Below are 223,766 nucleotides of genomic sequence, written 5' to 3'. Positions count from 1 at the left end.
TACTTTTCCATTTAAAGAACTGCTGCAGTTGTCACAGGGATAGTACATAGTTGTGAATGGAAGGAGGACTGGTCTATGAAATCACATCTATTTTGGTATGGTTCACTCTGACATCCTTTGAAGTTTCCCGGTTGGATGGGGTAAGGTCGAGGGCCTGATTCTACTAAATCACCTGAGCGTAAGCAGTACTAGCTGTGACAGTACCCCTGTAACAATAACTACATCTTAGCATTTGCAAACTATTTAAATGCTTAGATGAAAGGCCCTGCTTAAGTGGGGATGCTTTCTCTGTGATTATTATAGCACGAGAAGATGTGTGTCTGCACAGCATATTAGCTGTCGATTCAGCCTGTTGGGGTGTCAGAACTGCCGTCATGGGAACAGATTTCCCCCACGTATCTGTTCCTGCCACCATTTTCGCAAATGTACGCTACTACTTACAACTCACAAGTGCAGAAGAGACCAAAACCAAACTCATTTTGGAATACTTCAGGAAGTAAGGACAGTTAAGGAATGGAAATAAACAACAAAACTCTGCCTTCTCTGCTTGCAAACTAACCTGCTTTATGACTAGAGACTTTGCATAAAACAGAGCCAAACATCATCCAGACAGCTTGGGCTATGTGGAATTTACAATGTGACTGTAATAGCAACCTACTTTTGCTTACTCACTTATGTTCTTACTGCCTTTCATGTAATAATGATATCAGCTTACAGATTGGCACAGGAGGATTAAAGGCTACAGATTTATTATCTTTCCCTAAAATACTATTTTTAGTTTCTAATTACCGATTAAGAACATCAGGGTGCAATCTTTCCAGCATCTTTCCCATACGCTCACTGCTACATATTCATCATGCTACAGTACACTAGGTTTGCAATCAGATAAACCAACAGTAACAATGTGGGCCCTAAGAAACTAAGCCAGCACCTGCTTACTCTCTTTTTTTTTTTCCTAATAGCTGCATTGCAGGCTCTTCTCTAATTTCTGATTCAAGAAACTACTAAAATCACTAGTTTGATGTATTAAATATGCCTCCTTTCTTCGACAGCATTCACAGTTCTTTCTCCCCTCCACCAGATGTTTCATGGTGTAGTTAAAATAACATATAACTAAGCAGTGATAACTGCCTGCTATGAACTTCCAAACTTGTGGGGTTCATTTCTGAATCCTCCTAAGAAAATAAATACAGATGGTCTTCAAATGGAAGGTGTCTACCTATTTGACCCCACAAATACTTCTTTGTTTTGGTCACTTCCTTACTTAAATGAATCTCTTAAGTATCGGCTGCCAGGGAAGGCAAGGAAAATGGGTATGGAACTTCGAAATAATATTCTCTTTTCTGACCTTTAACATTTTTTCTCTTTGATGCAGAAAATTATCTATTATTACATACCTGAACAGTGTACAGTTGTGGTAAAGGATATTCTTTGTAGGGCAAAATTTATAAAAGTGTACAAAAAGTATCAGGCAGGTTACTATTTGTGTCTAGAGAACCCTCAGTGCATTTGGAAGGCAGGGATCTTTTGCTTTTTAAACTATTTAGAAAATTAGTGTGACAAAATCTGTATTATACTTTCAGAACTGGAACCCAAATGGTGGTCCCCCACTGTGGTGTTTTCATGGAAACACACTTCAGTTTTTGTCATCTTTGGCACTTCAGCTGAGGTAATACGCAGTGAAAGTGCTATATACTATAGTACAGTATGAAAGCAGCACATCACAAGGTAATGCAGTAAATCTACAGGCCCCACCAAAAGCCTTGTTCCTGTTGAAACCCCAAAAAGGAGCTGTCCCATGGATTCATCTTTGCTCTACAGTCACTTCACAGCTGCCAAGAATCACAGGACAGACTAAAAGGGTACAAAAAAGCCAGAGAAATAGCAACTTAAAGCTGTATGTCTACTGCCTCCTTATAAAAGGTGCACAACGTCTGCAGAGTCAGTGCCCTCCAAACAACGGCCTTTCCTGTTTAATAAATAAATAAATAAATGCAGGCCTTTATCCTTCACTCATTAATGTAAATCTACAGAAACATAAAGGTTAAAACAGTCTAGGGCTATGGGCGTGTTGTTATCATGCCCAAAGCTGTTTCAGATTATGTTCCTTTAACACAGCACATCTGGCATGGCTTCGAGTCCTGAAGAAGGACTTGGACATATATTGTCACAAAAAAAAAAAAAAAAATTGGGGGCCCAAACCTTGCCCCAGTTTTTTGGCATTCTGGTCTGTATGTGTACCGGTCTATTGTAGCCCACACGGGCTGAAAAATCCTTCTGGAGCTGTGTCCCAAGCTTCCTTTTCTGTGAGACTGGAAACATGGGGTCATACTGCTTTGCCCTACAAATGCCTCCATTTGAAACCAACCTACATGTACCAACTTCCTCATCAGATCCCAGCTCCTCCAGATCGATGCTGCTAGGAACTGAAGTCCTTGGCAGCCCATCCCTGACAGCAACATCCCTAGAAGAGGAACCACCTTTGCACGAATTAGTACAGAAGATGACTTTGTGAAGCGGCTCGATGTTACTCCCTACCTTCTGAAAGGGCTGAAACTGCCAGTTTTATTTTATTACCATTTTCATTTAGCTTTCCCCTGCTCAAGTTAACAAAGCCAGGATAGACTGAGCTGTTAAGTCTTATCTCTAGGGCCTGCTGTCTGCAGCAGTGCCGTACACTGAACTCAACAGCGTTTGCACGCTACCCTTGGAGCACCGTCACATCCTTGTATTGACACAACTGCACGTGGAGACAGAACACAGCTTGGCTTCCCCATCACTGAGACACTGCGCTTGCTGCAAGCTCCATGTCTTGAAAATTAAATATATCTTTCTCTCATGAAATATACACTGGAACCAAACACACACACAGAGGTCTGTGTTTGAGTGGGTTTTGGGCTGGGTTTTTTTTAGCCATACAAAAGTAAAGTTCCATGCCAATTCATCAGTCCAGGAATATTCAAGAAACACAAAGCTTTGCGCCCAAAAGGAGCTTTACAGCAGTTGACTCACCAAGAAAGCATGTCAGTAGTAATTCTGTTTTAAGAACAAAACAGCTGAAAACCAGTTCAGTGAGCCAAAGCCACACAGCAAGCCAGAAGGCCGAGCAGAGAGTCAGAATTCGCACTTTCTGCTTCATCCGCCATTCAATATGGCCTTTTCTTAACAACAGGTTGCAAGCGCCTGGGTGAACAGTTACCCCATTGCTCAGGTTGCCCTATTTTTACTGATTTGTCAAACATACTTTCCTGCTCACAAGTTTCTCACCACGCAGTACGCACATTATTCAGCCTCCTGTCCTTTGAAGATGCAGAAGAGTTGCTGTTGAAGCCAACAATAGCTAAGTCTCTGCATCATTGGCAGGATGTTGCTGTAAAGGTTACAGAATTGACTTCTCAGTGACTAGACCTAAAGCCGAGAGTACAGGAGACCTGACCTTGGAAAATTTATCTCATCCTGTTTGGAGTCACACAGAACCCTTTGCCAAATCTCTTAATATAAAATATTTCACGTCATGGATTGACAAAGTTCCTTTCTTACCCTTCCTTCCGTCCACACCAAATCCGATAATTGACTGCTCTCTTCTCAACAGGAGAAAGCTCAGAGGATGAAGATCCGGTCACTTTACGTGCTAAGGACACAAGTCCCAGTTTTTTACTGTTGAAACAGGAAACACTGTCAGATCCTTCTGGAGAATTCTATTGTTACATTAGCAAATACAACCTTTGCCCAAGGTGAAAATGGCAGAGGGCATCTCTCTGCCACATGCAGTTCAAAGAAACTGGAGGTGAAGTATGCAAAAGAAATCACAGCTCTCCATGGCCTACTGCAGCACTGCCTCATTTTATCTTTTTTTGTCCAGTTTCTGGTTTTGTTCAGTTTGAATTTTGGATGTCACAGAGGCAGATGCAATATTGGACTTACTTTCCATTCCTTGTCAGAACATTTTTGTTCTAATTCAGCATCAAACTCTTCAACTCAAAAGAACCTAGATTTTTCTTCACTGCTACAAGAACCACCCGACAGTTGGCGTTCCCAACCTGTGTCTAGCACGCAGGGCCCAGCTGCGAAACAGCCAGACAGATCTATATCCGGCCTTCGGTCCCCGCCAGCCTCCTCATCCACCATTCTTTCCTACAGCTTCTCGCAGTACACCTAAGCCAACCCCACATCTCGTTTGCACAACCTTCTCCTCTACTGCCAGGCATGCTGTTCTCTGTCAGCAGCCACGTGCAAGTTAGCGGCTGCAGCAGCGTCACTCTCTAATATGTAGTGTGGCCATGCCATGCTCCAACTGGCGACCAACTGGCTACACCAGTTCTAATCCACAGCTCACCACCCCTACCTCCCCCCCTTGTCTTATTTATTTATTTATTTACACTAATGCATGTTTTTTGCTTATGCAGTCAAATTTGGAGGGACAGCCCTCTGGGCAGCATAGGGGAGTTCAGCAAACCGTAACTGTACGCTCCACACTGCTTTATCTCACACGTTGCATTTTGGACAACACAGAACTTCTAGTTCCCGTTTTGATAACCAGTTTGTTCTGTAGCTAGGAGACACACCCTTTCTTTGTACATGTTACAAATCAGGCATATCTAATCCATTATTCACTAGCTGCTGCTGCTTCCCACTTCCATCTCCTATTAGGAGGTTGCGCTCATGCCAGAAATGTCACAGCAGTGTCATGTGACAGGTGGTATTGATTTAGCTACGTCAGGTTTTAATGTCAGTCTTGGTCAGTGGGAACACACGGAGAGCGCACGCCAAGCCTCAGCAATGTGGCAGATCAGGACAAGAGCTACCAGCCAGCCCAGCGCGGGGCTGTAGCACTCTGGAACAGCATCAGCGCTGTGCTGTAGACCAAGAAATTTGATTATTATTTTCTGCTATCTGCTATATCATCATGGTTAACATTTTTTTCATGCTTGTAACTATTAATCATAAGACTTTGATTGTGAGGTTTCACGTCAGGTTTACAGCAGAGACAATGAGAATGGAGGTGACTTGCCCAGTATCACGAACTGAACAGTCAGGAGCAGAACCCTGGTCTGTCCACTCCATGGTTTCCACCCTCTTCTGCCCAAAGGGGTTATCTTGTAATAGTTGCCAGTTTTGGAAAGCTGCTCACAGCCTATACAGTCTGATACACAGAGGCTTTGTGAAGTAAAGCCCAGGGAACATATGCCCAAAACAAGGTGAGATTACCCAGTCACAGGAGCTATTGCAGTGTTCTGCTCCTGCCATTCATGCATCCTTACTGACAGCCTATCTACTGTAAAAATCCTTCCAAAACATCAAATCTAGCTAGGACTGAGGACACAGCTTAAGTATTATAAGGAGCCTCTGTCACCAAGGAAGTTTGCCAGAAAAGCTTAGACTGATCTACAGTTACTGTTGCTGCCAGGCTTGGAAACAGGGCATTCACCGGCCTGACATGACCCAAGTCTCTAAAAGATTTTTTTTTTTTTTTTTACTTGCTGTCTGAAAGTAGGTAGTCTGCCAAGAAGCCAACCAAGGCCCAGCCCTATGCCTGATAAACATCTCTCCATCTGGATTTCCTAAGCTTTTGGGAAAGTTAAGCAATTCTCACTTCACAATGTTTGCAACTCTCACAGAAAGCTATTTCTATATATAACATTTTTCTGTAGAGAGCAGCACATCAGAGCCCCATGCTACGAAACGGAGCTGAAGGCTGAAGTGGCAGATCATACAACCACCACCACCCATACATTAGTCAAAAATAAAACCTGTCACTCCATCTACAAAATGTCACAAAGCCTCGAGTGATTGTTTATTCTAAATACTACTGGCACCAATCTTCAAAGTGTTTTTGAATGACCATAATTACTAAATGAACTCAAGAAAAGCAAAGACGGCAACTGCCAATCGACAAAACAGCCATTGTGTGCAGGGAGATTGCTGGCCACTGAGGCAATTAATCCCTTTGGTTTGCCAGGGCAGAAGGTAACATTCTTCCAGCGGGTCAGAGGTAACCAGAAGCTCCGTACAGCACTGGAAGCACTATGCTCAACGGTCATGGGAGATATCACAAAAGGTGTTAGTAGTTACAGAATTCAATCTCAGTTCTGGCAGTTCATCCTTCAAAATAACAAACACCCATGAAATGTCAACGGTCAAAATTTAAATAGCATGTGTTTCCAAACAGATTTCCTAGCAGGCTTCTTTGTAAAGGAACTGCTGTTGACTTGGAAGGGGGGATATTTTCTTGGGGGCAAGCTATCACTAATAGTTCCCTTTCAGGTCTTTCCAATTAAACTTCCAAGTGTGGAAAAAGTCATAGCCAACACATGGCTGATAGCAAAATTCAGCTTTAAACTTGTCTGCAGTGATGCACCAAGTCTTTTGCAAGCTGGAAAAAAAAAATTTATTTCAAGTAATAAAGGGGAAAATGTTATATATGATGAAGCATTAAGTTCTAGTATCTCACACACAAAAGACATTCCAGCACTGCATTCAACCTCTGCCCTAAGAGAAGAGCTCAGCACTGAAACGCCTGCAGGGAAAGTAGTAAACAATTAGAATTAAAAAATAGTTTCGTGACACAGCATTCGCTAATGAAGCACAGTGAAATGTCAAACATTACAGTTGAAGAAAAACTTCTGGGAGAAGTCAAAATGTCCATAAAAGGATTGCTATAAGTTTCTATAAAGTTCAAGGTAAGTAACAAGTTTGCTTGAACAGAACGAGCATATCACAAAGATGAGCAGCTAGAAGAAAAAGCTGTACTTCATAGTATAATCACTCATTTGATAATCCATAAGTGAATGGCATACTAAATTGCAAACATCCTGTTAAATGAACAAAAAGACTTTATGTAAAAAATGTTAACTGTCTTCATTAACACAGCTGTTTTTGTAAAGAACAAAGAACAATTCTGAAACAGAGCCTGCTACTCCGGGATGCATTCAAAGAAGCAGTTGGATTTTCATGAGAACTCAATTGTTGTGACAAACAGCTCTTCCCCCACCTTCCTCTCACCCTGGGCTGCTGTGGAGATCACCAGGCAGCGAGGCCTAAAACACCCCATCTAGTGGCTCAGGACAGCAATAGAAACGGCGACAGAACTCTTGGAGAAGTGAAGAGCAGCAGATGACCCCCATGTGAAACACTACACACCTAAACACCAGCGCTTCCCAGAGTAAGACTCCAGAAACGACAGCACAGATGCAGAATGGTTTGCCTTTCGCTTATCACAAGCACTTAAAAATGGCTCTTACACTGTCGCAACAAACCTTGCTTTATTGCAGGCTCTAAATTTTTCTAGCAGTAGCAGTGTTTTAAAGGTATTTGTTCTAGTTTATTTCATCTCTGCTTTATTGGAGTGACCTCTTAAGAAGTTTGACATGAACGCTCTTGACCAGAATAACTTGTCTCAAAAGGTAAAGGCTGAATTTTTCAATTATTATTATTATTTCTGTCTTGAAGACACCAACTTTCTTTGCCCTCTTCTTACGTGAAAAAATGTTTGTGCAGGTGAGGTCTATACCATATGGAGACATATGGTCTATACCATACCATAATACAATATTCACTAAGTAAAAAGAGTAACCAAGTGTAGAAAGCCTTCCCCATGAAACTCTTCACTGAATCCAGTGATTGCACAAGAAAGAGATGCAAGGGTAGGCCTTGGACAGCCTCTTTAAGGACATGATAGGTGGCAAAGAAATTGATTGCTGACAGTTATCACACCAGCTGAGCTTTCTGGCAGTTTTAAAGAAAAAAATCATTTTAGTTTGGGGAAAATCCTGATAAAGAGAATCATGCTGATGAATATAAAACAAACTACAATTAACATTATCCACAATAGCCAGTTGACTGATTTCTTTGCGTGCTGTTCAAGGCGGTCAGATTCATCCTTGAGCTTCTCAAAGTTCTGGTCTGCCATCCTGAGAGAATGTGATAGTGTCTGGGGAGCAAAGAGAACAAATGGTTTCAAGCTCACATTTGAAAGTTCTGACCACTACTTCTTCCAACAGAGAAAAGGTTCAATTGCACTATAGAAGCAGACAGGTATTGCCTCCAAGTCTCCCCACTCTCATCTCACCTGGAATCAAGTTACAGATATATTATTTAATGTATTAGCACTTTAACATTATTTAACGTATTAGTACTTTAACCCTCCAGGTTGCAAAACTGAGAGGTTAGCACTTTAACATGCGCTACCTGGTTGTCTTGTTTTATCACATTCTGCGCAGCCAGAGTGTTGTTTTTGAGACTGCGAGCCAAACTTAGCATTTCTTCGGCTAACTTCTCCTGCATATCCTGATGGTGCTGTAACACAGCATCCAGCTCGACCACTGACTGCTTCTCATCAGATTCAAGTCCTCTGCAAGAGCATAAGGGAAAAAAAAAATTGGGGATTTGTACTTCCCTATGGGTTGATCTCCCAAGGTCTCCCCAGCCTCTGCAACTGTGACAAGACAACAGGAACAGTTAATTCAGATGAAGTAATTATATTTAGGTTTCTACCAACAGGTGCTTCACCCAAATGGAAGCACATCGGTGATTTAAATGCCATTGGGAAAGCAGTTCCCAAAACACCGAGCATCAGAATGAGAAATTTTGACTTACTTCCGCTTCCTTATGTGTAACTTCTCAGAATCTGGAAAAAGAGTTAAATTTGTGTTTTAGCAATGTTATAAATTCCCACGCAATCATAGGCTGAAGAAACAAATTTTCTGTAAGGGATTTTCAGATGTCTAAATCCTACTTGGTCCTCTACCCCAAGGAATACAGATTTCAAATGCCTACCTGCTTTCCACAGGGAAAAGACAACACATTAACATCAAACGTACGGTGGAAGAGAAAAAACAGATGAATCATGTCCCCGAGGGTATGGTTTAAGCCCATGTGTCTTGGTGTTCTCTTTCAGGACATGTTAGATTGGCCTAGCTCCAGCCACTGTAACAGTAGCTATGGAAACCACAAATTAATTCCTACCAGTTCCCTACATGAATAACGTGGCTGTATATTTAAGAGGAATTGAACAACGCCTACTCTAAGCGCTTAAGATCACATGATTTGCTAAGAGCAGAAGAGAACAGGAGCAACAATAAAGGTAGATTGTCCTTGCTAATTCTATAATTAGAATGTCTGTTTCTGTACGCATTCTAGAAAAATAGGTTCTTGCAAGTCGTTGCTACCTTACTGATAACAATACTTAGGCTTTCATCTGTTAGGGTTTTTGGTTTTCTTTGTTTTTTTAAATCTGCTATCTTGAAAAGAAGTGAGCCACTAAATTAAAAGTATACTTTGGCCAATCTCCAATACCTGACCTTCCTCCTTCTTTCCCTGTAAGACTCAGGTTAACTAAAGTCAGAGAAAAAAAACAGATTAAACTTACCATCGATAGCCAAAAGATCCTGGGAGGCAGAAAGAGAAAGAAAACAGATTACAAAGGGCCAGTGATAAAAGACAGTCCTTCAGGCCTAGCATAGTGCCCGTGCCCAGTATTTAAACTATCCAAACCAGAAAAAGGTGACTCCCCACCCAGCCTGGGACACTTCTGAGGCACAGCCACCAAAGGCAGCTGAATGCAACAAGAGACAATCTATAAACTAGCAGTAAAGAAGCAGCAGCACCAAAACATACTGTACCAAGCAGCTCGCTCCTCATCTTGCCTGTGCAACGAGCCTTTGTCTGCAGATGAACTGTTTTAGTAGCTGGGGTTCTCTCTTTGGCTGTTGTAGGGGTACGTCCAGGGGCCAAGAACTGGTTTGCCAGAGCCTTTTCAGTTGACGAAGCCTGTGAGTAGGAAGAAGCAATGAAGAGTCATGAATATCACATTCTGCAGTGTGAGACCACCTGGATGTGTGACCAACAAGGATGCAGGGAGCACTTACAGCTGCTTCCCGCAGAACAGTGAAGTCAGTCTGAACAGCAGCACTGACTGTACCCGCACAAATTGCCGTACAGCTTATTGGCATTTCATAGCTCTCCAGATGCACATGGTACCGTGCAAAAGAGGTGGCAGGCCTAAAGGAGAGTACCTGCCACCGTATCTCGCATCAAAGAAGTGAGAAGGATGTAGGCAAGATGTACTTTACTTTTGAAAAGGAGGAAAGAAGTTTCAGATTTCATACGATACTCCCTTTTAATAAAATACAAAAATCCGATATATTTATTCACGTTTTTACAAGGACTGCCTGAGAAGATTTTAACAAGTATTGAGACATAAGATAAAGGCAAACATAGGAACCAGGCAATAAGGTGAATATAAGCAGAGAACACTTAAGTCTTTTCAAGCAGAACTAGTAGATCTTACCAATTTTTCAGCTTCTAAAAGTCCCTTTAGGAAGTCCACTTTGCGAGAGTATTCATTCAGCAGTTCTGGGGCTGGCTTGCTATTGGAATTGAAAAATAGTAACATGAAAACCAGAAGTTACCAGTATTTTCTATTGTTCAGGTGACTTTCCAAATAAAATAAAAACAAAAACCAAACACGTGGTTCTTCAAAGAAGTATCTTCTAACAGAATTAGCCTCAGGCTAGGAACATGCTTGCAACCCCCTGCAAATCATCTTTTCCAAGGCACTGACAGCTTGGGGCATGGGCGCTGCCCAGGGCCAAGGCTGACGTGCAAGGAAACATGGCTGGGAACACGACAGTTGCTCAGCTCCTCGCAGGGCTGTGTCGTAGCTGCTTTGCGGGCAGTTTCTCCCTCACCAACAGGTATTTCCACAGGGAAGCGCACGCAATACTGTGGTGTTTGTGGGTTACGTCTGTCTTGCAGGTAAGAGACTAACGAAGCCACAAAAGACACCCGCCCGCCCCAGGATTTGAGAGCGCGACTCACCTGGACTGCTTCTTCAGCTCTCGGAGCATGTCTTCAAGAGCGGCCACATACTGAGGAGAAAAAAGCCTTTAAGCGACAGCACTAAGGGGAAATAGTCTGTCTGGCAGATGCTGCTGCACGGTTGAGAGCGAGTTTGGGGTTTTAACGCGCCACAGCACTCGCTGCCTCAGTTTATCTCGAGGAGCCGAACCGCGCTGCTGCGGGCACAGAGGGGCAGGAGGCTCCCGCGCCCCGCGCTTTTCCCAGCCGGTCTCCCACCGCGGAGCGCCGTCCCGCGCCTCACCTTCTCCAGCCGCCACTCCTCGGGGTCCCGCCGCTCCGCCGCCAGCGCCTCGCACCGGCTCAAGAGCCGCATCAGGTTCAGCTCCAACCGCGTCGCGGCCATAGCAGACGGTCGCCAGCGGAAGCTGCCTCACGGCCACTTCCGGGCAGCGGGCGCCATCTTGGGGCGGGGCGCAGGGAGGGGCGGGAGGCACTGGGAGGGCTGGCTTACAATGTAGCGCTCGGAGCGCCGTTTTATTTAAAAAACCACCCCAAAACCGAAACAACCCCCCCCCCACACGTCCACAGAGGTGGCTGCTGCTCGGGGCCAAGGTGGCAGTGCTGTGGTGGCATCGCCACAGCCCCAGAGGCAGTGACTGAGGGTGCCCGAGCTGTGCTCTTCCTTCACTTCAACATGGAGCACGGCCAAGAGATCAGGGATTTCAGACCAGTTCTGTGAAGGGCTGGCACAGAGCCTGCTGCTTCAAAACGTCTTATGTACGATCGCACCTCACCCTCAGGGGTTTCACTGCACAGATGTGAAGCCTGGGGAGGATGAGGCAGCTCCACACAGCACAAGCATCCAGCACTACAGCTCGGTGCTGGGTTGTACGTTTGCTCCAAGAGCACGGAAATGCTCCAAGAGCAGAGAAATGCTCTGAGGCGAGACCCCGGGCTTGCCATTAGTGCTTCCTCTGTGCAGAGAGCTTTCCCGATGCTTTACGAAGTATCGACAAAGATACGCAATTCTGATTAAAGCCTTCCTTCAGAAGAAATTGTTCATTAGACAAGACAGACGTTGATAAACTACCACATGTATTTTTAAAAAGTGCAATGTATTAATAAACGTTTTTATATATTTTGGTCTCAGTTAAGGCTATTACAACATAAACAGTTCTGTAAACCACACAGAAAGTTGTCATAAAAACATAGAAAAACTTAAGGCAACACACATTGACCCAAAAACTTAAGGCAACACACATTGACCCAAAAACTTAAGGCAACACACATTGACCCAAACTCACTGTTGGTCCCGTTAGTCCATTGTACGGCAAATGGAAAAAGGCACGGCAGCAGAATCAGGGGACTTTTTTTCCTGTACACTCAACCCATGTATTTTACTCAAGTTTTATGTTCTACTTGCTTTGCAGGGCTTTAATTTAAAGTGAAGAATATGTGTTTTAAGCAACCTTGCTTAACCCTTACAGTACTGTACATTTCCAGGCTGCCTTCCCAGCAGCCACTTAAAAGGACATGAACAAGTTCACAACCCTCAAAGGGTTAAAGCCAAAGCTGCAGTCAACTTCAAAAAAGTCAAGACAGCTTAAGTATTTCACTTCTCTATACAGGGAATGTGAGAGTAAGGGTCCGAGAACCTCCGTTTTACTTTTGCTGTGGGTTCGTATTCATCCAGGAGTTCCTGAGCGTGGGCCGTTGCAGACCCTTGTGCAATGTATACAGAGTGGATTTTATCAGTTCGCCTTGCTGGCTGCTCTCTTCGTCTCACCATTATCTGAGACTCTTCGTTAGCTGAAATCCTGCCCTGGGATTCTGTACATTTGAAAATCCCAGGAGGAAGTTTTATATTTGCTGTTGGCATCACTGGAGTTCGACGGGGCACTTTAATCTTGGACAGTGTTAAAGATGATCTGTGTCTTGAAGCCAGGGATGCAGAGGAAGAATTTGAAGAGGTTTGCAAAAGAGAAGGCACTTTGCAAATGTCTTTGGCAGGCATACTGGAGCTCTGAGCACGGCAGTGTAATCCAATAATTGCTTTAAAGAAAGAAGATACTTAGATACTGAAAGCATGCATAAAAATGTAACTTGATACAAGCAACTGTGACCAGGTAACAGTCACTTGGCTGTATGCAGTGAAAGATGTAGAATAAAAAAAAGCACACACTACCTTAATACTGACCTTCGGTATCCATCCGTCCTGTTCTATCTTCAAGCAGGCTCTCTGTGCTTGCTGAGGTCTCAGAGTCTACGTTTTCCTCATCAGAGCCTCGCTGATCAAGCTCAGGTAACCGGTAAGTTATATCTTCCCTACATCAAAACAGAGATTGTAGCACTCTAGCAAGACAATGTCTCTGATATGAGCAACTTTATGCAGCTTGTATTCAGAGGTAAACCTTCCTCCATGTAGTCATTAAATATTAATTCTTAAGGTATTTTCTCTCAGCTAGTCCTTTGCATTTTCCTTTTCACCTTCATAAAGGCGTACAGAACATAATTAACTAGATCATTTTGGACAAAAAGTATACTGCTTTACTGTCTGTATTACCTCCAACTGCAAAGGGCATGACCTACAGAGATAAGGGGTTTTCAAAGCTGTGACTTACTTTTCTTCTTTTATTGACTGTATGCGATCAATGAGAATCTCCTTTTCCCGGTTATCAGCTTCAGAAACTTCCTCCTCTTCATGCAGCGAGTCCAGTTCTGAGTTGCCACTGTCATTTCCTTTGACCTGTGAGCTTTTACTCTGCAAGACAAATGTATGTGTAACACTTCTTGTGTAGCTTCTTGGGACTGAGTCTTGACTACTAGTCTACTACTGGCAAGGTGGAAGACAAATGAGTAGGCCAAGTGAAGGGCTGACAGAATTGATGAAAAGCTGTTAGTTATCCATACAAACGTTTCAAAAGGTAATAGATTTTTTTCTATTCACCTGATTTCTGGGGTTTTGTTACCTTTTTTGAAGCATAGTAATTTGATTTGCCAGCCTCAGCTTAGTTTTAGTACTCACTTGTAAGTAATATTATTACATCGAATACAAGTTACATTCAGAATGTCCATAAAATACCAGAGTCATGACAGAACAGGTCAGCAGCACTGCATGCAGTCTGGGGAGAAAGTTGCACCAATACATGCAGTCTCAATTGTTCAAAAGAGCATTTAAAACCAAGTTACAATACATGTAAGCAAGTATTTTAGTCATGCAATAGTACCGTAAGAAAAAAAAAAAAACCACAAACAAAAAACCATGCACTCTTAACACAGGCAGTGTACATACCAGCATCCCCTCATAAGGGGAAGAAAACCCAAGTTTTACAGGCCAGAGCTAGGGAGAGATGAAGACCAAATTCACTATATGCAGCTTCTGATCAGACAGGGTGTTTGGTTTGTTTTAATCAGTACAACAAAAACAACAAAAAAGTGTATTTAACCTAACAGAACATAGCGTATTTTCGTCCACCATCTGTGTCTGGAGTGAAGGAACTTCTTTCCCATGTAAGAGACTCAGCAATCCTAGTTCTACTGATTGAATTATATGGGAATAGATTTTGACCACTACAAGAGCAGATCCCCACCCCTGGGCCCTTCATTTGTCAAACAGACTCCAGTGCAGCTGTATATTTAGCTCCTACCTACAGCTTTGGGCAAGTCCAATTGCTTTTCTTATTATCCTGCAATTGATCTTTGACTTACTGAATAGGATGGACAGGATAAATAAGTAGCACATCCCTTCCCAAGAAATTGGCGGGATGCTTTCTGCTGGATGGTGTGGTTCTGTGGTTTATTTCAACACTTACGGTATTCTGCCGAAGCAATGAGAGTCGTCGAAAAGCGATGCTCTCAGCTGCTTCCAGCTGATTTATTTCATCCATTTTTATCTTGTACTTCCTTATCTGTTCCTTTATGAGCATCTCTACACACCTGGACAAAAGAGCAAGAGTTTATTGAGCAGCCTCATACTCATATAAAAGCTCTGGGGACAGCCATGGTGGGATGATATGCCTCTCCTGGCTTGGGGATGTTTCACACACACACACGTGGATGGCATGCAATCAAAGTCTCCCAATGCATGCCTTACAAGGGGTAGCACTGCATGGTAACAGGGTGAAGAGTCCAACACGGCAAGCAAAACAGGACAGACTGTTAAAGGTAATGGCACATGTTCTTCCTAGGATAACCTGAGCCTCTCACGCTGACTGTACACAACAGTGGTAAGCAAACAGACATTACCATGGCTGCTAACTGCTTCTGCTTCTTCTACCTGTCTTCCCTGTGCTGACACAGACTGGTAGATACAGAATGAGCCTGCAACTGCCCTCTTCCACCTCCGTGGCCCCACGGGTGAGTAAGAAGTTACAAAAAGCTGTCATTTTTCAAACTCTGTTTTCACTGGAGGCAGATGCAAGGCCAGCCATGCAGTGAGGATGGCGAGGGGCATTCAGAGAGCCAGAGCTGCTGGAGGGTGAGGAGAACAAAGAGGATCAAGGACAGAACCTTCTTCAATTCAAGGAACAATGTAGAAGAAATTATCAGAGGTTTCCAAGTATGCAGGAGACAGTTTAATTCTATATCCTACTTTTTATTATGGCTTGTTTCTCAGCAAAATATATATGATTAGTGCACAATCCCCCCCCCCAATTATCTTGATGTAAAATACAAACCTGATAGTTAAGACTTGTAAGTCATCCTACTTTATGCTTTGTAAACTTGAGACAGGTGGAAGGAGTCAGAGAAGGGCATATAAATTGGCAGCACTAGCAGAGCCAGAATTTAGCAACTCTTAACCCTCAGTTTCTCAGCTTGATATGAATAAGGTTGTAACAAATGCAGGTAGTAGTAGTAGCCTTCCATCCTGTTTCAAAGTACTACTTTGCGGCAGACTACTAGAACTTACATGGTTGTTTTTGAAACATCCTTCATGCTGGTTAAAGGGTCAGAGGTATCAGGACAGCGCAAGAGGCATGGAGCAAAAACAATGGCCAAGGCATTGGGTGACATACGGTTGACATCTTCTATCAAAGCCACTCTGAAATTCAATGTTCGGGGGAAAAAAAAAAAAAAAGACTTTTTTAAGCAAACCTTGCTAGAATACGAGCAATCTGATCAAACCTTGCCAGAGTTCCCAAATAACATATAAGGAGGCCTCTAGGGTACTAAGTATGTACAGCAGTTCAAAGAAGTGTTTTAAAATTGTTTCACACCTACTAAGTAGACAAAGTTTCACGCATTAAAAGAAGGAACAGGAAGCCACCCAGTTTAAGCTAGTTAAGTAGCCTCTCAAAGCATGTCTGGTGATTCAGTGCCTCCTCTTTAAAAATCCGTTTTCCCTATGTGCAGAGGGCCACTCGGAAAATTCTCAAATTCCTGGGATAAGAGCAGCCCCTTTACCAGTACCATTTATCCCTGCTCCCAAGACTAGCATATGTGCAAGCATTTATAATCCTTATGCAGTCCCTGCCCAGTATGCTAACATCCTCAGTTCACTATGTACCCATCCATCTAAATCCTGGTGTAAAGATGACTCACCAAGGCTTTCCAATCTACCTTTTCTCCAAAGTTGTTCTTACCTGATTTGATACAAATACACCAGATGGTAGAAGTAAGCATGCGTCTGTTTTTAAGCACAACTATCAACTTCAATTCTTTCATTTCTAAAGCAGCAGCACAATCCCTACACTGACACTCAAGGGATTTAAGTTTTTAGAAAGCTTCCAAGAGGGACTCAAAAAAGTCACATGGAGTTTCTCTCCAATTGAAGTAATTAAACTCATTACTTGACCAGGTGGAAGATGAGTCGCTCCAAGGTATTATGATTTGCTTGTGGAAGCTGTTCAAGGACACTGTAAATGGCACAGAGTTGCTCCTGTTTTTCTGGTAGTTCTGCACAAGGGGAGAAAGCACAAGATCATAACTGCTGTGCAATGCTAGTGGAAAGCTGCCAAGCACTTTCTGACATTGCCTCAAACTGTCTGCAACAGATAGAAATTAAATTCTTCAAAGCCACACTGTCATTTCATTTACCAATTGTTAAAGTACCCCTCATGGCACTGCAATTTTCCTGCTTTTTCAGATGCTGCTGTTGTTAGCAACCATCAAGATCTCCAACAATATTTAGGGTGCTTTACTCCCACTGAGGTTAAATGAGTCTAAAGATTTGAGATATCTGGCTGGCTAGATCTGGTCTAGAACACCAAGAAGAAAACATTACCGTATGAAGGGAAACCTATTCACATGCTCGCTGTTTTTAGAAAGGGCAGTTGTATAGTGATGTATGCTATATATGCTACAAAAAAAGGAATCCTAAAGCAAGGTCAAGTAAGCTAGAGGAGAAATTCCCTGAAAAGTGTTTTATATAAAATGTCTAAAATCATTGCTGGAAGGAAGCTTTTTAGCCAACATGAGCATCTTAGAGGTTCTTTTCCCAAAGACATAGTAAGTTAAAGAAAAATCATTGCTTCAAACATTTCTAAAACCTACCTACAGCTCGGAGAAAATCATTGTACTGCGCAGATGTCATTAGTGGATCTGGTAATTCCCGTAGCCATTGCTTAAGGATCCCCGTAATAGTGTGAATAGGGTAATTCTCCAGTTTCACTGAATTTGGATCTGAAAAGAAGTGTTTTATTTAGAGCAGTTCGTTCCTTTGATGTAAACAATGGGACCCCAAAGAAATAAGATTAGAAACACTCAAATCTCCTGTTCACAGAATCCAAGTGGCAATTCAGAAAAAAAAATAAGTCTGCTGATAGTCACTTATATGTACTAAGCAGCTTTTTCCAGCCAACAAAAATAATACAGCCTGCATGGCCACCAAAAAGCTGTTTTTAAAACACTAAAAAAGGGGCAGATACTTTCAGATAGAAGAGAATTGCAGGGAAAACCGATGCCATGCAAGGAAGTCAAAAGGGTGGACAACATTGCCTGACCTGCTTGCAGCAACTGTTTCAGCTCCTTCATACGATTTGCTGATCCTGATTTCCTGTAAATGCCTTCTGTGTAGAGGCCGTGCATCTCCACATACTCCAGTAACTTCTCCATGACAATGGGGACTGAATTTCTCTCACTGGTCAGGGAACTCACACACACTCCAAAATGACGTGGTTCTGCGTCCTGTTCATTCTGGAATTTATACAGGTCAAGCACTGTGAATATCTGTTCCCAAACTAGAAAATTCCATTGTTTCATGCTACAATTAGCTTATGCTTCCAGAAACAAGAGCTGAGTGGTTTATTCTAGCTTGCTACAAGCCTTTGACCATAAGGCAGATTTCCTGAGCTGCAGCAATAAAGAAACTTTATGGTACACATTGAAGGATTTCTTTAAGTTTGTCCAACACAGCACACATACTCTAAAGGAAGAGTTCCCAAATTAGCTCGAGTATCACCTTTTAGAAGAATGTTCTGTTTCTGCAACCACAGGGCCTGCCTCTGACTATATGCAGACAGAGAAGGGAACTGTTTAAGCAATTTTTATTCAGTGCCTGGACATCCCCTGTTCATTTGCTGAGAGAAAAAAGGCAGCATTTTGCATGCATCATTTATGGTATCACAGTACCGCATCCCAGATCTAGAGTTCTTACCTTTTTTCCACAGGATGTACAGCTGCTCTGGATTTTGGACATGCATTTCTTGTGACAAGTCAACTTGCAAACTACAGAAAGAAGCAATTGTTACAAGCATTCCAAATCACATTAAAATGCTAAGTATCTTGTCTTACTCACTTACTATATAACCTGTGTGTACTGTTCACTAAGCCCCACCCATACCAGCCAAAGTTACAAGCAATCTGCACATATCGTAAATTAAGTGGCAAGAATAAGGTGGTTTTACTTACCACTGCAGAGACAGGCCTTTTCCATGGGCCAGATGTAGGATGAGCAGTGTTCACACGATTGCCGTATGCTCACTTGGTAGTTTGTGAACACGTGGCCATTGTGTTCTTCAATCTGGTGGGAGACAGGAAGAAACTAATGGACTTTTTTGCCTTTTTTTATTATTATTTTTAATAAAACTACCTACCCTATCTTAGATTTTTCCATTTTTATTTTACAGCTACAGCTGACGGTTTTGACCTTGAAACCAAATTGCACCCTATCTTAAGGCAGTTGGGTTTGCTGGGTCATTTCATAATTGACTTGCTGCCTTGGTTAAAGTTTATCAGTGCAATACATTAGCTATAGTTAGCTATTAATATTTGGTAGGTTTTTTTCCTTTAAACAGTCCCATTATTGAGAAAACCATAAGGTTCTAAAAGATGCTATGGACAAGGAAGAAAATAAGAGTACCACCTATCCTGGCATAAGCAAGATCTTTGACTTATGGAAAACAGTTTTATATTGTGTCACATCTTCATTAAAGAGGTAAGTGATTTAGCATGCAAATAAAACAGAACTTCAGTACAAAATCAAGCTCTTGAAAGAGTGTTTTTCTCTGTGTTCTCTGAGTGCAGCCGAGGACTTAGATTATCGCAAAAAGAAAAGTACTTACTGCACGATCTTGTTTTCGTTTCTTCTTCTGGGCTTTGGTTTGCTGCAGCGGAGTACAGAACTGGCATTAGTCTTTGAAATTCAGATATTCCATTCCCTTTTTTTTCCTATTCAGTTTCCCAGATTCTACTTCACCTCCAGACATCTGGGACACTATACTGCAGCTTCAGCTTGGTATGAGGGTTGTCTGAGCTCACACTGTCAACTTCCTAAAAATCAGTTGAGCTCACTGCCTGATGACAAGCAATTCCATCTCTAAAACCTTGAGAGAACTCTTAAGTTTTCACCAAAGAAAATGCACAAACCTTTTAAGATTCTGAAAATATTAAGAGCAAGTTAAATAATGAACAGTTCCAAAAAGGTGTATCAGCATTCAGAATTTGTTATACGTGTGATTCGTGTATGGAAAGTGTTTCCCAAATAATGAAGAATGCTATGGAAAACCTTTCTGAGGTAACACAGGTTCCTTATCCTACAAGAGTAACATTGTTTAATCATCCCATAAGCCAGTCAGCGTAAGTTTTATACCTTGGGCTGCTCAGACTCCTCTTTTTTTGTATATCCTCTGATGAACTCATCCAGAAGGGATTGGAAGAGATTCAAAACCAGCTTCACTTCTTTCTCTTCCCGTTTTTTGGCCAGATTTGTAACTAGAAGCTGGTAATTTTCCACCAGATCTTTGTAGCCAACATGGATTTGCCCATTCTAGAGAAGGAACAAGTATTGTTCATAAGACAGTCTTTTTGGATACAGTTGAGACAGTTTCATATTTTTATGTGTTTAAGTTCAGAGGTGAGAAAGCACACTCACGATTAAAATAAAAGGTAACAGCCCATGACAGAAACAAGTTAGCATGCTTCTGTACTACACGGTAGAAGGGCACTTGGCTGAGACAAGGCAGTGTCGGAAGAGTATTGGAAAAGCTGCTGGCACCTCTCTGGTGTTTAAACACAGCAACATGAAGAGGCTGAAGACAGCAAAATCCATCCATTTCTAAAAATAAGTTACAGCTGAGTGAATGAGAAGAGGGAAACAAAACAGTCTGCTTAAGATTACAGCAGAACTCTAAAATGTTCTTTTTCAAGTCTAACACTCAGCTTTGAATTCTGTGCTAAGAATTGCTGTATTGCTTTGTTATATAGCTGTAGGTCAAGCATTTAAACTGCACCTGATTCACTCATTACCTACCAACTTTTCACTTTATTGAGACTTACTACTTACAGGAGCAGAGTACATGGTCTTGATGTTTCCTCTAAACTTCTCCGTGGCTTCAAAAAACAAGCATTCAACACCAGACTTCTGGGAGCGTAAGTCATTGATCTAGAAGGCAAATACATCTGCATCAAATCTCATTAAAACAAGAACATCGAACCAGTGTTAAGTTTCAGTCACTGGGCTTAGTCATCTATGACCACTCCAATTACTTAAAACAACATTTCTTAATGCACTGTGATGATACAAAAATAGGAGTCAGGTAGTTAGGCACTAGAGAACCATTTCCTCACAACTCATGCTTATTTTTTTTTTAATACAACTTTTGCTGCCCACTTGTTTGTAAACAAATGAAGAACTAACATGAATGCCACCAGGATTTAATGTAATGCAACGCATTCAGAGACTTAAAGGAAAGAATAGGAAGGGCCTTAATACAGACCTAATTTGGTCAAGCTATCAAATTCATTCCCCTTTGCTTTAAATCATAATATACACTTGCACCTAGAAAAGTAGTCTTTAAAATTCCATGCAAACAGTGAACATAGACCTGAATTTTATCATAGCAGAGTGCCTTTTACCTTGTTTAGGAGGAACTCATCAAGATGTTTCAGTTCATTGGCATTTGCAATCTCTCGGACCATGGAAGCTCGCCAATTCTGAGACACACTTGAGATCTTGCTGATCTTTATAGTACGGTTCTTCTTTGTTTTACTGCTCTCTTTCACATGGCGTTCCCCTGCCTGGAGGCGACTTGGCTGTCCAGAAGAAGCTGGGAAAGAAATTAATTTGTATATTAAAGCAGGATGACTGGATTCTGCATTATTTGTTTCCATGGAAAACATTACAGAAAAGATGGATATTAGCAAGCTGAGGATTAAGTTACAGAAACTCACCTTCTGAAACTTTCTGGGTTCCTCCTGTTTCTGGAAAGAGGACGCAAGATACAAGGGAGAGGCCATCTCCATCATCAATCACATCAGGACTCTCCTTTGGAATTTTCTTGTCTGGCTTTTTCCCCAGAAGTCTACGCAAAGGACTTTTAAAAGCGGACCTGAACATAAAAGCAGACACAAGTTTGTCACATTAGTAATGGAAACTGGCTCTACTACAAGAAAAGGCTCTTAACAGTACAGCTAACACCCACAATAGGATTAACCTCTATTGTGCATATTTCCTCTAAGGTCCAACCTGAAGAAACACTGAGCAGCAGAAAAAAGGAAAGGCAGTCTGAAAGCACATCTGGACATTCTGATCTTTACTAAATTAGAGCACTACCTTCAACACACACAGAGACCTTCAACACATCACATATCCAAGACATCATTTCTGGCTCAGGATGTCCCCGAGTTGCAGAATGCCAGAAGCTGGAGAAGCAGGCCAGGGAAACAGCACTACATGCTTGCTGAGTTCTTAAGCTTTTCTCTTGGTGTCTTATTTCTCAGCCTGGATGACAGTACACTACATGGACCTTTGATCTGAGCCTGTATGGTGGTTCTTAAATTAAAAAGAACCAGTTCAAAGACAAGTGTTATGCAAGAAGCAGAGAATGTGTTCCTCAGAGTCAGATATCATGTTTACATCAATGTGAAGATCAAGTCAGTGAGCAACACAGCCACTCATGTAGCTGATGTCAACACGTGTCTCTCCACAATCACAGTCTCAAGATGACCAATTCAAGTATCAGTGGAAAATCTCCTTTTTTTAAATTTTCTTAAAGGCAGGCCAGTCACACACATAATACATACTTGGCATCTATTTGCTGACTTGCTGACTGCATGGAAACGGCTGCATCCAAGGTAGGTAAGAGGTCACTGGGCTTCTTTTGCACAGGGTATTTCTTGTTGCCTTTTTCTTCTTCTATTGTATCTGGTGATTGCTACAGCAGAGAGGAGGAGTCAAGAAACTATGTATTGAGTGAAAGAGATTCTTTAAATGGTTTTAAAAACTAGAATGGTGAAAAAAAGTTTGCTTCATCAAGCCAAAACACTTTATCGAATAGACATTAGGTTACTAATATAAGATCTGAGTATATTTCATCCTTTGATCAAGGGTCCATTTATTAAAAATTAAGTTTTCAAATTGTTGTATAATATTTGCTAAGGACTTTTTTTTTTACATAGATATCAAGCCAAAAAAATTAACCTGAAAGGAACACAAGCATACAGAACACACTATAGCCAATTATTCACAAATCTTTAATATTTATAAACAAGGATAATTAAGTATAAATATGCACAATAGCATCAGTACCTGATTCACGGCAACAGACTGGGTGAGTGTTGAGAGATCACTTAATGAAGATGAAGTCCCCTTCTTTCTGCAATGTTACAAGATTAGTTTCAGATTATTAAGAGGCTACAGACTTCTACATATATTTACCACCTTTTAAATAACCCACATATCAACATTAGACCTGAGAGAATCCTGATCAACTCTCGCAACTCCCCTTTACATGCAAAATGTACTGGACAAGTAAAAAAAAGGGTATGTCAGATTTCCTGCCATATCAGAAGGATGATGCTTGCAAACTGCAGGTCACTAAAACCTTGTTTTCAATGGACAAAAGACACATGAAAATAAACTCCAGACACCACTTTAGCTAAAGCCCTGACTCTCCAATTTTAATTCAGCAAGGTAGGCTTTGTATCTTTTGTTAGCTTCTGAAAACATTCTACCCACACAGATTCAGCTGCAGAACTGGGGACTGGGAGCCAAGAAAAAGCAGCAGTTGTTCATAGCTCTATTTTCTCCCATAACATGTCCAGACGTACAGGCTACCAGGAGTTCTCCATCTATTTTTAAATATTACAGATAGCTGTTTTCTAAAAAAGTCAAAATAATTAGGAAGCTGCTCTTACTGTAGCTCATCCTGAGGAGACTTATCCGCACGTGTTCTTTCATCCAAAGACTGACTCAGCATATCATTCTGACTGGCATCAGACTGTCTCTTTCCTTTCCACTTCTCCCTCTTGTACTTTAGTTTCCCTGGGTCATCCACATATCTCTGGATTAGGGAAGAAGTGGGACTATCCAGATCTTTGGCTGCCTTCTGAACAAGACGTTTGTTTTTATCTGCCCAGCATTCAGCTGGAGTTTGAAAGCTCCCAGTAGAAGATAGCGTATTATGAAGATTCAGTGCAAGATTTGTCGGCCTTTCAGGGCAGTTAAAGCTTTGGCTGCCTTTTATCCGGTTATTTTGGTTCCCTTGTGTTTTCATTCTATCAACTGCCTTATCATCTACTTTTTCCCCTTGCAATACAGGTGGTTGCTCAGGAATAGAACTGCTTTCTTTTATGTCGCTTGACGGTGGTGTGTCTGAAAGAGCTTTTTCTTCACTTGGACTTTTCTCTCCCTCGCTGCTTCCTTGAAGAACAGTATCTTGTGCTGTGGATTTCTTTGGCACTGGAACAGCTTCCAGGGCCTCTTCAGAAGAGGTTTGCTCCTCATGGCACAGTAAAGATGGTTCTTCGAAGGAAAACAGGACATGCTTATTCTGTAACTCGTTATGCTCCAGGCCCCTCTGCCGGCGAGATTCACGTTTCTCCCGGCTGTTTGTTACTTTCTCAGAGCCCTCTGTCACGTTCTTCTGGGGTAATGTGGCTTTTTCAGACGAGCTCAGGTTTTCATCTTGCTCCTTTGGAGTTTGATCTCTGTCCCCAACAGCTTGATCCAGCTCTGACTTGTGTTTCACAGGCAACTGATCTGGTGCTGGTTCACTGTGCTCATCCTTGCTTGTATCATTCTCTCTGTCTTGATCTTCCTGCATTTCTCTCTGCTTTTCTTCAGCTTTCTGCTTTTCTATAGCCATTTTCTGAAATCTGTTAAGAATTTGTAAGATGAAGACACAAATATTTAATGCACAGCAGTCAATAAAAGTGCCCAACTTTAAATGCAGCCTAAATAGCAATGCAGACACAAAGAGCAAATACTTACAGTCCCAGTATGACTGCATGGAGGTCTGCTTATTAGGACTGGCATGCATCAGCACAGCTCAGCTGAATAATGCTCAAGTACTAAGCGCTTAACCAGTTTCCACACACCACTAGCTGTTTGATACTGACTGCAGCATCACATGGTAATAACTATCTTTGAGTTGTTTACTAAGTCAACATATCACAAAGAAACTGAGCTTGGCAGGTGAAGCCAACTAGCTAAGTGGTTAAAATGCATGTTTTCATATCATATTGCTCCTCTTCCTTTACCTCTTACGCTGTAGATGCCCTCTGACCATGGCTTGCAGGAGACAAATTCTCCTCTTCTGCTGAAGGTAGCATTTTCTCTCCCTGTATCTTCGCCATGCTGACTGAATATAAATGGCAGCATTATTCCTCTGCAGTGCCATCCTAACGCAACGGGAACGCCAGCAAGCCTAAGAAGGGAGATTTCTAAAGTAACGGAGGGGTACTTGAAGGTGGGGAGAGTCATTTGAGGGGGTTTGTTTGTTTGTTAGGAAAAGAAGATTGGCAATTCTCAAAGATACCTGTAAAACAATGGCTGCCTGCCTTGTTCTGAGAAAGCGTCTCCTTTCTAATACCATCCTGAGCCAGCTCTGAAGGAGAATGATCTTCCTGATGACTTCTTTGTGTAGTGTATCCTGTAGTATCTGCCGTTCAGCCTCTTTCATAAAAACCTGCTCAGTTGAAGAGAAGTTCATCAATAAACAGTTAATAGGCACCTTTCAGCCCCCACTGGAGGCATCTCCACAAGCCAAAAAACTGAGAATGGTAATACTTATTACTGAACCAAACCTTATCAGCTGATAGCAATTAGCATGCCCAAAAAGTAAAAGTCCTTTTGTTTTACCAAATCTCAGTGTTTAGAATCTAAAACATACAACGGTAGTTACAGCCTTCAAATCATAGACCCCTTCTAAAATGAAAACATTGACCTGTTTGACAAATGCCAATAGCAACAATTTTCCAAAAGTAATATCCACACAATAGAGAATTGTACTGTATTGCAAGACGACAAGTTGGCATCAAAAACAATGAGGTGACTACTAACATCTGTGTCAACATTTACAAGAGTTAAGAGCTAATTTAAATACAAAATGCAGAAAAGAGCAACATCTGTAAAGGAACTGCATTAAATTTTGCAGTGTACATCAGTATTTCTTACGGAAATGTTTCACAGACCTTGGTTGTCCCTATTTGATAGTAGTTTTCATCCAGTTTTAGTTTATTCAAATAAACGCAAATGTCTTCCTTAGAGGCTTTGGCATTTTTGGGCAGTAACACCTGAAACTGGTCTATGAATTCCTGTGAAAAGCAGAGACAGAAAGAGATCAAAGCTAGAAGGCAATTCACAAGTTTAGAGTTTTAACTAGATTTCTAAAATTAAGCTAAGACATCTGAGCTATAGGGGTTTGGAAGTACTTATTTCTCACTCCAAATTGAGCTATTTTTTCCTACTCTGTAAAATGCAGGCTTCATTCAGCCTCCAGTTAACAGTAAATATCACCTATACGTGATCCATAAAGCTACATGCAGAGAGTATTTTATAGAAAACTAATTCACATACAGAGACAGTAACGTGCAGCACTGATTACTTATACAGAACTCAGAATGCTTTCCTTCATGCAACAAGTAGAACAACTTACTGGTAGATGACTTGCACAATATTTTAGACTACAACTTGTTACCATGAAGGCTCTGTCAAAACTACAATGAATTTTTACAGTTCATCCCAAGTGGTCGTGAGCTTCATATGAAGAGACACACAAAAGACTGGGGCAACGCACGTTTTTCCAAAAAGAGCAGATATTTCTGAAAGCATAATCCACTTCCAGTTCCTCACGTACCTGGAATGTATATTTGGCACTGTAGCCAGATCTTCTGATTCGCACAGTTTCTAGCATGCCAGTGTATCTTAACTGTTGAAGCACCAAGCTTTCATCAAAAAGCATCTCTTTCTGAAAAAGATCAGCAGTCAACAGCTAGTAAATGCCTGAAGAATCCTATTTCTGTCCAGCAGAGAAAGCACATTCTGTTTTCACACCCTAATTACCTTTCACCTTCATACAGAATGACAGTGAACAAGTCGAAAGAGATATTTCACAGGCCTAGAAGACTTAGATCCTCAGCAGTCAGATCAGCTCAGCTCTTAAGGCAATCTTACCTTCTCAGCGTTGGAGCGGATGCAACGGATGAAGAACGGCTCAGCTTTACCCAGCGTCTCCAGTAACTTATTAAGTGAAGTCTGAAATGAAATATTCAGAAACATTTTTTTCTTCAGCTATCAGCATTTTGAGTTGCATTTGACAGCAGTACAACTTCTTCCTGGTCTGATGGCTATAGAAAATCCTATTTCATCTAATACGGAGGTTCTCTTGTACTGCACAGCAGGTCCCTGGTATTTGTTTTTACCTTTTCTCAAGATAATGAAAAGCGGGCTTTGCATATGCTGTTACAATAGCACTAGATCTGCGTACAAGGATGAGGCTGATTGTACAGAGAACTAACACATTTCATAGCATAAGGCTGGCCTCTAAATGTAGTCTAATCAAGTAGTAAACCCTACTTCAAACAAATCCCAAGAATAAAAACCATTTTGTTTTCCAAGCAAGATCAGCCTAGATCAGACCAGGAAGATCTGTTCCCATGAGGTCAGGGTGTACCCCGAGGTGCGCACCACCACATCAGTCACCTACCTGGAACTGTGCGCTTATGCTAGGGGGTTTCTTCTTTTTGTGTAAGTGCAAGAGGGATTTTGTAGTTCGATCATGCAGAGTCATGCTTACTATGAGCTTCAGAGATTTGGAATCCAGCAAGTTCTAGAAGAAAGTTTTCATAATCAACAAAGGAACAAGTCTCTTAACTGAAGGGGAAATACTTCTGTCTGCATCAAAATGAGTAAGAATGAAACCAACTACCTAGAGCTCCACATTCAATGCCATGTTACACTTCATGACTATTTCTATTTCGGATCAAAGCATCTTCTTAAGAGTGAAACTCTTCCATTGCCCCATCCCAAGAGTGTAAGGAAAACAAGGTGAATTACATAATCAGTGTGTTTGCCTTCAATGCCTTGACTAGAAATGCCTTTATGTATTTATGGTATCTCTAGTCTAAACAAACAGATGGCAATTCACAATTTTTTCCTGTTCAGCAATCCTTATAAAGGTGAACATTTACCTATCCTTTAGATTGTCAAAAAGGAAGTTTCAGAGGATAAATGATATAGCTTCCCTACACAGTGAAACAGTATTTTCTGAAGTGAGTTCTGTCAATCAAAATGAATGTTCACAGTGCAAAAAAACAAAACCAAGAGAAATCTAAATTTACAGAATAACTTTACCTTGGGAATGATCTGCTTTTGTTTGATACCTCTACTTTTCCTGTTAAAATATTAAAGATAACTTAAGAAAAAAATACACATGGTTTTTGGTTATTTCAGCAAGCCATAAGTTGGTGCAATTTATGAGACAAGACAAAGGATAGAAGAAAATCAGCACAACAGCATCAGGGTGTGTTCATGCACGTCTCTTACAAGTGATCAATGCAAGAAATGCAAACTGCTCGGCAACAAAAAATCTTTATTTTTTTAAAATAAATTCTGTAGGTATTGGAAGCTTTCAAAAGTGAAACATTGTCTCTAAAGCTATTAAAAATTGCACTGTTGCACAGACTATTTTTGTGCAAGTTATTCTATTTAGCTAACTGTATAGTCCTTGAACTCTCGTCATAATACTAAGGCACTATCAAATCAAAATACTTGATTCAGAAGTTATTGCTGCTTGCCCCAGAACACCTGTGAAAGTACTTAACTGCTTGCAGAAGGACAACACATGCCCCAGCACTCCATTTACAAATTCCGATGTGTCTGAGAACATCCCCAGAACTTCCTGGGGCACTACACAAACCTCAGGCATAGCTCTCATCTACACACAGACAGTGAACTAGAAGCGGAAGCTCTCGGAAACAAGGCTGTAGTTCACATCCTCCTAATTCTAAGCATGTTAACTCTGTGATGTAAGGCATGTTCCAACTCCATGCCACCCAGTTTACATCTATTTATTATACAACAGACCACAGATTGATTTTCTTACACATGCGTAGGTGCGTACATGTAAAGAGTCTTAACCCAGGAATATACACAGCATTAGCATCCTGAATTTCAGGAAACCATTAGTTATAACTTGTGAGAGATTTCATTGTCGAAAGTTTTGCCACAACAAGCTTGTACTAGATACTTGTGTTTTAAAGCAAGTTTACATGAAAAGTAGGTTTAACTTTCAAGCTAATGCAATGAACCAACAAAGCGTTCTCTATAGCCTTTATATTTTTTAGAAGGAATTATTTTATTCTTCATTGTCTTGTTTAGTTTTTTTGCAGAAGACAAACTTGGGACAAGTATATTTTTTTATGGACTAGAATAACTGCTTGGTTATTGTTGCACTTTCAAAGCAATACCTAGAGCACCAGAACTCACATGAAGTGGGAGCGGTGTTGAAGTCGACTGAGTGACCGAAGCAGCTTACAGGGATCATCACCCTGCCATGGAAGTCCTTTTATACTTGCGATGATTTGTTCATGCATGTCTCTAAAATGATTCACAGCAAAATAAAGATGGCAAACAAAGATACACAGCCATGAGAGGGGAAAAAAAAGGAGTTAAAAAACCAAGAGATCCCATCACCAAGTGTGCTCCAAACAGTAGCAGGTCAATCCCAGACTACTTTTTCCTAAGCATGAATGATTCTGATGTCAAGTCAGCTCTTTCTACTCCGTCAGTGCCCTAAAATTTAATTACCAGGGTCTCATACTAAACTTACTCTCTAGTTCTACCTTTAAATGTCAATTCTTGAGCCATGGATTCAGAAAAGAGGGAAATTTAGCAAAATGAACTTAATGTGCAAGGAACCTTTTTGTTAAGCTGAGTAGCCTTTTCAGATAGATATAAGCTTCTTCATAATCAAGCAGTAAATATTTTTATATACAGATTTGACTACTAAAATGAGGCTGCTTAAGCAGACTTACATCAGAAAAGTAAGTTAAAAACTAGCTATTACAGGAATACTTGATGAAATTTTGTTTTTCATTTCCATTTCAAACTGTTCACAAGTTTAGCTTTTCAAAGTAAGCCTGGGATGGTCCCTAATTCGTGACAGATTCTGTTGTTGTAAGCATGCACCGTGCTTGTGAAGTGTCGTGTCTTGGTACAGAACTTACCTTCTTTACTCTCCAGAGAGGCACAAACCAAAAATAACAGAAGCGTAAGAATCACTTCTGACTGTTAGATGCTATCACCATTCTGAGCTGCTCACTGAGGCAGCAACATTATTACAGATAGTTGCTTGCTTCCCTTGGTACCTCCGAACATTTTTGAATATCAAGATTTTGTTTTAAGATATCGCAAGGAAACAGATACGTTACGCTATGACCAATCCATTCACCCAAACCGTATCTTTAGTTCTTAGCTGCCACAAGTGACAGAGACTGTCCAGGATGAAATATGAAGCAGCACAAAGTCACTACTTTATGTGTACTTCATGGCTTCACTTTCACACAGAGCATGCTCAGAAGGTCACTCTGTTCAGGAATGTGCCTCCCTGGCCTTTAAGTGCAGGCCTATTTCTACTTACTTCTTGTTTTCATAAAAAGAAATGATGTCTTCAAAAGCATTTATATCGAAATCCTCAGAACAATCAAATGAGAAATCAAGCATTGAGCAGCTGCAAAAGGAATATGTATAAAACTTAAATACTCCATAGAAAGGCAAATATGCCTGTGCAGAGTAACGTGTGGAGGCAGTTCTGTAGGATTTGCCCTGCCTCCTAATCATGTCATAAGGCTGCAGAAAACATGAGTGCTCCTACGAATCCTTCAGTGACACAGACTGTCTGCAGAGGAACAAACAATGCTAAACGCAACACATCGAAAGTACAGACAGAGAACTCAAAAACCCAGTGGTAAATGGATCTGAGGCTACGTCATCCACATTTGGTAGTACTGGGTCTTACTTAAAATAAGCTAGGGTATTGTTTTGACAGTATTAAAAAGGCCAAAACAAGAGAGAAGTAGTAAAACTTGCTATCCTTGTAGAAAAATCTAGTTGACATTTGATATATGAAGATGCGACTCAGCAATTCAGGTCTTTTCCCTGACACGGGTTAAGTATGTGTTTCTCACCGGTAAACTTTTTCTACTGGTGTGTTTGATCTCTGGAGTTCTCCAAGGGGAACTCTGGGTCCTTGACGTATCACTCCTGTTATGAAATAATCAACAAGTTGAATTTTGACAAAGATATGAGCTAACAGAAGATAAAGATAAAGATAGATAAGCTAACAATAAGCTAAAGCTATAGATAAGCTAAAGATATAACAGAAAAAAAACCCAACCCACCCACTGTAACAAGCAAAATATCTATCCAAAGGCCTGGAGTTTTTGTCTAGTACTTTAGCTATCAAGCTAGATCACTTTGTTTCTCAAACACCCTACTACTAGAAAGTAAATTGCAGCTGCTCAGAAAAGCTTTTCAAAATTAGTATTTAATCCTGAATACTCATTTGAAACTTCAGGGAGGTCTAAGAAAATCAAAGCCAGTGATAAGACAAGCAAGCATACCAGAACTAGTAATATCTTCCCCAACTTTTACAAATAGGGCTTCAAGTTCGGCACAGCCTGCTGGAAATGGTGCACTTATTGGAGGAGGAAGTCTGAACGAGCTCAGATAAAACAGTGACAATCTCTTTGGTGTGTGAATGTTAAGCCATTTTCACAAGTTAGTTTTGTCCTTAGCACCAAACCAAGATTGCATCTGGATGATAAGGTTTTGCCGTCAACTGGTTATGTCAAGCACTAACCAATTGTACAGTATTTGAAAGCGTTTCCAGAGCGTTTTTTCATACCATACCTGCAGTCTTCTGAGCTCTCTGGCGTCCAGCTTCTGCAAAGACAGCCATTGCTCGAATAGCTGCCCTCAGAACTGCCCAACGGAACACAGCTACAGGGTCCATTCCTATCAGCTCCCGAACGTAAGCACTGTCACTGCTTCGTAGTAAAGCGACAATATCCGGTCTCATGTAATCCATATTTTTCTCTCTGAAATCCTGCAAAACAGGCACATTGAACCACAAGCTCTCAGGAAAGCTGTGTTTTGATGCAAAATATTAATCACTATTCAGAATAATTCATTATTCTAAATAATGCTCACTATAGTGAGCACTATAGTGAGCATTATCCTCCAGTCTACACCACCACCAATAAAAAAAACCAAACAAACCTAAAGGACCTCTGAGGACACATCTGATCCAGCCCATTCCCGGCAAATTTTCTACACCCTGACAAAAACTATCAGAAAGGCAAGGATTTTTTTTTTTGTGGCCATCAGACCAATCACCTACTTTTATCTGGTATTTAACTTTCCCAGCAAAGTGTCGAATAATAAAAGCAGGCTCCATCACTGGGGTTCCAACAAAAAACTTGTTCTCCTCATGCTGCTGTTTGAATTTTGCAAGTAGAGTTTGGTTGGTGGCATGTGGAAAACTAGGAATACAAAACAAAAGAGGTCAGCTGTTTTTCAAATATAGGTACATTTATTGAGGTGCAAAGTAACAGACTGAAGAAAGCCTATTGATCCTTGTGGAAAGTATTTTATTGTCCAAGAACTCTACACTAACTGAGACTTAAACACGTGCTTTGAATCTTAGAGGTGGGCTTAATTTCTGGACCAAAACCAAACAGCTCCACGCACAGAATATTCTGAGGTTTCAAGTGTACATCAATGCTTCCTCCCACTTCACCAGTCAAGCTCAGTTAGCACCACATTAACTATTTACCCCATTTGCTACTTAATGGTCCAAAGACTTTCATACATGCATTTTACTTTAATTGTAATTCCATGGTAAAACACAAAAGTGACTGTTTCTAAGTCTGCTTAAGCCAAGGTTCAATTTTAGCATCAAGTTCTATCACCACCATATTTGGAGTCATTAGAAGCAAACTAGACTGTAGATCAGAGTCATAAGATGACCCTGTGCTTCCCACAACATCCCTCTCCTTTTTAAAGTGCTGTATTTCTGTTCCCTTCCACCATCCTTCCCTCCTCCCTGCCACACATTTTTTTTCAGAAGACATTTGTTGCTTACTTGCTTTCTTCATCCAGAAGATAGAATAGGCCAGTGGGCTTCTTGCTGATTAAGTGAATGCAGGCCACATTATCAGTATAGTCAATATTGTGCCAAGTGATCCCTTCACTCTTATATTCCTCCTGTGTAGCTCAAGAAAATTCCCTCATCAGTACAGTGCCCTGACCTTTCATGTCCTGTGGTCTAAGTGCTTAAAAGGCATCCTTGAACAGCTATGGCAAGTTGAGTTTGTTAGTTCAGGCAGCAGAAACAAAAATAAGGAAAATTTATAAATAAGAACAGAACAGCAGGCATATTGGGTCAGATCAAAGGTCCACCTAGGCAAGTCACTCAACAGCGGATGCTTGGGGTAAAACTATTTAAAAACCAAAACAGTGAAAAGAATGTTTTGCTGTGCCTTCCCGGCAATCAGCAGTCTACAAACTTGGAGTTAGACATTACGTCTACATCACTACATTAAAACCCTAGGTAGCCATATCTTGGAGGAATTTAAGTCTATTTTTCTCTTCCATAGTTCTTGTATTATGAGAAATGACAAATATTTGATACCAAGTTCCAGAATTTCCAAATTGCACTGTCAGACAAAATAACAGAAGTTTCAAAACAGGCAGTTAAGCCCTACACAACATCAACACCAGAACTTCCCTAAGGAAGCAATGTATATTGCTTAGGTTCAGAAAATTTGGAGCTCTTTTGACAAGAGAATACAAAGCTCTTCTGCTGAAATGACAATGCATCAAATGCTTGACAGGACAAGCTTCCCATTAAGATATGGAACCAAAAATACCGGTTTTTCTTAATGCTGTAAATGCCCACAGAAAAAGCTAACGATAAGATACTAATGTAAAAAAATTTAGTTAATTTGCTGTAGGATATATAAGTTTTATGTTTAAGACAAGACAAAGAGCACCTCTCACTGTTCTATATGATGATGATAAGAAAGGGAGTATTTTTAAGTAGGTAGAATTCAGTCTGCCTAATGACAGACTGCTCAGCATGCACGCCACATTACAGAACTGAAATGCCATTTTCCACAGACAAAAAAGCCTTTCTTTAAGAAGATATAGAGATCCCCCCTGAGGGCCCTCACGCTGCAAGAGATACAGGAAATGGGTCATTCAAGGATTAAGCTTATTTGGAAAAATGGCATTAGAAAAAAAGAAAACAATGTAACTATTTACTCTAGTTAGTCTGGATAGCCACTTCTGTCATGTTACAAAACAGGGACCTCAAAATTATGTTTACGTATGAAGTTTGTACGTTTGGTAAATGTTTTATCTTTAAAATGCTTGTTTAAAGTTATCTACATGTTGTTGACAAAATACCACATACTACGGAATGACTTTTTTCTTTCAGCAGTGACCCAAGAATAACGTTTTAGCACAAACCAGGGGAAGAAAAAAAAAAAAAAAATCTAAGTCTAGAGCAAAAAATCCCCCAAACCTCAGTCTAGAAACAGGATCTGTTAGCTCTTGCAGCACTCAAAGCACTCTAAGATGATGATACCATCTGCGAACAAGTCAATCAACATATGCCAGTAATATCAGGATTTTAGAACTACTGCCAATGTCAACATTCAGTTGTATCCCCTAAATGCAGTCAGGTGGAAGAAGACTGGTTATTAAACAAAGTTTGTTGCTTTGTTGCTTCCAACAAAGACTGGTTATTAAATATTTACAAACTGACAAACATAAGAAACTGTTTCCCAACCATAAAAAAAAACACAAAAAAACCCCTGAAACAAACACCTCACCTACCATTAAAAAAACACCAAACCACCCCCCCCCCCCGCCCCCAAACCCTCCCGAAACAGACACCTCACCTACAGACTTTCAATCTCAAAGTTTAGAGTTTCATCTGGCTTCTGTCTTAGGTTGCCTGAATGTCTTTTTTGTTTCTTACAGTCAAGCAGAAACTTAATACTAGCCCTCTGAAGAAAGACCCCACTATAATTAGTATATGTAGAGCACTAAATACAGCAAAGCTGCAACTGTCAAACAATACCATAAAGTAAGTAATAACAAAAAAATAAATTAAAAAAATAAGACTTTCGGAAATATATCCAAGCAATTATAAAAATTATGCCATGGGGTTTTGCAGAATAGTGGTCAAGTTTGCATATTATATGAGCACTTGATAAAAACAAGTTTTTGTTGCAGCAACTCTAATTTCTTACCTGTTCCAATTTGAAAATATGCTGATTGAAATAATACTGCAGCTGCTCATTTGCATAATTTATACAGAACTGTTCAAAACTGTTGGTTTCAAAGTCTTCAAATCCAAAAATATCAAGTACACCAATGGACAAACACTAAAAGAAGACGTGGAAATCTAGTTAAGCAATTTGTCATACAGTTACTTAACCACCAACAGCTAACCAAAGAGTGCTGTAGTGTATGCTAATAGCTTTTGAATATTTAACAGTTATCTCTATTGTGAAAAGAGAGCTCATGAAATATTACCAGAAATGTATCACGGGCTTCAGAAGAATCAAAATTTATCCCAGATATCTGAACATGTCATCTATAGCATTCTCTGTTAGCTCTAAATACACAACTGGCTATAAAGACTTGTTTTTGTGAGAAACTTACTGTAACAGATTCCTCCATGTCCTTCTTATTAAGGAGTGCATGATTAATTCGCAGAACAATCCAATCAAACAGAGCACTGTATAAGGACTTTGCCATTGAATCACGAGCTGTTATTGCCTGCAGATGAAACAATGTTCAGAAATTTGTTTAAAAAAAGAATTTCTATTTCAGAGCACTGTCACTCAACGGTTAAAATTCTAGCAGAGACAAATAAAAACACATTTTTCCTTTAGTGCTAACTTCTAATGTTCCAGACATCCCTCACTAAATGTGAAAGTGTACCATATTAGCTTTTTTGTAGCCAGAAAAGCAAGTTTAATTATTTAAAATAATACTAGTGTTCTTTTACTCACCTCATTGAGACTATATGGCAAAATAAGCTTATCATTAGCAGTCACAGTTTTTCTTTTTGTTAGCACTTCTACTAGAATTTCACGTTTAACCTTCAAAACAAGGAAGAACAAGAGTTACTGTCACCCTCAAACTCCCCAATGAGTAATCTGATGGCAACAGTGGACATTACAATTTCCTCAGAGAAGGCCAAGCTCTTTGAGAACAGCTACATTTATCATTCATCAATAGCTTTACAAGTTCTTCAACTTCTTTAAGTTATTCTCAGCTTAGATTCATTCAGATGTTTCCCTATGGTGGCAAGGAACACATCTCCACTAAATTTATTCCTGCTCGGCTCTATGATTACTGAGTAAACAAACTCTATTTCCATGCTGTGGGCTATATTCCATCCCTAACCCCAATAATGTCATTAATTTCATCCATTTCCCCTCCCATAAGATAAATGTTGTGGAAGTACCACAAACCACACCTAGATATAGCAAACTGGGCAACAAGATACTCAAGTAAAATGCTGAGGTAGAGCATGACAAAAAGGTGTATCAAACATTAGAGCTAAAGAGAAATACTCTACTTTCAAAAGCTGGGAAAGAATGTCCAACACTTCAGGAGGTCCTACTTCCAACCCTTCATCACGACCTGTAGCTTTCTTCTTGTACGTAACGTTGCCCAAATAAAGAATAGCTGAAAGTACTGAAAAAATCCTAAGGAAGAAAAATTGAATTTTATAAGAATTTTTCTTATGAGGTCATTACAACAGGTTAGCAGACTTAATTCTACTTCAATAATTTGTCCGTAAGCCCTCAAATACTCAGCTCTCCTTGCTTCCTACCAGACTAAATATGATCCCAGCCCATATACAGTTTATTGCAATTCGTGAACATTAACTAGCTATCAGTAACAAAAGCTTAAAGGATTATACTTACTGTTTTTTTGTTGCTGAAAGGAAGCCAACCATCTCCATGGCTTGTTTTAATCTTTCAAAGTCATGTCGGAGATCTTCCCCATCTTCAATTTTCAAGTTATGCTGTGAAGAGAGATCCATAATTAAAGGCAAAGAACAAAGCCCAAACATCATAAGAAAACAACTATAATCTGTTCTGCTTTCTTTCACCTTTAACACAACAGACAGACAACACTTATCAATGCGTTTGTAAATCCCTGTCATACATTACCTGATTGAGGTAGAAATAATCTTCAGGTTGCTTGAGGTGAAATTCTTTACGCTCTTCCTCATTGACTCCAAGTAGCAAATAATAAAAGACATGGTAGTTCCTACAAAGTCAAATTTATCTTTCATGAAAATGTAATGATTTTTCTTTTATTCTATATACTTTAAATGCTCTTAAACTCTTGCATTGATTACGATTGTGTTAGTAAACTGTACTAATCTCTTACCTTTCATCTTTTTCTTGAGAAACCAGACGAGATTTTTCAAGCAGGTATTTTTCAACAACAGCCCTGAAGAGCCGTAAAAAATGAAAAGAGTATGAGGGCAAAAGAAAAGACCTCACAAAATATCAGACAGAAACTGCCAAGAGAGTTCAAATAATTAAATCTGCACTGGAATATACAGGAGAATAGCTTAGTCGCTATCTCAAATCTGAAACAAAAAAGTCAGTATGCACTATGTCGTAATTGGAACAAAGAGAAATACCAAGAAACATCTATCTTTAGTGCTTGGGTTTAGTAGACATAACTGGAAAAAGGCAGACGAAGCTAGAAAAGTGCTGATGAAAAACTGTAAGAAGAAACAAGATATGCAGAGTGCTAGCAATCTGTTATCTACTCCAAGATTAACAGTTATCTGACAAGGAATGCAAAGACTACAAGACCCCAAAAATATACTGGACAACTGTCTGATTCTCATTCTAACAAGTTTGATAGATTTTTATAGCGGTATATACATCAGCCTAAAATGGAAGCCAGCCAGCTAGAAAACCCCTTACAGTTTGACAAAGTAATCTCCTAAATAATAATCTAAACACCTTGACATGGGATACAATGAAGGAGGCCAAAGTTTGAGCAGCTCTTTCTCATACTGAAGACAAAACAAATGTATTCAAATTGTACCCATCTCCTGTGCTAGTGTGACTTCATCTGAAAAGATGCCAATTTCATTCAGAATAACACTCAAAGCAGATGTGGTACAGAGTTCCCAGTCATTTATATTATTGCCATTTTGTAAACTGCAAACACGAAAAAGATCCAAAGGAAAGACACACTGGAGCACAAAAGTCAGTGATAGCTAGTGACACTCCACAGTGCAGCAAGCTTCAGCTTCAGGCAGAATTCCATACCAATATTATGTATTCTGGCATTGCACCTAAACTAGGACAGCTACATACTGACATGTGACACACTGCTCTGAATTTTGCAGATACAAGCATTAAAAATTTAAGATGCATTTTACAAAGCAAAATCTGAAAGAAATTATTTTATGGCATGATGTTAGACAAGTAACTACACAAGCATTTGCACACAAATTACTAATATAACAGAAAATTTTTGGAGAAAATTCTTCACTTGAAGTGAAAGTGCCCACTACTAAAGAAGAGCGAAGCATAATCTTTGATTAATATTGAGAGACTACAGTAATATGACATTATAGCATCTACTATGGGGTGAAAAATATAAATAGAATTCCAAGACTCAGCTGTGACTATCATATATTAAAAAAATAAATGTAGGTATAGAATATTTCATGTTTGACCTTCAGATAGAAGCATACAATTTCAATTAAGTCAAGTAAAATCATAATTTTATAGCCGTCTTTATAACTGGTGTTTAAATTGTTTCTTTAAAATGGCTTCCTCAAACCTATTTCACTTCTCCCCAACTCCTCTTAAAAATTCAGCTCTTCTGTTTTTAATTGCAAAATGGAGAGGACAATGGGTGTTATGAAAAAAGCCTTTATTTAGCATGAAGGTAAAGATGCAGCAGCAGGCAAATTCTTATCCTGGTATGGTTGTACAGCAAGGTAAGAATATTATACATCACCTGATTATTCCACAAAGCTCAGTTAGAAAGTCTTGAAAACTCCACAGCGGCAAGCTATTCTCACGTGAGAAGAGCCTCAATAAGGCAGCATTTTATATACAACAGAGTCTTCACCAATTCCTAAAAGCACAGAGATCAACCTCGTGCTGTACTTACCCTCGGACAATACCATTCTCTAAATAGTTGACTTGAATAAACTTTCCAAAACGACTGGAGTTATTGTTATGTGCTGTTTTTGCATTTCCAAATGCCTGTAATAAAGCAAAATGAATTAATTTTCAATTAAATGAAATATGCCAACACATAGCTTTTCAAGCTCTTCTGTTCATTGTTCAGCCTCCTGTTCACTTGCAGTATAAACTCAAAATACTATGGAAATGGCAGCATACAGATACCAAAAAGGCAGCTTAGGAAGCCTCCACTGTTCCTCACAGATCTATATACATTTATTATTTGCCCCATGCAATAATATTTGAGGGACTGAGGGAGGAGAATAATACATTTAGATATTTCTAAGAGTACAGGAAAGGTAATCACAGCTAGAGAGCACAAACCGGCCTCAGTCACAAACAATTATGACCTTAGAGAGGATATTCAGTAGGAAGAAGACAGCACAATTACCATGAAATTGCCTCTCCCATAGAAAAGCCACAAACTACGTTCTATTCCCCAACATATTGCTCCCACTCAAAAATTTCACAATAAACACAATTTTTCTTTAAGTGAGAATAGAACATTAAGATCTCATTTATAAACCTAGCCTGTGAATTTTCAAAGTTGTGTATTCAAAAAACAGGAAAAAGACAAACAGAAAAACTTTGGTTTACAGAACCATGTCATACTCATTGGCCAGCTAACTCCGCTATGCAACACTGAAAAATGTAGTTTCATTATGAGGTGTTAGGAAAGGGGAAAACACAGGTATGGCCCAAATCCTAATTGTGCATCTTTAATACTCTTGCCTGTATCATGAGCCCTCTGATAGTTGCTAGTACACACTTAACACAAAATATCCTCTACGTGAGCCACACTTAAGAACTATAAAGATAACTTATTACATCTAAAAGTCCAGTAGAATTAGTTACTGGGAATGTCCTTAACTTTATCAACTCTTAACTATGCGTTCTTAGGTTAAGAGAAACTTGTCATCCTTCTAACGTGCAGGAGGCAATCCAGCATATAGAAAAGAAACCCTGTGTAAAATGCAATTGTTTGGAAAAATACACTGCTCGGTGTAGACTATCACCAGCAATTCCTGCCACACATACTTCCTCTTAAAGCTCCAAGCAATTAAGGCCTCCATTAGGAAATCCGCCTCCCCTAATATAGAACATTTGTAGAATGATTTCACAAAAATGCCATCCTCTTCCTCCACACACACACACATCCGGAGAATGATGGACATGTGAATACTGTACACACCACAGAACTAAACCATTTATATATAAAACTGCCCAATTATGGTGTATATCCTAGGGGAGTACTGTTTTCATGACAGTCATATTGTCTGTATATTGAAACTCTTCCCTTCTCTTTTTTTTTTTGTTTTTTTCAAACTGCCTTAAGGGTTGCAGCTGCACTGCAGTGTGACACTTGGATCACTACTTTCAAAACAGGTTCTCAAAGCTCTCTTAAAAGTACATTTCTACTGCCTAGCATTCAGAGAATCCAAGAAACTTCTTATAAACTGGGACAATGTCCATAATTCTTCAGACAACTGTTATTTCTGAGCTAAAGGAAAAAGCTAAAGGAGCTCTTTCTTTGCAGGGTGAAAACCCCCAGGGTGATTCTGAAGCAACTTCAGAAAAGTCAACGGATTTCTAAAGAGAGAGGATTTGTGTCCAGCAGGGCTTATAGATGACTGAGGCTGAGTTCAGCCTTCTAATTTCTCGAGTCCATGCTACATGTGTTATAATGCAAACAGCATCCCCACTCAGATTTTTCAAACCAAGCATTGAACAGAGTCATCAATATCTTTTTGTAGCTACTGTCCAACAAGTTATCGCCAAGATTTTTTTTTAAGAGTCCATTTTGCATAAACATGCATATAACTTATGCATAAAATCCAGGTCAACTCCTTACAGTTACCAAATAACACCAAACCAACAGTGGAAGTCCAGTAACATCAGCACAGCAAATTGTCTGCTTCATAAATCAAAAAGCCTATTCCTCTCCCACCGACGGTGGCTCAGCTGTGGCTCTGTGAAGAACACCATCCAACTTCCCATTTAGTCTATTAAGAAATCTGTTGCAGTGAACTTTGCCAGGCTGCAGAATAGTGGAGTTGCAAACTGATTCTGGAAAAACTTCTTTTTAGAAAGTTTTCTAACTTAAGCCACCAGTTAACTATCAGTTTACTAGATATATTCAAGAAACCAAAACAAAGTATAGCAAAATTTGCCACATTATTTTTTAATAATAAATATTTTGGCATTATAGAGTTAAGAAATCCCATAACCCGGGCTTCCTGAAAAACTTTTCTTAGTGATTACTCATATAAGCAATGAATACAGTTTAAAACCAAAGGCTCTTATGATCTCATGTGTCTGGTATTTAGTCAAAGCATACAGCAAATTCTTAAAAGCTGATCTAATATTATCAGTTTTTAGGAAAGTTTTCATGTACTGAATGGTTTTCTCATAAGAGCCTTTAACATCTACAACTTTTTAAAGAACATTCCAAGTCACTTAACATTTTGGGTGGGGATTTTTTTTTTTTTTTGTAAAGTTTAAAGTTAAACTCTAATCAACTGCTACCATATTCTTCTATATACTTTGAAGAATTAACTATATGAGAAGTGACATTCCTGCCTAAAATCAGAAGAGTGCAAAAATATGAAATGTTAAATATTTTGGTATTTAGCAATTAGATATCTAACTTACTGTAGCTTTATCCTACCAAAAACAAACAAACAAAAAAAGTATTACAGCTAAGAATTAAACGCCCATATTACCTAGCCATTGGTCTGCACAGAAAGCATCTTTCACAGGTAATTCTAGCCAGGTACTGTACACATAGCCCAAATTCAACTGAAATATCTCCCTGGTTTGCCTCTACAGAGAGCCACCTACGCCTTTACTAAATAAATTCAGAAGATGTGAGGGGACAAGAGACAATTTCAGCTAAAGAGAAATAATCATTTATATAAGAAACCCATTTACTGTTTTCCCTTGTGAGTCCACGAGGAGACAGATAAAAAACGAAAAACTAAAACTGAATCTCTCCAATGCAGAACACTAGCTATAAAAAAAGAGGGTGAGTCAAAAATAGCAGACCAAGGCCAGCAGGAATCAGAGTTGGGATAGCCTATTCTGGTAGTCAGGAAGTCATCCAACCCATCCTCTTACCTTGGAATGCAAGAGGCATAAACTGGAGTCTGCTACTCAAAACTCCTACATCAGTGACAGCTTTAAAAGTATTTGGAAAAAAGCCCAATTCTCCTTTTATTTGCTGTAAAAAGAAAACTCCAAACAACACACATGCTCTTATCTACCTCAGGAACACAACTAAAAATCTCATTTAATTCTTTCATTAAAATTGCCAAAATCCAAAAAAGCTATCAGCGTTTCTATGTAAACCACTCTAATCCATGGCAGACCCACCACTGCACAGACCAATCTTTTAATGTGCCAAATGACATCGAAGACTAAAATTACACACCCTGGAAGAGGAAATGACTGCTTCAGAGTTGAACTCAGTTTGGTAGTGGTCTTCACAAACACACTGCAAAATATCCACTCATTAGCACAGAAGTTGCAGTGTTCAGGGTAATTCTGCAACTCTGCATGCTGTATGATGTCCTGGGGAAGTCTAAACTATCCACATGATAAGACTGTATAAAGGACAAGGTGATTTTTCCCCAAGAGATGTGTGCAGCAGGGAAAGTATGCAACAACACATTTCTACCAAAAAAAAAAACACCAAACTAGTTAACGTCCAACCAAATGGAAAAAGGAAGTTCCATTCCTCCTCTGATTATGATTCTTAAAACAAACACATGCAGATAATAGCCTCAAAACAACTACTTTCCCTTAAATAGAACAGACTACACCCACTAAATATATATGCAGACTTTTATGGCAAATACAAATGAAAACCAGAGTTGAAGCACCACTCAGCTTAAGTCCATCTTATACCAAAACCACAAGCACAATGGGACTGTAATAAAGAAAACAGAGCTGACGGCAAATTACTTTACTCTGTTTTCCACAGAATGGTAAAGCATAAAAGTTTGCTTTCTACAATGAAATTTAACAAGCTTTTTAATATGCTGAGTTCTAGAAAATCTCATCCGCCCACCCACCTGTGCTGTCAATATTAATTAATTCATATTTACAACTGCCTTCTTTAGAAGGCCACTTAATGAACGCTTCCTGTTGGACTTTCCATTTTCTTTGGGCCTTAGTTCTTTTCGAAGAATGATTCAGTGCCATGAAGAAATCTTCAAGAACACATCCAAATGGAAATAAGTATATGCTTTTCAAAATAATACATGAGAAAGTTATGACAACCCCAGTATTTCCATCTGTCCTGCTGCTCCTCAGCTTCCATTTCAGAGGGAAATAAACTTTCAGCACACTAAGAAAATAACTTCTGTAATAAACCCAAGATACCAAGGGTTACAATTTAACAACAGACAGCAGGCCAACAGGAGCTTTGCTGCCAGAAGAGGAAGCTCCAATTCCCTCTTACTATGTCCCTCGCCACATGCTCCCATCCCCTCGCTCAATTTTCTGCCACTTTACTAAGTTAATTGGCTTGAAGAATCTGATAAGTTAACTTTAGGTCTCCAAAATAAGTTGAGAGTCTTAGATTGCACACTGTGCATTTAAATCCGAAACATGCATTTTAAGACATTTTTCCCTGATGAAAGGGAAATATAAATTTATTGGAAACTTCTTAAGTGCGTATGGAAAGGTTTAATTAAGTTGTTCGAGACTCTATAAAATAAAGGTTTGATTCACTATTACTAATTTGACCCAAATATTAGTTCCCAAATGTAAATTCCTTCTTAGGACTTCAACCGTAAGCAAGCTGAACTTAACAGGCAATACAAGAAGGCAAAACTCCAAGTCAGAGAACTATACTTCAATCGCTAAATTTAGAAGACGATGAAAAAGTCAGGAGTACCTTAAAACAGAGCCTATCTTTATCCTCCTACCAGTTTTAAAGAAACTGCTCTTCACTATAATGATCTACATTAGCCTGGAGAAACAATTAAAAAAAAAAAACCTAAGCGCAATTCCTATACAGCTAAGGCAACTGTATGTCTCATGAACTGTTAAAAACCAGCACAAAACACAGCTTTAGGCTGTGCTGAAGCATCACTGTCCCATGGAAGCGGCCAGCCTTTCAGATTCTTTTTCTCTAGAAAGCTGCAAGCAGTGCCAAGTGTGCCTCTGCTTATTAGATCCCCGACAAGGAATCTTATAAACAGCTCAGACTGGTGCTGAGATTGAGCAAAAAGCATCTGAGGATCAGAGACTAACTCATGACCAGCTTGCCTTTCACTGGCACATGTGACAGCAATTACACTGGTACCGTATTTAATTTTTAACTACACCGTCTCAGTATCATGTATTTAATTTCTCAGATGTTTGAGAAGGTAATATCAAGCAACATTTCAGGTCAAATCTCCTTTCATGGTACAGCTATAAATCCATTCTTCAAACTCTAGAAATTGTGAACAAGGAGCTAAAATATTAACAATACTTTATCTTCAAGTTACTTACACACTGGAACAGAGATTAGTTAGTCAGCACAGAAACAGGATTTGGCAAGAAATATGTTTCCAAGTTCACTAAGCATGCGATGATAAAATTATAAATCCATCCCCATAACACACTAACTGCTCACCTCTGTGCTAGAAATGTTTCATTTAACTCCTTGAACTTTTACCAAAGGTCAACCTATAAACAGACACATTTTACTTAAGTGTCAGGAAAATAAGAGGGCACTAAAAAAGGGAAGTTCTGAGCCAAAATGCAACCAACTTCTACATCATGAAAGTCAGGGAAACAGACTTCAGCCAAGAGTACATTTTCATCTTTCATGAGGACTCAAAATAAAACTTCAAAATTAAACAGACCATTCTCAAATAGTTTAAGCACACTACAAAACTGTTCATGCAAAAAATCCCCTGAAACATCCATTTAAGAAAAATTCCCTTTTACCACTTCAGTTCCCTTAAGTAAAAACCCAAATGAGTCACCACAGTAGGATTTAGAAGTGACCAACTCTAACAGAAGAGTCTGTCGTCAGTTTAACTTCCACAAAGCAAAGTCAGCTTTCCGTGCATTCCTCTCCAAGACCAAGATTTGACTTGTGTTTTTTAAAATTACACTTAAATGACTGGAATTGCACAAGAGCATCCATATTGGGAAACATGGAAGCTTCCCTGTCCACTGAATCCGCTCTGCAGTATCGAAAGTAGGATAGTTTGATTTTACTTCTGCATATTCTAAACCTACCATAGCATCACTTTTTGATATACACTGACGTTATGTGAACAGAGAAGTATATTTCCACTACCTTAAATAGAGTTGTGCCAAAATCATAGGTGCCCCAGTGATTTATTTCAGCCTGGACAAATCCCAGCCTCTGCAAGTTTCAGAAAGGTTTCTCTCTCCATAATTTCAAGTCAATGAATAATACTTTAAATAGAAAAATATATATTCAATTCTGAAAGATGTTTCAGGATTCAGATGTTCCTACATTTTTTATATTTGGTTGTCATAAACCCCTTTATCTTTTGCAATATTTGTGAGGACAAGTTTACACTGAATCAATTTGCAACTGACAAACACACTCAAAGAAGCAGAGCAAGAAGTTTCCCTGAGAATTTCACAAAAGAGCCTCATATTTTAGACAATATGTACTCCAACAGCCATGTTAGAACCCATTTGGCAAGTTTGCAAGCTAAGCTTTCAGCTGGTCATCATATTTCCAGCTAGCAAGACTATCTTCTCATGAAATGTATTACTGAATGCTCAGTGGAAGTCTGAAGAAGTCGCAGTACTTATGAGAACCAATCTTACCGTAGAAAATCACAGATATCTCTTTACGAACGTTCCCGGACATACACAACATTTACCTGTGACCCCAGCAAAGTTTTTAATTTTAATTTTGAACCTAGAGATATGTGCATTTTGCATTCAGTGGACAAACCGCAACACAAGATTTTACATCTCTACCTGGTTTGACACAGCTGTATCACGTCCGGTAGACTAGGATCTGAAACAGTTAATTTTATCAAAGGCAGAAAGATCAGCTGATCAAACAGTGCTTTCCACAGTGACCCCTTCCTGTTTTCTGTTTAGAACTGCAAACTTGAACTCCAGCAACCAACAAACCTCAAACAATTTTACTTCTTCTTTCAAGCAGCAGAAAGCAAGGCAAAAAAGAACTTGCATATATTCCTCACTCTTGATAGAAAAAATTTCAAATCACATTTATAAATGTAATACATTTTAAAGTTTAACTTCATTGCTTTTTCACATTTTATCTAAAGCTTAAAAAAAGAGCTTAAATATTTTTTAATTAAAGGGTTGTTACATTTGAGAATATTTAAACCTAAAAATTACAACGGACACGTTTGACAGCAAGGAGATTGAAGACTTTATTATGGGTGATCATTACATCCATCCAAGCTTTCAGAGTTTTTCCTTTCAGATGAGAGAGTAAAAGGGAGAGGCTGACGTCTAAAAGATCAGTTTAAGTTTGTCCTGCTGTTACCTAATGCAAGGCAAGCTGTACCCCCTCCTTCTCACGTATTTAGTTTTGCTTTCTGTTGGAAATGCTGTAGTAATTAAAAGCCAAAACCAGCTCACACTTTCTCCCCCACTAACAATGTTGCTCTCTTCAAAACAAACAATTGTAGAAAGGAAATCACTCCCTCAAAAAGTGAGTTCATAAAAATGCTGCAGGACATGCTTACACACAAAGGCGCGACTACACTAAGCAGTTAATGTTTCAGTGGAACAATCTTTTTATGAAAACATTTACTTACGATTTGATTCAAATGCCATCAAAACTTTAAGATGGAAAACACAGGTAACCTCTGTCCCACAATATTAGTGTTTAGTGGTGGAAAGTTAAGTCAAATAAAAATTAAAAGCTACAGGAAGTCAACTGAACGGAAGGATGAATTAAGGAAAATCAATTAGAAGCAGTCGAGCAACACAGCCAAACACCAATGCAGCCCAGTGATATTTAAAGCCTAAACCAAGTAGGTGACTCTCAAAAGTAGTATTCAACAGCAGTTATTTGAAGTTTTCAAGAAACAATTTTCACAGAAGGCAATTTTAGCATAAATTTACCTCCAGAACTGGTCCAGCTCCTAGAATAGTTCTCTCCACACCACTTGCGTACCCTTTCTGGCTCAGCGCTGTGAGGCAGTGAATTAAGAAGTTTGTGCTTTGAGTTTTCCCAGACCCGCTTTCACCTGATATAACTATGCACTGGTTAACATGCTTTTTAAGCATTGTGTGATAAGCCACATCAGCAATGGCAAAAATATGAGGCTCCAACTTCCCAAGCTGATGATTCTCATACATCTTGACATATTTAGGATTATAAATGGGCAGGAACTTGAAGGGGTTAATTGCAATCAGAATACTTCCTGCATAAGTATAAATTTTGTGTTTTAGAAAGCGGCATTTGAGATTCTCTAGGAGCGTTGTCTCCGTTAAGTTGGGGAGATTGCACAAGTCATCAAAGTCCTCCTGATGCCACGGAAGAAAACCCCTTTCAACCAATCGCCGAGCATCTGTCTCCTTGGAAAGCAATTGCATCTGGACATATTTGATGGTCCCATCAGAGTTCCTTTCTTGCAAAAGAAAGTAGTACCCATCCTTTTGTGGATGCTCATCCTGAGCACGACGAGGCCAAAGTAAAACCCTATGAACAGGAGAATCATTTATATCAAGTACCCATTCTTCACCACCTGATTCTTTCACTTCCACAAGCACATAATGTTTCGAGACATCCAAATTCAAGATATTAATCACATCCTTGATGACATCTGAAGACGTGCTGTCCTTGGTTGCTGTCACTTTGCAGCAGGGAGCACTTTCTGTTGAGAGCTGGGGGTAAATATGGAGATTATAGGCTGCCTTTGCCTGGCAAACTGCACTGTCAGCATCTTTTAAACTCATTCTGTCCCCAAATGGGCTTCAGTCTTCCACCCCTGCTTAATATGCAGTGCCCATCGTCTAAAAAAAAAAAAAAAAAAAGTCAGGTGTTAAAAAATGTGTACAAGAAGTATTAGGGTAAGGTATTATTTTCTGGAGGATGAGAATAAAGTTATTAAATAGTCAAATTATTAAAGAACAAACGCACTATTTATGCACATCAGTGATTATTTCAAACAGTCTGCTTAGCCTATCCCATGGAGTGAATAGCTGTCACAATATCTATCCTCTTTTCACTTTTCCTTCTATTCCCATGCCATCCCTTCCTCCCTGTTATGGCAGCACAAGCATTCATACAGCCACAAAGCAAGCTGAATGGAGATAAAAGTTCAAACTAAAACTTCCTTGTTTCCCCAGGTTAGTTTTAACCCAGATAACTTCCCTGACCTGGTTCACTGTATGGCTACACAAACATTTATTCATCCTCCCACATAAACCCTCCCTTAAAAGCTGCACAAGCAGCTTGGGGTAGAAACAGGGTTTGATCACTTCTTAAATCAGCAGTGACAGTTTAGAGCAGCCATGAACTATAGCAGAAGGAGCAGCGCATAGCTTCAGGGAGGAAGACAGTTCTGACATTGAGATCCACACATTTTTTTTGTTTCCCTCAGCTGACCTCTTTTCATGAAAGGTACAAGATACCTACAGTATTTACCCCCACTCAACTTTAAGGAAACCGTGTCTATAGCTGACCAGTGCAAATATTGCTGTCAACGCTTTCTAACCCTGCACACCACAGTGATTTCTTAAACATGCACAATTTACCTAGACAAGGGACCGCTAATTTCACTTGAGTGAACCACATCCTTGCTACAGAAAGGTTTGAACATGCTTTTTATCTTCCATTTTAGGCAACAAAGTAAAATTAGTCTTATTGCAACTACTTTTCAGTTCAGCTAACAAGATCCCAAATAACCCACTTCATTCACAAGCCTTTGTATCTATCACATCAACTCCTTCTTCACTTGGTTTTTCAGGAACCTCATGCATGAGTCTCCAAAAACCATTCATTCTGATTGCTTTTTCCTCCTTTCATCCCTGATGCAGGCCAGCAATCTAACTTCAACTTAACATCAACTTCACGGAAGTCAACTTCCTCCTTACTGCCAAGTCTAAAAGCCCCTAGACTAAGTAACATTCTGTGCCTTTGCTGGTGATTTTTCTCTCAACTGCAGTTCAGTACACCCAGATCACCAGGACCAGGTTTGCTTACATTGCTTTAGTTCAACAGTTTATTAGCTTATCAGTGGGTAGTGAAAGGAGAAGGATAATTAAGTTCCCCCTTTGTTTTAACAGTCTGTAAAACTTCATACCCAGAATATCAGTTCAATTTTTGTTTCAAGAACAAAGTGTTCCAATTATACACTTACATGCTGAATATATAAAAAAAAAGGCAGAGAAATGCCAATGAAGTTGCTTTTTGCCACTAAACAACTGCACAGGAACTTGCATAAGGCCACAGAGAGCAATCATTTCAAATTAAAATCAGTAGAGTTGGAAGCATTTAGCTGCCACTTCCACTGCAAGTAATGAATCACTTCACAGAAACATATGACACAGTTCTGCCTCATGAACAGCCTCAGAGTAGAGCTGTGCTTTAAGGGAACTCTGAATAGTAAGCTTACAGAAGACACTGTTATGCAAGCTAGATAATTTTTAGTGGCTACTCATCAAAAAGAGGGCTGAGAAAGCCACAGACAGCAAGACAAACCACAGCACATCTCTGGTCAAGCTGGATGATCCCTCCAAGAATGTTTTTTTTACCCCATTAAACTTCATTCTTCATTCATTAAGAAGAGCTTATTGCAAGAACTTGGTCATACAGGAGGATGGACCAGTGAGCTCAAAGTCCCCTCTCCATTTCCTGTAATTATGACTGACTAGTAGCTAATAAGTCTGAAGTACCTTTGAAGTAATTATGCAAGTGTAAAGCATTCTTAATCTATAGAAGCTCAAACACCTTAACACATAGAAGAATCTACAGTAGACAGCTGCTCATGGGGAAGATGAAGCTGGAGCACAGACAGAAAAAAAGAACAACAGTGACCATTTTCCCTCAAGTTAGCCAGCCAGTTCATGGGAGATGGTCTTGTGCAGACTTCCTTTTTTTTTCCCCCAGCAATTAGTTTCAGACACACAGTCTGATATGATAGAGGAAGTCCCCTCAGTAAGCATTTTTGCCAAAACAGCACCCTAAAAAACGTGGCACCAACTTTTTGGCCACACAGAAGAGCTGAACCTAGGTGCTGACCTCTGACTTTACTGATAGACATTTCCTAACTTCATCTCATGTCAGCTACTAAGATATATCTGGTACATTGCTCAAGACTCCCATCTCACACTCTCCAAAGAGGAAACCGGAACACAGACGGCCTCTTCTCTACCGGTGAAAAGCCCAGGCCAATTACAGTAAGCAGCAATGCAATAGCTGGTAGTGTCTGCTCAGGTGTGTATGCCTGAAAAACTAGAAAGAGAAAGTCCCCCCATCCTGAAGAAGAGATATTTCTGACAAAGTGACACGCAGACATCAGCCTTAATGTATTTATGCTACAAACAGATTTCTAAATTATGCAGTCATCATGCAACTTGACAGAAGTTCAAGCAGGCATCCATCACTCTATAAGAATTATTTGGAAGATAATCTACAGTAGAAAGAACTTTCCGAAACACAATTTCAACGCACAGTCACATCAGCAGTAAATAGAAAGACAGTCAGCATAACACTGTGCCATTTTAACCAGACAGGAAATCCAGACACTACTTGCTGGCTTTCAACAGCATTGAGCTTTAAGACTGCTCTTTCACTCAACAACTTAAAACTGATATGCTACTTTGAATCACTTAATATTGATTACGAGGCTTTAAGAAGAAAAAAAATTTAAATTCTAAAAGTCACTTAAGGAAGAGTAGCACCCAATTACTGTTAATTCCTTTTAACCAATTCTGCTTTTGTTACCTACAGTTTATTTACCTGAAAATGCACTACATGAGTCCCAGAAGAAATAACATGATGCTTAAATTCTTCCATCCGAGAATCAGAATGAGAATATCTAGTCGTTACAAAGAGAGGTTTGAGGAAAACCTGCTGCTCTCCAACTACTTGTGAATTTTCTTAGAAAGGATATCAAATTCATTTGATGATAATGCTGCTCTAAAAGAGACAGACTTTTGTATACCTCTGGCTTCATACTAAACAATGTTTCAAACAACAAATTAGAACATAAAAGCAAAACAGCGTACACTGAACAGATTATAACTTGGTTACCTAATGAGTCCCAGTATTCAAGTAAGGACAGGGTATCATCAAGCAACTGGAAGATTAGATTCTAGTGAAGCTGGATTCCTGGCATCAAATTAAACATTTTCATGATGCTTCTAAAAGAAAGAAAAGAGCTACTGATAAAGAACATATCATAGAGAGATTGAGAGGCAGTAAGCAATCAAAAAGCCAAGTCAGTTACATAGTTCAGTAACATAAGAGCAAGAAACCAGATTTCAGCTTAGTTCATAGATATATAACTTCAAATTTATCCAAGAAACAAACCATACCAGAGGGATGGAATGGGAGCTATCCTGAAATAGGCTTGAAAAACATAGTGGGTAATCATTTAAACATGGTATTCTAACACCACAAGCATGACAGTGAATGTAATTCCCAGATACACATCAAATGAATATTTAGTTAGGCAGCCATATTACCCTTGTAATCAGAAGGTACGTGACCATCACTGCATCTAGAATATATCCAAAATTCAATTAAGAAACTAAGATAAGAATAATAGCGACAACAAAATCTGTTAGAAAATACCCCCTTACAGCAAAATACTCTAGAAGCTTTGTCTATGAGAAACACATGAAGGAGACTGATATCAGTTTAAGTCCTTGCATGGGGAACTAGAGTTTGGTAACAATCACCAGTCTGGAGGACAAAGCTATAACACAAGCCAGTGGCTGGAATTCAAAGCTAGACAAACTCAGACTAACATGAGACATAAATGTTACCAGAAGGCTACCCTATGCTGCAAAAACTTAACTGACACTAACGATGAGGCCTGATTGCTAAAGTTCTTTTTAGAAAGTCAGCCAGTCCCCAGCTACAGATGTGCCTCTTACTTAGAAAAATTAATTAGGTACCACCCTCTCATTTATGTCAAGAGTGGTCTGAACAGATGATTACAATGATTCCTTCTAATTTTATGATCTCTAATTATTTAGAAAATTTTTAAGCAATTTAAATTTATTCAATGTAATTTGGCTCATCAAGGAATCATAAGCCTGAATTCAGGTGCAGAAAAAGGAGAAATACAAGAGTAGAAGGTAATAATGAAACCATACCGGTCAGCATGCAAAACAACAAACTCAGGAAAAGAGCAGCCTAATCACCACTGCTGAGTTCTTTCTGTAGGTGGAAATTCTGCAAAGTTACCTCAATTTCTTTCAATACCCTTTCTTATAAGAAGCCCCTTTCCAATGCATGGGAAAAAACAAAGCTGTGTGTTAGAGAATTTAATAAGTGGGAGACAGAAGCTGGCATTAGGCGCACATCAACTAATTTTAGACTTCACATTCAGACTCCTTCCTGTTTTCCTTAAAATGTTTTACTTTTCACAAGCCTTTTGTAGCACAAGTATACATCTTCACAGCACTTAAAATTTACTAAGGACAGTCATCAGCATCTGCAAAACACAGTAAAGCATTATTTTTCACCATAGTCCCCTTCTACAGATGCAACGACAGAGTTAGGCAAGCTGGGCAAGACAAAAAAGTCAAAAAAGTTAGACATGCAAAGCTTTTGATTCTAACCTTTTATTCAAAACATTAGACTGTACTAATTCTGCGGGCATGAGTGGGGCAACAGCTGCATGGGATTAGTGCTTTAAAGGATATAGTGATATACGACTTGCACCCTTGAGACAGTGGTTTCATTGTGCCAGTATAACACACACAATTTAATGGTACTTATTTCAAGTGAGATTGAAGAGAAATAAATCTGAAATAGTGCTAGGCAAATTTAAGTATAAGGTGCCAGTTACAGGCCACCTTTACTCAACTATCCTAGAAGGATAATTCCAACAGGTCTAGAAAAACGGAAGCAAGTCTAACCAGCCTAAAATCTCTTTTCAGGATTTTGTTACTTTCCCCTACCCCATCCTTTGCAAGTTCTACAGTGTATTTGTTAATAGCACTAACATAATGAGCTTATAAGGCAACAGTCTAATGCCATATTTATTTTTATATTACCGATCAATTAGTACTTTCATTTGCTTATAAAAAAATAAAAACCCACTGGGCTTACCAAACAATAACCTAAGTGAACATGGGGCAGCACTATTTAGTCCACCACTGGAGGATTGATTATACTTGCCACTTAATTCACTGAGTAGGGCAACATTTCAGGTAGCTACTTCAATACTTCGTAGAAGAAACACAGTAGGCTACATAATTTATCATCAATCTGTAATTTTACTTTTTGCTCAGACAATGTTAATAGAAATAGAAAACCAAAAATTCCAATTCTATATGGTAATTTTGACGGTATTTTCAAGTTTTCATTAAGCCAATTAATTTTTTAATATGCATTAAAGCCAACATTGTCCACTTAATACCACGCAGTAAAATTCTAGGAGAGAACTTTGCCCCAATCAGCGTAGGGTATCTGTTTAGTTTAAATAAGGCCATAATTTGAAGCCACATATTTAGTCAATGAATCACAGTGAAGCTAAAAAGGGAAAGCTACCATTACAGCAAAATTGTTGAGGATGAACTTCAAAATATTCCAGTTCTTCACATTTTCATGTACATTTCCAGTCTGTATTCCTCAAACTGAAAGATTCAAGCTTTTCCCATTCTTCATCAAGTAATTTTCAACAGAAAAGTAGAAACCTATCATGAGTACTTGACCTCTAATATTCTTGAATACCAGAATCGTCAATGACCATCCCCAAAGAGACCCCTCTGATCAAATTGAAAACATTTAGCAATTTCAAAAATATCCAGCTATTACTTATCCTTGATTTCCAAAGCAAGGATTTTCCAACAAAATAGGCTACAAAGACACCCTAAAGTTTCCACAATTAACTGTGCATTATAGGTAGGGCAAAGGCCTCAACCCTTGTCTTACCTCATGTCATAAGGACATACAGTTGCTGTTAGCCGAGCAGAAGTAATTTTAATTTTTTCCCCAGTATTCCAGACATTTGTAGACTACCTGAAAATTGCTTAGCATTCTAATAACACTTCAATATTTTTCTTAGTCTTAAAAAATTCTGCTGGACTGAACAACTTTAGATCCTCAGTTTTCTTTAACTAAAAGCTCTTGGCTTTTTCTGCTCCAAAAGGAGTAGTTCTGAATGGAGCACACAAATTTACAACACATTTGTTACTACTCTTTGTAATCAACCCTGCCAGAGAAGTTACTGCCACAGACTGCCTAACAAAGAAGCTGGACTGCAATGCAAGTAATGCAATGTAATACAGGAAAAAGTCAAAGAAATTACCTTCATTACAGGCCGTTCCTTCTCAGTTACCTTCTCTCTACTCCCTATGGCCCCTGAGACCCTGATCCCAATCTATGCCCTCAAACCACCAAAGATGCAGACCTCTACTTCCTCTTAATGACTCACATGCATAATTTAACCTCAAGACAAGGATACCTTATCAGGCTTACAGTGACATTAGAGGTCTATAACATGTTATTACATTACAAAAAGTGTGATGTCAAAGTTACAGATGTATGCTTGAGTATGATTCAGAGGAAATGAAAATGTGGCCCTGTTGAGAAAACAGGGAATGAAGGCAAAACAACAGAGTGTTAGAGGCAAAGAACATAAGCCAAAAGAACCTTGGAGACTATTCTACCACCTTTTGTAGTTTTCTTAACTTTATCCTTAATAGCATTACAGCTGTCAACAAAGGAAGTAAAAATTTCACTGGTCTAATGCTGCATTTACACTGATAAGAAATTTTCTTAAGAAACTTTAAGTTGGGGGGGGTCATCAGCAGAATGTACACATGTCAAAAATACCTTTAAAAACACTTTTATTGTTAAACATTGTTGGTCTTTAAAGGGAGAACATATTTTTCTCAGATCCGCATTGAGTTTCATTTGGTAATCAGATACAAACAACACAATAAAGCCTAGATAAAAGCAACTCTGCAAGCCACACTTAAGTCACTTGATACATCAGGAAAACGTGATATACTAGAGACAAAACCTCTGAATGTTCATTTTCTGAAATAAAGACACTCCTAGTCCTTTCAGAAGGCAGATCACCTATTAAAATACCCACCTACTGAAAAAAAAAAAGATCCTTATCAGTATCTCAGACTTTACTTCTTGATATTAGAATAAGTGCATCTTGTTTCTTAGAAATGTGATTAATAAACACCTTCAGCCTTCAAATTCACAAAAAAGTACTGAACCACAAACTTTTTGCTGAATCATATTTTTTCACTCTTTTCCTTGACTGTTGAGATAGCCAATACTGTTGCATCTTTTCGGAATTTTTCCTTTTTAAACGCCCAATTGCGAATCATGGTATTTGACCACCTAGCTGAGGAAAGGCCGTATTTAGCTTAAGTAACATTGAACTATGTGCATATGAGTCAAACAGTTATTCATACTCAGGATTATTCAATAACATTTGAATCATTATTTGTCAGAAAACTTAGTCTGTACAAAGCATTACTTTCTAGGTGAACTTCATTTAAAGTTTTCATCAGCTGCGTTTACTCTTCCTAAATTATTCAGTTCTATAAGCGTTTTAGGTTCCACAGAAAAATACAGACCTAAGAGTCTTCCCACTCTGATTAGACTATCCATTTGCACAGACAGCTGCCCTGTCACTGCAGAAACTACAACACTCAACTACTGAAAAAGCTTTTTGTTGAGACAAACGTTCAAGTAGGGAGACAAAAAAACCCCACCACCACCAAACCCCAAACAACCCAAATTGTACAGTTCTACAAAAACAGTTCCATCACATTACTGCAGTAACTCCTGAGTTTTATGCTAATAACAGTAATGATTAAGGAAATGGCCTCAGATGCATCATCCTGAAAAACACAGACAATGTTACTGGACGTTAAATGTAGAGCAGGTAGAGAATCTCACTATTAGTTCAAAGACAAAAATAATCAAGATTAACTCTTTTCTAAGAAGAGCCACAATGAATCTTGAAGCTAACATGACTATACATATGCGTTAGAAGTTCCCCATATTGCTTCCCCTACATTAAACGGATTTGTTCCTGACAAGATTCCAAGTCAAAGACACCAAAGGCTTACTAAAACTTGATGGGTGTGACACCAATATACTAAACCGGAATGCAGGGTTACCTCACAATGTTACTTTAGGGCAAGTACTTCAGCCACTTATTCCAGCTAACAGACCTGAAATCAGAGTGCTTCTAATGACCCATGACAAACTCTTATTTGCAAACACCTAGGTAGACAAACCAATACTAATTCACCTCTAGGAGTAACGTGGGAGGATGCTGATGACATCTTTGAAAGGCTAATTGCATTTGCCAGAAGCCTGATATAATCTCCAGCCCTTTGCTACGCTGCCATTTCCAGAAGGTGCAATCAAAGAATACTGAACTCATTTGCATCCAAAGTACTTCTCACTTTTCACAAACAGGACTTACAAATAAAGCTGGGTAAGAATTTTGCCAAAATACTTACAGAGTAATAGAAAACAAGGCTAAAAATTATACTGGGAAGTCATCTTCATTAGGATCATGCATACCTATATCAACTGTATGGTCACAATAGTCACGAATATGGACAGTACTCTGCTATTTTTAGTCTACAAACATGTAACAAAAAGATGTTCCCAGTTTGCATAAGTTTTACTTTCCAGAAATTGCAAAACCAAACTTACCAAAAAGACACAGCACTACCAAGATACAAACAGCTAGAGGCATGTATCAATTAGGCAATGATGGTCACCACGATAAAGCACGACCTCAGTGCTGTAGCAGCACTGATATTGTCAAGAGTTGCCCAAAAATAAAACAAAGAAACAAAAGAACCCAGAGAGTTTTAAGGAATTTTTTGAAAGATGCCGAGATATTTGTACGAAAGGTTACAGGCTGTTGATACCGAGACTTAGAGACATCATATGAAAAAGCAGAACGCTGCGTGGTTGAAAGATCAGTAAGCAGGAGATGGAAGTTAACATCATGCCCTGATCAACGGCAAGATCTTCCCCCTGCACATCGCCTGACAGACGGGAGATGCAGACGGGCGGTGAGGCATGTTCCGTCCCTTAGGGCATGTCCAGCTCTTTAGGCGCATCAGATGCAAAACAAGTCAGCAGCAACACATCTGCCATCCCGTCCGTTACAAGCCCACGCAGCCGCCCAGAAGCCAGGCACACCCCAACTTCAGCCTGCGCCTCATTCCGACCCCGAGCAGCGCCCCGCTCCAGCGCCCACCGCCCCGGCCGTCCCGAGGGGCGCGCCTGAGGAACGGCTCTAGGCCCCCAGGCTCCTGAGGGAAGCGGCGGAGCCCTATCGCTCCCGCCCGCCAGACCCCTGCTCCCGCCCGCCAGACCCCTACTCCCGCCCGCCTCGAACTCCCCCGCTCGCCCCACAGTGCCTCGCTACACCAGCCGTGGGGCTCGGTGAGCAACGCCGACCCGGCTCGATATGAGACTCGATCCCTCTGAGGCGCCACTACCACAGAGTTCGGTCGCTCATAGAGGAGGAAAGGGAGGAAGGAAGGAGAGCGGGCGCCCATCACGGACACAGGACCGCGCTTCGCCGCCGTTTACCTCAGCCGGTGGGTGAAGCGCTGGCGACCAGCACCGCCGCCCGCCACAGGCCCCGCCGAGGCGCCGCTCGCCACTTCCGGGTAGGGGGAGGCAGGGCGGCGCCCATTCAGTGCCGCGCGCGCACTGCGCATGCGCTCCCCCGCCCGCCTCCACCCTGCGGCGGGGCCGTGCGCGTCGCCGGGGTGGGAGGCGCGAAGCGTCGCCCGGGGTTGCGGCGGCCTGTGCTCGCCCCCGCCTGCGGTTCCCGACACAGCTTGGGAACGGGTGCTCGTGGGGAGCCAGGTGCTTTCTAAGGCAGGGCCCTGCGGCGCGGAGCGGGAGTGGGTGGATTCCTGTCAAAACCAAAGAACCCCAGTGCCGCCCTCGGCTGGGAGCGTCGCGTCCCGGCGCTGTGAGGTCTCCTGCTGCGGAGGCGGCGGTGTTGCTGGTGCTCACTGCCTTCCTCCAGCGATTTGTTAGGGCATTAGGGCAGAAGATCCTTAGCGAAGCCTTCTTGAGGTTCACCAGCTGAAGCGGCAGAGCGGCTCCCTCCCACCAAAAGCCTGGGGAAAGAACAACGTTTGGGGTCAGCCATGCCGTAGGCATTGCCAGGCCCTTATGTCTTGCTTTACCCTGGCGCTGAGGGGAGCGTAGCAGTTATCTGCAGGCGCAGCCCGGGTGGCAAGCGTTCCCCCGAAGCCACGGCCCTTCGGGAGGGGCCCCGGCCCGTGCGGTGTCGGCCCCGAGTGGGCCGGCGGTGACGGCTTGTTTCATTCCTCCGCGCCGCCGGGGGGCGCGCGGACTCCGTCCCCTGGAGCTCAGGGGCGGTGCTGCGCCTGCGCGGCGGTTCGAACGGGATGGCGGCTGAGGCAGCGGGAGGGTGAGAGAGGGGGAGCGTCTCGCCGCCCGTCTCCTCGCTCGTCGTCTGCTGCCGTTGTCATCTCCCGCTCTGTCTTTGCAGGATGTCCGCGCTGGCGAGAGACTCCGGTACTGCGGTGGCGAGCGGAGAAGTGTCTAAGAATAAGCGGAAAGGTAGCCATGGGATGAGGGGGGAGCCCGCTCTGACTGAGGCGCGGCGGGTCGCTGAGGCGGGAAGCGCGGCGGCGGGCCCGGCTGAGCTCTCTTTGCTTCTTCTTCAGGAGGAAGAATCGTGAAGTCTCGCTACCTGCAGTACGATAAGAAAGACGCCAAGAAGGTACTTGGACACCTCGCTGCCGGGCTCGAGGGTCTCTCAGTAAAGGATAGAAATGGTGTGAGGGGCGGCTCGGACTTGTGGAAACGGGACCTATGCGAAAAATGACTCTGCTGGGGTTATGAAGGAGTCGTGGTGTATTACTAGATGCAGACTGGGATGTGAACTTGGGACTGTCCTCAGGTGACTTGCAGAGCACCAAGACGCCCTGGGATTGTAGCTGGTTGTTGTCAGCATTAAAGTCGGAGGTAAGATATATTGCTGATGATGATTACTGCTTATGTTCAGTCTTTTCCGTTTCTTGATTGTCAGGATACTTCAGCGAATTCCTTTTCAACGTCTACTGCTAAACCATCTTCTGCAACTAAAACAAGATCAGTTCTTCCCCAGAAATGTAAAACTTCTGCCGGTAGGTTTTACCAGAATTTAAAAGCTCTTCTTTTGCGAATTTGTATTTCCAACTTGTGGAACTCTTAACAACTCTAAAACGTTGTTAAGAGGTGATATTTTGTGTTACTTACATCACTGCCAGTTATTATCTGTATACAAAGGGAATTAAGAAACTTGATGTGGGATTGAAAGGTGTAAACTGAAGCGCATTAAACTCTTTTCTGGACATTCTGATAGAGAACTAATCTGGAATTGAGTCATTGGGTTGTCTAAAATAAGCATAACTCTTGCCTTCTGCACGAGGCTTTGAACTATTTTCTTACTATGTCCTCACCATTGCCCTGCTTTTTTTCTTTAATCTTTTTAATAAACCCAGTATAAATGACTGAAAATCCCTGCCTGCAAAACAGTCCATTGTTATTTCTTTTGCAAGAATTGCGAAAGAATTTTCTGTTAAGACCTTAACTTGACTTGAAAATCCTGAAGAAATAACATTATTCCCTTTTCACATCTGAATGGTGGTGTTGAACTGTGAAATGTTTAAGAGCATCACTTTCTGAACTACCTTATCTTTAGGTAAGTTAGGGAGTATGCAAATGGTGTATATAAAGTAAATGTGTAAAAGTTTGTGTAAGGTTGCCGCATATTAGTGAAAGCATATATAATTGTGAACTTGTGCAGAATCTGTTCTAATTCTTTTAGTTTTATAACAACTTCTTTCTACAGGTGTTGTCCCTAGCTCATTAAATCAGAGTAGTTTTGAGAAAGGTGACTTGCAGTCTACTTTATTAGATGAAGATAAAAGTAGTCGACCGGACCTTGATCTTTCAGCTATTAATGGTAAGCTTCCACTCATACTCAATTTCTTGGTTTATTATTTTAACATATGTGTTGTAACTTGGTGATAAGTAACCCTTGTATTCTACTATATTCACAAAAGGATTTCGTTAAATAAGGTGAATGTTATTTCAAGTGTCTTTAAGCAGAGGTATTGAGACCTTCAGGGTTTAAATTAACCTCTCGATTTTTAGTATCTTTTGGGTGTTCTGTTCTTTTTTTTTAAGATCAAATATTAAAAACCAAAGTACTCTTAAGTCTTTATTCCTATAACAGATGGGTGTTAGATTATCAGCCCTTCTGAAAACTGTATCACATCTATCTGTAACTGTCACTTAAAGCTAAATGCTCATGTGATCCATGTCTTCTCATGAGTATCATCAGAGCCAGAAATAGAGCACAAGTCATCTTTACTGGTACACATAATAATTTTGAAATTATCTTTGCATTTGAAGAACCTGATGATATGTTGACCCACCCTCTGTGCTTTGGTAGAAGAGAGCAATAACTTTTCTGTTGTGATACAGATAAAACTGTCCGCAAAAAGAATCCTGGCTCAAACTCTGCTTGCAAAGGAGATGCAGGGACACGTCCAAAAACAAAAAAAGCGGTGAGTCTCACTGCTTTCGTTTGTTAAGCATATTTATTTTGAAATGTGTGAAATGAAGATTTTCTGTTTATCTTTAATCTTGATAACAACTTTGAGGTCCTGGGATGATCTAAACCCTTCTGGCGGAAGTCAGAGGATAAGTCTGTTCTACTGCTAGTGATGTTTGTTTTGTTTATCGGATGTCTTGACCCTCACGGAATTTTTGCTTACATTTCTTGTGGTAAAGAATCTGCTCCAATTGTAGCATCTCCTCAAGTTGATTCTTTTTGTATTCCTGTCCATACTTTTTAATTATATTACTTTACCTTTAAATATTTTCTGACATTTTTGCTCAGAAAACTAATACTGATTCAAACTAATTTGAAATGCCTTATTTAGGAATCTCATTCATCGTAGCACTGAAGCTTCAAGCTCTCTACCAGCGTTAGGAAAATCTGCTGAAAATGTTATAAAAAGTGGTGGAACAAAGAACAGAGAGGTATATTTAATTAACATGCATTGTTTAAAAACTCGAACTTTTTTCATTGAGCTGACTGTTGTGATGATGATGATTCCGGGCACGAATTGGACTTTCACTAATTTGAACATTCAAAAAATAATTGTGCAAACACCCAAACTGATCTAGTATATTCTTTTCTTTTCTGAAGGGAATTGATTCTGATGCTCTGATGGAAGAGCTGGAATCTCAGACACTGCTTTTAACTTACCTACGAGTAAAGGTAAGAGTCAGTCAAGTATTTGCTGTTTCAGATAGAAGAACTTGATATTGAGGAATTGTTTAATTTCTTGTCTATGCTTTCTGATCTGTAAAAGTTACATTTTTGTGACTTTATATGTTTATGGTTGTAAAACTGTATGACTTGCTTTGAAAACTCTCTTAGAGTGAATTCAGTGCCAGCTTATTAAGCTGGTGCTGGTTCCTCATGAAGTAGGGGTATGCAGAAGTTCTGGGAAAACCATGAGTGGGGGTGTTTGGAGTTCAAGGTTGAGGCAATTACTTTGTTCTTTGTTCACTCAGTGCTGTATATGTAGGTTTTTCCTTTGCAAAAAATATTAGCGGGGGTGGGGGAAGAAGATGGAGGGGGCTTTAACTATGATGTACTATGCTTATTGCATGAGGTCTCTGATTCATTAATTGAAGCTCTTTGACCTGGTCTCAGGTTTACATTTGTTTATTCAGAATACGTTAATTACTTAGATGTAGCATTACGTTAGTTGTGAATATTTTTTTGATGTAATAGGCAGGAAAAAATCTTGCCGAGCTGGAGAAAAAAGCAGAAAAAAACTTGTTAATGTTGTGTGAAGAAAAGGAGAGACAACAGGAGAAGCTCTGCGAGTTGAAGCGTGAAATTCTACTCAAAGAGAGAGAGCAGAAACTTGACGATGCATTAGACAAACAGGTAGGCTTTATTACAATTTATGCTTCTCCTATATTTAAACAAGCTCACTTATGAAGCAGTCCTTTATCCAGAGAAGATTTCTCTGCTTCTGTGGCCTGCTGGGGTACAATTTTATGCATCTTAAACAAAATAAGTATCTACTTCCTGTTGTGGCATGTAGTGCTCTCTAGTAACCTGAGCAAATGCTTTTGTCACTTTTTTGTTACTTTTTTGTTGTCCCTTGTGGATAGGCAGGAAGGAGAAGTTAGAGCTATTAGGCAAGGGGCAGCAATAGCACACTGGTTGCCAGAGCATTTTACAGTTGATGCACAGGAGATGCAAGTATCTTAAAACCATGTGAACATCCTGCAGTTAGGCAATTACAGTTATGGCTGGAGTTGAAATGCTAACCCTTAGATGAGAAGCGAACATCTTCTGTTCTTTATTTGTCCTATTTTCATATGTTAGACAGCAGTAGATCTGGCGTGGTTGTAAGAAGGCAAGTTTCTAATGAATAATTAATTTTTGAATAATTAATTTTCAAAACTGAACCTATGTTTGCTTTTAACAAATAGACACTGCAAAAATTAAACAAGACTTTTGTCTTTTGGAGAATACACTGTTAACTACAGTCAAGTATCAAATATAAAACACTTTGCCTGCTATGTTGCCAATACCTCTGAGCTACAGTAACAAGGAATCTGGTATTGGCCTAGGCATTTTGAGGCAGTAGAGGAAAACCTATTAAACCGCATGATAGGAGTATCATACCACAAACTTCTTGAATTCCTCTGTCAATGAGCATTTCAGAGTGGGATTTGGGGGTTTTTATAAATTATTTTTCTGTATTGAGCCAGGTCTGTAGTAACAAAATGGCTGCTTTTGAAGAAGTGTTGGTTCATCGTGTGTCTTTTTCAGATGGAAGTACTTTCTCCCCTTGTTCCTATTTGTGAACAGTTTAAAGAGCAATATAAAAGCTTTGCAGTTTCCCTGGATGCCACTAGACATGAATTACCCATAAAGAATATCCACATAGAAGGAGATATGCTAACATACCTTGGTATGAAAATTTGATTCATTAAATTTACTTCAGAAATAGTGTTTTTTTGGTATGCTAAAATTCTTACATTGTTATTACTAGATCTATCTGTGGCCACTGGAGGAATTTTGCGTGCTCTTAGAGCTTGTATGGACACTGGGCTGCAACATTAGTCACATGTTTTGCTATGAATAATTCTGGTCTCTGTTTAACCACTACACTGTACTTGAACAAGTTTTTACCTTGCAGCAGGAAAAAAATTAACTTTCTAAACTAGGGCAGTCTTCATATACACTTCCTTCAGCAAGTTTCTGTATCTTTTGACTATATTCATGGCATTCCTCGTCCTTCCTTGTTCTTAGTGGGTAAGCAAGTTGTAGAGTTACAGAAATACTGTGATCTCTTCTTGTTTCTGTGTTTGAGGGATAAAGTCACATGGGTAGACTTGCTCATGTTTCCTGTAGAACTAGAGCTTAAATATATTGTGTGATGTCTTGAATCAGAGAATGTTTAATAAATTAGAACTTGTGTTTTGTATTGAAGCCTGAACAAAAAGTTACATTTTTAAACTGCTGGTCTGCAAGAAACGAGATTCTTAAACCATTTAAAATAATCTTTCTTACACTTTAAAGAAATGGAAGAGGTTTATTGAAGAACTTAGAATTCTTGTAAGAAGGCTTGAAAGGAAATAAATACATATTTTTGGTTTGTGAATGCTGAAGGAAAGGACTGGATAAACATCATGTTGTCCGTACATGCCAATAGCAATATATGTACCTGGCCAGGGAATTTTGGATGTTTAAAACCTGTTTTTTCTCTTGCATTTGTCTTGTAAAAATCTTGGAGATACTCTAAATGAGAGCTTGATTAGCAATTTTAATAGCCTGTTGCTGGTGTTAGCCTTCATAGCTAAAAATAATTTGGTTTTCACAGTTTTCTCATGGCGTGTTTGTGAAAGCTGAACAAACAGTAGTTTTCCATCATCTAGTTCACCTGTCTCTGTGGTTACTCCAGCTATTAAGTAATCTTGTATTAACTGATGCCACTGCATGTGTTTTTGAATAATATTTTAACATCTCATATTGTAGATGAACTGCGGAAGCAGTTAACTATCACGCAGGAACTTCTGGCAGAAGTTATGCCAAGCTACTCGGAAGAAAGTGCAAAAGCATTTAGTGTACTGAAAGAGCTTAAAGAAGTGTCTCAGAAACTGGATAAAGAGCTTCAAAGGTATTTACAACAATGAGATTAAAAGACTCATTGGCTAAATATTCAGAGGAAAATCTATAGATCTCTCCAGAATATATCCAGAATGTATATTGGAGGAGGATTAATTGAGGGGATAGTAGCACTAAGTTTAATTGTTTGTAGCAGACATCTGTATTTCTGTCCCTACCCTACCTACAGTCAGTGTAAGTATGCTTGGGGTTTTTTGTTTGTGTGTTCTGAGTGAACTACTTTAGTGTGCCATTTGCTGACACTTTAGCTGAGAATTTCAGTGAGCAAGAATAGCCCTGGTGAAGTGCAAATACATAAGAGAGTGGAGAACTCCAAGAGACAGGAAAGTGAACTGGAAGCACTATGTCTTAAATAATAACCAGACAAATACATCATCCTTTAGGAGCTACAAGGAACACAGGAAAGGTTTTTTCCTCGAGTATTGTCTCAACAAATACAAGATATCACTGAGAGCATGAGGAAGAGATAAAACATGATAAATTTCCTTTCCTTCCTTCATTTCCCCAGAAGAGATTACAGCTAAAATCTTTGAAGATTGATAGACCATAAAGCCCTCTTGTTTTATGCGGAGGCATCTCCCCCTCCTGCAAACTGCCCTTCCTCTCCTCCAAATTCTAGCCTTTGGGAAGAAAATTCACATTTTACATTTTTTTTCTTCTGGTGGCTGCACGGTAGTAGAATGATGTGAATGTCCAGGTGCATAGCCTTTGGGGTTAAGCAGAAGTTGTTACCTTCCAGAGTAACTGATTTAGCTTGCTTAATTTGTTCCAGGAGCTTCACACAAGCGCAGAACCTGTCGTTTGAAGTTAGTAAAGAAGTTTCTCTGCATAACCAAAGAATATGTGAAGAGAATCATGGACTAGATGTTGTGAAACGCTGGTACTTCAACTAAGTTTGTGTATTGTTTTACTAATGGGTGGGTACTAACTCAATGCCAGCAGACTTGTTATCCTTTTACTTCTTGTATGAACATAGGACTTGTCCAAACTTTCAGTTATACCAGAATATGAAACCAGCAGCATGCATGCTTACTAATATAAGAAACAGAGTTTTCTTCTGCATGCTGTCCCATAAGGAGACATCTTTTTTTTTTTTTAACATGAATTTCTGTGACACCTTTTGCATCGCTTTCTGCCTTGACAATACTGAAAGGTAAATATTAAGAAATGTTATTCTTAGCAAATATGACCTATGCATTCTTAAACTTCTTGGTTTACTTTCTTGGAACTGGCTTCAAGTGCAGTGATTTGCATCTCTTTCCAAAGTAGTGTTCTGTAGAGGGCAACATGTCTGAATATAGATGTGGAATTGTGTACGTGGTACTGTGCATTTGCTGATCTCATCAGGAGACTCTGTAGGAATGTACAGGATGGTCATTGGTCACTCGGTGAACAAATTCTGGAGGAACTCCTAATTGTCCCTTATTTCTGGATTTGCTGAGAGGAAAGGCTATGTGGGTAGCAAGTAATGAGGCTGATGGTTGGAAGGAGCCTGGTCACTTGTAACAAGTGAAAAGTTTTGGTAACTTGTTGCCTAATTGTGTTGAAAACAAATTATTAAAATCATAAACGCTTTTGTATTAACCTGACATCTTTTCTTTAAGGACTTTTTTTTAATAATAAAGATTATTTTCCACTGCTATATCAATAGCCTTCATATTTGAATATCTTCACTGATCCCCTACAGAGCTTTTGTTTCCATCTGGGCTTACATAGGGCTAATACTACACAATAGAGCAGTGATGGACTTAGAGGCACTAACCAGTCCCAATGGCAAGCCATGACCTACTGGCACCCGAAGTGCTGAGGCCAGAAGAGTGTGAATGTGGAGAGAAACCTCAAACCTAACTACTGAGTAAGTGCCTGAGAGAGAGAGTGCTCTGTTATGAACATACACACCAGATGTGGCAGGTTTTTTTCAACGTACTTTCCGTTTTTGTACGTGGAATGCATTTCTCTCTAACAGGCATGCTGTATCCTGTATTTTTTTACCTGTGGAACCTTTCTGTGCTGGTTTTTCAAAAGCTTTGCTTTGTATTGTCTGCTTAGTGTTACGTTTCTGGCTTAAGCTGTGTCTGTAAAGCTTTTTGGCCTGCTCAAAAAATACTTGGAGCATTCTCCTTGTATACCTTGAAGTGCTATTCAGGCTTTACTCCTGGTATTACTAAGGGTCTAACTAGATTCTTGTCTCCTTTTATTAAAAATGAGGAGTAAATTAAGCTATAGTAACTGGATCAGTAAGATGTGCACTGGATGAGAAGTCAATATATAACGAACTATTAAGACTGTCCTTGTATGCAATATCAGTGTCATTTTTTTCACAGCAACTTATCCATGAGCCAGTAAGAGAGAAATGAGTTGTTTCAAGATACTCATCTGTTATTTCTTCTTCCTCAAACATGTTAGATGAACTGCACCTAGTAGCTTACCTGGGTGTGCTGCCATCGAGTCCATGAGTGCTGCACACAGGAGGGCCGTGCTCTGGGTCCAGAACATGAGCTGCACCTACAAAGTTGGCCACTGGATGGGGAACTTTGCTAAGCAGTCAAGTCATAGGTTAGCTGCAAATGAGTAGTCTGGTTTTGGTGGATGGAGATCTCGATAGAAGGGCTCCTGTATGATGAAACTGCTGGTCAAACAACTGTTTTTCTTAGGTTTGCATAATTGCTAGGATGTGTGTCCTCATGCCTTTAACCTGCTTATCGTAAGCGTGTCATTCTGAGACTCAGAAAGTTAAGAGGGTCTTCTTAAATATGAGAGGAGAGGAATGAAATGAAAATCAAGTTTATAGTGTCTTGATAATTCTGTCTCCGCACATACACAAGTCAGAATGTCTTTCCTAGGATTTCTTGATGGTAGACCTCATTGCTGGTCTAAAACAAAATTTTTTTTAATAAATACTTTTAAATTAAACCTGTCCTCTTCAGTCAAGTGACTTTCTACCATTGAGATACGAGTGTGTATATATATATACCCACCCAAATGTTACTTAAGCAACAGACAGCAATACGAATTTTCACTATAAAGTGAAGTGGAATGCTATTAGTTCTCTTCCCTGAAGAAGGGTGGCGGAGAAAGGTTCTGCTTGCTGTGATCGCAGTTAAAGGCTCTAAATCTTCTGGGGAAGTAGTTCATCCTCGCTGCTGCAGGTGGCAGTCATTATCTATACAGCAAGCCTACGACGAAGTGGGAGTCCTGGAGCTAAAGGCCAACTGCATGTACAAAACAAGAAAATGCTTGGGGATGTGCACTTATTGTTTCAGAAGACTCATAGGCAGTGATTTGAGCATTCTGGCCATTCTTTTCCTTAAATTGAACACTTGTGTAATTCTTTGTACAAATGGTAGAACAAGTGTTAGATAAAGCAGCTCAGCCTCTCCGGGAAAGGGTTTTAAACTGTTTTGAACTGAGATTTTTCTATCTTGATTTTCCTGAAGGTTCTTTCTAAGTGGTTCTGTTTTGGCTCTTTGCAGAAGTGTTTTAGCCTCCTCCACCTTGAAATAGCCACAGATATTAGAAGCTGTCTTATTTAACACTGTACAAACAACAACAACAAAGAACTGCAGAATCACTGGAGCAGGAGATAAACAGATGTGACACCACTTATTTTGTATTTTCCACTTATTTTCTGGCAGTCACATGCTCTGAATCTGCTTGGAGTCCTAAACAACTTAAGGGCACTTTTTATTCAGGTTATTGATCTCTTCTTGTTTGTTTTTTTTGTTTTGTTTTGTTTATAACCTAGAATTAATAGTGTTCTCCCTCTGTAACTTGTATCAATGTAGATTTATCTTCTATCTGAACTTGTGGTTTCATATCATAAAGGCTATCTGAACTTGCAGTACTTGTTACCTATGGATTAATCTTTTAGGCCAGAAGTTGATATTGACCATTTGTTAACATTCATGTGTCCTAAGGTGCTTTTTTTCTTTTTTGAGGGGAGCTTTTTTTCTCTTCCAAAAGCTGAAAGCAATTGTGAAATGAGCCAGCTAGGTCGGAATGCCTGGGTGGGAAGGGGGGAGCACAGAAACATAAGTACTCGTCCCCTGCAAAATTCTCTCAATTGTCTAAAAAGCAATTGCCAAAGATAATTTTTAAGCTAGGTTTGCACTGCACTGATTGCCCTGCCTGGATTCTGGTGTTTCTTGGGGAGCTCTGACCACATTCTCTTCAGTTACACTGGTGTTGCCTGACTTTTGACCACCAGCTCAGGAGGGCCAAGCCAAAGCATGTTTTGCTGTAATTCCTGTGCTCTCTGTGATAGGGTCACCAGGGGTCACCGTAAGGGAGCATCCCTCTTTGCCTGTGGTGCACTGTAGTGGAGCTGCAGCCCAGGAGATAATCGAGGCCCGTTTGTCTCTTCACCACCCTCCCAACCCTACAATTCTTTGTTCACACTAGCTTCAAATGGAGCTGATTCTTTGCTCATCAACAGCAAGCAAGGAGCTCATGACCCCAGCAGATGTTTCTGCATTTTAGGCTAATGAGAACTTATTGGATTACTGCAGTCTTCCCTGCCTCGGAGTAAATACCACTTTGCTGGAGATCCGGAAACTCATACGGAATATGATAAACAAACTGCTGGCTGGACTGTGTGATTGCCAGGACATGAAAAGAGTTCCACAGCGGCAGAGGATCTAACAGCTCTGAAATGCACCACTGAGCCACACCAATTAAGAGCATTTCCAGTGATTATGTGAGCATTCCTGTTCAACTCACAGAAATTATTTTAGGTTGTTTCTTCTGCTACATTTGTGTGTGGACTGTAAAGCAAGCACAAGGATGGAGGACTGGGTTTGCAGAGTAGTCTCAAATGCCTCTGATCAGTTGCTTTTAAAATCTTTCTGTGATAAGCAAGACCTATTGAGTTTCCTGCTATTTCAAGATCTTAAATTTAATATGTTAGGGAAGCAAACACAATTTGCCTCTTAAGACATAGCTAATTTTTTTGTTTATGTAGATAATGTTGTTTGGAGATGGCCTGTAGGATATAAAAACATAATTCCTTGTTTTAATATCTACTGCATGTGGCGGTGGGAAGTTAAACAGCTGATTGAACAGTAGAGTTTTCGGGACTACTACCCAAAAAGATACTCTGTCTGTGGCACTTAATCCTTTCAGCACTCAGGCTTTGTTGTGTATTTCTTCAGAACTTTTTACACAGTATTTCAGTAACTGAAATGGTAAACAAGTAACTGTAGGAGTGCAGCACTGATCCCCAGCTAAATCAGGATGAAACTTACTGGCTTGACTATAAAGCAAAGCTAGTGCACTTCTACAACTTCAGCGTATTATGGACAGGGTAAGTATAGTATCTGTATAGGCAGAACCCAAAGATGTTGAGAGGCCTTAACCCTTTCTTGCTACCTTTTTTGTCTTGAGAAATTTGTCTTCACCTAACTGAACAAAATGGAATTTCTCAAGTTAATATGATTTGTATGATAAAAGGACACTTGTACCTGTTCCTAGTTAGAAGGGTGTCCAGCTGAATTTTGTATAATTGTTAAGTGTGGAGACTTCACAACCTCTCTAGATCCCTTATTTATGTATAAAACTTCCAACAAACACTAGACTATGCACAAACTTCTATCACATCAGTCATATGTAGAGGCTGAGTAGAGAACTGGGAAGTAATTTCTTACTAAATGTCTTAATGATGGCCACTTCTGATTAAGCACAGTGCTCTATTCCTGTTCTAAATCAGCATCTGCCCATATTAATGATTTCTTAATCCTATTTCAGTCATTTTGTCAGGAATTAAAGTGTTACACTACTCAGACCTCAGCCTCTCCTGTTCTGTAGATGATTAATAGGCATTTTTGACAGAACTATTTAATAATGATATTCTTGATTCTTCTGTTGTTATATGCTACTCAGATTATATTCTTATTTTGAAAGTGCTCTTTAATTAACCTTTCCTTGTAATTTTGTTCTAGAGATGCTTGTATTCCCAGGAGGCAGGATCAGTCTTGTTTCTACCACTCTGTATCTGGACTGATGTTGTAGTTTCTGTAAAAAGACATTATCCTCATTGCTGGTAAGCTTGCAGTAGTATGGCAACGCCAATAGGACACTTGTTTTGCAGTTATCAGTTTCTACATTAGATACCTCTGTTTGGCTAACAGAAAGGAGGCTGTCACAGAAACACAAAGGGAGAACAAACCTGGGAGTGAAAGAAATAGGTGTGGTTTTTTTACCATGAATATAATGCTGTAAAAATTAACTAAGACCTTATTCTTGGCTGGCAGTATGTAATGACTGGCATGAATGTTATTCCACTGGGAAGGGCGGACAAATGATTCTGGCTTCCCTAAGACAGATGACTATCAAAATCCCTAAGCCTAAGATGACTTGTCCGTTGTTTTTGTTTTTCACCCACCTTCTACTGAAATCTAGTGTGTACAGGACTTAATGTAAAACTAAATAATTAATAGCCTTGTTTTTACTGCAGTATCTTTTCTTATGTGCACAATTTACTCGTGTATTCTCAAAAATCTTTAAATAAGTGAGTATTACCTCCTGTGCCTTTAGGTCTGGTCATCTGTGTGACAAGTTAGTGATAACACTCAGGCTGAGGGAGTTAACAAGGGCTAATTACTAATGGCGTGATCCTACCACTTGATTCTTGTGAGTAGTCTTACTGATTTGAATTTTGCAGTTGAGGGGGAAAAAAGCAAAAGGAGGCACAGCTGAGAGTGGCAGTACTCAAGTATTAGTATTATTTAGAGTTTAGTGTTACCTCTATTTTGTTTGACAAATGCCTGTCTGATAATTTTAACATTGCACGTAGCTTATTTACTAGGTAGATGGGACATGGCAGGGGAATTCTTTCTTCTGCAGAGTAATGATGAGAAGAATGTACAGGCAGTCAGGATATAAATTGGATCCAGTCAGAACCAATACAGATGTATTCACACCTTCTATAAACTGCAGTCCCTCCCTCACCTTTCTGACACAGTAGTATAGCCATACCAATCCCACACACACTTTCAACCTGGACAACTGCCTGAGATTCCTAAAATTTCACGAGGAGCAGAATTACGTTTTTTGTAAACGAAATAAAAATCTGAACTATGCACAGTGCAAGCGGGTGGGTGAATATGACCCATAGATTTGACTGATGAATAGTTTTTATACATAAGCAGTTCTTACAGAACTTCCTTTAAACTCCTAACTATTACCAGATGTGGGTTGCAGGCGGCTGCTGGAATTCCAACACCTGTTGCATCACACTGAATAGGATTCATTTTGGCAGGCACAGAAAATTCCATTTCAGTAACTAAATAGTTTGAAATTATATCTAAAGCCTCCTTTTTTTTCAGACCAAGCTGATTCTAGCCTTATTTACAGGATTGCACATACTTTCATAATTAGAAGATGGTTTGCAGTCTTTAGAGACTGTAATTGCCTGATATTTCTTGTAGTCAGTAAATATCAAATAGAAAATCTTCAATTTGGAAGAAATCTCTCCTTTAAAAAAGTTAACAATGATTTAAAAGGGCTATACTCCACAGAATGATAATTTCTAGCTGTGATTTTGGAAACGTAGAAATACACTGGTTTGTGTTCAAAAATATTATAGCATTATGCTGAAGATGATGGAGTTCCATTTTAGAAGTGTACTCTGCTGCATTCATCAGTTCATTGCTGAATCATATTGCTTCTTCAAAGTCCATACCCAGAGCTTTTTCAAAGATAAAATGTGGGTGACTACAGAATGGATGTCCAGTGGCACTTTGTGGGTTTTTTGGTACATACCCCACAGATTTCAGGCATGAGTTTGTAAGGAGCCATTTGTGGGTCTGCTCTATAGAGAGGTATGAATTAAATGTAGAGATAATTATTTTTTTGAAAGCATGATGCTGTTTCACCCAAAACATACCTGATCTCTGCAGGACTATTATTGTTTTGATTGCTGCTGTGTTGTACATCAGTATAGGCTGCTATAGCATGAGAACAGCAGAGGTGCTTTGTTTTCATTTTGCTTCCTTATTGTCTTTAATCAAAGGATTCCAACATGGTATTAAGTGTTACCCTTAGGAAGGAGACTAACATTAGTATTGCTCCTTTGCAGACAGGAAAATATTGAGGCAGACAGGGTTCTGTGGATGTATCTGAGAATATGATGAAGCTGAAAAAGAATTTGGAATTACCAAATTTTGCTTTATCTTTGCATGTTTCGGTTTGTCTCAATTAAAAAAAAAAAAAAACAAAACCCAAACCAAAAAAACAAACACAAAAAAACAACTAAAACATTCCCACTTCAATGTACTTTCTAATAAGTTGCTTCTCATAAAGCCTAGCTGGTTTGCTTGGGAAATGACCTCTATGGTTCTAGAGTTTGAATGAGTTTGAATAAACTGAAGGAGAATGCAGCAGTAAGGAAGGATCCACTCTTTTAAATTTAGACAATCCAGCTATTTCCATTTCTAGTCAAGTTTCAAAGGCCGAGCTGTGTTATAAAACAGAGTTATTTTATTAAGAGTATCATAAACTGAAGTGCGACCTAGGTTTGTCAGAGTTGGTGCAAGTAAATGTTGATCTCAGCTGCGCCATAGTTGCATTTAGTACGGAGAAAGATAAAGCTAATGCTCTAGCAAAACATTTGTAGAAAAATACAGCTCTTAAAAAATCTGAATGGCAGGCATTATACTTAATTCCATGTAAAACCAGTGTCATGTCAGTTGAACTGACATCACCCAAGGAATACTAGTGCAAGGTTTGTGGAGAGTGTTAATGTCTTAAACTAATTAACAGAATCTAACAAAATACATTACCTGTTCTTACAGCTACTGCCTCACTTCTATCCTTGACCTTCACAGCCAGTACAAGCTAGTACATAGCCAATACAACCCCTAGTACAAGAACAGTGCCATTTGAGTGCAGTTATACATTTCTGAGGGATGGGAGATCAGAGGAAAAGCCCTATATACTTTAAAGATGGAGAGGAAAGATGTGTTAGGAGGGCCTCTTTTTGACTTCATGCTTTCTTGCATGTGTCTTCAATTTTGAGCAAACAAAAGAGTCCCTTGGTAGCTCTTGCAGCGTTGTTTTGTCATGTGAAGATACATGAGCAATGAAGTGAGCAGGAGAGGAGCAGTTGTGCTTAAATAGCACAGCAGCAAGCAAAATGGATTCAGCTTACATAATATTAAAAACTGAAGCTGCTCCAAGACATTCTGCAACTCCTCCCACAGATGAGCTAGAGCTAGAAAAATCCCATTAAAAATAAATACAAATAACCTTTCCCAAGGTGGTGAACAATCTTTAAAAACTTCTTGTTCAGTAGTGAGAGCATAATTCTGATGTTCTTAGTGTATTGAATAAAACTCCTTCAATTCTCTACCTTGCTCTTGACAATTAGGGCAAGTCTTAAGACAGGATCTGTAGACAAACACTAGTAAAGGATTGTCGATGTAAGAAGAGTGGTTTAAATAGGCAATTTCTTTAAAACCTAAACCTGCTTGGCTGTGATTTTAACTGTTGTGTCCAATCCTAAAAACTGTAATGAGCCTTGTGAAATACAGAGTCCTTTTGATGCGAGACTGTTGTTTAAGTTGTCTGGTATAAAGAATTTTCAGGTGAGGCATACTTTTAAAAGCCGTAGCCTGGCTTTTCTCTTTTTTTTTTTTTTTTTTTAATTTGACAAAATCTGTTCCCCCTTCTTCTAAACTTGTTATGCCTCTCCACAAAAATAAGACAAGGCTGATTTAAGATAGGTTTAGGTAGGAAAATGTAGCCACATCTAGCAGTGTTATCCATTACTGAAGATACTCTGTACTTATCAAAAAGCTACTGAGTTAATGATTTTTTTTATTTATTTTTAAGAGAAGTCATATTAAAATTAGTGTTGGTTTCAAACAAGATAAAAATTTAGGCACCATTTTGTTGCTCTCCTGGCTATGGGACTGATAAGCCTCTGAAGTCTTATTGCTGAAGTAGTCAGGGAAACTCACTCCTTTTGATGACTTTGTGTTCTTAGGGAATGGACTGACTTGCAGAAAATGTTAGCTAGTAATGATACTGCTAAAATATATGGTGATCGAAATAATTTTAAGAGGGAGAAAAATTATTTGAAAAGTTGAGCACCTTTAGCAACTTGATTTGCTGGTTTTCTTGTCAGAAGCTAGAGGAAAGGGCCTTTGGTATACTATCGAGTTGACTTTTGGATACAAATTTGTATTTTTGCTAAATAAAATGCTGGGCTCCATATAAGTGATTTTTAGAAGAAATGGAGCTGAGGTTCAAATAACGGAGCTCACTGAGAAAAAAAAATAGTATTTCATAATTGTTTTTCTGTTCTCCTAGTAGTTTACCTTAAGCCAGGTCTGTAGTGTTGGGGGGAAAAAAAATACGACTCAAACTACCTGCGTTGAGGGTTTTAATTTATTCCTGGAGGGAGAGTTCAGCTCTGTTGAAGCACATCTGGGATCGTGGGTTGTCTCCAGCAAGGATCGGAGAAATCATTCCTTGGTATCTATATGCAGCGTTTAATCCATCGCTGTGAGACATGGCGTTTATTCTGTCACCTTGAATCTCTGCTGTTGCTTCGGAGATGCTTTTCCCTGATCTGTGTAAGCTCTACTCTTAGGCTGCACCCTCTTCTTCAGACTGGTGTAGTGAGAGCTCCCCCTCCTGTCTCAAGCCCCTGTAACCACTGGCTGGGACAGAGGGATGGAGATGGATAGATTAGGGCCTAGGGATGGAGGAGGATGGAGTAGCATCCGTCCCGGCGCTGGATTTTGAGTTGGAAAGCAGTTCTTTGGCAGTGCTCAGTGGAGCGCCTCGGAGTGCAAAGGCTCAGTTAGTGGGACCGGCCCGTGCAGGGGGTGCTGTGCCCTGGTCCAAGTTGATGGGACCTTTAGGAACCTAAGCTTTTGCAGCTCTTGTGTCTGCGTGAGGCACACCGGCACCTTCAGCGACTCGAGGAGGAAGGCAGAGAGCTCGGGCAGGTGGTCTCCCGGGGCTGGTCGGGCTCGGTAGAAGAGGAGCCGATGCCGTAGCAGCCCTCAGGGAAGAAGGCCGGCCGGGCTAGTCTGTCAGGGCTGCAGAGAGGATGATGACGGTGAGGAGCGGTGGCTGGAGCCGGGAACCCGCCGGGGCCTGGCGCCGGGCGGGCAGCGCACCTGGGACCGGGCGGGGGCAGGCTGCTGCCCGGGGCCGAGAGGCGGAGGTGCGGGGCCCGGCCCCCTCCCCCGGTGCACGCTGTCAGGAGCAGGCGGGGAGCCGCAGACAAAGAGCCGGGGCCGGAGCCGAGCGGGCACCGGGGCCAGGAGGGGGCGGCCCGGGGGCGGGGACGCGGCGGGGGCGGCGGCCAGAGGCACCGGGGAGCCGAGCCCGGGAGCGGGGCGGCGGGGAAGCTCGGGCTGCGCTCGCCGGGAACAAAAGGCTCCTCCTGCCCGCGGAGAGCGCCGTGGCCTGGGGCTCCGGAGCACCATGCCCCGCAAGGAGCCCGGCTGCGCCTGGGGGGTCTTCCTGACCCTCTGCAGCCTGAGCGCAGCCCAGCCCCGGGAGAGACAGTAAGTACCGGGAGGAGGTCGCGCACCCTGCGGCGGGCGGGGACCCTCGTCGGCCCGCGGGCAGCCTCCCCGTAAAGGGTGGCGGGGGGGACGAACCCCTCTGCTCTGCGAGGGGCTCCGGGAGTGGCTGCACCAGCCACTTAACAAAGCCTTCGAAAAGTCCCCTGGAGGGGCTGGGGTCGGGGAGGCGAGCTGCGGCGGTTCCCGAGCCGAGCAGCACGTTTGTACTCGCCGGTGCAAAAGTGCATAGCACAGGGAAAGGGGGGGAGAAAAAAAAGAAGAAAGCCTCCTTAGAAATACCTGCCTCTAGCTCCTCCAGCGAGCGGCTGCAAAGCTTTTATCTGCAAACAATTATTTAAGGAATCCGGGGTGTTGCGCAGGGGCTGCTGTTGTGCTTGGGATAGCTGAAGGTAATGTTGGTTGCTCCCGAAGAGCATGTGAAGCATTCTTGTGGGGAAAATCATGCGGGGAAAGTTCTCTGGCTTTTAGAAATTGAATCCACAGCTCGTTCCAGTGTGTTTAGGTTGACTTTGATTAAGGTTTACTTTGTTCTTTATCCCTAGCTTATTATAGCCCGTCAACATCGTGAATAGCTGCATTAACTGACTGCCATGGAGAACTTATTTTCACTTGCTTACTAGAAAATATTTCACGTCCTGCCAAGTTTTGGTATAACCTGACAGAGCTGTTAGTCAAATGTGCTTAAAAGATCTGTCCGGTCACTGTCAAGTTAACTGTTTAATTGCCAAGTTAAATATTTAATAATCAAATGCCAATTATTAAGTGAATTAAATAGCCATATCAGCGGACTGATACTTCAGAAAGAGTTGCAGCAATTTAGAACAATGTGAATACATGTGCTTCACATATGGCACTGGAGTGCTGTGCTTATGTGACAGTTTGAATCTAATCATTTCATACTGGATGCAGATGGTACTCTTTCTCCCTCTGCAACTGCATCAGCTATGTCTTTCTTACCAAGAATTTGCAGGCTAAGTAGTAACTTTTTATTGTTATTTATTATCGTTCTGATGAACTTTCAAACCTGGCAACCATAAGGTTTTGAATCTGCAAGTACCCCATGCAATTTAACTCAAATGCCACAGAGATCTGAACTTCCTTTGGGGGTAATGGGATCTCCATGGCAATGAGGCCTGCTGAGAGAGAAACATGGGGTTGGAATTTGATAAAAGATGACTTGGGGGCTGTAAAACACCATCATCCTCATCCCAAAGTGATAATTAATCATGAACTAAAGCAACCTGGCTCATGGAACTGTAGAAAGGCATGGACTGAGAAACTGGGCTTAAAGAGTCATGTGAGGAATTGCCTTGTTTTAAAAAATCCTTTTGGGTAGGAAAAAACCCAGAAAGGTGTGTCATGAAGAGAATGTAAATGTGTTGCTTACAGCCCAACGCATCAAAGAGCTCAGAGTCTGTAATGCTTTGAGTTGACAAGTTCATGGCATGGTGCCATTCAGCACAGAGGAATGGTACAGATTCCATTCAGAAACACAAGGATTGTAGTATGTATGGGAGGTCGTCTAGGGTGGCTTTAAAACTGTGTGTGTGCCGGCTAAAATAATTCCTTTTTGCTGGGGTTTTGAAACTTGCAGGATATAATTGTTTGAACAAAAAAGTGGTAGCAGAACTAAGAATTGGAGCCCAATCTTGTAACTGCAGTTTCTGGGCTGCTTCTGTATAAATTGGAAGTTTAGATGTGTTACATGTATATGAGCCTGACCTTTAGAAAGTGCTGAGTATCAGCACTAAGAGTCACTTCTTTTTGTATATATCAAGTTGAACTATGAAAGCGGAGCCATGAAAAATAATTGAGGCAAAAATGTCAGAAGTATCTAAATGGTTTCAAAACAAAGCATTATCTACAAAGGTCTACTGGAGGTTCAGGTACCTCCTTATTCTTTCATGAACTTCAGACTTTTTATGATTAGCTAGTTGTATATTTAGTTTGTTTATATATAATATATAAATAAATTTATATAATTTGATGCAATTATAATATGATGCAATAAACATCAGTATTACTGTTTTTGTTTAAATACTAAGGATTTGTAAGCCACTTAGGCTCTGTTCATTTCTATGTGCGTTCTGTGTTCATTTTATGCGTATTAGATATAGGCTCAGACAAATGTGACCCTACAGGGGCAAATATGTTAGTCTGTTCTTTTCCTTTTGATATACATAAAGTGGCTTACAAATAAAGATCACACTCTTGTTGCTGTTCTTGACCATCCGCTTCCAATTTTGCTCCTCAGGGGCTATTTGATTGCAGCACCTTCTGTTTTCCGATCTGGGGTTGAGGAAGCTATAAGCGTAACCATCTTTAACACTGTCAAGGAGACAACAGTCCAGATTCAGTTAGTAGTCAAAGGAGAAACTGTGTCACGAGGCCATGGAACAGTTCTGGGTAAGTTCCCGTTATTCTGAACTTAACTGGTTTATAAGTCGAGGTGCTGTGGGAGCACGTCGGTATCTTGGAGAATTGCTTTAGGTGATAAGGGAACTGGAACCAAACTAATATTTAATTCACTGACTACTGCTAAACATTCTCAGCTGATTGTGCTAATGTGGTTTTGATGTATGTGATCTCAAACATCCAAGGCTGATAATTTTGGAACACCAAGACATACAGAGACCCTGGATAATTGATATTCAAGAGTTTTATAGTGAATATCTTTCCTTTTGAAACCTGAATGTTTGACACTGGGGAGCTGTATAAGGAATAAGATAAGTTAACTTCAAAGAAAAATGTAAAATCTACAACATCATAATCTTCTACCCTTATTTTAAAATGAGTGCTGGAAATGCAATCTCCCCATCTTCAAGACTGAGTATTGCTGAGAGAGGCGGTAATATTTGTGCAGTCGGATAAGTCTTTGAAATCCAAGACAGATACCTCTCTGTCCTGTGTGTAAAGACAAAAAGTGTTTTGATTATGTTCAACTTAATACTGAATGAATTTACATTAGTGAAAATGAGGTCCAGTAGCGCTGTTCTACCGCTGCTGGTAGTGGTGTAAGCTGTAATGTAGACAAGGCTCAGGGAATCAGGCTCTTTAACCATCATGTTTTAACCCTTCTGTGTGTAAAAACTGGGAGTTATATAAAAGCCATTTCCTTTCTTGGAACAGATTGTCTCTGGTTTTATCCTCCCCTTGTCGTCTTTGAAATTGGCCAACAATTGCTAAGTAATTCAAAGGGAGTGATGCTTACACATGTGGACAACATATGCTAAAGAGAAATCTTAGGTATGGCTGTATCCAGCAATCAAAATAGATTCTATGAGTGTTTGTTTTGAGAATTATTCAAGTCCCAAAAGAGGCCAGGTCCTTTTTACAGCAAAATGCTTCTGTAAGCATAGGATGCCCTGTGCTGAAACCTCAGCCTTGCTGGTACTCTCTAACCATAGAGCACTTTGCAGTTTACCTTGGGCAAAAATTGTAAATAAATGTGGACCAAGTTTATTTTGGAGAACTCTACTAGGTCTGACTTGGCTCATCCTGCAGATTATTTTACACAGTGCAGGAAGATTACTTCAGGTGAAATCGTCATGAAGGAATATTGCAGTTAGCAGCTCTGTGACATGGGGTCTCCTTTCACTCAACTGCAAATGTCTAAAACTTTAGTGCCTTAGCTTGAGAAGAATAATCTCTCTCTCTCTCTCTCTCTCTCTCTCTCTCTCTCTCAGATAAAGGAACAATTAAACTGAAGGTGAGTGTCAATTCTTTTAAGGTGTTTTTGATGAAAACATGAGGGACTTGCCTTCAACCACATCAGGCATTGCTCTCTGAGCAGCTGTGGCACAAATACAGGTCACATTCTGGTGCACACGCTAAGGAGGAAGCAACCTTCGCAAGAGGAAGAGTGGAGAGTGAAAAGAACAAAGCTTAATCCATCACAGCTCATCTGTCAGGCCCTTACACCACTGAAGAAAATCAGTGGCTGAATCCGTGTCTCATTGCTCAACATAAAGTTCTATGTTGTGATTATTTTATAAGAATGGCAGCACATATTGCTATGTAAGTGACGTGGAGCATTGGACAGGCCACAGAAATCCATAGAAGTGGCAGGTTATTGAACATTGTGTCTCTGCTAGTTATTCTGGTACTACTATATTATTTAAAAAACATAGGCTTTCACCAGTTTTGTCTGCATGTTAGCCTTTGGCATGAGTAATATTTTTGCCACCAGCATAGTCCATAAAATGAAGCTTAGCCATACTAAAGAGATGGAGGGAACGAGAACAACTTTTTATTTCCAAAGAGGATTTGTAGTGGAGTGAAATGATGATGAACTTAAATACAATTCTGGCAGAGAGTTCCAGTAGCCATTAAAAAGAAATTAGATATGCTTACCTTAGTAAATCACACTTTTTAAAGCAATATCTGGCTTTGTTTGAATCCCTAGGATACTGGAGATGTGGGGTGCAGTGAAAAGTAGTCATTCTTACAGCAGAAAGATATCCTCTGAAAGATCTCCCCTGCTTTGCACCTTGTGTGAGTTATCCTTCCTCATGCCAAGGAGTGAGCTAAATGCTACCAGTTCAGAGTTCACTGTTCATTGAAAGAAGTAATTTAGTTTATGCTGTATGTAGGACTAAGTGATACCATACAGAGAAAAATGAAGCCATTCTCATGGTTTCTGTGAGACAATTTGGCTGTGCTTCCATGCTGGTACAGGACCTTTATCTCCATCCCTCTTCCTAGATATTTGGAAACTGGGATGTAAATTCAAAGCAATATGAGTTTTCAGTCTTGTTGTTGATTAAGCACCATCAAAACATTTGGAACTGGAAGAAGTGCATTATGTTTGGTGATTTGCCATGGAAGATTATTACTTCAAATGCAGGAAGACAGGACTGAAGAACACGTCTTAAAAGTGTTGGATCTCTTAACTTAGTCAGGACTTGCTTTGGATTTGTCACCTCTAATGGGAGGTAAATGGGGTGGGTGGAACAAATCATATAAATATTAAATTGTGACGTGCTTCTGGTCTAGCTAGTCATGACTAATCTGCTAGATTAATCACTGTAGCATATGACCCGGGGAAAAACCCTTCCATATTGCATCGCTGGCTCTTGACTGAAGCTGGTCGTGTCTGAATGAGCCATAAGAAAAACGGTCTGTTTTTTTTGCAGTGGATCCAGGTATTTGGGAACAGTTCTGTTGTACTGCTGTAGCACAGCATAGATGCCTTCACTGCACCTACTGCATCATCTACGTTATCATTGGCCTAAAAGTAAATTAAAGCCTTTGATTTACAGAGGTCTAACTAGCTTGGTGATGGTCTGTCATGACTGATTGGATCTCCTCTGCCTTGGTGGCATACCCCAGAGTTTTCTTTGCCTTCTCTGTAATTACTCTATGGCTGATGTTGATACTGCCCTGTCCTGCTCTGTCCTGTCCAGTTAAACTGTGTCTGGGAACTAGGTACTAGAAAGGCTTTGATACTTCCCCCCCTTTACTGGGCTAATACACAAATACATAAGTATCTATTCCTTTTGTTTCAAGAAGGTATAATACAGACCTATGTAATAGGGAACATCAGCAGTTATACCAAATGCTATAGATTTCTTTATCCAAAGACTGTAACTCACTATTGAGTAAAATCTGCAGTGTCATTGCTAATTTCGGTTTATTTTTTTCATTCTCAAATTATGACCTATTATCATAATATTTCTGCATTATCAGATTTTTTTACTTTGTAATTTTTAATTTGACATCATTTTAAAAGTCTTTTATTTCTCTGAGCAACTGGTTGAAAATGTGCAAACATGTATGTTTTGGTATTTTTTGTGGGGTTTTTTTCTCTTATCGGTAGAGCCGTGTCTTCCACAGCACGGTTGATTTCCCCATGTAACACACCTTCTTTACTGAAAGCTGCACATGTAGATCAAATATCACTTTGCTTGAGTGATAAAGAAAGGGTAGGAGAGAATTTCCTGACGTGTTTTTAGCATGACTTTGCCTTCTTTGAAGTTTATACATTGTAAAAGATCTAGTATGTTCTTCATTTTCTTTTTATTACTAACACATAGTTACACTGAAATGCAGCAGGTGGCTGCTCTTTGCTCACTTCAGTGACAATTATATTCCCCAGAAAGCTCAAAGGCTTTTCTGTGTCTTCCTCACCTTGTGGTCTATTTCCTAGGTGCCTTCAGGACTTCGTGGACAAGCACATCTAAAAGTCTGGGGCAACCGGCATCTAGCAGAAGGTGGCTACATTTTTCATAACTATACCACAGTAACCATTGATAGCAAAGGATCATCAGTGTTCATCCAGACTGATAAACCTGTCTATAAACCCAAGCAGAAAGGTAAAGTGACCTTGGAGAACTTGCCAGATGCTAGGGCTGCTTTCAAGCAAAACTTTTTTTCAAGAGTAGATTCTGGGATGAGATACCCTGTTCGGTGTCAGCTGTGATGACTAATAAATTTCCTTTTTTCCTTTTTTAGTGTTGATAAACCTCTTTATGGTGACTTCTGACTTGAGACCAGTCAATGACAGGGTAAAGAAAACTGTTTTCTTTCACACTGTAAAATATGATGGAATAGATGGCAGCCTGTATTTTATTCTAATGTACATTTATGCAGAAATATAATGGGATTTCTTGATCTTGTGGCATATCTTGTGATTGCTTGTTGTTATTTACAATTTATTTTTTTTTCATTTGGTCACATTACTGTTGAAGGAGAATACACAGTTTTGTAGTGCTAGCAAATACAATGTAACTATGCCAAAGCAATTAGAATTTTCAGAGACTTGCTCTCCATTTAGGTAATGCACAAAGTACTACTTTTCTAGTTAGATGTGTGAATGCATGTATGTTTCTCAGGCTACTCTTACCAAAGAAGAGATGTTTAAACTTTGTCACTTTGTGCATCATACCTTGCTTATGTCGACTCAGGAGTTCATCACAAGTTTTATTCTTTTTTTTTTTTCTTTCAGATTGAAGCTTATGTGGTGGTGAGTATCTGTCTGCCAGTCATCTAGCATGTCTCCTGTAGAGGCACAAGATTCTTGTAGCCTTAAGAGGAACAAGTCACACGTCTGTACCTTTTCAAGTCCATTATGGCCATTCCCAACTGTAACCTATGCCATTATCTGCATCCCTGTGTCTTTAACTGATCTTTGTGTCTTGCTTTTTTGTTATCACCGACAAATATACTTGTTTTCTACTTCTTCAGTTTCAGAAATCCATTCCCATTTTTCAGTCTGAGAAGAATTGGCTAGTTTCACTGGGGTTTATAAATGTAACAGTCCCACTCAATTTCTCCCTTCTTTTCAATGCAGACACACTCCTATCCTTCATCTGGCTGGGCTGATATAGCAGGGCCAATCTCATCTCTGCACCCAAACATTATGATAGTGGACAATAGAAATTCATGGCAAGGAAAGGGTGCTCCTGTCTTCTTCCTTATGAGGTGAATGAGAGGTTCCTTCTGTGTCTAGTCTTTTTTTTTTTTTTTTTTAAACCATGTGTTTTCTTTAGCTGTCAGCAAGCAGAAGAATTCACCCTCTTCTCTTGTTTGCATTCAGTCACAGATTTAATGCTGACAAAAACAGCGGGATTAATTTCATCTGACTTTGTCATCTAAAAATTGTCTTGCTAGTTGTACAGCTCCCTCTGTGAATAGAAAGAAAGTGTCTTCAGAGGCCAGTTCATCCCATCCAAAATAGGTGTCTTAAGACAGATGGAAGATCTGCCACTTGACAGTGCTTGTGTGCATTGGCTATAGAAGCAGTGCCCTTAAATGAGTACTGAATTTTAGAAAGCAAATACCCCCTGGTAAAGTATCTTCAGAAAATTTTTGACAGATGTTAGTTACATTCGAGCTGTTAGTGAAGTGTATGTATTACAAAATGAAGTTCTTTGTTGCAAACTGAGTTAAATGTATTGGTGATATTCATTTTCACTGTGATGTTTCTCATTCCTAAACCACTATGCAGGATCCTCGGGGGTCCCGTATGATAGAGTGGAGCAATTTGAAGCCATTTTGTTGTGGTAAGTATTGGATTTTTTTTTTCTCAGTGTACTGTTACTTGCCTTTGCTTCTGCTTATACCGAGTTGTGTTCAATAAACCTTGACAAAGGCTGATGAGTGACACAGTTCACAGTATGTTGTTTCCTTTTTCAGGTATTGTAAATATGAGTTTTCCTTTGTCTGATCAGCCAGTGTTTGGTGAATGGCTCATCTTTGCTGAAATGCAGGGGCACACATACAACAAATCCTTTGAAGTTCAGAAATATGGTGAGTTGTATCCAAATCAACTTTGACTATAATCGAAGCACATTTGGAAGAACAAAACATTATGAAATGTTTTTACTTGAGATGAAACACCTAAGAAATAACGCATTTAAAATGTAACGAGGAAAAATTCTTTAGAGACTATGTACTTCAGGGATATAGACACTTAAAACTTAACCAAGCCCTTTGTTCATGTCCTCCACACTTCATAAAGTAAAGGACCTGAAATGGAGTGTCATACTGCATGATTTATTCATGTAAGAAAGATTTAATTTTGCTTTGGAAAACTCTTCAAGATGCTTTGAGTCTGTCAGTGCTTTCCTTCCCTTCCCAGAGCCCTTCTTGGAATTCTGAATTCTTTTTTTGCTACCCCCCTTTTCAGTCTCAAAGTCCCTCTGTTTGATGAAAGGTGGACACTGTTACACCCAGCACACCATCTATGGCATCTGACCTGATCACACAAGCATTTATAGACACTGACAACTGCTAATACCATAGCTCTATTCCCAGTGCATTGTGGAGGAGTCAGTAGCGAGTTCTCCTCTTTACCATGTATCAAGAGAAAAAGCTTGGGCTCAAATCCTGGAACACAGATCCCTCTGAAAAGAAGTCAAAATCTAAGGGTGTGTTGCTAAGGTAATCTTGCCAAGATGGTCTTGGTTTGCTACTTTTGTTGATTCTTTCTCTTCTGAGTGCTGTCCTGCCTGATATTAGTTACACTGCCCTCATCTGACCATAAGCAGTGATCTTGTCAGAGCTGTGTATGCTTTTGCTATAATCTGGTCAGTAAGATCTCCTTGAAAAGATTGTTTTATTTCTTTTCATTGTAGTATTACCAAAGTTTGAGTTGCTGATTGACCCTCCTCGCTACATTCGTGACCTTTCACTGTGCGAACAAGGAACTGTCCATGCCAGGTAGGAGCATGTCCCAAATCAAGTTTCATTACTATGGATTGTAGTACAGCCACAGGATGGTGCAGCCACTGGAGCTTGGATCTCATCTGCTGCAGACTTTTCACATGATTTCTGGTCATCGTCAGAAGCTTTCCTATGTAAGAGCCTTCATAAAACATGTTAGCAATAACAAGCTGGAAAACCTTCTGTGATTTTTTTTTTTTCTGTTTTCTAGATGTGCAGGTCACATGGTACTAGCCTTGATATAATCAGGAAGCAGAAAACAGCTGGAAGTTATTCATTATCTTCTTTCCATTTCAGATATACATTTGGAAAACCAGTGACCGGAAAGTTAATTGTCAATATGACTATAAATGGCGTAGGGTACTACAGGCATGAAGTGGGACACCCTGTCCTCAAGACCACCCAGGTGAGGGAGACCATTGAGTCAGCTGTGATAAAATGCCTGATCTGCACTCTTTGAAGTTAATACCACAGCTCTATTTTATGTTACTGATAGGAGGTCAGAAAATAAATTAATAAATGTGATAATTTGGTCCAGCATAATAAAAATATTACATATTTTTACATGATATGTTTATGATTTGGGGGGATGAGAATTTGTTGGTGTAGTATTAATCTGGTTTTAGATCATATGGGGCTGAGGAGAACATGAGAATGAAGGACTGTGACAGAGCTAGTCCAGACTATGGATAAGGGAGGAAAATGAAACTTGCTTTCTTTCCTCCTTCCTTCACCCGCTGCCCAATTAATTCTCTCCACTCCACATCCTTTAAAAATACTGCTGCAAACTCCTATCAAGTGCCTATGCTTTAGATTTGGCTTCTAGACACTTTTTGAATGTGAATGTAAACTTACGTTTCTGTTCCCCAACACACTTTGTAGATTGATGGCTCTGCTGTTTTCGATGTGTGTGTAAAAGACATGATGCCAGCTGATGTTCCGGAACATTTTCGAGGCACAGTCAATATCTGGGCCACAGTGATCAGCTCTGATGGGAGCAAGCAGGTTACATTTGATGACTCAACACCTGTTCAGAAACAGCTGATTGATATCAAGTACTCCAAGGATACCAGAAAACAGTTCAAACCTGGACTGCCTTACAAAGGAAAGGTAAGATTAAAACTAGAGACACTGACATGTGGCTGATAGAAGGTTATACTGACTTGATCCCAGGATGTGACACCATGTTCTGGTGTGTTTTTTCCCACCTGCTGTTTCTGTCATTGACTGGAATTGCCTATAATGTAAAACCCGTTGTTCTATAAATGAAACACTTTATAGGTAGAAGTCACTTATCCTGATGGAAGTCCAGCTGACAGAGTCACTATCCGAATTAAAGCTGAACTCACACCAAAGGACAACGTTTATACAAGTGAGCTGGTATCAAGAAATGGCCTGGTGGAGTTTGAAATCCCCTCCATCCCTACAGCTGCCCAATATGTCTGGCTGGAGGTGGGTGAAAGCTCTTTATAGGATTAGCAGGCTTTAATGTAACTAATCTTGTCAAACCTGCACTTTATAAATCAGTGCTACAAACAGGAAATCAGTGCCTTTTAGCTTCAACTTCTTGATTTAAATGCAGCAAACACTTGCTTTGTTTCTTGCTGCCAATAGGACTGATGTTGATAACCATAATGAAAAGATGCTTCTCCAAATACAGCTTAACACAGTAGTAAGGGTCCAATATTTGGAGAGTACTGTTGCTATGTAAAGATGACAAGTCATGAACAGCTGGAAAGTATAAAATGGGAGATGGGGATACAGGGTAAGAAGAGAGTACAAATCAGGTTTTCTATGCATGCATAACATTAAGATGTAACTTTTGTTAAGACCAAAGTGACAGCGATTGATGGGAAACCATCTGGGGATCAATATCTGCCAAACTACTTGTCCATCAGTAGCTGGTACTCGCCCAGCAAATGTCACATCCAGCTCCAGGCACCAGACAAACCTTTCCAGGTATGTTGGCTTCATATTCCATCATGGCAACAACTGCATTTCTTGTCTTAAAGTACTTTGTTCTAATTAAATATTTCTAGCTATTTCTGTTTCTGGGATCCTGGACTGTTTATTGTTTCCACTACAAAGGTTGAAGTAGCTGCACTTCAGCTACCAAATAACTCTTCAATGTGGGCTGCACGTGGTTCTAAGCAAAGTGCCTTTGATGCTTTGTGCAGCATCTCCTTCTCCTTTGTGTTGGGGGGACAAGGGAGAGAGGGTGGATATAGGCACTGATAACAATTAAGTATTTCATATTTGAATGTATGTTCTGTGCACCTCCAGTAACATTCACATATGAATCGTTTGGTGAAAATGACCAGGTCATTTAGTTCAGGTCAACAAATGCTGAAAGATTGGAAGTGAAGTTAGTGGGAGTAGCTTAATTCCTAAAGGTCTAAATTAGGGCTGTGTAGTCTCACTAGAAGTTCTAGTTTAAATCTCAGCTGGATCTGTTTAGTCTTCAGTTATTGAACTATGAACATAGTTATCTTGTTTTCTTTTGTAGTTTTTGTTGGAGCCTCTCTAAAAATGTAGTCCTTCCATATAAAAGTTGTCACGATCTCTCTTCTAAAGGGGAGATCTGATTTAACCATGATTTCTGTCGCATATTGTTTTACTGACCGTTGTTTAGGGTTTGTTCTCTACCCAAGAAGATGCTCTGGGGATCTGCATATTGCTTTATGAAAAAAAAAATGTGGGTTTTGGCAATATATACACTTAGATTTCTATTATCAGCAGATCCGTCAGGTTGGTTTCAGACTCTTTGTATCCGAATAAGAGCATTTTTTTTATCATTGCATTTCATGGTAGTTTAATGGCTAATTAATCTTTTACAAGTTTCCTGAGGTATGGAAAGGGGATTATGCACTGCTAATCTGAACACATTGTTCTTATTATAACCTGATTAGAACTAATTCTTCTGTGGGAAAGCTAGGAGTTGGGTGACCAGCTGATGTGGGAACTGTTTCCCTGCTTTGCCAGCTCTTACTGGGTGTTCCAATTAGCTACATTCATTTTTTAATTAATTGTTTCATCATTTGCACTGGGGAATTCTTAATACTTCAAATATTTAATGTCACGAGGCACTTCTTGGACTCTGTGGCATTCTCACTGTATTTAACCATTAGCAACTCCTTGTGTTCAAGTCCTTGCCATTTTGGTTTGTACCATATGTACATTCTGGAAAGATAACACTGTTAGTGCTGAAGAAAGAGGTTTTTCAAAAGATTTCATTGGGATTTAACATTGCTATTCAGCCTTAACAGTCTTAGTTGGGCATTGCTGTGCTTTAAATGGCAGGAGGATCAGGAGCGGAAGTTGCTGAAGAAATCCTACTTAGTACAAGTGTTAGCTGCTCCTCATATCCCAGAAGCAAGAAGTTTGTGTTCCTAGGAAAGTCGGCTGCTCCACAGAAGGCTTATTACTCAGCCAGACATTACCCAGTCCTAATCCCGTGACTGAGCACTGATATCTATTCTGTTGGGATTGGCAGTATTTGGGGGATTTTGTCTCCAGGGGATTTGGTACTTAGCAAGTACCTCTGGGTATAGGGCTTCAGTGCACAAAAAGTGCAGGAAGTCAGTGTGCTGCTCTGAAGCCTATTGTAGACATCAGATGAGTTTACCCAGGAAAAAGAAGCTCTCTTCTCATTTATTTGTGTCTTTGACAGCTCCTTGAGTACCAGACTTGCAAATTAATGTCAAGACTTGTGTAATTTGAAAGCATTTTCCCTCAGATCTATTCCCAGTAATTTCATGCCACATTGGTTATGTTTGAGTTAGTATTTGCCATATGAAAGTAATCACCATGTACAATCTCAATTAAACTGCAAAGACTATCAAACGCACATCTCTTCCCACCCCCAGCCCATCTCTTTCTTTTTTGGACTGGACTACTGAAAGGGTGTCTAAAATTCAACCAATTCTGACAGCAGCTCTCTGCCAAAAGGCTTAACTTTCAGGATTCCAGAGATTCCTTTATTGTTTTCATTAATGCATACAACCCCCCAGCCCATTCTCCTCTTAGATTTGCAGAGAGTGACAAGCTGAATGCAGGCCCCTTTTTATTGTGAAGAAAGTCCATGAAAACAGTGCTAATGTAATATACTTTTCGATGCATACATTTCTTAGGAGAGGGGTCACATCTCTTGTGGACTGAAACCCAAATAGATTTCTGTGCTTTATAAATAAAAAGCATGCATTGTAACAGACCAGATCTTTTGCTTTCCTGTCTCTGGGTGCAGGTAGGAGAGGAGGCTTGGATTGCAGTGAAGTCCACATGTCCTTGCAACTTCACTCTACATTATGAAGTGGCATCGCGAGGCAACATTGTCCTTTCAGGACTGCAGCCCAGTAACGTCACCCAGCAGAGGAGCAAAAGAGCCACCTTTCCCTTTGAGAAGAACGTTGATATCGCACGCTTCCCAGGAACAGGTAGCTAGCATCAGAAATGCAAACTCGCCCCTATTTTCTGGGAAAAACAAACTTTCCACAAACCTAAGTATCTCTTTTTTTAATTTGAAGCTCTTTAAAGGGCGTAGAATAATTTTGTGCCCGAAAAATAGTGATGTCCATTGCACACATAGTCATATAGAAAAAAGATAAATTTCTCCAAGAGGGATAACTCTTGGAGAGTTTTCTCTAGTCTTTCTGTAGCCTTTCTGTTAAGAAAACTCTAATCTTTCTTAATATGCTTGGCTTGGGATCAGCTGAGTGGTAGGGAAGTGTATGATGGGGCTGGGGCAATTTACTAAGCTGGTTGAACTTAAGCTGGGAAGAGGACATTAGATGGACTGATAGTATGGATCAGGCTAAAGGAGAAGATCATGCAGTTAGCATGGGGAAGGGAAATGAAGTGTGAACTCCTAGTTTGTAGAAGGAATAACAGAAAGATACAAATCTGGTGAATTCAGGGAACAGGGGGATAAAGAATGGTATGCTTGGGAAGATGCATACAACAGCTGCCAAAGGAAAAGTCTGTCTATCCTAGTAACGTGTCTGCAATAGCAGCCACTTTCAGATAGTTAGGGGAAAAGTAAAAGAAATTTCCCTAGATGTACCCACCCAGCTTCTGGTGATCAGTGGTTTAAGAATTTTTAACAACTTTTTGCACTGAAGGTTGGTTCTGAGCTTTTACATGTGGCCAAGACATTGTGGTTGCTCCATCATTGGAAGTGTTCAAGGTCAGGTTGGATGGGGCTTTGAGCAACCTGATCTAGTGAAAGATGTCCCTGCCCACAGCAGGGATGATCCTTAAAGGTCCCATCCAACCCAAACCATTCTATGATTCTATTTAACTGCTGCTAGTGAAACGATGCTCTATAATCTGCATACTCCTTTTTCAAACCCATTTATACTTTTTCTCTCAGCAGCGTTCTGCAGCAATAGATACCCTCTTTTGTTTATTTTAAATGGCTTGATAACTTAATTATATATAATTTCCTTGATTTTATGTCAGGAAAAACACTGGGTAGTCATTCTCTATCCACCTTCTCGATACTGATCATTATGTTATGGGTGCTAATTGCCTATCAGCTTATAGAAGGAAAAAGAAAAAGGAAGGGAAAAGATTCTGAGTTCAAGAAGAACGTGTGCAACAGGAACAAGGGAAGGATGCAAGTCCTGGGTGGAGAGTTCTGTGCCTCGCAGCATTTGGATGGGGCAGGAAGAGAGTGATATTTGATAAACAACACTGTCCTTTTTACGATTTATTTTTCAGCACCTACCAGTATCCCTGCAGCAGAGGTTGAAGTCTGCATGACATTCCTCCGGTTCTCAGTAGTTCACAACATGGCTCCCTTGGGCCGTCTTCTGGTGTATTACGTCAGGGAGAACGGAGAAGGGGTTACAGACAGCCTGCAGTTCACTGTGAAGTCCTCCTTTGAAAATCAGGTATTGGCAATGTAGCTAGTGGAGAGGAGGGGGTGGCGTCTTGTTACTCTTTGTAGTTTTGTCTGCTGATTATGAGTCGAGATAATGGGATTTAATGTTAAATTCCTAGGTTGCAGTGGCTCTCTCAGCAAATGAGACCAGACCTGGTGATGTTGTGAACATCAAGGTCAGAGCTGCAAAATCCAGCTGTGTCTGCATTGCCACTGTGGATAAGAGTGTCTATTTGCTGAAGACAGGTTTTCAGCTGACAGCCAGTCAGGTAAAAGGAAGCTTAAGGCACTGATGTCTTTTTCTTAATGCTGCTACCTGCGCTTTACCTTTAGTAAGTAGCCTTTATACCTAAAGACAACAGTCTCTTCCCTTTCCCTGCAGGTTTTTCAAGAGCTTGCAGAATATGATGTATCTGATGCTTTTGGAACTCCGAAGGAAGAAGGGCACTTCTGGTGGCCAGGCATGTCCTCACGTAGACGCCGTAGATCTTCTGTCTTTCCCTGGCACTGGGACATCACCAAGGATGCTCGCTTCGCGTTTACAGTAGGAAGAATCAGCCTCGCTTCTCTATGGAGTGTCTTTTTTACTTTCATGTTTGCAGGATAATTTTCAGCTCCATAGGCCATTATTTTTTTCACATCAGAGCTGTTTCTCCAGGGGGTAGGCTGGAAAGTAGTTTCCAAGAACAGAGAGTACACTGTTCCAGCAAAGATATTGGAGAAACGTGCTTTGATTTTGGCCAGTCTTGATGAGAGGGCCAGATAATCCTGTTGGGTGAAGGAATTCATGCTGATGCTCTGGAGAATCAGATAGTGCACCAGAAGGTTCCTCCAGGCATGGGTGAGCGTGCAGATCTCTTCTGCAGTCACTTTGAGAGGGAAGGAAGGTGGAACATGAGTCTTTCCTTATAGCCTCTTCCCTTTTAGACTATCTGTCCTGTGGAAATCCTTTAAACTTCTTTCCTGCCCCAGTTCTGCCAGCTTCTGTGGCCATCTGTGTGAAAGATCAGTAATGTTTTCTTTGTATCCTTGATCAGGTTACCCTGATCCTGTCTCTTCATTCTTTGTCCTTTCTGCAATTTTAGCTAAATTGTTCTATTGTGCTGTCTTAAACCCCATAGGCTTCCACATATTCCCCCAATGCCTCAATCTCTTGATCATAAACTCTAAATCCTCATTGCTGTCCACTGCTGCAGGAGTCGCTGCTTCTTCTCTCACTGGGATCTGTTGGGGCTTTTGTTCTGATGCTTTTTTTTTTCTTACTGAGAGGTGTAAACTCTCAGGAAAAGATACATATGTTAATAGCTGGTATGTATGCATTGCTGTATACCTGATTTGTAATAACTGCATGTGTATATAAAGAGAACAAAGCTCAAACTCCCTTTAGTGTCGGGGAGCTGCTGTCTCTTATGAATAAGTGCATTTAGGGGACAGAGCTGGCAGACAGCTTTCTTATGAATTCTGTATTTTTACTGTGAAGCTGTGTGGACAGTTTCCATTTTGCTTGGCATTCCTGGTAGTGCATAATTGGTGATGTCTGATGTGAGAGCTGCCTGCTAACTGCAGCAGAACACATTGGAAACTTTTAGGAAGGGTAAAAAGCTGTAATGTAATATTCTAGGGGAAAAATATGTGTAATCATTTTTCACCTGTAGCTGCCTGACAGTTACACATGCCCAGTAATGTTAGATACTAGTTTAAATGCATTTTCCAAGCAAACAAGAGCTTTCTCATAAAACCTCTGCCTATAAAGTGCCTACATATTTTCACATTAACAGTCATTTTTATATAAAGTTTTACAAAATCCTCAAGTTTCAATTGAAATTTACCCCATAAATGTTGGAATAGGGTTGGGGGATTCTATTCAGAAAAGTTTTTATTGGTACATGTTTAATTCTTCTTTTTTTTTCTTGCTGGTTTTTGTTTTTTGGTCTTCATTTTTATTGTCTAGGAAACTGGCTTGGTTGTAATGACTGATATAGTCAGCTTAAACCACAGACAGAATGGAGGCATGTACACGGATGAGGCTGTCCCAGCTTTTCAGCCACATACTGGGACGTTGGTGGCTACAATGCATTCTAAAATAGCACCAAGGTAACATTTTTGTTGTAATGCGTATTGTCTATGATACTCTTAGCTATTTTTTTTTTTCTATATTCTCAGCTGTTTCCCACCTCCATGCCCAGGACATTGCTTGGTTTAGACAAGGTGGTATTGGGAAACTCTCTTCTGTTGTCTTGATAGACCTAACAAAACCTATAACTGACACTACTTTTAAAATTTAAATTAATTCTGGAAAAATGCAAAGTAATATTCTTCAAAAGGATCATTTGAAACTCTTTGTATCTCAGTTTTCTGTGAATTAGTTGCTGCTTCTCAATACTTGCAAGCTAGCCCTTGGTTTGCAGAGGTGCTCATTGCTCGTTATTTTGACCATTCAGCTGGTGGTCAAAACAAATAAAATGAGGGACTGCAGGAAGGAAAAGTTGTGAAGTACCACGACTAATGCTGCAAACTGAGGATGTGCCTTCCCTTTGTATTCTGAACCACCTGGTAGCCTCTCTTAGCAGAGTAAGTTTTGGAGGTTAGTTAAGAAAAAGATAGTGAAGCATCACAGGTGTAGAAAAATGGAACAAATTAGGAAAATATTAGAGATCAAGACAATTCCAAGAGAAGAAACAGAGGGGAATATAAAGTAGTGATTGTAGTAACTGCTATTAGTAAGGCTATATCATGGTATCATGGGAAGACACATGCTCTGTATGCTCCCTTTGGTTCCATTTGGTGAAAGAATTTGGATCATAAAACCTTTATTCTTTTAGATTATATTATTTAAACTAGTTTTTAGGATTCTCTTTTTTTTTTTTTTTTTTAGATTCTTATTTATGTCTCCAGACTGTTTGATGTGTGTGTGCACAATGGGATCATTTGGAAAGACCATGTAATTTGTGTTCTGAATGATACACCCATTCACTTTTTTATGATTCTATGCTAGCTAGAATTTTGGTTGGTCATGTGAGCTGCATTCAGGTGATAACACTCATTTATCAGTTACTGTTACAACTGTCTTATTAAAAGAATTCATTGCCAAGGACTTATTTCTTGTTCTAGCAGAGCAGAGAAGAGAAAAAGAACCTTCTTTCCCGAAACATGGATTTGGCACTGCCTCAATGTCAGGTATTGATAGGGAATTCCCTTAAGTATATCCAGAGGGTTGTATCCTCTTCAACTGCAGAAAACAAAGCTCTTTAAAACCTACTGGAGTTACATTGGCATTCTGATATTTTGTTGTGGTTGTGGTTGCTTTTCGTCATTGCTACTTTAATCAATAATCTTTCTTTGTAACATTTCATCTAGTCTTGAAGCATATTCACTTACTTCAAGTTGAACCTGTCAGTTGTGACTACATTGCAACCCATGTGTAATGCAACACGGTGTCGCAAGCAGAGGAGTATCTTCAGGGAAGAAAAGGAGCAATGGTTTGGTTTAACACATTTCTAGGTTTTACTTACTTATGGAAAGGGTGTATCAACAAGTTACTGAAGAGCAAGTGAGGGTATAGGTTTGCAGTGATTACCTACTGTGAGGAACTACTTTTTTGCATAAGCTTGCCTCACAATAAATGCAAGTCAGACTGCTCTTGCAATAAAAAGGGACTGTAAGATATAAAGTGGTGATGCACTTCTAGCTCTATGCAAAAATCTTCATATGAACCAGAATTCTATGTACCACTTAAGAGAGCAAAGGGTGGTTGGAAATCTTGCTAGAGTTCACAGTCAAGAGGCAAGACCCAATCCCTCAGAAGTGCTGGTGTCCCTTTACGGTGGGGGATGAATTGGGTCTGGATTTGTGTTTGGGCCCTAGGGTAATCCAGAAATATCACCCTCAGTGAGTGCTAGTGTTTTTCTTCCTTTCCACCCCTGTTCTAGCACCAATTGCTGTGTATGCTTTAGTGGGAAAATGATCCCAGAGTAATGTGTGAGGAGATGGAGGCAGAATAGCTGCTTCTATAAGTGCTGGTATAGCCTAACCATGCACTGGTGAGTATTCTATATTGATCGCTTTTTAAATTGCACAGAGCCTTTCTTTCTCTTTCATCTGATGTAAGAGCATCTCCCCCAAACCTTAATTTACTGCCCAATAAATCATGGTTTCCACCTGGTACAACTGGAACTAAAAAAATAAACAGATAACTAATGTCTCCCAGAAGAGTACATCTAGGATAATTTGAAGCAATTATTAAAAGGCTTCTCCAGGTTTGCAAGTAAACTTCATTTTCAATAAATGACTATAAATTAAATTTGACAGGAACTTGCAGCAAGTGTATTCAAATCTGTTCAATTGAGCATGAAATATGCCTTGTAGAAATACAGAAAGAATTCCAGAAGTGCCCGTTTGGGCCTCAGCAAGCAGGGGCAGTTAATTGTAAGTGGGAGAGGGTGGAATAAAAAGTTGCGGATTGCATTTTCTCCACTTCATTTCATTAGAAACAACTGAGTTGAGCATTCCTTGATTTCCACTCTCTTGAACATTAAGAAATTTTTTTTTTCTTCTACCATGTATAATTATAATATACAATCCTCAAAAAAAGAAACAAAAGCCTAATGTCAACTTCCCAAACCAATTCTAAAAATTCCAAGAACCTGGATGGAGGGTCTGATGGCTGGAAATGTGTGTGTACTTTGGCCCCCTGCCCAGAAGAGTAAGTGCCCTCATGTGTGAAAATAATGTTAATGCTGGTTATGGGCTCAAATCCCAGTGGAAAGAACATCAGCTGCAACAAATTGTCCGGTTAAACAGACTGGAATACTGCCAGTTCTGCAGCTAGGACACCCTTCTGCTTACTCTTCAGGGCTGAAGTTTATTGCAGGTACCAGCTACCTAACTCCAGTTAGGATGAAGACCGAAATATTAAGAAACCAGTGTGCTTAAAAGAAGTTAAAATAACTTGGTGCTATCAAGCCAAGTGCATTTCCCAGGCTCTCCACTCAGTAGTGTGAACTGGGGAACCACATTCATTGGCCGGAGTGCTTGGAGACTGACCAAACCTAGCATGCCTATTCAAAGGCACAGTGATCTCTAGTTTTTCATCAAACTGTTTGTTTTAATCCTTTTCCTACTGTAATATAAATACACAGATCAGTACATGATATGCTGCTTAGTTACTGACAGTTACAATAGCTTAGGCTCATTGAAGATTACAAACAGTTGATTTAGACGATGAAAGTAGAGATACCTCGTTGGTGCCTAAAATGTGAATAACCTTCAGTTGAAAAACAGTGAAAGCGCAATCCTTCGGTTTGTCCTGGATGTGAATCAGGCGGTATTGCAGTGTTGAAAGACAGTGTGCTATGCTGCAGACTCGCAGAGCTTATTCTGAAGATCTTGCTTTCTCATTTTCCATGCCAACTAAGATGCACATTGCTCTCAAAAGATTACAGAGCTAGCAGCATGTGTATCAAGCTCTGGGGAATAAATAAGAACTTGAGAGAAAACAACCTTAGGGTGTACTCATAACTGCACCAATCATCCTGCCAGTTGAGCCATGAAATAGCTTTTGTTCTTGCTTTAGAGGAAATGTTTTCTGTTCCAGGCAAGGCCAAAGCTTCTTTGCAGGAGGGAAATAGCAAAGTCTGCAGAACAAAATTGAATTTCTATTATTATAAAGCATGGAAGAGGATACCAGGTTTATGATATCCTGTTGTGGTATGCACAGTAAAGCTAAATACTCAGAATATAAATTTGATTTTTAATTATTAGTTTCCATCCTCATTGGAAGAAAATGATGTTTTTGGAAATTCTCTGAGTCAGGCATTCCAAAAACCAACCAACCAAAATGTTTCTGAATCAAAATATGCTCCCCTGGACAAGCAGTTGCTGAACTTGGTGTCTGGAAAATTTCTCATTTGCCCTTATGTTCAAGCAGAGTCTGCAATGTGGCAATGTACACAAGGATGATGGGTTCCAACAAAAATTACTTTTATTTCACTAGCTGTTAAATAAATTATTGCTGAACTGGTTTTATCCAGGACCTCAGCCTAGGATTCTTTCTTTTCTTTTTTTCTGACTTAGTGCAAACATTTGCCTCTAAGAAAAGTGACTCTATAATGAGGCTGCAAATGCCTGCAAAGCTTTTAATCCAGTAAGAATTTGTATGTTAGACTGTTTTGCAGAAGCAACTACTTGCTGTTCTGCTCCTTATAAATGTGCATACGTCTCAAAAAAACCCCGATAGAAAATATTGGGCCTTTTATAAGCTGTTGTTCAAAGCAGACACTGATGCTATGTTGTAAGTTTGGATCTGGAGGGAATTCCCCAAAATGTTTGTCTCTGTGTGCTTTAGCTCCATTCAAAAGCATTTCATTAATCTGATCAACCCATGTTATTCCCTGTTCTCTTTGGTAGTAATATATCGGGAGAAGCACAGCTGCACGTGGAAGTGCCAGACTCCATCACTACATGGATAACTGAAGCTGTGGGTCTGTCTGAAGAGAAGGGGTTGGGCATTGCCGGTCAAACAGAACTGAAGACATTTAAACCTTTCTTCATTGATTTCACCTTGCCATACCATGTCATCCGGGGAGAACAGACCAAAATCCCATTGACTGTCTACAATTACTTAGCTGTCTGTGTAGAGGTAACAGCCCTCTTTCTTCCTGTTGCTAAGTTACTAAATTCTGTTTTATCATCAGAATTTCCTAAGTGATCTACAAGTTACAGTAGATAAGGTATAGGGATAATGTAGTGATAAGCTCAGCATAAATGCCTTGAACAAGATAAAAATATTGTTTTTCAATATGAATAAATGTCATTGCTTTATTTACTTTTAGCTTGAAACAACTGTAGTAGTCTGAAGTGTCTTGCAACACTTCAGAAATACAAATATGTAGGGAAGACAATTAGGAAGCTTATGCTGAACCACAGAGAAGAATTTCTTTCATAATCAGAAAGCTGCTGGAAACAGCTGATTTTGAAAGAACTTTTTTTTTTCCCCAAGAAATCCTGTCTCCCTAGGTGTTTTCTTCTCAAACTCATTATCCGTCTAGCTCCAGTAGTATCATTCAGAACTACTTGTAGAATTGTTGAGCTGAAAATAATGCTGTCAGTCAAATATACTACTAGAGGGTTTGAAGAATGAATAATCTGTGCATACTATGATTTTATCAAGCATTTTGTAGTTTTCAGATTTTTCACATATACCAGTTGGTTTTGCAGCTGAAATTTGCAATAAAAGGCATTCAAAAATTTTCACAGGTCCATGTGAAGATTTCTGTTCCAAAAGGCATAAAGTTTGTTGGGCATCCTGGGAAACACCATCTGACAAGAAAGAAGTGCGTTGCCCCTGGGGAAGCTAAACCCACCTCTATCGTTTTGTCCTTCAATGAGCTTGGACTGAGCAACATCACTGGTAGTATAGAAATAAAAATAGCTTGCTGCTTGAAGGAGTTTTACGAGTGTTTCTTTTTATTCCTCTTTCAGAAGAAAATTCTTATTTCCCTAGTACCCCTAAGTGGAATAATTCATTCCACTTGCTGCCAACTTAGCTTTTCAACCTCATTTGTTTCTTGGAACCAGATTCTATAGCTGTAATGCACTGAAGAGTCTGTATGAACAAACTTCAGGAGGTGCCCTAGTCATCAGTTTTCCTGTTGTGTGATATGTGGTCATGTAAGGTTTGGACCTGTTACATCTTCCTGAAGAGATCAGTGGAAACTTAAATAAGAGAATAACAAGAAATTCTGTACATCTTTCAAGCAAACAATCACAGTAAAATTTGTGCAACACTGGAAACTAGGAAAGAGTTTCTCTGTTGCCCTGTGACTGTCCAAATATTGTCCAATTTTAGATGTGACTGTTCAAATACTTACGGAATAAAGGTAATACGAGAGCTGTAATTACAAAACTCTTGATGTATTGTTAATCAACTGTATCTAATTAGTTTAGATCTTCACTTGAACTCCTGAAGATCTTCCTATCTCAAAATCTCTGCTTCTTTTCCCTTCTGTTTCTTAGCAAAAGCTTTTGCTTACGGTGGAACTAATTGCTGTCAGGATGGGATGCAGACCTTAAAGAATGGCAAGCACTCAGAGGACAATTATATGGACAAAAGGACCCCAGTGGGAGTGGATTATGTTCGCAGTAGTGTTGTTATTGAGGTAAGAAAATACGAATTTGTAATAATTCAGAAAAAAAATTATAAATGCTTGGGCAAATCATGAAAGTTTTTAGGTAGTTAATCAAACATGAATAGGTTTATAAGAATCTTCAAGTTAATTTATTTTATGTTTACATTATTGGAAATAATCCATTTTTGTGGTACACGTACAGAAAGGGCCCATTTGGTTCTGAGTTCATGCTGGTGAATCTTCAGTACTGTTCGGATGCAAAAGGGCTAGAAATTTTATCAGATAAGCTTGCTCTGTTCATCTAAGAAATATGCTGTGATGTGAGATTTGCTGGTAGTGGTTAGTATATCTCTAGCTAACAGAATACAGTGTAATAACTTTTCTATAAAGGATGTAAAACACTGTACAGTGGCAGAATATTACTTATGTATTTTGTAAGTAAAACTGAATAGCTGTTACTGCTGATCCAAGCACTGTATTTTTATGTATGGATTTCTGTCTTTATATAGCCAGAGGGACTGTCCAGAGAATACACCTACAGTGTGTTCTTCTGCCCAAATGGTAAGTTCATGATTTGAATGAGATATTAAGTTTGTTTGATTTAGTTATAAATAGAAACATGTGGCTTCATCTGATGAAGAAAAAAAAAAATATCTGTTTCCATTTCTCTATGATTGATGAGTTATGGTGTGTAGGAGGAACTTTTGAATAAAGAGTCTTTCTTACCTGGCTTCCTAATTATGAATTTGCTCTAACTGCCCAAATGATTTCTGGAAATGGCAATTAAATTCCTTTACTTTATGAAACAGTTTAAGTATTCAGCACTGTGGACAGTAACTGTGACTGTGCTATATTTTCAGCTGATGTTTTAAAATTCAGTTCTGGAATCAGTATGTCCTTTCTGCCTGAGATTTGGATAGCTCAAAGTTGGCTTCCATAGCTAAACAGAGATGCTTTTGACCACTAGATTAGAACTGAAAAATCACTTACAGACTTCATAAGAAATCCAGCTAAGCAGTTTGAATTGAAGGATCTTCTACATTGGAAGGGGGTATAAATAGAAGATGGGAAGAAACATCCACAGATAGTTTTATAGTTTGTTTAAAAGAAAGTGGAAAAAAGAACATGTGCTTAAGAAAGGTCTGTTTGTTTAAATTTTAGTAGTTAGCTATGGGTTATTTTTGAAGCATGTGAGCTAAGCTCTAATTCTTACAACATTCCATTATTTTTCTGACTAGAGAAAATACACATTTCTACACCTAACAAATATGAGTACCAATACATGCAGAAACCTGCCCAGATGACACACTTTGACATTGCTGTGAAAGCACACAATGATGCTCACCTGGCCTTGTCCTCTGGTCCACATGACATGGCAGAGATGACTGAGATTGTTATTGGTGGACATCAAAATACTAAAACATGGATTTCCATAAGCAAAATGGGTGAACCGGTGGTCAGCAGGGACACAGCTGGTATCCTCTCCTGGGATGAATTCCGCAGCTTCTGGATCAGCTGGAAAAATGGAATTATCCAGGTAGTGAATTTATCTATGTAATGGTCTGGAAGTCTCTTGCTTTCTTAAATAGAGTGTGAGTGCACATACAGCAGATTCTCATTAGGCTTGTTGTAGAAGGCAAAAGCTTCGTTCCTGTTGCTTTTTCTATATTAAGTCTGGATTCACACTATTTTAATCAGAACATATCTGCTTGCCACATTATGTTCTCAGGACCTCAGTCTTCGATGTTTTCAGTGCTAAGTGTGCTGAAAGCCTTGGAGGTCAAGCCTGTGGAATTCTCATTAAACTTCCTTGGACTGTTTCATGGGTGGGAAAGAGAAAGGTACTGGTCAATCTACAGTGTTCTCTGATGCACACATAAGTTATGGGGTCCAAGAATACACGGCAGACTGACTTCATATGTGTGGGTTCTTGGAACTGCATGGTTTTTTGTTCCTTTCAGGTTGGCCATGGTACTCGGGTGCTAAATGAGTCTATTATTGTGGAGTGGACTGTCCCCAAACAGCTTGAGGTGAAGTACATTGGCTTTTCCACAGGCTGGGGGTCAATGGGAGAGTTTAAAATTTGGAGAAAAGAAGAGACTGATGAAAATCACAATGAAGCATTTACTCTTGGAGTTCCCCACAACATAATTCCAGGATCAGAAAGAGCTACGGCTTCAATAATAGGTATCAACATTGAGGAGGTATCACTAGGTACCAGTTATCAAATATGAAGAGATACTCCAGCTGTTACTTGCTTCTGACCAGTGTTTGAGTAATACAGACCAGATAAGATAGTCATAGGCAGTTACAAAGGTATATGCTGCTTAATTCCAGGACAAATAAATTTTTTTTTTTTTGGTCATTTGTTTGAACCTTGTTTGAGTTTACAGTGACTTAAAATTGGTACCATCCGAGGGCTTTGCAGAGGTGCTGTCTGTTAGAATTCATAGTATTCATTTCATAATCATCATAATCACAAATTGTGCTGTCTTCTAAACTAGTAGTCTGAATTGGGGAGTCATGGATAACCAAACTCTGAAATGTGAAATGTCTTTATTCCAGCAAGAGCTTGAAGGGATAAGACTTAACATTGGAAGGACTTTCAACTGATGATACAATTTATTTAAGCTGACTATGTGTAGCTAGTAGAAATTAGTGTAGTCAGGTAGGTTTTAACCATAGGACATCAAAAGGAGGTACAGCGTAATTCCTTGATACTGAACATATCGCTTCTTTTTCAAATAGGAGATGTGATGGGTCCTACATTGAACAACTTGGACAATCTTTTGCGATTACCATTTGGATGTGGGGAGCAGAACATGATCCATTTTGCTCCTAATGTTTTTGTCCTGAAATATCTGCAGAAAACCAAACAACTCAGCCATGAGGTGGAGAGTGAAGCTACTGATTACCTTGTTCAAGGTAACTCATCACACTTAGAATTTACAGAAGGAGAAAAGGCTTGTAAGTTAGAAGAGTTTTACTAGTATCACATTGTACTTTCTAATCAAGAGTATCCCAAGTGATGAGGATTTGTCATTTCTTGTAGCATAATCTCACAGGCTAACAGAATTTGGTGGCAAGATGTTTTACCTTGATACTTAGCCTGTGTTTCCCTTCAATAACTCCTAGCTTACATGCTTACTGATTTATATTTTTAATCTTTTTTTTTTCCCCCTCTTAGGCAGCTTATTTCTATGTTTAAACATTTCAGTCAAGGAAAACTAAATTTAGTAAAAATCTGTATCTGTAGGTTTTTTGCCTTATTCATCAATTGTCTTTCCAGTCCTTTAGTCACTACATGGCTCTTCTCTGAACTTTCTCTTTTTCAACAGTATACCCAAAATCAAAAGTTAGTATCCAAAGTATTTAACCTAGAGCCATATAATGAAGGCTTTCATCTGTCCTTTCAGTGTCCCCTCCTATCTCACTAAACAGCTCAAAGCAATCTGTCTTTTTATGCACTGTTTTTCTCAGCATTTGTTTGGGAAGAGCCACGTGCAAAATAGTTTATAACTAAATACAATTCTCAGGACAAGTAAGAATTCAGAGATCATTAAAAACAAGAATGACCCAAACAGACAAAGCTGTCTTGTGTATGAGTCAGACAATAGTCATGTCATGAAATCAGAGGTGACAGGATTAGGTGGTTCTCCTCTGAAATATAAATATAAAACGTAATATGTAATGTATTTCTTGTATTCAGCAGCAAAAGCCTAGTGCTGCTTCCTTTGCCTGGCTACAGCCATTTCACTTGCAATTTTTTGTGCTTGCTGATAGCACTAAGACAAAGGGAATTTTTTCATAGTCAGTGCTTCATAGTCAATTTTTTCGGGTCAGTGTTTCCTTTGCAATTTTATTTGCTTTAGTTTCTTTTTATGAATCTGCAAACCTTCCAGGTTTTTGGCTCCAAACTCTGCCTCCTAATTAACCCTTACAGAAGAAATCCTCAAGAGTTTTAAACTTTTCTGTGTTTACTGGAGCGCTGCCAAGTATAAGGTTTAGATGGGAAAGTCTGTTTGTTCACTCTAGAAGGCTTTTGTGACTTACCAAGCCAGAAAACTTTTTCATTGCTTAGTCATCCATCATAGAAAGTGCTGATACCCAACAATTCCCATATATTCCCTAATCTTTAGAAGTGGCCTGAGCTAAACTGGTCAGTAATTTTTCTACTTTCCCACAATTTCCCTGCAATTCTACAAAAGCGGGTGAACAGGTGACAACTAGAAAGGTGAACCTCTCCAGTGAGTCCAAGCTTCTAGAGGAGTGTTTAGAAAAGAGCAGATTTCAGAAGAGCAAGCAAGACATAAAGTCTGTGCCACTATCAACCTAGCAAGCAAAGAAGAATAAGTGTAAGAGCAGTGAAGCATAAGTCAACTCAAAATGAATATTTGAATAAAAGAGCAGAGAAAATTATAAGACTGATATAAAAATATGAGTACTTAAGTTTTCTATCTAACACACTGGAAATGAATGCTTAGGAACAATTTAAGGAGGAAGTGCTCAGTAGTAAATTGTATCTGAGGCCTATGTAGAAGGAAAACAATCTCATTTAACATAACACCTATTGTTTGGAGGAAGAAAAAAAAATTGTTTCTTATGCTTTCTGCCACGTACTTGTATATATACCACAACCCCCAAACAAAGATGTTTTTACTAGAAGAGCATCGTTAATCTCTAGGGCTTTGTTCCTCTCATTTTTCAAACCATTCTATCTGCATTTCCTATAAGCATCAGAAGGCTATAGAGCAACAGGAAAAAGTGTAGGAGTCATGGGCAGCCCTTACTTGGGGATTGTGGATCTGCCTGTATCTGGAGAGGTCAACAAAGAAACTTCACCTCTGGAAATGAAAAAGTAATCTGTTCCCATAAAAATGTCATGCAGTGTGGAATAAAACGTCTACTCATGTATCGGAGAATTAAGCAGGCACTAAATGTCTTTGACACACTCTTCTTGCAGGTTTGACATATTTCTGTATCAGAAATACCCACTCTGAAGGGTTTGATCCCAGTGGGCGTTTAAGAGCGTTTATCAAAGTGTGTATTCTGTATTCCTCAAGGTAGAGGCTTAGAGTGCTTTATGAGGATGGGCAGTTCACCGTTAGAAGCCAAACAGGTTTGAGAAGCACATTCTTTTCCTAATAGGAAGAGCATTTTGACTATCTTTATTTTCAATCTCGAAAGACATTCCGGTAGAGAGTTCTTATCTTCAGCATTCAACTTGTTAATAATTGTTGTCTAAAACAAGCCTTATAGCTAGGAAGTGTTCGTATACATTAAGATCACAGTTGTTATTGTCATGGTACATGAAGTTGTCCCAAGCAACAGCTTTTGAGAAAAGTCTGAATCCAGTTGTATCATTAAAGGAAAAAAATGTTCATTTGCATGACGCTTTCAGTAAAAGGGAAGGAGGATGGCTGTATGCTTAAGTAAAAAAATCTTTCTTTTAATACTGCATCTTTTCAGAGGGGTATCAAATTTTTAACATTTCTACTGGCCAAAATGCAGGAGTTGTAGTCTTACCGATGTTAGCCTGAATGGATTTCTGAATAAGCTACAGCGTACGTACACAGAGCTGGCTCTATCACTCACAGCAAAATAAGAGATTGCCTCGGGCAGCAGAATCCCTTACACTAGTGCCAGATGGTCTTGAGTCTTCATTCACTTTACATACTTGTTTTTCTCTGTGTGAGGATTTTGGACTCCCCCAGTTCTTTTGTGACTTCCAGGCTACCAGCGCCAGCTGACCTACAAGAGACAAGATGGTTCATACAGTGCTTTTGGCGAGAGGGATTCCTCGGGGAGTATGTGGTGAGTTGCTATTTAAAACAGACTTAGAAAATTCAGTGTTTGCTAAATGGGAAAAATACACAATTGGCAAGGAAAGACGAGTAATTTTCCAGCTTCCATCATGGTATCGCACACAGTGGAGAAGAGAAATAATACTCAATGACTATCAACTTACTGTTTCAATGCTGCTGAGTGTTCAGACTACACTAGTAGGTGTATTACAGTTGTTTCAAGACTCAGGGGCAGTTAAGATAGTCACATCTACTAATACGTCCCGGCTTCAAGCACAGAAGCTATAGTTAAGGATCATATTTGGTCTACTGGAATCGGAGTAGCAATGTGTGGGGTATTTAAGCACCTAATGCCACTAGGGAATGGAGCTTCACTTGAAGCATGTACAGAGAAACTTGCTGTCTCTAGAAGTGGCAGGGGCTTCTACCAGGGTAGAAAAAAACCAAACACCAAAACCAACCCCAAAAAAACCCAAAAAAGTTTTTCTCCGAAGTGCTTTATTCTATATCTACTCATGGGGATATAAATGGAATGGTATGGATTTATGCCCTGAGAACTGAAGTGCAGGACCTTTCAGAGTCGAACAATATGAGAACCAGAAATTATGAAACTGAGAAATCAGTTCATCTCACTAATGTCCCCCTTAGGAAGCCATGGCCTTTAAGGTTGTACGTTACATCACATTAGCGTGTTAGTTGACTATAATGTCTCAGATGTAGTAGATTCTTGTCTTCATTCATTTGCTTGTGCTGTCATTTGGCTTCTCCATCTGCTCTGTATTTTGCTTTAAACTGATTTTTCTTCATGAACTCATCTGAGGGGAAGTACCACTTCTATGATGCTGCTGCCTCACTGTTTCTAAGATAGTAAACTTTTATCTCAGATCTGGCATCTCCCAGTCCCTAGATGTAAAATACGGTGACATAGAATTACTTAACACTTGAAAAATCCCCTGCCAGGCAGCATGCTTTCTACCCTCCCATTCCTCAGAGGCTTGTAAAATGAATGATTCAATCTCCCAAAGCTGGCCAGAGTTCGCACTTGTTGCATGTCAGAGGTTTAGAATTCCAAAAACGCTTCTGTTGCTTTCTTAAGTCTTAATTCTGCATAAAGTCTAACACAGCCTCAAACCTTCAGCAATGGGTCTAGATTTTTTTTTTTTAAGTTAAGACAGTAACAAAATTGGAAAATTTACTCCTGTCTTTTCTTTACAAATAATTCCATATTTATAAGGATATTGATTGTTAATTTAAAAGCTTTAATAATTTGGGTAGCAGATGAGCACCTATGAAAGGGAACTGAATTTCAAGAGTGTGTCATAACTAAGACAAATATATCTTGACCCTTAATTCTGTTCTTATCCAGAAGATTGGACAGTGTTCAGGTGCTTTTATGTACCATTAATTTTTTTAACAATATTTAGTGTTTTCCCAGCAAGATTTTTAAAATTTGTGCTTTCTAAGAACGTTGTTTTCCCTTTACTGATACATTATTCTGAATTTGTTTTCTCAGTAAAGATGATAAATTCGTATTTACAGGCTAACAGCTTTTGTCCTCAAGTCCTTTGCACAGTCTCGTGGGTTTATTTTCATTGACCCCAAGGAACTAACAGCTGCCAAAGACTGGATCATCCAGCATCAGAAAGAAGATGGTTCTTTTCCTGCTATGGGCAGGATACTAAATAAGGACATTCAGGTAAAAACTCTACAGACTCAAAATCATGCAATAGGTGCATTTTTAAAGTTACTATCAAAGCATGAAGTGATGCAGTTTCCTTAAGCCTAATATGGATATTGCATTTGAAAGACTAGAATAGTATAGGAAGAGCCAGGAGAATTTCAGTAGAAAAGAAAGTCTATGAGAACATATCTGTGTGCTGTCCCATTAGAAAGGAAAGCAAAATGTCAAGTCTTGCAAAACACTTCAGAATCATGTCTCGGAGTATGAACTTATGTGCATCTAGTGTGTTCTCAGGCTATTGCTAGGGAAGGAAGCTACAATGTTGGGTTGGGTTCCTAAATTTTGTACTCCTTATGTGCAAAGGAAAAGAAGTTCTGTGATGCCACAGCTTCCCTTAGAGTTATAACATATTCTTTGTCTTGTTTCAAGAGTCTTTTTATCCAGTGTCCTTTTCTCTAGTTTTCATCCAGTGGTTTGTGTGTGTTGCCCTCCAGGGTGGAATCCATGGTAAGATCTCCCTGACAGCTTATGTGGTTGCATCTCTTCTGGAAACAGGTGTAACTTCTGAGGTAACAAAAACTTAGTTGAAATAGCTCTTGCGTTCTACATACTCTAAAAATTATCTCTTTTTTTTTAATTATTTTACTGCTGTTCACTTTCAAAGGTTCTGTGCTCACTAGAATGATAGCATCCAGGTAACATGGGCTGTTTGAAAGCCTTGAGATTATTCCAAAGTAAGGAATCTATTCTGAAATTATTCAAGGTGATCTCCCATCCTTCAACCATCAGCTCAAGGTTTATTCTACCAGAGCAAAACTCCTCCCTGCAACCCCATCCCCCAACCTCTCTCAGAAATGGCTGCAAAAAATATTTCCTGCCTTGTAATTTCAAGGTGTGATTGCAGCTTATGCAGATGCTGGTAGCTTGCCTACATATACTCAAAAAAACTTTAACTAGCTAGCTTAGTGCTAACAGTAGTTTAACTAAGGCCACATAGGCTTCGGAGATCCAGAAAACTTTTGCGGTCTGCCTTTGCTACAGTGGCCAAAATGCTACTGCTATTAGATTACAGTATCTTTGGAGAGCTGCACTCCTGTAATGTGCTGGATTGAGGACTCTGGAGAAAAATGTTTCTCTTCTTTGTAATGAGACAGAACAGGAACACTACAGAAAAAAGAATAGCTACATAGGAACATGCAATTACGCTGCATAATTTTTGAAGTAGAAAAAAAAAAAATCACTTCCAGTACAACTGGCGTTTTAGAGATTTCTTCTTAAAACTCATGGTAAAAACAGTGCTCCTCTCCTCCGTTGTATTTTTGCCTGCCTGCAATTTCACTAGAATGGAGATGCTCAGATAACATCATAGTTAAACATTCCCACTAACTATGACTGGGAAAATATCCACTTGCAGATGTGCTGAGCAAGTCATGAATACAGTTCTTCACTTACTCTTCAACAGCCAAGGGAAAGGGTGGTGGTGGGCGAGTAGGTCTGTACAGGTAGAACTGGAATATTAAACCAGGAGGTGTAGTGGATGTTGCAGCACGTCTTGGTGATCTTACTCAGACAAAAGGATTGCCCGTTCAGGCAAAACCCAGTGAGTTTATGGAGACTTTGAAACAGCCAGTGCAAACAGCAATATCTGTTCAGAAACGCTGTGATAACTTAGCACTTCTGATGGCATCCCTTTAGAGCTTGAAGAGTGAGACCATGCTGCCATTGCAAACAAATAGTCCCTAACCCCCAGTTCTTGTTGGAGTGGAAGGCCCTCAACCTTATTAAAAATTAAAAAAAAAAAAATTAGAAAATCCTCAAATGCTCGTAGAGTAACTTTGTCTCCTTGTCAGCAGTGTGTGTGTGTCCCCCCAGAAATGATGTGATGCTCTTTCTGGGCTGCTGTGCGTCAAGACAGCCCTAGCATTTTTATTTGCTGGAAGTGCAGTTTATGTGGATCTAATGGTTTTCCTAGAGGAGATTTTCAAGTGTTACTAATGATCTTAGCTAGGAAATGAGGAAGGGGAAGGTTAGTGCCACAGGGAAATCAAAGGAAACCAAATTACATCAAGTCCAATTAAATTGTTTCTATAAATTATCAGAGCCACGTTCTTACATGGTGAGGTCATTGAGGGAGTTAATAAAACATGTTTGTTGGCTGCAGGGATCCCTGGGAACCTTGGCCTTTATTATCCTCTGGCGTCTGCTAGACACTCCAGAGTGTCAGGAACAAATCAAATATACAGTAGAGAGCTCACTTCTGCTCTGTTCATCTGCTGCCCTGCAGGGGCATGAAATTTCTTCAGCTTTAGGGGGGAATAAATGTGTGTCAGTGTTAGTCTTGATCGTTCTTGCTATGCTATTTGCTCCTTTTTTTGAATTTGTGATGCATGGCTTTTCTTAGGGAAAGGAAAGCATTAGTATCATTCTGCAGAGAGCAAACTGCATCTTTCCTTTTTTTTTTTTTTTTTTAATGGACACAAAGTATGCGAAATAAAGTGATTCTAACTTCTAAGATACAGAGGCTGGTAATGTGTCTGGGCTCTTTCCCCTAAATATAGGAAGAAAGAACAGCTGTTGACAAAGCAAAACACTTCTTAGAGTCCAACTTGTATTCAGCAGAAGACCCCTACACTACTGCCTTGATTGCATATGCTCTGACGCTGCTACACAGTCCCTCTGCTGCTGTGACGCTGCGGAAAATGAACAGCATGGCTATTACACAAGGTACTGTGCTCCTGGGTCCAATCTGGCAAGTCCCTGAACTGGCAATCCTCTTCTAGGAACAAGCCAATAGCCCTTGCTACTTGAATTATATATTCGAGTTACTGGAGAGGATAGAGCCTGTGAGATGAGGTCTTTCTCACAGCACAATTTGACTTTGTAAGGCAAGAGTTTTCCTGATTCTCTGTAGAGAGGGCTGAGTACCTTAGTTCCACGCATGCAGCTGATGCTGAAGGCAGGCAAGTGTACCAGAGGCTCTGCAGTGACTTTCCTGTCAGTATGACAGAGTTTGCCTTGTAACATGTCACATTCCCTGATAGTGTATTTTAATCCAAAATTCAAGAATTACCTAATGTGTCACACTGAGCCATCTTTGTAACTGCAAAGGGAGCCTCTTGCCCAGGGGATACTTGTCTAAAAGGAGGGACAGTGCAGTTCAGGGCATGAATTTTGAGTCAATACAATAGTGGAATTTGATTCTTCCCGTTTACAGAGGCTTAGCTGCAGTCCTGCTGTAATAACATACATATTCCACTGTCCTGTTTTTCTAGATGGCTTTACACACTGGAGCTTGACGGGAACTCTTGTTACTGATGAAGATACCTTCATGGGATTTAATGATGGTCTCTCTCAATCAGGTACCTGTACTGCAAAGACAGAGATACAGGAACAGACTGCAACAGCAGGCCACTGACTGCATGTATTCTAGTGAATTGTTTATGTACTACAAGGTATTCTGAAAACGGCAGTCAGTCAGAGCAGGGTCCGGATGAAATACGAACTCGTAAAAGGCAGGTAACGTTATGCTGAAAGAGCTGGTTAAGAGCAAATGAGAGACAGAGCTAGATGTGGTCAAGACAGGAGTGTCTTCTCAGCCCCAGCTATCTCACCATTTTTCACTCCAGTTTTATAAAGACAGTGAGTAATACAGAAGAGTGAGACCCATATGGGATTCCATCAGGGAAGAATCATTTGAAATGGAAATCTGAGAGAAGTCAAATACATTTAATTTTAGAGCTGTTTAGCTTTGTATTTTCAAATGGACGTAGGGATTGTATACCCAGCTTTTATTGGCAGTCACTGGCATTTCAGCTCATTTCCTAGACTAACTATCAAAGCCACAACAAGAGTGAATGATGCTATAATTTTCAAAGTCACTTAAAGCCATTGACTCTTCTAATATGATGTAGGTACACCAACGTTCAGGAGGGATCTAACTGGATATTGTATGAAAATCTCTAGGACAGGAATACAGTATGGGCAGCAGCAAAGTAGAACTAGAGTGGGAGAGAAATTACTTATGGGGTACAATCAAGTAGAAAGAAGGTTATCTATTGTGTGAAGGAAAGAGCTTATGTTGGAGGCAGAGATATCTTTGGAAGGTGATGCATCCTGGGTGCAGACATCTTTTAACTTCATTTTCCTCTTCCTGTGTTTACTTCTACAGACTCTTAACTTTTTTTTATTTTTCATTTAATCATAGTTCATAGAACTATCTCTAGACCTGCCCAGATTCTCACTTGTAGACGGTACTTCAGTTCTTTTGTTGTTATTTTAATTTCCCCCCGCCCTCTTCCAGTTGTTTCTGCAGAAGTGGAAATGACATCTTATGCCCTTTTGACGTACACACTCCTAGGAGACGTGGCCTCTGCGCTCCCAGTAGTAAAATGGCTTTCACAGCAAAGGAATGCACTTGGAGGATTCTCATCTACTCAGGTGGGCTGCCTCCAAAAAATATAGCTTCAATGCATGCATCATCAATTGTAGAAATCAATTGATTCAGGAATGGTCAATGCAGAGTTTCTGTCTATAGTCTAGACAGAAACTAACTGTGTCCTGGTAAGAAGAAAAACTTTCCAGTGCTCTTTACTGCTTCCTTCTTGGACTGATAATTTAAAAGGAACCTAGACTTTGTCCTTACAGATGCCTTTGCCAGCAAAAGTGAACAAAACCTGGTATTTCTATCTGAATGAATAAGGAGAATTCTGCTACCAGAGGCTGATGACTGTACAGCAGAATGCTTGTTTGTAAGTTTACTTTGCTCTTGTATTCTTCACTATTCTGATCTCTACCTCTTCTGATCCCTAGGACACATGTGTAGCCCTGCAGGCTCTGGCTGAATATGCTATCCTTTCTTATGTTGGAGGAGTCAACCTTACCATTTCCTTGGCTTCTACTAATCTAGACTACCAGGAGACATTTGAGCTTAACAAGATGAATAAAAAAGTCCTCCAGACTGCAGTGGTAGGTGGTTTTGTGTTTATGTAGCCAAATTTTTAGTGTGATCCATGTGAGCTGGGTTCTGAATGACAACTCGGATAAGTTCAGTAAGGGTAAAAGCACAAGTTAAACGCTGTGAGATCTTGGGACTTTCTGGGGTTTTATGGCTGGGTTCTGATGTGAAGGAGGCAGCACTTGAAGGCATTTTTCACCATAAGTAATGCCTGATGCTTATTTTGTGCTGCTCTTTGTTTCTACCACTGTTAAATACAGGTGGCTGAAAAAAGTAAGCCATACTCACTTCACTTCTGCATACTCCTTTGTACCTGGAAAGATCTTTTGTATGGAATAAAGCTAAAATTGATATTAATTTCCATTCTGAGTGCCATGTCTTGTCTGTGTCTTAACTGTGGATTCTCCCCAGATCCCCAGTATTCCAACGGGGCTGTTTGTGAGTGCCAAAGGTGAAGGCTGCTGTCTGATGCAGGTAAAGTTGCCATGGGGGTGGAGAAAGTATGTGAGCAGATGATCTCTAAATTCACAGTCTGCTGCTTTTTTAATCCCAGTTTGCTATGAGGAAGGAGTTACACTTTCAATTGCTCTCAAAGTAATTATATAACGTGGTGTTGCTTTAATTCATAGAACTAAATATGATTGTACTAAGGTGAATCTGCTCTGGTATAGCTTTACCTATATATAACTGTGTTGCAAAGCCTCTGCTGCTTCTGTGCCTGCCATTTCCTCTCTCTGAAGAGAACTGGTGTTCATGCTGGTCTTTGGGGGAACATTTGTAGATGCTATGAAATGCTGGGGTCTAATAAACTGCCCTGATTTGTTTTGTTTCATTTTTTCCCGCCCTTTCTGCTGCAGATTGATGTCACTTACAATGTACCTGATCCTATTGCTAAACCAGCTTTCCAGCTCCTGGTTAACCTGAAGGAGCCAAAGTCAGAGCAGCATCTTCAAGCTCCAAACCTCCCACGGCCTGTCTCTCCAGATGAGAATCGCTCTGAAGCCTTACACAGAGAGAGGGCACTGGTAGATGATGATGACCCAGCTTCAGATCAGGACCACCAGGAATACAAAGTCATACTGGAGACATGCACTAGGTAGGAAATGCCAGTCTGCATCATGTCCTGCCTGTTTCTCAGAGACCATCTAGTTTGCTGATCAGCACAGCTATACTGATATGTTCACTGATACAGGAAAAATAGCAAATTCTTTTTTGCTCCGCTGTCCGTATCTCAAGCACTGTAAGACAGAACACCTCACATGCAGAACACAGAATTTCAGCCACAGCTGCGGATTGTAGGACAGAGTTATTACATGGACATTCATGAGCATTAATAATTTTAGTGCTATGTATATGTCAAAGGTAGAGAAACAAGAACAAAATTTACAAAGAGGGCAACTCCTTGGGTTTTTATCATTGTGTTTCATTATTGCATCTCCAAAACCTGAAGAAGACAAATTGGATGTAATTTGCTTGTGTCAGGTGGAAAAGAAAAAGTTCTGGATTATTTTCTAGGTCTTCAGTAACAGGGTTTCCTTAAAAGCCAAAAAGAGCTAGGTAATTTCAAATTTCAGCTGGTTAACTAGTATCTTAAACATGTGGATAGTTTTATAAATATTATTGACTTGATTTTACTGTTTGAGTTGCTTATTTGGATACCAAAAACCAAACAGAAGATGCTTGTTGCCATGGTACGAATTTGGAATCTATAGTAAAGGCACGATATATGCAGATATTTGTTAATAAGCTCTCTAAAGGTCATTGCTTATCTCCTTGTTCCCTATAAAGCAAATTAAAATAATTTTTAAAGATGGCATGATACTAAAGCTCCAGAAGTTTCCTTCCTAGCTCTCAAGGCACTTTGCAAAGACCTTAGCAGTTCCATCTCATTTTACAGATTGGGAAACTTAAGGTATTAAGAGAAAACAGCCTGCCTGTAGACAAACAGCAGCAAGAATAGTCTCTGACCTGTATTCAATCCACTTACATGTTTTACTTAAAGAGGTCAGTACTGCTGCAGTTATCAGGAGTTGCTGATCTCTTTACAAAATGTTTTGGTTTTTAAGGAGGTTGTTGGAAAGTCGGCCCAAAAGAAAGCAAGCCACAACCAAAGTAAGTAAGGAGGGCTTACAGCATCCTAGTGTGCTACAGAAGAAACCATTCCCAAGAATTTCATAACTAGTCTGCATATCTGTGACCAGGAGCATGGCAGGTGGTGGGGCTACAGCTTCACTGAACTGAAACAGCAGAAGTCAGGTGAACAGCTCAGATTTAATTCATGGAAATGGAAAATTTTCACTCCCCTATCAGTTTCTGTCTCCTTCCTTCCTGCAGAGGCAAAGCCATACAGTGACTACAGTCCTGAAAACAGTTGCAGTGACTCCAGGCAAAGAGGAGATCTTGTTATCTCTGTCAACACCCTTGCCCCTTGCTCACATGGCCACGTTGCTGGCAGATGCATTGCCTGGGATTGCCACAAGCCTTTGAAATCCTGAGCCAGGCATTTTTCGGCCTAGCTGAATTCTTCCTTCTTCCCAGGAACAACAGCCAGCGGCGAGCAACTCAAACTCATCATTCAAAAGTTTGCTAGGGTCGGTCTGGCTGTATATAACACAATATCACTTTCTCAACCTCTTCTCCCCCTGCCTAAGCACTGCAGCTTCTATTGGGGAGGTAGGTTTATAATGTCTTGTCAGTCCCTTGAAGATGCCTGTAACTAAGGAGGCTGCCCTGCATCAACACAACCTTTCTGTTGTTATTTCTGAAACTTCTGCCCTGGGAATTGCTGGAGCAAAGACAGAAATTTGAGAGGAAGCCCAGTCCAAGGAGATTGATTGCTTGGAAAGAAAACAAAAGCAAATGAAATCTTCTCTTTCCTCCCCTTCTTCCTGTAATGATGCTCTTTTAACTCCTTCATCATCTTATTTAGGCAATGCGAATAGAGGAGTGCATCTAAGGATGACAATTGAAATATTTTGAGCTGGGTGTGTTCTTTGGAATGTAATTGTTTTAAGTGTTGTCATGCTCAGTGAAGTCCTTGGGGCACTTTTGAATTAGGGAGAAGCTCATCAGAGTTAGGGAGAAAACAGCATGGGAAATAAAGGACTGATATGATAGAGAGTGTGAAAAATGTGGGTAAAGGGATACTACAGGATTTTTTTAGGGAGTATGGTGCATGGAGTTAGATCGGGATTAACAAGGCTTAATGTCTCTGAGAGACTGTCAGCCCTGAACTGTCTTACACAGAGCCAACTGGATCTGTCCACAGACCATCTCATGCTACTGTGGGCGGAGGAGCTTGGATGTGGCATTACATCCAGGCTGGCTCTGTGCAGAGCTTCAGCAAACTCACACACCCACCCTAGCTGTGGAGGTCTCCATATAGAGGCCTCCAAGTAGCCCTGCAGGAGCCAGTTCAGATCTGGCAAATTTGGAAGCTGCGTACTGTGTTTTCTCAGTGCTGGGCATGAGTTAATAAGTCCTCCTGGGTCCAAGCTCATTGTCTTTGTGGTGCAACTAAACAGCAAACAGGTAAGCTGCCAAGGAGGGATAGTTTAGAGCTGACTATATGTGAATGCAGAGAAAAGGAGCATTGTTCTGGAATTAGCAGGAGCTTCTTTGTTACGATGTCGACTCTTCTACCACGCTGCAAGAAATTGGAATCTTTTGCAATGGCCCAAATAAACTTTCTCTCCACCCCTTCCTGTGGGTTGTTTTTTTAATGCACACTTCAGCAGTGACAACTCTGAATTTCAGTGCTTTTTTGGAGTCTTCATTGGTATTATAGAGGACGATACAGGCAGTGAATTCTTTAACACTAGTAACCAGAGAGTGAGGTTGCTGACTCATTAGCAAAGACACTTTTCTCAGTGTCAATTAGATGCTGGAGGGAGATGGCCTTTTATGAAACGCCAGGGTTGAATGACTCTGCCTGGTATTGGGAAGTAACATTCCTCTTACACCACAATCCATTTACAGCCCTCCACTTAGGAAAGAACAGAAGTTTCTTCTACTCCAAGGGGTTATTCCCTTTTACCAAGTGCATTTTCTCGGTGATTAAGTGAAAAATGAGGCAAGCAGCCCCACAGGAGACTACATACTTCCTTCTGCTTTTCTGCCTCCATTTGCCTGGACATCTCCTACATCTCTGCCCTCTGTGAGTTGTGCTTAATTTTTGTTGAATAAAAGCAGAAAAGAGGATTTTGTAAAGCCAAGTAGACTGTGGCTTTCAACAAGTCCTTTAAAGAAGAGTACATCCTTTTAATATTTTTTCCTCTGAAGTTTCAGTTGTTCTCCATCCTGAGTTGTCCATGTAACACTTGTTATCTTGGATCCTGAGTTTGTTTTCATTCTTTCTCTCTTTTTGTTCTCATGGGAAGATGGCTGCACTCTGGATCTTCTAACATGGCTGTCTTGGAAGTGCCATTGTTCTCAGGGTTTCGTGCAGATATTGAGAGCCTAGAGCAGGTAAGATGCTGTAATGAGAGTGCAAGGCATGATCTTGGGCCAGGACCTGGCTTTCTAATTGGCAGGGATTCCCTTTGGGGAGCAATAGGAAGCAAATGCCATTGGATGTTAGAGCACTGTCCAAAGAGATGCAATTAAAATTGGGGGGGGGGGCAGACGATTTCACTTGTCAAAAAATGAGTAAACAGATGTTCCGAGCAAGATTAACAAATTTACCGAACATGGCCAAATGAAGGTTTATTACTGAGCACAGTGCACAGTAATTAAATGAGACCCATTTGGAAATGCTGAAGTGAAAATGTGCTCTAACAGGAGCTGTTTATGGCTTCTTAGTGGGCTGTGTTATCTCCAACATCTGGATTCCATTTCTTTGGAGGCTCTGTGTCTTGGAATTTTTTGCCTCTTTTTTTTCTTCTTTTTTTTTTTTTCCTTCTGGGAGAACATCATGTTTATTGCAAGCCAAACTGAGGTGGACAGAATGTGCCTCTTACCCAGCCAGCCCTCTAGGGGAGATGAACTGTAATCTCTAGCTTTGCTTTATATTTTGTGGAAGCATTACAGTATATGCACTGGTGGTTTTTATGCTGCAAATAGAGTTTTTAAGGACTATGTAACTAATGAGGTGTAAAATCCTTGCATCCTGGAGAACTGGTAAAGAGCTAAAAAGTATTTTGTTTCCAGAAGATCTCTTCTGTTAGTAACTTTATCATCATTATACTGGAGGGAGGAGGGGTGGAATTTGGGGAAAGAATTTTAAAGTGGAATTGTAGTGAAGACCAGGCAGTTTAATTTGACATCCTAATTCAAGGAAAAGTGCACGTTGCTTTGTCTTCTCTAGGATTTCACTTGATTTGGCTAATTTATAATATAAACACCATTGTATTTTCTTGGAGAAAATGAGACCAATATGTTCCTCTTCAGGGGCTTACAATCCATGTCAAAATCTGCTGTCAGATAGTCTCCTGGGCTGTCATTGAAGCCAGGGAAACTTGTGTATTAGTCCCTGAGAAGAGAACTGCATCCTTTCAGTATTAGGGAGCTGTGCTGGAATACTTTTATACAGAGATGTGTGTTGATCAGATATGAAATTATTCCTGTAAAGAGAAACATCAAAATTATTTTATATCTGTTCACTAGTTGCATGTTGAGAATTCTGTTTTCAAATGGATGCATGTAAAATGTATGAATTTTTATTTGCCTGTTGACGTTTGGGTGTGATATTCTTTCTCACATGCAACAAATGGTGCAACAAACCGAATATGGCTTTTCAGATGAGGCAAGACCACTAACTAGTAGGAGGTCTCCAGTATCCCTGTGGTAAGAGAAAGGAGGAAAATTAGGTGAGGGGGCCTGTAGTGGGTTTGGTTACTATTTTATCTCCTCCTGCTGAATTTGTTAGAATGACAGTGGTTTGTACTGCTTTCAAAGAAGTTCTCTTTCACAGTAATTTACGTAAATAATGGCAGAAAAAATACGGATGGAAACCTGGCTTAGGCCCACAGAACTCAAAATGGGACAGGAGGAGAACAACAGGATATCTTTATGGTGTGAAACCCATGGAATGTTTTATCAGCAGAGGAAAAGGAGGAGTAAAGGGAGGGAAAGAGTTGAAACAAAGAGTGCAAAGGGGTTTTCATTACAGAAGAACAGAAGATTTGTTAGGTTAGGTAACAAATCCCTGTACTCCTTATTTTTCCTGAAACAAGCTAAGAAGAAATTACAGAAATAGGAGCTCCCATTGTCCAGCCTGTACTCTCCTTTACTGGTTTCAGCAGGGGACAGAGTTAAGAGTTTCTAGGCTGAGAGTCCTGAGAAAGTCGCATAAGCTCATGTGTTACAAGGGACTGCATAGGTTCTGTCATTTCAGTCCCTGAACGTTTTCTCCTTTTTGCCAAGGCAGCTGTGCTCAGTATGAGGCTTGTTTACATGGCTGGGCCAAGGTGCCCAGATAAAGACTTGTAAACAGACATGCTTATTTTGTATTTATTTACTACTAAAAGGCTGCTACACGCAGCCATCTGCTCCTGTGCTGATAGTTTACACTGACCTGTGTTCAGGGCACATTGTACGTGTTCTAAGTAGAGGAAACACTGAAGACAATTGTGAATATATGATTGACATTAGGATATACACTCTGCAAGGAAACTCTGGTTCTGGTTCCCCAATGAACTAGCTGTATAAAGTTTCAAAATGCTTTTGTTTGCAGTACCTCTTATTCTCTCTTGTCTTCTAGTGTGTTGCCATAATCCCGGCGCTCTGTGACACCAGCCTGCCTCTGATGTTTGGTTTCTCATTGGCTTCAGAGATTCTTCTGTCACGTTCAGTGCCATCTTGCTGGTTCCTCAGCACTGCTAGTTCCTTGAGCAGGTGCTGGTCAGCATTCCTAAATCAGAAACAAACACTGGGCATGTGGAAACTAGAGCAGAGAAACGGGGAGATTTACTCACACTGCTTGTGTCAGATGCATCAATGTCTGGGAAGCATCATGTGTCAGCTTCATACCCTTCCTCTGTTCTTTCATATCCCCATACCTGGCCTGGATGGAAGCAGTCAGAGGGTAAAAGCAAGCTGCCCTGCTACTGGACAAGAGTTATTTTCTCAATGCTGAATGAGCTCTCCAGCACATGAGGCTATTTCTAGCGCTAAGCAGATGTGGTGGTTGTGCTTTCGCTTGTGGCATCTTCCCACCTGTCTGAATCTCATGTTCCTGCCTCTATGGGTAGAGAAGCAACAGAGTCCCAGCGTAGCCCCATCTGTTAGGGTGTCTGGGCATAGAATAGCAGGTGATGTGTTTTCCTTTCTCCCCCTGTCTTAACGGGAAAGGAGCCAATTCTTAACTGGGAAGGCTGAGTTCCTGCAGCACAGAGCTGCTCCGAGGTAAGTCCTCGCAAATCTCAGAAGGATGTCAGGTACTTCATGCAGTGCGTACTTCTTCAGTGCTTGTCAGATACAAAAGAGCTGATTGAAAACCCACCATTTTGAAAGTTCTTTGGGCAAAAGACTGTGTAATTGGTGCCTGCATTTGGAGAGAGGATTCTGCACTTGGGGTTCAGTACTGGGCAGTCCATTTCCATAACCAGAACAGAAGTACTTCCTTTGAGCAGTAGGAGATTTTGCTAAATTGGGAAGGATATTGCATCTTCAAGGGGGAATGTTCCCCTTGAAGAGCTGAATTCCATCTTTCTTATTGCAGAAACCCTTTGCACCTGTAAAAATGAAATGTAGGGACAAAGCTCAAGCATATATATAGGTAGGCAGTGAATATGCAGATACAAGCCCTATGATTTATTTGTGGCTATCAATGTGTATCCAAATCATGCTGACAAAAATGAAATTCTTCCACTGAAGACCCAGAACTAGATCTGTCTTGTATTTTGGACACCACCCTCAGCAGAGCCCTGTCACTCCCACTGCTGCATTTTCTTGTTACCCTAGCCATTTCCCTCTCCTCCTGGTGAGGAGGGGCAGGGCTGTAAATCAGATTTCCTTGTTTGTTGTTTGCCCTCACAAGGGAGCACTGTGCGCAGAGCGGACCCATGTGCAGCTCCGGGGCAGTGATGGTTAATGAATGCTCTGTTGCACGTTGAGGGCAGCCCCCCTGGCTGTGCAGCCACAAATCCTTCTAATAATGCTGGGTGTCGACAAGGTCAGGAGGTCACCCCAGGCTGGTATATATCAAGCTTCACCAGAAAAATGCAACTTTAGCTGAGCTGAGCATTTCCCAGTGGCGCCAGCCTCTCCAAGCCCTCATAAAAGGACTGTCTGCAGCCATCTACTGCTGAGTAATAACAGCCACCATCAGGCCCCTAAAATTATAAGGACAAATTAAATTGGCCCTTTCCATATTGTGTAGGACTTAAACACATGTTCCTTTGCTTGTTACAGTAATAGCAGGAAGCTGTGTGCAGGGTTTTACAACTAGAAGCACTATGCTGAAGAAATTCACAGTTAAAGCTGTTGGTAGCAGGTTTGGGCAAATTTCAGTAGAAATGCTTTTTGCTTCATGTCATTCTTTCTAATACATAATAATAATAATAATAATGCTTTGTTCTCCTTTCCACAGAGTTTTCATTCTAAGATCTCAAAATAACTTAGGAACATTTAAAAACAAAAAAAAGCCAAGGAAATATTGTCTCTATGTCACAAATGTCTGACAGAGAGGTTGAAGTAATATGACATTTTGGAGAACAGAATTAAAGTATCTGCTCTGGCCCTTACTCCACTCTCCAAACTGCGATTAAAACACAAGAGTCCTTTTCCACAGACCATCATCCTCCCCAGCTTCTGGATTAAATGTTTTTCACATGATAGATGTGTTCTGAATACAATTTATCAAAACAGTAATGATTGATCATGTACATACAGCATGGCAGCCATTATAATATTGAGGTGTTAGTATTCCAAATATGGAAAATCATAGGAGTAACTCTTCTGGAAATTTTAAAATAAAACTTTGTAGAATTATATCAGATGGTAGCATTTCTATTTGGGTGGTGATTCATTATTCTGTACCAGGGAGATAGTTACTAGATTCTTTGAGGTGGTGCAGTAATTCCATAAACAAGGGCTTTTGCACTTTCCTCTGAAGACTGTGGTCATGATGTACATACAGACCTGCAGTCAGCATGAGATGAGCTAGAGCATTTGTACAAGTGGCTAGGGTAGATTAGGGGCAGTAGCACCCCAGACGTGGGAAGTACTCTTAGATTGTGTTCCGATACTCCTTAGGTATGCAGATTGTCCCAATAAATAAAAAGCGTAAGAAGAGGTAGTCTGTAGGCCTGACTGGTACAATGCAAATTACAAATCCCTGGGCCTCAGAGGGAGAGAAGGTGAGTAGCAGAGGCGTGGCCTGACCCCATTCGTCAAAAGGGAGGATGCCTACGGCTCTTTCAAATGGCTGCTCTTTTCAAATATAAGGATTAATTTTCCTGGCAGAAGAATGTATTGGATTTTTCAGCTGGTGGGAGAAGCGGACCTTTAATACCTGGTGCGATCCAGCAGCATAATTCCCTGGTGGTCTGAAGGAGTGTAAATAAGAGACTTTATCAAGTGTTTTGGGGTCTCTGAGGTCTTGCTTGAGCCTTGGTACTGAAAACAATCTGGGAGCTATTCAATTAGATTATGGATTATATGTCAGGCATAGTCTGAGGGAGATGAATGCACCAGGGACCAGGAAGAACCCTCAGCATTGTGCACCTTGCAAGCATTCCTCATCAGGTCACAGAGAAGAACACAGATCGCTTTCTCCTCAGTTGTATGACAGCAACTGCAATCCTCTTTGCATTTCCCCTCTCTTACTGAAACATACTTTTCCAGCAGAAGAAATCCCTGGGTTTTAGTGTCTGATCAGTTTTCCAAGAAGTCTAAAATCTTTCTTATTTCTCTAATTTCAACCTGTTTTCTGTAAAATGAGATGAAACTAAACCTGTTGATTTTTTTTTTCCCAGTTATTGATGAACAAGCAAATTGGATTAAAAAGATATGAAGTGGATGGAAGAAAAGTCCTTTTTTATTTTGATGAGGTAATGACTTTGTTTCTTATAATTACATTGCTTTTCAAAGAAAGGCAAATGACCAGTGGATCAGGCATAGGTACAGTGTATTGATGTCAGTGGTCCCTCACAGATGAGGGTTACCATGCAGCTTTAACTGGCCAGTTGCTTGAGTCTCTTTTGAGGCAGGTAGGTCTTGTGGTTTTGGTTGGAAACCAAAGCATAATAGAGGCAGGTGATTAGCTTCAGCCCATATAGAATTTCTGAGCGGGTATCACTTAGTTTTTGCCTCAAAATAATCTCACCTTCAGGTACAACTAGCATTGCTAAAAGAACAGAGTAAAAATGCAGTCTAATTTAGATCTCACAGCACATACTTGGGAGTGGAAGATGAGATCTCTCTTGGCTTGGTCATCAGCAGTAAATTGTTAGCTAGTTGCATTAGCAAGCTGGCTGATGATGGGAATGGTGTTAGGTAAACCAGAGAATACAGCTTGAGTTTCAGGTTTGACTTTCTCACATTGTTGTATGGCAAGTACATGCTTTAAAGGCCAGCAAACTATCACGGATTTTAATTCATCCTGTTTGGCTTTTATTCGCTATCTTTGTCTCTATACCTAGTGTTGGAGGTGTCTTCATTCTCCCCAAGTGTCCAGCACAGTGTGTTACATTAGGGGCACATGCTATGTTTATTTGTCTCTCTTCACTTAAAGTGCAGTTTTTGTTACAATGAGTCTTTTACATAATTTCATACAGATTCCTAGTCAGTGCATGACCTGTGTAAAGTTTCAAGCTTTCAGAGAGCATATAGTTGGGAAAACAGCTCCTGTTCCTATCAAAGTGTATGATTACTATGAGCCAGGTATGTGCCTGTTTTTCTTTCATTTTTGCCAGCATTAGAGCTCTAGGCATAAGGCTCAGTTGTGATTTCTCATTCTTGCTGGCTTGCAGCTTTTGAAGCAACTCGTTTCTACAACGTGAGTGAAAACAGTCCCTTGGCTCGGGAGCTCTGTGATGGACCAACATGCAATGAGGTGGAAAGCTCAGCTAGCCAGTGGGTTGGTAAGTTACACCAAAGCCAAGCAAATTTTTTGGAAAATGGAGCCCACAGACATACTTTCCAGGAGTTCAGAACTCAAAATTATATTTAGAAAAATGCTCTATTTCACTATCTATGTTAGTGGAAGTTCTACAAAGGTTTGTGGGATAGCAGTATTAAACTTATGACAGCCAAACAGACGAATGTAGTCTGCTCTTCAGTCACCAAAGTGACTATTATTTGCTTCAGAGGCAAGATATAATGTATAATTTTGGAAGAACCTGCACAAGGTGAGATGTGTTAATAGACATAAAGGTAAAAACTCTTTAAAATGCAATTTGGTTTTCTTTCTCTAAAATATCTTGCAATAGAGTTCCACAATTAACTGTAGGAAGATTGAACAATTTCATGCATCAGTGAAAGAAATAACTTTCCCCAGAAACTATACGTTTCTTTCTGTCCTCTATGTCATACAAAATAGTTGCTTTATCCTATATCTGGAATCTGCTGCAATATGGTTCTTTCAGAAAGACAGCTTTATTCCCAGAGCCTTTTATTCTACCAAGTATGTAAAATCCTATGAGAAGTCTCAGGGAATTCAACATGAAAACTTACATCAGAGAAAGAGAAGAAAATTGCCCCTCCATCTTCCCCTTCCCCATGCTATGCAAAAATATTGCTTTGGATGTTTTTGTTTACTTTTCAGGCTTTGTTCACTCTGGACCATGCAATAACGTTTTTGGCTGCTTGGAGGATGAGTACTTTGAGCAGTGCATGTGTTCACGAGACTGTGGCTATGATGGGGAGCCTGTATGTGGATCAGATGGACAGATTTACCCGAACCATTGCCAGATGGAAGTAGCATCGTGCAGGAATAATACAAGGATAGAACAGATGCCCATGTCTCAATGTTCTGCCTGTAGGTTTCATTCAGTTCCCTTTTCTGTTACGATCTAGTTGCAGAACACTACAAACCCTTGTCTGAGCAAATGATAATTACATACATGTGGTAGGGAAAAGAGGAGAATTCAAAACCTCCTATGTATTATTTTGCTACTCATACTACAGGGGATTAAGTTATAAGACCAGCTGCCTTTCCTGCTTAGCTCAGAATAACTGGTTTTCTGTTCCTGTGAATACATGTTTTACCAATCAGAATGAACTTCAGAGAAAATTAGTGATACTGCTTTATCTGAAGTGAATAATCTAGATAAAAATTACATCCATTAAATGTAATGTTCTTTGGAGATTCTGCATGGGCTTTCAAGATGTGCAGTGTAGTGGCTCAGTGAATTGAGTATGCCACCTCTGGAAATGCAAACATTTTCTAGAGATTCATTAACAAATTTTATGGTCAATGCATCTATTTTTCTTTTTATTTACAGCCAAGAATTTGCCAGAAGAAAGGGAGACACACTCCCACACAGCTGAGCAACCCAGTGTTCAACAAACTCCAGCAGGTAATATCAAAACCTTTGCATTTATCCAAGGCCTTTTTCTTTAGCAAGGTTAAAGCTTATCCTGTCACTGCATAAAAGTATATATGGCTCCTAAGCACGTTTAAGTAAAGATGCTGAATTTCTTCATCTTTTAGAAAAGACAGAACATACAGAAATCGGAAAAAATGAAGAGGTCAAGGAAACTTAGGGTGATAACTATTCAGCAACAGACTAGCTCTTCTAGTCTTTTTCCTTTCAGGAAATCTTGCATGATACCTGCTCTATTCAGTGCACATGCAAGATCTAGATAATTGTTCGTAGGAGTGGGCAAGTGCCCCTTCTATTTTCTCAGCCTTGTTATGTTTGAACAACACACACTCTGTGATCTTTCCTTCAATATTAAGCTGGAAAGATCCCATTTAAAACCAGGCTGATGTAATGTGTTTCAGCTAACAACTGAACAGGACATGACAACAGACCAAACCATTGCAAGAACTAGAATCCAGGTGGATTAACTTTGTCTCTAGCAGTTCTGTGCAAAAATTGAGCTGGCAGTCTTGATTCTGTCAGAGCTGCTGTTTGGAACAAAGGGCCTTAGTGAGCAAAAATGTTAAGGTCAGTAGATGGAGTAGCCAGGAATTTGGCTGCTCATTTTATTTGGTGCTTATATTCATACACTTTTTTCCAAGACTCATGTCGAACTTGCTCATGGCTCACAATAAATCTCACCAAGAAGCAGTGGAGGGTCAATAGAATAGTTTGTTTCATGCTGTTTCTAGTAAATAAACTGGACTAGATTTTTCCTGGCTGCTTTCCACTCATTAATTTTCCCCTGGCCTCTTACTCTCCTGACAAATCGGTAAAACAAGAGTTTTCAAGAGAAGACTCTGTGCCTTCTCATGTCCTTCTTGTGCAGCAGAGTTCAGACTAGCATGTGTCCAACATGAGACACCATCCTGTTCTTTGCCCTTCCTCTGCTCTACAAAAGTTGATGGACAGTTTTCTTATTAAGGTGTAAAAGCATGGTGAATATTCCATTATGACTATTTCTATAGGTCATTCAATCTTCCAGTCTTTAATGTCTCTCCTGTTTTCCCTCTCTTTGTTTCTGGACTTAGTGTGAATATATACGTACAAGATTGCTATCTGTTAGAATAACTGAGATGAATGCTTGTTGCTTTTTATCCTGTGCAAATGCTACCTGCTCAGCATGGAAACTCTGTTTCCAATCTGAACCCTTTAAAGCAGCATTCCCAAACTGCTCTGTAGGGCACTGCTGGTATGCAAGGCCATACTAAGTGTTTTGCTGCTGGTCTACAAAATGGGACTGCAATTACATTATTTTCAAATAAAAATTTGATAGTAAAAATATGGTTACATGGGGAAAAAATTGTGGAACTTGATGGTAGTCCAGAATCCAAAAATTTTCAGAACAGTGTTTCTGAAATAATCTGCATTAAAGTATCTGTCTAAGAAAAATAACCCTTTGGTTTCTGTTCTAAACAGACAAAAGCAATGTTGGCTCAGTAGGCTGTCAGTAAGAGCAAAAGTGGAAATTCTGATTTTTTTTGTGTGTGTGTGTGGCATTTTTATACAGGTGTTAGATTAACAAACCTGTATGCTGTAAGGATATGCTTGTCAAAGCACAAGCATTTAGAGCTGGCTTTGTTCTAGGATCTGTGAGCATTCAAGTTGAGAGTCTCCTGGAAGGCAGATACTCTTCTGAACTGAGCTGTCTGAGCAGCCATGGCAGAGTGAGCATTCAAAAACAAAACTGACTAAATCCTGCATCAGGAAAAGCGCCCAGCATGTGATTTTCATTAATCCTCTGGGCTCCTCTCAGGTCAACCACACGGTACATGAATCAAAGTTTAACAAATGAATGAATCCCTCCTTATACACGGGTTTCATTTGGACTCACTGGTTTGTTAGCACTGAAGCATGTGATTGGTTTAAGTCGGCTCAGGTGCTCTGGGTTTCTAGTGAAAGTTTTGACGAGCCATGTCTAAATCTGCGATTTCCTAAAAGGATGCAAAACTCCAGGAGCCAAATCAAGCTTAGGGCAGGTTGGTGAAACTGCCTCAGTGTGTTAATCTTCAGGAAATACCATTTTCTTGGAGAACCTCGTGGTGTTTATATTGTCTGCAGTCCTTCTGTATTTGCCATATGACTTGTGCAGGCTCAGCTTGGTTTGATTGATGCTTTCATTGTTAGCTCTTGTCTATGTTACCCCAGCAATGGAAACAATGAGAGCCAGCTTCCTTCCAGCAAACAGTGGGGAACTTCATAATGTGTTCGGGCTCGCTCTGGCAAACACAGACTTGCAGTGTAGTTCCATATACACCAGTGAGTTTGCTAGAATAAACAACAGCTTTTGAGTTACACTATTCAACATAAGCAGTTGTATATAGATGGTCCTGAAAAATCAGATGCAGTGCTTCTTGCAGCACCTAGCTATTGTCAAAGCATTTTAAAATGCCTTATGAAAGTCTGCAGCAGATGTTGCAGCAAGTGAGGCAGAATGGCTGAGGTTTGATCTTAAAACTGTAGCCTTATTTTTGTGCAGATGGGTAGATCCTCTTCATGTCTTTAGAAATAGTCTCTTGAGAGGGAAGTGTGCAGGGTGGCAGGACTCAACTGAAACAACTCACGTCTGAATCCCCTTCCTCAGCTGTTCTTTCTCACAGGTGAATTATTGAGACTCAGAGGGATGGAACAGGTTTTTACATGAGTAGCATGGACCCACCTCTGCCTCTAAGCATCAAAGCTCTGCTAGTACGCTTTCACAGACTGTTCCAGGCATACTTGTTTGGACTGAAAGCTCCTGGAGCAGGATTTTAGTTGCTAACTGGAGTATCAGCATCTCGAGTGCCTGTCTGTCTGTGGCTTTCCTAACATCATTGTCACACTAGGCTACAAAAATATGGGTGGATTTCAGAGCCTCAGGGATCCTCAGGAGCTCTGATACCATCTCTCTGATGAAGTGGTGCTTTAATTGCTTCCATAGATCATTAACGCTCTTCTGAAATTGCCTAAATCTTCTCTGCTGAAAGTGCTAAATGTATAGCTGCTGATGTTGGAAGACAATATGTTGATATCACAGTAATGTTGTGAATGTACATGTATTTGATGGAAAAGGAATATCAAAGTGTGGTGCAGCAGTAGTCCATGGTATCAGCGCTGCCGTGGTGTTGCGTTTTGCACCGCTCTGAGCAGGCAGCTCACCCAGCTTCCTGCTGTCTGACCCCCCGGCCTTCCCCCCGAGCTGGAGCCATGTTATTTGTACCGTTCTGCTCTAGCAGTTTGAAGGGGCAGTAGCTGGAAGAAAATTCTAGGTGGAATTATGATACTTTTATCTGGTGGTGGTGTTACTTTTTTTTTTTTTAATTAAATGCCATCACCCATCCCTAGGCTCCTAACAGGAACATCAGAGTAAACTCTGCTTCCAGGTGGAGTCATCTCACAACACTCCCTGGCAGGCGCATTATTCATAGGACCGCTGTTCTTTTAGGATTTATTGAACTGGCAATGGGCCATTTTTCCTTTCACCCCATTGGTGTTCAGCAAACATTGGCTTAGGCACAAACATTTGGAGATGGGGGAGTGGTTTGTATGCAGCAGGAAATGTCGGCCTTTCATCTTTGCTTTGACTCCAATGTTGCATTCCTGGGAAGAGTGAGGTCTGTGATGTTAATTCTGTCCCTGGTGGACAGCAATCATCCATTCATAGAACGAGCTCATGATCTGGCAGGTTCTCACATGGAGAAGGCCAAGAAGAAGTGAACACAGAGACTGACTCTGCTTTCAGGCAAGCGTTCCCTCGCCTAGGGCTGAGCCTGTTGCTGGGAGGATGTGGGAGGCAACAGGGAAGAGCCTTCAGATATTTTATTTCTAGAGAACAAACATTTTCAAAGGCCTTGATGAGTGTTCTCCTTAAATAAAGCCAACTTCACAGAGGGGTTGGGGGAAGGAGGGGGACTTTTCCTTCTTACAACTATGTTTCAGTGATTGCTTTGGTTTGGATTAGAGCAGTGTATACGGAAAGCAAACAGGAAAGATGGACAGCTGAGCTGGCTTGAGGAACAGTTTGGAAAATGAGGACCTATTGATATTCCTAGAAGTTTTATCTTGCGGTCTTACCCTCTGGCCGGTGAGCAATCACCCACCACAGAGAGGCACAGCCTGTTTTGAGTGGGATATGTACTGTGTGCGTGACCTGCCAATGTCTTAGTAAAACTGGAGTGAATGCAAGGAGGATGAATATCTGTTTCCACCTGTGATGTGTCTCTGCCTATCTTAAATGATGGAAGTTTCTCAGTGGTATGTGGCTGTGCTGAAGCAGATGTATCTCAGCGACTGCTAGTTCAGGCTGAGGGAGAAGCGAATGGCTTTGATGTAGGCTCCTGGCCTATTGTGCCAAAATCTTCATTCTGGTTGGGCTGAAAAGAAATCTAGCTGCTTAAACTGATCTTTCTCCTGATGTGCACCAAGTAAACTGCTCTAACACAGTCTGCCCTTTAGCGTCGTAACTGACTTTTATAAAATGGTGCTTAAAAGAACGCACACATTACACGTCTTCGTATGGATTGGTCTCTCCTTAACTGAGGTACTTGGCCTGGACCTAGTCAAAGGAGAGACATGTATTTTCAGGGTGCAGAGTAACTCATCTGTGACATCTGGTGTTCCCAAAGATTTCTCTTACTCTCATCTTACTGTATAGAGGTCTTGGTGTGAACTGGTTCCTAACTTAAGCACCTCAGTTAATGCCTGAAATTAGATACTTTAAAATGAAACTTTGAGATTTTTTCCAATTACGTGGGCCTTTTTTTTTTTCTTATGATTTCTTTCATTTTTTCCAGTGCCCAAGTCTCAGACTGGGAAATTGAGAATTCTGATTTACAGCAGCTTTTCTCCTTGCATGCGAATCTAAGCATGCACGTGCAGGTCCATCGACATGTGTAGCCTCCTTTACTCATGTAAGGTGCTCATTTGGCCCCTGATTTGCCTCCCTGATTAACATCCCTTTCCTTTTATGTCATTCTCCTTCTCCGTGATGCAATATATGATGCTGAAATGCAGTTTCTTTGGCTAAAGTACAACTTGAGACTCTATGGTTCCCTTTCCAGCAGAGGAAGGCCCTCCGCTACAGACAGATCTGTCATACTACTCCTATGAATATGACCCAGACCCCTATGCGTCGGAAGCTGATGTTTTTGAGATTGTGGCAGAACTGACAACAGCAAGCACGTTAAAAGAAATGGACAAGATTCAGGAAGTAGTGACCACAGTAGAATGGTGAGCTGGAGAGCGGGGGATCATAAATCTGGTTTGAGAGTCAACATATAATGTACTAACTCATGTGTTGGGTCAAATGTATTCAGTTCCTCAAAAGGGGCATTCTTAAAACTGACTTGCTAACCTCCCTAGCCAGGAGTCACCAGGAACAAGATCTTCCTAGGGCAGCATGTAAAAGTCTTTGTGACCTGAATGTCTCCATCCCTAGCAGAATAAAAAGTGACCTTCTAAGCTTTTCTCTGCCCAGCCCCAGTGATGTTTCACAAAGATATGTAATGGGAAAGTGACTTTTCTTCATTATGTTCTCTTTTCAACAGAAATATATAATTTAAATAAAGAGAAGAGGCTCAGAATCAACTCCTGTATGAGTTTGTTCCTACAGACGACCTGCTGCAGAACAGAAACCGAATGATGACTACTTCCTGATGCACTCAGAACTGTAGGCTTTGCTGCCCCATGGGGGGGGAATCTGGAGCGCTAAGGGGGACACTCAGCGTTATTTTTCTGTCAATCTTCCTGCCTTTTGTGCATCCTCTTTGGATTACTTCCAAGGTTGGGAAACCAATATACTGTGTCCTCTAGGTGAGAAAAATAGGGGCTCGAATTCAAACCTACAGACCATTTCAAAGTGTTTTCTCTACTATCAGGATACTGCAAATGCCATTTCCTAGCTCCATTTAGAAGCTAAGTCCAGGCCTTGTGCTTAGCTGAACTGCTGTTTGAGGAAAGATGGCTGAGAAGTTTTCTCTCAAATTATAGTAATAAAAATCAGTGTGTTTTGCTAATTATGACATAGCAAGAGGCTAATCATCTTCCTCAGCCCATAAGTCTACTGCACCCACAACAATGGCCCACAAGAGAAAAACTTCCCTAGTGGCTCCATGTTCAGGAAAGTTGTTGGGAGGTACATTTGACAAGAGAAAACTGAAATCCAGTGTCAGGGCTGAAAGGCTTGACTGTCCACCATGTGGCTGCAGGCTTCAGGTGGGGAGTTTGCCAGCCATAGCAGTGACAAGGATTAGGTGGGTGAGCCCTCTTCATGTTGCACTATGTGCTGATAAGGGCTGCTTGCAGCCTTCTCAGCCCCTTTCCTCCTTGTAACCCTGGCATGAAAATAAAGCTGACCCAAGGCGCAGTCCTTTTAAATGCTTGCCTGACTTCACCAATCGCTTTTATTCTGGTCCCACTAGGATCCCCATACAATGGTTGTTCTGGATATGGTAATCTGTGCATAGGCCCTGGGTCTGCTGGCCAGTACCAATCACTGGTGTCACAGAGGCTGGACTCCCTTAGACTGACCTGCCCCAAGCAATGTGGTAAAACTAAAAACAAAAGCCTTGTGTTTCCAAAAGTGCAGGAGCCAAGATTTTTTGGTTTCCCTTCCTGCCTGGAGCAGCATTGTTCTCTTTGGAGGAGTTACATGCAATTGCCTGTTGCAAAATAGTGTTAATATTTTATCTTCCCACTTCTATTGTTACCAGGACCCAGAGTGGCGTGGAAACTCCTTTTGAGGGTGTTTATTGGTGAATGGAAACAGGAAAAAGCCCAGCTCCATTCATTTTTAGGGCTTGTTTACACGGGAACCATGACAAGAATATATCCCAGTATAGACATTCCATTCCAGAATAAAGGCAATTTTATTCCAGAAAAATGTCCACATGGGGACAAAACAGGAGGTATCCCAGAAGTTGGGCATATGTACTTTCCAGTCCTTTTTGTCTGGGGCCAGATATTTGCAGAATGTAGTTGACATGATGAAGGTCTGAGTCTTGAAGTTCCCAGAAATTTCAGAACTGCTTTGTTGGCAAGTCTCCAAGCCTTCCTTCATAGCTGCTCTGAGCTCTCCTCACAGGATCTCGACGTGGCTGCTGCCCGTATGTACCCACTGCTTCTCAACAGAGGTTTTTGCCATGTCTCTTCAGTGTGCATGAACAGACCATGTCCTCACTGTGTCTGCACAGCACAGCAGAAGCACTGGCGGCTGCATTCCTGTCTGGCAGGTAAATAAATGCCTTTAAACTAAATTCCATCTCCTGTAAGCAACTGGCCTGGCAGACACTGGCTATTGTGTACACACACAGGACTGAGTCAATATTTATCCCCTGGGTAAATAACAGACCTAGTGTGAGCTGCAACAAGAGGTTTGGTTTTGTTTTTTTCTCTTCTAAATATCAAAGCTGCACAATACAAACCCTGCTGTTTGCTGGTTCCAGCCTCAGCTGTTTAATGCTTTGAGTCTGGGAGAATGAGACATTTAGTCACCCTGATAATGTCTGTGTGACTAGCTTCCCACAGAAGAAGGGACCTGTTCTGGACTCTTCAGCCTCCTATCCTCTGTCCCTTTCTGGCTTTAGTTTCCTTGTCTCGTCCATTGTATGCTTTTGGATAGATATTTGAAGTCATTTTATATTGCTTGGTCCTCTCATAGATCCTTGAGCAGTCAGACAGCATCACCACTGGGGACAAGGAGATGAAAGTAGGGCATTTCAGCCAAGGATTAAACCTGACTTTTTTCACTTTCCTCGGGCTCTGGTACATGTAATGTACTAATTCAAGGTTCAGACATCTCCCCATTGCTGCCAGCTAAATAATTCCTCCTGGTGGTGCCAGCCCATCAATCATGGCCTTGTTCTGTGGGGTCTCTGTGTGCCAGTGCACTCACCTGTTTGAGGCAGAGGAGTCTTGCTTCTGTTTTACAACTAGAATAAAAGCCAGAGAGACCTGGACCCTCAGAAGGCAAAGTCAGAGCAGCCTTAGCGTCCTTAAACAGAGACAGTTGGAACAGGACAGTGTGTGTGAGGTAACGTGCCAGGGTTCCTGGGTCCTGGAGCCTGACTTAACCTTGAGTGCTTCTTCACAGCTTTGGCACTTTCAGGGAAATCACTAGTCCATCGGCTCTTGGCAACCTCCACCTCCCCCCAGCCTTGCCACACCAAAGTAGCTCCTTTCTGTAGTTAAAAAAAAGTAATTTTATTTAAGGAATTGAATAAAGGAACCTGCAATTACACAGTTGTGGTTGCCTTTTCTCCCCTATCACAGGAGTAAAGGAGCAGGTCTCTGCCCTCTTCTCCACCCCAGCTGATGGTCCCTCTGTCCATAGCTTTCCCCTGTCCTAGACTCATTGTTCATGTTTCTTGTCATCATCATTAATTCTTATCTAGGAAAAAAAAAATCCTAGATTATTTTTCCTCCATTCTTCAAAATCCTACTTGGAATACAGAAACTCTTTAGGACTAGGTCCATGAGAACCACTGGACACAGCATAGCCTTAGCAGACTCAACGGTGTTCGTGGGCTTTGGCCCAGTTCTGGCTCTGAAGCTTATCAGTCACACTCCCATTCCTGAGAACTCAAGGACATGTCAGCCCTGACAACTCAGGCTCCAACTTTGTGAAGACCAGCCAATCATAGTTTGGAGAGAAGGGATTGATTTTTTTTCACCAAGGAAGAGACCAACTTGGTGGTGGAAAGCCAGCAAGGATGGCAGACCTGCTGCTTTGGGCTTTGAATTGTTTCTGGCTTAGAGACGTTTGCCCCCCTCTGTCAGAGAGATGCTTCTCCTTTCCTTTCTCTGATGGTCCCTCATTGCTAAAGGAGAAAAGTGCCAGTGGGTTTGTAAGACACAGAGATTCCTACTTACATTGTTATGTTACTGAATCGCTGCTGCAGTGCTAGTTATCAGTGATTTTCGCTTGCAATCCTTTCAATGAAATTAATATTTATATATTTGTTACTGTACATTATGCAGAGTAATCATTACCATGGTATTTATTTTAGAGCAATAGTTCCCTTGTTCTTTCTTGTCCAAGTGTTTTGGTCTTGCCTCTTTTCCCCCCTTCTTAATCAGCCTCAGAAGAAAACAAATACCAGAAGAATGTTCAGCTTGCTTGGAGAACATCATTGAAACAACAGCACTTGCTTTGCTGACAATAATTGACAATAATTTTTTGTCAAATATTGACAATAATTTTTTATTTTATTTTTTTTTTTAGTACTTGATATTTCTGACTGAGTAGCAACAGCCCTGGCTCCACCAGGTCTCCTGTGTTCAGTAGGTGGCACATCCTCTGGACGTGCAGTACTGCACCCATAGGAGCTAGGCTCTAGTGTTTCATCTGCATTTCACCCCCACACATACATGTACATGCAAACAGTTCTATGACCATTTTTGTTTTGTTCACACAGATCTTAGCAAGTCTGAGTCCAGAAAAGGGTTTGTTTTAGATTCTGATAAATATTTTATTAAAAACTGATTTTAAGACAATCTTGCCTGCCTCTTCTTATTCACATTGTAGGCTGTAAGTTTGTTTGATCATAGGTTATGGTGAGGACAGAAGTCATGTCTGTACCAGTAAAACTAAAGAATTCAGGAACTCTAAGAAGGTTTATAATTTTCTACCTTGCTGCTTACTGGGACATGCTGTAGCTGTGTCTGAGAGATGAGCTGGCTGCATTTTGTCAAATTTGCAACAGGTTCCAATAAGCAACAAGCTTGGTCACCTGTTTCATAAGAGACAGCTCTTGATTGTGTGTGACATTACACAAAAGAAAGGTGGAGTTCTAGAGTGAGGGTTTTATCAATTCCTCCTTTAATATTTCCCGTCAAGAGACATAATTATATTTTTTAAATCCATTAATACAATCTTTGCCCCAGAGAAATTATGGATGCCAGGGGTCATTTGCAAAAATAGGGATTAGTGAATGGGAATTTTAAATTTGTTACCAACAATGGGCTGACATTACTACGGTGTTGCTTACTAATCAAGCCAAGAATGTGTTTGCTAGAAAAGCCAGTGCTCTACATTCTCTTGACAATATTTTAGTTCAGGAGAGTACCTTTCACATAGGTACCTCCTAGCACTTTTGAAATGTTTAGAAATTTGGTTTTGCGAGTGCCTGGACTTCTTCAGTTTTAGGTGAAGGGAACATGCGTTCGAGGACAGCAAACAAGTCAGTAGCAGAAAAAGAACTAGAACACAAATAGCAATCAGTCTGCAAGATGCATTAGGAAAACCAGACTGACATATATAGGCAAGAGCATCCCTGGCAATATGTGACCAGATGAGAAGTTGCATGCAGTGTCCCAGTAACAGAGCTATACGTGTTCAGCACTCCACATCTTGTCTGGATCCAGGAATCCTGTGGTCCAGGTTTATTCAGTTTTAGCTATGCAGACAGGAGAAAGGACTTGTCTCCTGGGAAATACTGCTCACTGCTCTGGATGAAAGTTGTGTGATCCCAGTGTTGTCTTCATCTCATCCCCAATGTATGTTGTGAGTGCCTTGAGAGCTGGGATTACACCAGTGAATCTTTGGAACTTTTTTGAGGGAGTGTTTCCTTGGAGGTTTTTAGGGATGTGGTGTTCTGTTTTCTGTGACTGAAAAATCTCCTTCTCACCTTATCCCGGAAGTCTTCAGAAACGTAGTAGTAGACAAAGGGATCAGCGCAGCTGTTAAAGGTACTGATGGCCAGGCTCACCATGTAGCTGATATACAGGTTGCCATACAGCTTGGAGTTATAGCTGGAGTAATGAACAAGGAGGAGAACGTTGCTGGGTGTGTAGAAGGCCACAAGTGTGAACAGCACGAGAGCTGTGAGCTTCATAGAGTAGGAGTACCGCTTCCCACTGTCCAGGAGAGCTCGCAATACTGAGCAGTAGCTGAACAGCATCACCACCAGCGGAGCAAGGAAAGCACAGGTGATCAGGCAGATGAAGTAGTAGAAGTAATACCCGTCATCCTCGTGCCTGGGGAGAACATCGTGGCAGAGAGTGACGTTCGCTCCATACAGGGGATACGACTGCTGCTGCAGAGTCAGGGGCAGGGTGAGGACGGCAGCACAGAGCCAGATGGCAGTGCAGGTGCAGGCAGCAAAGGCAGGGGTGCGGAAAGAACGTGAAAAGAAAGGATGCACCACAGCCAGATACCGGTCGACGCTGATACACGTGAGCAGCAGCACTGAACAGTGCATGTTCCCATAGAAGAAAGCTGTAGTGAGCCGGCACAAGCCTTCCCCAAAGGGCCAGTTGTTCCCCAGGAAATAGTAGAAAATCTTGAAGGGCAGCACCAGTATGAGCAGCAGGTCTGCTGCAGCCAAGTTCATCAGAAAGACAGTGGAGGTCAGCTTCTCAGCCCTGGTGGCCAGGACCCACAGGGCCAGCCCGTTTGAAGGCAGCCCCACCAGGAAGACGAGGGTGTAGAGGCAGGGGATGAGCCGCACTGTGACCACGCTGCCCAGCTGAGAGCGTATGGCCTTGTGTATCAACAGGTACGTGATGTTGTTTATGGTTGCCTTTTCCCCAGGGATAGCTCGGGGACACGGTGCGATCTCTGGTGTCGTTACCTGCTCATTGGTGCTGTTCTGGGAGTAATCTGTCAGATAAATGCAGTCTGTTACTTGCTGTTTGTGCAGTTACCCTTGTACTTTGCAGAGCAGGCTGCATACATAATGCTTACCCCAAAGGCTACGGTTTTGCATTTTGCATTGATGTCCCTAGAAGTGGGAGTATTCTGTAAAATGCTGTTGTGTGATGGGCAGAAAAAGCTGGTTAACAGAATTAGGTGTGCAGGAGTAACCATCAGCAACCTTACTGAAAATTTACATGATTCTTCTGTTGTGTCGTTTCCTACAGCTCACAAATGATTGCTATGTTGTACAACTGGCAGGCCTGGGAAACCAGAGAGCAATTCCTCTGCCCAGCTTTCAAAAGAACCCTAAGATCTGGGGCCGCTCCAGGGTAAAGTCATGGCTGTGGGAGTCTAACTTTTAGCTAAAGAATTTGGTTTCAAGTGCTCTTTGTTTTACTTCTCCTCTAATTTTTCTTTCTCTTTCTAGTTTCTTCCACCCCAGTCTCTTTCTCTTCCATGTCACCTTCTGTCAGCTCCTGCTTCAACTAGAGCATGCATGAAGCTGAATTAGAGTGTGCTCCCATGTGATAGCTTTAAAAATGAGTTTTCAGGGATCTGATAAAGGTACCAAGTATCCAGCACTTTAAGAAGAAGCAGTTTTTCCACCCAAAGATACACACTCACCATCGTAGTCTGGAGAGGCCAGGCAGAGTCCCCAAAAGGCACAGCACAGCACAAGTCTGTGTGACAGCTGTCCGCTCCCGAGGGTCTCCATTCTGGTGCAGGATCCAATAGTCCACTGCTGTGCTCAGAGCTGTGTGGGAAAGGCAGTATTACTGACTCTGCTTGCGCATTTCCTTCTGTTAGTCCTTAACTCACGGAAGCACCAGGCTTATCCCGTGAAGGATGAGGCGTATGGGGAGCTGTCACGACATGCACGAGTATGCGTTGCCCAAGCAGAGACTTAGCGCCAGTGTCAGACACAGGACTGGGAGGGGCATACGTATCCAGATCCACAGTATACTGGGGCCATACTTCATTGTCAGAGCTAGTCGATAGCTCGAGTGACTCATTTGGGCCTCCTTCCTGCTCCAGAATATTCCTGGAAATAACAAACATGGTCAGATTTGATGCAGTTTGAATTTGGTTTAGAGTGTAAACTGAACTTCTGACCTCCTGCGTCAAGCATCCTTCCACCCAAGAGAGGCCCAAGTGGCTCTGTGTGAGATCCAAGGTCTTTCCCCACACCCTGATTCAAAATGCTTTCTGGTAGTGCAAATTGAGAAGATACCATCCCCTCACAGAAACATAAATGAAGTGCAGGAGAGCTGCAGATCCAGAGAAACCTCCCCAGCTCCCAGGGACTACACAGGGCTCTTGCAGGCTCTTGTTGCAGCAGTTAAGGGTTTTTAGTGTCTGCCTTGCAGTCCCCAGATCAGGCTGGGCCTTTCAGAGTTCTCTTGTTTCTTTATTTCTGTTCCTGTTTCCTGGCTAAACAGGGGACAAAGCTTCTGCACCTTCTTTCTTGATCTCACTGCAGAGGTTGATCAAAAGTCCTGTGGGCCAAAGCTATTTGCATTTGAAAGAATCAGCACTAGCCCCAGCCTGGAGTGCCATAACATACAAATGATAAGTGGCGAGGTCTCACGGCTTGACGGAGACACTGTGCTGCTGCTGATAAACTACCAGGAACAGGGAGAGCAGCTCCATCCAGCAGGAAAGGGGCCTGACAAGGGTGCACAGGAAGTCTCTGCTGTTGGGCAGATAATGGTGAATTTCAGTCACTCTTGCCCAAGAAGAGCTGTGTTTTTCCAGAGATGTGCAGTCTCCACCTGGTAAACCCCCAAGAGGGCTGAGCACTCTGTGTTAGCTCATAGCTCGGAGCAGCGGCATGCTGCTGCTACGTACCTGCTGGTTGTATGGAGAAGACGACTCGTATAGTGTTGTAAGAGGGACCGGCAGATGTTACGTGAACCTTTAAGATCCTTTGCTGCTTGGTCCTCCTCTAACTCCTTGAGAGTGTAAGTCCCTTCCATGCTCTGCCTTGCACAGCATTGCTGGGAAAGTCCCAAATCCTCTCCCATCGCCTGTGTAAGAGCCCCAGCATGACCACTTCCCAGTGGTCATCAAGCAGGTAGGCCAGTGGGGAGGAGGTCATAGCTTGAGAGGTTGCTGGTTTTTAGGCTTTTGGTCTCCAGTCCCCTGCCTGGCTCTGCAAGAGAGTAAAGACAGAAGCTGGAGTCCGGGCAGTAGGAACTGTAAATTTGGTTTGGCAACCTGAGGAGTAGTTCATTTCTTTCTCCTCAGCTTATGAATGGCCTCTTCTGTGAAGGTCGCAAATCTGAGCCTGGCTGCTGTTTGATGAGATTCTTCTATTCCAAGGAGAAAATGATCCTATTTCCTTTGCTTTCACCATATTCCCACATCCTTGTGCCGAGCGTGTCGAGAGGTGGAGTTCCACTGGCAGGGACAGGGAAGATGCAATGTTAGATGTTTTGCTTTTGTGATTCTCTCAGGATTTATGAACCATTACAGAATGACTCATGTGGCCGCATATTTTCCGTGCCTCAGCCAGGATCCTTTCCATGCTCTGTATGCAAAAAATTAGACATAATCAGGTTCAGATAGTGTGCAAATCGCAGCTCTGCTTCCTATGGCCAGGTCTCTGGAGTGGAGCAGAGAGAGGTTACTCATTGCTGTATCCTTCATTTTTCAGATGCTGTGTGATCTTTAGTGACTGCTTTAGATGCAGAACAGCTTGCTTGAAAATTCTAATGCCAGAGGTTTGTCACGGCTTGTTAACATCTCTTTAAGTCGTGTGATCCCTGCCCTGTGGGGTAACAATTTGGTATTAAAGTAATTCATTGTGCAATAGATCATCTCCTGGGAGAAGGCTCTCTTTTATTCCATGGCTCTGAACCCAAAAGATGTAATGCTGGAAAACAGGCCAGGGATTTTAAAGCTCAGAGGGAGGGTACAAACACCACCTGGCCTGCCCCATACATCTTTAAGGCTTGGAGGAGCAAACTTTGGTAGGCAAATAGCGGGGCTTGCTATTTCTCCTCTGTTCCAGCAGCTCCAGAGAGTTCTTCAGCTGCAAGTCAGCAGGTGTGAAGACCGAAATGTTAGTGCAGCTAATACCTGCCCCAGGCTGAGCTCGCATTTGCGATGCAGACACAAGCGGCAGCTGACCATGGAGGCAGCAGCTCTGCTTTAGCGCCAGCAGCACGAAGCATTTCCACCAGTGTCAGCACAACCTCACATTTTCCATGAATGCAATGCTGGCCCTGCCTTTCCCAGCCGCTGGGTGTGCAAGCATCTGAGCCTTCTCAGAACCACAAGGAACAGAAAACTTGCACTGGCTCTTGAAATAGAAATGATGGGCCTTTGAACCAGGATCCCCCCACCCCAGATTTGTCTTTGCAGACTCTGGCACGTACAAGACAACTTCGTGCCTTGGGCACTCTTCCTGACTTTGCCATCACACCTGCTCACCTTCTCGCTTCGTCAGGTCTCTTACCATCACCCTGACTCCACAGCTCCAGGGAATCTCCCTGGCTCTCTTCTCTTCTGCTTGTTCCACAGTTCTCCACTGGGATCCCACCCAATCTTTTCCCTTGGTTATGCCACACCTTTTGTGCTCACATTCTCCTCACTGCTTGCAAGCCTTATGCTGGTGTAATACTTTTGGGGAGACAGGTTTTTTTTTCAGAACTACTCTTCTGCTTACTTGCAGTTTTCACTTCAGAGTGTAGGAAGTCCATGTGAAGCCATTTTTCAGGAATATTTTAAGTTTATTAGCATCACTACAACTCACTAGATGTTCTGGAATAGCTTCTTTTGGTCCTTTCTCAGCAAGATAATGACACTGGGGTAGGGGCTACCTTGCCTGATACGGACAATATCATCCCTTTTCAGCACTGGATCTCAGATGATTCTTCTTGGATTCATCCTTTAGCACAGGTATGGTGTAGAATTGCTAGACTTTTAGTCTTTAATTTTGATGAGTGGAAGATAAAGCGTACCTCTGGTTTCATTAAGGTTGAGTTACTTAGTTCTAATCCAGAGGAATGGCTAAAGCATGAAGAAAAACTCAACTCGTGTTTACACACATACTTCTAGACTACTTCTCACTGGTTCACAGCCCCATCTTTCTCTCTGTGCATCACTGTGATACGGAAACATGTTAAAAAAAAAAACAACTCATGAAATATTAAATACTGAATTCAGGTACTCCCTTTAGCACTTCTTAATTTAATTTAGAAAACCATTAATTCTTATTCCATCCTGCAAACCTGAAAGGTATTTTTAAGCTGTCTTTCTTTGTCGTTGCCAAAGCTGTCCACTTGCTGAGATCTCCAACTGCTCTTGGGTGATGTCAGATCTGGCTGTCCCTCCCCTTGAGCACAGGGAACGTCCTCTTTGTGAGAAGTCCAAGATCTCTGCGAGAAGACTTGTGTAAAGTGACCTGCGTCCTCCGAGACACCACTACCATCATTTTAATCAAATTATTCCACGCAATTTATGCATCAGAGGTTTGTTATTAGGAGAACAAGTTTGTTTCCCTGTGAGCAAGCAATACGCTGCACAGAAAGCAGAGTTGCCTTTTGTTATGGCAACGGAAGTGTTGAGAATGATGTAAAGGAAACTCCTATCAGATCTGGGTCACATCACTACAGCTTAATTTGCAAAATCTACACATTCATTTGTTGTGCAGAGCTCACAGGGAACACAGTTAAACATGTTATTACCCAGGAATTTGGGGAGGTTGAGGGAAAGGCGGGTGGAGGGTTATTTTCATGGTTGCAGTTGTATTGTCTTAACCTGTAGCAGATGTGCTTATAGATTTCGGAACTGGAATCAGTCACTTTTCTTGAATGTCTGTTGTATTTAGCGTGCGAGTACTTGGGGGCCAGGCCTGGACCATGTTTTTGCACCGCACCTCTCATGGCAAAGGTGCTGCTAGAAATAAACCAATCTGCAAAAAGATATGCTTTGCTGGCACTACACAATGTTTTCTTTTGAAACCTATTTCTGCATGGAGCAACTATGCCACCCCATGGACTCCTGTGCTCTTGTCCAGTCGTGGGCCTTTGCTCCAAGAGAAGCCTTGGCAGCACACACGCAAGTACAGAGCCACAGGCACTATCTTCCTGCACGGGATCTCCTACTGCATGCTACTTGCAGGAAACTTGTTTCCCTTTTATGCTAGCTAGTGCACTAGCTTACGTACGCTTTCTGTGCACTACCTTCTCGGTGTGGGTAAGGTTAAAGATTTGCTGCCTGCTGGCCCACTGGAAGTGAGTTGGCACACATCTAAATCATTACATCCTGCAGCCTGTCTTGCAACTGCTTGAAGGGAAGTTCATCTAACTTTTCAATTGCATTTTTCTACCATTTAAAATTCAGTTTCAGGTGCAAGACAATCAATTCTGAGGATTGTCAGAAAGTTTAATTTAAAACAAATTTAAAACAGTGAGAGCTGCAGACTTTTAAAATCAATATTTTATTTTACTTGAATGTGCAAATAAATATAAAAAAAACTACATTCAAAGAGCTGGCAAAGCAATTACAAGCCCAAAAGCAAAGATCCTTCAAAAAAATGGAAGAACAAACTCTTGAATCAAGGTCGCGCTAGCAGATAGATACACAGCGGTCGAGCTTAAACTCTCAGACATTAGCAAGCCACTCTCAAACCTGCACTGCCTGCTTATTCCATTCACATCATTTGCTACTATCATTTTTGAGACAATAGCACTGTAAAGGGCAAAAGTCTTACTTAATCTGTTCAGATTATAAATTAAGGTTTACAAAATAAGGATGCTTAAAAATACCTGAAGTACACTTAAAAATGGGGAGATGGAACAGGACGGTGCACGGGTGTGTTACCCTCCTACACCCTGGTACACTTGGAATCAAATGCATTTTAAGCCACAAGTTGCAACCTATTTTCTAGTAAACATTTTTCTGTATCATAAAACCATAAAATTTGGCACAGTTGTCATCTCCACTGGAAGACAGCAGAGAGGTGAACGGGACTGAGGTGTATTTTGTTGAGCTGTCTGGAAGCAAAAGGGAGATACTGTGCTTTGCACCGGGCTTGTCCCCCTGCTCCTCCACCCAACCCTCACATAGCTACGTGGTCAGTGTCTTTTATCAATTACTGCAACAAGAGCAGGGGAAGAACCTTCAGATCGTTTCAGTAACCAAAATTTAACAGAGACCCAGACAACGAGAACATGAGTTCTTGATGAAAAGTCCTCTGCTGGCAGTGGTTGTGCAAGTGGCCACGAATGCCAGAGACTGGCCTCCCTCCTTCCCTCCTACAGATTATTTTGCAAAAAAGACAAAGAGTCAGTACAGTTTTCTATTAAATGTACCCCAAAGGCCAATTTTTCTACTGTCAAGTGAGACAATTGCAAAACCAAATGTCGTACAGTGGAAATAACCCAGGACAAATCCTACAGGCTGCTACTTAGGTCTGGCAGAAATTATAACCTAAAAATCAAAGCCACAGAAAATATTGGGGGGGAGGTTATTCCCCCAAAAGCCAGGAAAAAGTTGGAAGCAGAGCTGAAAGGAGGCTGGACCTGCCTCAAGACGTTATGTTTGTAATACACTCCATGGACAGTGTGCTTGCCCTTGGCCCCTGAAAAACAAGAGCGAAGTCACAGTGGGGTTGCAGGACAGACACAACTAAATTTTCTTGATTTTTCAATAGATTAAGTCAGACAATTGACGTAGTGTTCTGCATGGTTCAGGGTAGTTTTTTTGTTAGGTTTCATTGCAAAAAAGCTTCGATAGAAGTACAGATGGTTCAGTGGAAAAGCTTGTCTACGATGGTTGTGGCTGGATCTAACGCTGCCCATTACAGATTGCCATGTGTCACTGCAAATACAGCATCTGTGCTGACCCAGCAAAAACAGCAAAGTATCTGGGACAAACCTCAGATCCAGTGCAAACACTGTGCTGCAAGAGCTCCATCTACTGATGTTATTTAAGTGGTACAATCCAGCAGAACCACGGAGTCCGGGCATGCACAAGGAAAGCGAAGCATCTGAGAACGCAGTCTCCAGAGGTTGCCAATCAACATGCAAAATACAAAAAAAAACCCAAAACCAAAAAAACCCCAAACAACCAAAAAAACCAGGCCAGACCTCGCAATGGATATTCCTCCCCACGCACATGCTCCAAGCAGCTCCAGATCTGAGAAGGCAGAGTCTGCAGCAGGTCGTAAGTTCACAAAGCAACAACATGGGATCCGGTGCGCATCTGCAGAGGGGTAGCTGATGGGCCTAGGCTGTCTTGCGCCGCGAAACGCTCTCTTGCCTAGCACTGCAGCTCAGAGAGTTTCTTCCCCTTAGCTCATGCTCCAAAATACTTAGTTGATGAGCGAGAGTTAGAGCCTTTAGTACGCCGTTCACCCTTCTCTCAGTTTTGGCATTTTTCTCACCAGAGCACCAGTAACAAATACTGCATTCGTTGCCTTGTTAGTACACATAGATCATGAAGCAGCCCATAGCGGGGCTAGCAATTTGTACCAGGTGCTCTCAGCTCCACTGGCACTCAGAAGTTACATTGAAGAGTTCTGCAGGCTCCGAGACGGCATAAATTCAGGAAGAGAGGGAACATTAAACCCTTCGAAGTGGAAGCAGCTGCCAGCATCTGCTCAAACACCAGCCCAGCTCCATCTCTCCAACAAAGCCACTACTGGTAGTTTGCCAAGAGCCTGACCCCCTCACTCAGCCTTCCAGTACTGGCTGGTCAGCAGTGGCCTAAAGCTAGGAAACTACTAAAAAGTGTGTGGCAATGCCAAGAGCCCTCTTCCCATAAAGCTTTTAAAAGTCTCTTCATGATGGCTGGAGGATTACACTGCAAGGAGACAAGTCTATGCCATATGGAAAATACATCATAATCCAAAGTAAAATGCTGTTTGGATAAATATCATTAATACATACATTGCATTCCCACCACTATTCTCAGAGTAAATGTGTTTCACCAGCAACGCTCCTACTTGTCTTGGTCCCAGGAACAAGTCTCTGCTCACGGTGAAGCTGGACGGCGGCTGTACTGAACTCTGTATCTGTTCACTGGGACCCCATGGACATTGACCGTCTCACAAGTTGTTTTACAGGGCACCATCTCCTCGTCTTCGTCTCCCATTAGCCAGTCTTGAACTACATCAACTGCCTCCATGGTCACGTTCTCTTCTAGCCACCTATTGTGCCACTCTTCAAACTGCTGGTGATGCTTTAGCAGCACCACTGGCTGTACCTGAAAGCAGGACAGTAAAGATCACTGAGAGGTTTCTGGGGGAGAAGCCAAAACCTTCACCCCTTTGTGTGTCTGAAGATGCGCACGCTTTACAACACAACACAAACAGTACAACAGGAAACCGCATACCTGCGTTTAAAGATCTCTATTTCTTAATGTTTGCCACTCCCCCTTAAAATTTGCATGGTAAAGTAAAGGCTGCTAAACTAAACCAAAGTACAGAGCATTTACCAGCTCTCCTCCATGTTTCATCCAACACAGAGTAGTAACTTCTGGGTGTAGTTTGCAGGAATTCAGCCACAAGACTTCTTATCGGTACCTGTCTTTTGGCTCACATCCTCAACCTCTGCTACTGCCTGAGCTGCAGAGAGAGTAATAGGAGATGCACCTGCTTGGCTCGGCAGAGAGCTCCCCGCCTGTACATGTAATCCTCCGAGTTCATGATGAACATCATTTTGTGGGTGTTGAGCTTGAACCGGCAGTCCACATTGCAAGCACTTTCCACCCCAATCAGCCTCTTCCAGGAGCTCTTCACTTCGCTACGCAGAGCTCTCACTTGCTTACATTGCCACTTGCGAAACTTTTTTAGGTTTCTAGAACAAAACAAGGATTACGAAGCATGTGTCACACTTGGTTATCCATTCTCTTAAGCGAGCAGACCTGACAGCACAAGTATGAAATTTGTATTTCCACATTTAGTTTTCAGACTTTCTCCTGGATCTTCCTCCATACACTCTGACAAATATTTAGTGAAATGGCAACAAATTAAACCTCAAATTCCTCCCAGAAGGGACTGCTTACACAGTCCCACTCCTTTCTAAACACAGTTTCATGAACAAACCTCAATGCAGCAGTCATAAATTTTTTTCTTCAGTGTTCTTATGCTGTGCACTGGACTGCAGCAGCCCCTTTGGACCTCAAAGATGAGTGCATTTCCCTAGAGTTGCTTGTATGGCACATCACCTAAAATCACTGCCACGTATGCAGAGAGGAAGCAGTAGCAGCTGCTGCAGGTGTGCCTCAGGAGAGGGAGCGCGCTCACCTTTGCAGAAAGACCGGTTTCAATAAGAAGCCATCATTCTGGTTGTTTGGAGCTCCTTCTACCCCAACGTACTGCTCCATGTAGTTAGCCAGGTGCTACGCAAGGGAGACCAATTTCAAGTCAGATTTCACTCTCATCAAGACAAATACCACTGCAAAGAACTAGTTCATTTCCAAGCTGCTTTTTATGAAGCTGCTGGTATATCACTCAACCCCAAGCTGATTTATGTTGAAACTCTTTTGCTAACATACCCATTTCTGTCAATGACCACAGCCCCACATGTAATCTTCCTGCCTCCCAGGTAAACTTCTCCTCCCAGCAAAGTCTCACAGTTTGGACCAAGAAAGCAGGAAAGCATTCTTAGACATCTGTTTTGTCTGGGGTACAGCAGACTCCATGGTCACTGTGATATTACCTGGACCTCCACAGGATCTTCTGTCTGGGTTTCTTCCGTATCCAGAAGCTCAATGGTCATGATCACCTGTCCTTTCCGCTGAAGAAACATTACCTGTAGTAAAGTAACATTACCTGTAGCACAAGATACTGGCCATGTTGGTTCACAATAAAATGCTGTATATTCACAACAAGTCATTTGGACAAAAAATATGAGCTATGAGAGAAGTAAGAAGTAAGCAGCAGGACTTTTCAGTGAGCCAGTATGCCACTTTACTGCCTATGCTCTGTTTTTGGTACCTTCTCTCCATACTGCACTCTCTCACCATTGTGGCCTTGGAGCTTCCAAACCCATTTCTCCCAGGCAGTTACTTTAGGAAGTTCCCTGGCAGCAAGTTCTTACCTTGAAACAGTTCTCATCCGCCATGCAGCGTTCAGCCTTCCACTGATAGCTCGTCTCCTTTGCTGCCCGGACACACCTAGAGGATAAGTTACCTCCAGCAGCACCTCGCTTCCTTTCGTTCAAGTAGAGCTCAACAACCTTCAAGCAGATGTCATCGCTCACTAGATGGTGAAGCTTCCATTAAAAAAGGGGGAATTCAGTCAGCAAGTCTGGGCCAAGAGTTAACTCTAGCGTGTTATGAAAGGAGCACAAAACTCAGCACAGCATCACACCTCAGATGAAGCAGCAAAGTTTTAACTCGAGACCTCACACATTTCACTATCTTTCTCATTACTTTGCAATAAAAGGAACCGAGAGAGTAAGGGGCTGATGTGCCTTAACTGTAACTAAACTACAATTAGAGGACAGATTTGAGTAAAAAGAACTGGACCTTTTTTTTTTGCCTTAGAAGTATTTTGGGAATGGCAGAATTTTGAAAAGACTGGAACTCAAAAAATGTTGGAAAAGGCCAGGAAAAGTAAATCCCCTAAGGTGGTCCCTGTACTGAAGCTGAACTATCTCAATGAACTTCTGTTAGAGTGTTTCCTCTACATATATAACTTCTCTATGAATTTGCTTTAAGTTTAGTGAGTCCTTGCATTACAGGGTACTGTGAGAGACCTATCTGTCTGTAGAAGGGAGATATGCGGCCCCCCAAACACACAACACAGCCATCAAATTAGTTACCTGGCGGACAATATTCTGCACCAGTTTGTCCATAGTAAAGCCAATATAGGCATGGATAGTGAACATCTCCCTCAGAGTGTCCTCGTACTGTGTTGGGTCAATATTCCCATCCAGCAGACTCCTCACCATATCCAGGAACGCTGGGTAGTACTCCTCCAGTTCCACCTCACCTGAGTAGGGGAAAAGTGCAGCCACTTAATGCATGTAAGAGGCAGAGTGAAGTCAAGAGATACGAGGATCAGCACTGCTCAAGAACTATGACATTCAGTATCGAGAACATGCTTACAGACAGTTCTCTGTAAGGAGTGCTGACAGACTGTAACAGTTTTATCTCATGCACTTCCGTGACTGCCTTCTGTAGTTAACTATTTCATTGTGGAGCCATTTACATTTTAAATCAAAGTAACAGATTAATACAATAAGACACTTGAGAACAGTGGGCTTGCGCGAAGTCTCTGTGAACTACGTGTGAGAGCCCTTGGAAGATAAATTACAAACTAGCTATCCTGTTAAGTTTGCTGTATCCACAAATCACAAATCTAGTGGCAGTTTGCACCTCTACATTCCTTACAGACTTGCCTGCTGGTCTCAGCTACATACAATTAAGCACTAGCAACCAGAGCATTAAGAATTGGACTATGTCCCAGATTATTCTTACTTGGTTGCTTCAGTCTTAGTTCCATGGCTGGATCATTGGTTTTTTCTTTTCTTCCCTCACAAAGGAGTTTCTCTCTCTCTTTTTCAGTCCGATATTCTAGAAGCTGCTTCTGAGCTTGACGATAAATCTTTAGGAGCCTCGAGCACAGAGTCTGGTGAAGGCGGAGGAAGAAATACCAATTATTATTGACAAAGAATAGACTGTAAACATCATCCAGAGCGTTGTGAGGCTCAGCAGCTGTAACATCACAGAAGGTTGCTTTTGCCTCCAAAGGACTGCTTGGAGGCCCAGGCACATGTTTTTTCCGCAGCTCAGGAGTATCCAGGTTCTGCCCCTGATGGTTTTCTCTGTCCTCATCTGTTGATTCTTCAGAAATATTGTGCTCAGGGGGCTGAGAGAAAAACAGCTCAGGTATGAAGTGATGCACTATCTGCCGGATGGTTGCTTGATCCTCCTTTTGGATAGTAGGCTGCCTTTTTACATAATAGCTGATAAGAGACGCTGCATCTTCCAAAATCTGCTTATCTTCATAGATAAAGATAAGATGAGGCTCGTTTGTGGACGAACTTCTCCCCTCTGAATGCTGCTCCTGATGCTGTAATCAAGAGACAAATAGATAAAGATCCTTCCAATCCATGCTCAAGAGCCATTCCTGCCAGAAGAAATAAGCCAGTATTAACGCTATGCTTGGGACAGTCATTTTTGACTGAGAACTCTTCAGAGCACTACCCCTTCAACAAGGTCCCAGGTGCTACGTAAACATCTAGATAATACCGTAAGTGAAGGACATACAGGATGGGTTATTTACTAGCATACGCACCTCATCATAGACACTCTCAATTTCATTCAGCAAGCTCTTGGAGCGCAAAGCTTTGGTGTCATTTTGTTTGAAGTTGACGGCCTGGTGGTCAAGGGACTTCAAGTAGGCTTTCTCATACTGCTCCCGCCAAATTTTGTTGAAGCCCTGCTGGGCCTCCCGCCATTCCTCCTCTTTTGCTTTCAATCTGCACAAATGTATAATCTACTTCAATTCAAAAAGACAACCACAGAAATACACATAAAGCATTTTCAATGTAGCCAACTGCGATGCACCAAAAACTTTTCAGTATTCCTGGAAGCAATAAATAAATAAAAAAACAGCACCACCACTGAAGATGAGTTATCCTTTGAAATAACATCTACAGAAAACAGTTGTTTAAAACTGCTTTAAAAATTCTGTATCGGTTTCTTAAAGAACCCAGGTGAATGCAGGAGAATGGGAATTACCTCTTAAGAACAACAGGAACTGCAGTAACTGGGTTTTTCTTAAGACTTTCAATGATCTCTGGTGCTTTATCACCATAGATGCGATAGATGGCCCTGCGCTGGATCACTTCTGATGTTCCTCCCAAGCAATCATCCAGTCGAAATTTCTCCTGATCCTCTTGAGTCAGTCGTGACAGTTTTTTCTGCACACTCTCCAGCACACGTATTGTGGCTAAATTGGTCTCCAAGACAACATCCAACTGTTAAGAGTTCACAGAAGACACAGTGTAAGAACAGACATAGCAGGAAAATGGAGACCAGCAGCACCAGGTTTGTGGCATGCGTTCCAGCCCCACTGGGTGGAGCTAAGAAGCATCAGCAAGGTTTCTTCAGGAAAATATACCTCCGTTCTTAGTTCTCCCAAAGGTAACATGCTTTTTAGAACTCATGCCTAGAAAGAATTATTAGACTCCAAGCAAGTGGAAAACACCAAACTCGAGCTCAAACCAACGAACACTAATAGAACTTTCAGTAATTGGCCACCAATTAATTCAGTCAAAATCCTCATAGCTAGAAGTTTTGCTTTCTGAGGAGGCAGACAGGCAGAAAGGAAGCTCAGTAGCAGAGGTACCTCAAACCGCTCATCTTCACAGCGGTGCAACTGCTCTTCATAAGGAGTCTTCTTGGAACTGACAAAAGTGGAGTCTTCAGACCAGGATGGAAATGAAACCCAGGTATCATTTAACACCTGCAACAGTGCAAAGACATGACATGGAACAGAGCCGTATGAGCCCAGAGCTGTTCTCGTGGGGTCTGATACTTCTCCATTTTATTTTTTGCAGTTATTCCCCAAATTTCTATTGGAAGTTTCAGACCTAGTTCACAAGTCACTGTCATGACTCAGAAGATTAGAGGTCTGTGTGGAACTGTGCCAGGGCCCTGCTCAGAAAGCTCGAAAGCACCTTCACTATCATCTCACAAACCACAGAGATCGCTCTGCAGTAATCAGCAACTGTAAATAAAGGAGACAAGAGTTGCCAATAACAGCAAGACGTGGAAGCACCTATGCTGCAGATGTCTGTTCTCAGTGAGAACAGTGCCTAAGACACTGTTCACAGTGCTCTTTCAGGAGAAAAACTGTTTCTAAAGGCTATATTGGTCCACTGCTAGAAAATTAATTTCAGGCTATTTAATATTCTTTTCTGTCTATAGGAATAAATTTGTGTATGCACACAGACTCCAAAGACATTAAAGTAAAAGATGCAACTTGAGATGGGTTTAGATAAAATTAGTAAAATGCATGTGGATACTCTTATTTCAATAAATTGGATGAATAACTGACATGAGATTAAAGCTGGCTAGTCAGCATTGAAGAGGGGAATCCACATGCAGCAGCTGTAGCACTAACTACAACCAACTACCCCACTTCAGGTCATCTAAGCACAATGTGTGTTCAGGGATTGAACAGGTTGATCCCGAAGTACCTCCTTGCAAATGGCTGTTCTTCCACTGCACTTTGGCTGCTGATAAGTTTTTGGGAGAGCCCGGTAACTTGATCCTATGCGTTTGCAGGAAGCATAATCAATTTCCCGACTCATTCCATCCCCAGATCGGTCGCTCAGTGGAGAAGCAAATGAAAGCTCTTTCACACCAAGAAAGGACTTGAACTGTGCAAAGAGTTCTGGGAATTTCCTTCAAAAACACAAGTAAGCGTATTTTGTTATTTCACTCTGACGGTTTTAGGGTGGCTAATGTGTGTCATAAAAGTGAGGGAGAAAATCTAAACAAACTTAGCATTGCAGTGAGAAATCTTTCACTAACGTTTTACCTCTGTTACCATTCTCTCTGAATTACTTTAGGGGTTTTTTGCCTTAAGGCAGGAAAAGAATTTCCCTTGACAACTTCACGAATACTCCCCTTAACTGACTGATCCTTGCCATGTGACTCTCCCTCTTCTGTTGGAAGCCAAACAGCACAAGAGGCTCACATCAGAGCTAGAACTATTTATCCTTTTCACAGCTCTGTTCTGAGATTTCATGTTTATACCTGTGTTATATTTTGAGATATTAGAACAGGGACTGTGAACTGAGATCACCCTCCAGAATTCATGAGATTCTCTGCCCCCAATGACTTAGTATAACATCAGGCAGTCTGCTGCTTGTGAGGCTTTCAACTGGATGCACAGACAGAGGAAAATATCCCCCCCAAAGTGCTCTTTAAGAGCTGTGTAGATATGTTAAAAGATTCAGATTTTATTACTCCTCTTTTTGGATTAGCCTTCAATTTCTTGCATGCTACCTAGGAGATATTTCTGAAGTTAAATCCAAAATTTCAGTAACAAAGTTCACAACGTCCACCAAAAAGTAACAGAGTAAGACCTAAAAAGTACGACACAGCAGAGAAGGTAGTCAGTAACTTACCCCAAAAACGGTGTAACTAGCTGGAGCAACTCAGAGCCAGAGACCAACTCCTGGTTGAAGAGAGCAATGCAACGGAGAAAATTTTCGTAGACTTCCTGACTCTTTAGCACCCTACGCACCTAAAGCACAGTTGGAGAGAAATGATCACATCACTTGAACCCCACTTTTATTTAGTTCATATTCTAAGTAGTCTGAATCACGGGTACGGTGACAAACCTCTGTCTACACTGCAACATAAAAAGAGAATATGCACAAAAATGCCCAGTTTCAAACAATAATCTAGGAACTACAGATGGTACCATGAGGAAACATCACTGAAAAATAGAGAAAAACAAGTCTGTAAGAGACAAGCATTCAGGACAAGGTTAATTATCAGTTTCTATTTGCCTTCCAAATGCACCTATTTTCTCTTTTCTTGGTCTTTCTCTGCCACTTGAAAAGTCAGACAACTGCTAAGTGCTGACACATAGATTCTATAGAAAACCAACCAATTAATAACCACATAAATGGTTGAAAATAAGTCCACAGAATGTGAGAACAGGCCGAATACTGACCTTGTCAAAGAAGGAAAACTCTTGCAGTGTTCCATATTTTCCCACTGTTGCTACTGACAGATCTTTGGTACCTCGCAGTTTCATTTTCTTCTGTTAAAAGAACAAAGAGTTATCCTTAAAATGTTGTGACTCAAATGCTATCAAATTCTACCTCGCTGATGTATAACAGCTCTCTGCAAAGGCTGAAACTCGCTATTTCCCAAACAGTGATCAAGATTGCTGTGGAAGACTTGACACAGCAATGCTAATCAAATGACTCCCAGCTAAGAAGAAAAAACAACAAAAAAGGATCACTTGAGAAAGAATTCCAAGGAAAGATTTCTTTGTAGAAGCAATAAATTGTCCCTTTCCAGGGCCAATACTTGGTATAGAAGATCTTGATATTTAGTATTCAACATGTCACCACACACATTTAAGCATACTTTAAAAATTCCCTTTTTCTACAGTAATTATTTTAAAAACAACTTTGAAATTTTGTTTCTCGTACCTAACACCTACATACCTCAAAGACGTTACTCGTTACAACTTTATCTAAGCAATTATCTAAACACAACGAGTAGTACCACGTTATTCTAAGTTTTTACTTGCTAAAAGATACCTTTGCTGGGCCAGAAACAGGACGCAACAGTAGTGGTCTGGATCGCTTTTTGCTATGTTCCAGATTCTTCTCATGCTCGGTTTTTTGGACGCTGTTCACTTCACATGGTCCATTTCCTGTGAACTGAAGTAAATAAATAATTATTTCAATGTTCTCTTCTCAGTCGGCGCAAATAAAGAACCCTATAAATCTGAACAGAACAGAGAACATATAAAGTCACTTGTTCTGCAAAATTCCGAACAATGAAGAGTTCATCTATTGGCTGTATGTTTTCCCATAACGTTTTGCATTCCTAAAGCTTCTTTCTGTATTCTACATACAAACAGAGAGTATTCAATGTTCTGCCTTGTTCTAAAAACACACATACCAAAGACCTTTTAGCCTCCGGGAGGAACTGTCCAAACTCAGAAAGCAGATCCTCCTGTCCCCTGAACAGATTTGCCACTTCAGTAAACACTTCTTCCTCTGACATGCCTCGAAAGGGTCGGCCTTTAGTGTTCAGCTGTTCTTTCTGAAAAGATAAGCACAGATGTTAGATAGAGTCAAAAACATACCTCACTACGCAAGAAAACTCATCAACTCAGCCAAAACCCTTATGCTACACAAACTTGAAATAACTATCAGATAGCCTGAGGTTGCATCCTTTCACACAGAGTATCACACAGTGCATCCTTTCACACAGAGTATCACTAAATCAACCGAAGGTTAGTAAAGACAGACCTAGACACAACGCCTTTACACCTCAGACCCTGGAAAGTTCTACAATTTTCACACTTCTGTTATTTCATGTGAATATCTATGAGGCAATTGTTGGACAAAGGCTAGTGCTTGGGAACTGTATAAGCCTGTTCAATAGGCAGACATTTCATTTGACTACTACTCCTCAAACAGCTATAGTGCAAACCCACAGTCGCTTACATGGAAGACTTTTTACCTGGTAAGTATGAAGAATTTCTAAAAAGGATCTGTAAATTTCTGGATGGTCAAGAAAACGTGTTTTGATCTTATTCACATAACTGATAGCGTTATTGAACTCTACAGAATCGGACTCCAATGGAATTTGGGATTTATCTTCTTTGTATGGAAGCTGTTGCCTAAACTCCTCGGAACAGTCACTGTGATTGTGCGAATTCTCCTGGGAGTAATGCAACAACAGCCCGCTGCCAGGGAGAGCGCTGGGAACAGGCTCTGAGGGCACCTAGTGGCATAAGACACATAAGACAGTGACTCCTACAGAAACATAGGTGCAAGTTCAACAACAATCTAGCGTCAGGATTTTCAAGCTGTTTAGCTAAAAAAGATTACCACATGAAGAAGAAGGAAAAAGGATTTAACTAGCCAATAAATTTCCCTACCTAGTTTATTAACACCATCAGTTGATAAAATCCCATAAGTTGTATCTGACTCATTACCGCTTTTGACTGTCACTGCATTATCCACTACACTTGAGAGGGTGTACCAAACAACACACACGCAGTTTCTGTTACCACTGTTTTATTTCAGAACTGTCAGTTTTAAGAAACGTATTAAAACGTAAGGCTCTTAAAGATGCTAAATTTCTAAGCAACAAAGAGATCTAAGGGAACTGAGATCTAAAAGATATTTACTGCTGCTAATTAGAGTTAAACCACAAGTTTATCAGTAGAATTCAGGTAATAGCTCTGTTTCAGCCTCCACAACCACACAACAACAACAAAAAAGAAGCAGAGGCCAATATTTCTCCATCTGTATTACAGCAGACGTCTTTCATTGCAGGATGTTAGCAATTGCGTGGCAGTACCTGACATGTATTTTTTGCCTATTGCCTAAACACATTTCCCAGTTTCTCAGTGGAAGACTGGAAATGCGATTCTTCCAGGATCTCTTTTTGAAATTTGTCACTACACACACCACGTATTGAGAATCTATATAAATATGTCAAGCCGACTACAATTTCAGTTTTCAAATCTGACTGAAGTATTTGGAGTGAAGTGGCACTTCATGCAGGAATATCATTCTTGTGTAAGCTAAACTCACAACTGGTTTGAGAAGAAATATTTAAATTTATATTATGCCTATTATCATAGACTTTGAAAACCATGTAAAAACTTTAGCAACATGCAAGACACATAAATCTACATAGCCCAGACTGTGCAAGAGATGTGTATAGCGACACGTGTACAGAATTTATTTAGAGAATATGAGCTCTGTAACCTACCTGACTATTCAAAGGTGACTGTATACTTAACTTCCCATTCTTTGGAATTTCTATCCTATAGCCCAGAGGGAGGAAAGCATTGAATCCTACAATGAGGTCGGGATGCTCGTGGAAAAGCTGTGAAACACGTCGGATTACTCCAGGTGTGTCAATGCTAAAATTGAGAAGAGTTTGTTACTTGTGTCCAAATCAGAAATACAAGTTAAGCCTAGGAAATTACAGAGGTACGTGAAGCATCTGCCTTCTTAAGAGATGCAATTTTTTTAACAAGCAAGTTTGGGAACCTCAGACCTAGAAATTAGCCCGAGCAGAGGGAATGACTACCACCCACTGCAGCCTCATACTGGGAGCGTTATCCACAGAGAGGAGATATCAGCGTGCAGGTTACCCGAAACGGGCAAGGCAGCTATCACCTCGAGGGCTGACAAGTCACAGAGCGGCTCTGCACTCAAGCTTCTTCATTTATTTTCCAGATCTGCATTTCAGAGTGGGAAGTAAAAATAGATTTGCCTTTTCCTGTGGATTTTGTCTCTGGAAAATGATGGGATGGACAGAGACCCTCCACCTCCAATGTTTAGTGACTGCACTACTGGGGGACAGGCCAGCAGGGTGACCTGTGTGTCTGCAGAGGTGGAAAGATGATGTCAAGGCTGGAGGACCCCGCAAAGGCAGAGAGACCCCTGCAAAGGCCGAGAGGCTCCCCAGAACAGCCCTGGGGTGCAGGGCCTGGGCCTTACCTCTGGCTCTTGAACTCTTTCATGATCTCCAGGAAGCCATTGTAGGTGGCGGGGTCGCTGCCAAAGCGGATCTTCACCTGGTCCAGGTAGGAAAGCGCATCCTCCACCTGCAGGGCGAGAACGCGGGTGAGGCCCAGAAAGGGGTAACAGGCCCTGGGGCACCCCACGGTCCCAGAATGGGGACAGGGGCACCCCACAGCACTGAGGGAGGTGGGAACAGGCCCAGGAGGGAGCCCCGCAGCACCGCGGAAGGGGGAGCAGCCCGGGGAGGGGCACACAGTACCAGATAAGGAGGCCCTGAGGAAGACAGTCCCCGGTGGGGCACCACTGCACAGGGGAGGGTGGGCCTCACGGTGCTGGAGGGGGATGGCAGGGCACGGAGGGAGCCACTGTACCGGGGAGAGGGGAACAGGTCCCTGGGGAGCATGTCCGCGGTACCAGAGGAGAACAGCCGGGCTGGGGAGGGGGGCACGGTATAGGGGAGGGGAAGAGGCCTTGGGGGTCCTCACGGTACCGGAGGAGGAAGGCGCAGGCCCCAGGGGACCCCACGGTACCGGGGGAGGAGGGCGGGGATGCCTCCCGGCACCGAGGGGAGAAGGCCCCGGGACACCCCACGGTACCGGCGGGGGGGACAGGCGCCGGGGGCGGGCTCGGCTCCGCGGACGGGGCGGGGCGGGGCAGGTCACGGCGGGGCGGGCACGGCCGTCCCGGGGGATCGAGGGCGGCGGGGAGCGGCCCTTCGCGGGGGGCGGGGAGAGGGGAAGGGGGAAATCACGGCGGTCCCGGCGGGGGCGGCCGGCCGCCGGGGCGGTCGCCGCACTCACATGCACCGGCAGCTTCTCCTGCGCCGCGGCTCGGCCGCCGCCGCCCCAGCGCGGGGCGCTGCCCCCCCGGCCGCCGCCGCCCCCCGCCGCCATGTTGGGAGTCGGGCAGCAGCGCGCCCCCGTCAGCGCGTGCGGAGCGCCTGCGTCAGCGCGCACGGCGCCGCCGGCCGGCCCGCCCGCGCGCCACGGCCCGGCCCGGCCCGGAGCGGAACCTTCGCGGCCGCCGTCGGCGCCGCCCGGGAGCGCGCGCTGCTTCCGGCCGTTCAACCGCCATGGCGGGAGCCGCACCTCAGGCGGCCCCTCGGCGGCTGCAGGAGGGGGAGCGACGCGGTCGCGGTCGCGGTCCCGGTCCCGGTCCCGGTGAGCGGCCTGAAGGAGGGAGGGGATCACTGGGGGTCCGGCGCCGGCGGGGTGAGCGCGCTCCGGGCTGGGGGGCTCGGGGGTGGCGGTCGGCAGCGGGCTGGTGGTGCCGGGGCTGGAGCCGAGCCCCTAAGGAGGCAGCGGCGGCCCAAGTCCCCGGTGCTGCTGTGCCGGGAACCGGTGGCCCTCGCGGGAAGGGGAGAGCTGAGGTGGGGCGCGGGAAGGCCGCAGTGCCGAGGGCCCCGGCGGCTTCTCCTGGGCTCCGGCCGGGCTGCGATCGGTGATTCGCACCGAGCTCTAGTGCCTGGTCTGGTGTACTTGGATAAAACGTGGGTTTAGGGTTGGGTGGTTTTTTTTTTTTTTTTTTTTTTTTTTTCTTATTTGCCTTTCTTACGTGGTTATTACTATGGTACACGACAACAGTAGTATTGTGCCAAGGTATCAATAGACTCTAAATGACGGCAGCGAGGGAGCTTTCAGTTTAATCTTGTAATTCTGAGACACTAAGGAAAAAGGATAGAAAGAGAAACCTGCAAGCTCAATCCTGGGTGTTTATGCTGGTTTATCCTGTTCATCTTTGCTTTTTACGCCACTGAACAGATTTGAGAGAGCTTGTTGGTATGAATCAGGCTCCCAGAAGAATTTCTTTAGTTGTACTGTTGCTTGCTTGAGTTTTCCTCATCTTTCTTTCTGGATTTTACCGGATGCGTTGCCACGACGTTCTGGAGTGAGTTATGCTGAGGAAGGATGGTCTTAGGACAGTGAAACTTCTCACGAATTATATAACGAACTTTTGTTATTGCAACAAATCCGTCTGCAGTTGGCATGATTCTGTTAGCAGTTGTGTATACGCACTGTACAGCCAGCAAGGCACCTGCAGAAACCAAGCTCAGAATAAAACATTTACTGTGTAGCAGGACTGGATGTAAAATATGCCACTTCCCTGAAATGGTCCCTTGTCACCAGACAGTTTGAACTCAGTAAAACTGGGTCACACGAAGAGCAAGGAGAAGAGGGGGGAAAAAGTAGGCCATGCTGCTTGTTTCTCTGTAGAGCATTATAGATGATTTGCATAACAGAAACTTACCGAAATCTTTCTTGCTTTGCCCTTAAACTCGCTGCTGATACTTGAACCCAGAATATTGTTCTCTACTATGTGCTGGAATACTCCAGCTGTAGTCTTGCAATTGCAGCTTCCACTCACAATGCTAATACGCTGCCTCTGGGTTTGGTATTCTAGCCTCTGTTCTGATACTCGCACAAACTGTTGCTGTATGGCATGTTTCCCTTCTTACAACATGAAGGATGCTACAAGTGCATTTAATACAGGAAGGAGTACAGACTTTCTCGTGGTTGCTGGCATTTCACAATTACTCACCCTTTGCAACATCCCGGACTGTAATGGACTGATCCAGTGACCCAGTGTACAAGTACTTAGCATCTCTTGAGAAGCAAGCACAGCAAATGCCTTTCAGAAGAGATGTGGGCTGAAGATGGATGGTTAGGATTACATTGTTATGCTGGTAAATACAGGTTGAAGTGAAGATGCCTTAGAGTATTCAGTGGTTATTTAATGCTTAAGAATAGAGGTAATAAATAAAGATTTTCAGAAGAGCGGTCCTGGAAGGAGGATGGGAGGTATCACAAAATAAAGCCCCTAGCTTGTGAAGCACTCTATAGTTGGGCAGGAAAGAGAGCCTAGTATGACTGTACAAAAGCCCGTTATTCCACCTATGGAAAGGAGCAACTCAGACATGGCCGTGGTGTATTGTCAGGTGAAAGAGTAACAGCATTGATCCAGCCTCCACCATCACTTTTTTTTCCCCTACTGGATTCTCCTGCGCTTGCCCAATTTACCCTTTCTGTTGCTATTGTTAACTTGTGAAGTCTCATCCTCTTTGCTGATTTGTGTCATCTAGCTTACACTGGCTAAATGAGCAGTAATGAGCTGTAGATAAACAACTCCTATGACTTATGTTTAGTGTCAGAGTGGTGTTAACAGCACTCATTCACTTAGACAGCATTGACACCTTGATAGTGTATCTAGATATAAGAATGCTTTAAAATCAGACTTAGATGCTGAGAATAGCTTGCTGCCTGTCAGTCGGAGCAGCTACATACAGGATTTGGGTTTTCTCTGTGAGAGCTGGGAATCCTGTCAGTTGGATCTTCCTTGCCAGCTCAAGGCAGTAATCAACTATTGACAGTCTTACCACTGTAGTACCTTATAATAGCATGTCTCGTGTTCCTGCTGACAGAACTCCAAGTCCCAGAGGCACTGTAGGGAATCTTCAGATCCACTGAGTGCCCACTGCTCTCCGTGGCTGCTTTCCAAACAGGAGATCTGGCTTCTGTGACCTTCCAAAGGAAACACTTGGGCCTGAGGGCAGTCATAAAGGAATAAGTCCCCGCTAGTCATGCCATAGAGGACTCTGTAATCTGCAAGGACAGCCACGCTAGAAATCAGAGAGCCAGGGATCTGAGTTTTAAAGGTGTAGGCGGGCCTGTTGATCACTGGGCATGAATCTCAGGGATAATATCCAGCATAAGGACTAAATCATTGTATGCTACAGCAAGCTGCTTTTCCTGCTTATTATTGCCATGTTGCTGACTGGTTTCATGACTCTGGAGGTGGCATGCATGCTACATCCTGCCTGGAGTTCAGTGGAAAGACAAGGACTGTTCCAGATATAAGCCCTGTGACAAGGAGCTGGTTTTGCTCAGCTATTTTCAGGCATCTCACTCAGGCAGAGGTGTCCAGTGTGTCACACGCTTCACCTGTGCAACGGAAGGAAATCGGCAAGACTGTTCTTACTCCACCTGCATGTGAATGTCTTCCCTCAGATGGGGCTCATGATAGGCTTCTTTGTGTGTGAAATAATTTGCATATTATTCATATTTCCACTTTTCCCATGTCATAATAATAAGCTATTCTAGACACAAACTTTGGAGAGGAGATCAAAAAGCTCTCCAAGCCTGAAACAGATTTTCCTAAATCTCAATCTGCTTTTAGAAAAAGCAGAAAGGAGCAGACTATGCTTGTCATATGCTCAGAAAGCTAACCCTACCTTTGCTGCCTCTGTGAGTTGTTTTGTTTCTATCCTCCCCCACATACAGGCTTAATTTAACCAGTATTTCTGAGATGCAGTTCACCTTCTGTGGTGTTCCAGATGATGACTTTATGTGTGTCTTCAGGTTGGGTAACATAGACATAGTTCCCCCCGTGGGACAGTGCAGCACAGTCTGTATTTGGGACAGGTGCCGAGGTTTTCTGCTGATGATTGTAAATGAGGTTCCACACTCCTAGATAAGGTGTGCTGTGGGGAGACAGAAACCAGAGTGCTGTCGCACAGGGCTGAGAGTGTTACTGGTGCTCCCATGCCATCCAGTATGTCAGTCAGCAACCCCTGGTCTGATAAACTCCACACCTGGGAAAAGTTGTGGGGGGGAAAAGTCACCAGCGCCTGAGCTACTTTTTACTTAGTCCTATTTAAGAAGTAAAACAATATACCTTAACTAACTTGTACAGAAACATAAGGAAAGTCAAAGTATAGCATCCTAATACTAGAAGGCGAAACGCTGCCTTCTTACTCAAAAACAAATGTTTGAAGCACCTGGAGCCATTCAGCCCACTTGCTTCCTTTGCTCTGAAAGATGCCTAATTAGATCCTGCACATTTTGGACTGTACTGGCTGTTTACCTCTTTCTTTGGCAAGAGATGGTGCTCCAGATGTTGTGTATTCCATCTGGCTCCTGCTTACAGATGGGTAACAAGGCAGCTTTTAGGAGTTCAAATTTAAAACATTTCAGAAATGAAATAGTATTTTGGGCCTCAGGCGTACACTGACTTGAGGCTGGCCCTCTGAATTGATAAAGTGCTCTCCATTCAGTATCAGAAATAAAAGGAGAACAGAAAGGCTTGAAGCAATAAAGAGAAGGGTCGGTGGTCATCTTCTTGTTAGAAGTGTAGCAGTATTAGAAACATGTTCAGAACTGCAAATCCAACCCCTAGACAGGTTGCTGGGGATCAAGGCTACCCCTTTACTGGATCAAGGGCATATTCTGTAAGCTGGATTTGTAAGAGATGCTTCTGATTGAGAAGTTGCCCAGCCTGCCTTCCTCCCTGCCTGGATGCAGCCTGAGAACCAGTAACGATAATGTTGTTGCCAGCAGAGATAACAGCCATATGAACCACTCCTTCATTTTCCAAATCTGCCGTAGGAACCTGTGGAATCCCTTTGGGTCTGCCAGGTGCACTCACATGTACTCCTCAGAGCCTAAAACAATAAAATGTTAGTTACTGATTTATTGAGCTCTAATCCCCTTCAACACCATGTCTTTATGCATACGATTTAATTCCTATATTTCTTTAAAGGTAAGCCCAACAGGTAGCTTAGAAACCCTAAAAAAATAATCATGCCAGCTTAAGTGCTTTTCGCTACTTGCATCTCACTTACTCCCTTGAGAAAGGGCTCCTGGTACACAGGCAATGTTCTAACTCTTCACGAAGAGAATTTCACCCAATCTTTGTTACCCCCTTAAGCACAATAGTTGAATAAGGCCGGGCTAATGGGAAATTCCACATGCTGGCCCCTTTTAAAGGACACTTGGCATGTGGGAGAGCAGCTATTACCAACACTTTCCTAAGGAATGGGTGCTACTGAACCTGCAGCAAGAATGGACTCATCTTCTGAGGCCACCGCGAAGCAAACCTTTCCAGGAAGCTTCTCTAGCAAACTGTTTCCATCAGAAGAGATCTGCACAAAAATAAGGCAAGAGTAAGACATGAAGCTAGGATAGCTGAGCTGCCTCTCTTGTGAATGAAAGAGGATAGATTGGCAGTGAAATTTAATTTGGCCACATGGTATTGGGCAGAGCTATAAGGTGCAGAAGGATAGAAAGTGTTATGCTTGTCTGTTTGGGAAGTAGGATGTGGAAGTCTGAGGAAGATGCTCTATTCAGAATGGAGAAGGAGGGCCCGTTGGTTACCAGATCTGTTGTCTGGCTCAGTAAACCTCTGGATATTATAAGAAAATACAAGAAATATTATAAGAAAGTTGAACAGATAGATGTGTTTCATGGATAGAGCTCTCCTCGCTAAATCCCACCATCATCTTCCCTTGCTTCTGGATCAGAACACTGGATGTTGGTGTTTCTTCCTGTAGTCCTGATAGCTGACATTTGGATCTCAGCTCACCGGTGTAGCTGTTCCACAGACTCAGTGTTCCTCCTTCAGACACGGTCATAATCACCAGCCTTGGCCTGAATACTGCAGAACACATCCATGCATCTGACACCTCTCCAGAAATCTGGAGGATTAGTTCTGCTGTCTCCTGGTGCCAAGCATTGACCTAGTAAAGAGGTGGCAAAAGAGATAGGAGTAGCAAGGCCTGAGGTAGCTTTTCTGTCTACAACCTTCGTGACTGTGGCTGGAACTTCTGAAGTTCTTGTTCTTTCAGCACGCTTTAAGTTAAAGACTGGCCATATCTGAGGAAGAATATGCAGTCATGTGCCCCTCATCTTCATGAAGGTGATGCGAGGGCTGTTCTTTGATATACGTGTCCTGGATAATAAACCTTGCTCTGCCAGAAATCAAATTCCAGATGCGCAGACTGCGAATCTGTGGCAGCTGAAACAGCACAGGTTCCTTTTCCAAACACTTTCACATACCTCGCCTCAGCTATAAAATAAGATGAGGATTCACAAAATGAGGGATTCTTAGTGCTTTCAGCAATTGGGAGAATGCTGGCAGCTGGGAGGTGTCTGTGTGCCTCCAGCTCAAGGATTACCAAGCTGTCAGAGCTCTTTTCAGACATGAAAAGAGCTTTCCAACCATAAAAAGTGGAGAAGGCTCACCAGAGTGCCCGGAAGGGCATGCAGCATCTCAAAAACTTCCATATTCCAGACAAGCATTGAGCCATCCTGGGAACCTGCCACCAGCAGCTGGTAGTCAGAACTAAGTGCCATAACTGTGACACCTGCCATGAGACACAAAGAGGAAAGGCTGTTCTTGATACCGCAGGCAGAAAAGAGACATTTTGAGGTTGTTAATATGCTGTGTTTCTCCAACTAGAGTCCCCCTATACTGTCTGAACCCCGTAGTCTGTGCCAAGAGCAAGATTAGGTCCCTCAGACATATCTAGGTCAGTGTGTGCTTTTGTTGCCTGACGACAAAATGACCCACTTTATCCTCATTTGTTGAAGCAGTTGCGAATGGGACTGGTGCATGACTGAGCACAAAGGCAAATGGACCTTTATCCTGCCTTTGTGTAAGCTCACAGGCAAAACTGTATTTCTACGGAAACAGATGTTCTCTCCTTCTTCCTCTGTTTATTTATTAAGTTTCTTGGATTTCATTCATAACATGATGATGATGATGATGATTAGATATATTCTTGGGCTGTATCTGTCCCCAGGACTAATCCTACCTTTGAGGAATCCAGTGAGCATTGTGTGTAGGGGCCCACTGGGTGGCTGGAGAAATCCACACGTGGAATGAGAACAGGGTAGGGACAGACACTGCACCAGCTTAGACTCTGCTGGCACAGCTTCCCAATTACCTCCAGGTAGGAAGGCATGAAAAAAAGAAGCCTGGCCAACACTTCTGTGTATATTATACTCACTCCTAAGAGGGCAGAGACAAAAAAGCGTTTTAGAACATGACTGTGGTGGGCCTGTGAGAGCTACCATAGTTTTGTTTTATGTGATGTATGTAATGAACTGTGCTAGCTTTATCTGGCCAGGCACTTGAATAATATAAGGAAGGCTACAGTGTAAAACATGGACAAATGTAACGGTGTGGCAGGATTTTTCCCCTGAGGGAAGAGTGGGTATTCTGAGGAGAAGACAGAGGAGCAGCACTGTGTACCCTCTCCTCTAATTAGCTGCAAAGCTGCAAGGGAATCCACGTAGCTAACAGGTGCTTCTACTAGACATGGGGCAACAGGCGCTTTGGTTGTGGTAAACTGCTCTAATCAAATAGACAAAATGTCTGTTGGCAAAGGACAAACCTCAGCTTCCCCTACAGAGGCCCTACCAGAATGAGGCATTTATGAGTCTTTTGATGGATCCCAGAACAGAGAATTTTGTCACTGGTTGTAATTCCTCAGAGAAGTATTTTTACGTGGAAAGGAAAATTCCAGTTCTTTCCTCTGCATCACGCTCTGTCGCTCTGACATAGCTGTTACCTTCAGGGCTGTGTATACTGCTGAGTGCTGGCTTCAAAAGAAGAAGTGTGTCCTGCACAAGGCTGGACAGCTGATGCATTCAGTACACATGGCAAAGTCATCAACAACGCTCTCTATTCCAGAGGCAGTTATTTTACAGTGGATCCAGTTCATATTCCCTGCAGAAAGAAATACTATTAGAGCAGAGAACATCAGCCCTGAGAATGCACAGTTATTCTGAAAAGACTGAGATAAAAAAATGCTTTTTGGGGGAAGGAAGGGATAGAAGGATTAACAGCCACTAGCAGTGGAACTAGGACTCATTTGCTGAGGAAGGGGAGGGCTCCCATTGTCACACTTCCTTCTTTACCCTCTTAAATGCTCTATGTATTTTTTTATTAAATTTGTTAGGTTTTTTAATATGTTTTCTTCTTAGCGTTTGGAGGATCTAAATAATTTCTTTCAGCTGCTAAAGGACTGTGGTGATAATTCTAGGATAACAGTTTGTAACAGTTAGCTTATTTCTCTTTCAAGCTTCCTTCTCACAGCGGTTATTGATGCTGTGTAGAAAGGTGGTGATTCTTACCTGCGGCTTAGGCATGAAGCATGCCTCTGCAGAGCACTGTATAACTCCCTCTTGCCCAGTCCTTACCCAGCACATCCTGTTTTAGCTCCTCAATTCGTCCAGCATTAAGTAAATGAAATGGCAATTCACACAACTTCCTCAGATTTGTGACAGTATCAGAGAACCAGAGTGGCTGAGGGGCTACTTAAGAGTAACCAGAACAGTGGACTTGAGACATGGCTTGTGGATTAATCTGTTTGCTTTCACAACTTCAGTGCTAGATGCTATCTCATGGTATGCCAGACAGCATTTCCAGGACTTTCATTGTTCTCCTATTAGTAGGAAATGTTTTTCATTACTCTAAATTTCTCTTGCTACAATCGAAGGCAGGCTGCCTTTCTGCAGATGTGAATAATAAATTCCTTCCTTCCTTGTTGCAGTAGCCTCTTATATATATGAAGATTGCATGACAAAGTCTGTAAAATGACTTTAGATCTCCTTGGTTGGAGATATGTGTTTTAAAAAAAAAAATCCATGTATCTTTGTCATTGTTGAAAGCACTGAATAGTGTTATTTACTATTATTTCCATTGTCTTCTGATTTCAGACCCTGTCCAGCAGTCTGGAGACACAGAGCCATGGTCCAGAGCTTACAGGTAGGGAAATGCCTGCTGATACTCCTCACCTTCCTGTCGGCATTCAAGGTCCTGGTAAAGTGTGGCAACATAAGAGGTTTCTTCATTCCCCAGCTCCAAGTCCCTTTGAAGAAATCTGCCAGGAGAAAATGCCTCTTGATTTTGTCTTGTTTTGATAGATAATGATTCTGCACCATTTCAACAAACTGCCTGGGAAGGGAAAAAGTCATAGATGTACTGAAACAGGGAGCTAGAGCTGGGTGTTTTTTCTAGAGTCTCAGCACTGTCAGAGTTTAAGAATTGAGAGGAGTCTAGGCAGGGTGCCCGAAAGCCCAGGATGGGAGCATACCATACTCAAAAGTTTGGCTTCTCATTCTCTGCCCTCTAAGAGTACCTGTGTGCAAAGCAAAGAAGGGTGAAGCCATCTGCCTTCCGTTCTGCCAGGCACTCTCCCATGTCACTGCATAGCCATGCCCAGTGGAGAGGAGGAAGGCGCAGGATAGTTTTACTTGAAGGAAGGTGGCAGTGCTGAATCTTTGAGAGAACTTCATTGTCAAGGGATAAAATGTCCTTCAGCTCCATGTCTGACGGCCCGTTTCTGCAAGTGAAGTCTGATATATGAAAGGAAATTATTTATCTTCCTCCTTACTGTTTACACTGATATCTGTAGTGGGAGGGTGAGTGGTTTTTCTGGCAGTTCAGAAGTACTAGTCACCAAAAATCTCACTAGCTCACATGCACACATGGCAGTCTCAGCTGAGAGCTTAAACCCTGGATAAGCCATGGAGATCAATTTCCTTTCCCAAGTAATCCCAGAACATCTCCCTTCGAGACAATAGTTTAGGTAGGCTGCCAGGTATGAGAGGAATGTTATGCTTGCTAAATATATGTATGAACACATTCACAGGCTCAAAGAACTGAGAGCTTTTTCTGGTTTTGGCTGTATTTAGACAGATTCCCTATGAACAGCAGGAAATATGGGCTGTTCCATCAGGGATGCAGCAGTACTCACTGTGAGGAAGCAATATAGCCAAGCACACGAGCCACAAGGACTGTGCTGTCTTTTCAGTCCTGAAAAGTCACTGTGTGACTTTTCCAGTCTGTCGCAGAGAGAGACTAAGGCGGGCTTCCTCTCTGCAGATGTGAATAATAATATTCCTTCCTTGTTGCAGTAGCCTCTTACATATATGAAGACTGCATGACAAAGTTTGTAAAATGACTTTAGATCTCCTTGGTTGGAGATATGTGTTTAAAAAAAAAAAATCCTTGTATCTTTGTCATTATTGAAAGCACTGAATAGTGTTAAAAAATATATATATATAAAAGGGGTGGGGGAGGGGCCCCCAGCATGCCGGTGCCGTCCCCATGGCATCCTGGGCTGTGCTAGCAATCGCTAGTTCTGAAGGTGAAGTGTAAGATGCCCATTTTCTGGCCTCATGGAAGGCCAGCTTGAAGAGCAGGGCTTGCCCACCACTAGGGAAGCTCTGACGGAAATAGGCCCGTTGAGCTGGGCTTAGCTGTTGTCTGTCTGATGCTAAGAGCATCTCTAGCATCTCCTCACCTTCCTCACAGGATAAGGGTCCTACTTCAAAGTACGCTTCAGCCTCAGGCACAGCGTGTTGGAGAGCTTTCAGAGTATCAGGCTCTGCTGTGGAAATGGAAATGATGATGTGGACCTTTGCAGGGCAATCTGTAGGGAGCCAGTGGAATCTGTGAGCACCATCACCAGGAAGTAATCTCTCCACAGAGTCAAGGAACACTACCAGTGTCTGTGTGCCACAATGGGAGACAGTGAGGAGTTTACTGAGGAACAAGACTAAATCACTGCAAGCCTGTTTGGTCTGGGTTGGAGATGGTGGTGGCAAATCAAATGCTAAACACACTTGGAGACGAATGTTCCTCAGCAGGCTGTGAATGGCAGAATGGAGCTGGGATGGCCCCAGCAAACGAATCACGACTGTGGTGTCTGGCCCTAAAACAGTTTGCACCTGCTCAGATAGTTTGCACATCACAGCTGTTTTTCCACAGCCTGGTGGCCCATAAAGGATGAATGCTGTGTGGGTTTTATCATTGTTCTGCCTAATACGGTGAAAAATGTTATCCAATAAATTCTATCTCCCACAGAAAAATCTGCAGTTCTTCAGGCACAGAGCTGTGTTGTGGCCGGGCTCCTGCAGAAGTCGCCCTGGCTCCTCGCTGATCTGTCCTCGGCATCAAAGATTCTCTAAAACCTGGTGATTACTGACAGCAGTGAACTGCTCACAAAGTTCTTTCAGGTATTTGTTATTCTCCTTGTGCTGGGGGTTCCCAGAGTCTTTACTGCATGCCAGTGTGTGTACTTTGAGGTGTTTGGGATAATGGCTTGCAATTTGTGCTTTAAGGTTACTGAGCAGCTGTTTTGCTTCACTGTCCTCTTTCAGCTCACAGTTTGTCCCTTGCCCAATTTGTCTGTTGGAATCCTCAACCTCTGTGAGGAATATGAAAGCCCCTGGGTTGCTCTCCTGGGTATTGAGGAGACCCTGTTCAATCTCCCATTCATTTACTACCAACAAAAAAAAAAAAAAAAGGGAGACATGAGCATTTGGTTTCAGAACAGAACACAGGAAAAGCCATCCATCAACATTAATGTGACATCCCTTGGGCCGTTTCACATGATGCTAGCAGGTCAGCATTCCCCACGTCCTCTGAGCTAGGCATACTCCTGGATGTGGTCAGGGAGATTAGGGGAAAAAGGAGAAACATTTCTATCTGGTGTATTACTGTTTGCTAGTCAGCACCAACCTCCCTCCTCAGGATTCGAGATATGGCAAATAGTTAGCAAGTCTCTTCCTTCCTGCATCTTTCCTGTTGTATACAATCTGATGTTGTCTTGAAAAAAACAGCTGTCCTCCCTGACAGCTCTGGTTAGAAGGACATCACAGCCCTGCCAGAACACACCTGATTTGTAGGAGCAGTGCCTCTGCTCTGGGCCGAGCAGCCCACACTTCTCTGCCTTCTGGGCTGCCACGTGCAGCGCTGAGGCCAGGCGTCTCTCCAGGCAGTGCCAGGCCTGCCCGTCAGCCGGCTGCAGCACATAGCAGGTGGGCAGCGCGTTCTCATCCCACCAGTACCACTGTGTCGGGAGCTGGGCAGAGTCCCCTGACAGCTGCAGAGTTAGGGCCTCAAATTCCTTCTCCGCAATGAGCTGAGGCACAGTCTGGTGCCCACAGTGGTCTCCCAGGAGTCCCTGCAACAGGTAAAAAAGGTCCGGCATTCAGGCACTGCTTCTGCAGTGACAGCTGGGATGTGGACTGGCTGCTTGCCTTAGCACCTAGGATTGCCAGGGAGGGCTGCTCAGAAAACTTGCTGCTAACCACAGCACCCCTGTGGCTTCCATGTTGGCTGGGGACAGCCAAGCAGAGTCCCATGGTCGGGGAGAAGTGACTTTACAGCAGCTGCTCCTCAGGCCTTTGCAGTGTGCTGGGGCAGGGGAAGAGTGATGAAGGTGAGGCAGTGGAAGCACAGAGCGGAACTGGTTTGAGAACTTTGGCCAATGGTGCTGTAAGATTGCCTTTGGGGTGGAGAAGAACTAAGGGAACAGGACTGAGCCTGGGGACTTTTGATTAGGACCGAAGGCTGGGCCAGGGAAGAGGGACATCCTGAAAAGGGTCGGCATCCCGTATCCATGCAGTCTGGAAACAGTGCAGAATGCAAACCCACCGTGCAATCCTTGAGCAGTGCCCTTCTGGTGTGTGTAAGGGAGAGAGGGAGTAGGTGAATCTTTGTGGCTGGCTCTACTGAGATTTCTAGGTACACACTGAGAACCAGTCTGAGGAAGACACTGCCTGAGTGCGTACTAGTGCCATCTGCATATGCGATAGGGTGCTGCTAACGGAGGTGGGAGCTGCAGGGAGCTCAGCGATGGTGAGCTTATGGGTGCAGTAACGCCGTGATGAGACTCTCATGGTCTCTGCCTCTCCATTGCTGGCCTCTGGTGGAAGTGGCTCAGGGGAAATGAGGCACAACTTGCACAAATACTTAATTGCTTCTTTACTTACTTGTGGCTTCAGTTATGCCCCCTGGGACTGTGTATTAATTCTCTTTGTTCAGCAAAACTTTCCTTCTCCCTTTCTAAAACCAAAACAACCTGAGGAAGCAACCTGGCACTTCTGCAGGTGTGTCAGCCTCCTCTCCCCTTCTGCAAGGCTTAAAATTCTGGGTGTGGGTTTCTGTTTGGGGCTGTCACCAAATCGCTTCAAGGAAGCTGAGGTGCGCTGCTGCTTTGGGGAGCTTTCAGTGGTTAGAAGGAGTGATCGGAGGGCTTTGAGTGAGGCAGAAGCATGGAACAAGTATCAGCTTGCAGTATGACACCCCACTCTGTCCCTGGTGGTTGCTATGGCATTTTCATTTCTGGTTCTTTGCATGGAGAATTTGTATTTATTCCTTAGTTACCGAGAAAATCTCCTCAATACTGAGGTACTGGGCAGGAAGCAAGCTCGGAGCAAGAGCTTCTTGCCTTATGTGCGTCTCCATCTGCCTCTTATACCTGCTAGTTAACACACATAACCTCTGTTATCTTCTGCTCTGAAGAGACTCTGTGTTCAGGGCTGGACCATATGTGTGTGTTCCTGTCTAGGCTCCTTTTGTCTTTTAGGGACTACTGGCAGTTACTGACATCTCAGCCCCATCAGCTAGCTGATTGGGAAGCTGCTCAGGCAGGCTAATTACTTTTGAAAACCACCTTACTTGTCCAGTAGACCTGCTGAGTGTGTGCGGCCTGCCCTGTATGTCTCACTTCAGCCACAGGGATTGAGTATGCACTGCAGTGCTAGCACTTACAATGAAGGTGGGACCAGCTGACAGTTGCTGACAGGCTTCGGTTTCCTCCAGAGAGAACTGTGTGTTTCTGTGATCAGGGTCTACAAGCTCAGAAATACCCCATTTCAAGTCAATTACCTGCACAACAATTTTTTTTTTCAAGATTCGTAGACTAGTCAATACTATCATAAAAACAGTGACATGGGAAAATTAAGTCATTCTATCACGTTTAATTTTTAGATCAGTCTGAACACTAATGGTACGCAACTTTAATTACTGGAACTCTACAAGAGACACTGAGATATTCAAAATCTCTCAGGAGGGATTTCTCCTGTGAAAGACTTAGGGATTTGGAGCACGGATGACCAAGTAAGCAACTTAGCTTTTCAGGACAAGGAACCTCAAGACTGTAGGTTATTTGCTGCAACATTTGAAGCCTATCTTCTATCATAGAATATAATGATTCCCAACATTTCAATAGCCCCTTTTATGCTAGAAGTTCTGTGCAAATTAGTATAATGAGGACTAGTTCAACTACCCCTGAAGTATATCCAGTGGAATTTATACATGCCATGAAGGTTTTTTCCAACTGAATATAGAAACAAAAGGATGATGCAAACCCTCGTGTCCAGGTGCTTGAAGATGGTTAGCCACCTAACTCTTCATTGAAATCCATGCAACTCAAGCATACAAATATACTTAATCCAAAAGTTCTAGGAAATTGGTACAGCAGTATTTGGTCTCCTAAGGAGATGGAAAACCTATGAGCATTTTGGGTTTTTTTTCCTCTATCCCGTGTATTTTGATGGCCTTTGGACAGGACAGACAAGAGGGAAGTGGTTTAACTCAAACATTAGGCCGTGCTTCTGACAGAAGACCTGTGCTTCTGGGTATGCTTTCTCCAGGAGGGTCTCTCTTTCTGTAGCCATGTCTGTATGGAAGGATTGGTGCAGCACACCAGAAGTTAGGAATTTGGAGCTGGGTTTTTACTTTGTCTATGTGTCATGTTAGACCTTACAGTGAAAACACAGTTTGTGTTGCTATCATCTAATGTGTGTTGAGTTTCGTATAGATGACATTGTGGTTAAGTCTTGTAAAACCGTGGTTTCCAGAAGTCTGCAGTGCCCACGTTACTACGTTACCAACGCGAGTGCATTTTCAAGGTTCTATACTGGCTTGTCACACTGTGTTTTTATTTGCTAATATGAAAACTCTGGATCTGGAAATTTTGGATTACATAGTTACAGAATACAATACAGCAGCATTGATCCAGAAAAATGTATTTCTTACATCTTGCTGTGGCAAATTCTCCATCCTATTTTAAGACCACTCAGCCACACTGTTGGCCATCTCAGCAGTGATAAATAGCCACAATAAAAGGCAATTCTACCCACAGGGAATCTTTTCATACAGAGTCAAGTCTGTGAAATTTTTATGGCTGCTTCCCTGCTGTGCTTTTTACAAGAGAGATTACCACTTTCTAGAAAAATCTTTGTGACACCATTTAAGTGACATATTCACTGAATTAAATCAAACAACAAACTAGGTAAATTTAAGATAAATTAAGAAGACAAAGCAAGTAGGAGGAAAGGTAAGCACATATATGCACATGAACACAAGCGTGAGTGCTCACTCCCAGCACCCACGTGCATGCACCCTCTCCTGTTCACTGATCCACAGGTCTTATATTCATGGATACTTTTCACACCTGCAAAATGAAAAGACATGGGGAATATAAAGGACATTTTTCTCCTTACATATATTTTATCATACGGGATTATAATTTCTTCAGAACTGGAATATTTTCTCCCTGGAATTATATAAACATTCATGGCACTACATAATAATGTGATAAAGTAGTACAAGAGGACATGTTAAAATTAGGACAGGGAAGGGCTGTATCTGCAGCTTTCCTTGGGACTGTTCTAAGTGAAAAGTGATCACTAATGACATCTGTGCCACCATCAGATGAGGAAAGGGCTCCAGCGCGTTAGGAATTACCATGTCTGCACTGCTGTCCAACAGGGAGCAAGCATTCTCAGCGTAATAGCCCTGGAATAATTCATTAGGTCTCACCAAGGCTGCAGTAGTTACAGGAAATCCTTGTATCGCTTTACGCTCCAGCCCACATGAATTCCAAACTTTACAGTGGGAGAGTGGGTTTAACTTATATCTCTGTCTTTTGGTGAAAATCCAATCACGTCACATCCTTCATCCCCAAACTGTTCCTGAAAATACATGAGGTCTACCACAACTTGGACAGGTGTTGTAGGTAAAATCTTAATGCTAGCTGTGTCCTTATATGCCCACTAATTTCACATTGTCTGCAGTTCTCATACATTCTTTCCAGAAACTGCAGCTGTAACTATTTCTGTAAATGCGGACCTATCTGCTTAGGCTGGAAACACCTCACTGTCCAAACAGCATATTCATCACGTTATCTCCTACTGGAGGAGATGCTGCAGTATTTTCTTTCTTTGGAAGGCACTTTTTGTGGAATTGAGAGCCTACCTAAGCCTATGTTTTCTTATTTAAAAATGGAGACAGAGTGAATGATTTTCAGAAGAAGGGGAATCTGAGTTTTGTAATTCCTGAAAATCTGAGTCATTGCTACCCACTGCCAGTTAAGACTTCAGGAGCTCAGTCTGGCAACTGTGTCCCAGTAGGCAGAGGAAGTGGGAAATATTTGGATATTGTCCAAGAAGTTCTTCACAAATATTTCTTGCTGTTACAGTGGTGGATGGGAATCAAATGTATGTTGCCCGGGGTTTCGAGAAAGCCTGCAACCTTTGCTGTCTTGTGGGCAGGCACTGCACCGCACTGAGCTATTCTTGCACAGTAGTGCCTAGGCTGAATTTGGCTTCACTGCAAATGCTATTAGTTCCTGAATATCTGGAATGTTCTAAGTGCTGACATGTTCGAAGTGCAAATTGGGTGTGACAGAATAAAGCTGTATAGAAAATGCAGCAGATCATAGGCATCTTCACTTTCAAATGAAGCTGCAAGCTTACAGCTTCTCTGCTAAGCACAGTAGTCTCACTGCATTGTAACACTTTGCAGACTCTAGCAGAGAGAGTGCCTGATGCATTCAGCAGCTTCAGGACTTTTCAGCTTATTTACCTGAAAAAACTGAGCTGATGAAAACTCAGACCAGGCTGGAGGGCTGGAAAGGAAGAGGCACCATCTTCCCACAGAGAAGATCCCGGCGTGTATCTGGACTGAAGCTCATGCTATCTAGACTCGCTGAGCTCTCCTCAGCAGAGACTGCTGGTTAGAGAGGAGATGACTAATGGCAATGAACACCAGTCAGTGGTGCCTCTCTCCACAAAGCTGGCTTGCTCCTTCTTTTAAGGAAAGCCTGGGAACATTTCAGCTACTTTGACAGGGACAGTAGGAGATGGTTGACTGTCTGCACTGAGATGCAGTGAAACATCACTGCATCCTGGAGCGATCCGTCTGTATTTGAAGAGGACAGATATCTCTATAGCAACCAGTGTTTGTCACTTGGGCAGAATCCCCAAGGTCTCTTTTTAAGGTGCTAAATGTGCTCCCTCTCAGGCGCTGTACACCTGAGGTCCCTTTGTTCACTACCCTTGACTATTTTAGAAATATTCATCTGTGTTATTTTAGCGTCAGGTAAGCCTACCAGTACTACTATCATCTATGGTGCAGGCACTCTCAGCCATCTAAAGTAGGTTTCTTAATACCCAGGGAGTATGTCCTTGCCCTGTCACTGTTTGCCTTCTGTCAAGCTGTGCAAGAGTGAATTTACTAAAAGGTGTTCAAACTGCGCACAATAAATATTTACTACTTTATGACTACGTTTGCACTGGAGTACCATCCCCAAAAGAGCAGCACTCGGGAAAAGGTAGAAAGAAAAATTTAATAATTTACAAGCTCAAAGGCAGGAAACTGCAGCTGTCAACAGAGAACAAGTGGAAAAATAACATCTTTGTCCAAATGCTCTTGGAATGCACAGGGAGAGAAGGTAACTGGTGCAACCATCTCAGCAGAGGCCCTAACACAATAGGTGTCTCCACCTCATGTTCACAGAGCATGCTTTGCAATGTCTGTCTTCTGTGCTGGTCTGTTTTCCAGCATTCACAGCACGTTGCTGTTTCAGTTTGTTTCGATGTGTGTTTCTGTATTTGTTCAGTATAGCTTTTCCCATAAGAAATGCTGCTTTCTCCATGTCCTGTGGAAACAGAGATGGTGCTACAGCAGCCAAGCAGATTCATTCACTCGGAACCACTTTCTGCTTCCCCATTTTCTGACAGGAGACCATAATCTATTATTTCTGTGGCTTTTTGCCTTTTGCAGGAAACTGAACTGAGCATGTCAGAGAAAACCTGTATCAGCCAGAGCAGCTGCTGTAGTTTTTCTGTTTCTCTCATGAAATGACATTTAAGAGGCTGGTGTCTATCCTTGTCCGTGCTCCCTCTGTATCCCTCTGGCGTACAGAGGAAAATTAAAGAAAAATTAGTAATCTGTATTTATGGGCTCCTTTTGCAGACAATACTTGATTAATCTCCACAGTCATCTAGCCAAATAAGAAGAGATTAACCGACATCCTAATCTATCATAAATCAAAAAAGCAGGGAGACGAAGCGTCTTACCTTAAGAGACAAACATTACAGAGAGCCTACATGAGGGTTTAGCCCACATTAGTCTAATTCTAATTTAAGCCAACATTAGGACTCTAAAGTCATGGAGTTTTAGACTGTTCTTCAAGGCACTGCAGTCTGTGACATGCTATATGCATCTCACACTGCATATACCTGCCATTATTACTGATTACACCAATTCTTGTCACTAACAAAGCAAAGAAAATTAGCTCACTCACTGATTCAAGCGGTTAGTTGCAGTGGGACCAGAAGCCCCCAACTAGCAGATCTTTTTTTGGAAAGTCAAGATCTGCCAGCTCAATTGAGAAGCATCAGGGGCTGGGATAATTGGAAAAGCAGCAGCTTGCTTTCTGCAGGAATGCAGCGTGTGTGTTGCGGTTTCTGGTGAGCTTTCTGTAATTTGCAGATCAAAACCAAACAAAATCAACCAAGCAAATCTTTTCCAGGGACATTCTGGATTTCCTCAGGCTATAAAAATGTTCAAGCCTCTAAACATATCAGACCTGTTTTCCTGCATTCCACATCTATAGCCTACCTGTGCCCTAAAGCTAAGATGAAATCACTATCTCGCACTGATTCTTCCTAAAAGGTTACATTCACAAGCTCTCTAAAAAATTTCCTTCCCAAATTCTCTTTTGGAACATAAAGGAAACAGATAAGAGTCATGATAGAAAATATTATAAATGGTACTTTTTCTAGGGATAGTGTATGCAAGATGCAAATGGACAGGTGTAGAAGAGAGACCAGACTCAAAGATATTCATGAATGTTGATCTTAGCACTATCGACATCTCCTTTTTGTCAGAAATGTCATCACAGAGCTGAAGTGAGTAGCAACTGTGAGTCACGATGGCAGCGTGGGCTCTGGCATGATAGGGAACTTGTTTTCTCACCGTCTGTCTGTTCCATGAGCCGTCATCCCCCAACAGCTTGCTCACGAGCTGCTGCCTTTACAGACCACATGAGAGCAGGATTAAATTCTTAGCTGTGAGGTAATTTTGTGAGTGTTTACCAAGTAAGAACCACAGTGTTGGTGTCTGATGAAATCCAAACCCCTTTAATTGGCCTTTCCTTGCTGTGGATGGGCACACGGGACAAACCAGATCTCCTTGGGGCCAATAGTAAGAGCATCCTAAAGAGGCAAATATCAACGCTCTGTGTGCAGAGTGACTGTCTCAGCTTTGGCATCAACAGCGTATTTTCTCCATTGCCTTGTCAGTGTCCTCTCTTCCTAGTAGAAATGGAAGAAGCTCATACGAAATCCAAACTATCTTTGTGAGCTTTCTAGAAAGTCTCTTATAGGTGTATATTCTGATTTCTCATTGTTTTGGCAAAGAACTAAAATATCTTGAGAGAAAAATCCTTGCTGCAGCAAAAAGCTGGGTATCTAAGGTTGTAGGAAATGCCACACTATACCAGGCTTACCTTCCATATAATCCTCGGTCTTGTGTTTTACAGTAGCCAGTTAGGTACTTTAAGGACTAGCACAAGAACCGTGAAGCAGACAATTATAGCTAAGGGCCCAAATAAAGATGTGCTACTGTAAAATGCATAAAGCTGTAATTTTTAATGCTTGTATATGTCCTATGTGCTATTTGGACTGACGCTCTCAGCGCTGATCTAGTGCTTTACACCTTTAAAGCACCATACAGCCATGAAACAGGCTGCAGGAAGAAGCAGCAGGCATTTGGCAGCTAATCACCTGGCAAGTCTTAAAAGGAACAACTTCTCTCTTGCTCAGGAGATGGCCAAGGTAACATCCATCTTTATCTTCTGGGTCTTTCCGCTTAGCTGGGTGATATAATTTGGTTACTCTTTGGACAAAATGTGGAAGAATGTACATGCTGTCATTAATAATAAAAGGAAAAGGGGAAAACACCACCACCGGTTGCTCTAGCTTGGTGCTCTATTGCATTGGCTTTGCCCTTTCTCACATAAGCTCTTCAGTATAGAAATTCTTTCCTTTGGCCTCCCATTTTTTTTACTTCAGTTAATTTACTGTGAAGAATTATTAACGTTTTCTGTAAAATTACCCTATGGGTTTGTTTGGGTTTTTTTCCTTACAGACACAGTAAGGGCTGTAGAGCTTTCCTTATCTGTGAAGCTGATCTGCAATGATGAAAAAGCTGTAGACGGTGGGTTTGGCTCGTACTATGTAACAGAAAAGGGAAGCCTGTCAGTCAACAAGAAATGCTGAGAGCAGCAACTGAAACACTTTGCTTTTTCCATCAGGCAACCAGGGCCTCTTTGAGGATTAAACCTATTGCTAAATTTAGCTACATCTCACTAGAGTTAGTATCAGGAGTTATCAGATCAGAACATCTTTGGAGGGAATGACGTCTGTCCCGTGGAAGTCTAAGCCCTGGCATGCTTCTCTCCTACCCTGTGCTGCAGCAGAGTTTGGAGCCGGGAACATTCTGCACAGCCAGCACAGCATGGGACTCTGGAGACATCGCAGGGTTTTTCAAAGCACTTGAAATACCTACTCTCATCAGCCTGCTCTTGTTTATTGTTCTGTCCAGGTCCTGAGCAAAATTTGTTCATAACACTGAAATGGATGTCACGGGAGAGGAGAATGGTTAAACCACACGAAACATTCTAGTGCTTTTTTCTGGAGTTGTTTTTTAATATGCGTAAGGCTTGCACTGACCCTCTTTTCCATTGGTTGGGTCATACAGAGACTTTAAATCCCACACTCCAATGCAACTTATATTCTCAACTGCTCTGATAAATTCAGGAGTATTAATAAACATTTTAAAAGAGTTAGATGTGGGGGGAGACAAGTGAAACCCTTCAGAAAATAAATAGCCCTTTGCAAGTCCTCATTTAGTGAGCCGGGTAGATCGACTGCATCGTGTTTTCCTCATCACTCCCATCTCTGTGCCATGGAAGCAAGTTACTCCATGCCTCTAGGAAATGCCCAGCTACCATTTTCATTCTGGTTGGAGCAGCGTCTTAAGGAAGAAGCATATGTACAGGTAAATTAGGGCTTCCTAGGAGTGTAGAAGCAGCCCTGCAGGAATGGTTAAAATATGCTGCTTTTTGAAAGATCCATCTTTGCTTCTTGGGATGAAGGACGCCTGTCTGGAATTGCACCAAAGACTACCAGCACTGAGCCATGGAAATTCAAGAAAGGTTCCAAATCTCTCACTAAGAAAGGCTTCACTAAATGAAACTGGTGACTCTTCTGTATGGCAGTTGTCTTCTCAGTACTAATCCCATTCCAGATAAGGTACTTTGAAGGTGTACAGAGCTTTAATTTTAACATCTCTTGGAATACTTCTCCCATCTGTTCTTGGTTAGCAGCTATGATTTAACTCAGTCCAAAAAACTTGGAAGAGCAAGGACTCTGGCACTTAGAAAGCAGAGCAGCAGCTAACAGTACCATGCTAAGTAAATATTCACACTCGTTCAAAGCATTTTGATTTTTGTCTGTTTTATATAGAAATACTGAAACTCCATATAAATATGCTGGGGAGGGAGCGTGTGGTTGCATGTGAGTGTGTATATTTACCTGTCCCAGGTGAATATCCTCCTTCCTCTTATAGTGACAAAAGGAAAGACAGTCAACTGGTATAAACACCACGAGAAGTTAGTTTCCTTATGTCCCTCCCTGAAATCTCAGAAAGTCTGCTTGGACGACAACGCTACAAATACAACAAAAGCAATGGGCCTTTTACCGTGTTATTTCCATTTATAACATGCTCAGGCATACTTGTAGGACACAGCAAAGCTTGATCTCTCTCTTCAGTTAGAATCATTTTGTCATCAGGTCAAGGAGACTTTAAGTAGATCAGGGAGTGTGTGGCTTCTGAGACTGGCAAGAGTAAAAAGAAACACGCATATTTCCTCAAGGGCCAGTGGACAGAGTCACTTCACAATTTTTATTTGTTGATGGCTTTTATAAAACAAAATTCCCCTTGAATCAGACATCTCATAAAACATTTATAGTATTGTGCATGCTAGTGATACATCAGGTTTCAATAGACCAGTATCTGCAAAACCAGACAGTTGAGCTGTCAGGTAGAATTCCTGTTTTCTACTGAAGGGGAGGAAAACTCACAAAGTTAAGGCACTGTCAAAACCCAAGCCCACAAATCTTTTGACCTTTTGAACTGGCTTTCATCTGGTTGTATACAATAAATTTTTTAATATTTTTTTTATTATCAACTGTCAATTTCAATTTTGAACAGGGACACACACAAAAAAACCCCGCTTTTCTTAAATCCTCCTATTTATATTCCCAGTTGCAAGATGACAGCTGCAACCCTTATTGCTAGGGACGGCAACATGCTGCTTAACTGAAAGCCTAGCGCCGCATCCCCATGCATGCCGTCTTCACCACAGTGATCCCAGCCCTTGGTGACCAAAAAAACCTCAGAACAAGTTCTGGTCTTTTGGGTGCAATGCTTAAGATGACACTTTTAAGAACAAAATCAGTTATAAGAACAGCTTAAAAGTAGTCTAAAAGCTAGTATTCACTAAGCAGAACATGAACAAACTGACAGACTCCTCCCTGAGCCATGCAAGGCATTTCATATTCTTCTTCACTCACTGGGCACAAGCTGCTTTCAGAGCCCAGTAGTTTGACTGAAAGGGATCTACGAAGGACAATCACTATCTTCAGCTGGTGTGCTTTTATCAGTCCTTTAAAGTAGTTTTAATCAGCTGGTGTGAAATCCACTTTTTCAGCCTTTATACCTTAATTTAAGAATAGAGGAAATGTTCCTTCCTGCATCCCATGAGAGTGTTCAGGCTGTCCTTTAGCACACCAAAATCACTGCTTCAGGCACAAACCAGCATGTAGCTGTGGGCTTAGGACCATACTTAGAAGTGTCCAATTCTCTATATAAAGATGAAACATTTTTAAAAAGCCAGTTTCAGGTCCATGAATTAGTTGCCCTGGCAATTATAAATAAATAGTAATAAATACTTATTTACACTCACACACCCTTCTTGTATCCCACAGGGTTACAAACAAACCAGAACCATGCTTCTTCCCTAGTTAAATATGATCAGGTTTGAGGTGGGACACACTATTATTAACAACGTGCAGCAACGCTACACAACAGTTTAGAATAATCACAGTACCAATACATAGCACTCAGAGCATTTCACAGCTTCAAAGCTCTTGCAAACACAGACTTACTTAAGGAAGTGACAATGTTGTATCCATTAAGAATCAGAGGGAACTTAGGTGAGAGAAACAGGGTTTGGCTAGGACACCAGGGTCGATGTCCTTATTGCATATAAAGTGTCACATTAATTGGAGATCTGGCAGATGTGGGAGCTAGGAAAAATTAGATCAGGCTCATATGAGACCATTTAATTTCCTGGAGTATGAAATCCAATTTCCACATTGATTGTGTCTAAACAGTTTGCCGTTTTGGTAGACATCAAAAAGGTCAATAAAAACTCAAAGGAACTTAGGAGTTGCAGGAGCACAAACCATTCATAAATAAACACAGTGAAAGATTTTACATCAGTTGAAAATGCTGCATCATAATTGCTGACAGCTTGGGAACTGGCACCCACTTATCATCCTGGCACAAATCTACAAATCCCTGAAAATATGATCAGAATAGACAGACAGAGACCAAGAAGCAAGCAGCAGCACAGAGAGCACAAATGAAATTCAGGGACCCGCCTGGCAGTGTCTTGGCTTCCACCTCTCCTCTGGAGTCTGAGAGAAAAGGACTGGAGGATAAAAGGAGGTCACAGGTGGCTTTGAGACTCAGCTCTGGAAGAATTTTCTTGGCCTATTTACTGTGTGCTTGCTTTTTTATTCAGCTTTTTTTGCTTTCCGTTTCCTTGTGCCTTCATTTAGCTCCTCTTTTGACTTTGCAGGAGGAGGCGGCGGATGGGAAACCTCATGGGAGGCCCCATGCTGATGATTAGTGTCTCCACTGGAAACAGAGCCAAAGAAAACTGGGCAGATGAAGCTTTCCACTGGAGCAAAAGGTGAGGCGTGAGAGTGAGTTGCCGTCATGAAAACCTGCCGTGCAACAGCAAATACTTAAAGATCACATACACCAGCTATGAAATACTAACTAGTAAGGAGCATTCCACTTACCCTAGATAGAAGTCCCTATTGCTACATGACTCAAGGCTGTATCAGAAGGATCTTCTACCATACTGCCTATATGATGGAGAATTTAGCCTATAATTTCCTGAGCAGATCTCCCCTGGTATGTCCGGCCAATCCCTTCAATACTGGCTTAGGAAGGTGAACACCCCCAGTTTAAGTCTGTACCCTTTCTCTGGTTCTGTAGATTTGTCAGCAGCAAACCTGCTGTAAACTTACCTTGCAAACTATCATGAACATGGTGAAAAAGAAGATGAGGTTGGCTTCAGAGATAGGGAGCCAGTGAGTTTGTTGCAGAGTGAAGAGGATTGTGCCATACAGACTAGCCTTTGTAGGGCTAGAAGAGAAATAAAAGAAGTTTTCTAGGAGGTTTTCATCCAGTCCCAAATGGTTCTTTAAATTCCATTTTTGGTCTGACAGAGAATTTACAGGCTATCTACTTACAAGGACATATGAAGAATTTCATTTGTTTCTGGCTTCCAGACGCCACGCAGCAGTTGCTCAAAGTTCGACATCAAGGCAACACCAGAACCTGTGAAACGGTAAAAGTGAACAGCTAGAACTGCCCCAGCAGAAGAGAGCTCTGCTCTCTTTTCTAGATCCCCAAGGGATAAGGGTAACCTAAGGGGAACAAAAGGCTTGTGACATTCTTCCCAAATTTAAAAGAAGTTAGCCTAAAACAACAGAGCAGGGCAAATGCTTTCTAGACTTTCTAGGAACTGTTTCCTGATGGAAAGGGCATTTGCCTCTGCTTATTTACTGATGCTCAAATGCTTGCTCCACACAAAAGCTAAAGGAAAACTGACTGGGCTGTTTCAACACTGACAGAACCCCCCTGAAGAGATACAGGCGAGGCCAGAGACAGTAGAACACAGGAGAAAGAATAAAGAATCCCTGAATTCTACACCCATATTTGATAGTGACTCCAGTTCTTCACACCTCCATTAAAGTTAGATGATGACTCGACTGACAACCATTCTGCAAGTATGAATAAATACCTGTGTTCTAGGGAACTTGATGGATTGAAGCCAGCTGAGCACATCCACTAACCAGCCTGCTGGTCAGCACTCAGTGATGTGGGCACCTTAAGCTTCACTCCCAGCTTCTCCCGTCCCTCCCCACAGGGCTGGGTGCCTCCCTGCTGCATTAAGAGTATCTCATGTTTCACCTTTGACCCATCCAGTAGCCATCATAATGAACCACCCGTGGTGGTAACGGTGATGAGCATGGTGGACCCCAGCTGCAATTTTGCGAACTCTGACCACCTCCTTCATCGCCACAAAGATAAGCTTCACAGGCAGAAAGCTAACGCACTTGTAGAAGAGGTTCATGGGACAGAAGAATATCAAATACCTGGAACAAAACCACAAAGAGTTCAAAGACCCATGTTTGTCCTGAGCTGGGATGTATCGAGAGGATTAAGAGTACTGTGGTGTTAGCCTGATTTATGTCAGGGAGAAGGAAATGCTGGTTCTGTCATGCAAAAGCACATGCAACCCATACGCACCGAGGAAATTAAACTTGGAGTAACTGTGGTTAATTTGTGCACATTTCACTAACACAATGAAGAAAATGCCCCCAAATCTTCAGTGTGTGCCACTCCTCTACTATATGTGGTATCGGTGCAGTGCATGCTGCTTTTGTGGTTTGGCCCCAGTTCAGCCACGGCAGCTATGAATAGAAATGCCCAGCCATTGGACTGGACCCAACCCATATAATCAAAGCACTAGACAACTGGTCAGAGAAACTGGAAACTAGATCTAGGAATACAAAAGACTCAAAGACTACCTCACCCCACCTCTTTTCTCCCCAGTTAATCCAAGCAAGATAACACACGTGTGTCACACAAACAGAACACCTCCCTTCACACCGGCTGGTTTTGTACACAGCCAGCGGTGTCTCACGCTTAATAAATAAGGTGAAGTGCAAAAGACTCACCAGACTGCTGTGGCCAGGATGACACTGGAGTTGTTACTGAAGTAAGCAATAGGTGGTTCTCCAAGTAAGAGATCACTAAGTATGTAACTTCCAAAGCAGTGGAGCATAGCACAAAGCCAGGAGGCAAAAGGGCTCTTACGAGACATCTCCACGGCTCCTGTGAAGCAAATTCTAAATGAGAAGATGGATTCAGCAAATAAGCAGAAACTTCAAGACCCTCTAAGAAAGAGGCTTGTGGTGCATGTTCTCCAACAAAATAAGTCAAAGAAAAGTGCTTGTAAAACAAAATACAAAAACGTGTATTCCGCAAAGCCTGAACGAGTACCAGATATTGTCAAGAAATGATATGTGGGATCATAGCTCGCAGGCCCCCCATAAGGTTTCAAATGAACTGAGTCATTAGAAGTTTATGAATTGGCTAAGAGTTTATCTCCTGTATTTGCTGCTACTTACTGCAATCACTCAGAAAGAACAATTTTTCCCTTGAAATCAATGTCTTTTTACAGTCTAAAAATAAAATGCATACTAGTACCATTCTCTCCATTGCTTCAACCTAGGTGCCCTCTAGAATTCATGAACAATCTGTTCAGCTCTTTCATTCATAAGATAACCTGTAAAAATAGAACAGTAATTCTTAATCTTTATTTGAAAGAAAAGGATTTGAGGATTCTTCCCTGCTCCTGTACTAGTTTGGAAATGCCCTTTGAAAATACAACTAGATATTAAAACAGTGTTACTCTTTGGTAATACATTATGGTCTCCTCCCACAACCTGCTATTGCCTTTTTTTTATTCCTCTAGCCATTTTCATCCACCTCTCTACTTCTTCAAGGAAGTCTCTCAAGAACATCAATTCTGTAAGATTGTTTCATCACCTTAAACTGCTCCGGAGTCCTTTGTGCAGCATTTCAGATACCAAACTCTGTTCAGTAAGCCAGTAACAGGCAGTCAAAAGAGAGAATGCTAAAATGTTATGTCAACATTACTAACAGTGGCATACCTTAAATAGCAGTAAGTGAATCAGCATATGCTAAAACCATGACTGCTCATACTCTTCCATCCTCAGAGGCATTTGAACCAGCTGAGAACACACTGGAAGCGAGACAGCTGCAACAGCCATGATATGAAGCTGGTTCTATAGGAACCTGAAGTTTAGCTTGAAGCTTAAATTTAGTAACACTTGTTTTTCTTTGGCTCCATGAAGCCATGCTGTCTCCAAGGAGGACCCAGGACATTGCTGTCCTGACACTGATCTTCAGCACAGGAGCTGTGGGATGAAGCAGTGTAGGAATCTAGTGAAAAGTACACCCCAGCCTTATCCAGTCCAAGTGGGCTTATGTATTTTTAAAAGCTGTTTTCATAAGGGTTGCCTGTTAACTGTTCCGTTCAGGACTTAATGCTGGAAGACAGCTGTAAGTGATCAGGCCTCATAAACCCAGCACTTCTGTTTACATGGAGTTTAAATAGAACAGTGTGTAGATTGTACAGCACAAAGATCTCACAACTGAAGGATTTAAAAATCATACCAAAGCGTGGGGGTTTTTTTTTCCTCCTCAGTCATCAGGCAGTTACACTGAAACCGTTCAAAATGGAGCATGAAGAATGCACACACTATCAAAAATACATAGAGAAGACGGCATTCGGAAAATACCAAGGCATAGTCAGACTGCAACCGCGCGGAAAGTGAAAGCTAAGATGCAGATCTATGGATCTTTACAAGATAACAAACAAAGTGAGGTCAGTTAGGGTGCCTGAGAACAGATTACGGCATGGTCTGGAAGGTGGGAAAAAACCAAGGTTTTACTTACAGCCTTTTTGTATATAAATAGGAGGAGAGTATTGCCACAAAAATAGAAAAGCCAAGCAACTGGACAGAAATGTAATGCTAAGTCCTGGGATAGCAGCAAGGAAGTGACTGAACTTAAATACTGTAATGTGGTTGGAATCCAATCTTAAATAAAATGCAAGATTATTTTTCAAAATCAGAGTCACTAGTTCTTGGTTTTTTTCTGCTTTATATTTAGACACACGTGTCAGAACCTCTGAAAAAAGCAGTGCAGCAAGGCTCTGAGCCCTCAATCCTACCACACACACGGCACCACGGCCGCTTACAGCGGAAACCGAAGAAGTACAGAACAGGCAGGCAGGATTACCTCTTCATGCACAAAAAAGTGTCAAGTTTATGCCTCAGAAAGCGTGACACGCGCGTTACCGCTCTTCCCCAACGCGCCCCATGGCATTCACCGCCCTTAAAAAGCGGTTTAACCCCAACCCCGCCCGGCCCGGCCCGCCCCCGGCCCTGACTGACGGGGCTACTCCCGGGGCGGCCGCCGGCTCCCCCGCCTCACCCAGGCGCAGGGCGGGCCGGCCCGGGCGGCCAAGGGCGCGGGGCCGCACTCACCTGGCTCGTACTTGAGGTAGAGGACGGAGACGATGAAGTAGGCCGTGTCGAAGAGCGGGAAGACGGGCAGGGCGGCGAAGGCGGCCGCCAGCTCCCCGAGCTGCAGGGCCCCCGCCACCTCCATGGCGCCGCGGCAGCGGGCCGCGCCGGCCGCCCTCACTCCGCCGCTCGCCCCGGCCCGGCCCGCCCCCGGGCCCGCCTCCGGAGGGACGTCCCGGGGCGCGGCCTCGCGTCTAACGGGGCTGTGGCGGCGGCGGCGGCGGCGGGAGGCGTGACCGGCGCAGCCAGGCCCGTGGGGCGGTTCCCTCTACCCGCTGCCGCCGCGGGACGGTGTCCAGGCGCGGAGCTCCCCCCCCCGGCCCCGGTGCCACCCCCGGTGCTCCCGGGGAGCGCAGGCGCCGGACCGCTCCGCGCAGTGGCCCGCCCTTTCCGCTTCCGCCGCCGGAGCCGCCGCCATGATCGGGGACCTGCTGCTCTGCGGGTAGCGGGGACGGGGCCCGGGGTGCCGGGGGCGGCCCGGTTCGGCCCGGCCGTGCCTGACGCGCTCTCTCTGTCTCTCCCTTAGGACGCTGCTGATGAACGCCGGCGCCGTGCTCAACTTCAGGCTGTGAGCGGGTGGGGAGGGAGGGAGGTGCCGGTTTGGGGGGGCTCACCCTGCCTGACATGGATCCCCCCCTTTGCTGTCCCGCAGGAGGAAGAGAGACACGGAGGGCTTCGGCGAGGAGTCGAGGGAGCCCACGACCGGTAACGGAGGGGACCCGGGAGCCTCGGAGCGGGGTCTGGGCGCTGCCGGGCTGTGCCGCTACCCCCGGACGGCTTCTGCTCAGAGTTGTCTAAATACATACAGGAATGGGCGTTTTCTGAAGGAAATTCTTGGTTAAAGCATTTTCAAGGCACCAAAGTACAAGTTTAACCCCATTTTATGTGGATGTGGATTAGTCTGTGGCTGGAATAACTGGTTTACTAAATTGCAACCTAAAATTTGGCTCCATGTTTACATGCAGGCACGACAAACCTAACTGTTGATCCCAAATTGGCGCTTTGAGAAGAAACACAAAAATGCGCATTTCTTTCTGCGTTTTTGAATGTGGGTGCCTGTGCTACAGAGGCAATGCTCTGCTTACAACCCGATTCCCATTTTAGTGTGTGTGCACCTGCATTGCTCCTTTGTGTCTCTGCTTGCTGGTTAAAAGCGGCAGGAAGGCTGGAAGCTACAACAGAGGGCTGTCCTTCCCTCTTTAATAGTGTGAGCCCTTTTTATCATTTATTGTTTATTTTCCCACATGCCCTTAGTAGGAATGCACTGAACATAGTATGGATCATTTACCTAAAACTTCAACTTCCAGTTCTTTGTTCACTGACCTTTTTAGGTTTTTTCTGTGTCAGAGTTACTTATGTTTTTCAGGCAGCATTGAAAATGTGACTTGTCAGTGTATTAGCTATTTTTTTTTATGTCAAAGGTTTCTTCTCTTGATTTTTAGGCGATAATATCAGAGAGTTTTTGCTGAGTCTCAGATATTTTCGAATCTTCATTGCCTTGTGGAATGTCTTCATGATGTTCTGCATGATTGTGTAAGTAACGCTGTGCAGCATCTCGTCATTTGTTTAGAGGAAGTCATTTATGTTGAGATTTTCCTTGCACATATATTTATTTTCGGATCTCTTTCTCTCCCGCTGTATTGTTCCATAATTCCTTTTCATTTCACTCGTTTATTTCAATCTTCAAAGAGACGTTGGTTGACCTCACAGTTCTTTGCTAATGGGGGACCCGTAGTGCATGAAAACCTTCTCTGCCAGCGTGTGAGTCATTCAGCCTTAGATACAGTGTTCCTTGTTGTGGGTTGCTTAGACAAAACATCATTTGGGTCAGCATTTCAGTTTAACTTTGCGGATGTTTTTCATTTTAGGGGAGGAAAAAACCCCACCAAGTAATAGAATGGCATCAGCCTTGAGAATAGTCTCTGGAAAGAGGTTTTAGTTGTGATAGGCAGGCTGCTTTCCTTTCACTTATGTAGCTATATGGTCTGATGTGTGGGGGAGCAAAATGGATCTCCAGATGTGCACTAGTGTTCGGATTTGGAATGGCATTGGCATGACTGTTAACGGTTGTACCTGGTTCTCATCCACTTTCTTTCTGTTGCGTCCACTAGGTTATTTGGATCTTGAAAGTCATCCACAAACACGTCTGTTAACTTGGAAGAGACTTTTGGCTGGAAACGTAACTTTTCTATAAAGTAAAAGATTATAATGCTTTCAAAATACAGCCCTGGGATTGTGGCCTGTTCTTCGGTACAAGCTCCTAGCACGCTCAAGGGACAGGACACGTTCATCCTCTTCAGCCAGTTGTGTAATAATACGGTGCACGCTGGTTCGCTTGCTGCCAGGGGGATTGAGCCTTTAGCCCCGGAACCAAAATCTTCAAAGTAAAATTATTTCAACTTTACTGAAATAAAGAGAACTTTAAATGGTTTTGCTAGGCTTAGAGTGCAGTGCCGAGTACACAGGGGTAGAATTGCAGCATGACTGAAGACCACAGTCTTAAAACTCTGCGTTGTTAGTCACTCCCAGCTCATGATGTGTCTGCTAACGTCACCATTGTCTAGGTTACTTGGAAGTCGCGCTTCTCGATTCTCATTTTTATAAAGTTGAGCAAAGTATTGGTGTAACTTGTCACTATTCCATTTAGTTTTGTTGCAGAAATAGAAAAGGACAATTAAGAAAAATGAGATTCTCACTGTTTTTCCAACAAAATGCTTTTTAAATTAAAAGGTCAATGATAAGATTTTTTTTCTAAGCAATATGTAAGGGATTTTGAATAGGAAAAATAGCAAAAATAATTCTATAAGCCAATCCTAAGGAATAGTTTTGGAATAATTTTGGATTTGGTTGAATAAAGTTGTTCTATTTAAGGGTAAAATATCTCTTTGATGCCGTGTTCATTCTGTTACAGGAGAAACCAATTCAGTATTGGTGTGTTTTGAGAAATTTTAACTAGTTTTGTAATTGTCTCTGGCCGCTTGTGTTATTTTTATTTATGTTGTTAGCTTCTTTACCAGCAACTTTTCCCCAGCGTCACCAGGATAATTATAAGACTGTGCAGTGCTGGGTATCTTTTAAACCAAACTGTTAACTATTAGTGGAGCTTCCTTGGCTTCAGTTTCTTCAGCTGTCCGACTGTTGAGAAGGAGAGAGAGGCCTCATTTAAATGATTCTGAGGTTCAGGTTTTAGCAAATACCTTGGATTTTATCGGGATGTAGTCAGGCACAAGTGTTGGGTGCTTGAGGCAATTTACTCGATTCACTCTCTTTTGCATTACCTGATGTTTTTATGCTTTGTTTTGGGGAAAGATAGTTTGAGGGAAGATGCCTTGCTGTAATGAATATGGAAAAAGGATTCTTCAAGTGTGGTTTGTCATGGCATCCAAACCAAACCCAGTGCTTTATACAGTTCTTAGGGAGAAAATGTTTTCCAGTATTTATTAAGCCAATGGAAGTGGAAGCGGCTGTCACCGTCAGCGCATAACCCGCTAGAGGCCCCTGGAGTCGGCACTGCAGTGCTCGGTTTTGGACTTGGGGGTTTAATTCTTACTTGGAAAAATGTTTGATCCTGTGCAGAACTGACATTCTGCTCTGAGCAACGCTTTGAATATGGTGACTACAAAAAATTGAAGATGATCGAGCTCTACTGGTAAAGGAATACAGACAATTTTATTGCTCTAAATAGATTATGTGGCTTAATAGCGTGCTGCACCTCAAGATTTCAGTTGTTCAATAAAGTTGTCATTCGGCTCCTAGGCAGGTGCTTTAAAAATTACTTGTTAGTTTTGAGCTGCTCTTAAATGCTTTGGAAAGTTTAAATGCTGGGCTGCTCGCTTACCCTGTGTGGTGTGGGATGCCTTTCACTGTAGGTTATTTTGTTGCACGGCTGCACTGGTACCAAGTCCATTTTTGTATAACAAGCTTCTGAAAAGCTGACTTGCTTTTTAATTGTGGTTTCTTCTGAATCAAGGAGACGAGATTAGTGAGAACGTAAAGAACTCTTTATAAAGAACTATTTGTTCCGGTTTTGTACGGTGAACTCTTTCCAGGTAACAGCTGGAAGTTTGTAATTGCTGCCTCACCCGTTATTCTGCAAATAATGAAAATACGAAGTTCTGCCGCTTGGCAAAAACTTTCCCAGAACGTGTTGGACTTGTCACGACTGACAGGACCCCGTTACCTTCCCGCGAGCCTGAAAGGTGGCGCTCACCGTCGCATTAGGCCTGCAAGATCCGCGTACCGACGGTCTATTTCCGATATTTATTCACCTCAACCCTCTCTTCCCCGCGAGGGTCGCTCCCGTCAGGCCGCCGGGTCCCCGTTCCCCCCACCCCCCCCTCCCCGCCGGGGGTGGCCGCAGCAGCGCTGACGGCTGGAACACCGCGGGGCTGGCGCTCGGCGGGAACGCAGGGCTCGCTCCTCTCCCCTCCAGAACGGGCCCCGCGGGCGGCGGAGGCCCGGCTCCCGCCGCCCGCCTCGCCCCGGCCGCCATGCTCCGCCATGCTCCGCCGCGCACGTCCGGCCGGCCGCCCCCGCCCCGCGCAGGCGCGCACCGCTCCCGCCCACTGCGTAGGCGCGCCCCCCGCAAAGCCCACTGCGCAGGCGCCCTCGGTGCCCGCCGGTGCGTGCGGCGGGGCGTCAGGGGCGCGCCGTGCGTTACGGCGTCGGGCGTGTCCCAGGGTGCCCTGCGCGGGGCTGGCTCCTGCCCACAGTTGAGTTTGGCCCCGAGCGGAACAGTCGGGTCGGGCCCGGCCCGGTCGCGCCGTCGCGGTCCCCCCCGCGCCCCGCTCCGAACGCCGCTGCCCCCGCCTCGCGGGGAGCGAACATGCGACTCCGGCTCCCCGAGGAGGCCGCCGCCGGCGAGTGAGGAGCCGCCGCCCCGGCCCGGCCTGGCCCCGCCGCCCGCCCGCCCCGGCCGCAGCCGCCCCGCTTCGCCCAGGCAATGACAGCGGCTCCGGCCCCCTCCCCGCAGCAGATCAGGGACCGGCTGCTGCAGGCCATCGACCCGCAGAGCAACGTGAGTACGGCCCGCCGGGCCCCGGGGCTCCCGTGCCGGCAGCGCGGGGACGCCGGCCGCGGGCCCCCGCCGCGGCCCCGCGCAGCCGCCCGCTCGCCCGGGGCTCCCGCCCCGCCGTCCCCCGCCGCTGTCCGCGGGGGTGCCGGGGCCGCGCGTCCGCCGCCGCCGCCGCCTCGCCTCGCCTCGCCTCGCCTCCCGCCGGGACGGCGGCTGCGGCCGGGCTCCTCCCCGGGCACCGGAAGCCTCCGCTGCGGGCGGTAGCGGGGAGCTCCCCAGCGCCCTGCCCGCCCGGGGTCCCGCTGCCAGCGGCGCTTCGCCGCCCGCTCCCCTGAGCCGGGACCGCGGGGCCGCCCCGGCGGTGGCACCGGCGGCCTCTCCCTTCCTCCCAGGGGGCCGCGTCCGCCCCCCGCCGCGCCGCCTCCCGCCGCCGCACGGCACCCCCCGGGGCCCGGCCGGCGCTGCCCGGCCATGCGGCGTGCGGCCCGGCGGCCTCCCGACGCCAGGCCGCGGCTCGGGCGCGGCCTGCAGGGGGCTCTGGGCCGGGCTCGCCGCCGCTCGCCGGGACCTTCCGGGGCGCCCACCTGTTCCTCGGCCCCTGCGGCCGCCTCCGGCCGGAGTCGCGGGGCCGTGGGGCACCCCGGGCGCCGGGGGGGCTCCGACGGTGGCTTCGGGGCTCTGGAGCTGCTCCAGCGCCGAGCAGCCTCGGTCTTCGCTTTTATCCTTTCCCGCAGCGCCCTAATGAGCTTATCTGCTCCTTCTGGGATGTAGTGTAAGCACAGAAGTCGGCGTGTGTTTTACCTGTAAGCGGCGGTTATCCAAAGTGTCGTTTCCTCCTTTTAAGGGGTTTTTTGGCACATTAAAGCAGTTCTCCGCTCAGGTGTTTATTACTGCTAGAGGACTGCCGAGCCCGCAATCTGTCAGATTTTTGAATCTTAGATCACGCAGTCGCCACAGCGGGAGGCAAAGGTGGGTTTGTCGTGGCCATCTGCAGCTTGTGGGGGCAGCTACGGGTGCGTCAGGCTGAACGCATGTGCGTGTGTTATTCCAGGAGGCTGGGTATGTGAAATGGTATTTTGGTTCTATTAAAGTTGTACCTGCTTCTGTCTGAACAAGTGGGTTTTTGTAATAGACCTGTATTGAAGTCTTAAAGGAGCTAATAAAGTTATTGCCATTTGGAAACGTTCTGGAGTGGCCTGCATGTGACATGGAAACTGAAGAAAAATCACCCTGACCTTGTAGCTTCTTTAGTAATCCCCTGTGATGTGCATTTGTCACGAGCTGCAATATTACATGTTCAAGTAACAGTAATGAATTATAGTGGTAATTGTAGGCTTTTAAATGTCAAAGTTGTTTGAGTTTGCAGTACTTTAACATGGATCTTGCTGAAATGTCAGTTAGTACACTTCATGAATTTTGTTTGCTCCAAGTTCTCTTTTTGTGGCTGCAAATTTTTCACTTTACGTTAGACCAAGTGTCAACCTGGGTTAATAAAATTCTAACAGATCTACAGCTTCTTTTAACTTCCAAACTGTCAGCAGCCCTGGTTACCCTACTTCTGGTGTTACTTTCTAAAACACTGTGGCTGTGTGGAATTAAGCAGCCAGGAAATACATTTTGTGACGGATACTTTTCTCTTTCTCCACACGTTAATGTTACGTTACGCTGCAAACGTGCTTGCAGTTTGGTTGTGATGAGGGGGACAAGAAATAACCAGGCAGCCGTCTGCAAGGGGAAGTTAGAGCATCAGCCGATAGCTCTGCTGAGCTTCCAGCAGGTCAGTAGCCCCATAAGCTGAGGAGTAATGTATGTTAAATTATAATTCTACATACTTGATACTTATCCAGGGCAATAATTGGTGGCGGAAAAATCGGCCCATTGTTTAGCAATGCCTGTAGGCAGGGTCTGTCTTCCATTTTAACCTTTTCTTCGAAGGAGAGCAGAGGTGGTGTAGTTGAGATTCATTGTGCAGGCTTAGATCTCAGCCTTTTTTCTCCAAAGCACATAGAATACACGGTAAACAATTGATAAAACTACCTGTCATGCTGCTTTCACGAAGGGAAGAAAAACTTACATTTTGAACACGCTTAAAAGCAGATTCTGAACTTAATCTCACTTGGGCACTGGTGTAAAAGTATAAGAAACTATTCTGATGTTTTCCTGCAGGAAGAAGTCAATGCAGCTATGAGCTGCCGCACTTGCGGCTACTCATGGAAAACTCTGGCTACTTCTGGCTTTTAGAATCTTCTCCTAAAAGAAGTGGTTGCATTCAAACTTACAGCATTCATTATTGTGATTGACTTCCTTGTTTACCAAGGAAAGTCAAGCTTTGAGGCCTGGATTTCATTCAGGCTTTTCAATATAATTGTCGGGGTGTGTATGTGCGTGTTTCTGGAGAGGGGAGAGGGTGAAAACTGCACTAATACTGTCGGGTGTGCAAAAAACAGTCCAGTTTTGTGAGGTTGAGGAGGAGGATATGGTTCTTTTTAGCGCTTTACTGTGGGGCGCTGTAAACTTAAGCTTCACAGATACGTTCTCTAATACAAGCTGTTTCTCCATTGTGGATATTCATTCCTGTAATAGCTGTAAAGGTCTTTGTTGTATATACAGGTCTCAGTTACTCTGAGGTAGGTCCTGTCTTAAACTAAAAAAAAAAAAAAAGAGAGAGATAAGTTTTCCTACCTGTGTTGAGTTGAACTGGTCAAAATAATCTTTTCCCCAGGCTTTCAGAACCAGCTTGCTTTGAGAAATCATCTTCTGTGCCGATTGTTCATCTTCAACTGCTACATAAAGCCATGCTGACTCAGGAGCAATGTTTTAATTGTACACATGCATGTAGCACTTGAGACCTCTTCTAGTAATTGCTGCAGAATATATTTATAACTTCGTTTCACAGAGTTAGTTCAGAATTTACACAGGTAACCTCTATTCCAAAGGAGACCTATAAGAAATAAGCTATTTAAAAAAAATTACATCATCCTGGAAGCCACCCGGGATGTCTGGTATTAAGTCTTCATTTATTCAGCCTTTTCCTCTCAAAAAAATATATGGGCAAACGACTTCTGCTACACGATTTAAACACTGCGTATCAACATCAGTTTCTTTCCAAAACTTGTGCGTTAGCGAGAACGTACCAAGACTCATGTTGGAGGAAAGCGTGAGTTTAGTGGTTATCACCTACAATGATGGGTGATAGGATTTTCTTGCAGGAAAATCCTTTTCCTGGAAGAACCGTGTAGAAACAGTAACGGGAGAAGAGTGTCCGAAACCTTATTGTAGCAGTTGTGTGAGGTTTTATAGGGGAGATATTCCTTGGCTCTGGCAGAAGCAACGCTTTTCCCTTCGGGCTCAGTGTGCTGAGAAACCACCTCTTCCACCGAGCAGAACACCTTCGCCTTGTTAAATTGTGCTCTGTACTCTTCAGGGAATTTATTACCTGATGTCAGGAATAATGAGATCTGTTAGTTTTAGCTCTGTGGGAAAGCCTGTCGTTTCCAACTGGCTGTTAGAATTGTGCTTGCAATTAAATGGTTCCTGAATATGTAGCAATCTTTTCCTGATTTTAAGTATTAGACAATAATTTAATTTTTTGCCATTAATACCTCTCTGTGTTGCAAACCTAGCTTTGGTTTGAGTAACAACCCATTGTATGCTCACTGTGTGGTTGGAGCTGATTGTAAATCAGGCTGCCATTCATGTAGTATCTCAGTTGGTCTTGCTGCTCAGACCTTCAGGAGAGGTCCATGAGCTGAATTATTAATAATAAATTGGTCCGTGTGTCGTAATATGTTAAGTAGTGCATTGGCCTGGGGTGATCTTCCAGTTGACGCATGAGTTGCATAGTTCAAGATGCTGTTTTCTGTGTTGATTGCTTTACCAAAGTCCCAGAAACAAAAGCCTCTATCATCAGTGATAAATATGCTTTCTAGAATTGAGTTTAAAAAGGGGGGAGAAGGTGCCAGATGCTGCTGTAGTAATATAAATGTAGAGAGCAGAGGAAGACGGTGGTTCACTTTGGGAGGGGCTTGGTGATTTCTTTGGATGCGGGGAAGTGTTATGTGTGGGCGAAAGTAGACTAGGCATGGCTTTTGCTTTAGCTTTATCCTTTTCTGCGTGGCCTTAATAAGCTTATCAGTTTTGAGGAAGCTGCAGTGTGCAAAGAGGATGGAACCTGTTGTACCTCTCACCATTTTTGTTTATTTCCTTATTGTAGCTTGTCTTGTTTCAAGCAGTATCGCATTTTCTGCAGCAAGGCAGGGAATTGTTTCAGGTGTGTGGTGAAACATGCGGGGGGCTGTGGCCTTTCCTAATGTGTAGGGTCTGAAGTGGTGTTATCCTGTCCGTCCTGGGTTCCAGATAAAGATTTGGGCCTGTTGCAGTAAGTCCCATTGTATTCTGTTTCTTCATCATTCTAAATAACCTTAAATGAGGATGACTGCTTTCTTGATGCTCTGTATTGTAGACAGCTGGATACACTTGAATTCAGGTGAAATCAGTTTGAGGGTGGTGGTATAGTTAGTGTCTTGGCCTTGCTTTGCAGCTTTCCTGTCCGCCTCTTTCCAAGAAAACCTTGTTTTGCTTGCTGGAAGTGTATTCCAACAGCGCCTGTGATGCTTACATAGATACTGAGTTTAACTAGTCCAAGTTAGCACTTGTCTGGTTAGGTGCCTGGATAGCCCTGTACAATTTGGTTTTGGTAGTAATACAGCCTGTTACTTTTTGAGAGGTTTTGGGGGGGGAGATTAAAAACTTTTCACTGGCACAGTACCCCTTGCAGTAGTGAGACCATTATAAAGTTTGGGGCTGCTAAGACAAAATCGGAGCAAACAGAAGTAGCAGGGAGTTTGGGTTGAGGGGTCAAAGCAAGGGGAATGCCAAACTGCCTTTCTATTGTTAATTCCTTGAAACTCCACAGGTTGCAGTGATGATGGCAGTAGTCATTTGCTCTTAAGCTGTAATTTGAGTGCTTGTTTCGGCAGCAGTGACAATTTAAATAACACCTACTTCTTATTCCTGCTACACACACCCATTTTATGTGTGTCGGTGCAACTATTTGGAGGATCATGTGGTGAACTGAACTGAGGAATTGATCAGGGTTTGAAAAAGAAAATATAATATATCTTTTTTTTTCCCAGGAAGTTTTTGATGTAGCTCAATTACCTGATAAAACTTCTGGTGCATCACTAACAGTACTGGCACAAGTGTGGCAGCAGAATTGGGTATTAAAGTGTTTAAATAAGCATGGAAGCTGAAAAATGGGAATGCTGTTTGCTTCCTTGTGCTTCCCTGCTGTCTTAGCAGGCTGGCTTGGGACCTCATAGGAGAGAGGTATGTGTTACCTGTGAAAGTTAACCACGCCTGTCTGTGTATTTTGAGATGAGAGTGGATGCTTTATGGTCAAGTTTCACTTCTAGAGGTTTTATTGTCACTTGTGCATGGTTCGAAGATGTCTGGAATCGTACACTGTGCTTCTTGCATTACTGCATTGGAACAGCTTGGCATGTGTTCCTGGGAAAAATACTGGGAAACTTCTTCAGGGGTATCCAGGAGGATGCTCCTGACTAGTGAGCTTTGCAACTCAAGAGTAAGCCACCTTATGCTAAAGGCTGTGTGGCCAGTGCTCCAAATAATCAAAAATTGACTTGGCTTAAACTCGTGTGCTTACACCAGCTGAAACTGCCAGTGGAGCTGCACCTGGCGGGAGAGCTGCTGTGAACCCCATCCACTTCCCCACCTCCAGCTGCACATTCCTGTTCCCTCCCTCGCTCTGACCCTGCACTGGGCCAGCTGAGAAACTCACCTGGCCAAACCCTACCTGAAAGGGGGCTCGTCAGGAGCCTCTTGCCCTGCCCTGGCTCCTCATGGGCTCGGGAGGTGGCAGTTTTAGCACAAAGCAGTTGTTGGGGGAGTGTGTGTGGCAAGGAAAGGTGATGGTGGGGTAGTGGCAGCCCCAAGCAGTACAAGCTCAAGCTGTTGGAGAGCAGCACCCTCCAGCCAAGACACCCCTCAGTTTGTCGGGTTGTTTCATTAAAGAAGATCAGGCTTTTCAAATCCAAATGAAAAAACTTTGAAGCAAGCAGCTGTCTGCACGCACTATAGCATAGACCCTTGGTGAGAAATGAATGCTTTGATTGCTCAGAGGCTGAAGGGGGAGGCGTTGGGAGGGAAATAACTAATCTTAACACATTTTTCTTGATGTAACCATGAAGGAGTTTACTGAATGGAAGAACCAACTTTTTACAGGTAGAATAAACATCAGGAGTAATCTCTGACAGTCACCATGAACCACAGTGTGGAAAAGACAGCTGATGTGCAAGATGCGCATCCTTCCAGGAGAGATTCACTAAAACAAACTTCCCGGACAGCAAAGACTGGGAAGGCTGCAGTTTTCCAAGTTGCTCTGACTTGGGGCAGCTGTGTTCCTGCGGCCGCTGGTGTACCTGGGACCCTGCATTAAGCCCCTTCGGTGCACACTGGCATGCAATTAACCCAAGAAAGCAGGGAGCAGAGGCAGCTGAGCGTGGGGTCCTGGGAGGGCTGGAGCTGGTGTGGTGCAGGCATGGGGTGCAGCTGGATCAGCTGCTGCTGCTGAGGCACTGCAGCCTGACACTGGCATGGGTGGGAGGGAGAATATTTGCTGTCAAAAGCTCCCAGGGGGAAGAGACCCAATCTGTTTCTTAGAAAATATGAAGACCTTCAGCTTAGCCTGTGTTTCAGAAGTCTGGACCTAGGATAGAAACTCCAATTTGTCATTTGTTAGGGTTTTGTACAATAAGTTGAGGATGAGCCCGGTTTAGGAGTGCGTAAGGTGTGGGTTATTGCATCTCTTCAGGGTTTTGGTATGGCCATATGACACAACAGCGCTGTCATCCTGGCAACTTTGGCTCCTGATCAAAGTAGTTTCAGAGCAGCTGAAGCTCTTTCTCCCAGTATCCTGTGAGGGGAGAGCCTTTTCCAGCTTCGGCAAGGAGCTGCTGCAGTTGGCAAAGAGAGTGTTCTTTTTTTCAGGAACCACAAAAGTTTCAGGATAGGGAAAGAAGGAATCAATTCTGCCTACTGGGGAAATTCGATGTTAATTAAGAAGCACTTCTTTTAAGGTATAGTTACTCCAGTATATTAGATTTTGAGTTAAAATTAATGTCAGTGTAGTTTTTATAAATAAAAAAATCCCCATGTCTGTTTTGGCTGATAATGCTTTACTGGTATCTCGTCTCACCCATTTTGTGCTTGGTGATAACTTCAAATAAACTTTCTTCGGTCTGTGTAACATATGGTATGATGTGGCCCCATTTACACACTTGGTCTTTAAAAAAAAATGTTTAAGGTAAAGGTAAGTACATCACATTCAATTTAATGTAAATGTAGGTTTGTTTATTCAGTATTCTAACAGCTAAATTACTCTTTCTGCAGGTAATTCATGCTTCCAGTGTTTGGAACAATATTTAAGTGCTAGCAAATTGCTTTAATTTGAGGTGCAATCTGCTAAACTTAACAGTGTGTCAGTGTTTTCTGGTGCATGGCTTTCATGGGGCAGCGGTGCATGCTTAAGTGTGATTGTTACTATCAAAGTATACAATTTTCAGCATGTCCAAACAGTCGGTGGTAGAAATTTCTATTGAGGAATCACTGGAAGTAAAATGTAATTAGTTCTGTTTTACTGAACAAAGTGGTTTTCTAACATAGCAGTTGGGGAGGAGAGGAATCCTACGTCCAAGTCTGTCTGTAGTATTCAGCAACATACTCAACTGGGTGTATTTTGAAACTTTGTGCTGTAAAGATGATTGTGCAGAGGTGGAAGTCTTGTCGGAGAGTGACAGCCAGCACTTTTGTGAAGCTGCTTTCTCACGTACTGTTTTCATGCAGAATCAGCTTGCAGAGTGTCATGATGATACTGCAGGTCTAGATGGATGTATTTTTTTAAGGGGTGTAGAACTTCCGAAGGTAGAGGAGCATGGGTTTTTCCCGAGGTGGTGATGGACATTCATAACTTCTCTTCAGTGAGTAAACTTCCAGCACATCTACAACCAGCTCTGAGTTTCTGTAACTCGAGCTGTCACTTAGCAGAGCTCTCAGCTGGTAGCATGGTCAGTATGTAACACTCCTGCTGTGTAAATGAATTGCATGGGAAGGAATATGGAATCTTTATGTTTGTATATAAGTTGTTATCCTGAAAGATCCAGAAAAATGTATACCTCAATATTATAGTTTATCCTTGGAGAAGCTACAGTTGATTCTTGAGTAGAGTTGAGCATAATGAGATGGAAGAGAAGAAGATGGGAGAGGTGATGTTTCAAATGTCTTTGCATTTGAATACATTTGCATGTATTCAGAGGTGGGGTGCCTGCAGCTTACTGGGTAAGCACACTGGTTAAGAATCTGACTGCATCATGAAAACTCGGCCTCTGTTGTCATGTGTGTAAGAGTTCCAGTCTATCAAAGTATGAGCTGTTGGGTTTTGACTTTGTGTAGTATTTTCTTCACTGGACTTTTAAGGACAGGCTGCCAAGAGGCTTAAGGTCAGTGGGATTTTCTTAAGTGGAAATCATGACGTTTTTTGCTACTAGGTTAGAAATAACTAGCACCAGGGTGCAGCTTCCTGAGTGTTCTGTGTTTAAATATAAATAAAATGCTGATGGGGTACTGGCTTCTTTTGTCCTGTCATGATCACACTGGGCGATTGGCTCTGGAGTGGAGCTGGCCTTAAAGTAAAGTAGCCCTCCAACTTGTAAGCTCCGAGATGAAAGGTGGTGTGCTGACAGTCTGCTGGGGGAAGATTTTTGTTCCAGCCAAAGGTAGAAAACTCATTTTGTTTCTAAGTAGCTGCTAATGATTGTGCCACTGAACGGAATGGCCAAGCATTCTCGACTGATTGTCAGGGGGTCATTGCTTTCCCCCCAGAGGTTATATTCTCCCGAGGACCTGCACAGTCTTCAGAGAAGGGAGGTATTTGGAAATGGGTGACAGGCTCCAGCATTTTATCTAGAATTTGGTGAGCAATAATTCTAGGAGATGGGTAAATTGATTTCAAGGGGGTTTTTTTGCACATCCTATGGTGTGTGCTGATGGAAGTTCTGTATTAGTAACTAGGGATACAATGACTTCTCTCCAAAGTTGATATTTAAAACTTTCCCAATTTGTAAGACTATCTTTCATAGGCTTTGTGAACAAATATGCCATGCTTAAATTCTCATGAGCAGTCACGTAAGCATATTGCACTTCAATGTGATGAATTAATAAATTCCACAACACAGTGTATTCAACAGGCTCTTACCTTAGCCTCTTTTATCATTTAAGGAATCAGCTGAGAAGCTTCCCTAGCATTTTGAAAAAAGTTGGCCTGCTGCATTTAGAAGTACACCAATACGGTGATAGATGTTTTTATTTTTTAAGAAAAGAGTGAAAAGTCTATATTGTGGTGACATTAGGAGGGCTTTTCTGTATTACATTCAGATTCAACTGCTCCGTGTTAACAGCTCTGGGTAGATATTCCATGTGATGGGTAACATAATATTTAAGAAGTTCAGAAAGCTCTTGACCCTTTGAAGCCATTCTCATCAAGTCCTTAAATGTGTGCTGCATAATTTTAAGTCTCCACTATTTCTCTGGAGCGCATTAAGGTTAAGCAGGTGAGTGCAGCACGATTCTGTCCAGGCGATACCTTTAAGGGTCATTCTCATAATCGAGTTTGGTGTCTGACTTTGCCCTTACCGTAACATAGGTAGATGATAACAGCAAGCTGGGGTGAAGTGGAGCTGCCGTGCTGGGAGCATCCAGCTCTGCCGGCACCTGCCTCTTGTGCATTAACTCTCAGCATTGGCTTTTCACTCCCCCAAATAACTGCAAAGTACAGACTTCTGGCTGAATGAGTGGATCTCTCGTTACTGCAGAAAGCACCAAGACCATGATAAATCAAAAGGGGTGCGTTTTAAGGCTGAAGTTTCTGTATATTCTGTATTATTCTGCCTGAATAATCAACAAACTTTGCGTTTCTCTCTTGTTGAAGTAGGACCAGTTGTTCCTGTGACTTTGATTGCACAGCAACCTCATTTTATGGCTCTCTAAAATTTTAAGCACTAATTTTGGACTTCAGTTCATGGCTTATAATAAATAGTAACTACCAAGATTCATGTGGTTAAAGTTTCTGTACAGGTGGAAGAGGAGGAGAAATGGTTATTATGTATACAATGACACTGTATCCCGGTTAGATGTCCTTAGGACCAGTGTAGTGATTGGGTTTTTAGGGCTTGTGTGTTAGTGATGTGTTCTATGGGTGTTATTTATTGCACTGAAATAAAACGTAGAGATTGCTGCACCTGGGGGGGACATGGTGCATTATTTCCTACTCTTTGGTTGTGCAGCTCAACACTTGACAAGTCTCGTTCTGCAGGACATGCTACGTTGTTCCACTAGTTAAACACATTGGGCTCCTCACTCCGAGAGAGACATTGAGCAGCGGGAGAGTGTCCAGAGAAAGGCAACGGAGCTGGGGAAAGGTCTGGAGCACAAGGCTGATGGGGAGCGGCTGAGGGACCTGGGGTTGTTCAGCCTGGAGAAAAGGAGGCTGAGGGGAGACCTCATCGCTCCCTACAACTGCCCGGAAGGAGGTTGTAGAGAGGTGGGGTCGGTCTCTTCTCCCAGGTAACAAGTGATAGGACAAGAGGAAATGGCCTCCAGTTGCGCCAGGGGAGGTTTAGACTGGATCTTAGGAAATTTTACTTCACTGAAAGGGTTATCAAGCATTGGAACAGGCTGCCCAGGGAAGTGTTTGAGTCCCCATCCCTGGAGGGATTTAAAAGCCGTTTGGCTGAGGTGCTTAGGGCCATGGTGTGGTGGTGGGCTTGTTAGGGTTAGGTTTACGGTTGGACTCGATGATCTTAAAGGTCTTTTCCAACCTATACGATTCTGTGATTTGTAGCTGGCTGTGTGATCGGTAGTATTTACACCAGAAGGCAATAGATGTATAGGGCTGGGTTAAACCTAATAGTTTACATGGTTGTTAGTGTTTTATTATCCTTTGTTTTGGCAGGACCATGCTGTTTTAGAAATGTGCTCAGGTGCCGGGATGTAGAGGGGTAAGCGTGAGGTGGTTGAAATGGTGATATGAAGTGACTAGGAGCCTGAGTGGTGATGAGCCGCGTGCGAAGGCTGGGACAGCCTTGGGCATTTCCTCTGGGATCACGTTCATGCGGGGTACTGCGCTTGGGATAGCGAGCCTGCCCTGTGTGGTGAGGCAGCGAATTTTGAAGTGTTGACTTTTGTAAGTCCTTTGTAATACAAACTGCTTCGTGTAATTACCTGTATGTATCTCTGAGAGGACAGAATTTAGAATTACTATTTTGGGTCTAGTTTGGACTAGATAGAAATGGGTGTTTCAGTGCGCATCTACTACTTGCTGTTCAGTATCTGTTCCCCAGGTATGAATCATAGGGGTGCATGGCTGGAAGGGACTTCATGAAGCTACATGGTCCATCAACTTCACTGAAGTAGCATCACCTATATAAAACAACTCCTTCCAGACTTGTCTGATCTGTTCTTAAACCTCTGTAGTGACTATGGAAACTATTTGAGAGCTTATTTGAGTGCATTGGTAGCTCTCTGGTTATTCCTAATTGTAATCAGTATTTGTCTTGTTGCAAATTAGGCCAGTGAGCATGAAAACAGTTGATCACCATTTTCTTTATTATGACTAATAATGCTTAGGAAGGCTTATTTCAAGCTTTGTGTGTCTCCTCCCTATTTTTTTCAATACTGTGTGAACTGAGTACTTGAACTTTTTCTTATTAACCATGTTTTCAGAACCTCTTACTACTGCTCTTCTCTGAACTCCTCTTTGTATATGTTCTTGAACTGTTGCGCCTTGAGATGAACATGTAATTCCAGCTGAATTGGACTCTTATACCATTCCTTATCAGTATGGTGTTGAGTGAAAAACAAGACTAAAATTATCTTGCTTGCAGTATGCCGTGGTAGATACCGCCAAGACTGCGTTCTGCCCTGCTGTGACAATGGCTGCCTGGCTTTGTGGTCTGCCGTACCCACTCCTCTTATTCTGTTCCCTTATCTTGAATTTGTGCCGCACACGTCTTTCCAGTTTAAGAGTATTTCATGTAACTAACCTGCACTTCAACTGCTGGGCTTTTTTTAAATCAGGCTAATAAATTTGTTCCCCAAAAAAATTTTGCCCAACTTCATGGTCTGGTGTTTTGGGTTTTTATTGGGGGGGGCGGGGCGCGGTCATGCTGCAGTGAGTCTTCTGTGTTTCATATACAGCTGAGGGGTAGGCACTATAGGTACCATTCTTCTGATATTATACAAAATGTTTAGTGAATGTTGAAGTTGACAGACAATTATTCCTCTCTGTAGTAACAAGAATGTCTTCCAATTATTGGCTAATAAATATGAATGGAGAAAAGTGTTATGCTGTTGACTGTTTTCTATTTGCCTTAAAGACCTCTTCCTGTAGAGCAGGAAGACTTCCCTCAATGTGCCACTGCTCTTCTGTGAACTGGTTATGTCCTGGATGTGTGTCTTGTCTCCATAATCTGTATTTTACTACCTCTTCTGTCTTAGCTTCTAAATGACTCCACCGATGGATAGTCCTTTCATCGGGTGGTTTTCCCTGCCTTGCCAAAGTGTGGAGTGTTTTTCTGCTGTGTCAAGGGCCTCTGCCAGGGTTAGACGTCTCCTTTGGAGGGGACCGTGCAGAGGAGAGCTAGAGTGTTGATGGCACATACCAGCTGCTGTGGATTTGTGTCTCAAGGCTGTTTGTAACTGCCGGGGCAAACTGTGTGTTCTGCTGGCAACTTCCTCTTAATCTCTTGGCTGTTCTAGTCTCTCTACACCTTGCTTATGTGTGGACATGCTGCCAAAAGCTAACAGAGGGCTAAACTGTTGTCTCACTCAAGTGAAACGTTTCAGGTCTGCTGATTTCTTCGTAATGCGGTATTTTGTTGGAATCTGACCTTACTCTTGTTTGATGATCCTGGCTTTGTAAAGTATATATGGGAAGGTATCTGGATGATGTTACTTTACCATTAAATAAAGCCTAAGTACAAATAAACTATATGCAAATTGTTTTGACTCTTTAAATTAGACCTGGAAATTTTAAATCCAGAGGTAAGGATAAGTGCTTGCTGTGCCTAGCCCCTTTTTTGGTTGTTCTTGGTAGTCAAGGAGCATTTCTTCTACCTGTTGTTTTGCAGCACAAATTTCTGATCAGTTTTCAAAGCATGGACTCCACATGAACTTCTCTGTCATAGAAGATGCTCTCAGTGGATGACTTGCAACCCCAATCGTTGATTCCTTCGTGTTTAAAGATCTGCTTTACTAAATACTATTAGAAAACTTGCCTCCACCTTTAAGAATATCTTTTGTGTACTGGTGAATATTTGAACTCCGCTTAGCAAACTGACTTTGAAACATTTTCAATAATTATGAACAAAGTAGCACCTGGTCATCTTTTGGGTATGTCATTTCTGTGAATAGTATCTCGTGTACCCTATCTTTAGACAACATCATGTCATATTGGGGGTAGGAGAAACTGTTAATAGATCAGTTGCAAGGGAACTGAACTAAATACCAGCAGGTTGTAACCTGAATTCTAACTTTGTGTGTTTGGTCTGTACCTTTGAAAAAATGACATTATAGTTTACTGTTCATGATATGTATTGTTAGTGTCGGGTATCTAATGCGTCCAATATGAAGTGCTAAATAAACACTCTACTACTGTATTTCCTTTGCAGCATTTAAATAAAGCCTACTATGAATAGCAACTCTTCTCTTCTTACTTCTTATTCCACGTTGCAGATTATTATGCAATGAAGTAGCTTTTATACAAATGCAGTGCTGGGGGCAAGATCTGATACTGATCAGAGACCCCAGCCCAGGGTTGGGAATCGGTGCTTAGATGCAGGTAATGACTATGCTGCTTTGGAGAAAATAAATGCGAGTGGATGACGTTGCTCACGGTGCTGTTGCTGTACCTCCTTTTGAATCAGATCTGCCTTCCTGGCAATGTTAGCAATATTGACCTTGAAGCCGGGATTTTCTTGAGTGTTATCCTGTGCTCCCTAAGGATATACATGGCCCATAGGCATATGACAGTTTTTATCACTACCCAATACAATGCTGCTGTCCCTAGGGGCAGGGGGAAGACAATAAAAAACGGTACAAATGCTCCTGTGAACTTTTGTGTAGACCATACTGCATTTCTTGTATTAATTGCCAACAGGAAACACCAACTTGGCAATAGAGATCTGGATTTGTATCTGTAGGAAAGATAGAAAGATGTGTTTAGTCTTCCACGGTGGGTCCAGTTCTCTGCTTGCTTTTGTAAAATTGCTTTGATGCTACAGGTGGGCAAATGTTACAAAAGTACTTTCTTTGAAACTAGCAAAATATTGAGTATTTATAGTATGTTCTGAGGAACTAAGTTGAAGTATGATGACAAATACATTTTCTCAAAGCCAGTGTCTTCTGATATATCTGCATAGTCTGTTTCAAAATGCTTACAATGGAGTGAGATTATTGATTGTTATAACCTGTGATCTCAGGAGGATAATAGCGTTACACTCTGGGTTTGAAAAGTTTCAGTGATTAGGGACTCTAGACATACTAGGCCAAGCTTAAATACCCTTTAGAAACTTCTAAAGGTGCTAACGTGACCCATACGGATGATGATGACACCATGTCAAAAGATGTCTTTTAGTGCTGTTATGTGAACTTTATGCAAGTGATTAAAAAGAGCCTTCCTAGCCAGGATCCAGTAAGACAGGAATCCGTATCAGCAGTTTCACTGCAATTTATTTTGAAATTGTGCACCTAGTGCTCAGGTTTTCCTGTTACAAGGACATACCTACTCCTTCTCCTACTCCAGGCCTGTATAACGCAGTGTCTCAGCAGCATCATCCTTGCCAACTCAGATCTGGTCTGTCATCTATCATGGTCTAGTCATGCGTGCAAAGATCCTTAGAAGCATCCCTGTGAAACATTAAGAAAAAACCAAAATTACTTTATTCAAAGGACTGCAGTTGAACGTTTCTGTAACGTTTGTTTCTTAGGCAGCAGTGAAGCGAGATGCGGGTTGTCCTGAGTGTCGAGACAGTCCTGAGGAAGAAAAAGGTGTTACACTGGTGCTCGTTTTGTGTTTTGTATCTGGACTGGTCTGTAGATGAAGGAAGAGAATCAAAGCATAACATTTGAGTGTGCTAGTCCAACAGAAAACAAGTCCCAGCAGGTTGGGAGTCCTAGCCCTTCCGCACCCCCAGCACGTGGAAATGGTGATACCAGCTCACGTACGGGTGCTGAGTTTGCTGCTATTTTCAAATCTGCTGGGAAGGCGGCAGTAGAATTGGAGGTGGCGGGGAACAGCTGTACATGGAAATTCCCAAACCCGAACACACTTTTTAGCCTTTTAAATGGCTGTGTAACACTTACCCTGAAGTTAGTTACTGAATTGCTCTTGCTTTATAAAAGCTAAAATAGGATTAAGATGGCAGTTAAAAAAAGGAAATTAAGCTGCTTGATCTTTCCCAGAGAGTTCAGAAACCCATGCTTTGTCTGAGGCTGTAGTAAAAACATTTAGTGCTTAACTTGGAAAAGATCTCAGATACCAGTAGTAAGCTCTAGAGTATAGCTGAATGACTTAAGGAGACTTGCATGGAATAAATAAGATTTGTTTTCTGTGACTGTCATTAGGGTTGGCTGGAAAGGATTATCGTAGATGATTCAAAGCAGATGTTCTCCAGTAAACTTCCGAGTGAATTAGTCTGTGTGCCAGTCAATCTTCACACCATGGGAATAGCATGGGATAATTTGAAATGCCGTATAAGTTATTCTTAGCTGTTTTCTGCAAGCTCCTAAATGCGAGGTCCTGGGGCTGCTTCATGGAAGTTCTTGTTTTGGGGTGGTAGTAACGGGTTGCAGTGTAAGTAGACAAAGGCAAATAGAAACTGAAACGATGTGCAAGTTCCTGAGACGCTGACTTATGCAATTGTACTCTTAACCAGCATCTGAAGAGAGCAAAGTTGCCAAACTCCCTTCTCCCACTCTGCTTTACGTTACTTTGCCTAGCTGCTGTGTAGCTAATAAGCAGTTTTAATAGCAGCTTGCATTAATAAATTATCATTTCTGGTGCTGCTCAAAGTAGGATGATGTCCTGGTAGGTTTTGTGACTTCAGTCTCATGTCAGTTATGTGACAATATATTAATTTTTTTAAGCCAGTAACAGATGGTTTAAGGTAAAGATACTGGTGTGCAATACTGATGTGCTGCTGTTACCAAAATAGGTGTCTTTGTATTGAATAGATGATAACTTGAGGCGTTTTGAGGAGGTAATCTTGTTTTCATCATAGTGTTTAACTATACCACAAGAAATGTCATAGTCTATGTTATTTTGAAATAGTTGAACGGGATTTTTATTATCAGCTTCTCTTTATGGCAGTTTGAGTGAAGCATTCCAAGAAAACTACACAGAACTACTGGGGAAGGGTGGAGAAGTTGTTGAACCTGCCTGAACTTTTTTTTTTTTTAAGAATCACACTTCCCTGCAGGTCAAAAAGAAGGAAAAAATGAGAGGAGCTGCTTGCAGTTGATCTTGAGAGTGAGCCTTCGTGCTCCTTGCAGCGATTGCTTCAGTGTGACAGCATGTTTTCAATGGGTTACAAATGTGTGAAGGATCTGAAATGGGTGTTTTGTGTCCTACCAGAAGTTGAATGATCAGCACAGACTCAGCGGTGTAAGGCTGCTTTCGCTGTCTTAATTGGCACCATGTGTCCCTCAGAGGAGGGAATGAAGTAACAGTCTCTCAGTCTTGGTGTAGACCTGGTCTCTGGTAGGTGATTTAGCATTCAGGGGCATCCATATATGCGTATTTGGGTATGTTGAAACAAAGGCAAAGCTGTTACTGGAAATCCCCGACCAATTTCATTTTTCTGTAGGTGTGTATATACACAAGCATATCACTTTCCCCATCTTGACCTTTTGATAGACTAATGATCCTTTTTTGCCATCAGTTTGTCATTTAGATAACGAATATTCGGGGATTACCAGTAACTGCAAAAATAATTGTACCAATTATTGGTGTGTGCAATCCACAGAGCCTTTTTGCACCCTGGTAATTCATAGTCTAAAATATGTGTTGGGAAGGAGAGTATCATGTTTTGCAAGTCTAAAAATGTTTGTCTGGAAACTCCCAGAATTGAGCATTAGCTATTTGAAGTGCTCTAGTTCTACAAACTGAAAAAAACCCCTGGTGTTATGTATTACTTAAACTGTGGTGCTAAATCATCCTTCCTAGGCACTGAGGGTGGTGCGAGGATCAAAACATGGAAGAAAGTCAGTGCACTGAAGTGAAATAGTAAGAACTAAAATATGTCAAAATATGTGCCATTGCATCTCCAACATTAAGCAGTCCTGCTGTGATGGAAGAAACATTGTCTATGCACAAGATTTTCTGAAAGGAAGAGAATTCAGCCCCTGATTCTTCTGTTGTATCTTAATAGAAGGGTAGAATTGACTGGAAAAAGCTAACTCTTACAAACTTGCAGTCTTTTTAAAATGAAGACTCTTGCAGCAGAGTGTGTGGTGGGGAGGGTAGGACTCCCTGATTATGCTTCCGGTAAGACTTTAGGATAATGTGGGATCCCTGCAGAGGTTCTTGCTGCGAGATTTTTCTCAGATGCAGCTCGTGTCCAGTTGAATCACAAATGAAATTAAGCAATAAATGAGACTGTGATTCAAGTTTTCCTTTGCTTATCTTTTAAATCTATCTACAAAGGTGAATTAGAAATTCCAGGTTTCGGTGCTCTTAACATCAGGTAATGGAAATATGGATCCCTGGGGTTTCTTGTAGGAATTATTAAAATCACACTTGTGCTTAACATCTACAGATCGTGGCAACTGCTTTTGTGTGGAGCTTACTCACGCGTACAGAAACGTTGCAGCGAAGCCAATCATAAAATCTGATATGCGCTTTGTTAATGTAATGTGAATTTCTGCAGTTGCTCCTCACCATCTTGCATATCAGGAAATGCAATTCTAGACCGTTTGTGGAGTTTTTAAGGTGGCTGTGTCCCAAGCCTGGTCCGTCTGGCGCTGGGCGATGGTCTGAGGACACCTGCTGGGCACAGCGTTTGCTTCATCTCTGCCTTTAAACTCAGAGGAGTTGGTACCTGGGTTTTTAGACTCTCAGTGTGTAGCTACAGGAAGCATCAATATTTCGAACAAAATTGTAGAACGGGGACTTGTGTAAATCTAAAGGAGTAGATGCAAGATTTCTGATTTGGCTCGTTGCTATTCCTGGTCCACTTGGCACTTAGGTTTCCAGATAGGCTGCAGGACAATTAACTAATACCTTGGCTAGGGGTCTCGGACCTTTTTGCTAGTAAGTCACACTGGTTTTATTGCTAATGTTTCCTTTAGTTTTACATAAGAGTCTGTTTGTTACAGCTCCTGCAGTTTCCAACTAGGTCAGTAAAGTGTCCTTGTCCCTATTCTTTGAACAATCAGCTCCCTAAAGCCAGACAGTGTGAGAGTAATTTTGTGATTAATGCTTCCAGCAATTATAAAGTGGAAGGTCTTAAATTGCATTTGGTAACTAAGACCTGTACATGAAACATGAAGTGACTTTGTCTTCCTTGTTGCAGATCCATAACATGGTGGCAGTGCTGGAAGTGATCTCCAGCCTGGAGAAATATCCCATTACCAAAGAGGCACTTGAGGTATGTCACCCTCTACACATGACTTGATTTTTGTGTGTATAAAAGGACTTTCTCTGCCTATCTCATTTCCATAAGAGCTTTTCTTGAAACAATAGATTGATTGCAGAGGATTCACAATTAAGATATTATTTTGTCCCTCTCGTGCTGCTTCTGACATCTCAGTGCCTGCACAGTGATTCGTTCTGGGTTCAGATCAGTATTCTGTGCAGGACAGTTCCTGTTTGCGTAGGGCACCAAATTAATCATTACTTGCCACTGATTAATTCTGTGGCATTCAGCAACATCACTCCTTGCTGAAGTACTGGTCACCTTTTTAGTCGTTTGGTGACCAAGCACTAAAGAATCTGAAATGGGAATATAGTTACTCTCTGCCTATAAGTTAATCTGAAATTCAGTTAAGCAGGTCTCAATGCCTGGTCTGCTTGGTGAGATGAGATGTATTAAAAGCTGAAATATCAGGTGGGATGGCAGCTGCAGCCTCACCGGCCACTCTTAGAGCCCAAAGAAGTTTTTGTGGCTAAATTATAAAACTTTTTTCAATCTTTACATTGGAATTATTGGTATTACTTGCTTTCAACTCTTGCCTAACTGTAACTCCAGCTGTATTTCAACATATGTATCACAACATGTTGCCTATTTCTCTCACAGTCCAGTCTATGTTTTCCTTTGAAGTGCTTTTCTTTAATCTGACTTGTGGAACAATTCTTTGTTTTCAAATGTGCTTTGGGAACAGTCAAATATTTCACTTCCTTCCACTTTGGGACACCCTAGGAATGCTTGTTTAAATCGGTCTTTCATACCCTTTCAAGATACTGGGGAGTGAAGGGAGAGGAGAGATGGAGGAAGAAGGTAGGACATAAGTCGCACCCTGGCTAGTCAGGTTTGTGAAATGGAGATTTTTATTGTCAACGTATTACTGTAACAGGCGAAGATTCTGGACTTCTTTCTCTTGCCTCTTTCTGCAGATCTTGTACTTCCATTGTGATAAACACGCACCTTTGCTGCCTTGGGTGCTGCATTTCCCCTCGAATCTGAGCTTGCACCTTTATTCTCAATTCTTGCTGATTAAAGAATTCCTTTCTGATGTTGTTCCCAGCTAAGGGCTCTGGTGCTTTAGCCAGGGAGTAAAGACAGGGTGACTTTAAACCTACAGTAGGTTTCCTGTTGCGTGGCAGAGCGGTGGACCAGCTGGACTAACCCTTTCCAAAAAGATTAAGTCAACACTGAAATCTTTAGTGGTTTTTAACTAGGTATTTCTTAGGGTGAGCATTACAAAGCAGACATGTACTGTAAGAATTCTGCTTAGAATGATACCTGTTTGTAAAACAACTTTTCTTTCTTTGTAGGAAACAAGACTTGGGAGGCTTATCAATGAGGTGAGGAAGAAGACATCCAATGAGGAACTTGCCAAACGTGCCAAGAAATTGTTGCGGAATTGGCAAAAGTTGATAGAACCTGTAACCCAGAATGAACCAGTGCCAAGAGGGTTGCCGAATCCACCCGGATCAGCAAATGGTGGTGCTCACAACTGCAAACCAGACGCGCAACTTCCTGCTGTGGCTGGATCAAAGCCAATCAGCGAATTGAAAAGCAGGAACGATATACAGAAACTAAATTCTCCCAAAGCAGAGAAATTAGGAAATCGGAAAAGGAAAGGTGAACACAGGGACGGGCATCAGGGCCCTCCTCCCCCCAAAGTCTCCAAAGCTAGTCATGAAGTATTACAAAACTCTTCACCCCCTCCAACAAATGGAATTGGAGGTAGTCCTGAGAATTTTCCTAGTCCTGTAGATGTAAATCTACATGCAGGGCCTGAAAGCAGCAGGACAGAGCTCAGTGAAAATGATAAACACAATAAGATCCCAGTAAATGCTGTAAAACCTCACACCAGTTCTCCAGGACTTGTAAAACCTTCAAGCACTTCCTCGTTACTAAAGACTGCAGTGCTTCAGCAGCATGATAAATCGGAAGAAACCACAGGACCGCACCAACCTAAGAGTCCTCGCTGTTCCTCATTTAGCCCTAGAAATGTCAGGCATGATACTTTTGCTCGGCAGCATACTACGTACTCACCAAAGGATTCAATGCCTAGTCCATCTCAAAGGTCTCAGTTCTTAGATACTGCACAGGTGCCATCACCGCCACCATCCTTGATGCAACCATCAACACCTCCAATGCCAGCAAAAAGACTGGAGTTCTCTCAGCAATCAGTAACTGAGGTATCTCAGCACTGGCAGGAGCAGCAGGTACCTTCTGAAAGCCAGCACAGGCATGCAGCAGGGACACTTCAACAGCACACGTCTCCCAGCTGCAAAACCAGCTCCCACCCCGGGGAATCTCTCACGCCACACATGGGCTTTACCCAGGACACTTCAAAAATGGACAGTGATGATGCTGCTTCAGGTTCCGATAGTAAAAAGAAGAAAAGGTACCGACCCAGAGACTATACAGTCAACTTGGATGGGCACGTGACAGAAGGGGGTGTGAAACCTGTGAGATTAAAAGAGAGAAAACTCACTTTTGATCCCATGACAGGACAGATAAAACCTTTAACACAGAAAGATCCTTTGCAGGTAGAAATCCCTGCACTCACTGAACAGCACAGGACAGAAACGGAAAAGCAGGAGCAAAAACCCAACCTGCAAAGCCCTTTTGAACAAACGAACTGGAAAGAATTATCCAGAAATGAAATCATTCAGTCATATTTAAACAGACAGAGTAGCTTGCTGTCTTCATCAGGAGTACAGACTCCAGGAGCTCACTACTTCATGTCTGAATATTTAAAGCAGGAGGAAAGCACTAGAAAAGAGGCTAGAAAGACTCATGTTCTAGCTCCTAACAGCAAACCTACAGACTTGCCTGGGGTCACCAGAGAGGTCACAAGTGATGACCTCAACAGAATACGTGAACATAACTGGCCAGGCGTGAACGGTTGTTATGACACACAGGGTAACTGGTATGATTGGACACAGTGCATATCTTTAGATCCACACGGGGATGACGGTAGATTGAACATCCTGCCTTACGTCTGCCTAGACTGAGTACAGGTTTGCTAAAAATGCTTTTACATCTGCAGTTAGCAAAAACGGCAGGCGCTATGCCACTTAAAAATGGAGAAAGCCTCCTGTGCTGGACAAACAGGCCCAACGAGCAGAGGGTGTGAGGGAGCTGGTTCTTTACAGCTCTTCCCTTTAAATTCTCCTTTTGTGAAATGCTGCTACCAGTTTACTAACAATTGCAAAGGAAGGCATACGAAGGTTGATAAATTGAGTTCAAAACTCTCTAGCGAGCCAGCTATAAAAAAGTGTTAGTCCCCAAGAAGTGAAGAGGATTTCCAGCACTTTCTGAATGCCGGAATCTTATTACAGGCAGGTACAGAGAAAATTGTGGAAGTTACCTTAACAAAATATGCATCTATTTATTTGACTTGATTTGGGTTTTTATTTGGCAGTGAGATATTCGAGAGACAATGTGCAAAAACTGTAGTTTTATTTGTATCACATCTCTGAACATGATTGCGTTTTTTAAAGTCATGTGGTACGGAGATTGGGTTTTAAACAGCAGGTGTTGCACTGCAGGCTGGGAGACCAGCTTCAGCTCAACATTCCATAGGCATCCACATATTTTAGTCTGGTTTCAGTTTAAATCCAGTCTCTGAGAAATGCTGCAAAAACTAGATGTTTAATGATATTTTTGATCCCACCACCACCAGCCAAATATTTTTCCTCCTTTTCCCTTCCTGCAAACTTCTAGGAAAAAAACAAACAAACAAAAAAGACAAAAAAAAAAAAAAAGAAAAATCACCTTTTCTAGAATCTAAATGTAATGAGGGTGCTACAAGTTTGTAACTGTACTGTGAGAGGGAAAAAGGAAGCCTGTTTGTATGCTGGAAATATACTTGTTACCATTCCTTTAGATATTGTTTGCCTTATGGATATCCATCATAAACGCAATTTGCAAAAACAAAGAGCCTTAGTGAATGTACAGTAACTAGACTTCTGTGTTCTTGGGATGCAGAAGGGAGCAACTTTGCTATTTGGTCCTTTAAGTGGACACATTGTGATATAAATGTGGAAATAAAAAAAATTTGCACAAACCAGTTTGTGAATTATTTATACTTAACTCATTTTTTTTTAAAGTTTGCTCAGTTCAGACCAGCTAAGTGATCATCATCGACACTGAGAATCCGTCGGAGCAGTGTGGTGAAGCCGAATCCCATCCGACGCTGTCGAAAGCAGCTGGCTGTTAGGGATATACGAGATGTCTTCCAAGTACGTTGGTATTCAGTCGCACAGGTTGGATTATTTTTTAACTCTGGTTGCATCCAGGGTCTGGAGACTGATAACCCAATCGCTGTTAATGTACCTCAACATCTAAAAAGATCATAGGTCAGCTTTTTTTCTCAGTAACTTTGTAATATATTATTCCCAATTGTTAAAATGCTTTCTAAAGCAGCCTGGTTCAGCATAGAAAGCTAAGAATTTCTGTTAACTGTAATTGCTTTAACATTTGGGACTAGTTGGTTTCTGCAGTCCCCAGTGCTGGGCTTCTGTCCAGGGGAACAGGGGAGGGGACACGATACCAAAAATACTTCTAGGTTTAGTGATGTTAACTCTGTTAACCTGTTTGTGCTGGATCTCACTTCTACGGAGAAGAGCCTTGGCAAGAGTTCTCCTGCCTTTGAGAGCAGAGTCAAGCTCTTACGTGATTTTAACAGGGTGTTCCTCGCCAGGTATACATTAAGTTGGTTCTTTCCCTGGAATACAACTGATAAGGTTTGGTTTATTTTGAAGTCATTCTTGTTCAGACCTACTCCTTTGTGATCTGGCTGGTATTGAAATGTGTGGGTGTCTCAGAAATCTGAACTGATGTCTGTTTGCTTCCATCTCTGAAATCTGAGGTCTGAGAGTGAAACCAGAAAAAGCGGTTACCAAAAAATGTTTCCAAGTATATTTTCAGTTTAATTCCATTTTGTCCTTCTGCAGCTGCTAAGGGCAAGCAGTGTGTTTTAGAGCTGGGGAAAGCTACTGTCTTGCAGTTCAGAAAGGTAGATCTGATGGTAGAGGGTTAAGAAGTTGGTCATTGTGGAAAATGCTTGGGTTTTGTTTATGTAAAAAATACTGTGCATCTTGCCTCCCCCCGCCCCATCTCCCTCTTTCCCTCAATGCTTTTATTTGGGAACAGGGTCCATGCTCTTTTGAGGCCTTTGAATATAGGGCAAATTTCAGGAAATGACAAAATATTACATTACACTTTATAAACCCCATCTTTTTCTCCACTGCTTACACTTCTGATGCAGTCGATGGCCCTTGTGGACCACACTCGGTGAGGTGATGCCCGAAGTTCATCACTGCTTTCAAAGTACATCCAGCTCTCGGTAGCAAATTGACCGTGCTGATGCTTTGCTTGAGGGAGCGTTGGGTGTTAGAGCCAGCCCTTTCCCTAGGGGTACAAAATTGCTAGACAAGCTCGCTCCCACTGCAAGCTTTAAATCTTGCTCCGTACCGAGTTTTTCTGCTCTAAGGGTCAACTCACTTGGATGTCATCCAGGGTGAGACGAGGCTTGACAATCTTTATTTCAGCATGCGAGTATAACCAGTTCTGTGAGCTCCAACAAATGTGAATAAGTTTACAAGGTGATATTTTTTTTGTCAATTTTGTAAACAAGTTCAAATGAAGTTTACCGTGTGCGTTATCTGCTGTGTACTCTCATTTTTGCATGAACTCAGTTTCTCTGCTACTGGTTTCTCCTCACTGCCTTACAAAATTTATTCTTCTAATCCTAAAATCTTAAATTTTAATATACTGCCATCTCTTTCTTGTCAATGGATGACAGGAAATGGCTGATCTGCAAATCTTTTGGGAATCGCCATTAACTAAAGTGCATGTTTTTATAGGTACATTGATGATGTAGAAATGTCTTTTGACAGACTGTATGGACAAAGTAGGCTCTAGACCCCCCTCCTGCTTGACAGGTACTCGCCCATCTTTTAAGAGAGCCAACACTACATATTCCTTGAGTTAGTTCTAAAGGTCAGGAACAGTTGTCTCGTTGCCTTTGAGTACATGACCTTTGCTCAGTCGCTGCGCCGACTGCCCTTTTGGTTTCCTGAGGCAGTCCTCAGTGGCTGCGCTGCCATTAAGGCCTGCCTTCCTCTTGGGAACACACTCGTTCTGTAAAACCAGCTCCAAAAAGAGAATTTTGTGCGGTTCTTGTACACCACGTTCTCTCCTGGCTTATTTTAGCCTGTCAGGCTGCCTCTGGGCCTAGGCTAAAGCACCGTTAAGTCAGCAGCGCTGTGGAGGGCTCCTCTCTCACGAAGTAGCAGGCTTGAACCCACGGGAGCCCAGGCTCGGGGCCTTCATCTTGCAATCTTCACTGCCGCTCTGGGGGCAGCGCTGGGGCGGGAGCCTTCCCCGGCCCCGCACGCTGCCCTACAGCTCCCCGAGCCCGCCTGGAGGCTCCCGCTCCCCCCGAGCGGCTCCCGCAGCCGCGGGAAAGCGCCGCCGGGGCCGGGCGCCGCGCGGGGGGGGGGGGGGAGCCCGGAGGGGGCGCGGGGCTGGGAGCGCTGCGGGCCCGGAGGAACGGTGAGTGCGGGGCGGGCGGGCGGCCGCGGCCCCTCAGCGGCGGCTTCCCGCCAGGGGAGAGGGAACGGCCGCGGCGGAAGTGACGCGCGGGGCCGGCCCGGCGGCTCCTGCCGGCACCCGTAGCCGCTGAGGCGGCGGCGGCGGCGGGGCCCCGCGCCGGCCCCACCCCAGGAAGCGACGCGTTGGCGGCGGTGACGTTTCACCGGCGGCCGGGCGGCGCAGGGAGCCATGGCGGCCCCGCTGGCGGCGGCGGGCGGCGGCGGGGCGACGGCGACGGCGGGGAGGGGGGGGCGCGGGCCGGCGCTGCGCGAGGGGGCGCGGGTGTCGGCGCTGTGCCTGGCCTGGTACGGGCTGAGCGCCGGCGGGAACGTGGTGAACAAGCTGCTGCTCGGCGGCTTCCCGCGGCCCGTCACCGTCTCGCTCTTCCACATCCTGGGGCTCTGCGGGCTCCTGCCGCCGCTGCTGCGCGCCTGGCGGGTGCCGCCCGCCGGCCCGGCCCAGCTGCCGCCCCGCGCCTACCCCCGCTACATCCTGCCGCTCGCCTTCGGCAAGTACTTCGCCTCCGTCTCCGCGCACGTCTCGCTCTGGAGGGTCCCGGTCTCCTACGCGCACACAGGTGAGGCCCGGTGTGTGTGGGGAGGGGGGTGCCCGAGGGGGTGTCCTTGTGCCCGGTGGGATGTCCCAGCGCCGGTTGTGCTCGTACCGGTGCCCGGTGCAGTGACCTGAAGCCCGGTGTGTAGCTCGTACGGGTGCCCGGTGTGATGTCCTGGGGCCCAGCGTTTGCTTGTACTGGTACGCAGCGTCTGCTTGCACTGGTGCCCAGTGGGGTGACCTGAAGCCCAGCGCGTGCTCGTACGGGTGCCCGGTGCGGTGTCCTGGTCCCTGCTGTGTGCTCGTGTGGGTGCCCAGTGCGGTGTCCTGGTCCCCAGTGCGCGCTTGTACCCGTGCCTGGTGCAGCGACCTGAAGCCCGCCGGGTGCCCCTACGGGTGCCCGCTGCGGTGTCCTCGTCCCCAGTGCACGCTTGTACCCGTGTCTCATGCAGTGACCTGAAGCATGGTGTCCTGTGTCCCTATACGGGTGCCCAGTGCGGTGTCCCGTGCCCCTACGGGTGCCTGGTGCGGTGTCCCAGAGCCCCAGGAACCAGCCCGTGTTTGTAGGAGTGCCCAGCACGGTGACAAGGAGGGATGACCCAGTGTGGGCTGAGGTTATGGCTTTGGTGGGACCGAACCTGAGCCCCTCCTCCGTCCCCAGTGCTCACCCTCTGCTGATGGTGGTTAATGGAGTTGGCCCAAGCTTCGCATCCCCACCGACATTTTCTTTCCGTTCTCAGTAAAAGCGACGATGCCAATATGGGTGGTTCTGCTTTCGCGGATCATAATGAAGGAAAAGCAGACGACGAAGGTGCGGACAGGTTTGCTGAGGTTTCTTCTCTTGGTGGTGTTTGTGGAGTGCTCTGCTGGCTGGGATCAGGAAAGCTCAGGCTTTGGTTAGCTGGGTGAATTCTGTGATTGAAATTAGATCATGCAGATTTTACAAGTTCCTTTTCCTTTTATTGGGAATGTAAAGAAAACACGTTTAAACATTGAGCAAGGCGATGCCCTCTGATACACTGGAGTTGTTGTAGTGTGTGTTGTAGTCACTTAATTTCCTCAGACTACAATAGCATAAAAGTTGATTTCTGGTTCTGTTGCTTTATTCTTCCTTCTCCTTTCATCCCCAAATCAGCGGTATGTATAACCTCAGCTGAAATGAAAACTCTTAGAAGATGTGAGCTACTCCTCTCTATTCCTCTTCCAGGTGTACTTGTCTCTGATCCCCATAATAACTGGTGTCCTGCTGGCCACTGTCACAGAACTTTCCTTTGACATGTGGGGACTCATCAGCGCACTTGCTGCTACTCTGTGTTTTTCACTTCAGAACATCTTCTCAAAGAAGGTAATAGTTTTGCTGTTCATAACATTGGTCAGAAGCATCATCCGTTAACAGCATAGCGTGTATTTTCCAGTACATTTTTTTTTTTTTTTTTTTCCTAAGGTGACTTTGTAGTCAAAGGAGCCCAAAATAATGGTTGGCTATTTTGTATGCCTGTTCTCTACTGCTCTTCCTACCTGTTGAAGTTGTTACACTGAAAATTGGGCAGAACTCAGAGTTTATCCTGAGCCTTTTCTTTACTCCTCAGCATGGATGGTTTTTTTTCTGCTGACAGTTTGATAGTGGTTAAATTTTACTGTTCCTTTGAACGCTTTTAATGTATCTTGCTGTATCAAATCCCTTCTCTGTCAGTGTCAACACTAGGCACTCCTTGAAATCTTAGAAACAAAGTTAAAATGTATGTCTTGAATCTATTTAGTTACAAAATAATTTCTGGTTTGTAGAGCATTTCAAATGTATTACTATCTTGTTAATACTAAGAGTCACCACACAAGAAACCATTGGTTTTCAAATGGACATCTGTTTTTCTTTGGTCATCCTTATGGGAAATTCATACTATATCAGTATTTACTTATTTTCATAATTTATCTGTTGTCCAAAGCTGTTACTGTTACATGGCTCCTGAATCTCCACTGATGACGTGAGCAGTAGCTGAAGAAAGGCTGTTTAATGATGGGTTTTTTTGCTAGGTGTTAAGAGATTCCCGAATACATCATCTTCGGTTGCTGAACATACTTGGGTGCCATGCTGTGTTCTTCATGATCCCAACGTGGGTTTTGGTAGATCTTTCTTCCTTCTTAGTAGAGAATGACTTGGTAAGTGTTGTATTTGGGAAACTATTCGCTATTAAGAAAGAAAAGGGGCGGGGGGAACCCAACAAACACCACCACCCATACCAAAAAAGTGCACTTAAGTGTTTCAGTGTAGTTCCTCACTGGCATGGAAGGAACTGTTTTGAAACACCTGCAAATTGTTTCACAAAACAATATAAAAAAAATAAGCGTAGTGTTTATTGTGAGAATTCAGCTCGGGGTTAGGAGAGGTAGCTTACGTGACAGTGTAAATCTTGGGAATTAGTAGCTGGAGAGAGGAACAAACGCACCCAGAACGTGTGTTATGAGTATGTAGAGAGATGTTTTCTCAGGGTTGGTGGTTGCATAATGTAACATACTTGGGTGCCTCTCTAGAGTTAAGTTGCAGATGTTCTTCCTGTCAAAGGCAGGTAAGAAGTGACTCAAGTTGTATTTGTGTTTCTTTGTCTCTTATCTGAAACCTGAGATGATTTTTTTTTTCCTTGTGATGTTTCTCTTTATAACAGAGCACGATGTCTCATTGGTCCTGGACCTTGATGCTGCTTATAATCAGTGGATTCTGTAATTTTGCCCAGAATGTCATTGCCTTCAGTATTCTTAACCTGATCAGCCCGCTGAGTTACTCTGTCGCAAATGCCACAAAAAGAATCATGGTCATCACAGTGTCCCTTATAATGCTTCGCAATCCAGTTACGAGCACCAACGTCCTCGGAATGATGACAGCTATCTTCGGAGTCTTCTTATATAACAAGGTAAGGGGTTTGTTTGTTCCTTTACTCAGGAAACTCACTCGAAACAGTCTAGTAGCTTTGAATGATTTTTTACAGCAAGTTAACAGCTAGCAGAACAAAAATGTAGAACGCGTGGCATAAAACTTCATTGCAGAGGAGGTATGCGTATCACCTCAGCGAAGTACTCGGGCACTTGGGTCAGGCCGGCTGATAGGCCTCTAACAAACTTAAATTTTGATTTTAGTATTTTCGTGAAAAATGAAGATTGGGAAGTAACTCGCTCAAATCTCTTGAGCAAAAGAGCAGCTTACTGATTTGGCATGTGAGGGGAATGAGGTTTTTATTAGGAGTCACTAATACTTTAAGACTTTAATAGGCACAGATAGTAGTGTCATTGTAAAACTGTATGCTTTGTTCTAGGTATATGAATATGTTAGGTGATATCTAAGAGAAACTTTCTTTCTTTCCTAGACAAAATACGATGCAAACCAAGAAGCAAAGAAGCAGCTACTTCCAGTTACAACTGGAGACCTTGTGAATTTGGACCGGCATCGAAACACTCCTGAAAAGTCTCAGAACGGACTTACGGCATTTGCACAACATGGAGACTATCAGTATGGTCGAACCAATATCTTAACAGACCACTTCCAGTATAATCGGCAAAACTATCCCACTACCTACAACTTAAATCGTTTTGATATATAGAATCCTGGCAAACAGGTATAGACTGTGATATCAAAGTGTCCCCAACATTATCAGAAACTTTTAGTACATCCATGAATGTAAAGGCGTTTTATTGTACAGTTTTTGCAGAAGGGAAGATGCATGTGTAGTGAAAGCGGTACAGACCTTCAACTTCTGCTAAGCAGACCTTTAAACGTGAAACAGCTAGATCTGACACTGGAACTAAATGCGCAGTGTAGCTCTTGTACAGAGATTCTGGTGAAATGCACGTACAGAACTTCAGAGTAAAACATCTGCTGTCACCGCTCCTTTTCACAGTCTGTCAACTGATTATCCTTTTGGCAGCTAAATTCTGGCCACCTTTGTTCTCCAACTTTAATTTGTTCTCTGATATGTTTTGATGGTACTTAGGTGAAGCTTTTGGAAAGAAGTGAAACTAAGACGTACTTCTGGTTATCAGGATTTGTCTGTTTGAGGAGGATTGACTTATGTGTATCAGTTGCAGACAGGTGGATCTGAATTCATCTCGAGCAACTACGAAACTTCATGTGGGTATTTATGACTTTTGTGCCTATGCCTGCGGTTTTTGATGACAAACCAGAAGTGTTTCTGAAAGAGTAGACAGTAGAAAGATTGATCTCTCCAAGAAGTGTACTTCAGGCATAGAGAAACAGAATTCTCTAAAATCACTGTTGTCCCAGTCACTGTAGATAACAAACAAACAGAGCTTAAGACCATAATTGTTTTCTGCATAAGGGAGTCCTGTAACTTCAGACATTGCTCTTCCTTGGCGATACAGAAAACACCTTCACAAATAAAGTGTTTGGAATAATGTGATTTTTTTTTTTTTTTACTTGCTTCACACCTGTTCTTACAAAACTCTTTTGTGCTTTAGAAATTGAAAGGTTTAAGGTGTTTTCTTCTCAGTTTTATGTATAAATTATGCTCTCTCAGATGATTCATATATTATTAATGCATTAATTTGAATAATTATCATTCTTAATTGTTAAGTCTATCTTTTTAGCCCCTAACTGTTTTTTTAAGTTTCTTGGTTACTGCTGTTGGAGTTGCTGTGTGCATTTAGCCTGACTTCCACTTTCTGCTGAAATAAGTTAAATTTTGTATCCTGCTCTGTTCCTGCAACTCCCCTAGCTCGAATAGTAAATCGTTAAGAAAACATTATCTGAATCAGCAGTAAATATATAATTTATGGTTCAGACAAACTGATTCAGTTAGTATAAATGAACGTACTTAATTCTAGACAAGTTGATTGTTGTGCGTCAGATACTGCATTTGTGCATGAAAGGAATGAAACCAGTTGAACTTGGGTTTCACTGAATCAGATTGTTGTTGTTCTTACTTTAGCAAAAGAAGATTTTTAGGGGCCTTCTTTCCTTAACAGAGAAGCTGTTGTACAGTGAGATTTTTGATAGCATAAGGATTATGTTTTTACTAGAGAGGTATTAGATACCAGTGGCAAAATTTAGGGTGTGGTACAGAACACTCCCTCCACTTATTTATTGCTTTAAAAATGACCGTTTCCATGATGTGAGATGATGATCTGGCTCCTTTCTAGATAATAAAGGATTTATTTTTAAGTGCAAAGTCGACCTGATCTTATTCTTTTGACTGACTGTGGAGGTGGTTACATAGACTGCCTTCCACCATACAGTCCAAAAGAGGATACGGTCCTTCTGAAACTTCAGAGATGGGTTAAATATGCTGCTAATGTTTGTGAGCAGAACTTCCTTGACTGGAGTTGAATCTGTTCATGCTAGCTTAGAACTTGGGCTTTTACTTTAGAAAATCTACATAAATCATTCCCTAAGCCAGGTTAACAAGAATAAGATAATGAGGAGAAGCATTCTTTCCGATGAAATTCCTTTTGCCTGTTCCAGTATTAATTTATGTATAATTATTTCTTTTTAATATGGGAAAGTGCAAAATGTGTATTTCTAAGGCTCACTTCCCAATATTTAAGTGCTTTTACATCCATGTAAAAAGGATTGTGTGGACTCTGGGTTTGGATTAGGTTCTGACTCTGCAAAGGACTGATTCAAGGATGAGATATTTAGGCTGAGATTTTTAAGAGGGGCTGAAGTCTCCGACTGCTTTCAAAGGGAGCTAGCTGTAAACTGTTAGACTCCCGCAAATGCTTAACTGCGTTCTTTGTGCCTCGGTTTCCCATTTGGAAAATGGAGATGATTCTTCCCTACTTCACAGGGGAGTGAAATACCAGAAAAAAGTAGCGGCGGGCGCCCCAGGGATATACAGGCATACTATGAGTTCATCTGTCCATCTTCATACAACTTGACCTGTTACTTGCAATAAAGCTCCACATACTTTATTCACAGATCAGAGGCTTTATTAAATATATTCAGATGGTTTCCTTTCAAAGAACCCAACCAGATCTTTTTTGCAACTGTTTTCAGAGAAAGCTTGCACTGCACACTTACTGTGGCAGGTCTTTAGCTCAGCTTTTTCTGTCAAGAGTACAGTAGGAGGTGAGGGCTTTCTGTTGAAAATACCTTGTCCCAAATTGCGGTCTGGGCTCGCGGCCTCACTGTGTCTCTGAAACAAAACTACTGTACTTGCAGAGCAAAAAGGGACGGACCCAGAATGAGGATATCATCCGTTTAGGGCCCGGAGAGTGAATCTCTTCCCTGGAGACTGCCTGACAGTGTTCCTGCTCTTCTAGTTCAGGTCTGTGGTCAACAGGGATAATTCGGTATGGTAGAACATATAATTAAAACAGTTAAGTGAATCGGTTACAAGAGGTGGTTTTGCCGAGTACCTGAATCCAAGTCCTTAAGCAATATTGCCCACATTCGGGTAAAGGAAGTTTCTGATACTGTTGTAATATATATTTTAATCTTGGACCGCTGCAAGATTTTTGTTTGGCAAGGTGAAATATTTGTTTTAACATGGTTTGTAAATTAATAACGTATTTAACTATGTACATAGGTCTGTAGAAAGTATGGAAACACTGGAATAAAAAGGGCATATCTAGACAATCATGTATAATGACCCTGTTATTAAATCAAAGTGAAGGGGGTTGGTTTGGGTTTTTTCCTTGCAGGAAGCTTTGGGAGTGCCATACGTTAGTAGTAATGGCCACTTGTGAGAAATCGGATTAGTGTTTTGCTGTATGGGTGTGATCCCTTACCAGATGGTTACGTAGACTGAAACGATGATGAGTTGGATGCCATAACTAGTGTTAGGCCACTAGTCACTGGTATCCTTAGAAATGTTTTGATTTCCATTGTGCGTTTCTAACATACATGTAAATACACCACAAAATTGGGAAATTCTTCCCAAAACAGTCCTGGATAGTTCTAGAAATACCAGTGTGAAAGAAACCAATCTCTCCCCACTACGTGTGGGTTTTCTGTTGATAGCTCCGTAGAGTATTTGGTGCTCTTTGAAGATCTCTTGAAAATATTTCCCTTGCAGATTTTCAGTTTTAGCACCCAGTAGTGATTAGAGCATCTTTATCATCTGGTAAAATGCTTGTGTTTTTTAAATACCTGAATGCTAAATAAAATTGAGGCAATACTTAGGCTCCGTAGGTGTACAGTGATTTGTAAAAATAGTGTTGGTAATTTGGGGTCAACTCATGATGATTCCTGAATCTCAAGACCTTTTCTCTCTCATGTGTGTTCAAACCCACATTCTTCTGATGTAGCATTTTGGAGCAGAAGAAACTTCTGCCATGTAGCTATTTGTGAAAAAGGTGCAATATAAATAAAGGGAAAGTTTTGTTTTTCTAAGGCTTCCATTTCTGAACCATGTTGTAAGCTGTTAAAAATAATTCTGAAATATCTTTGTGGTGATGGTACAGGCTGGTAAAACAAATTTGTTAATCCTGAGATCACAGGTGTGTGATACAGTCATATTAAGCGAGTGCAAATACGCAGGTGGCGGTCACCACCCATCTCTTTTTTGTTGTTTTTTTATGTTGGTACTCTAGAAATTGATGTGAATATGGGTGGTTTTACAAAAAAAAACCCGCACTCCTTACTGTATGAAATCTGGCACTTAAGCAAATGAACACTTTTGTAGTGTTTTCCTGTCCTTAACTCTGTCGTTCTGTGAAATTCTGGATGTTACTCAGCCGGATTGCCTGCGACACACCCCTCCGGCCTGTCGATACTGCTGCTGAAGCTGGGATCCCTCATGGGATGACGGGAAGAAACCACACTGGTGACTTCCAGGCACTGGGACTCTTTCCTCTCTAAAATAAATCAGGTGTTCTGATGGTTTTTGGTGGACGCCTCTGTCAGGTAACTGTAGCTTTTGGGGCACTTTGTGGATAACCCATTGCTGCGTGCTGAGGAACGCAGCAGCCTGGACGGTGACTGCGTGGGCTCCAACGTGCAAAGCAGTAACGTTTATGTGGGGACGGAAGGCGGCAGCAGGAATTTTGAAAAGTTTCTTAAGTATGAGCTAAGATTTGAACTTAATCTGGTCTTTTGGGATCTGTGTTGATTTCCAGGACTGCAGGGTGATGTAGAATCAAGATCAGAGTCTGTATTTGATTTTTTTTTTTTTGGTGTTGTTATTTGGATACATGGAAACATCCATCTTTCTGAGTTTTTATATTCTGTAGATAATATAGTGGGGTCTTCATGATATGTCTTGTTAAGAATAAAAAGTTCTGCCTTTTTGTGAGGATGTCTGTGAGTGGTATCTGTGACTGGAAATCCTGTAAAGTGTAATTTAATGCCTGAAACTCGGGCATTAAAGAACCAGAAACGATGTGAACATGTTAGTTTTAACTACATAAGAAAATGAAGTCACTTAAGGAAAACAACAGTGCTTAAGTATAACTTAAACTGTCCCTGCATAGCATCTGTGCTTTCTTTCCTTAACAATCGTATTTTAAGTTCAATTTGCTCCGTACTGAGTGTTCCTTACTACGCATCCGTGTTCCTTTTACACCATGCCAATGGTCTACGTAGCTTCAGTGCTGCTGCAACGGATTGTCCCCCAAGATGAAACAGCTGTTAAATGACATGCTTTCTTTCAATGTGCTCTATTAATTTCTAGCAACTGAATTGCAGCTTGGATGTGGTGTTTTAAAAGTAGAGGAACCACGTGCTTCTCGAATTGGAGCGATCCAGCAGCTCTGCAGGTACTCGGGGAGCGGAGCGGGAGAGGATGAGGTGTCGCACACTGCAGCCCAGAAGCAGCTTT

General features: G+C 42.1%; 11 protein-coding genes across 35 annotated transcripts; 5 read left to right on the top strand and 6 right to left on the bottom strand.

The window, feature by feature from the left end:
- Positions 1–6,301: 6,301 nt before the first annotated feature.
- Positions 6,302–11,256, bottom strand: USE1 (unconventional SNARE in the ER 1). Its single transcript, XM_072845720.1, has 8 exons — positions 11,102–11,256; positions 10,819–10,868; positions 10,289–10,367; positions 9,616–9,768; positions 9,368–9,386; positions 8,596–8,626; positions 8,188–8,350; positions 6,302–7,930 (listed from the first exon to the last, which is right to left on the bottom strand). The coding sequence occupies exons 1-8, from the start codon at positions 11,201–11,203 to the stop codon at positions 7,748–7,750; spliced, it is 780 nt and encodes a 259-aa protein (XP_072701821.1). The 5' UTR covers positions 11,204–11,256; the 3' UTR covers positions 6,302–7,747.
- Positions 11,257–11,876: 620 nt separating this feature from the next.
- MYO9B (myosin IXB) lies at positions 11,877–57,835 on the bottom strand. 7 transcript variants are annotated; one of them, XM_072845531.1, is made up of 43 exons: positions 57,515–57,834; positions 51,002–51,111; positions 46,864–47,757; positions 38,702–38,796; positions 36,944–37,006; positions 36,721–36,820; positions 36,472–36,572; positions 36,120–36,249; positions 35,548–35,637; positions 35,195–35,311; positions 34,780–34,914; positions 32,604–32,725; positions 31,860–32,001; positions 31,370–31,565; positions 30,646–30,721; positions 30,099–30,188; positions 28,946–29,056; positions 27,812–27,851; positions 27,165–27,287; positions 26,633–26,713; positions 26,316–26,426; positions 25,651–25,773; positions 24,996–25,145; positions 24,718–24,884; positions 23,374–24,333; positions 22,766–22,832; positions 22,261–22,391; positions 21,409–21,566; positions 21,094–21,284; positions 20,522–20,620; positions 19,829–20,005; positions 19,302–19,343; positions 18,649–18,760; positions 18,395–18,465; positions 17,742–17,934; positions 17,293–17,421; positions 16,590–16,695; positions 15,710–15,841; positions 14,613–14,736; positions 14,093–14,140; positions 13,422–13,561; positions 12,998–13,125; positions 11,877–12,852 (listed from the first exon to the last, which is right to left on the bottom strand). In XM_072845531.1, exons 3-43 carry the CDS (start codon positions 47,698–47,700, stop codon positions 12,413–12,415), a joined length of 6,648 nt encoding a protein of 2,215 aa, XP_072701632.1. In that variant the 5' UTR covers positions 47,701–47,757; positions 51,002–51,111; positions 57,515–57,834; the 3' UTR covers positions 11,877–12,412. The 7 variants fall into 7 exon arrangements, with proteins under 7 accessions (XP_072701632.1, XP_072701631.1, XP_072701634.1 ...); XM_072845530.1 differs by lacking the exon at positions 51,002–51,111; XM_072845535.1 differs by lacking the exon at positions 51,002–51,111 and having other exon boundaries at positions 12,715–12,852; positions 12,986–13,125; positions 57,515–57,835.
- HAUS8 (HAUS augmin like complex subunit 8) lies at positions 57,504–67,870 on the top strand. Of its 8 annotated transcripts, none has more exons than XM_072845543.1 (12): positions 58,330–58,373; positions 58,455–58,525; positions 58,633–58,688; positions 58,998–59,094; positions 59,802–59,915; positions 60,440–60,522; positions 61,170–61,241; positions 61,764–61,922; positions 62,820–62,961; positions 64,029–64,170; positions 64,951–65,095; positions 66,585–67,870. In XM_072845543.1, the coding sequence occupies exons 1-11, from the start codon at positions 58,351–58,353 to the stop codon at positions 65,069–65,071; spliced, it is 1,080 nt and encodes a 359-aa protein (XP_072701644.1). In that variant the 5' UTR covers positions 58,330–58,350; the 3' UTR covers positions 65,072–65,095; positions 66,585–67,870. The 8 variants fall into 8 exon arrangements, with proteins under 8 accessions (XP_072701651.1, XP_072701647.1, XP_072701650.1 ...); XM_072845545.1 differs by lacking the exon at positions 66,585–67,870 and adding an exon at positions 65,866–66,561; XM_072845544.1 differs by lacking the exon at positions 66,585–67,870 and adding an exon at positions 65,895–65,914.
- Positions 67,871–75,509: 7,639 nt separating this feature from the next.
- Positions 75,510–132,893, top strand: CPAMD8 (C3 and PZP like alpha-2-macroglobulin domain containing 8). Of its 3 annotated transcripts, none has more exons than XM_072845539.1 (43): positions 75,510–75,697; positions 77,973–78,124; positions 79,405–79,427; positions 81,867–82,032; positions 82,172–82,224; positions 82,665–82,682; positions 83,667–83,721; positions 83,855–83,968; positions 84,796–84,880; positions 85,181–85,289; positions 85,766–85,993; positions 86,165–86,335; positions 86,714–86,842; positions 89,127–89,316; positions 90,602–90,774; positions 90,884–91,033; positions 91,147–91,308; positions 92,716–92,858; positions 93,879–93,941; positions 97,170–97,401; positions 98,019–98,172; positions 98,778–98,920; positions 99,400–99,451; positions 100,129–100,427; positions 100,852–101,077; positions 101,639–101,815; positions 104,623–104,704; positions 106,234–106,390; positions 106,870–106,944; positions 108,934–109,099; positions 109,648–109,734; positions 110,676–110,812; positions 111,185–111,340; positions 111,741–111,803; positions 112,187–112,425; positions 115,709–115,796; positions 121,247–121,321; positions 122,048–122,153; positions 122,243–122,353; positions 123,037–123,249; positions 123,716–123,790; positions 128,896–129,064; positions 129,382–132,893. In XM_072845539.1, coding segments are annotated over exons 1-43 (5,550 nt in total). In that variant the 5' UTR covers positions 75,510–75,614; the 3' UTR covers positions 129,383–132,893. The 3 variants fall into 3 exon arrangements, with proteins under 3 accessions (XP_072701640.1, XP_072701638.1, XP_072701641.1); XM_072845537.1 differs by having other exon boundaries at positions 93,876–93,941; XM_072845540.1 differs by lacking the exons at positions 75,510–75,697; positions 77,973–78,124; positions 79,405–79,427; positions 81,867–82,032 and adding an exon at positions 83,010–83,140 and having other exon boundaries at positions 82,191–82,224; positions 93,876–93,941.
- Positions 132,894–133,306: 413 nt separating this feature from the next.
- Positions 133,307–137,824, bottom strand: F2RL3 (F2R like thrombin or trypsin receptor 3). 2 transcript variants are annotated; one of them, XM_072845541.1, is made up of 3 exons: positions 137,319–137,824; positions 136,095–136,512; positions 133,307–135,434 (listed from the first exon to the last, which is right to left on the bottom strand). In XM_072845541.1, the coding sequence occupies exons 2-3, from the start codon at positions 136,183–136,185 to the stop codon at positions 134,359–134,361; spliced, it is 1,167 nt and encodes a 388-aa protein (XP_072701642.1). In that variant the 5' UTR covers positions 136,186–136,512; positions 137,319–137,824; the 3' UTR covers positions 133,307–134,358. The 2 variants fall into 2 exon arrangements, with proteins under 2 accessions (XP_072701642.1, XP_072701643.1); XM_072845542.1 differs by lacking the exon at positions 137,319–137,824 and having other exon boundaries at positions 136,095–136,585.
- Positions 137,825–140,907: 3,083 nt separating this feature from the next.
- On the bottom strand, positions 140,908–155,847 carry SIN3B (SIN3 transcription regulator family member B). Of its 4 annotated transcripts, none has more exons than XM_072845178.1 (19): positions 155,482–155,847; positions 154,658–154,764; positions 153,921–154,074; positions 152,658–152,921; positions 152,091–152,234; positions 151,724–151,846; positions 151,126–151,215; positions 150,572–150,690; positions 149,636–149,843; positions 148,783–148,899; positions 148,173–148,411; positions 147,727–147,910; positions 146,907–147,501; positions 146,249–146,418; positions 145,523–145,696; positions 145,142–145,234; positions 144,727–144,821; positions 144,073–144,277; positions 140,908–143,684 (listed from the first exon to the last, which is right to left on the bottom strand). In XM_072845178.1, the coding sequence occupies exons 1-19, from the start codon at positions 155,572–155,574 to the stop codon at positions 143,454–143,456; spliced, it is 3,405 nt and encodes a 1,134-aa protein (XP_072701279.1). In that variant the 5' UTR covers positions 155,575–155,847; the 3' UTR covers positions 140,908–143,453. The 4 variants fall into 4 exon arrangements, with proteins under 4 accessions (XP_072701279.1, XP_072701282.1, XP_072701280.1 ...); XM_072845181.1 differs by lacking the exon at positions 155,482–155,847 and adding an exon at positions 155,172–155,190; XM_072845179.1 differs by lacking the exon at positions 155,482–155,847 and adding an exon at positions 155,053–155,106.
- A 546-nt stretch (positions 155,848–156,393) lies between these two features.
- Positions 156,394–168,718, bottom strand: NWD1 (NACHT and WD repeat domain containing 1). Its single transcript, XM_072845876.1, is given in 25 exon segments — positions 156,394–156,715; positions 157,220–157,328; positions 158,066–158,370; positions 158,373–158,461; positions 158,463–158,619; positions 158,995–159,142; positions 159,144–159,317; positions 159,887–160,059; positions 160,062–160,097; positions 160,508–160,598; positions 160,905–161,192; positions 161,324–161,458; positions 161,460–161,521; positions 161,706–161,819; positions 162,270–162,329; positions 162,332–162,466; positions 162,710–162,769; positions 163,115–163,186; positions 163,660–163,776; positions 164,250–164,416; positions 164,601–164,804; positions 165,219–165,267; positions 165,678–166,748; positions 167,144–167,432; positions 168,638–168,718. Coding segments are annotated over 25 exon segments (4,413 nt in total). The 3' UTR covers positions 156,394–156,488.
- A 4,270-nt stretch (positions 168,719–172,988) lies between these two features.
- Positions 172,989–184,188, bottom strand: TMEM38A (transmembrane protein 38A). Of its 6 annotated transcripts, none has more exons than XR_012039578.1 (8): positions 184,051–184,182; positions 181,651–181,807; positions 180,881–181,065; positions 180,157–180,244; positions 179,932–180,049; positions 179,275–179,622; positions 177,308–177,444; positions 172,989–173,198 (listed from the first exon to the last, which is right to left on the bottom strand). XR_012039578.1 is itself a non-coding variant. In XM_072845186.1 (8 exons), exons 4-8 carry the CDS (start codon positions 181,794–181,796, stop codon positions 179,410–179,412), a joined length of 750 nt encoding a protein of 249 aa, XP_072701287.1. In that variant the 5' UTR covers positions 181,797–181,807; positions 182,183–182,261; positions 183,176–183,260; positions 184,051–184,154; the 3' UTR covers positions 178,848–179,409. The 6 variants fall into 6 exon arrangements, 4 of the variants coding, with proteins under 4 accessions (XP_072701287.1, XP_072701285.1, XP_072701286.1 ...); XR_012039579.1 differs by having other exon boundaries at positions 177,343–177,444; XM_072845186.1 differs by lacking the exons at positions 172,989–173,198; positions 177,308–177,444 and adding exons at positions 182,183–182,261; positions 183,176–183,260 and having other exon boundaries at positions 178,848–179,622; positions 184,051–184,154.
- Positions 184,189–184,365: 177 nt separating this feature from the next.
- Positions 184,366–186,969, top strand: SMIM7 (small integral membrane protein 7). Its single transcript, XM_072845188.1, has 5 exons — positions 184,366–184,531; positions 184,616–184,657; positions 184,742–184,794; positions 185,532–185,622; positions 186,201–186,969. The coding sequence occupies exons 1-5, from the start codon at positions 184,506–184,508 to the stop codon at positions 186,214–186,216; spliced, it is 228 nt and encodes a 75-aa protein (XP_072701289.1). The 5' UTR covers positions 184,366–184,505; the 3' UTR covers positions 186,217–186,969.
- Positions 186,970–188,692: 1,723 nt separating this feature from the next.
- MED26 (mediator complex subunit 26) lies at positions 188,693–211,928 on the top strand. Its single transcript, XM_072845182.1, has 3 exons — positions 188,693–189,106; positions 207,748–207,822; positions 209,169–211,928. The coding sequence occupies exons 1-3, from the start codon at positions 189,032–189,034 to the stop codon at positions 210,861–210,863; spliced, it is 1,845 nt and encodes a 614-aa protein (XP_072701283.1). The 5' UTR covers positions 188,693–189,031; the 3' UTR covers positions 210,864–211,928.
- Positions 211,929–214,494: 2,566 nt separating this feature from the next.
- SLC35E1 (solute carrier family 35 member E1) lies at positions 214,495–222,336 on the top strand. The gene is made up of 6 exons (XM_072845407.1): positions 214,495–215,026; positions 215,742–215,812; positions 216,209–216,346; positions 217,033–217,158; positions 217,662–217,907; positions 218,358–222,336. The coding sequence occupies exons 1-6, from the start codon at positions 214,639–214,641 to the stop codon at positions 218,589–218,591; spliced, it is 1,203 nt and encodes a 400-aa protein (XP_072701508.1). The 5' UTR covers positions 214,495–214,638; the 3' UTR covers positions 218,592–222,336.
- The last annotated feature ends 1,430 nt before the right edge of the window (positions 222,337–223,766 follow it).

The sequence above is a fragment of the Ciconia boyciana genome, chromosome 24, assembly GCF_034638445.1.
Source record: "Ciconia boyciana chromosome 24, ASM3463844v1, whole genome shotgun sequence".
NCBI lineage: Eukaryota > Metazoa > Chordata > Aves > Ciconiiformes > Ciconiidae > Ciconia > Ciconia boyciana.
Note: the sequence above shows the minus strand (reverse complement) of the source record. Positions and strands in the feature narration are given on the sequence as shown.

Excerpts from the sequence above, each read along its gene's own strand:
- USE1 (XM_072845720.1), bottom strand. The coding sequence starts at position 11,203 with ATGGCCGCGACGCGGTTGGAGCTGAACCTGATGCGGCTCTTGAGCCGG. Across the intron at positions 10,869-11,101 it reads AGGAGTGGCGGCTGGAGAAG|TATGTGGCCGCTCTTGAAGA; the intron begins GTGAGGCGCGGG and ends TTTTCTCCTCAG. Across the intron at positions 8,351-8,595 it reads TTACACATAAGGAAGCGGAA|AGGACTTGAATCTGATGAGA; the intron begins GTAAGTCAAAAT and ends ATGCTCTTGCAG.
- SMIM7 (XM_072845188.1), top strand. The coding sequence starts at position 184,506 with ATGATCGGGGACCTGCTGCTCTGCGG. Across the intron at positions 184,532-184,615 it reads GGGGACCTGCTGCTCTGCGG|GACGCTGCTGATGAACGCCG; the intron begins GTAGCGGGGACG and ends TCTCTCCCTTAG. Across the intron at positions 184,795-185,531 it reads GTCGAGGGAGCCCACGACCG|GCGATAATATCAGAGAGTTT; the intron begins GTAACGGAGGGG and ends CTTGATTTTTAG.
- F2RL3 (XM_072845541.1), bottom strand. The coding sequence starts at position 136,185 with ATGGAGACCCTCGGGAGCGGACAGCTGTCACACAGACTTGTGCTGTGC. Across the intron at positions 135,435-136,094 it reads GGCCTCTCCAGACTACGATG|ATTACTCCCAGAACAGCACC; the intron begins GTGAGTGTGTAT and ends TTTATCTGACAG.
- MED26 (XM_072845182.1), top strand. The coding sequence starts at position 189,032 with ATGACAGCGGCTCCGGCCCCCTCCCCGCAGCAGATCAGGGACCGGCTG. Across the intron at positions 189,107-207,747 it reads CCATCGACCCGCAGAGCAAC|ATCCATAACATGGTGGCAGT; the intron begins GTGAGTACGGCC and ends TCCTTGTTGCAG. Across the intron at positions 207,823-209,168 it reads TTACCAAAGAGGCACTTGAG|GAAACAAGACTTGGGAGGCT; the intron begins GTATGTCACCCT and ends CTTTCTTTGTAG.
- CPAMD8 (XM_072845537.1), top strand. The coding sequence starts at position 75,615 with ATGCCCCGCAAGGAGCCCGGCTGCGCCTGGGGGGTCTTCCTGACCCTC. Across the intron at positions 86,336-86,713 it reads CCCAATATGTCTGGCTGGAG|ACCAAAGTGACAGCGATTGA; the intron begins GTGGGTGAAAGC and ends ACTTTTGTTAAG. Across the intron at positions 101,816-104,622 it reads TACTGATTACCTTGTTCAAG|GCTACCAGCGCCAGCTGACC; the intron begins GTAACTCATCAC and ends TGTGACTTCCAG.
- SLC35E1 (XM_072845407.1), top strand. The coding sequence starts at position 214,639 with ATGGCGGCCCCGCTGGCGGCGGCGGGCGGCGGCGGGGCGACGGCGACG. Across the intron at positions 216,347-217,032 it reads AGAACATCTTCTCAAAGAAG|GTGTTAAGAGATTCCCGAAT; the intron begins GTAATAGTTTTG and ends TTTTTTTGCTAG. Across the intron at positions 217,159-217,661 it reads TCTTAGTAGAGAATGACTTG|AGCACGATGTCTCATTGGTC; the intron begins GTAAGTGTTGTA and ends TCTTTATAACAG.
- HAUS8 (XM_072845543.1), top strand. The coding sequence starts at position 58,351 with ATGGCGGCTGAGGCAGCGGGAGG. Across the intron at positions 58,526-58,632 it reads GTCTAAGAATAAGCGGAAAG|GAGGAAGAATCGTGAAGTCT; the intron begins GTAGCCATGGGA and ends CTTCTTCTTCAG. Across the intron at positions 58,689-58,997 it reads ATAAGAAAGACGCCAAGAAG|GATACTTCAGCGAATTCCTT; the intron begins GTACTTGGACAC and ends CTTGATTGTCAG.
- SIN3B (XM_072845178.1), bottom strand. The coding sequence starts at position 155,574 with ATGGCGGCGGGGGGCGGCGGCGGCCGGGGGGGCAGCGCCCCGCGCTGG. Across the intron at positions 150,691-151,125 it reads AGTTTTCCTTCTTTGACAAG|GTGCGTAGGGTGCTAAAGAG; the intron begins GTCAGTATTCGG and ends ACTGTGCTTTAG. Across the intron at positions 148,412-148,782 it reads GTGAAGATGAGCGGTTTGAG|TTGGATGTTGTCTTGGAGAC; the intron begins GTACCTCTGCTA and ends AACTCTTAACAG.
- MYO9B (XM_072845531.1), bottom strand. The coding sequence starts at position 47,700 with ATGAGTTTAAAAGATGCTGACAGTGCAGTTTGCCAGGCAAAGGCAGCC. Across the intron at positions 37,007-38,701 it reads GAGAATGGTATTGTCCGAGG|GGCTGTTGTTGAAAAATACC; the intron begins GTAAGTACAGCA and ends ACGGCTCTTCAG. Across the intron at positions 22,392-22,765 it reads AGTCTGTTGCCGTGAATCAG|CAATCACCAGATACAATAGA; the intron begins GTACTGATGCTA and ends TCTCTGCTGTAG.
- TMEM38A (XM_072845183.1), bottom strand. The coding sequence starts at position 184,174 with ATGGAGGTGGCGGGGGCCCTGCAGCTCGGGGAGCTGGCGGCCGCCTTC. Across the intron at positions 180,050-180,156 it reads GAAATTCTTCATATGTCCTT|CCCTACAAAGGCTAGTCTGT; the intron begins GTAAGTAGATAG and ends TTTCTCTTCTAG. Across the intron at positions 179,623-179,931 it reads TGTTCATGATAGTTTGCAAG|GTTTTCATGACGGCAACTCA; the intron begins GTAAGTTTACAG and ends GTTGCACGGCAG.